At 40.4% G+C, this 243793-nt stretch overlaps 3 protein-coding genes, 2 long non-coding RNA genes and 1 pseudogene across 16 annotated transcripts; 3 read left to right on the top strand and 3 right to left on the bottom strand.

Moving 5' to 3' along the window:
• Nucleotides 1-5611: 5611 nt before the first annotated feature.
• TAGLN3 (transgelin 3) lies at nucleotides 5612-18833 on the bottom strand. Its single transcript, XM_014567759.2, has 4 exons — nucleotides 18039-18833; nucleotides 16697-16871; nucleotides 6983-7085; nucleotides 5612-6089 (listed from the first exon to the last, which is right to left on the bottom strand). Exons 1-4 carry the CDS (start codon nucleotides 18216-18218, stop codon nucleotides 5948-5950), a joined length of 600 nt encoding a protein of 199 aa, XP_014423245.1. The 5' UTR covers nucleotides 18219-18833; the 3' UTR covers nucleotides 5612-5947.
• A 5869-nt stretch (nucleotides 18834-24702) lies between these two features.
• ABHD10 (abhydrolase domain containing 10, depalmitoylase) lies at nucleotides 24703-37746 on the bottom strand. Of its 2 annotated transcripts, none has more exons than XM_006194687.3 (5): nucleotides 37560-37740; nucleotides 34929-35112; nucleotides 30062-30173; nucleotides 29529-29666; nucleotides 24703-25527 (listed from the first exon to the last, which is right to left on the bottom strand). In XM_006194687.3, exons 1-5 carry the CDS (start codon nucleotides 37699-37701, stop codon nucleotides 25183-25185), a joined length of 921 nt encoding a protein of 306 aa, XP_006194749.1. In that variant the 5' UTR covers nucleotides 37702-37740; the 3' UTR covers nucleotides 24703-25182. The 2 variants fall into 2 exon arrangements, with proteins under 2 accessions (XP_006194749.1, XP_032334863.1); XM_032478972.1 differs by lacking the exon at nucleotides 24703-25527 and adding an exon at nucleotides 28590-28761 and having other exon boundaries at nucleotides 37560-37746.
• Nucleotides 37747-40151: 2405 nt separating this feature from the next.
• On the bottom strand, nucleotides 40152-140982 carry PHLDB2 (pleckstrin homology like domain family B member 2). Of its 11 annotated transcripts, none has more exons than XM_032478888.1 (20): nucleotides 140233-140982; nucleotides 121616-122964; nucleotides 100505-100888; nucleotides 93564-93707; nucleotides 91657-91794; nucleotides 80814-80942; nucleotides 75098-75253; nucleotides 74031-74141; nucleotides 71330-71419; nucleotides 69859-70002; nucleotides 67146-67286; nucleotides 65878-65977; nucleotides 62372-62392; nucleotides 60502-60537; nucleotides 58696-58903; nucleotides 49913-50003; nucleotides 48722-48868; nucleotides 46647-46866; nucleotides 42636-42721; nucleotides 40152-42025 (listed from the first exon to the last, which is right to left on the bottom strand). In XM_032478888.1, the coding sequence occupies exons 2-20, from the start codon at nucleotides 122948-122950 to the stop codon at nucleotides 41885-41887; spliced, it is 3822 nt and encodes a 1273-aa protein (XP_032334779.1). In that variant the 5' UTR covers nucleotides 122951-122964; nucleotides 140233-140982; the 3' UTR covers nucleotides 40152-41884. The 11 variants fall into 11 exon arrangements, with proteins under 11 accessions (XP_032334779.1, XP_032334770.1, XP_032334763.1 ...); XM_032478879.1 differs by lacking the exon at nucleotides 140233-140982 and adding an exon at nucleotides 139870-140021; XM_032478872.1 differs by lacking the exon at nucleotides 140233-140982 and having other exon boundaries at nucleotides 69859-69933.
• Nucleotides 140983-185110: 44128 nt separating this feature from the next.
• Nucleotides 185111-212860, top strand: LOC116663330. Its single transcript, XR_004319600.1, has 3 exons — nucleotides 185111-185294; nucleotides 209065-209187; nucleotides 212035-212860. It is a non-coding gene; the product is annotated as an uncharacterized LOC116663330 (long non-coding RNA).
• Nucleotides 212861-214862: 2002 nt separating this feature from the next.
• On the top strand, nucleotides 214863-216857 carry LOC116664086 (annotated as a pseudogene).
• A 9822-nt stretch (nucleotides 216858-226679) lies between these two features.
• On the top strand, nucleotides 226680-241646 carry LOC116663332. Its single transcript, XR_004319602.1, has 3 exons — nucleotides 226680-226739; nucleotides 240558-240733; nucleotides 241349-241646. It is a non-coding gene; the product is annotated as an uncharacterized LOC116663332 (long non-coding RNA).
• Nucleotides 241647-243793: the final 2147 nt, after the last annotated feature.

Raw genomic sequence — 243793 nt, 5'->3', positions numbered from 1 at the left:
CCTCACTTGTCGTTTACAGGTGAGTGTAAACTGGCAGTGTGGATCTGACTTGACTGTATTAATCAAAAACGGTTATGTAGCATCTAGGAAGTTATTTTAAGGAAATTAATGTAAAGATATATCTATAAGAATTTCTTTTAGCATTAATTTTAGTGGTGAAACTTGGAAATGTTTCAAAATTCAACAATAAAGGATCAATTAATTGAAATGTGATACATCCATTCAATGGATTTTCAATGGCAAATTATTCAGTCATTTCCATGTGGAGGAGCTTTCCATGTAGGAAGTACTACTTCCTCTTCCTGTCCTGTTAGGACATCCCCCTGAGCCACATCCTCCTGTTTCTTGAGACAGTATCTGCCCTCCCCTTCCTATGAAGCTTTATGGTGAACAGGTTGTATCCAAGAGGAACTAGTTCCCTGCAAAGGGATAATGAAGATGGAGACATTCGAAAAACGTTTTGCTGATTACATATGGATTTGAATATCCTATGATGATATACAGTACACTGTGAACAGTGGTTATCCTGGACGATGAGATTGAAGTGTCACACTCCCTGAATTGTTTGGATATTTTATAAAGTTTTATCAAGGGGGGAAATATGTTTTGAAATTTAAAAAGGGAATAATTATTATGCTGGCCCAATGCACAGATACGTTGAAGCTAGGGTGATAGTAAAGTGTGTTAAACATCAGTTGAGATCAGTGTTATTAACAAAGCAACAGCAAGATAATAAAACAACAACAAGCCAACATCTAGAATCTCCATGCGCTTCAAGGAGCATTGCTCAGAGATGCTAGTATGGATTACATCATACCTACTTTTTGCAATACAAGGTAATTTTGACTTATATATTCCAGAAAGAATTTATGTTAGAAAATATTTAATTATGTTTCTTTTCTTTGTTGGGTGCATACCATGGCAAATAACTTATTTGACATGAAAATTCCCATTCTTACAATTTACAGCATGTCATATCACATGGAGAAAAGCTAAGCACCGGAGGCCTAGAAGAAAACAATTCAGTTGGCCCCCTTAGCCAGTGGTTTTAATGTCGCAATAGGGTCCCTGGGGAGACATGGGATTTGCATGATTATTTAGAGTTTATTCTGCCTCAATCACCACTGCTTGTAATTAGAAAGAATCATAGCATGCTAAGTAGATCTATAATTTGAGAGAGAAAAGAGCCTGCTCTTTTAAATAAATGGACTTGACTATACTCTAGAGCCAATTAAACCATTAGATTATTTTATGGCGCTGAAATAGGTAAAGAAACTATCAAGCATTGTCACTTGCCATTTGAAGTGGTTCTTAAACAATGCTTGGGAGCAGAGAATCTTACCTTACTCAGGGCATGTAGCGGCCTTAAACTTAGTCACCATCTGCACATGAGGGTATCACCAAGCCCATGTGAAACACGGTCTTGTATCTATATCATTCAAGGAGCTGGACTGTTCAAATGGAGAAATTTAGCCTTCAAAATGCTCAAGGGAACTAGGTATACAAAACAACTTGCAGGAATGATGTGCTTTCTGCCAATAATACTATTATAATTTAAAATTTTATCTTCGTGCTGTTACCATAGCAGTGAAAGTGTCACAGTCAGCAGGATTATGTCAATTTCAATTACGATGAAATCAGCAGTTTAGCTAATTTGAGGCCGTGGCAATTAAATTCACTATCAGCAATAGTGTTCTAATCTATTATATCATTAAAGCTTTCTGTAAATGTCAACCAAAATGGCAGCATGCCTGGAAACAAAAAACAAGACCTTGTGAAAACTGAGCTTCGTGTTTCTATTGACGGAAGACCCAGCTTTAGCCCCAGCTGTTGTGGGAGGGATGGAATCAAAAGTAGAGAACTCTGGCCTAGTCTGTCTGCCTGCAGTCAGACATTTTCTTAATCCATCTTTCTGTCTTTGACATATCAGAAACAGGACCTGCATTCACAGTGCAGCCTGGTGCGACCTGGTGGCATGCCTACAGATGTCACTAGTTGTTAGCAAGCCTTTCTGTTTCTGTGACCATCAGGAACCTTGATCTTGGCTCCTGGGTTGAGGTAACAGATATGTGAAGCTGAGACGGGGTATCTTGGTCCTGTGGGGGACCTGCAACCATCACCATGGAAAGTTCTGTATGTTCCGCATCAAGGTGAGCTCTAACAATGGTGACCGAGTTTGGCCTTTTGAAAAGTAACTTGAAAACAAACAAACTTTATGCCTTTCTTTAAGGCTTAACCTTTAATCCTGCCTCCCAGAGGTCTAAGATGGAATAAAATTCCCAGACATGGGTACCACAGGGATTTCTCACATCACTATGGCCCTTGCTCAAGTCCACCCAGGAAGGATTTGTCTTGAAATCCAAGCCTCTTCTTCATTACTTTAACTCCTTGGGGTCCAGGCAGGTTGGGACAAGTGGTAAAATGGCCAGTACAGTCTCATAATGGCAGAAGTTCCTGAGTCCAGTGTCCTCTAGCAAACATTCCCTGCCCATCTCAGGCCAGAGATGTCTTCCTTCAGAGGGTCTGAGTGAACATTGTGGTCATTTGGCTCTTAAACAAGCAACTAATGATACAAGGAGCCATTCAGCCTATTCTGTTTGTTCAGCTCGGCTCTGAATTCATTCAGTTAAGAGCCACGTTTGTATTTTGGTGTATCTCCTAGTTCATAATACAAGTCCTTAACTGTATTGGCAACTCAGTAAACTCTTGACTGATTGATTGACAGGGATGATTTTTCTAGTCATTTTCCTACATTCAGCACATTGACAGCTTTTGCTGATTACAGCTTTTGAATAAATAAATAAATGAAAAAATAGAATGAGACATTAGCACATTAGTTAGTAATACCTCAGGAAGAATTAGTGAGAGAGAATTATCAGAAAGGCCATAGAAAGAAATAAGCGCTGCTCTGGGAGCCTAGGAAATTGGATCTAAATCTCCCTCCAAAGATTAATTCACTAAATGACGTTAGAGGAGTCATTTCTCCCTTGGTCTCCAGTATTATAAATAAAATTCAGGGCTTGGAATAGGTGATTTCTCTATGACTTTAGAAGAGAAAAAGGCAAGGAGTGAAACACGGGTTCAAGTTTTCCTCAGGGCTATCTCTGGCTCTATAAGAGAGTGGGTCCCAAAGAGCCCATCCATTAAAAAAAAAGAAGAAGAAGAAGAATTTTCTCAATAGAAAAAAATGGTTCATTTTGATAGATTTTTGAAATACATTGTTGGAGTTGGTTAGATATTATTTTGTTTAGAATTTTCATCTGTGGTCCCAAGTGAAATCAGTCTAATCTTTTCTTAACCTCACTGGGTTTTGGAATCAAGGTTAAATTAGCTTCATGAAGTGAGTTGGACTCAATATGTTTGTCTTTTCCAGCCGGGCTCTGCGCCGCCCTAGATTGAGCTGCTTTTCTGCCCCTTAGTGTCTCTGGCACAGCACCGGTGGAGCCAGGGTGATGTGGGGAACAGAAGAGGCATAGCCTGAAAGCTCTCTCCCACACCTGCCCTCCCCACCCCACTGATGGAAGCTGTTTCCCATGGCCCCCCAATCCCAAACCCAAACAGGGGCCCAGCCAGCTTCTATCTCTTGCCAAGAATTTCTTCCCAGTTTTATATCATTTTAGGGAGGATCCATCAACCTTCCTCTCTTGCTTTTGTGGCAACTCCAGGGTAAGGTTTGAGGAGGAAACTCAGTTGCATGTTCGTATAACATCCTTCCAGGAATGGACAACTCACCAGTGGTTGTCAGAGGGTCAATAAGGCTCTGAGAGGACACATTAGGTCCCTTACAAGACTCACTAGCTAATTTCCTTTAGCATAATCCTTTTTTCCTGCTCTTTTTTAATATTAGAAGTCTTTTATAATCTTGTGCTGAATCCTAATATATAAAATACATAAGATCAGTAACACTTTTCACTGAAGCACAGTGGAGACTCAGAATTCAGGCTCCTCCCCTCTCCCAATCACCCACCCACCCGACCACCCCACCGTGGGAACCCCTCAAGACTCTCTATAAAAGCCTAGAATTGCAAAGAACACAGTGTGAAAAACCAGCAATTCAAACATTTAGACTATGGCGGTGTCTATAGCTTCATTTATTTTACCTTTTCTTGTTAATTAACAATTCTTCATCCTACACTACTGGTGGAAATGAAGTTTGGTGCAGCCACTGTGGAAAACAGTATGGAGTTGCCTCAAAAGACTAGGAATAGACTTACCATATGACCCAGGAATCCCACTCCTGTGCATGTATCCAGAAGGAACCCTACTTCAAAAAGACACCTGCACCCTAATGTTCATAGCAGCACTATTGACAATAGCCAAGACATGGAAACAGCCTAAATGTCCATCAACAGATGACTGGATAAAGAAGATGTGATATATGTATACAATGGAATACTATTCAGCCATAAAAACTGACAACATGATGCCATTTGCAGCAACATGGATGTTCCTGGAGAATGTCATTCTAAGTGAAGTAAGCCAGAAAGAGAAAGAAAAATACCATATGAGATTGCTCATATGTGGAATCTAAAAAAAGAACATAAATACAAAACAGAAACAGACTTATAGACATAGAATACAAACTTGTGGTTGTCAAGGGGGAGGGGGGTGGGAAGGGATAGATTGGGATTTCAAAATTTGTAAATACTGACAGGCATATGTAGAATAGATAAACAAGATTATACTGTATATAATGCAGTATATATATGCAAGATCTTGTGGTAGCTCATAGCGAAAAGAAAATGTGACAATGAATATATGTATGTTCATGTATAACTGAAAAATTGTGCTCTACACTGGAATTTGACACAACATTGTAAAATGACTATAACTCAATAAAAAAGTTATAAAAAATTCTTATATGAATAAAAGACCTTATTTCTTTTCTTACTAAATGTGTCACTTTTTTTTCTTGTTTCTACTGGCAGGAAAGTGTAAGATGACTTGGTGGTCCCCAGGCTTATTTGCTTTCTCAAGTTTTCTACAGATGAGAAAATCTTTAAACCCTATCCCATCTTAACTAGATCTCAATCTTAGGCAATGTCCAAGTGTTTTAGGGGGTTAGACCTTACAAATGACTGTAAGAGAGCAATCTACATTCTATCACTCCTGGCTGATGAAGAAACTGTGTAAATGTCTGCATCAGACCCAGGATCTGGCCTCTGGTGTGGGAAGATTTTTGACAGAGAAGTGAAAACTGCTCTTTCCTTCAACCAGTAATCACTCGCACAGTTGACAAAACCACCCCTCCATCAGACACTTCCTGGTCATCTCTTTGAGAGCTCCTAAAAAACTGAGGCTTCATCTTGCTCATTCCTGTACCCCCAGAGAGTCTAGCATAACAGGTACAAGGTAGGTAATCAAAAATATGTGGGGGTCAAAGACCTCATACTTGAACTCTTGGCTTTCGGCTGTCAGAGAGGGCAAAACTATTCCTACGCTTTCTACTTCAGTTGCCAAGGTAAACCACACAACCTCGCAAGCCTTCCTCAAGGTTAACCTATATTTTTACAGCTACCATTTAAGCTTAATTCCATCTTGCTGGCCTCCTGAATGAAATGAAGACCAGCCCTGCCCGCAAAGTCCCTAAGACAAAGAAGAAACTTTACACTTTAAGACGCAAGACTCATTCATTTATTAGGTGCCTTCTATAAGTTGAGGAGCGAAATTTCTGGCAAATAAATAAATAAATAAATAGTCAGACAAAGGCGGGCTTTCAGGGAGAGGGGGCTCGGGAGGAGGGAGCGGAGTCTTTGCATAGTTCTGAACGAACAGAAGGTGGCGGCAGTAGGCAACGTGGATTTGCGGCAGAAACGCAGCACTTGCAACAACCAGGGACAGGAGGCTTTGGGACGAGGAGAAGGCCGGAAGGTGACTAGCTATTTCTTGATCACGGAGACTGCGGCGTGGAACGTCCGTCCTCTCTCCGTGGGGCGGGCGCAGCGCCTCACATGATCTGCCTGGGCGTCCCGTACCCGGTCATGCCTGCCTGGGAGGCCCCCTTGTTGCTGCCCATCTGCAGGCCTATCACGCTCTGTCCCTGGCGGAGCTGCTCCTCTGAAAATCCTCTCCGGTTCTGCTGGGCTTTCCTGGGCAGAGGGAGTGAGATGGAACAGGGTCATTCTGACCATTTCCAAACCTTTCCCTAGATGAGCAGTTAGGCAGGCTCTATGGGGGATCAAGGGTCACCAGGAAGAAGGGCAGGCCTTATACTGAACGACAGTCCTTCTATGAACAATGCTCTCGCCCTGGGCGACGGTCCCACCATGAACAGGCCCTACCTCTCTCCTCCTTAGAAGCTCAGATGATTTTCCAGAATTTCGACAGCAAAGAAACCAGTGATGCCTCTCTGGGGACTTTACTCTCAGACAGCTTTCCTGTCCCCCCTTCACAGTTACCTCAAGCCCTTGTGAAAATTGAAGTCAGCTCTTCTTGCAAAGTCATTAATCCTGTTCCATCCCTCCCTGTATGGGACCAAGGGTCACTGTTCCCCTTTAGAGCTGAGGGGTGTGGGAGCAAAGCAGGGGAAATGCCTCACTCTAGGCCAGAGGGCTGCAAACTTCGGTGAAGAGTCAGATGGTGAATAATATGGGGCCATGTAGGCCTCAGTAGGTCACTAACAAAGTGGGAGCTAAAAGCAGGGCTTCAACTGGCCAATACACAGGAGTTTCAGACCAGGTTCCTTTAAAACGCCACAAGCTAGTACCTTTTTATAGTTGTCAAGAAGCAGAGGGGGTTAGGGGCATGAAGAGTTAATTACCTGCTACGACGTGTTCACCTCCCACTGAGCTACTGGGTTGAGTTTAAGCTCTCTTTCTGCACCGTGGGTCTTTCCTTGCTCCGGGGGACTCGGCTGTGGGGCTGGGAGTGCTTGCTCCTAGGGCCTTTGTGTCCAAGCACCTCTGGGCCGTGACAAGGCTTCTGATGCTCCTTCTCGCTAACATTACCCTCTGTTCCTGGGGGGCTGGGAGGGAGTTTTTACCTGTGAAACCAGGATGGCTCTCCCCGGTAGCAGCCGTCATCCTTGGTGACTGCGACACTGCCTAGAGCCATCAGGGTCCTCTGCACGGCCGCCATGTCCTTCCCTGGAAGCCAAAGGAGTGATTAAAGTCTAGTATGTGTCAGGGCCAAGGAATCCAGGATGCAACTGGCCCTCTGGGAAGGAAGTTCCGACAGGAGGCTGTAGGCGAGCACATTCAAGGAATAGGGATGTTTGAGGGTGCCCCTCAAAGTGACCTGAAGACCACATAGCCAAACTTCTCAGAAAGGAATCTGGCTAATGATTGTCTAGATGGCACATACCAAAGATCCCGTTTCTAATCCACTCGCAGTTGCTGCGTGAATAACACATTCCAAGCACTTAGCAGCTCAGATAGAGGTCCCTGCCCTACTCAGAGGCCTTGCCTCAGGGGGTCCCACAGGCGGCCGTAAGGTGAGGTCCTGTGGGTGGGTTGGCGTGGGGGTCCGCACAAGAGGGTTCTCCTCAGGACTGGGAAGAGAAAAGGAAACCGGGAAGAAATATACTGGATGGATGAACTGCACCAAACCCCAGGTGGCTTCTTTCTTTCCCTTTATCTGGGTTAAAAGGGTCTGAAATCATCCATGTGCATCAGATTGAGTATTCACTTGGCCCTTTGGGCTGGAGGCCTGGCAGATGAAGAAAAGCAAATCAGCACAGAAAGCACTCCAACAGGACACGGTGAGAGGCCTTTCATTCTCTGCTGCTTGAAAGGAGTTGAATGGAGACAATAAATAAATGGCATGTGTGTATGTTGGAGGGGAGAGTGTGTGGTGTGCCCGGCACACAGTGGGAGGGGGCGCACCGTCATCTGAGGAGCCCAAGGACCCTTAACCCACAGAGAAGTCCCCTGGGCTACAAGGCAGCATGCTCCTCCCATCCTTTCTCCTCGCTCCACCCCTTCCTGCTGACTGATGAGTCCTGCACAGGGAAAGGGAAAGATGCTACCATGTGGTTAGCCCTGCAGGTCAGAACCAGCTTGAAGGTCCACGCACAGCACGAGGGTGCAGTACAAAAGCTGAAGGACCAGGGTGGGGGAGGGGGCTATGAAAGTTAAGGGCAAACATTAAATGACGCTCTTCAGACCGAGTAAACCATCTGTGGTCTCTTGGGCCAGGCTGCTGCAGGGAATACAGAATTACTGGGGAAAGGCAGACAGAAAGGGAGAATGGAGCATAACTCTGACAAAATAAACAATTAAGGCCCACAGAGGAAGTCCAGTCCAGGATGCCCGTTTGTTCAAAGAGGAGAGAGAGACAGCAGATTCCTCTCTCCTGGTCCCTCTCCTCCACCCCCCACCTCCCACGTGAACTGAGGGACGATCTCCTGGATCCTGAGGCTCTGCGGGGTTGATGGATGGATACAGGGATGAAAGGGTCTCTAGGGAGCACCCCCCAGACTCAAGGAACAGCTGGGGTGGTGGAGAGTGGAGGATCTGGGCAGCAGATGGAAGGGGGAGGGCACAAGGAATACTGGGAAGTAAGGGAGGGGAAGCGCAGAGGAGGTTATGAGAATGATCCTTCTCTTCCGCAGAGGAAAAGCGTTTCTGTAACTGTCACTCTATAACAGCATCCTTTTTTTTTTTTTTTGATAGAACCATCGTGATGATATTCTGAAGGATCACTGAGGGAGGACATAAGGAAAGGTTTTGCTCTCAAGCAGTGAGTCCTTAAAGAGCACCTAGAGAGACGATGGAGCACACAGAGGCTTGGGAAGGTCAGGGTACACCAGTCATCTCCACTCTGCATGTATAGCAGACCAGAAGTCTGGTTCTGGTGACTGAAAAGAGCAAGTCTGGCATGTCCAGGATCTGGGGACTGTAGAGCCTGACAACTGGCAGCCAGCCACAGACACCACGCTGGAGCCATGGGTGAGGAAACAAGCCCTGTTAAACCACAGACCCAGCCCCTGTCACCAGTAGCTTGCTAAGGTGTACACTACATGACCCCAGAAAGGACGGAGGGAACTAAGTTAGGGGCAAGGGTAAGATATCTGGGAACCTCGGACTGTAACTCCCACCCACCCTCATCCCTGGAGAGTGCAAAAGGAAGCAATTATACGATTGGGGCAGAAGAAGTTGGGGAAGGAACAAATTGGAAACGCTTTTTTATTTTATTTTTTGTGTGTAGGGGGAGGTAATTAGGTTTGTTTATTTGTTCATTTTATTTTTTAATGGAGGTACTGGGAATTGAACCCAGGACCTTGTGCATGCTAAGCATGTGCTCTACCACTGGGCTATACCCTCCCCCTGGCAACACTTTTTAAAAAGAAAGCCCTCAGGACAAGAGATTTGATATAAATGGTAGGCTAGACACTTTGCTATATGTGACATCAACCCCATGGACTTGTCATTATTCCTCCCAATGTGTGGATGGGAAAACTAACTCAGGGAGGCTAATTAATGTGCCAGAGCCACCCAGCAAGTAAATCAGGGCTCAGCTCCAGCTCAGGTTGGTCTGAACGCAAAGCCCACGGCAGTCTGCAGGGGGCGCACTGCCATCTCCCGTGGGTCCCCAGTGGAGGCTGTTTGGGAGGCACGTTCCTCGGTGATCAGGGATGACCTGAGGGGTGGCAGTGGCTGCTTCAATGCCAGGTGGAGGGATGGAACTGGGGCATAGTTCTTGGGTCCCACAAGATCTAGGGCACCAACCCCAAATGATGGTAATGATGATGGTTTAGCATAATTTCTCAAGGTCTCAACGCGAATAAAATTAAAGCAAGAAAAAGCAGCTGGGGTCCAGAGTCCCCCATCAGTGTACAGATCAAGTTAAAATAATTATTGTTAAGATTCTGCGTAACACTGTGAACAGAAATCTGCCTCCTGTAATCAGTTCATTTCTAGTTAGTTATCAAGTAGACCTCCCTTGGAAAGAATCCCAGTATTCTGGCCTAACGAAATGTACCATCTGCCTAGAACACAGCCTGCTTCAGAGCATGGTTTCCCAAACTTCTTCAACTATTTGTGAGATGGGATGGGGAGGTCTCTAAAAATACAAAATTTGAGGTCAGTCCCAGGAGAGACGAGTTCAGTAAGCCTGGGGGGTGGGGGGGGGGGTTGGAGTTTATATTTTTAATAATCTCCCTGGGTGATATGCCATCAGGGAAGTCTAAGAAATACGAGTTTCTTCTGGTGACTCCCAACTAGACTAGTCATCAGAATTACCCAAGGATCTTGAAAATTCAGATTCTGGGATGATCTGTGATGATGCGGATACAGCCAGACGGATAGGCAAGCACTGCCCCAGCAGCTTGGTTTTTAATTTTTAAAACTATCCCAAGGTCTGGAATGTGGTAAGTACTAGATGAAAGTTGTTAAGCAATAACTCCTCCCTTCAGAGATATCTTCCACAAAGTCAGATCATAACCGCAGCCACTGAAACGGCTGTGATCCAGGCTGGGAGCCCGCTCCGAGCCCTGGAAGCTTGGCATCCCTTTGCTTCTTGAAAGCAACCCCTAGATACTTTGGCAAGGCAGCCTGAAAACCACTGCTTAAGGCCATTCTGCCAAGGGAAAAAAAAAGAACAGTTCTAAAAGAACTACCAACTAGGTGCTGGGAATTTTCTAGATGCTGGGAGAGCAGAAATGAAACTGAGTCTGGGTGGTGATCTATGAATAAGACCGCTGGCCATAGAAAGGAAGTGAGATAAGAAAGAGAGGGGCCACATTTACACTAACGGCTCAGGATTTTAATCAGGCTCCTGGACTCCTCTAGCCCCTAGCATAGGGGAGGCTAATATTAGTCTTGAAGTTGTAAAAAGAGATGGTGGCAGAGTAGCTTTTCCTGTCTCACCTGACAAACCTCTTCAGAGTCTCAAGAGGAACCAAAACCTTTACTAGAAGGTACTGTGTCCTCTGTTTCCTGCATTATCACAAGGCAGTGTCTTCCCAGGTGTGATCTTACACCCCAGCTACCAAAATTCATCTCTGGGAAGAGGGACCAAGGGCTCTGCATTGTAAGGACCACCCCCAACTCCCATCCTAATCCAGGGTTTCTTATGCTCACAAATTTGAGTCTTATTACCCTAAAGATACTTGAACAAACATTTTGATCTCTTCAGACTATGGTTACTGAAGGGGAAAGGGTGGGATGGACAAATTAGAGGTCGGTGATTAACCGATACATATTACTATATATAAAATAGATAAACAACAAGGACCTACTGTACAGCAGAGTGAACTACATTCAGTACCTTGTAATAACCTATAATGGCAAAGAATCTGAAAAAGAATATATATGTATATGTATTACTGACTTACTTGGCTGTACACCTGAAACAAATATTGTAAACCAGCTACATGTCAATAAAATTTTTTTTTAATTTTATTCTCTTAATTTTTTTTATTACTTTAATGCTATCTTATGCATCTCTTTGGGAAGGAAAAATAAAAAGAAGTGTAAAGAGAAAGGAAAAAGGCCAGAGAAGGCATCTGGGTATGTAAATCCAGGTTGGACATTCTAATACTAAAGATCAGTCTTACACTCAAAACTCTGCTTCAGAGCTACTTCTGTTTTGTTAGTCTTGACTCATCTTTGGAATATTGGGTTTTTTGTTTTTTTTTTAATCTTTCTGGGACTTATATAGAGAAAGTGGTCAGTGGATGAAGACACCATTTCTTATTTCCCTGAGTAATAACTTAGGCATGGCTCCCAATTCTCCACTGAAGATAGAAAAACTATTGCTACAGATAAGGGAGAAATGTCAGAGGGCAGGTTGGGCTTGCTCTGTGGACTTTATTAATTTTTGTTGCTTGCCTCCCTGGAGAAACTCTGTAGGGCAGTGGCTCTCGAAGCAGGGTTCCCGGGCCAGCAGGAACACCCCAGAATTGGTAAGAAATGTAAATTCCTAGGCCCCAACCCATATTTAATACTTCTGAAACTCTGGAGCTAGGGTCCAGCAATCGGAGTTGTAACAAGCCTACCAGATGATTCTGGTGCTCACTGGAGCCAGAGAACCAGTGCTGAAGGAAGAACCCGCCAAACGTTAAGTGTGAGCAGCACTTGGAGTAAATGCAGTAAAGGCTGCTCTGATAGAAAAGGAGCTTCCAGCAACAGGTGTTTATTTCTGTGATGTCTCGAGTCACTACAGGTACCGTACCATATCCCCAGATAGCTCTCAAATCAGGTGAAATGTCTCTTCTGTTCTTGCTGCTGAGGAATGACACACACAGTGACACCTCCCAGAGAAGACATTTGGACCTTCCAGGCACTCTGCCCCTGATGTAAACCAGGCTCCTCAACACCCAGTCATCAAGGAGGGGAACAGTGAGGCAGGACGAAACCACGTGTCTGCATCCTTGCCACTGGATGATGGAGAAGAGCAATCAGATCTGACTGATCTTTGAGTCTTGCCTGCTCTGACATTCTAGAATTCTAGGTGTCTAGTGCTCATTACCTATTTATGCACAGGAACCAAAAGGGCTACTTGCTGTTGGACTGACAACAGAGGAAGAAAAGTCCACATTTATCGGGTTATCTCTTAGCCAAGCATTGTGTTAGGCATTTTATACATTTACTTCTTGCAAGAATCCTGCAAGGGAGGTGCTAGACCTGTTTGCAGAGAAGGGAACTGAGGCTCTGAGAAGCTAAGCAGCTTAACCAAGGTCACAGAGCTAGTTTGTAGCTAAAGTGTTTCAACCCACCCACCTAATTCCAAAACTCATGCTCTTTCCGCAGTATCAAAGTCATCCAGGTGTGAGATGGGGAAAGCAATAATATATCCTGGGGAAAGGCATAGAGGGTAATGACCACGAGGTGGGAAAAACTCAGTAAGAAGACTCATAAAGGCAGTCTCTCATTTTGGAGAATGGCCAATGAGGTGACACGCTGCAGGTGACAGAGGGGCAACCCTACCAGCCGCTGTGTGAAGCTGTTAATGAAGTCCGTTTGTTCCAAGACAGACTATGTGACCTTACCCCTTGCTCCTGCTGCTCTCATTTTCCATCAGTCTTAAAAAAAAGCCAACGACAATAGTCATTTTTACATTGCCACCACACGTGGTGCTCGACTCTTGCCAGCACTATGGTGAGCACTTTCAATGCATGATCTCATTCGCTCCCCATATCAACCCTATGAAATCAATACTATCATCCCCATTTTACAGCAAAGAAAATCGAAGCTTAGGAAAGTTCATTGGTAAGTGATGGAGCAGAGGTTTGAACCCGGCAGTCTAATTTCTGACTTAGGAGCCTGCACACTTCTACCCTCCAGAGTGAGCTCTCTCTGCAGTCCTTCTGACCAACACACTCACTCTCATGTTCTGTTTTACACACACACATGCACACACACACGCACACATCCCTCCTTTCCTGGCTCCTCGCTTTCCCTCCTCCCTCCTTTCCCTACACAGAAGAGATGCTGAAACCTAACCTCCACTGCGCTCTCTTGAGCTGAGACGGCCCCGCCCACCCTTTTCTAGGACCCCGGGGGCAAATCCCAAAGTAACCCACCAGGCATCCACCTTCTCTCGTCCACAAGAAAGACCTCCCCTGTCCCCTTCCCTGCTCTAAGCCGCCCTTACGTCTCCCTCATCTCTGAAAGGAGCTGGTCACCCAGCTTCCTAAGAGGGGAACGTCAGTAACCTCGTTTGTATCCCTGTGGTTGGGTTGTTTTCTGGAACATTCAGTCCTGGGTTCCTCCTTGAAGCCTTGAACCTTTTATTCTGGTTGACCCCGAGTCCATTCTAAGCATTTCACCTTGTGTCTAAAAAAAGGTTTCAGGATAGAGGGTACATCTGGAGCTTGTCTATCTAAACAGTAAGAAGACATTTGGCAAGCCCGGGCTCCTGCGGCTTTATTCGGCCGTGACTCAAGAGCAGCGTGGAGTCCCTGGGCAGCCGTGGATAAGCACAGCCCTACTTAGAAAGATGGCGAGCAGGGGAGACCGAAGACCCAGAGCTGCGGAGTATAAAAAGCCTGCAGAGGAGGAAGAGAAAGATTCAAGAGAGAAGGACTGGCCCCTCCAAGCCACGGCCACCATGACTGCGATGTGTGGAATCAGGAGTGAATGTGAATAATCTAATACGTGAGCACAGCACTAAAACCACAGCCAGGGTGCAGAAGAGGAGGGAGAACGAGATGGCGAGTCCAAGAGCTGTGCGCACAAACCCTCGGACACCTCCCGTGCACACAGGCACCGCAACACACGCCAGCCCTGCACACAGCGTCCCTTTGATTTCAGCTTATTCATCCCCATATTCCCAGGCGACAACCAGCTCTGGCAGAAGGACCCAGCCTCGGGCACTGGTCCCTGCTGTTGTCGAACGCGTCTCGCTGCTGGGCTCGCTCAAGGCCGCCACCCCTCCCCCTTTCTCTGCTCAAAGCAACCCACTTTCCTTCCTCTTGCCCCACTGGAAACCACCTCTGGCCTGAGCTTCAGACAGCGCTTTTGGAGGATACCAAGTATCCCCTTCAAATCATAGAGTGAATCTCCCAAACCTAAGTCCCGGTTCCCCTCCATAGGGGTGGGGGCGGGGCGGAGCACCAGAACCTGGGGCCTCTAGAGGACGTTTGGACTCTCCCAAGCATCTGCTTCCCCTGTTGCCAGCTATCCCTACCTGCTGCGTGACCTGTCTACAGCCGCTCAGCCACAGCGCCCTGGGAGAGGTCTCCTTCCTCCTTTCCTTTAAAGCCCCACCCTTCTTTGCCCTGAGAATGAGAGCCCTCCATGTCTGCCCTGTTCCCTTTTCCCAGGAGCAATACCCTGCCCTGGACTCCACGTGTCCACTACCCGATCTCAGACTACTGCAGTCACACTCATGTCTCTCAACCTCCCTCTTTCCTAAGAGGTGCCCTAATGCACAGGACTGGGGCAGGTGGTGTAGACGTCCACTTACTCTGCTTATTAGGAACTACTGCACCCCACCCGCTTCTCCTTCACTGCTAGCACCTCCTGGGTATAAAGTTCACCTGTGTGGTCTTTGGGAAAAGGGGAAAGGCAAACAACGCATCCTCAGAACAGAAAAGTACCCTCTGGATCCCCACCTCCCACAGAGGTCCCAGTTTCTTCCTCTACCTACACACTTCCTGCATGTGGGGGGCCTCCCTGGGTCCCCTCCCATTCACACACACCTCCTGGTATGGGGCCTCTAACCTTGTGTCCCACAGAGCCCTGAATCATCCTTCCCTTCCTCTTCATCTCATTAGTCTCTGCTATGACTCAGCCACACACTCATGGTGCAGGTGAAGGAAACAGTGTCCTGGCCCCGGCACGGCAGTTTGGTTAAAGTTCCCTTCTTTGGCATCATAGAGCCTGGGTTTGAGTCCTGGTTCTGCTACTTACTAGTTGGTCATATGATCTATACAAGTAATCATACAAGTAACCATGGGCAAGCTTCAGTCTCATCACCTTTGTGATGGGGAATTTATAACACCTCCTGGACTTGTTAGGAGAATTGATTGGCATTATGCAGAAAAGCCCCAGTACCGTGCCTAGTGTATAGGAAAATATCGATAAGCAGTAGCTATTTTTATTAGCAAGGAAAAATCATCATAGTTTTGACCTAAAAAGCAAGGACCAAGTCACAACTGTGACATTCCATGGGGATTTGGAGGCAAGTGTTCATGAAGGCCAATGGCCTGGCCTGAAGGTCTGAATATATGAGTTTCTAAATAATGGCAAAACATTATTGATAAACTGATTGGCGTCTTACGATTTTAACTACTCATTTGTGAAGGAAACAGGAACTGCCAGCTCTCTGTATGACACAGAGGGGGTGAGAATAAAGGAATTAAGGTTGTTTAGTTGGATGATACCATTGTCTCTTGATCACAGGGAAGTCAGCCCATTCTCACTGTCAGCAGAGCCATTTGGGTCACTGCCTTGGGTATCCTATTGGTTGGGCCAGTGACTAAGGACAGCCAGTGACAATAAGGATGAGAGCACAGATGGGTCCATGCCTCTGGGTGGGCCTGATGTGGGTAGAACAGTCACACCGGTGGGTGTGCACATCTGGGCTCAGGGGGACACTAAGGTCTGTGACCATAGGTCCCAAATTCTCTGGCGATATCTCCATTCACATCATTTCCCCCAATAACGCTGGACCATTAAATACGTCCAGAAACTTGATTTCTTTTTTATGCCTTGTTAGATTTCTTATGTCAATTCACAAATATGAAAGGAAAAAGTCATTTGTCACCCTCTCTGAGAAATTACACATCTGGAAGTTATAGTCACCAAGCTGCCAGGTAACCATTTAATAAAAGGGTGGGGAGTTATTTATTTCTTGGATTGAATGACAAAATTGCAGTAGGCAGCTTTGTCTATAAGCCCGGCTGCGGGTGAGTCAGAAGCAAACTCGCTGCCCCCTTCTCCTCCGGCAGCTTTCATTTGTGGGCTCAGAGTACATGATGGGAGGGGTAAGAGAAATGAGAGGCATCCACGTAACCATATTAGCTTCCTCTCCACGGAGGCTTCTGTTTACATGTTAGTTTGCTGAGGTCCCTGCTGTGTGGGGTGTGTGTTCCTTAGAGGAGGAACACTTTTAATAGAACAACACAAAGGGGAGGCTGACAGTGCCCCTGGGTGACAGCTGATAACCATCTCACACACACAATCATATGTGCACGCACACACACAGAAACACAGGGAAGAACACTGTGAGCAGGCTTCACAAAGAGAAAAGCAACTGGGTGGGGGAGGGGAGGATGATCCTGGGGGCACGAGGCATAAGGGCTGTTTACCTTCCCATAGATCCACCGTCTGAAAAATGTCAGTGGTCCTGACGCCATAGATCTCCGCAGCTTTTAGGAACTGGGAGATTTGCTCCATCTGCTTAAAAGCCATCTTTGACTCTGAGATCTTGGGAATGGGTTCTTGTCCTGGTGGGTATAAACTGTTTATCAGCTTGCACAAGACCTGAGGAGGGAAAGGGGGAGACAGAATCAGCATTTCTCTTTGTGTGTGCTTGTCCCTAATGCAAAATGAGCCTTAGCCCCCGCGGGGCACAGCCCACAGGTTAGGGCATGGGCAAATCTTGCACCCCAGGAAGGCATGGGCTCTGGGCTGGGGGGCCAGGCTACCATACCCAGCCCTAAAGACCCAGGCGACCCCACTCTCAGGGCTGCTCCTGACTGCAGTGCGTTCAGTAGCCTAGGAATCCTCTTCTCCCCTCGCTCCTCCCTTCCTTTTTCTGGGTGAGGGAAAGAATGTTTACAGAGAGGGAATGATGTGCAGTGATGAGGCCATGATTTCAGACTTTCAATGGAGGGATGAGTTAGGGGTTCCCAGGAGAGGCTGAAGGATAGAGTCTAACATTATTTCTTCTATCAAAAGGCAGGTCAGAATCAGGCTTCAATAACTCATCCGGTAAGGGCTAGTGATGTGTAAAAGAACTGAACGGGGTACCCTCCTCCCAGAAACCTATAACCCAAGTGCTGGGCACAATCCAACAGACGCGTGGGCTAGCATTATGTAACAGTAAGCACAGCCTGTGAGGAAAGACAGGCTTGTTGGAATCAGCAGAGCCTGTGGTACCCAACCCCCCAAACACACAGGAGGATCTCCATAGAAAAGCAGTTATCAAATAAGGATTCCCTTCAGTTTCATGAGAACAAATCCATTCAACAGACAGGCATTGAGCATTCCCAAGGAGTATGGCTCCAGGAAGGATGGAAGGTGGTTAGTCCTCCCCCTCCACCCCTTCCTTTGTTTTACTATGTAACCAACCTATTCCCCTGGGGGAAGGGATGGCCCCAGAGGAGCTGATACACCAAGAAGACTGGAGAGATCTTAGAGAAATGCTTATCTCTATTCTCATTGGAAAGAGCAAAAGGGCTTTGAACTGGCCAACAACTCAGAAGGAAGCTGCGATATCTGGGATGGGTGGAGAATCCTCTAATCTGGCGAGGGAATTGTGCAGGGAGCACAGATCTTCCAATCGCGAAGAAATAAAGGCATCCCCGTCCTCTCCCCGTGAGACAGAGCTTGGCAGCCGCAGCTGCTCCCGCAGCCTCACGTTCAAGAAGACCCTGGAGTGCTTTCCTTGCCCACCGCCCCAGCAACCAAGATCGCTGCCAGCCTTACCGTCCCGTCCATCAACCATTTCTGAAAATGGGCCCTGCCGGGGGGCGGGTGCTCTATGTCCTCGGCGCACTGCAGGATGATCCAGTCCACCAGCTTGTTCTCCAGGTCCGCGTCATACTTCTGCTCGATCTTCTCCTGCACCTCTCGGCTTAAGCCGTAGCTGGGACCCCTGTTAGCCATCTCTGCAAGAGAAGAGAGGACACGCACGGCATCCACACAATAGCAGCAGCAGCCCGGCTCCCCGCAAACGGGGCTGGGATGTGGCTGGTCGGCCTGGCCCAGCAGCAGCAAAGCGGGCAGAAAGCCGGGCGTGGTTTAAATCGAGGAGCCAATGAAGCCACTGGGGTTTCACCTACAAACGGGAAAGAAAAGCGCAGCCACGCGCCAGTGACTCTTAGAATAAAGCCCCTGCCGGACCAGGGGGGCTGGAACCCCCCTCTCAGTCCCGCCTATCAGATATACCAGGACTCACGATCAAGCCCCAGGCAGCGAGGGGGCGGGGTGGTGTTCTTTCTTGCCTCCTCTCCGGAGCACTTTGCAAAGGCAGGAACCCTGAGATGAGAAAGAGCTGGTAATTAACACGCAGAGAGGAAGGCCCCCTGGACGTTGAGCTGCTGATGCTGCATCGCGCCTGGAAGAATGGTACACTGATTCGATTTTCTCATGGCTGAGGAGGGTCAAACCAGGGCCGTTGCTAAGAGCCGTCCAAAAAGCCAGCCCTCTGGTATGTCAGTCAAGGCCGCCCGCCTCCCTCCCTCTGAGAGCTGCTTTCTCAGGCACACAATTCCTTCCCCTTCTCTGGGGGACGGCCGATTGGACACCAGGCCAGAGCACAGCTGCACAGGGGATGGGGTTTGGGGGAGGGTCCATTGTGTCAGCTGTCCATCTGTCAGGACTTGCCAAACCACTTTCCCCCTGCCTTGAGGGAACAGTTGTCTGGCAGGGCGGGAGGGGCCGAGCTGAGAGCTGCAACCATGAACTTGTTCAGCTGCCAACCAGATTTGATCCAGAAACTTCCATCCTGGTGGGAAACTGTTGTGCCTCAGTTTGACTTAGTAAAGGAATGTAGCGTTTTAACACAATTTTTTAACCGAAAAGACACTGAGAGCACATTTTATAAATTACATGGAGCTCAATGCACTAAGAACTCTTGAAGCGAAAGGTTTGGTTAGAGCATAACGATTGCATCTGTTTATCTTAGTTAAGGACCAGGAAGGCACAACTGACACACTGTCCGTGGGAACTGAGTGTTTGGTGCGAACAAACAAGACCGCAGGAGAAATCATGAGACCTAAGTTGGCCTGAAATTTTTATAACTGCTGGAGGGCTTGGCAGTTTGTCTTCCCAGACTGTAACATGCTTGGGGGTAGAGATTGAGTCTTGTTGGTGTTGTCTAAGTCTCTGGGTAATTTTCATGAGAAAAACACCACACATTTTGTTCTTTGGTCCATTCAACATTTTCTCTTTTTTTTTTTTGAGCACTTAACTCTGCCAAGTATTATACTGGAGAGAAATAAAATGATTTTTTTCCTTGAGAAAAGAATGATCAATTGATTCAGGAACATTAGCACAAACAATTCTAGGACATGGGATAGTGATTTTTCTCCCTGTGGGAAATTGATGAGAAGCTATGCAGGAAATGACCCCAAATAATACATGTATTGAGAAAAATCTCCTGCCGGCTGGGACCTGGACTTGAGAAAATTTAATTACTCAGTAGATATGTGGGTGGTTTGCCTGAGAAAAGACTTAGCGGTCAGTAGCTGAAGGCACAAGAGAGAGAATGCTGTAAAAAACAAATGCTCATGAGAGAATCAGAGATTTGAGGAGAGCAGAAGGTTTAGGAAAAAGCATGAGAAGGGCTGGCGAAGGGCTGGCGAAGGGTGGGCCTGGATGCTGCCTGGAATCGTGAGGAAGCTCTGAAGAGAGCAGAGCTGGCTCTGGAGGTTTGGAGCTGAAGGGAGGAGTTTAGAGCAGGGAAATTGTCAGCAGAATTTCAGAAGTCACTCAGCTGCATCTTGGGTGGCCGCAAGAAGGTCACTTCTAACCTGGGACTAAGGAAACAGAGACCCAGACAGAAAGCATGTTACTTCCTCCTTGGCTTGGAATTGCTCTGGGGGAGATGTCAGTTTGTTATCTCAAGCCAAAAACAATTCTAAAAGATGTACCTTTGCCTCCCCCCCCCTTTTTTTTTCCAGACTGTTTTACAGATTTTTGTACCCAGAGGTTTTTTTCCCATTGTAACAAAATATGTGGGGTGCTGTAAGTGAATGATCAAAATCACGGCTCTGGAGAGGATACAGTGGCAAAGAGGGGTGTCCATGCAAGGCATAGGTTAGAAGTGTCCAAAAATCCACAGGAAGTCTTTAGAGAAAAAAACCGCTTGATCCCCTGGGGACTGACAGTGGAAATTGGCTCAATTTTCCATTTCCTGAATGCCTTTTAATATTATAGTTAATTATTTCAACAATTTTTTAAAGGGTCTATGTATCTGAGATTAAAAAATAGAATGAATGAGACATGACAGCATGGTCTAGTAGCAAATTAAACTTGTAAACAATAAATGAATCACTATGCTGTACACCAGAGACTAATACAACTTTGTAAATCAACTATACTTCAATTTTTTAAAAAAAGGTAAAAATATTCTAGTGTCAACGAAGGAAGGGTTAAAAGGAAGAGCCACACAGAAGGAAAACTATAGCTGGAATGTCAGGCAGGCTACAGATCTTCAAATAGTGTGCTTGCAAGTGTCCATGGTTAAATTTTCAGGAATTTTGAAAGCCAGTTGTTAAACTCAGCCACCATAAGCAATTAAATGATGTAAATTTATATTTGAATAAATTATATCACAAAAAAGTCACTGCCTAATTTATTTTGCTGTATTTGACTATCTCCCATGTTTTTAAACATATTTATGTTTATTGTCTCTATATTGTGTATATACTATATAATGGGCTACTGGTTGTTTATTTCCAGCTTCCTTGTGTTCAGTGATGTCACTGTGGCAGCTTGAAATCAGCTATGATGGGAATATTTATGCCATAGATTTTGGCAAACGTTATAAATCTGGGCTTTTTTTCCCCCTGGGAAGATAGTTGTTAAATATTTACTAGCCTTGCCACCAGACTTAATGTATTGTGCAAAAGAGTTTGAGTGTTTTCACAGGGAAAGAGAACAATCAGATCTGATTTGGGCGAAGGAAAAGGAGATGGTTAAGTGGTTAGAATGACTCACAGCCTGGACTTGTATAACAGGGGTTATACATTTATTGTAAGGGGACTGATAGGTGGAGGGGAGATCAAGGCAGAAAGATAATAGGGCTTATTGCATTTGGGAGGGCTGCCACTGTCAATCTCAGTCATTAGGCAGTTGGTTTTATGCATCTGGAGCTTAAGAGAAAAGTCTGGAGTACAGGAACATACTTGAATCATCTGCATGCAGGTAGCAATTAAAACCAGGAGCGTGGGTGAAGTTGCTCAAGGTGAGGAAGCAGCGTGAGAGTCGTGGCGAGGCTGGAGCGGAGGGAATATGAACATTACAAGGTGGGTAAGGAGAAGAGGGAGCATGTCAGGGATGCCTGGGGATAAACAATGTCACTACAAAGCTCCTGATCTCAATGGTCCTTTGAGAGAGGGAGGTTGGCATCTAAACACAATTTCAAAGCAGTAAGTTCTATCAAAAAGGCGTGAGCAGAGTGCTGTTCATGGGAGAGCACAGAGGACCTAGCGACAAAATTCTTGGACAGAGAGATGAGGATGAGTCAGGAAAGGCTTTACTGAAAAGCTAAGATTTGAGCTTCTTTTCTAGTAAAAGTTTATCTGTCAGTAAAAATCTGAAAGCCCAAGAAAAGAGTCCATCTGGGAAGGATAATTTCCTCAAAAGACACATTTGGTTAAAAACAATTTCCTGCATTTTTCTAGGTATATTCTCTAAATGCACCAACACATAACATCTTTTCATCAAATCAAATCATACCTACTACATGATGATGCTTCTAAACTAAAAAGTTACCTTAGATCTGTAATTAAAGGGGATTTTAAAAAGCTATGTCTAAATCCTGCCCTTCTTTCTTTAGGAAATTAGTTTTGGGTGTTTTTTTTTTTTTTTTTTTTTTTTTGACAGTTTCAAATGTAATGAAAATTCGACACATCCCCTTTGGGCACTCCCTCCAGAACGGCTATCTTGCAAGCAATGTTCTCCTTGCTCTCTATCTCTGTGCTTTATAAAACTCAGCCTTGCCTGAAGCTCTTTTCCTCCGCTCCTACTCACAGAACTTTCTATTGGCTGCTCAGAGAAGAGCATACTGTGTAGATTTGAGTCTGGAAATGCCTCCAAGCTCAACAGATGCTGCCAAAGCAAATGTATTTTGTGGCCTCACTAGTCTTCCCCTTCGTGGGCATTGGCTTCATCACCTTCCGCAGCATGTGCTGAGACTGTTTAGAGGGTTCATGTCGTTTTTAAGTCAATGCTGGAGTTCCAGAGGCACTCTGGGCTGCTGGCTTTTCAAGCATTTTCCATGTCACTGAATCTATGGCATGGAGTGGTTTTAGGACAAAAAAGAGCTTTGGGAGAAAGTAGAAAGGAACAGTAAAGTAATTAACAATGTCCTAGAATACACTAAATCTCACTGCTTCAAACTCATTTGGAATTTGTGATGTTAACCTCTGCAAAGCAAAATTAAAATTTAAGACAGCTTTTCTTATCTTTAGACAATGAAAGATCCTCCCCCTCCCTTTTCCTAGCTGTTGGGCATTTGAAAGGATATCATACAGTTAATATTCCAATTTGGGGTCTTGAAGTTAAGAAGGTCCAATCCAGTTCAGCTTTAGAAGCCCTGCTGCACACTTGCCTGCGTCCACTTTCCTTCCTAAACCTCCATGAACTGTGTCTTTCAGTTTCTCAGTGGACTGTGCTTGTGCATATTAAAAAATACAAGTGAAAAGGTAGTGACTCCCATGTGTCATTGTGCTAAATGTGTTGTGCTTAATCCTTACACTTTATGATATAGGTTTATATTATGGCCTTTTACAGATGAAGAAGCCTCAGGGAGGTTAAGTAAATGGCTGTCACAGGGCTAGTAAATGGTGAGCCAGGACTGAAACCCAAACACTAGGGTCTTTGTCTTTAACCACTGTATGTACTGCCTCTACAGATGTACTGTAAGTCGCTAATCATACTTATCACACCTTATTATAATTATGTTTACCCCTAGAAAACTCTCACGGACAGGGGCCCTTTCTGCTTCATCTTTCTAATCGTGCCTGTCAGTGTCTGGATGGCGTCCGCCCTTGAACCACCCTGCCATCCTTCCACAACCCGCTCGAAGACGGTTTGTGTATTTTTGGTTTGTAAGTGATTTTTGTTCAATATAGAAGATAACTCCTAGGTTGTATTTTATTGCCCTGTAGGATATTAATCTGCTTTGGATGTGTGTCAGGTGTCCCCAAGGCCAGCCCCAGGTGTGACAATTTGTTTGGAGGACTCTCAGAACTCAGCATATAGTTCTACCCACAGCTATGATTTCTTACAGTGAAATGATACAGAGCAAACTCAGAAAAGGAAAAACACACATGAAGCAAAGTCCAGGGAAACGAGGCGCAAGCTTCTAAGAATCTTCTCCCAGTAGTCACACAGGTGGAGCTTATTTCCCTCAGCAAGGCGTTAGTTGTGCCAGCATGTGAGGAATGCCCACCAAGGAAGCTTGTTAGGAGACTTGGTGCCCAGGGTGTTTACTGGGAGCTGGTCACTTAGGTAGTCTCCGCCTGGCACCTGCCAAATCTCCAGACTCACAGAAGGAAACATTTGTCCAGCACAAACCATATTGTTTGTACAGACAGTGTAGGCGCCGTGAACCACTTTGACCAGTTCTGGGATTGTGGAGCACTCCTAAAATCCGAGTTCCCAGATGCCAGCCAAGGGGAAACCTGGTAAGTAGGTCTCTCTGAGGGTAAGTGGTCAGTTCTGCTATGTTAACTCTTTTCTGCACAGGAATTTTATCCCAACATTCTTCAATACCTATGAATGCTTCTTGAATTGTCCTTGGATCCAGGTTTACCATCTGCTTGCTCCCTTATTAATGAGTTAAAGAAATCTTTAACACATGCCCATTATATATAAATATATATATATATATGCATATGTAATGTGTTTGATGTGTTGTCAACTGAAAGTTTTACTCTGACAGATGTAACCTAAGCAGGCTGAATAAAGTCCAGTCAAACTTAAAAGCCTAGAGACACAAACTCAATAATATCAAGACTGATTACTACACAAGCTTATTTTAGGTATTAAAAAAAGCCTTTGTATTTCCATTTCATATTTTCTTACTATCTCTACATTTTAGAAAGCCCTCTGATTTAGATGGCAGTCACTTGGCTCTTTGCACTTAAAGCACATATTAATAAAAAAGGAATGTCCTGCAAGTAGGTAATAATATATAAAGATTAATTTCCTCTTTTGGAATGTGAAATCCAAATATGGGAATATTATATCATCACTTAAGATTAAGCTCCCTCATTTAACTGCATAACATATAAGCCAAAATTTAGAAATGAAATATCTTTTATATTACTATAAAGTTTTGAGCCCTTAAAATAGAATAACCTTGATTTTAAGCTCAAATATAACATGCAGACTATATAAAATAATAGTTTTTTAAAAATTTATTATGCTTCAGACATTTCTCTCATCATTTCAGATTTATTTCAATAAATTTTTTCCTATATTTTGTGAGCTGCATTTTAAAATCAGAAGTAATTTTACATATCTCTGTATACAATGATACCAAACATAAACAAAAAAAATCAAGCTTTATTAGGAATTCTAACTAGAAGAGAACACAAGAGCTGGCACAGTAAACATAAGCATTACAAGGTAAACATCTCTTGAATACAAAAATAGGACATACTTTAATGACAAAAAAAAATCAAAGATTGAAGGAAGGAGAAAATTTTCTAAGTAGCAGCTGTACTTTCTTCACAATTTGTATTACGTGTGCAAATACATCATTCCATAAATATCCACATGATATTTACAAAGTAGGGATAAGAGGAAAAACCTTCTACCCATCAGGGTCCTTCATCTATCATCCTTCTGCCAATCTTCTGGGTCCTTTAGTTTCCAAGCAACTAAAAATGTGATCCTAGTTAACTACAGTTGAAAGCTTATCAATTAAGTCATCAATAGTGTAAACCAGAAGTTGAAGGTCCGCTTTTTCCTTCATTCGGTGATTGCTGTGTTTTCGGAGGATGACGTCCACATCTGTGCTGACTATCCGGTCAGCAACCTGCACGGACGTTTGCCACGGAATGATGTCATCCTTCATGCCGTGGAGCAGCCTGACGGGGCAGCTCACGGGAATAGGACTGTGCAACAAGCAGTGGTGCTCAGCTTCTTTAACGACACTGTACTGAACGCGATAAACTCCCTCCTCACTGTATTTTGATGGCATGGACCACACGCCTTTCATCTCTATTTCCTTTTTTGTCTATTGGGGAAAATGAGGAAGATAAAAGTATTTATGCAACATTAACACATGCAATAGTCTTAAGCTAAGGAAAGCAGTTCTTCAAGAAGAAGAAAAGAGCTAACATGTAACAATGATCCTTATCAAAAATTAAATACTCTGTGCAAGGAACTGTGGTAAGTATTCTACATGCAGTATCTCATAAGATCCTGATAATAATTCTGTTATTCATTTTTACAAAAGAGGATATTAAACAGAGTAGTTAAATGTTCCAAGTTAAAAGGCAATAACTATTGTGGCTAGGATTCAAACTTAGATTTAACTAACTTTATCATGTAACATCTTCAATCAGGTGATGCTTCACCCCAACTGAAAAGGAAAATGAAGGGAGCAAAGTACAATAATTCCCTGGAGTAAGTTCAGGTAGCATTCATCTAACATAAAATCAAACCTTAGAAATAAAAATTGTTCAGATTTCAAAACCATAAAACTAAAATTAGCCTACAGGAGAAGTTACTAAAATAGAGGATGTGGTGGGGGGAGGGGGAGAAGAATCAAGCACGAAACTAAAAATGAAAAATAAGACAGTGGTTATTCTGGGGCAATTATACACACCCAATTTTAGGCTAAATGTAAAAAAAAAAAAAAAGGGTAGTTTTTGCCTTTCAGAGTCTTTTGGAATGAGAAAAAATTTGTTGTTTTGAATGACAAAAAAGTCTTCTAAATACTTTCTGAAAACGGAGCAATAATATCATTTCTGCTCTTAAAATGAAACACTGGGGATCCTTTTATTCTTGAAGAATTTCTACTCTTTATAATTTGTCTTAAATAATCTTTCTAGTTTAAGTAACATATACTCATTATAGAAAACATGAAAAATCTAAAAAGTATAAAAATAAATCATAATCCTATCTCATGTATATAATAACCACTAATATTCTGGTTTATTTCTTTCCATTATTTTTCTGTATGTGTTTGGTTTGGTTTTTATATATATAAAATATGCAAAATTCTTAGCTGTTACAATTTATATGTAGTTTTCAATGCTGCTTTATTTATTTAATACATATGTATTTCTGGATTTTAAAGAATGCTATTAAAAGTTTTTAAAGACTGCATAATTGTCCACCATAATCCATCTAAGATAATTAATTTGACCATTCCCACACTGCTGAATACTTCCACAAAATTCTTTGAACATAAAGGTTTATCTGTATATAATAAATTCTTTGGAAAGATGATCACAACTTGAAACAACAACTCAAAATGTAAACAGCTTTAAGCCTCTTTCAACCATATAATATGAGAGGCATTTCTGTCTAGAAAAACAGGTGGACAGCTATCAAAAAGAAAGAAAAATATAAGGAAAGAAAAGCTACAAACAATGTATTTTTAAAATTTTGTATTTTAAATTTTTAATAAAAATATGATTTTTCCATGTTTAAAACTGTTGATTTATTAGAAATACATAAAAGGAAAAAAAGAACTTACATAGGAAAATAATATATGATATAATCTATATGTATTTAGGCATTTTAAAATATTTTATAAAATTACAGAAAGATCTGATTCAGTGAAAAAGATGTATATCTGAAAGCTATACATCTAAATATCCATCTCCAAATGATTTAAAATAATTCAAAACCTAAAAAACTATAAAATGTATGAACCTACATTAATATCATGGGGTTCTCTGCATTAAAGCAACATGTGAACCAAATATTTAAAGCAAAAATGATATTCAGTTATCCTCAAACTACTCAAGATTGTTCTTGAATTTGTAATTTCAGTAATAGGACTTAGTTTCATTAGTTATTAGATGAAATGAGAACTATGTTAATTACTAAGACACAATAATAGTTGCATTTCAAGCGTCCTTGTCCCCAACCAGCTGTTACCTGCTATTGCATCAAATGAATACTGTCCATTTGAAGAACAAACTTAACTTTACAAAATCTTATATGTCCTAAAGCCGTAAAAACAGAAAGTTCAGAAATAGCAAAAACAGTATTGATCAAAGAAAATGTACAATATACATAAGTTGTACACCAAGGAGAAACTACCAAGGCAATATGGCTGTAAAGCTTGGATTCCAACAGCTGTGCCTCCTGTCTGACGCCCTCTAGTGTCCAAAGAAGGAGACAATGATCAGAGTCAGTTAAGAGGTAAGTCAAGCTCCTATACAATGAGTAGTGCTGGGTCTTAACATTCTCAGGGCTAAAGAAGATGGTAAAAATCTCCACTTCTGTTCCCTTGCCTTTGTTAAGCTTTAGCTGTCTGTGTGAAGGAGAGAGTGATCCTAGAGTCCCTGCTCTTTCCTTCCATGTGCTTTCAAGTTAACAAGGGCTCAACATGTTCCTGTTAAGAACCTTTTGTTGGTCTGATTTAGGATTAGCAAAGATATATCCTGATTTACAGGCTACAGATCTTCTCAGTCACTTAGGGGTATCTATCATAACTTCCCTCTGAGTGATATGGATACACAGACATAAAAATAAATTTACACAGATCTTGTCATTTATCAATGACCCCCCAAAAATTGTTTACCCAGTTCTTTTCCAATCTGCCATGTTCTTGAAATAATTTACTACCATGAGGAGCACTGTATTACTGAGTTAAAGAACAGAGTAAGGGGTACAAGTTTAGATGCAGAAAGATGCAATGTTAGCATCATGAGGAGACTGAATAACTATGCATGAGTGAGAAACAATCAAGAAAGTGAAAAGAAATTCAGAAATAAGAGATAAGTGCAAGAAAGACCAGATTTGTAATTTTATCCCTGATATGAAATCATATGAAGAACCTGACTATGCAGACAATGCCATTTCTTAAGGAGCTAGAAAGAACAATGCGAACTAATAATAAACTTAGAACAGATAGTATATGGCCCTGGATTCAATGCAGAACTTGAGGCAAAAGTCAGTGACATGCTACTATTCAACACCACATATGCTTTCTTCTTTTTATTTCTTTTCCTCCTTCTCCTGCTCCTCCACTCTCTAGAGCAGTGGTTCTCAAACTTCACTTGGGGGCCTTTTTAAAACAGATCACTTGCTGGGTCATGCTCCTGGTTTGTGACTCACCAGGTCTCAACGAAGCTCAGGAACATGGATTTCTAGAGGTTCTCAGGTGATGCTGTCACTACTGGCCTGGGGACTACACTTTTTGAACCACTGCTCTGGACTGTTTTTCTTTCTTTACTTTCTGTCCCTCAGGCCTGCTAGGATCTTAGTCCCACAGGTGAAATTCAGATCCCTAGGAAAGAGATACCCAAGGAGGACTTAATTGACTGCAAAATGAAAAAATAACAGACACGGAAATAAACAGTTGTTATTTACTATTTCTTTATCCTTGCAGACAACTTTAGTGCTTAAACATATGTCCAATAATAAAGTATAATAAACTAATCACCTTTCCAGTTATTTCAGAAACCTCATTTCTATCATGATTTGCTTAAGAACATGCTTATGATGAAAAGCACTTTTTTTGAAAGGTGAGAATTAAGGGTAGAAAAAGAATGCCAACTTAGTGTCTAAGCCAGAAATGACAAATCTCATCTCCTATATGTGACTGGATAGTGTATGCATGCAGAACTCTGCTGAGAGAGGATCTCAGGCTTTCAGGGTTAAAAAAAAAAGTTTCATAATTGATTAGCTAGTCTAACATGGTCAAAAGAAAAGGTACTATTTCCAATGAGCCACAAAATAAGAGGTACAAAAAATGAGCCAAAGAAATAAATGTGATTAATAAAGAAATGCTGTTAAAACAAGGAATTTAAAGTGTAATTTCATTAATGTGGCTCCAATATTTGGCAGAATGATTTGAAGGGACTGTGAAGAAAAAGAAACCTTAAACAAGAGATTAAATACTTAAAGGCAGTGAAGAGACCATACATTAAAAGGCAGCTAACACAAAAGATGGGTCAACACAAGTCAAAGGACGGGTGCCACACAAACAAAATTTAAAGAAAGAGGGAGCAGAAGAGGGACAGGAGGGATACACCGAGGTTGCCTGGGACTCACCTCAATAGGAAGCTGATTAAACTGTGTCACTAGGCTATCAACAGCTGCAGCTATGCCAATAAGAGCAACAACCTTCTGCGGCCGAGCGATTGCAGCATGAAGCATGAGCCATCCACCGAGGCTGGATCCAACCAGGATCTAAAAATAAAAATACACACAGTTCTAAAGAGGAATTCTTCTCTTCTGTAGGGGTGTCAGTCATTTCATAGAATGTATATAGTTTTTCCCCTTATATCCACTGGCTCCCAGCCTTTTAATATTTGGCACAAAGTAAAATTAAAATCGTGATTACTTTTTGTTAATGTATTAGGTCTATAATAGAAAGCAAACTAGACAAATAAAATTTGTAAAATGAAAAGTAAAATGCTACTTACATTTTTTGAGAAAGTGAAAGTGGTAGACCTGATTTACTGATTTGATATTGAAATATAAAAAGTGATTGTTAAACATTTAAAATATTAAATATTCATATCTAAAGAAACAGCTCAAATATCATTAGTTATAGTCAACAAGTATCGTAATTAAGAAGTTACCTGTGGTCCTACAGCTAACTCATCAATTACAGACAGAACATCTTTTCTCCATTTTCCCACTGTGCATTCTTCTAAGTTACCATCTGAATTTCCAATTCCTGAGTAATCAAACCTTGAAAAAGGGAAAATATTATCTATATTTAGATATCTATGTATTTGCTTCTCTCATTTTTATGGAAGATAGTACTTTAATCATTATGCCTAAAAAATATTACAGTGGTGAAGTCAGTATGTATTTCAGCAAATCCTATTAGCATAACCTTCAAATTATTTCCCACATCCACTCACTTTCTCACCTCCTGCACTGCTGCCAGCCTGGTCCAAGTCACTATTCTCTCTCTCTTGACTAATGCAACAGTCTCCTAATAAATCTGTTTCCATTTTTTACCCTCATAGTCTACTACCCACATAGCTGTCAGTGATCCTTTTAAAACAAAAATCATGTCTGTGCAAATCCTCTGAAGGCTTTGTATAAATCTTTAAGTAAAATCCCAAGTCCTTACCATCCTCTAGCCCCTAACTACCTCTCTGATCTCATTTCTTACTGTTCTCTCCTTCCCTACTGTATCCTCACTTTCCTTCTTGAAGTTAATGGAATACATCACCCATGTTCTTGCCTCAGAAGTTTTACAACAGCTTCTCCGTCCACATGGAATATACTACCTCCAGATATCCACCCATTGCTCTCTCGCTTCATTCAGGACTTTGGCTCCATCTCCAGAAGCCTCCTCTGGCCATTCAATCTAAGTTGTGCTTCTTTTGTCATCTTCTATTTCCTTACCCTGCTCTATTCTCTTCCTAGCAAATACTGCTACTTGACATTATATATGATGTTTGATTATTCGTTCGTGGTTTGTCTCCCACACTAGAATGGAAGACCCACATGGGCACAGATTTTGCTCACCACTGCTTTCCCTGTGCCTAGATCAGTCCCCTGCACATTACAGTACTTGGTATATATTTACTGAGTTAATGGAAGGAAAAGAGAAGTCCAGAATCAAGTTATCATCACTAGCCCGTCCACTTGGTTTTCTTCTCCTCCAACTTCCTAGTTCACTGGGCTCAAAGTCTGTCTGCTCTGTGAACTTTACCTCTCTTTCATGATCTCAATTCAATAAACCATGAAGCATCACACCACGCCTGCAGATTGCCCTAAACCCCAGTCCCAATTCCTGGGTAAGCCCGTTCCTAACTGAGCCTTGGCATGCTCTTCCACCGCCTAAAAAAGCCTCTCTTCCTATTCAAACTCCTAGTCATCCTTTGAGTCATGTTACCGACTTTGAGGAATTTTCGTTGACATATAGGCTGTTTAGTACTAGTCACTTTCTTTTGTATGTACTAAATTAACACTTTTCATATTGCGTGTTGTAATCAAGTTTTAAATATTTGTCTCTCTCTGACTGGAGTATCAGTTCTTTAAGGGCAGACTGTCCTAATCAACTTTGTTTTTCCAGGGTACAGAACACTACCTGTCCTGCAGCATCCTCACTCACTCTCTCATTTCTTCTCACATTCATCCCTTTCTCTTCAATTTGGGAGGACCAGCATCTTGGTGCAGGTCTTTGTCACCTTAAACCCAGCCTATCACAGTGGCCTCCTTACTGTGTCTCTATGACTCTGTTCTCTCTCCAAATGGACCTACTTCATACCTGTCAGGCTTCTTCTGAAACATTATATTGATATGGCATTAACCTCAATGGCTCCTTATGACATACAAAAATTCAGAGCTTTAGACTTTTTTTTAGAACTTTATATTTTGATCATTTCAGATCTCGACCTTTTATCATTTCCTTTTATAAAACAGTGTTTTAGCCGAACTCATCAATTTGCTGTTCCTACAATAGACTGTTTTCTGTCTCTGTTTCATGCTTCATCCTTCACCTGGAATACCTTCTCCCATCATCTTCTCTCTGAGCTTAGTCCAAATGAGCTTTTGTTGGAAAGGCTTCCCAGATAAGTTGGAAAAAACTCTCTACCTAATGAAACTTCTGTAGAATTCACTTTTATTAGTCACAATCATTTTATTATGCCTGCTCTGTAAGACAGTTAATGTGTGTATATGTGCCCCATTGTTTCCATGAGATTGTAAAGGTCCTGGAGGGGAAATACCATTATTTAATTTTTGTCTCTGCGCTCTTCATAGTGGCTAGACATCATACTGGCCAAATCCTACGCACTGAGTATTCTAATACATACTAAATGAATAGAAGTAGAACGTAAAAGTAAAAAGAATTATTTTATTCAAATCTAAAGCTTTCCTTTTTTTCTGATATTTAAAGCCTAGTGAAAACTAATAAATTTTAGTGTTTTTTAGTGGATATGTAAAAATACATGTGATATATAGTGTATACATATTTTCTCAGAGATAAGGAATTTATAAGCAATAGAGAAAGAAACTAAAATTTTCTTTAGGTATGAAGTGAAAAGGTTTTGGATCCTTGGGAAATAGTGTAATAAAGCAACTGCCAAAGTCTAAATTACAGTTATTATTTATCCTCAATCCAGGAGATACAGAGATAAGAGGGGAGAAAGACTCTGATTCTCCTTTAACCCCCGCAGTGGGCAATCGGACATCACTAGTTGCTGCACTGTCTACAGCTGCCTTCCAAATACATGGTAAAGATGCAAAACATACGGACAGAGCCCTCAAAAAGGAAAATATAAGCATTCAGTGACACTAATAGGTTACCAGTAAAAAATACAGTTCATTCTTGCTGAACCCTAACCAACAGACAAAGATAACTCAAAAATATTTATCAGTTTAAAACCTTTAAACACAATAACACAATTCTGTCCTAGCAGCCTCAATACTCTGCGACCTATTAAGAAATCTAGAATTTAAAATTCTGTTAGAAATAATCATGAGACAATACCAGTCCTAAAACCATGTGTCATATTCCTGAGCTCTGACTCAATCTTATTGTAGGCATGGTGACAGGACGTTAAGAAACCATTTCATATAGTCATACGTACTATTTCTTGTATATTTCCTCCTCCAGGATCTAAATTTCATGCCTCAAATCACAACAAAAGTAAACTGAGAAACTGGGAGTATAAATAAAAGATAAAATCTCTTAAAAACAAGCTAAAATGCAATCAATAGTTAATAGTGGTTATACTGCATTAAAGTTTGATAAAAGCAAATAAAAAGGCACTTGAACAAACTAAAAAATTATAATGAAGGGCTATACTTGAAAAAGGTTAATAAAGTTACGCTTAAGCTACATTTTAATGTAGTATCACTTAATATGTCTGTATACCTTTTGATTTCATCATGACTACTTAAAATACCTTTTAAAAGAAAATATATTTCATAGGCATCCAAAATGCAGAAAACCTCCCCTACATGTTTTGTAGGGAGACAGAAACTGGTTATTGCTCTTACAGCTTCAATTTAAGTTCAAGAACTGATAAAATGGTGATTTCTTGACTCAAATTCTTTTGGGGACACACAATAAGAATGATGGCCATTTTTCTGATACTACCCTGTTTTGCTCAGGGTAGTCCCCCTTCCTGAAGAGCTCTTCCTTCTGACCCAAATCCTAGTTTTCAGTGTTCCTTTATAAAGTTCAGTCTATCCATTTCAATCCCCAGTTTTCTCTCACCTTATAAAGTATCCTGCTCTTGACACAATCATATTCTGATGAACACTTCTGCCTGATTTCCCATATGTATTTTATCTTGTGTTCCTCAACCCTGATTAAAAGATCCTTAAGGGCAATGACCGTGTTTTATAATTCTTTGCATATTTCACAGCACCAGTATAGTGCTAAAAAGTCTACTTGCAAAAGATACTCCAGTCTTCAGAGTAACACTTGGGTCACAACAAATTTTTATGAGTTCTGAGCATGAAAATGAAATAATTCAGTTAATTTGATAAAAGGAGTAAGACTAAATCCATATAATTGACATAATTTCTGTTAACACATTAAATAGATAAAAGTCTTATTTTTAAGTCTAAAAGTTTTAATTTTTATTTCTAATTACTTATTATTTTATTTCTAAAAGCTGTATTTTCTAGACCTATTGAATGAATGTTACTGAAACCCTTCTAAAAACTAGCTGAATAGATTTTTAGGCTGTTAGTGCTAGAAAAGAATTCAGAAATTATCTTTAGCCCTCCTCCTTTTTTATGAAGAAAACAGGTCCGACATTTATTAACTGACTTATCTTGTCACACTTTTTGCTAGAATTAATTCTAGAGCCCATGTTTCTTGAATTCCAGGCCAGTGCTCTTTTTTACTAAACCATACTATCTCTTCTGGCAAATTAGGCACTAAATAAATGATAACAACATAAACAGGTTATTTTACTAAAATCATCATCAATAATAAAGATTAGGGAATACGAAATCAAGTTGTAATTAAGCAATACATATCCTTATTTATGCTTATACATACTCAGACTACAGAAGTGAGAGGAAAGAGGAAACTCAGTGGAAACATGAATTGTACAATACTAATTTCACAATGCTTTTAAAGCACATACATTATTCTAAACTACATATTTTAAAAGTAAGGAAGTAAACAATGGTCAAATAAAAGTCCTTAAATCCTCAAAGGAAAACCTACAATATAATTATTGAAAGAAAGCCAACCTGTACACTGGTTTGTTGTCATGCTGGAATACTGTTTTTAAGGAGCTTAATTACCACTAGTTTCCTTTTCTGCCAGCATTGTCAGTGTGGCACAAAGACTTTTAAAAATCATCTTTCAAAGACTGCATTTTACAAAAGATGAAAGTTTACAGACCATTAAAATAAATTAATCTATAAAAATGCTGCCATTTGTTTCAATTGCTTAGAGCAGAATTTTCTACTGCCATGCTAAATAGTAGTAATATTTTCTCCAAAATGTGTTGTTCCTACCTTATATAGGCGTGACCTAGAGATTTGCAAAATTCCTCAATCGCCAATGCTTTTGTACCATTCATATTAGAAATATAGCCAGGGATGAAGATAATTCCTGGACTTTTGCCTTTTAGCCTCTTATAAGCCAGGTTTGGAAGGTCTGGTCGACTAAGGAAAGAGACTGATGACTTTTGTCTGCAAGCTAAACAAAGTACACAAAACATAACTATAGTTTGCAAATACAGTTTTTGGAAAACCATACATATTTTCAAACTTTAACTCATCAAACTGATGTCAGATACTATTTCCATCTAATAGAAAAAATAAATACAGACTTGAGGTATTAAAATCTTAAGTCTGTACATGATACATTTAAAAATCATGTCAAAATCAGTACCTTTTTAGAGCAAGGTCCAGTCTTGATGCTTCTAAAATACACAATGAGGAGGAAATTTCAAGGCAACAAAAGAGAGATTAGGGCAAAAATGTCTTCCTGTTGCTATTACATTGTGTCTTAAATATTATCGATCAACATTCAGATTTACCTGCACTAGTTTTAGCCCTCTCTTGAGATTTTTGTCTTCTTTTAACTTTTTTTAATGTTTGAGGAGTTTCACATCCTCTACTTTTTGGTGGGGAGGGGGAGAAACAAGTTGGGTCTGCCCTTGGGAAAGTGCTTCAAGGGATGTGCTGTGCCCCTTTTATTGCTCCCTCTCCACCCATAAAATCATGGGCCATGGTCGTAGCTAATCATGCTTCTGTATCCACTGAAGTGGGTTCAGTGAGCAATTTCTTTACAAGTAAACTTGTTCTCTTTATTCTAAGGGTTTTTGTTTGTTTTGGGGGGGCAGTTAGGTTTGTTTGTTTTTGTTTATTTAACGGAGGTACTGGGGAACCCAGAACCTCATGCAATGCTAAGTACGGACTCTATCACTGAGCTATACCCGCCCCTCTTCACAAGTAACCTTGTATAAATATATGATTGTCTCATTTTTGGAAAAACTGTTCTACTTATTGCTTTGGTTTTTGTGAATGGTGCACACAAATCTTAGTGCAACTTAAGTACAAAGGCACAAATGGTAAACCTTAACAAGGATATTTCATTTCATTGTTTTAAAAGCTCTTTCCCTACCATAAAATCAATACTTGCTCTTAAAAAAAGTAGAAAGATATTTAAAAAAACAAAGTCATTTATAATCCCACCCTCCTCCCTCCAAAGAAATTAGATTTGTGTATTCCCTTAAAGTCTTTTTTTGGACCAATGAAACCTCTTCTTTGTATTACATGAAACTTTTCTCCACTTTATTGTGGCAAATGAGAACTTCTCAGTCTCCTCCATGTGAGCCGATGAAGTTTTCCTTGTTTTGGATTTAAGAAGTTGATTTAAAAAAAAAAAAAACTGAATTGAAGGCCTTAAAGCTACCTCCCTTCTACATGTAAGCCTGTTTGAGAGTTTCAATGTATAGTGAAATATGCCAAATTTAAACCTTTTAGTGAAAAACAATGCTAGTAGAAGCCAGTTATGTTGGTTGGCAGGCTGTAGCAGCAAACATGTTCATTTTCCATTTCCTTAACTCAGCACTCAAAAACTCCTACCTATCCTCTTCTCCACATTACTTCCCAAGAATTTCTCCATGAACCAATTATAATTTATTTAATCTTGGTGAATTATAAGTGGTCAGGTTCTCAGCACTATATTCATAAATGATCTTTGTACTGTAAGGATTAGCTTAAAGCCTGGGGCTTAAGTGCTCAATAAATGATTACTAAATAGATGAAAGAGTATCATACTCTTATTAATGAACTGACATAGTACACTTTGCTAGAGGAACAGATACATAATAGCCTTTTGGTTGTGTACAATTAAATGTAAGTTAAACGGATTATGTTTAAAATTTTTAACTCAAAACAAAGGGTATTTGCTATGACAATTCCCATTCCAAGTACCATGCATATGACAGCTGTGTGGCAAGGGTGTGAACACAACAAAACCAAAAAATAAAAAGACACATTTCAGAAAGACGGACTGTTTATGCGGGGGTTGGGAGTAGAGGTGGGGTTAGACGCAGAAGAATCAAACACAAGATAAAAGAAATATTCAGGTGCTCTAATTTTTGGTCCAAATTCTAATTTCCTTTGTAGTGTAATGATTATGCTTTTTACTGGGCTGGGATAATCGGGAAAAAAAACCCCAAAACCCTAGAAATTAGGATTGATGACAGCGTCTACACCTTTACAAAGAAAATGTTCATACTGTAAAATCCCTCAAGCGGGGGCAGTAGTCAAGATCTATACGCCCCTTAAAACCTGCAGAAAGAAAAAAAAAAAAAAGCAACTAACAGTCCAACGCATTAAATACGCATCTAATTTTCCTTCTGTTGGCACTTCACGCAGGGGAGGCCGGGAGAGAGCAGGATCCTTCGACTGCAGAGTAACTCCATCAACCGCCCCGCTTGTCCAGGATACCCCAGGGCCCGGCAGAGCTCTCCTCACAGCCTTCACAGAACTGTCGAAAGCGCCTAGAACTGGGGTACCGAGAACCTGAGAACAGCATTTCCGAATGTGGCGCCAAAAGCGAATGGGACAGGAACTGACAGAACTAGGGATGCTCGAAAGAACACGTCCTACACCAGACATTCGGACACTGACCTGGGAGCCACCGTGGCGCCCGCTCGGGCTTCCGTGCAAGCAACGCGCCGAGACCACGGTGGACACCGAAGGAGACGGCCGCCCAGCCCCACCTGCGATAAGGTTCCCAAGCCGCCACAACAGCCTTGCCCAGCCCCGCCATCTTCCCAGCGGTCCTTTCGCCCCGCGCCGACCTACGGAAACGCGCACAGCGCTCAGGAACCGAGGCTGCGCATGCGCCGCCGGCTGGAAGGCGGAACTTGGTAAACAGCGCCTGTACGATTTTCACCACCCGGAGGGCGCACATGCGCAGAGCGTCCTCGCTCCTCCCAGCCTTTCGCTATTGGGCTGTTCGGCTGTGGAGGTTTTGACTATGACAGTTTGGAACGTTTTGAACGTCTCGGTAGGCTGCTTTCTCGGTGGGTAAACACTCCAGGATTGGAAGCGCGGAGAGCAATCCTATCCACTGTTCCAGGAAACCATCCCATCATTCCAAGGACACTAAGGAGTGGAAACATAAAATGCTAGTCTCGCTGCGTTACAAGTCGTTCTCATCCCTGACAGTTTTGACTGGTACCGGAAATGGTTCCAAGATTTGACCTGAAACCTGCTTGTGTAAATACTTGGAGTTGAATCGAACATTCGCCGCTCTTTCGCCCCATTTCAGTTTGTTTTTGTTCTAGCTATTTGTATGCCGGACTGCTGAACTATTGAACTCTGACTCCTGCTTCATACTGTATGCAAAAATAAATGCCAGTAGATAAAACGATCTCAACGAAAGAATAAAACTGAAAGGATTAAATACACTTTAGGAGAAAAATTTATAGTTCAGGGATAGAAGTGACTTTTCTTAAGCAAGATTTGAAATCCCAAAATCATAACGAATAAAAATGTATACGAATTTAATTTTTGGCAAAAAAAGGCACCTTGAGTCAAATGAGTCTATAAAAATTGCTTTTACCGCATAGATATCAGAACATTAATACTTCTCTTCAGTTAGAAATAAAAAAAATGTAATTCCAATAAAATTGGCCAGCAGCTGTGAATAGGCAGTTCATATATGTAAACATAGTGATCAACCTCACTAATTGAAAAATGAATTAAAAAATGCCTTTTTCCTACCCATCAGATTGGCAGAGGTTAAAAAGAGCAACTATTGGCAAGGATGCTTGGAAACTGTCACTCATGTATGGTTGGTGGGAGGGTAAACTGCTAAACTCCTTGGACAAGTGATCTGACCACACCTATGACAATATAAAATATGCAGCATTTTCAATACTGTTTGACCCAGTGGCTCCAATTAGTGCCTGTCCTGCAGAAAAAAATACTAGTTCATAAGGATGCGTGTTATCTACTATAGCACCATTTTTAAGAGGCAAACAGAAAAAAAAAAGGAATGGCCAATTAAAAAGATGGTTGAATAAATTCAGTACAAGGATTTCTAGATTCTAGCTCTTAAATCCTTCAAGGCAATTTCTGGGGGCCTCAAGCATCAACAAAGAAGGCCTTACCTAGTTTTTTTTCTTTCTTTCTATTTAAAAGTTACTGTGGCTGGTTTAATACTTGGAGTGAAAGCCACTTTACTATCTTGGTCATAAGTTTTGGAGCAATGACTGGTGCTAGAGTTAAAGGCAAAGGCTGGGTACAGTGAATCCAGCCACTCTGGAGTCTTGAGAACCTGTCCTATTAAAACACAGAGAAAGTTGGATAAATAAAAACTCCATGGATCTCTTAAGAGGTGTAATGCCAGAAACAGAGCAAGGACAGCTGCTTGATTTTAGCAGCTTTCTCCAAAACTTACTGAGCTATTTTGCCAGCTCACCATTAAAAGCCTGTTGAAGACTCCAAAGGGACTAAATCACGAAGGTGATGCCCAATACACATCACTAAACCATCCTTTATATCTTAATAATAAACACTTCTTCCTATGGTTTTGGATAATTTCAAGTATTCTCAGTCATTCCTGTTCCTATTCTCTCCCTTTATTTTTGCAGGTATTCTTACATTTTATAGGCAACAAAACAAACAAAAAGCTGACTTGTCCTCAGAGTGGGAAAAACATGGCACAAAAAAGCAGGGAAACTCATGGATTATTTTCTCTATCCACCTTCATCAGTGTAAGAAATCAGGAAAAACTGTGGCTAGTGTCAAGTGAAGATGCTTTTACTGACAGTCATGGGCTTGAAGTAGACAAATTTATTTCCTACTGTCAATATTGCCTTCATTAACAGGTTTGAAAGACATGTTGTTGAAGGCAGTTTTTCTGAAATCTGCTGCCTTAGTTCAGAAAGACAAATGATATCCCCACCAAGTAAAGCCCTAGAGCTTTAACTTCACACCAGCGTGATTTTTTCCCCCGTCAGATGGAAGGACATGTAGACACAGTCCTTCAGTCCCCAGTAATAATTGCATCTGTGCAAAGGGACAATAAGATGTCAGATTTTTCAGGGGTTACTTCCTTTTGTTATCAACAGGAACGTGACCAGAGATGCTTCTGATTACTTCTGTTTATAAAGTAAAAGTCATAACGTTGGCACACAACAACCTTTATGTAAATTCTGTAATTGACTTTTGCTGATTACGCCATCCCCTGTCATGTTACCAATAGGTAACTTCCTGATGAGAGATGCGTTTATTTGCAAATGGGAAATCTGGTCAACATTTTAATCCAAACTCAACATATTTTAACACACATATTTAAAAGGTTTACTACATCATGCAAGATATAAAGTTGATTAGAGTATCTTTACAATCCTATGAAGAAAGTAAAGTACAGTTCAGAAAAGTTGTATGTTTACATTAACCAATAAAATTTTAGCAAATGTATTTCACTCTCTTAGATCATTACAGGGTTCGGGGGATCTCTGAAAAAAAAAAAACAGATGATAAAGATGTCTTCTGTGATTTTGTCTTTCACTGTTCAAGTAAAATCATGTGTCATCCAGTTGCAAAATCTTATTATTGGCAACATGTATACAAACCACTGCAAATTGAAAAAAAAACTCTACTCCGTCAGGCCTGACGATTTTACAGACACTTCTAATTTACTCGTTTCACTTGTACTAGCAAGTAACATCATTATTCTCTACTTCTATTTATTAGCTAAGTTTTAGGAGAGAGTACATTCATACTTACAAACACACAGCATGACAAACCAGGATAAATGGCATTTAAGAACCATTACAAAAGAGACTTGCCTGAAGTCATTTCATTCAACAAAAATTAATTTAACTCTAAAAAAAGGCTAATCATAAGGAAAAACATAATAAAATAGTACATTACAGAGAACATTAAGTTGAACTTCATTTGCCTTTTAATGGAACTACAATACTTCCGCAAATAAGTATTTTAATTGGTCTGTTCTTTGGTGAAAACAGAGCTCTGATTTCATGGTTATGTCATCTGAGGCTGCAATTGACAATGTGTACTCCACAACAGAGAAATCAGACAATCTAAAGGAAATAGGCTACTGGTTGCCTTTATTCTCAGCACTGGGAATGGAGAACGTCTCAGCAAAACAAGCTCCAAAATATTCTCTTTATTTTAAATTGCCCAATGTGACAGAATGTCTAAGACCACTTCTTTTCCTAAAACACATGGCTTTTTATTCTTTCTTCTTTTACAAAAAGTGGTTTGCTACGTATGTACAGCAACTTATGCTGTTGGCAACTCTTCAAAGTCAACTTCTTGGGCACTTGTTGGCGTCAAAGTACTATTAAAAAATGTAGAGTAACACGAAATGCAGTTCATCACTTGAAACTACTACTGTTAGACAGAAGTCATGCCAAGTCTTTGGTTTTGGTGTAGTACTTAGAAATTAGGACAAAACTCCTCTTACAACATATTCCCCATCAAGCCCTTTGCTTATATTTATAAAATAACCTTCAGCAAAATGCTTCTTAAAAAAAAAAGCCAGTTGATTAGATTACCAATAATGTCAATGCCAATGATTTGGGTGCTAAGACAATTTCATATTTCCAAGTACATACAGACATTTTGTAAACAGTTTAGTTTATTTCACCAAAATCAACAACTGATAAAAAATAGTTTGTAAGAAATGTTCCTACAAGTGATGCTATTTACCAAAATAGTTTTCTTTCTCGTAGGTGCTTCAATTCTTTTGCTTTTTATGATCAAGCTTTGAATTATTTATGGTCAAGCTTTGAATTAAAAGCCCCTTCTTTCTCATTTATAAATGAAAACTTCCTGTGAATATGAAAGCAGTTCTGAGTATACACAGTTAAAGGGATGGGTCTGTTGGGTCATTCCACCTGGGACTGAGTATGGCTTCATTCTTGTAAGAGATTATTGCAGTCTGCCCTGAAGTGGACTGTTGGGCCAGTTCACTACAACAAGAAGTGAGTGTAGCCTTCTGCCCCAGTAACTATGACATCCATCCAGATGCGCATGGCTTCTGGCGATGGGGCCACCATGTAGTAGATTCTGTCATGCGTCTTGACGCTGAAGGTGAGTAACGGATTAGGACTCTAAAAATTAAAAAAAGGAAAATAATGTAAAACATCTTGAAATGATACCATTAAATACAACACAGAGATACGTGAGGGCTTCTTCCTCATTAAAAGTTCCAATTTATAGAAATCTACATAGCTATTACTTTTGCTCTAATACAACCTTTCTCAAGATTGGCTATCTTTCTGGCCTTTCTGCACAAGAACTCTCACAAAGAGCTCACCAATTTTCTTAGCAGCTATTTTATAAAGCTCTAGCAGGGTACCTAGCTGCTTGTGGGCGCTCCATAAATAGCTCAATAAATTGTTCATCTTTGCTTTACTAAGACATTTCCTCATGATCCTTCTCATAGCTAGGTAGTAGCTCCTTCTTAGGACCCTAGTAAAGAGTTACTTGGCAGGGTCTTCTAAATCAATATATCCAGAATACTTCCTCATTTTGTCGTGACTTTTTTTTTAACAAAAAGATTAGCTGCACTAATTACTTGTATGTTTACTTTTTCAACACTATTCTGACCATATCTGTTATGTCAGAAAGACAAATCTAAATTGCTTAGAATTCAAAAAACATCTTCTCCCTAACTTAGTTATGCATTCACATTGCAGAAATCTAAAATTCAACATTTACCTTGTTAGCATTCTTGAGGTGATCATAATATACTTCTTCAATGGCTTGAAAGTATATTACTCCTTTTAATTTAGCTTCATGCTTGTCTGCAATGGTAAATGAACGTTAAAACAAATACTGTATCACCACTAATGGTCAGAAAAAATAATTTCATTACAATTATCATCATTAAAATATTTATCTAGTATTTAAAATATCTAAGATTAATTCAGATAATAGAGGTTATGCATTAGCCCCATCCTATATTGCAAAAAAAAAAAAAAAAAAAAAAGAAAGAAAGAAAGAAAGAAAGAAAGAAAGAAACAAGGTTAGAATTATCAGGCCCAAATGAAAATGACTGAGTGACTTTGCCCAAGGCTCTTCACCAAATTAGCAGTCAGAATTTACCCAGAACTACTGAGTGTCAGGTTAGCACACAAAGTGTAAACACTACTGACATCAATACAAACGATTTCCCCACATTCTCCAAGACAGTGGTTGTAATGCAAGTATTAATATGTAGACCTGCTGTAGTGAAATTTGTAATGAGTGCATTTTTTGACTTTAAAATTATGTTCTGCTTATATTTATTTCCTATCAAATCTCTTGTCTAGCATGCCTGATTTTTTATCTTGTTCCCAACAGAGCTTCACATCAATAATTTAATGTCCTTTCAGTGCAGTGTTTTCCAAACTGTTTCCAAAGATTTCGGACTTGCCATAAAGGCAAAGAAACTGTAAAACAAAGCAAAAACAAACGACCAAACCACCCACCAAACAAACAGCATCACTCTGTGATGACTAATAAGAATAATAACTTCTTGAAATATTTTATCATTTAAACTCTGCAGGGATCATAACGCATGCAAGTGTATCAAAGAATCTCCAAATCATGGTTGAGGATGCAGAGGAAGCGACTCTGCCATATCCTGTTGATGGAAATGCAAATAAGAAAGCCTCTTCTGGATGGCAATTTGGTAAAACATACACAATGAAAAATGCCCAAATCTTACTCAGTAATTCTGCTTCCAAAACTGTATTGTGTAAGAGCTACTGAGGCACGTGCACGTGGATTTGTGTTTGTGATGGCATAAGGCTGCAAAAGGTCTGCTGCAGCTTTAATAGGGAACTGATTCAATTACAGACCAGCCTTACAACGGACTCCACACAACCACTGAAAAGACTGAGGTAAATCTACATGTACTCATTAGAGAAAGTCTTGAAATACTGTTACGTGACGAAAAGTAGAAACAGAGTGAATAATTTGGTCCCAACTGTACTGAAGAAGAAAGAATACCTATTCATACTGAAAAATATATGAAAAAGAGCAGAGAAAATCTGAAAGGATATTTCAGGTCTATCAGTATTAGAGAAGGTCAGAACTTCTGTGATTGGAAAGAGACTCCTTTCATTATACAGACTTAGTTTATGTTGAAGTTTTTACTACAGTGAATGTCCTTTTCCCCCAATAACAATAATAAAAAGCTAGATTGAAAAATAACAGCCTTGAGGATTCAGTAGAAAATAAATCTGTTTAATTGCATTTAACTCAGCATTTCCTTAACTTATTTGAACATGGACCATATTTTTGTGTTTGTCTTTGCTCTTCCTGGGGAAACACTGTTTTAATTAATACCATGCTCTGTGGGTTTCCACCAGTTTCTGTGAAAGAGAAAGTCTGTGTATCTCTCAAACATTTGCTGTAAAAGATCTTCCAATAGTTCATGGGAAAACGATAATACTTTATTTTCTGAAAACAAGTGTGAAATAAAATCTGGAGGTAAAAGTAAACCTTGTCAGTGTTTCAAAGCAGGCAGAAAATTGAGCAATAAAACTTTTGTCTGTAGGGCACTTCATATATGAGAAAGAATCTGAAAAACACAGGCCTCCCAGCACACTGTGAACTCAGAGTCAATAATACTATTGCAAATTGATGAGATAATGCTAACCATTCCGTCTCAGTAGTATTATCCTACCAATTTACCGACACACTTTCTGTGCCTTAGTTTACAGCTCTTCTAAAGTTACCCAGTTAATATTCGGGAGGCCAAGCACAGAGGCCGGGGCACGATCCACATGGAGACCGATGACTGTAGCTCTCAACACTCACGTCTGCTGCCCTTCACGCCTACCAGGGCCATTCACCTTGCTGACAGGCTGAAGGGGCGTGGTGCCTGTGGGGTCAAGTCCAGCCTGAACCACCGTCTGTACAACCCTCCTGTGGGCTGGTCTCGCCCTGTGCTTGGTGGTGTCTGGGAAAGAGCAGGGGTGGGAAGGGCGGGAGCAGACAAAGCTGAGGATGGCTGTAAACAGAGCCACGTGAGCAGTGTCTGTTATATAACATGTTAATATTAACAAGCTGAGTTAAATATAATTTTTGTCTGTTTTGTGTATTAGGGTTCTGAGTAATCATTCATATATCAAAAAGATTTTTATATTAAAAAAATATTGAAAACCAGTCACCACGAAGTTTAAATCTGGAAAAACATATTTACTTGGGTCAGAAGGAGCACTGAACCTTTCGCTGGCTGACAGATGAAAGTATGAAATGAGGTTCCCAGAGAAGAGGAGCAGACAAGAGTGAGGCTGTTTTGTCTGAGTTATTCTAAAATTTTATTTTTGGAAAATTCTGGGTGAGGTTGTCTGTGGAGACTAGCACACAGCAGTTTTATTTACACATTTTGCAGACACTAAATTGGTGTTCCTTATTACATAGGCATCTTTTCTGTTGTACTAACTGAAGAGACTGTCTCTGGATTCTTTTTTTAATATCAAAGTGTATATGCATTTGTACTTTATTTTTAATTGACGTATAGTTGATTTACAACGTTGTATTAGTTTCTGGTGTGTAGCATAGTGATTCAGTTATACACACACACACACACACACACACACACACATACATATATGTACATACACATATTCTTTTTCATTACAGGCTACTACAAACTGTCTCTGGATTCTTATAAAACCCAAGGCCAGAAAGCCCGAGAGGCAACCTGTGAGGGTTATTAGACCACTTAACTCAGGCCACTCGCCCTTGCAGCAACTGGAACCCTGCCCAAGGAGCCCCTAACTGAACGGCATGCACCCCCTACCCTCTCCTCACCCCCATTCTGGGGCTCATCGCCAGTGTTTCCTTTCTTCCACGTGCTTCTTGGTTTCTCACTCTTCTCTTCCTAAACATGCCCTGACCTCACACTACGATTAAATGACTGGACTATCCTTTTTAATTTATTGTGCTAATACACTTTATGACAATTCTATACAATGCTCATCAATGCTGGCACCGTCACCCCAAGGCAGGGGCTCTCTGAAGCCTGGCACGATACTGCTTACGCAGCAGTTGGAAAGGGAGCAGAGCTATACTTGTGCTGATCACAGACATATTTCAGATGTGAGCTCAGAGTTAATAAGGGGCTTCTTAATAAGTACACTAGTTACACAAATATTCCTGCATTTATAGAAGATTCATCAGGGTATGGTTCTCATACTCCCTCATTTAAAGAATCTAAAAATATTCCAGTCACTTAATACACACTTACTTACCCACTAGTTCACTGATGGGCTTTACTCTCTGGGCTTAAATGACCACTCTAGTTTATAAACTACAGCTAAATGACTGTCAGCCAAGCTGCTAATTGTGTGTGACTTAAACAGGGCATTGACTGTAAGAAAATAGATAGAAACCTTTTTTCCTCCCTGGTCTTGTGGTTTAAAAGACAATATTTTGGGCTAAAAAAATTAAATTCAATTTAATATTTATTTGGAATTGAGCTTATTTCAGAACTAGAATAAACAAACTCACACTGTTTAAATAAAGTAGGTTTTGTCATTTCTAGGGAGGAAAATCATATCATGTGGGCCATATAATCTGGATATAAAATTATACACATCTACCAAGCTAATACTGCCATTAGTCTTATTATTTACCACTCTACTTATTGATGCTGAATTTGACTGCTGTCGTCCCTAAGCAGAGAGTGATTCAGTTCCTCCTTTGGATATATCACTCAGACTTTTTATCACCCACCTGCATAGTAAGAGAAGGTGCGCTTGTTCCGATCAAACACAAACCAACGTTTCTTCCAAGTTTTAATTTTTCCACCCATTTTGATGAGGAATCCTCTGCAGGTCTTCTCTGTGATTGACACGTGATAGCAGGTATCAATATTGTGGCCAGCAGTCTCCACGTGGCTCCGCAAATCAAAGTCTTCCTTCCGAATGGGCAGATAGCGGGTCAAAGGTCGAGCCTGGAAAAGCACAAGCCCATCTCATCCACAGCTCGTCACTTGTTTTGTTTCAGGTCACAGATGTTTAGAAGTGAAAATGGACTTAAAATCCAAGGTGTTAAAATGCCCACGTGATAATCATAACTTAAGATTAACATTGTCATTTGGAATCTGAAAAGTGGACAGCATTTTAAGAATGCTACAGGATAGGGGAAGAAAATGTGGATAAACTCAGGCCAACAGATTCTATTCCTTAAAATGGCCAGATGAGAAAAGGAAACATGCCATTTATTTTAGCTTTAAGAGAGGCACTTATCACTTAAAAGCACTGGGAAATGAAGCATGAAGTTATCTGGGCTGCTGCTTCCAGATGAGGGTACAGTTTCCAGGAGCTCTCCCTGCCACAAGTTAACAGTAGTTCTCCTTAAATAACCTCACACATGACACAATTCACTGAACATTATTTAGTAAGTACAACCCCCATCAGATCCCCAAGTATGTATGTACGTGGCAGCCTGCATACACTGATAGAAACTGAAAGCAGAGACGTATGTTTTGAAAAGCAAAGCTGAAATAAGGGAAGAAGTGGAATCAAAGCTGTACCCAATGAGCTGTCCAGGACCAGACACGGAAGAGGGGTACAAAGATGTCTTTTGTTTTACTCTGGCTGGAGCAGGGGTTCACCTAACCTAGGGAGTACCTATCGCCACGGGTAATATTTCTAAAATGGCCTTTTTATTTTATTCTGTTACATTATCTCACCCCTTTGCCCTGGGGAAAAATATCGTAATCATATCTTGGAAACAAAACTTAGAATTAGAATTAAAATAGAACTTGTGCCTTTTGGTTTGGCCTCAGATACCAAATGGGCACAGATGACCTTTACTGCAAATCAAAATCTGACAGAGGTTTGGCATAATGAGATAAAACGAGTAAGTTTTACTTTGTATTTTTCCTTTATTTTGCCTTTGATTCTATGGCACTTTGACTCTAGACAGATGTCATGGATTTACTGATACCTCAAAGCACACAAAGTCTTAAGGACAGTCTCTCTCTGCTGTACCGATCAAACTGCCAGCAACCGTAAGGAAAAGGGGCATTGGTACCTTTTACCTTTGAGTCTAGTAAACCTTGGTAATATGATTTGAATTTGAATTTGAAATTACATGGTTCTTAGCAAAGCTTTATCTCAGTTTCTCAGAGAACATACATTATGTTAGCAGTTCTAGTGATAAGAACAGAGATTCAAACTGGACTATGATTGAGATGGGAAGTTAAACAAAGTGGCTGGTCTTCCTGACTTTTGCTTGAGTCCAGGAATCCTGTGCACATGTCTGCGGACTGGTGCAGCAAAGGGGACACATGTGACAACACAGAGATTAGAAGGAAAAAAAAACCCAAAGCATGAATGCGACCTCCAAGAAACCAGGCTGGTAAAAGGATCCCATTCTGGAGTGCTTGTTCCTGAAAGATGGCTTAATAGAATCTTTTCTCTCTCAGCTAAAACAAATACAACACCCAACTTGGTCTGGGTGTTGTGTTTGCTTTCAGTAATGAATCTAGCTGCATTTTCAAAGCTGGTCAAAACACATTCTCCTTTTAAACATACACCCCAAAATGGGTAGAAGCAAAAATGCCCCTCCCATCAAAAGGTTCCACATAACTAAAGAAAAATGTCATTTTGTTAGTAGTTCCCAAGGAGTTTTGAAATAAACATACATTTTTTTGCCCACTAATGCACATCTTTCTCTCACCCATTCCAAGTCAAGGGCTAATAGTCAGCACAGCCAGAGGCATCCTCAAAACACAGCATGACCGTCTTCTACAGAACGACCACCAGGGGGCAACCTACTCCAATCCATCCAGATTGACCTACCTGTGCCCTTTGTTTCTCCCTAATTTTTACTTCCTTTTCAATTAACTTCTGCCTCTGGCTAGTTTCTTCCTGCAATCGTTTTTCCAGGAGTTCTCGGCGTCGTTTTTCTTCTTCCAGAGCTCGCTTCTTGGCTTCCATTTCGCGTTCCTAAATATCATTTTGCAGAACGAATTTTCAGACATACTGGTTACATACCTGAATGATTCCAACTAATATATACAGAAAAATAATTCTCACTAGACAATTCCTGGCTTTAGAGCCTAAGCTCTTACATTATAGAACCAAGATTAAAACACCCGTAATCACCTCTCCCATAGCTCCCAAAGTCATCCAATGTAGAAATGCAGACACTACACTTAACTAACAATTGAATATTAAGTGAAAACCCAGCTTGTGACTATATTCAGTCATTTCATACTAATGACCACAACTCTCCCATTTTTAATTTTAAAAAGCCTCGCTAATTGTGACCCAACACTAGTCATGACATTTAGCCTTTCTTTTGATGGCTGTCTTTTTTTTCTTTTTCCAATGGAGGTACTAGGGATGGAATCCAGGACCTCATGCACACTAAGCAGGCATGCTACCACTGAGCTACACCCGCCCCCACGATGGCCATGTTCTAACTGAAGGCCATGGGTCCTTCCAATTCCTGTTGTTGCTCTGTGGCTTCCTGGCTGAAGGCTGCAGAGGAAGCACACAGGGAAGTTAGAAGAGGAAAGGAGGTGCCCTTTCAGGCAGGATGCACAGGCATTTGGGGGGATTCCTAAGGAAGTTCAGTTGCTGGCCTGAAATACAGTCACAATGACATGGGATTTTAATATTGCAATAGTGTAGTTACTGCAAGCTGACAAGGCAGGGAGGATGCAGAGAGACACAACATTCCTCCTACCCCTTGGCAGGCAAAAAAGTGGCCACTGGAGGGAAGATACCACACAAAACACTCATTTCAGTTTCTGTCCACACTACATGTCTTTCACACTATGAGAAATGGTAGTGCGGTAAAGAGCCTCAGACATCATCCCTCCAACCCCCTTACTTTACAGATGAGAAAATGAGGCCAAGAAAGGTTGAGTGACTCCTCCAAGATCACACTGCTTATCGAGGCCTGAGGGCAGTTCCCCAATGTCAAGTGCAGGGCATCCTGAACCACCACATCACCGGCCCCTGGCACACAGACATCAGGCCTACCCTGGATTCAAGCAGCCTGGTCTTCTCCGCATGAGCCTGCTTCAGAAGTCTCTCCATTTCTTCTATCCGGGCAATATTCGAAGTGCTGGCACTGAAGAAAACAAAAGCCTTTTAAGGATATAGCTTCTGACTGTTGTCTCTTCACACACACAGGTCCAGAAAGGTGTATGACAAAATCCAACACAATTTGAAGGATGTTACTTACAAGAATCACTGGTCTGAGGAGGCGAGTCAATTCAGCTCTGAAAACTGTAGGTGAATCTAACTTAAATCAGCTTAGGCAACAAAAATACAGGCGAGGGAAATAACACCAAGTAAAGTGCTTTACTCATGAATAAACAAAAGCCAAACTTTATAAAGTGTGTTCTCAAAATGTTTCCTCCAAAGCCTGAAAGTTTTTGGCCCAAGGGAGGCTTTCCCATTAGTTTAATTATTCAGAGATGCCCAGACCCAACTAAATCACCACCAAAGTTCTATGTCGATGGTCCCTAAATTTGGAAGTCACTTTATTTGGTTTGGGAACAGGAGTCACCAGTTGCTTTTTCACTGAATCTTTATGCATGTGGACATTTTATTTCCTGAATGTTTTTTTTTTTTCAAAATGGCAATGTATGTTTTATCGCAAAACTAAAATATGCTCATTTTTAGTAATGCATAAAAACATAACACACAAAAATCAAAGTACCAGTAATCTTATCTTTCAGAGCTAACTTCTCAGCAGTTTTTCTGTATGTCTGTTTACACCTATGAAATTTACTTCAGAAAACGGGATCAGACTATAACCCTCTAATCTGCCCTTTTTACATTAAAAACATAATTTGAGTACTTTCATGTCATTAAATATAAATATAAATGTCTATTTAATGGTGATTTAAAATGGCCAATTAAAAAATGACTTCTCCTACAGGTGCATGAGGAGGGTGGTGGCCAGTTTTGCCAGTTAAGCCCACTCACCATGCCAGTGAAGAAACTGCATTCAGGGATCCAAAGGCTTTAAGAGAAATGCACCTTGAGAAAGATGTCACACAGACAAGTGAAGGAAAAAACCAAGGGGAGTGAGAGCTGCAAGAACAGTTAGGGCAACTAAAAGAGAAAGAGGAGAACTTGGAAATGCTGAGCACTAAACAAAATATTTTATATTTCACTTGTTTACATTTTATTTGACTATTTTGGAAAAAAAGGACCATAGCCTGGGTCAAAATTATTTATTCTGATGTTGCAGCCACAGAGAACCAATGTTGTTTCTTACACATGTACACTTGCCTAGTCACTTAAATATATGCCTTCTTTTCTAGACTCTCTTGGGTACAGAGAGGCTTTTGTCCCTGTATCCTCCATAGCACAGAGCCTGGCACACACAGGAGGGTACACGTTTGCTATACCCATTCATATAAAAAATAATTCACATAAAATGAATAAGATAATTGTTGTATAGTCAGTCTCCCCAAATCATATTGTTGATCATCTCAACCCTAGGATATTTCAGACACAGGGCTAAGAGTTCTTTTAAAGAGATAAATGACCACAGTAACACAGGACATATGGTTTATCTTAAAATCAGTATTGTGCATGCAGATGTTTACAGCAGCTTTATTCATAAATGCCAAACCTGGAAGCAACCAAGATATCCTTTTGTAGGTAAATGGATAAATAAACTAGTACATCCAGACTATGGAATGTTATTCAGCACTAAAAAGAAATGAGCTATAAAGCCATGAAAAGACAGGGAAGAACCTTAAATGTATATTATTAAGTGAAATAAGTCAATCTGAAAAGGCTAAATATTTTATGACTCCAATTATATGACATTCTGGAAAAGAAAAAACTACGGAGACAGTAAAAAGATAAGTGGTTGCCCATAGTTTGAAGTGAGGGGTGGGAAGGGAGAGATGTACGAGCAGACAGAGCACAGAGGATTCTTAGGGCAATGGAAATACTCTGTATGATACTATAATGATGGATACACCACATTATACATTTGTCCAAATCCGTAGACGGTACAACACCAAGAGTGAACTCTACATAAACTATGGACTTTAGGTGATAGTGATGTGCCAGTGTAGGTTCATTAATTGTAACAAATGTACCACTCTGGTGGGGGATGTTGATAATGGAGAGGCTATGCATGTGTGGGCACAGGGGGTATATGGGAAATCTCTGTACCTTCCTTTCAATTTTGCTGTGAACCTAAAACTGTTTAAAAAATTTAAGTTAAAAAAAAATCAGTACTGCCAGCCTCATCACAAAAAGCATCCGTCAAGGAGAGGGACAGCCTTAGTAACATTGACTCAATAGAGGCTTAACAACTAGGCTGCACTCTGCAGGGTTATCTTGGGCCAATTTTTAGACAGGTGTTTTCTTCTGAGAAAGACATGGACAAGGCAATTTATTTCTCATACTTCCATGAGCTGTTGGGGGACGTACAAAAGGATAAGTTCTGTTCTCTTCAACCAGCAAGGATTAAGGGGAAAAAACTTTAATTTCTGTGCAGCAATTTGCATTTCCCTTTATTGAGACTATCTGACCTCATGGATGGAAAGGGGACAAATTTCATCAGCTCAACTGAGAAAGCCTAAGACAACATGCAGGTCATTCAACAGCACAGGACACGTTTATGTTCTGTAGTGTCGTCTGTGACATTTCATATATACATATATGGCTTATGACTCCTATTAATTTAGAAATAAATAATTAGAGTTTCACTAAGTCTCAGGTCTTAAAAAACAATTAAAAAAACAAAACACTCACTGATACGCTAACCCCCATCTGTCCCTTGGTTCTTTCTATGACACCCCCATTATTCATCTAGCTTGTGCCTGAATGTTGTTAGTTACAAGAAACTCACTGTGCCTGTTCCTCCATTGTATGGACAGCATCGTCAGAATACTGATACTCATGCGGAATCAAAAATCTGTCTTCCAACAGCTTCCACTCACTGGCCTAAGTATGATGTTGAGGCCATAGGAAGCCAATCCAGATGAACTGCTTGGAAATAACTTGGTTAGAAATAAATATTTCAGTACATGTTTTTTCATATATGTGTTATTGGGGCATATCTGGGGCAAGTTTTCAAATATTTATCCATCTTTAAATATTTCTGTTCATGTTTTGAGAATTTTTCAGGGTGTTTTCTATTTATTTGATAATATTTCCAGTTAATTCTCTGCCAATTATACTCAATCTGCTTATTTGGCAATGCTTCCATAAATGTCTTAATTTTTTTCCCAAATGGTCTGAATTTTCTGAAAACAGTTGATAGAAAGTACATGTCTACATTTCTTCATAACTTCATACCTTTTAAGCACCTGAAGTCACTTAAAAAACTATACCTTCTATACTTTAAAAGCTACTTTGGTTATTTTGTTAAAAAACTTAGTTTTTACCTATGGACACCTACTTACCTATTTGTTCTCTACAGCTACACTTTTGCTACTGTTGATTTTAATATTTCCTTGACACGTAAACCACTTTTACTCAGCAAAACTTTCGCTGCTCTATGATGCTACGTTGCCACTATCTGATGCTTTTTGGGGAGTCAGAGTTGCACCTGCAGCGAAAAGTAAATGGGACTGCCACAGGAACTTAGGGAGAAGTCTAGGCTTGTCAATACCATGGCCGTGAACAAAGGAAATGCCATCTGGCTCGCACCTCCCGTGCAAAGCAAGAGCTGGAAGTCGCTGAAGATACACTGTGTGATGCATTCATTACCTGTAGCACAAGACATCATAGTTACTTTCTCCAGCCCATCCAGATAACAAGAGGGGTAATGCTTCCTTCCATTGCTCCAACTTCTGACCTTCTTCAAAAGACAGGCACACATTTCTGATCTCATATGTGAGCGCTGATACTGAATCACTTGGCCATTAATGGTCTAAAGATAATTAGTTTTGCCTACCTTCTCTACTCAGCCAATATTCTATTTTATCAACTGACGATTACTTTTTGATGTGACCAACTTTGGTAAAAACCATAGCCATAAAGAAAAACAAAACTTCACTCAAGGGAAAAGGAATCTAAATAGCGGATTTAGTTTTCAGTGCTGGGTAATATCTTTCAGCAAAATCTGAATTGCCTTTTAGAATACTCACTTTAGAGGCAAAGGCAAAAACAGGAAAAGGAAGGAAAAAAGCAAAAAAGAACAGTCATACAACAAATAAATAAATAAGCAAAACGTAAAGCATGCAGCAAAACAAAATTCTCCATACAGTCATAAAACTTCTCCCAGACTGCCTTCAGTGCACCAGTTTGCCACTAAATGAAGAGCCAGTGTCCCAGACCATCAATTTTCAACTCATCTTCTCAAGTACTTTTTCAGGCTAAGCAAATTATTACTCCTTATAAAACATCTAATCTCTCTCTAGTCAGTAGACTATCTGGTCCCTTTAACAGTTAGCTGCCCTCCTCTGAAATCCTCTGGCTTTCTGTATCTCTTCTGAAAGAATGCCCTAGAATAAAACGCAAATACTGGGTTTTGACTCCCTAGAAAGAATACAAATCTTTGCCTAAAAGGAAAAGATTAGAAGTACCTGAAATCCTGGTTGAAGTATCTCTTAAAACCAAGCTCAGCCCCGAATGCCCTCAACCCCATACCCAGTCCTGTCCCCATTCCACACACAAGCTGCTGGTAGGTAACAGTTATCAAGAGAGACCAACTTCCTCAGTATCTTCTCGGAGCACGACCACAAGGTCAGGGCTCAACAGCAGTGCTAATGATATCGTATTGTTGCAGGTGGGATTCAGAACACAATACTCTATGAGCTAATTCAGTCATGTTAGCAGAATGGAGACTTTAAGCAGAATTGACTTTCAGTTGCTGTTTTCTAAGACCCAAGACCCTATTTCTTAGCTTTATGATTGCGTACAGTGTAAGTAATGATGCTGAAAAAGCAAAAACACTGTGTGACTCAAGTAACTTTCTGGTAGACACAAAAATGATGTCTCAACAAAAAGTGAAGGTACCCACAACTCTGAGTAATTCTGTAATTCTACCAGTAGCTCTTTGTGACCTAATAAACCACAAGACTAAGTTTGTGTTGCTAGAATTTCAGCATGGAATTACCTCTTTAAAACACGTATTATTTCAGGATATTTTAATACATAATTTTAAAAAATCCTAGAAAGAGGAAATTTTTTAGTTTTATTTCTTTCTACTTATCTTCAAAAAGTTCCCATTAAGAATGTGCTGTCCTAACACACATTCGAAACATTAGCTTCTTACTATCCACTTCCCTGATGTTTGTCACATTAATTCCCATCATAAAAATGGGTACAAGCTTATCTTAGGGCAGCATGAATGTTTTTTAGGTAAATGGTGGCACAGAAGAGAAATGCTTGTTTTTCTTCTTTCTCCCTTTTATTTAAACTAGACCTTTTACAGGCATCTTCCACTTTGGCTTCAATTTTTGGACATTCAGAGAATCTGATGGCATGTTTCAAGTAATACTATTAGTAATTTCTGACCACGGTGATTGATTATCTATGACTGCTAGCAGCACTGGGTCACGCGTGTGAAGAACTATGCAAAATGATATGGCTGGAAATTAATACTACATTGTAAGTCAATTATACTTCAATAAAAAATAAATAAACTGGGGGAAAGAAAGAAAATGACCACATGTAGATACCTGCCAGGAAAGACCACTCTGCAGTAATGCTGTCCTCTTAACAAGGCACATTCACTGGGGTCATTCTCATTTTCTATTTTTGGAAAACATTTAAAGAAAAAGTTAAGTGGGTAAGTTGATAAATATAAGTTAAGATTTTGCTGGCCACTGTGCTTAATTAGTCTCTAGATCTAAACTTCTAACGTTTGGTAAATCTAATTGAAGTGGTCCCTTTCTAGGTAATTTCCTGTATTCACTGCTGCACTGCTGCTCTCACCACCATGAAATATGACAGGTGGGTCTGGGGAACGATCATTTAGAGGGACACATATTTACTTTTAATTTCTGGAGGGGTTGAAGAGGCGGGAGCAGATAATGGAGAGAGAAAACCACGATGATAGGAAAACATATAGAATGTATTTACTTATTAAAGATGGCTCAAAAATAGGAAAAAAAGGTCAAACTATCAAGAGTTCACCACAGGGATACTATTATAAAATGTTCAAAATCATTTGGGAAGAGGGTAGAGTAGTCGGATGCTTTCAAAATAACAACTTTCCAAAGTGCAGAGTGCCTAAGAACCCGGAAGTCCCTCTGAGATCACTACCCTGGGAACGGAACGGCTGCGCGCTGTGCTCCCCTAACGTCAACTTTATTCCTCCCGTCATCATTTTATAATAGTTGCTGGGCTGCTGACTTTCGTCTGCATCCTGTTATTCAAAAGTAGCAGGTCCATTCGGTCGGTTTACTGCCATTTGTGAGTAACCCCTCAAGGCCTCCGCCGCCGGCACGCGGGCGGCTCTCAGGCCCCTCGCGGAAGCAGCGCGCGGCCGGAGCGCTCGCAGTGCCGCAGGCGGTGTGACGCCCAACAGCGCCACACGCTCGAGTGCCTTGCCTAAAACGGTCACACGAGATTGTGTAAAAAGTGAGATATTCCATCTTCTCACATTGAATAGAGTGAAATACTAACCCTTCTAACATTAAATAATAATGGCAGCAAAAAAAAATTATTCTTTATTTTTACATAATTCCCTCCTTAAATTTAGGTCATTTCATGCGACAAGAAGCAATATATATAATTCTCATGGTCGCTTGAGTGTTTTTCCCCAGGAACTCCTTTCCTTCTCTGAGAGGATATACCCAGTAATACCATTATTTCACCCATTATGATGTCAGAATTACAACACACCGTATTCTATTCACCACAAAATACAGCATCTATCTTTTTTTTCTTCTCCCCGACTCCCCAGATTTCCTAGCTATAATATCTGGTTACATGTGGGTCTCTCACACTCTTTATTTATGAAACACTAACCCGAAGCTGAGTCGACTTCGCTGATACTACTTTCCCTCTGTCTCTGTTACTCCTTTTTTTGGGGGGTGGGGGACAAATCATTCAAACTTTTGTAAAGGAATTCTATATACAGGATGGTAATTTTCTACCACCATGTTTTAAAATCCATCATCCCCTTGCATTTAAGAAACCATCCCTCCCTTTAGCAGATTAGCAAACCAGGACCGAGAGAGTTCTGTGATTGCTTCAGTTAGCACAATCAGTTGTCAGGAGGAGCCCAAAGGGCATGAGTGCTCCTGCCCCAGCCTGTGGCTTCACTACAATGCAGGGAAGTTCGTTCGATGGCCACTATCCAACTAGACATTGTCACTTGAGAGAGAGAGACATGTGCTCAATGACCACTTATTGAATACTGGACATTTCTTGTGTTGAAATCATAATGGCTCGCTCTCAGCCAAGTGAAATAAATCAAAGAAGAAAAATCAAAATTGAAAATATGTCCATTTTACTACACCCTGAGGTATTTATTCAGCCAGCACTTACTGAGTGCCTACTATATGCCAAGATCTCTGCTGAGTGCAGAAAACAAAAGATAATTAATTAGATATCCTCCTTGGCATTGAGGACTGCACTGATTAATTATTGAAAAAAAATTGTAGACTGCAATGCGATCTGTGATATAATAGGAAAACGCATCAAATGCCATGGAAACACGGAAGAACAACAACGCCCGAAAGGGAGACGTTTTCACGAGTTTCCTACTTGAGTTTGAGCCTGAAGGATGCAGAGAATTTCTCCAGGCTAAAATGGGAGGGGATGGGAGATGAGAAGATATTTTTCCCAGTGCTCAGTGAGGAGAGGCTGAGTGGATAAACACAAGAAAGGATGAGCTGACTCTTGACAGCGGTGCGCTGGTCAACCAGCTCTCCGGAGGAGAACAAAACCCCTGACAGGTAGCAAATGTCGACTTATGTGGAGTGAATACTGCCTGCACGACCAGCTTCCAGCTACCGACATGACATCACCGATCCCTGGGTCAGGAGGAGGCGGGCACATTCGGTGCTTGCCAGCCAGTCTGAGCCAACTTCAGCTCGCCATTAATGGTAGGGTACTCTACAAGAATGTGTGGAATGAATGAGCATATAAATAAAAGAATGAACAAAGGGTGTGATCCCAGGGCTAGAACCAATAATGTCTAAGGCACGGAAGTCTGAGAATTCATTGCCCTCTAAATGAATAAGAAGCTCTGTGAGGTGTATCAGGAGGAGAGAATGACTAGTGAGCTGGGTCTGTCCTAGAATGCCAGGCTCTGGGGTCTGACTTTAAAGGTAGCTGGGCACCATCGCAAGCTTTGGAAGAGGAAGAATACTCTCACTAGCTCTGTATTTCTGATGCACCTTTGGCCATCATCACACATGACCACCTTTGCTTTCCTCAAAGTATGAACACAAATATGAATGTTTAAATCCTTACAAAAATTTTAATATGCAAAGCAGCTAAAGCCTTCTTTTCAACCAAACATAAGAGCAAGACAGCCTTCAAATTCTTCCTGTATCACTGGAAATGACTTCTTTACTGAATCAAAAGCAGTCCAAAAGAAGATTGGAGTCAACCAACAGAGGTAAATCGATTTTGCAGCACAGTATGCAAGTGAAGTCAAATGTAGAGAAACAGAGCAGAGGAGAAAATGGATTAATCACATGGGATACAGAGAAAAAACTACTTTCAAAGGCCACCATGACAGTCAACCTTCTTCTATATCGTAGACTCTTTATGCTCTGAAATTTGGGCTTGTACATATGCATTGTCCCAAATTGATGGCTTTACTTTTTGAAACCAGTAGGTGCTTTTCCAAACCAGAAACCTTTCCCAGGAGTACATCTTACCTAGAGATATTGTCAGGTGAGCAGGCAGAGATGCTGGTCTCCATGCTGTCAGAGCTGTCTAGGCTCAGCGTGTCGAAGGCCTGGTCCTTGTAGCTGTGATCTGGGTAGTGGAAACTGTTCAAGTAGACATTTGATTCGGATGCTGTGCGGTTGTAAAATTCAGAAGACTTCTGCCTTTGTCCCTCACTCATCTGTTGGTGATTATATCCTAAGGAAAGAGCCATAAATATGTTACTATGTCTCATTTTTCAGTCTTAGATCTTCTAAGACATAAACCAGCAACCCAAAACATCTGCCTATGAAACTGGGGCCTTGGTCTAATTTGTTTTGAAGCCAAAAAGATCAAAGAGACAGCATCACGCTCAGTGCAAGCAAGCGTTTCCCAGAACCGGCCTTGTGAATGATGGTCTTTGTCAGCGGGTCACTTGACACTGCTGTGTCATTTCCACTTCTCAGTACAACCGAGGATAATATATCAGCACACACACACACCCAGAACACGATTAAAGGCCCCGAATCCTCTAGAAATAGCTGAGTTTAAGTGAATCAAGATGACTCCTCATGACAAGCAACACCAGGGTCTTAGGGCAGTCATTTCTTCAGTGGTGTTCCAACTTAAGAGCTACTCAATCTGGTCACAAAACAGAAGCTGGACCATCTAGGTATAGGATTTGAGAAACCTGCATGTCACTCCTATCATCACGAACACTTGTAGTCTGGTTAAGATGCAAACTGCACATTTTTCTCATTCTCCCCCCCCCCCCCCAATTTGCCTTGTCTGCCAACTACCTTATGTAAGACATGCAGAGTCCATAACCCTTCCAATGGCTGTGGTCCTCCTAATTACCACATATATGGCTTTCTTTTTTTTCCACCTTAACCGTCAGCCTTTGGCTAGTTGGTGGTATCAACCATATGAAAATGTAGGGATCACATTAATAGAAGCAAAAGTACCATAAGTAAGAGGGGTTTCCCTTACCCTGTACCTGGTCAGCTGGCATGTCGGTCATTTGTGTTATTGCTATGGCTTGCTCTCTGGTAGCTGATTTTGGGCATCACACATTGAATTATTCTTCCTTTTGATTCTCTATTTACCATGTACTCAGGAATTAGGGATCATACTGATAAATAAATCCCTTGATTCATTAAAAAGATGTTTTCTTTAGCCGGTACCATAGTTTGCAATCAAATCAAATCTGATCAAATTTCCTACTAGACTTATTATTAAGAGTTTACAATTGGACCATCTGAATTTTCCGTTTTCTTGTGCTCAATCTACCTCTCAATGAGGCTTTTAATTAGTAATGAAATGGTCAAAAAGAAGGCCAAAGGGCAAAAGAAGACAAGTGATTCCAAACAACTTCCTCAGCTGTTGACTAATATTTCCATTTAAAAACAGAAGCCAAATCCATGATGCTTTAACAAAGCACTATAAACCAAAACTAAAACTGTAAGATGATTTTAGTTCCATGAGGAATTTGCATGCCGTTCGTATTTTGGAGTAGTTTTAGATTATCTACGTGAAAATGTTAGTACACATTAAGGCAATTCTGGGAAAATAAGTTTCTTTAAATATAAAATGTAATTATAAATGATAAACAAACACCCATACGCAAAAACTACATATCACTCTGCTCAGGAAACATGCAAAACGTGAAAGCACACCATGAGACTTTAGAGAGCATGTCATTAATTGCAATGATTAATGCATAAAGCATCACACGAAGCCAGTGCATTCATAAGCGTGGAGCATGTGCCTTTTATCCCCTTAAGAATGGCAAAATAATTCAATATTCAAATATTTACCTTTGATACTTGAACTTTTGGAATTACTAACTGCTCCTTTTAAATTGTTTCCAATTATTCATCATGGAAAAAGGGGGGACAAGAAAAACACACCAGAAATTATTTGAAAAGGTCATACACATATCTTTCCTTATGTTTTCCAAAAAGGCTTGTTGGCAAAGAAAACCTCACACTGGCACTAATGACATGAGAGACATGTCCTGGTTTTAGTATGAAAAACAAATCCCTAAAGGACAGCCCTATAATTAAAAACATGCAAGAATTATCTCCTGTGCGATGACATGTGCCAAACCTCCCTTCCCTTCAGTTTTTCACAATGAGGAAAAGTCAGTTCCTACAACGCAACGAACACTTTCGGGAAAAGCAGAAAAGAGAGTGAATATATTTCTTCTTAAAACAACTGTATGCCCTGCTCCTCATATCTTCTAGGAATTTTTTTTTTCCCAAAAGTATCACAAAATAAGAAAATGAACTTACCACCTTCATGAGAAGTAGACAGTAAACTAAAATGGTGCCAATGTTTTGGATGCAGGCACAAGGGACAGCCGTGTTACAATGTGTACCGTGCTAAGGACTGTGACCCTAAATCCCCTAGGTCACCTCCTCTGTGTTTCGCTGTATTTCGCTGCTCTCAGTCCGAGGGAACCTTCCATCATTCCGGTGGTAGGATGAACACCTTGCGTTTTCATGGCAGCCTGAATGGGAAGTGCTGCTGCTAACAAGCAGCTTTCCCAAAGCAGGACTTTTGTTTCCTGTGGACCCAAGTGTGTTGAACGTCCATCTTATGAGCTGCTCCCTTCCCCCCACCGGCAACACTCAACTGATCACGATGAACTCAGCTGTCACCTGGCTGAGCCTCCTCCCTCCTGAACAATCCCCCCAAAAAACCAAGTTACTCCTGCAATTACAAACGAGGGCATGGACCTCCTCCTTGGGACCCCAGAATTGCACCAGTGTGACTCATAAGAGCTGGCTTTAGGATCCAGGCTCTGTCCCGGCCCTTTAAAGAGACAGATATTTTCAACAGAAAAACCCTGCAGGAGATCAGGATTCTGGGGGAGGGTTCCCAGGTAGGGGCCCAGGAAGAGCTGCTGGTGCAGTAAGGTAGCATCAGTACCATTGTGAGCTGATTAAGCCTCCACTCAAGATAAGTTATCAGGGAGGGGGACATGTGTATCCTGTTCACCCCCATTTGCTTGGTATTCAGATGTCACAAAATAAAGACTCACTGAATGTATTCACTTGTTCATCTGTAAATTCTAACCATGTTAGTGGCTAAATAAGGACGTGGAATGCATCTACTGTTTGGGGTGGGGCAAAGCAAGGGGGTTGGAAAAAAACCTGAGACTTTCCCAAATCCTTGAGACTGCTTGGTTTTTGTTTTTGTTTCAAAATTATGTAGCAAGAATAACATTCAGCAGTGGGACAGCAACTAAAAAGGAAAAAAGGCCTTGTAAATGCTCTAAATCCTTCCTATCCAGGCAGAAATGTCTGTCTGAATGCGGTATTTTATAGGCTTTATAAAGTGAGACCTGATAATACCCGAGGCTGGTCGCTAAGCACAGCACAAACATGGAACCCAAGCCAATTCAACTCTCTTCACTGCCCTGGAAGAGCCAACAGATTGGCTGTGCAAAGCCCATTTATCATTATTTTTCAAAATGCTCATCTTTATGAATTCTAGCTAATTGGATCTGAAAAGTCCTTTGTGAGTTAACCATTGTGGGATACATAATCTCGCCAGTATTTTCCAAATGTGTGTTATAGACCTTCAAATGGTTATCTGGGCCTTAATACAGAAAATTAGATGACCAAATTATAATCTGGTTTGAGAGGATAAAATTAATGGGTATTTCCGACCATTTCTCACCTGCTGAGAAACTCATTCTTCCTACCCACAGTCCACAGCCGGAAGACGAAGGCGCAGGACAAGTCAGGAATGAGGAGGATGACAGTGAAAGGGAAAAAGATACAAGATCAAAAAGGATGGCAAAGGGACAGGAAAACAGACACTTCAGCATGCAGTCGTTGACGGGGTTAGTCACAATACCAGCTTGATGAGGTAAGATGTTCACAGTTTTAGATTAAATCTGAGTTTATAGAGAAGAACTCAAGAAGTTAAAAAAACAAAAGTAAGCTTATGAAACATGCACACAGTCAAAAATGAGAAAACCTTTCGCACACATGGGTCAACTAGAAAACAGGGAGACTAAAGACAAGATTCTATCTATGAAACAGTTCTTTTTGCTGAGAGGACATTAACAGATAGTTTTTAAGAGCTAAGGTTTGCAACATGCCATTCAATTATTTGAAGCACAACCCATCAAACTTTACAAGTCAGTCCTGTAACATCCTCCGTCTCTATCACCCGGCCACATAAGAAGCGTCTTATTTATTCCAGCCAGACATCTAGACTGCTCTTCACTCTCTGCTGAATCTTTCCTATAAAACTGGCTTAAATGGAATGAACAAGTTGGAGCCTCCAAAATCCTTCCATCCTCCCATGTAGCCTCCTTATTTACACCTGGCCTTTATAAAGGAGAAATATCCTGTTTGACACTTAGCCGACATACATCACAAGGCCCGCTCTTTCTTCATCTAGATCCTGAGTCTTACAAAACAATGCTTCTGAAGCACTCGTGTTTCCTGCATGGTCTGACCTTGCAACAAAAAAACAAAACAAAGAGGGTCGTGCAGCTGCCCATGAATGAACGGCAGCTGCACCCAGCATTGTGTTTCTAGCAAATGTGCAACAATTTTCCTCTATTGTGTAAAAGGAATAATCATTAGACTGAAAAATACACCATTGTACAGTTTTAAATCTGATCACTTCTTAAAGGTGACTTGACAATGACCTTTCACTATTTGCTGGAAACAAAAACACCACACAGGGAGGTTGTCATACCTTTCTTGGACTTTCCTGCATTGAACAGAAGACAAAAGGACAAAGATTTCATTCATTCTAAAGCTTACAGAGGAATAGTTCACAAGTTGTACAAAAGCCAATAACCATTACAACTTTAAGAGCTGAGTTCCTGGGCTCTCTGCTTGAAACCTGCTCTCAGAGATCTTTGTCGGCAGGATCACGTTGTCAGTTCTACTAAAACAGTGCTGACAGAAGGAAGGCTGATACTTACACCATTGTCCTTGATGTGTCCATTACGAATAAGCAGCAAAAGAATAGTTCATTTAAGTTAATTGTGCAAGTCATAAAAATGGTTAAGATTTATTTCACTCGAGTTAATGAAAATGTGCAAGGTCCAGTTTGTTTCAAAAATGAAATTTTACTTGGCGTTTGCTAGTTGAATGAAGCCAACACGTGCTAGTGAAACAATTCCAAATGAAATTATCATTCATCTTTCTTGGTCCTTGTGGGCCAGCTGTATGGGCCTGGTAGAAAATCCCACCAATTTGATGGTCTGTTTTAACTCAAAAAACTGCAGTTCCCAACTGCTCCTCCTCTGGGTGGGGGAGTCAAGGGTGGCAGGCTGGCCTCACAAGATATTTACATCACATCCTCTTGGATCAACACATACATGATGGTTCTCTGTTTACTGGGGAGCTGTCTCATCAGCACCACATGGAACTCTTTAAGAGGAACACCACTTAGAGCTGCAGCAGGGAAAGACTGAGGCTGCAGACCTCTCAGATGGATAAAAGACCTACCAGTGAAGAACAGAGCACGAAAGCTAAGTCAAAGACAACAGATTTCCCAGAGGGTATGTCCGTCCCTAATGTGACCTAAGGAATTGGCTCAGTTTTTTCTTCATGAACCTAACATGAGGATTTCTATTATTTAAGGGAAAAACAAATTAGAAAAATAGAGATCAAACATCCCTTCTGTTTCACTACATCTCACAAGAATCTTTTTATATGATACTGTTAACAACTCGATTTTTACAAATCTATCCATTTGGTATAAAAGTCTAGTTTTTCTTACTCTCTAAGGAAATGCTTTCAACATAAATATGGCATAGTGGCTAACCCAAACTTTGTTGTCTTCAGCCAGAGGGAAAAAATTTACTTAAAAAGAAGTTTATAAATATCACAGAAGAATGCCTTAACAGAAAACAGACTTGACCCACAAGTGAACAGTTATAAGTGAGAGCCAAAAAATAATCATTTGTTTATTATTTATAAACTGTAAGAGATATTTTTAGCTTATTAAGAAATTATGAAAAAATAAAGGAGAAGTTCACTCAAGTGTATTTTATTCAAATGTTAACACTGTGAACCTCTCACACGTTATAAACCACATGTATGAATACCATGGCCTCTGTTAGCTCTTAAATCCCTTCTGGTGATGATGAAAGCCTCACTCAAGTGACATATATATTCCACTTATCCACACACATATACACACCATTAATTATACGTACACTAATAATTACACATTATTTCTCATGGTATCAGTGATTACTCCCTGGTGACATTAGTAAAGAGGCCGAGCAGTCTGAGCTGAAACCCAGCCTGCTTAGAGGGAAGGGTATGAATCCCACTAACGAATGCGCTGAGAGGCCACTGCTGGCATCCCCATTCACATCCTGGGCAAACCTCCATCATTGCATTTACACAGTTTACTGAAATCGTATGTTTTGTGTCTCTCTTCCTCATGAGACTATAAGTATGTCAAGGGCAAAGATCATGTCATTTATGTGCACTCTTGCTATCTAGCACTGCGCTTGTTCAAAAGTCAGGGCCAATATAAATTGACCTAAACTTTACTATGTTAACACAATAAATCGAATCTTCTCAATGAGAACCTCACCTCTGGAATTGCATTATAGCATTTTCTTCTAGTCCCACAAAGACTACTTGAAAAATGCAATGTACTATTACAAAGAAATAGACTATGCTGAGAGTCCAAAACATCCACATAGAATGAAAGCTCAGTCCACATTAAAAGCCCTCTGGGAAGTTTGTCCTGGGCCACTGGTGCTCTGTGTCAGCTCAGTGAGCCTTTAGCAGGGGTGAAACAGAGTGGCTCAGCCACAAACCAGGGCAGTGACTCAGTTAAGTGCCCTGGGAATCTCTCAGGACGTCAGTGGTCTCTTTTTAGTTTCTCCCAATCAAATACAAAGGTTAGTAACTCTCTACGGGCCTTTCTTATCTGAGAATTCCATTGAATTTATAAAGTACAATGGGTATGTTTAAAATGTACCAGCCATGTGTGTATGTGGGAAAAATCATCTTAGGACAATAAGGAGTATATATATACACACACCCCTCCCTAAAGGGGATACATGAAGAATAAAGTTGAGGACAGTGGTTGATTCCCTCTCTAATGACCCCCAACTCTGCTCCGACTCACTCTCCCTAAGGAACTCTAGTGCTTGACAAAGGACATGACACTCGGTTTAAAAGGTACATACATACCTCTGAGCATCCTCCGAGATTCTGAGTCTTTGGTCATGGTTGCCAGGGAGTGGGGGAGCACGCTGCCACAGCTGTTGCTTTGTCCCAGGGGCAGGTGGCCCTGTGAAAACCAGGGAAATAATTCAGGCAAACTGCAGGCCCAGTGGTCCTTCCGGACATGGTCACATCGCTGTTTCCACAGCTCCTATCTTGGTACAGAGGGCAGGGAAGGTAAGGCTCTGCATCCCGTGTGTTGATGTCCCTCCCCAGGAGCTCCACAGCAGTCTCAACATCACAGCCATTCCTCCAGTGGCAGCAATTCCCAGACTGAAGACAGATGGGGAAAACACTGTCCAAAACCACCTTAGAGAACAACTCAAAGTCCTTCATGCATGAGGAGCAGAGGGCAGATGCGGGGTCAAGAATGCATGCACATCATGCACAAGGACAGAGAAGATCTACACTCATTACAAGGGCACCAATTTCCATCCACTCCTAGTTATCAAATGGGCTGACAACTGGAGAAACTTATTAATTATCCCTGTGGTTTCAGCAGTCTTTTAAAATAGCAAAATCCTTAGTGTAAAATATACCTGGAATGCCAGTTTATAAAATAGATGAAAACAAAGTTACTCTGATTAAGGGCAAGGGAAGGATCCCAGAGTATGTCCCACTCAGGACCTCCTTCTCAGTTTCCCTTCCCCTCTTCCTGCAATGACCCCTGGGCAAGTCAGCAGAACAGAAGTGAAGGTGACTCAGGCATCACACCTCAAGGGTTCACATTCTTGCGTCAGTGCCACCAGCTGAGGGCACGGGGGCCAGCCACGTGGCTTCTCTCCACCTGGGTTTACCCACGTGCACAATGGGGATGATAATAATTAGTACTTTCACTGCATAGTGCTGTTGGGTTTTAAAATGAAACAATCCACATAAAAGGCTTGGCCCAGTGTCAGGCTCAAAGAAATAACTCCGTAAGTATTTGTTGCTATTATTCCTGGAATCCAGGGCTTCTATCCTCCAATTTCCAGATCTGGGATGCAGCTATGGGAGTGTGTCACAGAAGTGAATGCTACTCACCACTGGACTGGGTAGGTGCTTTGGTACCAGAGTGTATAATTTCAAATGTCCTCTGAATGGGTAGGAAATGCAATTTAATTACGATGTCTGCCTAACAAGCAAACTTACTGGTTCATTATAGAGCATTTTCTTTAAGGGCCTTTGCACATCAGTCAACAAGAGGACAAATGGACTCAGTGAAGGTGAAGCCCGTGGTTCTCCCCATGTCCTACCTTCGGGGCGGTGCTCCTCCCCATAGTAGCACTGCTGAAATGTGGGGATATGGAAGGGGTGCTTTTCTTTCGAGGCAAAGTGTCACTCAGATAGAGGCCTTCTTGATGCTGTTTTTTCCTTTCTTCCAGACTTCTAAAGTGCTTTAAATGCAAATGTAAAGCAGAATAGCACAACTTGACTAACTGAAACAGGTCACTGAGGAAATTAGGAAGTATGCATTTACAAGGAAGCTTTGGAATTTTAACACAGAATTAAAAAAAATTATTCAGCTTGTACTCGTGTTCACTAAGAGACTTGGGCTAGCATTTGGTAAGATACATAGATACTGGAGGAGTCTACTACTGAACCTAGAAAAATTTTTTTTAAAAATCCACCTGTCCCTTTCACAGTAGTGCCTGCTGCCTTGGGGCCTCAGGACAACTTACAAATTATTATGATGGTTGCCATGTGGATGGCGGAACAGCCAGTGGACAAAGCAAGTAAGCAGTTTCTCCCCTTGTCTGTCTGGACAGTGCTGTGTGATGGCACAGATCCCAGTTTGAGGAGAACACGAAAAGGGAGAAGAAAGAAGACGGAGACAAAGAGTAAACAGGGAAGTTGCTTTAAAGTTGGAATCATTATCTCAATCACATAAACACACTCCAATCCACATAATGTTTCCATGTAAGGCATCCTTCTCGATTTAAAAAAGATCCTGGCCAAGAAGCCCCTATTGTAATCCCTCGCATTTAAAAATCCTCCTGTTGATGATTTTATTATTTTTTTTTTCTTCAGATTCCTAAGGCAAAATTTTGGCCAACTTGAAACTTCTCCAAAGTTTTCTTGGCCTCCCCCAAAAATGTCTTTGATAGAAAAGTTACTTCTTAACTACAGATTCTTTCGGTTTGACCATTTTTATACCAAACTCAGGCTTTTGAAATATGTCACAATGAGTTCAAATCTGAGTTATCAAATTTACTATCAATCTTCAAACATGCCAATCATGAAGAATATCTGCATTTTAACTTTACAATTATCTATTTATACGTGATATTTATGAACCTAAAAGTTGTGAGGAGATACAGTCTTTTAACAGAAGGTAACAGATAGTGAGGGTTCCTGCAGGAAAGGTAAGGGCCGGGCATAGTAAACCAGGGGGCGCCTACTTTGGGGGGCTAATGACTGACCCCTGGGGCCAAATTCATATATGGATTTGATGATAGTTGAAAGGAGTCTTAAAACAGATTTTTTTTTTTGAATACCCACACGTGAGTATGCACTGAATGCACTAAAAGGAGGGCAGCGTTTGGAATAATAAATTATTTACTTTAAAATGTTAAAACAGTTAAAAACTTATTGTTCTCTGGACCACATGCCCTGCTTGTGGTCTGACCCTGGACAAGCTACTTACCAACGCTGAGCCTCACTCAGTTCCCTAAACATCAATATGGAGATATTTTATACATCACGGGATTGTTGGAAGGAAGAAATGAGACACTGGTAAAATGTTTTGCAAATTTTGACTCGTAGCAGAGGAATGCTGTCTATTATGGCTTCAATAATGTGTAAGGAAAATATTTTGTGTTGACACAGCAACTTTTTACACTGTGGATATTATGGAAATAATTATTATTTTGAAGAATATCCGAGGCAAGTTGCAGTATTTTGGTTGAATGGGATCTGAAGCATGAGGATGTGAAGCTAGGTCAAACATGCCAAACGCCAGGAGGGGACAATCAAAGTCTCAAACTTTCTAACAATCCCCACACTCTTAGGACATAATAAAAAATGTCCTTTAAAAAAAAGGAGTATGCACCTTGTTTTTTTAAAAAATACCTTTGGAAAAGTTGAAGAAGAGATTTCCCATAAGTAACTCTTTTGTGGAGATAACATTCCCACACTCTGACCACCAGCTCCTAATTACCTGCTGCTCCTGCTGCTGCTGCCTCCTGTGTTTCTTAGCTGGTAGAGGAGGAGGTGTGTCATTTAAAGGGGAAGGATCGACAGATGTAGCCACGACTTCAGGCCAAGAGGCTGATGGAGGTTGAGTGATAGGATGAGGAGAAAGGGTGGAAGGAAACATAAATCCAGAACAGACAGGTGATCTTTGCTTTATAGGAGAAAGAAAAAGTATATATGTGTCCATATGAAATGAAAGATTAAGACAAAGAAATGAAATTGATAATATGATTGTTCTGTTTTCTTAAATGTTACCCAAGAAGTCATAAATGATGGGCAGTATTTTTCAATTTAGCCTCTTGTTAAAATCCTACACTGTGAGCAACTTGAATCAGTACGAGGTGTTTTAATTTACTATTAACTGCCCCTGCCCACATGTTTTAAGGCAGCATAGCATTAAACAAACAAACAAAAAATCCATACTGCAAAACAAAACAGAAGACAAAATCAAACTGGAAAGATGATTCAAACCAACAATTTTAGAAAGGCTTTGTGGTTTCTAAGAAAACTAGGTTGGGCTAGAGTGCTGATATGTAGTTTCTTTTCTGAGCTTACTTCTCCTGGTGCTGCATACTCTGTACCAAGTTTCCTGGTTTCCAGGATCATTGGTAGAGCACTACCCCCGAATCGGTCTGTTTCTCAAACTCAGCATCACCCTGGCCCTCTGGTCAACCAGACATGTCCTTGTCTCCCATACCCTCGTTTTCAGGTAACCGTGGGTTAATTTCTGACATGAGAAAAGCAGTGAACAAATGAAATGGCATGCCAACACACCTCTTTATTTTGTGGCTGGCTGACCAGCACAGCTGTGGTAGGCCCAGTGGCAACAGCGTCAGCGTCAGCAGGGAACTGAGTGGAAGGGGAGAGATTCGTGGAATTGCCACATGGCTCATTAATTTCATTTACAATGATATAGCCCTAAAAGGAGGAATTCAGAAGTTAAACACAAGGAAAGCAAGAGCTGAGGCATGCAAGAGTATTAATGGTCCCAGTACAATGGAGTTAGCTCAGAGCGGCACAGCCTGGTCTCTGTGGTATTATCAAATGTTTCATTAAGGCAATCATGAGCAATTAAAATGGATTTATGGTGCTTAATCTTGAAAATGAGATTTCAAACACTAAAAGTAAAATTTCAGGTGAAATCAAAATGACTCTATTGTAAATAGCTTTGATTTAAAAGTATCCATCAGTATCAGCATCCATTCCGTTGACTGAATAAGGTTGTTACTACACAGCATTTAAAACAATCGCAGGCAAAATAAATCCAAGATATAAAATCGACAACGCAATCACTCTCTAATTCAAGAGGCTTTTCCACAAATCTTTATTCCTAGATTCTCCCCTCTACTGCTCCCTGACAAATCAGACAGTGAAGAAATGTAGACTACTGGTTCTTGGGTTTTGCACTAAGATATTTATAAAGCATGAATTTATTTGCCATGGAATCTAGCTTTTAGGCATCTCAACAAAATGAAAATTAAAAGGCCACTGTCCTCTTGTGAGTATTTCTACATCCAGCTAATTCTCTCCATCTCTCTTCATTTGTTTGAATCCAGGCCACCAGCATCTCTGGCCTATACTATCTCCATCACCGCCATACTGGTTTCCCGGCATCTCCTTCTTAAAATCCACAGAGCAGCCCAGAGTGATATTTAACAAATGGACCTCAGATAATGTCACCTTCCTGCTTAAAACCACTCAGTAGCTTCCCATCTACATAAAATAAACCATATTTCTTTAACATGACTCGCAAGACCCAGCCCCTGCCCACCTCGCTAACATAACCTTATTCCACCACAGTCCATTCACAACCACTCTTTATTTACTGAATCTGCCGGATCTGTGTTCTAAATAATGGAGAGAAACTATGAAACCTATGAAACCGAACAGTCTAATAAAGCTTTTGCAGAAATATTTCACGAAGTACTTCTGAGGCACACATTAGTTACAACTATTATGTGATGAGCATTTACTTCACTTACCTAAACACACACACACACACACAAACACACACACACACACACACACACACACACACACACACAGTGTATCTGCATTAGACACAAAGATAATCCCTGAAATCCTCAAAGCATAAATAATGAAAGGCAGGAAGACCATCAAAGCATTGAGTGCTTTCATAAGTCATTTCTGTTAGTGTTTTTCCTAGTCAGTGAATCACATAGAACTGAGGTGCATCTCCTGACTTCTAAGGTGGTACCAGTGGACATATAAAATCATAGCTTACCTCTTTCAGAGTACTGGGGTTGACAGGAAACCCTTTCCCCCCTGAAAGGCTGGAGTACTTCTTTTCCAAATTACAAAGATTTTCCTTTTCCTGAAGGAACACAAAACCTATTAAGCTGACTCAACCTTGCATTTCCCTGACGACTACTGACTGAATATTTTACCACGTGACTTATTGACCCTTCTCATATCTTCTTTTGTGAAGTGTTTGTATTCAAGTCTTTTGTCTGATTTTTAAAAAATTTATTTATTGGTTGTTTATCTATTATTATTGAGTTGTAGTCGTTTCTCATATATTCTGGATACAAGTCCTTTGTCATTTCCTCTTTAAGAAATCCTTGCTTACCCCAAGGCCAAGAAGAAGCACTTGCACACTATATCTTTTAGAAAATTTATCATTTTAATTTTTATGTTTAGATCTAAAATCTGTCTTGAATTAATTTATATGTGTGGTGTGAGGATGAACGGTGTTGAGGTTCACTTTTTCCCATGTTTACCCACTTGATCCAGCACTTTCCTTTCCCTAGTGGATTGTCTTGGAGCCTGTCAAAAATCAATAAACAGTACATGTGGGCGTCTCTTTCTGGACTCTGTTCGTTTCCTCTTATCTATATGTTTATTTGTATACCAGCACCACACCATCTTAAACACTACAGCTTTAGAGTAAAACTTGAAGTCAAATAGTATAAATCCTGCAACTTTATTCTTCTTGCTCAAATTTGTTTTGGCTGTTTGATGCCTTTTACATTTTCATGTACAGTCTATTCTCATTATTTGCAGTAGCCATGTTGCCACGAACACTGAACTAGTGAATCCTGAACCACTGTTTCAAGGGGAAATACAGGGCTGGGTTCCTGTGGGCTTATAGTCACAGTATTTTCATCAATTGATCAACACATAACTTTGTTTTATGTGTGTTTCTGTTTAAAGACATCTTATTAACATAAAGTTGGCTCATTAACATTCAACTCATAGCCAACAGCACTATAATTCAAGCCTGAATGAAGCTTATCTAACACCTGTATTTTCTCCATAAGGCACATCAAGCCCTCCTGCTCTTAGGAACACCAGACAGTACTTTTGCAGAAGGCTTGTGAGCCATTTTAAATAGCAAAATCACTAACAAAAAACACAAAAAATGTGAAAACATGGCACTAAACCATCCACAAACAGAACACTTGTTCACAGAGCATTGCCCTGTTCAGCCTAAGCTGGTAACATGCATGTCCATCAAGTGACTCAAAACATTCACTGCTCTGTGCATGTCCATCAGTGACTGCATGACAAGTATTAATCTTATTTTAAGGTTACAAATAAACTTTAGTGAACAGGTGGACTCACAAATATGGACTCCACGAATAATGAAGAATGACTGTAAATTTCAGCGTCAACTTGTCAATTTCTTCAAAAACATCTATTAGGATTTTTACTGGAATAGAGATCATCTATAGGTCAACTTGGGGTAATAAAAATCTTAAGACTTACGAACCACAATTTTTACAGTAGAATCATATTTTATATATTTTAATGAGGACAGAGTATTCCTATTGTGTTCACCTATTTAAAAAAATTCATCATTGGAGACTTTTTCCCTTTTTACTAAAATTTCAAAACCTTCTGAAATACTGTGTGTTACACTATCTAATTTGAGTTGTGCCTTTGAATCTTGTGAGCAAAAGGTGATGGGGAGGCTAATGGCACCAGAGTTCACCCCCAGAGCTGAGCACAGGGCTGGAAAATACAGCTCCAATGGGAGATTTCTAGGTGCTGAAGAAGCAGGAGGAGGGGAGCTGTCAGGGGTCCCATGTGGGCTACAGAGGCACCCCAAGTGAACTCATCATTTTATATGAAGGACCAATCTCTTCTCTGTTCTCAACCCAAAAATGGCTAAGTAGCTACACTGGGAATGCTCCAACTACACTTCTAGGTGGGACCATGGGACAGCCTCATCCTTCATCCATCATTCTAGATTTGATCTTTCTCCTGCACTCCACTCTGGGCCGATCGCGTATTTTCATGATCCCAAGTGTCAAATTCCAGGTATTGATTGCGGGTAAGGCTCAGTCCTGAGACTAGCCCCATCAATTTTAATTTTTGTTGTCTTACTCCTGAAATTAGACCAGGGACTACATCAGAAAATTGGGCTGCAGGTTAGGCAAAGTCACTTTAGGTGCTGGACAGAAGGGGGCATAGTCTGTTTAATGAGAATGATCTTGCCACACATGGGGTTTCTACTTTGCCAATTAAGCCAAGCTAAATCCAATGTGGCATTCTCCGAGAAGACCCACATGCCGATAATTGGAGTTCAAAACTCCAGAGCAACTGAGCCAAAATGTTTGACAGCAGTAAAAAGAGCAGAATGCATTTTGCCTATTCAACAAAAAAAAATGAGCTTTTTTTAAAGAAGAAAATCAGAAGACAAACAGATTTTCCATAGTTTAGATTTTCACATTATGGAAGAAAAATGAAGAAAACATCTTTGCTTATTTTCTGAATTATAGTTAACCATTCACAGAGCATCAGCTTATTAATGCTCTTACTCATTATTATTTGGAGGATTAAATAAAAATGTATATAGACAATCCTTCCTTAAATTAGAGCTCACTATTCTTTATTAAATGGCACTTGCCTTGATGGAGGCAACTTTCCCTGAGTTGGAGCCCATGTGTCACTGCAACCAGCACCGAAAAGGGAATACTTACCCTTTGCAGCATCATTAGCAGATTATTCTTTTCTTTCACAAAATGATCTTGTTCTCTCTGAGCCTGCTGGACAATGTGATTGGCTTGCTTTTTCAATGCAGAAATTTTTTCCTGGAGGAAAAAAGATGGCCATAGAAAGATGTACATTAGACATGAAAAGTTTTGTCAGACTGCCCTAGAAAAGGGAGGAAAAGTGTTTACAACTAGAAGAGCAGTGATCACATTTCCCTGATGGTGGCTAGGCAGTGATTACTACCCAGAGACAGTGAGGCAGTTTCTTTGAACTGCCAAGTTCAAGGCTTTTCTCTACCTAAGGTTAAGTGATTTAAAATCTATTTCAAGAACCCAGAAGTCAACAGGAAGTCTAGTTTTAGAATATAAATGAATTTTTGACATCATCTTGGGAGATGCCTCATGGGAAAAAAAACAATGGAATTTCTTATTTAAACCGAAAGTTTAAGTCACTTTCTCCATCTTTGTTTCCCTAGTTTTATCAGTTGAGTACAGAGCACTGGGGTGTGATTCTAAATTCTGGAACAAGAGCTGAATTTTGGGCTGGATATCTAGGTGCTAAGGGTTGGGTGGAAGCAGTAATCTGCACGGCATTACACGAGGCTATTTCTAGTAGTAACCAACTATCGGCAGGCTTTGAGAACTACTGAGCAACAGAAACAGAGACATTCCAAAAAGACTGCGCATAGAATTATTCCAAGTTTAGTTACCATGACTGCAAAGGCAAGTAATTTAAAACATATATCTAGATTTCCAATTTTCTCTACCTTGGTTTTCACATAAAAGAAAAAATTAGGTATTAGTTCATAAGTGCATCTACAGCATTAAGTAACAGTGACCGTAACACGTCTCAGTTTACCTAGTTCGCAGCACCACTCACAGATGGCAGGCTCCGTAAGCTGCCAAATGTGGCATGTGATTGAACACACAAAGGTATTCAGGTAAAACAGATAACAGACAGAAGGACACACACTATCGCTATATAAACAATCGTATTGTCACGTAGTGAGGGGTGTAGTTTGACTTTGTCGCTGAAAGACACCTGGCAAAAGTACCTTTCTAGTAACAATGTTCCGCTGATACTCAGCCACTTCACGCAGGAGCTGTTGGGTCAGGTTCTCCTTTTCCTCATCTAGACGGCTCTCGCGCTCAAGCTGCTGGAATTCCAGGTCTTCAAAGTGTTTGCTTTCGACATCCAACAGATCGGCATCCTTTGGAGAAAAGGGAATGAAAACAAGACACTCCAGAATGGCTGCAGACTTCTTAATGTGAAGAAAAAATTATTAAAAGCAAAAAGTCCCAAAGTATCTTTCCAGTTACAACACTGACCAGGGTTAGAACATGATAATCCTCCCTTTGTAGTTAAACCCAAAACAGTGACTTAGAATGAAATAAGGGACTGGGGTGGTGGGGGCAGGGGGGAACAACGTTCATTTCACTGTTGGTTTTAGTTTGTTCTTTGGATGTTGGAATTCCTGCTTTAAATCTACCAGGTGGCTTTAAAATGGATTAAGAAGTATAAAATATTATAAGACCAAGGGTGTGACATAGTCTCTTGAATAAATTTCTACTTTCCACAATTTTTCAAATGAAATGAGACTTTAGTATAGAGATTAAATTCAAGATTCCAAAGTTGTTGACTATTTAAAAAAAAAAGGTTCAAAAGGTGGCATACGTAACAGCTCAGAGGTCTCTGAGAGGGAGACATGTGCCCCAAATGGCATACAACACAATCCACTGGGATGTGAGGGAGAAATATTAGACCTTCTTTATATTTATTTTTAGTTATTCTCTTCTTTTACAATTTCTCAATAAATGTTCTCTAATGTACATACAAGTAGAGTGTACATACAAGTAGAGTAGTATATGTACATTACTTAAAAATGAATATATATTTTTTGAGTAGGTATGCAATATGTATTATATATTTATAATATAATATGACCTATGTGTATATATATAGGCATGCATGCTCAAATAATGCTTTTGAAGGGAAAAGTCATCAAAAACATTTGAAGATTGGAATTCTTAAACTGGGCTTCCATGAATCCCTTAAAATTGTTGACCCGTCTATTTACTAGAAAGAGTAGAACCACAGCGTTCATCAGGCACAAAGAGTGACTCAAAAGGTTAAGCCCTGCTATTTGAGGAACAATCTTCAGGACACTTAAGAACAAACAAATCATGAAAGTCAGATGGTCGACAATAGGCCTTCTTCAGCCTATGAGATGTCTGAAGGCAGGAATGAATCTGTATCTGTGCAGAGTGGTGCATGTTGTGTAAATTATTCTCCAATCTACTTAAAAAATAAAAAACACCTCCTTATTTTGGGAGCCTTTTTCAGAGCTATAAATGAGGTATGTATAGAAGATTTTTTAAAAAATCTAATTTGTAAATAATTGATGACCAAAAAGAAAAAGGCAGCTGGGCTATATGGCTCTCAGCTCTACGAAGGTAAAAGTGTCAGGGAATTTTTTTTTCAATCAACACATTAAATAAATGGATAAAGAAATATATGATAAATTGGATCTAAATAAGTGGGTAAAGAAATAAATGATAAATTAGAGCTCTATCTTTAAACACATCACTCCCTCCCCTAGTTTTTCATGTAAGTGATACAGTAAGTCTTTTAATCAAATGGAATACAGTTCTGTCTTCTGGAATGAATTTTATTCTGGGGATGATTCACAGGACTATTGGCTACCATGAAATTACAACCAACACTATAGCAACACGATTATTATGTCAACACAGTGGATTCTCAAGCTGAAGAAAATCTGAAAAACATATTTAGCATTTCTTAACACTTCTTTACATTTTAATTAGCCAAACGGAAAGTGGTCTTGGTTTGAAGTCACTGGGTGACATTTCAAGTTTATCAGATATTTCATGCTTATAACTCCAGTGTTATGTCTTGAAACAAAATACCTGTAGTCTTAAAACATCAGCAGATATATTCACAATGGCCTCCGTACTCAAGTTTTTCAGGTCTTTCAATTTAGCTTGGTTTGTGGCTAAATGTTATTAAGATAGAAATTTTAATAAGCATTTTTTTTTTTTTTTTTTTTTTTTTAGTTTATAAAGAATCTTCATCCAAAGTGGGCATGTGGCTCACAATAGATACACCACGCTAGTCAGTCACTTACTCTACATCTGGGTAATATGCACCATGTGTTATTTTAACCACATGAAGGTCACAAGAGTCACTAAATTATTTGTAGTAAATATTTAAACCACTGCATGAAAATAATAGCACACTAGGCAGGAAAGTTGAAAATTAAAGCTAAACTCAGCACTCAGATTCTTCTGGTGTAATCATCTGATCAAGTTATCTAAACCATTAAAACATGTGCATATAAACTTACACTGTGAAAGAAAAACAACTTAGGAAGGGAAAAGACTTTTACAAGACTTTAGATAAGAACAAGAATTCAAGAGATGGAATTTGGGGACAGGAGTAGTTTAATTGAGCATGGAATAATATATACAGGAAGCTCAAAGTCAAGTATATGACTAGTTGAATAAAAATTTTAATTAAACTTCTCCACTAAAAGAACATTACAAATCTCTAGTGGCTGGCAAGTTCAAAGGCCAGGCGTGAAAAGAAATAAAACAGCTGCACTAAAGGAAATTCAACAGAAGTCCTTTTCTTTTTCCAATAACTTTTTTGATAATGTATATGGCAGGAGTTCAATGCCCAATTTTATGTTTTCTTTGCCTGGTAGAGGGATAGAAGAAGCGATGTGGTATGGCCAGGAAACCTGATTACCAGTAATAATCTCACGACAGCTCAAGGCCAACTTTGAAAGCAAATTTAAACGGGGCTCAGGGCTTGTTACTGTTTCTCCATCTGATGCACTACGTCAAACACTTCACTTGCATACTTTTGGAATTTGGAAAAATACAATGGAAATCATCAAGTACAACCTTCTCATTGTATACATGAGGATGCTGAGGGCCATAGAGGTTGAATGACTTGTCGATTAAAAACAAACTAATTGTAGAGCCAGTAAGAAAAAAAAAGGTCTCCTGTGCCTATTGGCCATTTGTATGTCTTCATTGGAGAATTGCTTGTTTAGGTCTTCTGCCCATTTTTGGATTGGGTTATTTGTTTTTTTCTTATTAAGTTGTATGAGCTGTTTATATATTCTGGAAATTAAGCCCTTGTCATTCTCATATTTTGCTAATATTTCTCCCATTCTGTAGGTTGTCTTTTTGTTTTGCTTATGGTTTCCTCTGCTGTGCAAAAGCTTATAAGTTTAATTAGATCCCATTTGTTTATTTTTGCTTTTATTTATACTGAATAGAATTTTTAAAAAATCAGGAAACCAAAATCAACCATTCAGCTGAATAAATATCAAAACACAAAAAAACTATCCTAGCCAGGAGCCTCCTAGCAAATGAAAGGCTCATTTATCTCTAGTTTTGTTTTTTTTTTCGTCCCCCACACTTCTTGTATTCCAGAGAATGATTCGGTTGGTGAGCTCACTATCAACTACATTAAGCCACAGGCCATGAAATCAACATCAGATGAAAACTGTATTCTGCCTACAGAACAATGATTCAAGGGTAAGAAGCCCAGTCATAAATCCATAGTGTAATATGCACAAAATCATTCTACAATTTCTGCTTAAGTATTTGGGACAACGTACAGTGAAAGAAAATTATTTCCTTCCTATTCATTTATTTTCTATTTTGTCTAACTTGCCACCTAATGAAGTTAGCTGTAATAAAATCAACTTTATTGAATCTAGCTTACATGCCTTGGGAAAAGCTTTGTAATGGAGTGCTATTCTGGAGAGTTTGAAGTCCGAAGGGAAATGGGCTGTAATAACACAGGAAGTTCCGAGTATGAATGGACTTCTCATGAAATAAATGAACTTTTTACTGATTAAGACAAGGGACTGGTGAAGAGTTATTTTGGTCATCATCCATCTCTGGAAAACAAGAATTAGTAGCTCTCTTAATATAAGATGAACAGAAGCTGCCACAAGCCATTTTTCTCTTCTAAGAAAAGGGTTTTATGATAAGAATTTTGCACTCTGCTTGGAAAGGAAGAGGAAAGAGTCTTTGCCTTCAATTAGTGGAATAGGCTGTCTGCATCATTTCCTTTCCTCATTTGTAGTCAAAGTCCTTGGAATGTATACAAATTTATAAGTTTTTCTACAGAATCTAGATTAAGCAAACAGTAATTATTTATATCAGCCTGACTTCAGGTTATTAATAGAATCTACCAAATTTTTTTTGAAGCAATATTTGTAAAGAATAGTAGCAATAACTGGGTAACTAAAGGAAGGCAGAACAAAGTACATAATCACGCTTCTGACTCCAAATAAAGTATTATGGTGACTGCGTAAAATCTTCAGTAATAAAGAAAGCTGGAATAGAGTAAACAAATATAAAAATGTTTCCCAATCTCTTTTGTGAACTGGCATAAATGCACAAAAAATTACAAACTAAAATAATTTTACAAATACTATTCTTTTCCCAATCATTTTTATCACAAGATTTCCAGAGAACTGTGACACTGAGGGTCAGGAAATTTGATGATCTTACAGCAAATTAAGTTGTACACAATATAATGAGTAAAGGGGAAGAAACATTTTTGAAGCTTTGATTCAATACTGTAAAAACTACAGATATTCAAACTGTTATGCTGTAGTTTAACCTGTCTGTACTGGGTACTTTTTATGAAGGTGCTTTCAACCTGTGCAATACACTGAAAAGTTTCACCTGTAATTTTTCATAACCTAGTGACACTCAGAGGTATCAAACATTTTTGTATGCAAGGACATCATACACATTTTCAAGGCTGTGCTCTTTTAACTGATCTTGTCCAAGCTGCCCATTTCCAAGAAGGTACAGACGTAGTAACATGAATGAACTAGTCTTCTTTGCTACTCACATGGAATCGTAAACTGTTAGTCACTTAGTACTAATCACGCGACTCCTCTAGAGGTCCCAGACTGTTAATGACTGTCTCCCCAGAGTCACGTCTATTTGGGCCGCTGTTTAGAGCAAAGAACTCAGCTGTCAAGAGGCTATGAAATATTAAGTGGCCTTACGGGTGTTTGCGAAACTCTCCACCTAGGAAGTCTTGTTTCCAAAGATAAGTAGCGAGGTTGTGTTCAACACGGCCAGCGTAAAAGATTGAAGAATAACCTGATGAAGTTCACCTAGAAGGTCTATGTGGCACTAAAGTTTAAAAAATTACAAAGCTTGTATGAGAACATGTTGAAATGCCCTGCATCTTGGGTCTTGTTTGACTACTGTGATCAAGCTAATGAGTTTAATGTTACTAAGAAAGAAAAAGAAAAACAAAATGATGAGCAGTGGTGGGGAGCAAATCAGAGAACAGAAAAATCTGTGGATGGGAGTATAAAATCAAGCTAAGAAAAATACATTTGAGGTCAAACAGTACTCACGATGCAGCAGAGAAGGCAGGGAAAGATGTCAGCTGTTTTTAAAACAGCTACAATCTTGACGGTTACATGTCCATAATAGCTCTCTTTTGTTACAAAGAAGGACCCCAGAAATGTTTTTCATTGTTAATGAGGAGAAGGATTCCAACAAGGAATTTTTAAACTGATTGGCACAGAATAATATATACTGTCAGCATGCAGATTTCTATTTAAAACGCATCTAATGACCAGAATTTATGCGAATTTATGCAAATTTATGCTATGTGAAGTAGAAAGTCATAGGTAAGCGGAACTTAATTGAAAAAAATAAAAATAACGAACAACTAGCACATTCCTGTTTGCTACTGACCCTCTTCAGTTGTTGTTGTAACTGTTCCCTCATGGACTCAGGACAATTGTCCAGCTGGGTCTTCTGCTCGGAGTAAAGCTCCTGAAGCCTCTCTAGTTTTTCCCTTTCAGCATCAAGCTTTACCTTCTCCTGAATTTCAGAAATCAGAAAATAGAAGAATAGAAATTACCTTCACACCCCAAGCAGGCGTTAGCGAACATTTCCCAAGGATAACACAAATAAGCAAACACAAGCAAACTCCAGACATCCTATGACTGTAGAAACATATCTTGTTAGTGACTCGGATTAGGGGGTATCAGTGGCCGTAAAGACGAGGGGCCCCAGTTTTGCGTTCTCCAAACCCGGTCCACTCATCAGGTATTGGTGACGACCCTCGTCCTTCCTTCCTCCCTTCCTTCCTGCCAGCACATTACAATAGCAGGGGGAGCAATGGGAATGTTGGTCCATGGTCAACAAAGAACAAAAGAAATGCCAACTGAATTCCTGAGATAGCCCTGCAAAGAGTCACTTGGCAGAGAACCAGACAAAGGGAAGCAGGCATTTACCTTGAGGACTGTCAGAGTCCAGTTTGCTGAAGGCAAGTGTTATGCAAGCTTTGGAAATCATTGAAATTTTGTTCTCAGGTCAGAGGCACATTAGGTGCCCAACTGATATACAGGTCATCTGGAACAATTTTAGCTATCTGGCAAACTTCAGAGCTTAAGCAATTGGAGAATCAGAGCGTAAGGAGAGCATCTAATTCAGAGGCAGAGGTCTAGTAAAAATGAAAGACTGACAAAGCAGCACGAGGAAGATGAGCGAGACGCAGATACACCAAGAGCGTGATGTTTCCTGTAGAGACGAGGACGCCCCCTACAGTGATTGAAACATGGGGTCTAGAAGAAGGAAAGGTGAACACCCAGGAGTCAGAGATAGAAGAGAAAGGAGATGATAACACTAAATTCCTCTCAAGTCACACACTCCAAAGTGACCCTGGACGTTCTCCAAATCCTGTAATCCAGCATTACACGGTCTTACAAGGCCACCTTGTACACTGAGAAACAAACTTCAGTCTGTTTAGTGCCAGTTTTCCCACCTTATGTCCCCTCTATGATACTCTGAACCCCTGAAGTCAATCTTAGACCCAACTGTCTCCCTGTGTGACATTCTCAGCCTAAACCAAAGCACTGTGTGAAGCACCACCATCGTCTGACCCTCAGCAAGCAAAACACCACCTCATGACTTTCCTTATGTTCACTATTGATTTGGTAGGAATAAAACTGGCTTCTAAGCATATCACAGAGGATTTTTTTAAAGGATGAAGCTTTGAAGTAATCCCATAAATTTATACTTACTATTATTTCCTCATCCAAATGGCCATGATTTCCTGTGTAAACATATCTTTAGAGTCTTTATAAATGATGTTACGGTTTAAGTTTGAAACTACATGACATCAATACCTACACCAGTTCACTTGAGTCTCCATTGGTGGCTTACATTTTAAAATTTCAAGGGCATTTTAGAAATGTCTATTTTGCTGCAGACATGCCTTTTTACTCTCAAAATGATTAAACCCAAAAGTCATGAAACTGAGAATCCTACTTCACCTATCCATCGAAAAGTGATTCTACAACCTAAACGCTAGCAGGCCGCAGAGAAAGCCGCCTCAGTCTTCAGTGGGCAGGGTGCTCCCTGTGCTCAGCTGCGGCGTAGGAGGGAGAGAAGTGACGCGTCACTCACACAATGAAGGATTCTCTGTGTTACCGCACAGGAAGACTGAAGCTACTGGGGCCGGCTAGATTGCCTTTAGCTTCAGAATTAATACTTTTTTTTCCCTTTAATAAAGCCAGCAGTACAGAATACCTGTTTTCTGTTGGCTAAGAAGCATGTTAGTGCCGTTGTGTGCAGATCAAAGACTGCCCTACTACAGAGCAGAAGAATTTTATCCCCAAAGAGTTCTATTTCTATATCATCGGATTTTGTAGCCATTCTCATTCCAAACAGAAATTTAAACAAAGAAGAAGACTATTCATTCCAATTACACAGCAAATGTGCAAAGCCCTAAAATGTAAAGTTATCTTTGACAGAAAATACTGAAACGGTATTTAATAAGGTAGAAAGGCACTGGCCTAAAACACGGGTCTCCAATCCGAAGAAATAACCAAACTATTCCTCTGATGTTGCCAATTTTTTAATCGCTAATAACAAGCACAAATAAACAGCTGATAAAATATACCTTATGTTTACATATTGCCTTCCTTCTGAGGTGCTCAAGATGTTTCACAATTCCAGACAAGGGGGCGGTTAGAAGAATTACGCAAGCAGGCACCATCAGAACCTTCTGCAGCTTCCCTGTGGTTTATCTGTAATGCTGTGACCACTATCTGGGTCTCAGGGCAAAAGCTTAGTGGGGCCAAGGCTAGGGCAAAGGAAGTAAAGGGAGGGATGAAAGAAACACTGGTGGCAGATGGGCCCGGCCATAAATCACAGGGGACCACAGGGGTGATATCACTCCCAGAAGAGCCAAAAGCAGACCAACTCTGAGCCAGAATGAAATCAATATACCTTTCTTCTATTTACTGCCCAGGAAATTTTCAAAGGAAAATTAGCTTTAGGCAGGCAGTTAATTAGAGCTGAAAGTATCACCTTCTACAGAGAGTTGGACAAGTTAGATGGCTTTCCAGGGTTCAGGGATTCTAGTTCCTTACAAGTAAAATATTAACGCCAGGTGTTATTCTCTTCCCCTAGAATTAAATTGGGAAAGTCACCTATTCTAACTACAACAGGCACGTGATATTTTCCAAACATCAGATTGGGACATTTTTTTCCTTAGGATTCATAAATCTATTTTCAGGAAACAAATGAATTAAAAGACATTTTAAATATATATAACAAATTGAATTTTGTTGGAAAAAATAATATTATAAGGAACTGGACCACTCCAGGAAGATCCAGATGTACAGGGGGGCGTTTATAAAACAAAAGACCAGAACCTGACTTCCCTCAGACGTGGCTGCCTCCAGCCTCCTCAAATTGATTTGTCCTCTCTTGACATACTGGGAAGATCCAGCTGGTTCCCAAATTCATTGCCAGATTCTGCCTATTTTGCATATATAAGACTGATATTCCTAAGTGTGTAAAGGACCAAAGCTAAATTATTCACTAGCAAACGGAAGTGGAAAGCAGTATATAAAATCTGGCCTACGTCTGCTTCCGCAGTATGCTTTTCATTCACTCAGTCAATCAATCTTTAAAAGAGGACTAGAGACAGAGAAAAGAGGTAACTTGATCCCTGTCCTCATGGGGTACAGGCTGTTTAGCTCTCTGCTGCTCAGCCCTGACCGCACCTTAGAATGAGCTGGCTGAGCTTTTAAATGTACCATTTCCCAGGCTTCCACTTAGAAATCCAGGGGTGTAAGGCTAGGGAACAAGCACTTTAAAAATCCTTCCAGGTTTTCTCATATGTAACCAGGTTAAAAAAAAAAATCAGTGATTTAGCCACCTAGGATGATGTGCAAGGCAAAGAAAAATTAACTATAATTTGACTTTGCTAATGAAGACACAGGACCATTAACTTAGGATCTATCAAACCTTGTTCCGAAAACATGTGACCTTAGCACCTTTCCTTCGTAGTATAAAAGTCCTCTCTTAGAAGTAGCACCGCAGTTGTAAAAGTTTTACATTCAGAATAAATGCCTCAAGTAAACAAACAAAAAAAGAACTATGAGATTCCAATATCCAATATGCATTCAGAGAGGAACGATGCATCTCAAGTTCAGATGTAAAATGACTCTTTTCTAATCATATAAGTCATCAAGGGTGGTTATAAACTTACCCTAAATGATCTGAATGTGTACACAAGAATTCCCAGTAATCTTGAATGAATTTAATAACCTAAGGCTTGTCATAGATAGGACAACTTACTTTGCTAGATCTAAGGTTATAAGACAATAACAAATATTCTCTAAGTTGTATTCTTGAATAAAGGAATTGAAATTTAACTTGCTGGATCTATTTGAATTCCACTACTAGACAGGAAATTTTTGAATACCAATAAAAATACTTTGACCATATCTAACTAATACTTAATAAGCAGATGGTTCAATGTTGCCCTGAAAAGATGCCTTTGTGACTTGTAAAGTTGCCAGATAAATTAAACACCCAGTTAAATTTGAATTTAAGATGAATAACAAATGATTTTTTAAATGTAAGTATGTCCCAAATAATAGATGGGGCACAATTACACCAAAAATTTTTCTCTTTATTTGAAATTTAATTTCTATCAGCATCCTATGTATTTTTCCCTAAATCTGGCAGCTCTATTAGCTTGACAAAGAGTTTCTTAAAAATTAAGATCCATCATTGTAATTTCCAAACTGTTTAGCACAGAAACCAGAACACACAGCTCAGGCCATGTTTAATGAAACACTGGATCAAGACTGGAATTGATGCAGTCATGTGCTACAATTCATAGCACCTAAGCCATCATTTTTAAGGTCAGCCCATCCACAGTCCTCTCCATACAACCTGAGAATCCCTTTCCTTTCAGTTCCTAAGCCCCGTAGGATAGTTTGGGAGGCAGGCATCCTCAGAGGTTCAAGATTGGGCAATTGTTTTAAAGCCAAAATCACTTACTTGAAATTCTTAAGACCAGATATGTCCTGTTTCAGAACAGTCTGCATTTGATAGAGGTAACACAGTTCATGCTGCATACACTGTAAGGCATTTCAAGGTCTGGGGCAGTTCCCTGTGACCAAACATGCTTCTATTTCTGCAGCTATTTATGAATATTCACGCCAAGTGTGAATATCACTCCAAGTCAAGTTTTGCAAACAATTAAGTTTTGGTGCCACTCTTACAAAAAAATTTTTTCCCCATGAAACTTTTCAGAATTGCAGAGGGAAGATTATGGACCTGTGTCCACAGATGGAGATTGTTGAGAACTCATTCTCTGCCTGCCTCTAAAGAAGCACATTCTTATATTTCTTTCCTGGGATATTTTTTCCTTTGGCTTTGACATTTTAACTACATAATTGATGGACATCTAGTGTAGAAAACATTGGAAAATCAGAACACTAAGGCTTTATGCAATCAAACAACCAACCACCAGAAAAAATAACCGTAATCTGGAATTCTGTTGATTTAATCCCTAAATCCCAGGATATATTTCCACTTCCTCTAACCAGGGAGCTAACTTTGAAATGTAAGAAAGAGGCACGGGAAGGGATGGGTCCCTTCTAAACACTGCCTGTGACTTGGCAAACGTTCTGCACTCAAGAGGCATTAACACTTTGCTGAGGAATTCTGGGCAGACTCTCTGTCTTCCCCTGGCTCTGAAGGAAGGATGGGGAGGAAGTAACAGGTATTTTGGCAAGATAATAATGGAGAATACAATTGAACCATTTAAGATACAAGTATATACGCTTATATAGAAAAATAAGTCAAATAATTCAAGATTTCACTCAGGAACTTGCTTCATGGCACAGAGTGACTTAAGCTTCAGTTCACATATTTAAGTGTGTTTAGCTATAAAAATGTGCAGGCCAGGATAACTACAAAATATCACAGTCTGTCTGGATGAGGGCAGATTCTTAAACAAAAGGATAGTTTGAGCTGTATGATTGCCATCTGGGTAATGGAAAGACTCTTCAACAAGACTCCAGAAGCAGAGACTTTCCTTAGCCATTTTATTTAATTTCAGTACGACTAACTTTTGATTGTTGGATGTTAAGGAGCAGAGATGAGACAGATAATCTAAAAACACAAGAGAAACTGAAAAACTACCCTTAGTTTTGAATTTTTAATACAGTCAGAAATAGACAAAGACAGAAGTTAAACTTGCATAAACAAATATAGAAATATATCCATACTTCTCAGCAGTTGCCCCAAATCGGGCTTTGCCTTGAGGGGGAAGTGAAGGGGAAGAGAAGCCACTTTTGTCCAAACTGAGCTTCTGGTGGCTTCCCCACTCCCAGTCACCAAGCCCATCAAACCAAAACAGTTTACCAGTGCAGAGATTAACAAGTCTCTCTCCCTTCCCTTGCCCTAAGAAAACATTGTGGCTTTTTGCTTACTGCTTCATCAAATAAACATCTCTCTCTGGGTTTATGTTTAATTCAGTTACTTGTATTTGTTCAGGGTTCATCCAAGTTCGTAGAGACTCTATTTGTGATGTGGCCACTGTCTGAGAACACAGCAGGCAGGTGTCTCAGAGGCACATGGAAACAGGTACACTGATGCTCTTAACAGTGGTGCCCGTAAGGGCAGTGAAGGTCAGCCCAGGGAACCGCTGCAAAATTGTTCAATATTTATAATTGAATACATTACCTATACGTTATGTCGAATACATCATCTATATGTTGTATACATAACTATGTCTATAGTTTTTGTTTTATATGATAACATGTAATAAATAGTAGTCATCTACGACATACATTAATCTACACTAAATATGTAACATGGGATGATAGTTCCCAAATCAGCTGAAAGAAATAATGTTGAAGACTGGTCTCAAGAGCCAAAAAATTGAGGTCAATAGTTTCACAGCAGGATCTGACCTCTGAGATGCTACTAAACTTTCTTCCTATGGCTCCAGGCCTTGTCCCCCAAAAACCAGGGTCCAGCTTACAGGATGTGCTATCGACGTCTGAACTGGAGCTTGCCCAACAGGGATATCTTTTCAGGTGTTGGTTTTCTCATTCCATAGTTTATATCTGACAGCAGCAACAGGTGCATGGAAGAGGAAAGAGATCCAAAAGGGCAAAGGCCACTTCCTTCTCTGTCTTACACTCTGCACGTTGGGCAGCGTGATTCAAGTGCCCGGGCATGACTGCTTGTGTGGACCATCCCAGCTGTCCTGAACTTTGGCTGCACGTAGCTCTTGGGCAGGTGTTTGGCTCAGTGTTTCTGTTCGGGCCCAGACTGGACTCGCCGTTAGCGAGAGATCCAAGGACAATATTCCCACTGAATACTGGGCAGTGTTCTGGCACCTACCATGAGCTGGATAAACAGTGGATACAGTGGACAACAGTTCCTGCCCCTACTGCACAAGATAGAGAGGGAAACAGATACCGAACAAGCCCAAAACAAATATAAAGAGTAAAATGTGGTTTTCAAAAGGACTCAAAAAACAACAGGGAAAATATAATCTGAGCTGGAAGGGGCTGGTAGGGTATTTCTGAAAACTAACACTGAACGCAAGCCCTGAAAAACAGAACCAACAAGGCATAGAATTCCAGGCAGGGGATGCTGGTCTGCAAGCGGTCTTGGCATTCAGGACAGTACGATGAACATTTAAACAAGCAAAGAGAAGGCCACCAGGGGAGTGAGAGGGGAGAGTGGTGACAGAAAGGCTCATGGCAGGTAAGGAATTTAGATTTATATAAAATACAGGGGAACACAAACCAGGGTGATATGACCTAATTTATATTTTAAAAAAATCACTTTGGCTGCTGTGAAAAGAACAGACTGAAGGGAAGCAAATGAAAATGGAACTCAAGGGAGATTTTAATGATTTAGAAGAGAATGCTGTGAGGGGGGACACAGAGAAGATGAAATTATTGAGAAATATTTTTGTAATCAATTAGAAGTGGGAATGATGGAGAAAGAAGTGTCAAGATCTACTTCCAGGTTTCTCTTTGGACATAGAGGTGGATAGAGATGCCATTTCCTGGTGGAAAAACAGAGGAAGAACAGGACGGGAGGCAGGTGGGTGTGTGGAAGGCAAGGGGGAAGGTGAGACTAAGACATAGTTTCGGAGAGTGGAGTTGGACACACCAGTGAAATATCTCAGTGGAGATGTCAGGTAGGCAACAGGATCTGAGTCAGACGTCCAGAAAAGGGTTGTGGGCTAAAGACGTACATTCGCACAGTCACCAGCACGTGCAGGTTATTTAAAGCCATGACTATAAAAGAATGTGAGAGTATAAGAGAAGAGAGTTCTCAACGAGAGCTGGCGGATGTTAACCAGACATACCGTGGTGATCATTTCACAGTGCATGCAAATATCAAATCATTATGTTGTGTACCTGAAACTAAAATCATGTTATATGTCAATTATATGTCAATTTTTTTAAAAGAGTGAATGATTCAAGGCATGTATCTTAGTTCAGACCAATGAGAGCGAGCAGAATTTTTCGGTGGACTTCTGGGAAAGACTGAGCTTGCTTTAAAAAGAGAGAAAAAAGAAGACAAGGGTTCAGATTAGAGACAAATACTCTAACGACTGGTTGGATTAGGGCAGAGGAAGAAGAGAAGGGAACTCAGATGGAGAAGTCAGAGAGGTAAGTAGGAGAAAGAGAAGAAAAACCAGAAGAGTGTGGTACATGGAGGCGGAGGGGAGGGGAAGTGCCAAGGAAAAGAGCTGCCCCCTGTCTCGATTGCAGCTCAGGGGTCAGATCACAAGAGGACTGAAAAGTGCCCAGTGGGTGGACTAGGCAGCAGTGAGGTCTTAACAGGAGCAAATCCTATGGAGCAGCAGAACAAGGATGGAAGGAATGGTTAACTGGGAACTGAGGAAGAGGACACACGGTGCACTGAGAAACTTGCACTGAAAAGCTTGGCTATGCTGAAGAGAAACTAGCTAAGGTAGTTGCTAGAAGGAATTTTATTTTAAAATAATAATAATTAAAGAAATAATGTTGACATACTGACAATAAACATCAGTAAAGAGGGAGAAGCTGGGGGGAGTGGGGCACAGAAGGACTGAAGACCTCAAGACGGAGAGATGGCACTCTGAGCACACCTTAAGTGACAGATCTTTGAAGGGAAGAGAGAGCCTTCCTTAGCTGGGAAGAGAGGATGCTCTAATCTCTCACTGAAGTAGGTGGTGAGATCATCTCAGAGCCGGGGGGGAAAGTGGACCAGAAGTTTGAACAGAGCAAAGGTATGAAATAGCCGTGCCATGAAATGGTGGAATAACTTTATGTGAGAAACAGTAATGCTGCCAAGCCGCATGGAGTCTCTATTTGAGTCTGGTTGTCAAGAATCTGCAGTAATATCATCTAGCCCGGTCTGTTCCCACTTCCCTCATTCTCCCCTGGAATCCCTCACCCAAAGCCAGTTTCTGCCATTTTTCACACCACGTGATGACAGATAATAATCCCATCTTCCGAGACCAACTAATCCCCTGACAGCTGCATGAGTTGGTTCCATACTTCAAGCCCCCACCGTCCCCTCTCCCATGCACAGCCTCTCCCAAACCACCGACACAGTAATAGGAAAGATGTGGGTGGCCTCCTTGCTTGTTTCCACCCATGTTCCTGGAGGTCCGCCTTTACTTTAGGTCTGGAAAATACTACACAACTGTCCCTGGGAAGTGAGATTTAGCATTGACTCAATTTGCTTCACTTTTGTTAGAATCTGATGCTAATGACAGACAAACAGAATGTACAGGCCACGTCATATGTGGGTTACACAAAGATGAACAGCTACCTGGATGGAGAAGGCAGACAGGTTCAGAGGGAAACTGACAACCGATTCCTCTGTCCCACAAGTTTCCCAGTATGACATAAATAGTAAAATACTAATAAGCACCAAAACAAAGACATTTGATTCTTCCAGTGAAAGTTTCATGCTGTATCAGTGCAGAATCTTTGAAAGCCATAATCCTCCTGGGCGGCAGAACTAGACAATCAATCCTTTGGTACAGCTTTTGAGCTTTTACAGGAAAATATACCCACTACCCAAATGGATTCTTTACTACTTTAAAGTCTGGAGCCAGAAGGAACATACATAAAATTTAATATGAAAAAGATGTGCGGTTTAATCTTGACAAGCAGGCAACCAAGAAATTGATACAGAGCTTTTAAGTTGATTTCAATTTCTAACAGTACATTTTTGAGCTCACTCTCTGGCACCAAGATCAAATGCCCTTATTTATAGGCCTCAAACAAAGAGAAGCCCCCAAAGGAAGCCACATTCAGCAGAAATCTTTTCCACATATTATCACTCAAATTTATTCAAACTGAATTTTTTTTCTTTTTCTTAGCTTAATGGAGAACATGATGAGCAAGAAAGAATGTGTTACAGCTCACTTGCTTTTTTCTTTCCCAAATTAGAATTTTAATTTTTAATTTAGGCTTAGTTTAGCTGTAACTAACTCAGAATATGAGAGGAGAGTAAGTGAAATATTTCCCAGAGAAAATAAACAAACAGAAAAACAAAACAACAACAATAAAAAATTCAACTGCCATCCTGAATTCTAAAAACTGCAAGAGGTTTTTTATACTTTCTCTAGGAGGTATTGGCCAACATTCAGGTTGTGGCCTGAAATGTGTAAGGTTTTTTCTAAAATAAGTGTCAACTGTGTCACAGACAGTTTTCACTTGGCAGTGTGTGAGGATCCCCTGAAGACTGCAACGCATCTTCCCAAGAGCAGTGCACTTGCATTGAAGCCAATGGCAAGGCGAGACAGATGAGATGCATGGTTCTCATTCATCTTTTTAATAAACAGAAAAATGAAAAGAGATGAGGCAACCATATCTGAATATGCTTAAGCCATCCCTACAGGACATCAATGGTAAATAAGTTCCAAAGTACTAAAATGATTCTTTAAAAACAAAGTGGAAGCAGAGGAGCAGAAAGGCTGATGGAAAAAAGCTACTCACTCATCTCCAGCAGATAAGCCACCATGACTATCAGCTCAAGGATCAGGCACCACTCTCTCAGCCTCAGCTGCTCTGTACCTGATGGCTCTTAGTCTGCAACAACTTACCTCATCTTAGGCCTTGTTTCTGGTGCCACTGTCTCCAGGAATGTGACACACAAATCCCAAACCATGGTAACTCATACAACATTTAAATTCAATCAAAGGGGACCACCATCTTGCCCATAAAATTAGCATTCAAATATAGTTTTCTTTTACCTTGGTCTTTTCACCAACAATGTTCTTTTCCAGTTCTGCTATTTTCCGGTTTAGATGATCCAAAATCTCCTTCTCTTTCATGAGTTCGGTTGTTTCCGATTTCTGTTCTCCATCCAAGAGAGCACATTCCATATCCAACTGAGGACACAAAACAAAACTCAGAGGTGTTTCATCTTCAGGGAAATTCCTCAGCTGCCCACTTTAGAGGTGTATTTTTAACAGCGATAAGTTTCAGGAAGTACTACCGTTATTAGCCAGACTGTGGAACTTAGGGAACACTCCACAGAGCCCATGTGAGACTCAGGATTCCTGTATCGGAAAGGAGAGGCCAGAATATACTTGCTAAGAACACTGCTTATCTTCTAATTTAATTTTTCTGTGCTAACCCCTTTTCTGCTTACTTCTCAAGGGTACTTTGCCTATTCGCTTAGATTCAGGCTCAAGTGTGAACCATCTTGGGAGCGGCCACGTCTTTGTTTGTCCCCAGAGCACGGGAAGCGAAAATTACACTCAGCCCAGCATGCGAGCATTGCATTCCTAGCGACGCCAGCAGGAGGGGCTTCCAGGGTCTGTGCAGAAGATGACAGCTGAGCAGTCCCCTCCCACTCATGGGCTACCTGCATCAACTGTGAGTACAGACACACACAGATCCTTCTTAGGCAGAGTCAGCCGCTCCGCCTCAGTTCATGGAGGTGTTAAAAAAATTGCCTCTTTCTTTAATTACAATTATAGAATATGTCTGTCTCCTCCCTGGTTTGTAAACCTCTAGAAAGTGAGGTCTATGTTTGGTTCACATGTAAATTTCCCCACAGTGTCAAGATGATACCCAACTCATATTTAACATGCTCAGAAAATGTCTCTTGGATTTGAACTTAAACATCTAAATATATGGCACATCACCTGACAGATCTTGAAGCAGGTCAGAAAGTATATACTAGTTAAGACAAAGTTGGTTATCCAACACGTACATTAAAAATGGCTTCATATGTGCATCTAATTGGATTTAAAAAAAAGAAACAGAAGGAAGAGGGAAACGTAAAAAAAGGGCACTTTCCAGTATGGAGGTTCTTTAAAAAACCAGAGTTACCATATGATCGTACAATCCCACTCCTGGGCATATACCCAGAGAAAACTCTAATTCGAAAAGACACCTGCACCCCAATGTTCATAGCAGCACTATTCAGAATAGCCGGGACATGGAAGCAACTTAAATGTCCATCAACAGAGGACTGGATAAAGAAGATGTGATATATATATATACACACACACATGTAATAGAATATCAGTCATAAAAAAGAATGAAATAATACCATTTCCAGCAACATGGATAGACCTAGAAATTATCACACTAAGTGAATTAACCCAGACAAAGATAAATATCATATGATATCACTTATATGTGAAATCTAAAAAAAACCAAAAGATACAAATGAACTTATTTACAAACCAGAAATAGACTCACAAATATAGAAAACAAACTTATGGTTACCAAAGGAGAAAGGAGGGGAGGGATAAATTGGGAGTCTGGGATTAACATATACACATTACTGTTCATAAAACAGATAAACAACAAGGACCTACTGTATAGCATAGGGAACTATACATAATATCTTGTAATAACCTATAATGGAAAAGAATGTGAAAAAGAATATATATTTATATGTATTACTGAATCACTTGGCTGCACACCTGAAACTAACCTAGCATTGTAAATCTACTATACTTCAAAAAAAAGTTTAAAACAAGGCAATTTTACCCATACATGTACCCACTGAACATATATTTGCTCATGCTGACTTCTATGCATTCTGCCTCCCAAGGCCTGTGCCCTAATAGGCATTGATATATTTAAGCTAAAGGAAAGAAAGAAAAAAGGGAGAGGGAACACGTGAACTCATGGTTTATACCTCTCTGGAAGATTCCTCCATCTGGTCATTTATATCTTTGATCTTTTGTTCAAGCTCCTCTAGGTTGTTCAGAATTGCTATCCGGGACTCTTCCATCGCAGTCAACTCCTGAATCCTCTGTTCTTCACTTAGACCCTCTGGTGTCTGTGATTAATGAACAAACACAGAAAATTCACACTTCAATTCCAGAATTTCCTAGTTAAAAAAACAGTCATAAGTCTAGCGCTTCACAGTCTGTGTCTGTTTGGATTCAAAAGCATCCACATGATTGTTTATTCAGAACTCTGCATTTTCCCATGGAGCCTCAGCAGGTAGGCTCTTAGGTTAGCTCCTACAAACCAGCTTCAGTGTACAAAGTCATATCCTTCTAAAGGCAAAATAACTAAAAGCCAAATGACTCAGAGGAAGCTGTGGCCCACAGAGATTGTAGCACCTTCCCTTAGGTTAAGGACAATGTTTGGCAGAACAGAGAACTAGAATCTAGATGAGATTTTTGGCATTTTCCTTAGGGATGACTCTTGGGCACGCTGCTACCTTCATCACAAGCTCCATTTTCTCTCCCATCTCCAGGTAAGTACATCTCCTACACAGACTCTAGAATCTCCATTGGTTCCCACTGCTAGGATTATCTGCAAATGAGCAATCATATTTATTTCCTTTCCAACACAAGGTGGAAAAGAAGGACACATGGCACTTGTCCCCATCTTACTGAAATGTTCCCCAAAGTTAGTAACCAGGACAATACAGGCTTTATTACTTTGGTGACCTCCAAAATGATTTAAAACTACATCATTAATATTATGTTAATTCATGTTTCACTTTTTGCACCAGCACACTGTTTCCTAGTCTTTATACTAAGGGCCTTCTTCCTATGTAGTGATTAAGACTAACTGGGCCAATGGGCTTTTGTAAAATAAAATAGAATACTGGCCATTGTTCATAAAACTATTTCACGGAAAAACTGAGTTCTTTAACAAGAAATGAGAACGTCATGAAAGAAATTAAGTGAGAGAAGGCATACTTACACCCTTGAACAGAGTTGTAACAAATGCCCAGCAAAGAAAAGAGTATTTAGATCATACACACGGTCAAAATGTGACTGCCGATTATTTTAAGATGAGAATAAAGTGAATTGAAAACAGCTTCTTCTTTCAAGAATTTCAGGTTAGTTACCTTGGGTATCACTTGGTGGAGACCAGTCTTTCTAGAAATCAAAAAGTACCAGGAGTGGGATATTATTTATTTAACTTTATCTCTCTTTGAAAAAGAGGTAATTTCTTTGCATCAGTAAGTCAATAATTATATCATTCCACAATTGGAAGTTGAAAACAGCAGCCCCGTTAAGTAAATTATTGAAGAATACTCACTAACCACTGAAAAGAATATTCAAATTAACCAAAGAAACCATTTAAATTCTGTGTACCTCATTAAGTTCATTTACTATGCTTAACAATCCTAAAAATTACTTTAAGAAGATAGGCATCTTGTCAGATTCTTTATTCATATTCTTTATTCTTTTTACCCTACTTTGCTGCTCAAGGAGATGAAACCATTGAGAAGTCACATATGTCAGGTTGATTTAGAGCAAAGGTATGCAGGCCTTCCAATCTTTGACATTCCACTTTTTAATTGTCCTCTTAAATCTTATCAACTAATGAAACAATAGCTGACCTTTTTTCACAGACAATGAATCTCATCGACCTAATACTTGGCTGCCTGTTTTAGGGCATGAGGGGTGCCTGCAACAGTGAATGGCATTCCTAAATCACTGATGAGTAATCCTAGCAGGAAAGCCTCAAGAAGGCCAGTATCCTGTCGGGTCAACAGTTCATATTAGGTTTCAGCTTCCAACATGGTTTAAAAATATCTCTCTCATTGGTGGAAGCAGAACATTAAGAGAAAACAAAAACTGAACAATCTGCAAAACTATAAAGATAGGTAAAAGTGGCAATTATTAATATCTGTATAACTCAGTTTCTAGAAAATTTATCATGATAGGTATATTTAATAATAGACAACTTGAGAGTTTGTAGCAATAAATGCTATCTAGGAAATGACTGTGTTTTTTTTTTTACTGTTAAGTTACTTATAAAAAGCAAAAATCTTCAAAAGGCACTCTAAAATTTTGGTTTGTAATAGAATGGGATGAGGATACTGTAATTTCATTTATATACAAATTAAAAAAAAAAAAAAAACCAATAGAGAGCCAAGGGTGTGGTAGCTTTAGTTTTATGGTGACAGAAAAAGGTGAAATTTTAATCTATCTGGGACTTTTTTTTATAGCAATGGATAGGATTTCACTGAGAGTGACGTGTTTGGATAAAAGCACATGTATGTGCATCCCCAAATATGCTGTATTCAGGGTAACTTGACACAAACACACACAGAAATAGGAGAGGGCTGGGACAACACACTCTGCAGCCACCTTTTTTTTTGGGGGGGGGGCATATTTCTTCTTAGAAACTTCCTATGACCAGAGAAGGTTGCAGGTGTGAGGACTTTCCACTGCAGCTAGAATGATTACTCAAGAAGAAAAGAGTGAAACAGTTTTTATCACAAGGGAAAAAACATTTTTTGGCAAAAACATGAGGTGATGGACATTAACAATTTATTGTGGTAATCATTCTGCAAACTATGTAAGTCAAGTCATTACACTGTACTCCTTACATTTATACAGTGCTGTGTGTCAGTTATATCCCAAATCTGCATGGACCGTACACAAGAAATTGACACAATGCTATAAACTGAACTATACTTCAATAAATTTTTTTTTAAATTGCATGAAAACAAAAAAGAGAAGAGTGAGCTATATCTGCCTTTCACCTCAGATGGTGGTAGACAGGTTCACAAAAGGCAATTAAAATGAACATATTTCCAAGGTCATCTGCATTTTTTTGGTCACCTGCATCTTTGTGTCAGGTAAAGCAAAGTCTAGAATGGTATATCTTAAGTTTCCTAAATATCATTAAAATTTTTGTTTCATTAAATCAGTTTAGAGTGTTTTTCACATTCCTCTCTTCTCCATTAATCCTCAGATCAGTTAACAACAAACACTATACTCTAAATAATCCAGTGAGCAGATTACTCAGAGGAAGAGCATCTAAAACAAATAATCAGGACTTTACAAATGAACTCCTCTGTCTCCTGTCTTAAGGTCTTCAAAATGCAATACATGAAAAACCTATTCCCTGGAACCTATCGCACTCTCAGCTGCGTGCTGTCTAAGCTGCTGTGCGGTACCCAGCAGTGCCCTTGACATCTCCTGTCTCTAACAGAGGCACAGTCTTCTATCACTAGCTGCAGGGAGGCTCCTCCAAGCTGCAGAGGCCTCCTATTCCACAAAGGCAGATTTGAGCGATGGAGAGCATCTGTCATGATCTGCTCATTGACACTTCGACAGCTCTCTTGTCACAGCCCTCTTCAGGAGGGAACTTGTCTCCCAAAAGTCAGTCCTTAGAGCATGTGGGTCACCATTTTAACAAAAGTCTCCAGATCTCCATGAAGGAAGAAATATGAAAGGATTTACAATGAAAAGACAGTGAAGGAAGCCCAATGGCTGATGACAACAGATCAAATGTTTAAATGAGGGGTCATTTACTTTGCCCAACACCAGTAACTTTAGATTTTTACCCCAGATCCTAGCATCTAACAGTTGCAACTTTCTGGCAATAGGGACAGATGTCCTATTCATAATTACTCTCCACTGAGAATCAGGAAGGCAAACATGGTCATTAAAAGAAAGCAGGATTGAACGGTCCAGAGTCCTGATACATATGATGGGAGAACTCAAGAGGTAGGTAAGGACTTCCGACTAGGAACATTCAGTGCACAAGTCTTGCTACAGCCAAACAAACAAAAGTAAAAACAAAGACACAAACTCCCCTAAATAATACTCCATGTGATAAACTACCTGGAGAATTTAGTACAATGATAGCATCTTTCTCTTAAAAGAGTCAGTATGTATTCTTCTCTTATAATAAAAATCTAATTAATGTACTTTTAAAAAATTATTTGTTCTTTGGGCATGATTGCCAAGAATCTCAGAGTTGAACTTAATGGTCAGAGTTACTTAAATAAATTAACCAATCCCATTTATCCTTGAATAAATAGATATTTATGATTATGGTAACTTCTCTCTTATATAATATTTTTGGTGTTCTAATTTTATTCTAATAAATTTTATATCTTTTATTATACAGTCTCAAATACTTTCTAGAAAATGGGTAGGGAAATAGATTTTTTTTAATTTCATAGAAAAAAATATTCTTAACTTGTTGAAAAAAGTAATACCAAAAGAGTTTCCTTGAACTTTTTTAAGAGATTGTCAAATTTGGAAGACATGTTTAGATCAGCAAACAACAACCAGAAAACTAAGTAATGATTATGACTACATATAAATGTTAAACTCCTAGACACCCCCAAAAAATCAATAATAAAGTCAAAAGGAAGACCACTCATGATAAAGGACTAATTTCCTTGATTTCCTTACCATCAATAGTTCCAACTACTGAGTAAAAACAAGACAAAACATTTTTTTTTAAATGGGTGAAGAGGAAGACAAGGGATATCAAGATGGTGGAACAGGAGGATGCTGAGCTCACCTCCCCCACAAACACATCAAGAATACATCTACAAGACAACAAGAGTACACCTACAAGACAAAGACAACAGAACTCCTATAAAGTTATATCTCAACATACCCACAGCTAACAACATACTCGATGGTAAAAAGCTGAAAGCTTTTCCTCTAGAATCAGGAAGAAGACAAATATGCCCACTCTCACTACTCCTATTTAACATAGTATTGGAAGCTGTAGCCATGGCAAGCAGACAAGAAATAAAAGGCATCCAAATTGGAAGGAGAGAAGAAAAACTGTCACTGTTTGCAGATGACATGACCACATATACAAAACTCTAAAGTTTCCACCAAAATTTAATTAGGTCCCTCCCAAAAAATGGGAACTAATTAAACTTAAAAGCTTTTGCATATCAAAGGAAACCACCGACAAAATGAAAAGACAACCTATTGAATGGAAGAAAATATTTGTAAATGACATGACCAATAAGGAGTTAATATTCAAACTATATAAACAGCTCATACAACCCAATATCAGAAAAACAACCAACTCGATTAAAACACGTGCAGAAGATCTGAACAGACATTTTCCCAAAGACATACAGATGGCCAACAGGCACATGAAAAGATGTTCAACATTAATGATCAACAGAGAAACATAAATCAAAACCACACTGAGATATCACCTCACACCTGTCAGAATAGCTATCTCCAAAAAGACCACAAATAACAAATGTTGGCAAGGATATGAAGAAAAAGGGACCCTACTACACTGTTTGTGGGAATTTAAGCTGGTGCAACCACTGTGGAAAACAGCATAGTGGTCCTCAAAAAAACGAAAAGAGAATTACCATATGATCCAGTAATTCCACTCCTGGGAATAGACCCAAAGCAAAAGAAAAGTAATTTGGGAAAATATATGCACCTCAGTGTTCATAGCAGCATTATTTACAATAGCCAAGATATGGAAGCAACCTAAGTATCCATCAACAGATGAAATAATAAAGAGGATGTGGTATATATACATAATGGAATATTACTTAGCCATACAAAAGAACAAAAATTTCCCATTTGCAACAACATAGATGAACCTGGAGGATATGCTTAGTGAAATAAGTCAGCTAGAAAAAGACAAATACTATATGTTGGTACTTATATGTGGAATCTTAAAAAAAAAAAAACAAACATAACAAAACAGAAACCGACTGACAGATATAGAGGACAAACTAGTGGTTACCAGTAGGGGGAGGCATGGAAGAGGGGCAAGATATGGGTAGGGGATTAATAGAGTTACAAAAACTATGTATAAAATAAGTAAGATATAAGGATATATTGTACAACACAGGGAATATAGCCAATATTTTATAACTTTAAATGTAGAATAATCTATAAAAATGTTAAATCATCATATTGCACATCTAAAACTAATTTAATATTGTAAATCAACAATACTTTAAAAAGTTAAATAAATAATAAGTAAAAAAAGGTGTCCCCCAAAATGAGTGAAGAATATGTGTGTCAAAATAAAAATTAACAACTAAAAATATGAAAAGATGTCCAACTTTATGCACAAATAAAAGCAAGCAAATTAAAAAACCATTAACTTAGCAAATTGAAAATTTTTGATAATATACAACCTTGCCAAGTGTATGAAGAACAAGCTGCACGTATAAACTGTTACTCAAAGTGTCACCAGGAAATACAATTTTTTGAGAGTATAATTTGGAGATTTGATTAAAACAAATAGCATGCAAACTCTCTGACCTACCAATTTCACTTTTAGTAAGTGATCCTACAGACACACTTGCACAATTGTACTAATATAATATATATATTCTAGAATGTTTGCTGCCTATAGATTTTATTAGTAAAAAGCTAGAAACAGTTTAAATAGTATTTCCAAACAACAGAATACTAGTCAACCATTAACAAGAATGAGGCAGAGCTGTGTATAGTGATATGCAAAGATGCTCAAGACATTCAGGGAGGGAAAAAGTCATGCAGAACACTGTGCATATGTATATGTGTGTCTATGTCTGTAATATATGGCTGTGCACAGAAATATTGGGAAGGCATGTCAGACACTTTGTGCTTCTCTCGCAGGTGTACAACTGGAAGGGGGCAGGGAGAAGAAAATTTTTTCTCTTTCTACTTTTCTGCACTGCTACATTTTCTGGAATGCAAATTTGTTACTTTATAGTAAACATTCTCATTTGCTGTGCCATGTTTAGCTAATTACCTCTTAGATTGAAGGTTCACTGAAAACATTTTGGAAAACAAGCGTGATAAACCTGTGATGTCTAGGCCAGCGCAGATGCACGGCCCTAGGTCCTAAGTCCCAGTCTCTGGGCCCTGCCAGCTTTACCTTTGGTAGGATACTTAGGTACGTGGACTCGCTGGAAGTTTTCAGAAAGGCAGAGGAGGGTGGTGGGGGAGTCCTGGTGAGGTCCCTGAGCAGTTCATCATTCCTGGTGCTCCTGGGGGAAAGGAAGCTGGCACTGCTCTGACTGAGGCTCCCAAAGACAGCCAGGTCCGCATCGTGGAGAGAGCTTTTCTGGTGGCACCTGTATCTGGTGTCAGGGCTCACCAGGGCTTCTTCAAACACAGACTCCTCGTCAGAGAGCTGCAGCTTCTCCAGCTCCTTATTGATCTTCTGCACATCTGCCACGGTGGTGCCAGTGGACAAGCGACTGTCAGGCTTTGTGTATTCAGCACAGAGACTGAGGATGGTCTCCAGACGCTGTCTCTCCTAGAACACAGAGGAGGGAAGGTCAGTGAGTGTTTGAGAAGGAGACAGCTCCAAACAAGAAGACTAAAGAGAGGCTGGGATTACGGGTGATTTCAACCCACACAGACAACCACACAGATACTCAGCTGGTGATGATTTTCCATCATCTTTGATATACCCATTTATAGCTGCAGATGAAGCCTGGGTTTACAATGCCTGACTTTCCTTCCAAACTCAATTCTGGTTGCCCCTTATATCTGTATACCCCAGTGCTGGTCCTAGCACATACAAGCACCCACTGAGCCTTTTTTTGATTTATCAATGCTCCAAATATTTCAAAAGTTTTTTAAGATTTCCCTTTAAAAATCTTCGCCCTCTTCCTTCCCTTTATTACCTAGCTTCAACAATACCTAGCTCTTTCATCACTGTAGACTTAATGTTTGTGCTTACAATTAATTGTCTGTTTCCTAAAGAGATATTCTACTGTTAGACACACAAAAGGAAAACACTACTTTAAAGATGTTTTAATTTAAAAAAAAGTTTTAGTTTAAAAGGCATATGGGATCTTCAACTTTTTTCTTGAAATACTTCACATTTTTCAATTTTTTTTGTCTTATCACCATGTAAAGGTCTTTTCCACCAATTTCTCATATGAATAATTAAATTAATTTTTAAAGTGTTGTAAGAAAAAAAAGAACATTTAACATCATGTCCAGATAAAGGACATCAACATATTTCAGATTGTGAGATCATTAAATTTTTTATTCATTTAGCTGGAAAATAGAATGATAGTTTATTTATTTTTTAAAAAATCAATACATATGCCATTGATGTAGATAATGGTACCACTAACTGACATTTCACCAAGGTCCCATGCAAAACAGGTAGTTATTTATGATTTTGGACTTTAAGTACATTAACTATACATTTGTGAACAAGGGGATATAATTTACAAATACTCATCATCAGCACTTTTGCCTCTCACATTAATTCCAATGCCAAAATGAAAAGAAAAAAAAATAGCCAAAAAAAAAAAAAAAACTGTTGTGATTACATCTACCACACTGAAAAGAGAATTCAAAAGCCTTCCACAGAAAAACATTTTTCCAAACTAGTTATCAGTTACAAAACAGAAAAATGCTAAGCAGACTGGGCTGCTGTTTTTCATGTCTAATCGCAGCAAATTTGTAAAGAGAAAATTCTGAAGGCAGTTCACTCTTTATTAGTTGAAGGGGATCAAATAGAAATGTCAAATAGAAACAGACTACCACAATTCCCTGGTTTCCATTAAATACATTCGTTATAATGACAAAACAGAATAAAATGACTTTTATCCGTCCTCTAAAGTTCTCTCCCCAACCAAAAAATACAATAGCTCGATCAAACGGACTATTAAGCTGGTTCTTCGAAGCCCCCACCTCCCATTCACTGCCTGAACTTCTGGACTCCAGCTGCAGCTCCGTCCTCATGGCCTCGCCGCAGGGAAGGCACTCAGAGCTGTTCCACCTCATCCCAGGCATGTCTGCACAGGTCCATCCAGGAGCCCTGGTGCTTATTTATCTCCGCAGCTGCCACCAGCTGCCAAGCCCTACCCACCTCAACGTTGTGGGGAGGGAGCTGGGGGTAGGGGAGACACAGCATTCATCGCGTTATTTAAACTTCTCCAACAATCTAGAAAGGTCTGCATGGGCATATGCAGAAACAAGTGCAAGGGCACATATGAGGAAGGGACAGGAACAAGATGTTGCAATTTACCCCTTCTCAAGAGTATCTGCATTAGAGGCTAATCTCCAAAGAAAAGTTCTCTTTCTGCCATGTAAGGTGATTTAAGTTGAAGCATCTAAACTCAGTCTTTGCTAATCTTCATGCATCAGCCTTGACGTTCATGACATTTGGGATTATTGGAAAGTTAGCAGTTTCTATTCACCAGGGCACTAATGAACAAGTGTGGTCTTCAAAAGCATGACAAGTATTTCTATAATACATAGCAAAATTCCTCCCACATCTCCTTCCCAAAATAGTTTCTTCTGCTGCCAGTGCTATTGCTTAATTCCAGAGGGAATAAACGATCCCAGACTTAAGATGGATGCTATTTCAGACAGTGAAACAGTATTCAAAGGCTGGTGCACAGGAAGTTTGGTCTACTGGTATGTGCTCCTCTCTATTCTTATCACCCCACTCCCAGCCAATCTGTTCAGGCTTGGAGCACACACGCACGCAGCACCGCTGCCCACGGGTCTAACAGAAATCCAGGCTGCGCCGAGACACACTGGCCCCGTAAAAGCTGCACTGAAGAAAAATAAGCTGCTGATGAGACCTGCGTCACAAGTCTGCAAGGCACTTCAGAAAGCATGAGAAGCCTTTTAAGGAAAAGCCTGAACAGAATTTGCCCTCATAATCCTCCCTCTAGCCCACTTTGTCCTGCCCATTCATCACACCAATATTCTCCACTCTGCATGACCTAAAACGAGGGTGGCCATTCCACCCAGGACACTTTTGAGAATCAAATGGGGGCACTATTAATAATTATGCTGGGACAGCAAGCACAAACTGGGACTGGCAACCTGAGACGTACGGCTCTCTTCCTAAAATTCAGTTTTCTTTGACGCTTCACCTGACAATCTGCTGAGTTAGGCGGCCACCCTCTTTAAGATCTCCAGTTCCCACCCATCTTTCCAAACCAGCAATCCACTGCACACTGTCCTGAAAAGGCACCAGCAGAGAGCCTAAATGGCCCAAAACACTGGTTTTCAGGGTGTAGAATGTAGGTCACTTTGAATCACATTATTTAAAACACATTTTAATTTTTTTCTCCCTCTCTATTTTCCCTTTCCTCCATCTCCATATACCACATGCATCAAAGAAAGCTGTGAAGGGGACACAAGAGCTTAACAAATATACCTGAAGAACAGGGTGCACAGTTCTTTCCCTGAGTGGTCAAAAATAAAAAAGCTGTCTTTTTGACCTCAGAGCTTGCTTTCTTTTTCAGAGGAAAGCGTCTGGTGTTGTCCCACTGGAGTTCACAACCCTCAGTCGGGGACCTCATCCATCTCCTCTACCCATCCAGTCCTCTCGTAACCAACAGCAGCCAGCCCAGGCCGTGGGACCACAAACATAACACAGAAATAAATTATGCAGAAAGTCAGGTGCTGATACTTAAGCATAGGTAAAGTTTTTGTCAAAATCCCTCTTTTATAATTAAATGTGTTGGGTCATTTATTACCTAAAACGAAGGGTCAACTTTTAATGATTTAAATACTTTAGTTGAAAAGAGTTTTTTTTCTCTATTTAAGATGACCTATTACAACTGATAAATGTGACCTCTCTCTTCTGTTAACTCTAAGGATTCAATGTCTCCATATCTTCAGTTCAGTGATAATCTATTGAGTTACTCTCTGCCCAGTAATGTGCTAAGGATACAAAGAGGAAAAAAGACAGCATTTCTACCCTCAGATCTTTAACAAGAGGCACAAATAGTCAATCAAAGACACAGCGATAACAGAGGTTTACAAAAAAAAAACCCTATGGATTCTTTTATGGGAAAGCAATGCACAAAAATTACAGAAAAAGAAATTTGAGTTGAGTCCTCAGGATAAATAAGTCTGCCTGGTCTGCTGGGCAAGTGGACAGGCATTTCTGTAAAGGAACCATATAAACAAAGGGCATAGAGTTGTGGATTATCATAGCATGCTCAGAGATCAGCAACTACTATGTGACAAGAGAGATGGGGTTCTTTGGAAGAAGAGGGATGAGGTACCTGCAAGACATGGGCCAGATTTCTTCCTCTTTATATCAGGACTCAATGATCCCAATATTCTAAATTAACTCTGGGAATAAATTCATAGAGTTCACCAGCAAGAGTCACAGACCTTGGTCTGAAAGTGGACAGCAGACTGAAAAGAGCTGGAGTTGACAGCAAGTAACCAGAACTTCCAAGATTCCACGATCTAGTCCTGACATCTCAATTAGGTAGGAAGGTCATCTCTGTCCTACCCGATAGGAGTGTTTTTGTTCATTAGGGCAAGGTTGGCCACACCAGATAACCTAAGGGTGGGGACTGGCCACTCTAGAAAGACCAACCAAGTGATTTAGTGTGGAAGCTTTAGGTCACGGGGTATCAATCAACCTGGAGACAGAGATTAACAATGTGGGCAATCAATCAATCATGCCTATGTGATGAAGTCCTATAAAAACTCTGGACACACTCAGGTAACATTCCCTGGTGGCACACTCCATGTGTGTTGTCACACACCAGTGGGAGTACAGTAACAAATTCTGACTCCAAAGGGAGGGGACAGTGGAAGCTTCATGCTTGGAAACTTCTGACTCTGCCTTCTGTGTCTCTTCCTTTGGTTGATACTTATCCATAGCCTTTCCCTGCAATAAACAATATTGTGACTATAATAGTTTCAGCGGGATCTGTAAGTCTTTCTGTGCAATTACTGAACCTGAGGGTGGTCTGGGGAACACCCTGAACTTGCAGTTAGTATCTTGGAGACAGTGCCCTTTAACCTTGTCATTGGCCTTATAATGACCCAAACATGGCCTCAGTATCGTTTTTATCAGTTGAGAAAAACGACCTGATTAAGAAACAGTACATATAAGTAAGGAGCTCTTATTGTTTGGTTTTACAAATTATCTTCATGGAAGTTAGTTCAATATCTAGCTAAAAATATTTTATTTTATAAGCTGGCTGGGAAGTCTGCATTCAGGCTTGTGGTGAGGAATGTGCTTTACTCTGCCAGCCGGAGTTTAAGCAGGTGTGTGTGTGTGCCCCACCAGAAGGGCTGAGCTGGAAAGACGCACATCCGACAAATAAAAGATGATTTTGTGGGACTGTGTCTGTTCCGGAGGCAACTGCAAGATATTCGAAGAGTTACTAATAATGTGACAGCTACTAATTGATAAACAAACATTTGTTATACACCTATAACTAGTAGGACGTTGTATCACATACACCTACCCTCCCCCACAGTAATGGATAACCAAGGACCAAGGGAGAGTAAGACATGTGCAAATAACTAGGACCACTTACCACTCAGTGAGTTTTCAGTACCTGCTTCTCAAATATACTCAATACACTCCAATGCACAGACACTGCCGAAGGAGATCCAGGCCATCTTGCTTAAACTCCGTAAATATCCCTCCTCTGTCATCTTTATCGAGCTGGTCCTCCTTTCCTCACTGTACCATAGTGGCTGAAAGCAGGAACTCTGGGGCCAGACTGCTTGGACTTGAATGCTGACTCCATAGCTACTGGTGTGGCCCTAAATGACTCGAGTCATTTAGCTTCTCTGAGTCTTAGTATAAAACAGGGGATTACTGGAGTATCTATCTTACAGCGTGGTTGTGAAAATTAAAAAAAAAAAAATATGGCTGGCATTTAGAATGGTGTCCAAGACACAGTAAACACAATAAAAGAATTAGCTCAGTTTTCTAAGGACAGTCTCTCAGTCTTTCCAAGGCAAAGCCTTCTGTCTGCACTACTGTACCCGTATTCCCTCCCACCATCCTTGTGGCTTTGATCAATCAATTATCCCGTCTCCTAAACTCTTTATTTCCTTTCTACTGACTTCTTCCCCTGTCTGAAAATGTACTCAAATTCCTTATCTCCCCACTCAAAGTCTAAACAATAAATTATTCTTATCAGGTCACGCAGTAGCTCTCTCCTCCTACATCCCCTCTTTCCTTCACGCCCCAACACCCTACACCCCCATCTCAAAGAAGCTGCCAATGCGCAACACTTCACTTCCATCATTCCCAGCCCTTTGCAGTCTGGGGCAGTGTGCCCTGCCTTTGTGCAGACTGTACGTCCTGTAAGTGAAGACACACCTCTCACTTCTCCAGGAAAATTAGGGGCAGAGTGACCAGAAACAGGAGAACCACTTTGAAATAAAGATAGGAGGGGAGCTCAGTAACTCTGTCATCTTATATTTTATGATTTGTGGGGCAAATTGGCTTCTCTTTCCCACAGAACAGCTGGACTTTTAGAGCGGAATCTGTGTTAAGTTTGATTAAGTGGAAAGAACATTTATTTGGATTTGAAGCTCTGGCACTTACCAGATCCATAACACAGAAGTTTTTTTATCAAGTTCAACCTTTCAAGTCTACTACCTGGCCTATAAAGCAGAGATGGTAAAATTAGCGCCCACTTTAGGTTCTTGGAGAAATCAATAAGGGAGTGTGTATGAGAACACTTTATACACTTTATACCATAAAGTTTAAAATTGGTGCTATATAGCAAGTGCTCAGTGTTTGTTAACCATGATTAGGGATGGTTTCCATCAAAAATTTGATGTGAAGTAGATAATTGCCCTGTCTGTCCTGGGGAACCATCTCTAATACTGGTTTAACAAGCAAACCTAAAAACCGAACCCGATTGTTTTCATGCAAAGGAAATACAGGAAAAATATGTTATGCAGCCAAATGTCTCTCTGAAAATTCACACATCTGTGGGATTCTTTGCCAGTCTGGAAAGAGAGAGAATTCCCTCACTGCCCCAAAATTTCTCCCTGGGGTGGATCATGTGCCTGATCCCAGTCGCCATAATAACCTGGGGAAGGAGTCTTTTCTGTCTCTCACTGCCGTTTGGTCCCTCTATCCCCAACAAGACAGAGCATCATGTATTCCCTACAGCAGAGCAAGTCCAGTGGAGTAACTTCTAGACAGAACTACCTTCCATGAAATCCATTCTTCTATCCAGCACATACACTTCACCCTTGACATAAAACTCAAGTGTCTAGTGTGAACTAGACACTTGGCTCCAGCTCCCTTGGCTCCAGCTCAAACACCAGAGATAATCAGTGTCCCTGCCCTATGAGTGCATGCCTCGCTCAAATACCTGAGGGACTTATCACATCCTGCCTTTCCTCATACCCAAAGAAATTCAGTTTTTAATCTCACTTCATAAATCAAATCCTCACACTCCTGATTGTTATTTTTAATTACTATTACTCACTGGTGTGTAAATAGCTCCCTTAAACCCACTTGCCTATACTTTCTAGCTGTCCTCCTATTCTGGAAGGAGCTTATACTTGAAAAAAAAAATCTGTCTACCTACTTATCTATCTATTAATAAATTTACTAAATATATTCAATTAATATATTTAATAATTTAATAATATATAATGTTATACAATTATATAGATAATATATAATACATATATATGCTGAGGTAACATTTATTTTGATTTTCATTTACATCAGACTTGTCCTAAAATGTTATCACTTGAGTAAACTAATGCTGTTACTTTTTCACCCTCGAGAATGTTTTCTCAACTTGCTTTTTCTGCCTCTAGTTATTCCTTGCATCTGTTAGGTAGACTTAAGTTAATCTCTGACCACAATGACTATCTAACTAGGATCTTCTGCATTTTAGTCCTTTTCTGATGCCTTTTTGCATCACGTTGCCGTTTAAACTCAACTGACAGACATGAGAGCTATGAAAAATTTTACTTTTATAAAATATCGGGGTTGAGGTGAACTACTTAAAATTTACAAGTCATCATTTGAAAGAAAAGGCCCATTATGAATTACCCCACAACATTATTGCTTCTACTCAGGCATTTTAAGGTGGAAAATAATACACTTCTCCCTGTACACTAAAAAACACTGGCTGTAAAGAAAGGAAATTCATGTGATTAAAATGACCATAATTTCCACAATGTCTAAGAAAAATACGCCAGATACTACATGAACATAATATCTCTTACATGGACAGTGTTTTGGAAGAAAATCTACATGGTGCCTGAGCCCCTTCTGTTAAAGAGATTATGCTATTACCCACACCATTAAAGAAAACATGACAAAATAAAGTCCGATAGGGCTGTCATTTGTTTACATTTTCACCTTGGCTTAACTAAGTTTCAGAGGATCTTTTTGTTTTTTGTTTTCCCTGAAAGACCACAGTTTACAAAATACAACCCATTGACATGCTTTTAGAATTTTATGTAGTGTTTTATTTTGTTCAATCAAAACCAGTGCATGAGAGGTACCACAACTCAATCTTCACATTTGAAAATCTATCCTAAAAAAAATAAAAGAACTCTTTTTTTTTTAACGCATAAAGAAGTCGGTGAAGTAAAAAAGTAGGAAGTCTAAGGTGTGAAAAAAGGGGGGTGAGCTATCACATATCAACTGAAAGCATTGCCATGCAACTATTTATGGGAGATACAGCTCATGGAAAATGCTGTGTGTTAAATTTTAAAAGCATGCTATAGAGTTTCATATATAGAAAGTCAAAATAAACAATGACATGTCTTCTTTCTATACTGGAGTTGCTGGGATAACTTTCAAAAATTCTAATCTCCGCCTAACATGACTTAGGCCTTGTTCTTCGTGATCTGATGGAAAAGGCAGACTTTCAAAGTTATTGTTATTCTATAACAGCTATTATTCTATAATAACAAAGTCCCTGTTATTCTATAATCAAAGTGAAAGAATAATAAAGGAGAAACTTGTTCTTTTTAATTTTACTTAGCATTTTCTTAAAATTGTCTTTTCTCTAAACTGCAATCTAACCTACATCTAATCTAATCTAAACTGCAATCCCAAAGCTAGGGTAGGGTCTTAGCAATTTTAAATGAGAAAAAATATCCATTTTTCCAAGCCAAAATTCCTCAATAGAACATGCTCCCACAGAAATATTTCCCCCTCATAGTCAATTAGACTTCACCAGAGCAAAGTTTTTGGCTATTTTGAATTTTAAAAAACCAATCTTACTGATTTCTCCTTCTGGGAAGTTGGCGTAGAGGTCCTTTTCCCTATTCTTCTAAGCACAACTAAGAACCCTAGACATTTTGTATATAAGACAAGTATAAGACCCTGAATGATGGAGAGAAGGCAGTAGGTCAGCTAGGAATCTAGGGACTCAAGGAAAAGCAGAGATGGGTACCCTTGATTTTCTTTGGCCTCATAAATCCCAAACTTGAAGCTGGAGAAGAGGCAACAACATGCAGCAACCTGGCTCAATCTCTAGACAGAGGTGCAGAAATGAAAAAAACCCAAACTCAAAAGGCTGCATAGTATATGATTATGCTTATGTAACATTCTGGAAATGACAAGATTATAGAAATAGAGACCAGACCAGTGGTTGCCAGGGATTGAGGAGGAGATGAGGGTAGGAGGAAAGCAGGAGTGGCTAAAAAGGGAAAACAGGAGAAAGTCTTGTGGTGTTAGAGCTGTTCTGTACTTTAACTGGATCACTGTCGATACCCTGACTCCATAATAGATTTGTTTCTTTTACTTTAACCTTTGTATTTTATTGCTTTTGCTATAAGTTAAGAATGCAGCCTATAGCCTGAAATATACAAGATAACCAGTTCTCAAGGCTCTGACCTTTAAAGATATAACGCTTTTCCATTCACGTAGACACAAAAAGTTGCAGAACAGAGAATAACATTTCTCTCACTGGAGGTTTACAGAAGCATCCTGATCTGACCCATGCAGACAGCTGCAAGAACAAAGTCCACCAAGAAGTTCGCAAAAACCAACCCCATCTCCTCCCCTTTTAGTATAGAAGAAGCCTAAATTCTAACTCTGGTAAGATGGTTCTTTGGGACACTAGTCCACCATCTACTCAGTCTGCTGGCTTTCTGAATAAAGTCGCTATTCCTTGCCCCAACAGTTTGTCTCTCAATTTATTGGCCTGTCACGGGGCAAGCAGTACAAGCTTGGACTCATTAACATTGGTTGTGACATTACACTAGAGTGTGCACCATACAAGATGCTACCTCTGGAGGAAACTGGTAACGGGTACATAGGATCTCCCTGAATTATTTCTTATAATTAAATACACGGGAATCTACAACTACCTCAAAATAAAGAGTTTAACTTTTAAAAATGCCTTCTAATAGGTCTTACCTTATGCACTGAGAAGGCTGAATCAAAATTCTTCCATTAAAAAGCAATGAATGTGTCTGACTTCTAATACTTGTTTTGGACTTTTTTTTTTTTCGAAGAGTCAATCTTAAAATTTAAAAATATTCTTCATAGCAAATTATTCCCATAAACTTTTCTAGAATTAAGGAAGAAAATCTCTCATTACAAGAATTAGCCAGCATAGTCACTAAATCTATTATTTGATGAGAGATTTTTAAAAGGCAGGTCAATAAATGGCTTTTAATTTAGAAATACTAAATAATTTGACAACAAATATGCAGGTTGTTTTTCCTGGGAAGAATCAATAGTCCTCCCTCATCAGCCCTCTCCCATGTACCTGTTGGTATTGATATGCTGCGTTTTCCATTTTCATCTAGTTTATATGTTTTTCTATGTTGATTTACCATTTTAGAAAAAGAATGTGACTTTTCCTATAAGTGACATAGTGGCATACAGGGCCTCCTTTTAGTTTAAGTTACATTCTGTATTTCAGCATTTAGCCCAAGAATGCTAAATTATGCTACATAAGAGGCGCTGTACACATCCCTCGGTTCTAAGCAGGGATTTTTAAATGTGTGGCACCATCAAGAGGCAAGAGCTTGTACTGCCACTATAACAAGAACCCAGGGTTTTGCTCTCAAGTAGTCAGGAGCCTGCTTTTAACAGCAACTGTCACAGGCTACTGTAACACAGAATTACACTGAGACTTTGGCTCTGTGTTTCCCCAATGTGGAGTCACTAGATTATTGCTAAATGGTATTTTTTTCCCTTCCCATTCCTCTTCTACCCATTTAGCCCTCCAACTGAAGAAGAAAACAGACTGGCAGCTGTTTTTATTCTCAGTTAACTGAGGACAGTTGACAATCTCAATTTGCTAATGATTAATTCAATATTTACTGAACATCTACATTTATGCCAACAATTTGCTATTTAAAAGATAAAGATGTTTTTCTCTAATGACCCAAGGCGATCTGACCATAGATAAGTCTACTTTATATTGTCCACTGGTTATAGATTTACTCTTATTTTATTAGAAATGATAGAAGTTGGGCTTAGAGAATGGATAGTTTATTTAGGTGTAGACAGTATCACTAATCTAATCCTGTGCTGTCCAATATGTTACAATTGATTTCACTTTTTTTTAAAGTTTTTTTTCAGTGTAAGAAAATCTGAAGTTACATGGTTCTCATTTACAGCTCACACTGTATCTCTGAGCTAGACTCCATAAACCATCCAAACAAGGCAGATAATGGCAGAGAGTTGACTGGCTGTTTTAAACGTAAGAGCTAAGAAAAGCAAGGCTCCACAGAAACAAATCAGTCTGAGGCTTATGTTAATTCTGAAGATCAAATCAATTAATGTAATAATGGGCATTCCAATTCAGAATACAGGAAGTAAGTCATAATATCTAAATATCCCTTTAAAAAGTCTGAGTCACCAAGTTTATTTGGTTTGTAAACCAGCCTCTCACCCCATTTGCAGTTTAAGTGGGTCACTTCCCACTAGGGTAACCTTTTTTTTTTTTTTTTAAACTAAAACTGTAGTCAGGATGTAGCAAGAGGAAGGGCCACATCAGGAAGGAGATGCCTTTCAAGTCAGATTGGGGTACAAAACAGTGTTCAGTACTTAAGCTTGCCTTCACATTTCAAACACATTCTTCTTAGGGGAAAATAAAAAAAAGATGGCTAGGCAGCAACAGACATTCTAATAACACTGTCCATTCTGCCTCCAACTAAGTAATGCTGTCCAGTGTATAGTACAGAAAGGTCTGAATGCCCAAACTGTCTTTCAGGGTCAGGAGTCACTAGGAAGTGGAGGCAGCAAGAAGCAGGTACAGAAGTAAAACACACCTACAGGGAGAGTAACTTTCACCTAACAGTGCTCACTCATCTTGGGTTCTCAAACAATTTTCCCTAATCAGAAAACTGAATTTTAAAATCTGTTTACTCTCTGATCTTTAAAATAGTATGTGTCTATTGGAGCAGAAGACCTAAATAGACATCTCTCTGAAGAAGACAGACAGATGTCCAAAAACACATGAAAAGATGCTAAACATCACTAATTGTTAGAGAAATGCATATCAAAACTACAATGAGATATCTCACACCAGCCAGAATGGCCATCACTAAAAAGTCTACAAACGATAAATGCTGGAGAAGGTGTGGATTAAAAGGAACCCTCCTACACTCTTGGGGGAATGTAAATTGGTGCAGCCACTATGGAGGACAGCATGAAGGTTCCTTAAAAAACTAAAAACAGGCTTACCATATGATCCAGCAATCCCACTCCTGGGCATATACCCAGAGAAAAGTGTAATTCAAAAAGACACTTGCACCCCAATGTTCATAGCAGCACTATTTACAATAGCCAAGACATGGAAAAACCCAAATGTCCATCAACAGATGACTAGATAAAGAAGACGTGGTTTGTATATACACAATGGAATACGATTCAGCCATAAAAAAGAATAAAATAATGTCATTTGCAACAACATAGATAAAATTTTTTTAAAAATAGTATCTGTCTTACCACCTTAGGGAGATTAAAGAAATACACATTTTGATAAAATTTCATTTTACATTTTATACAACTCCTTAAATATGCTCAATTATACTTCTATTTAATTCTAGAATCATTAGATCTATTGTCTTCTCAAAAGTACACAAGCCTTGGCTTTGTATGATCCTGAACAGCACCAATTCTTACAAAGAATGTCACAAAAGTTTCAACAGAAAGAAAAATATCTCATCCTCACCTTTTTATTTTTAATTGAAAAGTGGAAGGGAATTTTGCCATTTCTGGAAGAGAAGGATGCATTTGTGCTGAGATATTTGCATTCTTCTGTATAGGGCTTCATTGTTACCTAGAACTAAGTGTATAAACGTAAGATGTCTGGGAACTAGGGGTGCAGTCTACAACCACAGAATAAGGAAAGCCAGGACGAATGTCATTTACTCTTTCCAAAGACATGTGTAGAATGCTTCCCATACTCTAGTCATCTGGCTACTAAGTGAATGCACAGCAGTCAGCAAGACAGGCATGGATGGTCCCAGCCCTTTGCAACTTAAAATTCTTCGGTTGTAAAGTGCTTTTGGAGACACCATTAGAACAAAACACCTTCCAAGTTGTAGAGAATCACTGACCTAGACATTTCACCTACTCAAATAATAAATGCCATGAAAGTGTTAATACGTGTCTTGAAAGAAAGTCAACCTTATCTTCAGGGTTTGTAGAGTACGTAAAAAGCCAGAAAGCCTTACTCCATGGTGCCTCATGAGAACTGGCATCATATTACAATATGTTTGAGAAATAAATGCCAAGTGTGGCCCCACATAGTTCTAAATGGCGACAATGCTGTTTATCAAGGCACCGCTGATGACCATCATCAGCCAGAAAGAAAATATTAGGTTGCTACAAAGCAATTTGTGGGAATCCACTGGCTCTCCACAATAGCACACAGATGCTTTTGGTAATGTAGCCAGATGAATACTCTTAATAGCAGTAGGGTTTGCTTTAAGTTTTTTATTTTCCCTTTCTCTTTTTAAAATGACTTTAACTGCTCTAAATGAACTAGAAGGCCGTCACTACCTCTGCGTTACTGGAAGGGATGCAGGTATCAAATGAGATAAAGAAAAGAACATCCCACTCCTATCTACTTTATAGTGATTTATTTCACCTTTTGAACATCTACTTTGTTAAAAGATCAGCACCCCAGCCCACTAGACGTGCCTTACCCATTACCCCTGCTTGGAAACCAGCTCAGAGCTAGGAAGTGTAAACAACCACTGACCACCGCAAAAGGACGTCCCAAGGTCTGCGAGCTAAAGGGCACACACTTCATGCACACAGACCCTTTCAATGCCTCGCTTGCACCTCGTTACTCTCAGTTTAGAATATTTTTAAACAAATCTTGATAGCCGGTTTCTAAAAATCATAACTTAAAAAAGGGCTGGCATAATGACAAAAGAAAAATTGAAAGTTGAGAGCAAAAAAGAAGGAAGAAAAATTATAAAAAACTAAACATCTCAAATAGCCCAGCAGTTGGAAGCTATTTAAAGTTGACTCACTGGATAGTTATTTCTCATTAGTAGGTCCTGGAGGTTCATGATTAGAGTGCAATCTTTCATACTCAACCTTGAGTTTTCAAATAAAGATTACACAAGTTAAAAAAAAAAACCTCAAATGAAACAATAGTATAATCACAACTAACCTAAAAAAATACTGCAGAAATTATGTTTAGTGAACTAACTTTATCCTGCTTAATTTCCACGTCAATACATTCATTACATCTTTGGCATCTATTAATTCAACATTTGTCTAAGAGTTGGACTTATTTTTTTGAAAATTACGCTTTGACAATTTGGAGGTCCCAGTGAATTGTGCCAGTGGACACCTATAGGGTCAGTTAAACTGCACTGCTCACCAAGAATACCTCATAGGCTGGAAGCCCAGGCACGTCTTTTCTTGGCTCTTGGAGTAAATCCAAAAAGGCAGGAGAACTCTACCTTCACTGACTCACTACTCTCTGAAGTTTTTGTTTTCCTGCTCTGCACTTCTGATTCTTGGCCACGTCTGATTGAAGTTTCAGTCTGCACACAGCCAACAATTAACCCCATCAGTGGTGCAGTGACTGGGAATCTGGTTTTGCAGTCTGACCACTTGGCGATCTGTCAGGCAGAACTGGAATCTAGCCTTGCTCAGGTGAGAGAAGGCTGAGCATTTGTCTGTCATCGTTTCTCATTTGTTTGTTGTTTTTCTTTCTGTTAACTCAAATCAGGACAATATTTTTCACCCAGTCTCTATACCTGAGAAAAAAATCACTGTGTGAGTGAAATATTTTCCTACCTCCTGAGGATAATAATAAACTAATATAATGGAGCTCTATTATGATCGGTTTATAGAGACTAGTAAGCATTTAAATAAATCTAACATTCCCAAGATTCCAAGGGAAAAAAAAAAAAACAAAATTCTAATAATTTAAATGTGTTCTCCTTTCAAGAAAGACTTTCCTCATCAAAACTGCCGACTTCAGATGCAGTTTTTTTCTCCTTTGGAATACAAGTGCACATGATTAAAGTGAATCCTTGCACAAATTATCAAAGACTGACCTGATTTTGGTTTAAAATCAAACTTGACTGTATTTGGCTTAAAAAACAGCTATATATCTTTGCCTTATTTTATCGGTGTACAGTATAATACAAGTGTAATTTCATTTTTAAAATAAGTTTGGATTTGTTTTATCATAAAGAAATTAGTTTATCTGAACTTCTTAAATGTTTTATATTAGCTTACTGAAAAGATAAGCTAAGATTACTTCCATATACAGTTCAAGATTTTAAAAAATGTAAAATCTGTGCTCAACTAAACTGAATTGTAATTGTGACAAATATTTTCATAGCAATAGTAATGCTGTTCTGTGATGTGTCAGCTTAAACTAAATTTCCAATATCTTTAAGTGCTTTTGTCTTAAGTATCTGGTTGTTCCAGAAAGTGAAAGAAGACTGTGAAGAACAAAAGTTGAAGGAAATTAAAAAATTGTAGATTTGGATGTCAGAGAGATCAAGAAGTCAGAGAAGGAGGATGCTGAGTGACCGCCCAAGTGAACACAGCACAACTGTATCCACAAGTGGAGTGACTCTCACTGCACACACATTGGAGGCTGGAAGAAAGGCTTATCTATAACCAAGGCTGTGAAGAAAGATCCACGTGGAGTCAGGTAGGGAGCCAGAAAGAATTAGGTCAGGGCCTGCATCTGGGAACACAGAAGCGAAGGGGGATACCATGGGATCAGGGATCCTCTCTTGAGAGTGAGGTGTTTGAGCCAAACATTGGGCACCCCAACCCTGGGGTCCAACACAGAGAAGATGAGTCCCCTTAGCTGGTTTGAAAACCGGTAGGACTTATGGGGGTGCTGTAAGAAACTGAGGCTCCACTCATGAAGAATGGGTACACACGCTCCCTTACCTTCAGGAACAAGGGGGAGGAAGCAGACTGAAAACTGCCCAGGAATCTGTTTCCTGCAACCACCCCACCCTGTCCCCTAGTCTGCACCAGGTGCCTGCTCCAGCCCCTCTTGCTCTGTTGCTGCTCGACACTGGGGCAAAGGCGCCCTTGTGGGGGGAGTGGTGCACACGTGGTGGAAGCGGAGCCAGATCTACCAGGCCCTGTCGCTGAACAGGGTGAGGGCAGGCTTGCCCGTGAGTGCTCACGGAAGCAACAAATAGGAGACAGCCCGGGGCTCTGACAGGCTTGCTGGGACTGTCCCAGCATGCAACCCAGCCTCAACCAAGCTCCACTTCAGTCCTTCTTGCTCAGACCTGCTTTTCACTAGGGCGGAGGTGCCACTGCTGGGAAAAGTACACAATCAGAGGGAATGGAACCAGTCTGGACCAACCCAAAGGGTTTCTGCTGCAGTACCTTGGGACCTGACTGGGTGGTGTCAGCCACTGAGCAAAGGAGAAGTCCCTGTTCACAACTGGCTCTGGCTCTAGCCCCTCCATCTCCAGCCCTACTTCCCACCAAGGTGGCAGCTGACAGCACACCCTAGAGGAAGATGTGATTCATGCTCACTTCAGATCTCTCTCTCTCAACAAGGCCAGTGGACACATGCAGAATGCATAGGGATGCTCCCCCACAAAGACACTCCTTCAAGATGACTGCAAATAGTAACTTTTCACCTAATTCCACAGAAACAGAGACATTTAAACAAAGTGACAAGACAGAGGAATTTGTTTCAAGTGGGAGAAAGTGAAAAAAGTCCTGAAAAAAAAAAAAACCCCAATGAAACAAATAATTTACCAGATAAAGATGTTATAAGCATTAGTTATAAAAATGCCAACTGAATTTGGGAGAAGAATAGATGAACACAGTGACAGTTTTAACAAGTTAGAAAATATAAAAGAGAACCAGTCAAAGCTGAAGGATACAATAACTGAAATGAAAAATATACTAGAAGGAATTAACAACAGACTAGGTTGTGATACAGAACAATACATAAGCCATCTGGAAGACAGAATAAGGGAAATCCCCCAATCAGAACAGCAAAAAGAAAAACAAAATGTTTAAAATGAGAAGTTGAAGAGACCTCTGAGACAACATCATGTGTTATAACATTCGCACTATAGGGATCTCAGAAGGAGAAGAGAGAGAGAGAGGGGAAGAAAATGTATTTGATAAAATTATGTCTGGAAACTTCCCGAAGCTGAAGAAGGAAACAGATTTCCAAGTACAGGAAGCACAGACAGTTCCAAACAAGATAAATCCGAAGAGACTCACGTCAAGAAATTACTGCAATTAAAATGGCAAAAGTTGAAGATAAAGATGGAATTTTAAAGGCAGCAAGAGAAAGACAAGAAGTTACATGCAAGGGAATCCCCATGAGGTTATCATCTGATTTTTCTGCAGAGAATTTGCAGGTGAGAAAAGAGTGGCATGATTTATACACAGTGCTGAAAAAAACCTACAACTCAGAATACTCTACCCGCAAAGTTATCATTCAGAAGTGAAGAAGAGATAAAGAACTTCTAAGACAAGTAAAAACTAAGAGTTCATTAATACTAAAGCAACCCTCCAAGAAGTGTTAAAGGATCTTCTCTAAGTGGAAATGAAACAGCTACAACAAGAAGTGAGAATTTATAGGAAAGAAAATACATAGTAAAGATTGTGGCTCAACCACTTAAGTAAGTGAACATGGAAGTTAAAAGACAAAAATGTAAAATCAACTATAACTACAACAAAAAGGTAAAGGATAGAAATGAAGATGCAAAACATGACATCAAAAACACAAAATGTGGGTGAGGTGACTACCAATTTAAAACAAGTAGATGGGGGGAGGGCGTAGCTCAGCAGTAGAGTGCATGCCTAGCATGCACAAGGTCTCAGGTTCAATCCCCAGTACCTCTATTAAACATACATACATACATACATACATACATACATACATACATACATAAATAAATGAATGAATGAATCTAATCACCTCCCCACCCCCACAAAAAGCAAATAAATAAAATAAGACAAGTAGATAAAGCTATAGGTCAAACATATATGAACCCCATGGTAACCACAAATCAAAAACCTACAGTAGATACACAAAACTGAAAAGAAAGGAACACAACCATACCATTAAAGAAAATTATCAAACTACAAAGGAAGAAACTAAAAGAAGAAAAGAACAGAAAATAACTACAAAACAACCAGAAAACAAGTAACAAAATGGCAATGAGTACATACCTATCCAGAGTCACTTTAAATGTCAGTGGACTAAACGCTTCACTCAGCATTATGCTGCCTACAAGAGACTCACTTCAGAGCTGAAGTCACACACAGACTGAAAGTGAGAGGATGGAAAAAGATATTTCATGGAAATGGAAAGGATAAGAAAGCTGGGGTAGCAATACTCACAGCAGACTCTGTTTAATTCTCCTTCTGGCTTATACTGTTGGTTCAATTAACCACAGATTAAGCAGAGCCACTTACTCTTATCCTCACCAAGTAGTCTCAGCTTTCCTCTCATGCTTGCCTAAAGACCCTGCTTACGTTACAGAGCAGAATGTCTTTAACACAGAAAGACAGTCTCAGAGCCTGTGGATAGAACTTTACCAGGCCCTCTTCACTCGCTATTTTGGAGAACAGACTCATGGAGAGAGGCTGAAAGAAGAGCTGACATTACATAGACAAGTATGAGACAGTCCTACGCTTAAGCTAAATCAAATTTTCAGGACTTCTTTCAGTCCAGAAATAGATGACTTCATGAAATCAAATTAATGACCCAAGATTAGAAGAACAATTAATTACATAGAGATGTTTGAACTGATACCAGAAATCTAATTTCTCTATGTGAATATGTGTTTTGGAAAATTATTGGCATCATTTTTAATGTTGTATTTTCTGGTGGGGAAATACCCTTTCAGCGTTCATCTTGATCTATCTCTAACCCTAAACTTAGTTGACTCCAATTTCGCAAAACTAAATGAAACATTCTTCTAATGGTAGCTTGTTCTCCTTGGTCCCTCACAATTCAGGAAGAAATATTTTTTCTGAGTCACTTTACTTTTTCATGGCAAGAACATTATTTGCATGGGCTCAGTAAGAATCTGTCCTCCCTTTTACTGGGATGTAATCAGACAAACAGACTACACAACAGAAGCCAAAGCTAGAGCGCCTTATTTAAAAATAAGCCCCATTTCATCAAATATGACAAGCCCCTTATTAAGGAAAAAGAGCTATAACCTCATATCTGGAGCTAATACCCACAAAGCTCTCTCAAGAGGTTGAACTAGGATCTGTTTGTAGCTAACAGGGCACCAACCTTACAGGCAGTAAGGAAGGTCACTTCCTGGATTACCAGGAACCTTAGAAGATTTGAGAAAACTAGAGGAAAGAAAAATTCACCAATACTTTTAAGTGTTAAAGATGAAACCCAATGGATATGAACTTAAAGTATGGTTTCCTATCCTTTGAAAAGTAAATAAAAGCATTTAAGGAAGACCTCTGGAGTGATGAAAGTCACTCAAATGCCCTCCTAGATTCCTTAATCAATCATCATCTAGAAGTCAGTTCTCTGGCTTTATTAATGGTAACTGTTCAGCACAGTATAGCACTAGATCTGCTATCCATCTAAAAGAAGGCTTTTATATACTAATTAAAACTATTTCTAACCTACGCCAATGAATCAAGCCCAAATATAATGCCTTTTTGTGACCATGAAAATCTTTGGAGACTATTTATGATAACAAAGGAATTCTCATACTGGAACACCATCTAACATACCCACCCAATCCTCTAGCGGTACACACATCTGTTTTCATTCACTATTATCGATTAGGATATTTGGAAACTTTGTAAGGATGGACATTAACCTATCAAAATGTGAGTGATGCAAATAAATCTTTTTCTAAAAATTCAAGCAAATACTGTCTTGTATAGATGGAAAAAACTTCCGTTCATTATAAGCCAAAGGCTACAATTTTATTGTCCTGTAGGGCATTAACTAGTTTTGCATGTGATTCAGAAATCTTATTCCAGCATACCTTCTAAAATACCTTTGACACCCCTATACTTCTGTAAATCAGGTTTACCATTCTGCCACTTCCCTCATTAAGGAAATCATTAATCACTAATGAGTCAAAATAATCTAACAGGTATTCTTCCTAAAAAACATATGCTTAAAAGCAAAGGGCACAGAAAAATGCAGCAGTTTGTTCTCATTTGTTAGTAGGACTCTTCTGTTTCCTCTTTTCTTACTATTTTCAAAAATTTTTTTACAGTAAGCATAAATCCACAGGCAACTCAATAATTTTTTTTTTTGCATCTGTGTGGTTTGGAGTCACTGTACCTATTAAGACATGTCTGAAAGGAATATGGTGCGTGTATGTGCTGTGCAGAAGAAAGCTTATGCACCATTGGGGCAACCTTTCAACTTTCCAAATAACTTGCTACACAGAAAAATTTACTGCCTAATTTCTAGTGAGTTGTGATTTTACTGATTGTATTTTATCGTATACATGCCAATTTGATGATATAAATAATACAAATCAGTGTTTTCTCATAGTTTTAAAAGAAAAGTTCATAAGACTTTCAAAGAAATTCAGTAAAATTCACAACTGCCTTAGTTAGATTTATCAAGAATTTGTACTTGTGAGACATCTTTATAGCGATTAATGTAACATGAGGTACATGCAGGCCTTCAAAATATCCACGTGACCAATAATAGTGATCTGGGAAGAGGAAGGTTAGCAGGAGGAAATCTGGGAAGGGACACCTGGCTAGTGCATATGGAAATTCTACACGCCCATATATATCCTTGGAGTTTGTCTCCAAGAAGCTGTTCAATGAAACAGTGAGGTTAAGTGAGATGAAGAAGATTACCAATCGCTCCATCTCCTGCTCCCTGAGTCTCTCCTCCCTCTGCCGCCGGTGATAATCCATCAGGTCGTCTCGTCCCGAAATGGAGCTAATGCTGCTTTTCCGTTCCCGAAGGACTGGCTGGGGGGTTCCTGAGGCCTGTCTGAGGCTGTCCAGGTCTGCATCATCAAACTCAACAGATCCACACGAGAAATTCCTCCTGGCCGCACACACTCTGTCCAGCTCTCCGGGAGGAAATGATTGACCCGGGCTGGTCCCTGAGTAGGAAGCCCTGTCAAGGTCATCAGAGGTACAGGAGGAGGTGGAGGCCAGAAGCATCTTCCGAGCCACTCGAGGACTGGCAGGGATGCTGAGGGTGGAACTCACATAAGGACTGCCCTCAGGTGCGGGGGTTTTATAGGGTAAAGCTCCTGAGCTCAAAGAAGAAAAATTCAGGTAATTGTCATTGTCTATGATGCTATGAGGTAGATCCTTTTCCCCCAGTTTTGTTCGTTTGGAGTTGCCCAGAGAGCTTCTTGGAGGCAAACTGAGAGGCGTCAGTTGGTTCTCTGTGGCCCTGTGCAACCTGGGGAGAGATCGGCTGTAGGCACCCATGTGACTCAGGCTGCTGCTCGAATACTTCCTGGTTCTTAAACTGATGTTTTCAGAAGCCGGCTCCTTGTGTCTGGTCAACTTGGGCTGAAGTGTCAGGTTGTCCTGGATGCTTATTTTCCTGGCTTGCTTTGGGCTCGAAGGCATGCTTGCCGCCCCTGACCTGCTGATGGGCGAGGAGCCAGCATCACTCAGGGAACTTCCGTTCCACATGGTCAGGAGCGAGCCAGACGTTTTTCGGCCTTCCAGCCCTCCCAGAAAGTAGACATTGTCGTGGGATTTATTCCTTGAGCTATATTTGGAATAGGGAGGCTTCTCTGTGAGCCTCAAGGACCTTTCAGGGTCCCGGCCAGTAAAATGATCGAAGTCCGCTCTCCCAAGTGGATATCCACTGAGAGAGGGCGAAGTGCTAAGTAAAGGAGTGGGAGGTTTCATAGAAATACTTTTGTCAGTTCCATCGCAAGAGAACTGCTTGGCTCCCTGGATTTTGGCCACAGAGGGGCTACTTCTGACACTGGTTCCCAAAGGAGAAGGACTTCTTTTAGTGGGCACAGGTTGTGAGAGGGTTAAATAGGAACCAGAATAGTCTCCATTGGCTTTAAATCTCAGACTGGAAGAATATTTCTTTGGGCTCAGGCTCTCCATCATGTTTTGCGAATCGTTCTCTAGGAAATTCGCTGCAAAGTCTGCCTCTAAGCTACCATTCTGTAAATCCAGCTGCTTTTGCATGTGGCTCTGCTCTGCCATAATCTTGTTGGAATCTGTAAAGAAAAAGAAAAGAGAGAGAGAGAGAACTTCACTTAACAATGAAGATCTATTTGTTCATCAGGACAAATAGCCTTGCAGTCTGACCTGATGTGATTAAAAAACACAAATGCTGTTTTAGTAAGAAACCTAGTAAAGCTGTACTGCAAAATGAAGACAAATAAAGATCACTAATCTGGGATTTTTTTTATACAAAAGAAAAATAACTCAAGGGGACATTAATGATATTTGAGAGGAACAAATCCCCAACCAGTTACCGGTGCAAGATGAGTCTGGTACCTAAAACAGACCATGTCCCTCTGTTCTAGTCCTTGGAGGACCCCCTGCTTCCTGAGAACCTAGCAAATACCCAAAGGGATGATGCAGTGGCCCTTCCTTAGATGTCTCTGTTAGAGTCATTAACTGCTTAGAAGTAAAGTCCTGAGGAAACTAAATTCACATTCTAGCAGATAAAAAAATTTCATGTTAGTCACTAATCAATAACATGAGGGTTAGAAGATGGTTCTTTAGAAAGGGCTATGAGAGTACCTTCCCTTCTCAACAAAGACTTAAAGCTCCTGCACCCATTAGAGAAAGGCAGGTATTAGTAGAGGAAAGAGTGTTCCCCAGGTTACTGCCAGATCAGGGTTAGGGTGGAATATTTAAAAACCTGAAACTGATGTCCCCTTCAAGTTCCCAGGCACCCCAAAGGCACCATGCTCATCCTTGACTTAAGTCCTCTCACAGAAACAACTTTCTCCCTCTTTTGCACCCATCTGAACCCACCCATTCTTTGAGGTTGAGATTAGGATTATATAATCCATGATGAAAAAAAATTTTTTAAATGGACGCACCCATAAGAATATGCTTTAGACCCTAGTTTGAACAATTTAACTTAAGAACTAAAGTTTTAGTCTATGAAAATGTCCTTTAATTATAAATTATCACTGCAAATGTGAATGCTTATATTTCAAACTGATAAAAATATCTTCTTTAGATTATCATCAAAGTGCAAACACAATTTACACATTCTCATTGAACTCAGGTACCGCTAAGAACATCCTCCATCTCCTTAGGCACCTGAGACACTAGTTACCACATCTCTGGACCATATATAAACTGTAGCACTTATGGTTAGTAATCAGCATCAGAATGAGCTTGTTTCTGTAACTAAGACACACGTTTAAAGAGGAGGGTTACGTCTAGTGCTTCTCCTCTTATCTCCAACGCCTCCTGACTCCCACCGTCCCACAGGTGAGACACTCAATGAACATGGAGTCTTCAATGTCAGCCACACCTTCCCCACTCCCTCCCAGACACAGAGAGAGGACCTTCACCTTGCTTGTTCAGTCTCACAGGTTCCTGGGCAAATGAAAACAGCCTAAGAAAGAACTGCTTCTTATCCACAGAATGGGACCAAAAAACAGTTTGGCTGCTTAATTCTAGAGATGGGCCGAGTCCTCACACCCCACAAGGCTGCAGCTTTCCCCGACAAGCTCTGCCTCGGGGTCCTCCCCATCCACCCAAAGCCCTGCCCTGATGGATAAAAGCGTGGTTATCTTTTGAAGTGAACCTCAAAAAAACTGAGATTCTCCTTTAGAATTGCCTCCCTGCTGGGATCTGGCCCTGCCCTCTGGCTCTTGCGAGGTCTTTCATTATTTAGAGATAGGACCATCTCTGCCACCGAGACAAGTGTCCCTCTGAGCACTACCAAGTCTGACCTTGAGAGCAGCACCAGCCTGACTTGAGATTTATCTCACCATGCCCTCTTGGAGGACTGAAACCAAGATGACCTTCAGTCTTGGTTCCTTCTATTCCCAGCTAACTTTATCACACGTTGGTTTGCCGTGATGAAATTCCAGCAAATCTTGACCAATTCCCTCAAGTTAAATATTTTTGAATTGAGGAAACAAGGATATTCGTGGATCCTGAGAACATTACTCTGTTATTTATTATGGGGGGGAACACCCTAATTGTCCAACAATAGGGAGAAAGTTAAGCTACAGTACATTATATGAGTGAATAGTAAACCCTTTGAAATCTTATTTTGAGGTATATTTTATAGCATTAAAAAGTACATTCATATAATGTTTAGTAAATTTAAAAAACCATATATGCAGTGAGTGCAGCCTTCTCATACACACGCCCACCTATACACGTGGTTTACACAGATGTTCAAGCCAAAGTCCTGCGAGTCATCACTGATCTCCTCTCCCTCCACCATCTCCTTCACTCCTCTATTACCTCCTCCTCCATTTTATCCATCAACAAATCCTATTAACATTGTCCTTAAAATATATTCTCAATCTGATCATTTCTTGCCATTTCCACTGTTAGCCCCCATTCAAGCCAATATCCTCTCCTCCCTTGTCCATCTGCCTGTTCTCCAAGAACAGCAACAACGGGATGAAAGAGATCACACCACAAAGTTGGCAGTGGTTTTACCAGGTGGTAGTATTGCCAGTGATTTTTAATTCACCTTTCTCAAACTAGTTTGTATTTTCCACATTTTATACAGTGTATTTGTGCCAAAAACTGTGGATGTGCTGGCTCAGCAGCCTCAGGACCAAGCTGTTGCTTACTTTTAATTCATTGTTTTTTTATTAAAAAATCCAGATGAAAAGGTGTGGGCCTAGGTAGGCTGGCCTGGCCCAAAGGCTCTGAAGGGCCGTCTCCTAGCAGCCCCAGGCTGGCTGTGGGGAGGGCCATGTCACCAACTGCTTGTCATTCCGTGGGGGATGTCGGCCTTCGCCACCCCAACACGGAGAGGCCAAGGTTGGGGACAGTCCACACTCCACCGCCCTCCTGCCCCTCCCGCCCTCCGCGGCTCTGGGTCTGTGTCTGAACTGTGGATCTTGCAGAAGAACCTGCAGCCACAGATATGTGACTATATCTTGACCAACAGCTTGCAGTGCAAAGCCAGGCCAGTGTCATGCATTACTTACAAAAAAAGGGATCATTTTTAAAAAATTGTTTTTACCTTGACAATTAAGAAAAAAAGATTAGTGTAAAATACTAGCAGACAATCTGTACTGATACTTTATTTTTAGGTGGATTACACTCTCATTTTCCCTAACTCTTGTCCAGTTTTTGAGCCAGATATGAACTCTTCCAAAAAAGGTTACTTTAAAGAACTTCTTGATCAGACCAGCTTAATATGTAAATATCTGAAGACTTTAACAGTTTTTCCAGATCTTCTAAATGACTGAGGCAAGAATTATAATTATGTGAGTTTGCCATTCCATACTTTTTGCCTCTGAAAAACTACACAATCAAACATAACACCAATCAAACATAACACCTTCCCTAATATGAGCAAGGTGAACAATGGTTACCCAAAGTCTCCAGATGACAGCTGAATATAGTCAGGTAATATTAGTATGTTCATTTTTAAATGTAGTTATTAGATTAGTTCATTATTTGAGGTGATTGTTTATTGTATAGAAAAAAAAAATTAAAACCCTAACAGGTAGTTGGAGGCACTTCATTCACTAGCTGGGTACTAAGTGCCTGCCGTGTGTCAGACACTGGTTTACCAGACGTTAGCGCTGCTCACTGTCATTCCTGTTCTCTCCTTTCAGAAACGTTAGCAGTGCTGTCCTTCCTCGTCCCCATGACATTAGGTGTGGCTATGTCCCTTGCTTTGATCAAGGAAACAGGAGAGAAAGTGGCATGTCGGTTGCAAGCTGAAACAGCACGGGCTGGAGCATGAGTCACCATCTCATCCCCTGCTGCAATGACTAGCCTGCATCCGAGTCTTTAGGGCCTTCCTTTTCCTACCTCCCGCAGCGAGGACAGCGTGGAACGGGGCCTTTGCCAACCCAAGATTGTCTTAAGCCACCGAGATTTGGGGGTTGTTTGTTACTATGAAGGTGCTAATCTTCACTAAGTGCCTACTATAAACCAGGCTTTGAGCTAGGCCCTGGAAAGTTTGTGGTCAAAGACATCATTTCCTGCCTTTACACAGCTTACAGTCCAAAGGGAAAACACACATGTGAATCAATGCTGTACAGTGTGACACCTGCTGTAACAGGATTTATTGACAGATTGGTAAAGGAGCACAGAGCGGGGCTAATCCGGTGAGAGTGGTAGCCTGGGGAAGTTATGATAGAAAGAAATGACAATGATGTTAAGTCCCACTGAAGGAAAAAGAATCTGATGGGTATTATCCAATGATAGCATAAAGCTATCTTCATACCTAAAATTTTGTGGTGTTAAGGACATAAACAAAATCCCAAGCCCATCTGAGGTCAGACTGTGGTCTATTCGGCAAGCACCCTGTCTCTGACAGAATTAATAACAAAAATTGTGTAGGAAAAGGGAACAGTTATTTTCTATGTTTAATAACCATGTAAACATGCTCTCTGGGGTCCAAGCCTATGCCTATCTTAAGTGCAATTTAAATTGGACAGCAATCTTCCAACCATTTGGGACATTTCAGACAAGGATACAAAGGGAAATCCACAAGTAAGATGTCAGAATAGACAAGAAAAGAATTAAAGTCAAGTAGTGTGGAAGATTTCAGTTATAAGCTAATGCGTACAAAATGGGAAACAGAACGAAGTTAGACAGAAGAGGTTTTCCCACCAGGTGCAGAGACAGCAATCCAGGAAGGAAGCCAGAGCAGATGTTGCCAAACAAAAGTCAAAAGCTGAGCACTGAGCCCAACTCTGGATTTTCAAGATTTACTCAAATGGTACAGAATTTACTCTAATGGTACCTCATGTTGAAATGGATACTTAAAAGTTCAATTTTTGACCCAGCAATATGAGACACCAATGTCAATTTAGATGATAAAGTGGATTAATATATTTCAATCTGTTTGCAGTTGCAAATGCTACTTAAGCACCCAAATGAAACATTACCAAACTCTGTTCCCTCTTCATTTGGGCCAATAAAACTACAGAGGGTCAAACTACAACCCTACAGGGTGGCAACACTTGGTTCCCCCCTCTTCCTCACACTTTTTTTAATCAAAAAGTATAACTGCTAATGCAGTTTTGTTGGCCAAACAAAATACAACACAAAAATATTCCACCAGAGCACTGGCTGAAAGAAGAGCAGTTCTACAATCTCCAGGGAAGAGACGGGCAGGACATTTGTAAATAATAAGCCACATCTAAGAAACAGCCATGCAACGTTTCTCTACTACAGAGATGCAAAAGAAAGCTACAGATGATTCGGAATGGAAGTACATTCCAGAGAATGGTTTACAAGACAGTCATGTCTGATACCCCAGTTTTTCAGTTCAACCTTGTGGAGTTTGTTAAGGACGTGTAAAAGGTTGCACATTTAAAGGTGTATCATCAAGTACAAATATGGAATTCACTCACTTTCCAGAAGCTTAGTTTACCAGCCATAGTTGAGTGCATATGTATGTACACTTGTCTCAATTTGAGATCTCTTAATCCCACAAATCAATTCAACTCAAAAGGTGGAGAATCACACAGGTGGCCTTTCTGACCCTAGGAGTGACGATAATGGCTGGTGATACCTCTTCTCCTTCCCGACTTCCTGGGTGTTCTTTTCACTGCTGGTGAGATCATGTGAGGGGAGGCGGAGAGACGGGACAAGCATAGGGAAATGTAGAGCAGTAACCAGGGACACGCTCGGAATGAGGATGAGCGGAAAGGCAAGGATAGCAGAGGCAGGAGGGGAGAGAAGGCGACGGGGGAGACTGGGTTCCACTCCCCAGCAGTGAGGGAGAGGGGCGGTGATGGAGCACTGCAGACAGAATGCAGCAGACACTGCAGTGGAGTTCAGGAAAAGAAAGAAGAGGAAGGTGATGGTGGGAGGTCAAAGTGACAGACATGAGGGAGGGCGGCAGGGAGAGGGGTCTGTGTTAACACGTGTAAGAGAGGAGGTGAGGAAGACTCCAGCGTTTCCAGCCCGGCCTCTTGATCTCCACTGGTGTGTTTACTTTTGGTTTCCTGTACATTTCATGTAAACAAAAAGAAGTCTCCGGGAAATTATAAAATCACTGCACTTTGTTATTGTGGAAGGAAAACAGCCCCAAGGGCCTTCGTGGCCCCATACCCTGCGGAGCATCTGCACAGAAACAGAACCGGGCGTGGAGCCGGCAGGAGGCGTCTGGTGCCCATCTGAGAGAAGGGACACGCCGGGAAGTCTAAACAGGAAAGAAGCTAATGTGTGTTGAAACGTTTGGGCTGACTTTCCAATCCATAAATTTAATCCCTCCAGAGCGCTGGTTGTTTTATCACCTGAAATGTACATCATCTCACTGTCAATTAGAAAACACCAGGCGTCATTCAGAGCTCTCTGGGAGGTACCATGGACAGGCAGCATGTTTCCCCTTGAGAAAAAAATTACTTGAAAAACTATCTCAAGGATCACGCTGAAAAGTTTCTTGGCAGATTCTTTTCTCTTTGGCACAATGCTGGCATCTGTTTTAAAATATAATTCTCTGGCTCCGTTTGTACCAAATAACACCACAGTGACACTAACCCCATCCACACTGTAAGCCACCAACAGTGAATTCAGGGCACTGTGATGGCCAGAGCTGTACTGATCTTGGTTTCCAGATAATGAAAACACACCCAGGGAGCAAAGGTTTTAAAAAACAAAGAAATTAAAGAACTATTTGCTGTGCTGTGCTGCGTGTGTTTTGTTAGAGGAAAGGGACTTACAGTCTAGCCTGTTTATATAAATCCAGTTTTCCACGTAATTTATGCCAATTACTTAACACATTACTTGTCACTTTTCCTTGCCATGCAGCCATGCACAAATGGTTCTTAGGATAATCCAATATAGCAGGAATTGATCAAAGGGAGACTGCCAAAGCAAGTGAAAGAAAAGTGGAAATCTTTTCATACTGCTAGGAAAAGGAGATGAATGTAGATTAAAGGAGCAAATTCAGGAAAAATAATCTCAAAATGAAGTCAGGAGGGTTTAGGTTAAAATTTCCCCTTTATAAAAAAGTTTGAGTCTCTACCATGCCCCACAAGGGTGACTCAGAGTGGAGGTGCTGGCTCTGGGAGCACAACTTGTCACGGACAGTGTTCGATGCCTGGGGTTTCAAGCTCTCGCAGCACACTGGTGGTCCACAGGCTGGTCTCTCTCAGCACTGATGTTTATGATATGGCAATGTTTTCAAGCATGTACTGATGACATGTAATTGAATTCAGACACCAGCTTAGAGCAGTGTGTCAGGAGCAGTGCCATTTGCGGGATGGGGAAGGCACCTACTGTGGTGACCACTGGGGTCTGAGAGAAGAAGCTTTTAGAGGACTGAATAAGAAATCTGTTTCAGATGTCCAAACGGACAGAAGAACCTCCCTCTTTTTCCACTAATCCCAACATGAAAACATGACGAGGTGGGAAGGGCGCTAATGAGAAGCTTCAGGAACAACCACTCCCTTCTCCAGCAATATTCTGATTTCAGAAATCCAAAAGCAGCCTGTTCTCCCCACCCTCCGTTATCCAAACACCATCCTTAGTTAAACCCCCCATCCTGTCAATCTGCCTTTGCAAACACACCCTCCTTTTCCAGAAATACTTCCTTTCATCACTAAACCCTCTTCAGCCTCCTGAATCTCTGCAAAGAAGCCACACCTCTCCACACAACCTCATGCCCACTGGTAAACACCTCCTCCCAGCAAATATTCCCAGATCCTCTCTTCTTCAAATGTCACCTCCCATGCAGTTTCTGCAAGCACCCGTACGCCTGGACCTTCCCACTGTCTCAATGTCCATTCCCATAGAACTTTCTCGTCTCCCACTCATGCAACCTGGCTTCCTAAACTCTGCTCCTTTAAACTCTTCCTCCACATTCAAGATTTTATATCAGCGCAGAGAAGAAAAAACAAATAAAACCAAAATTCTGTTAGTAGACACAGTACCCTTACTGTTTTCTTTTTCTTTTTTGCAAATAAACATAGTGGCAAATAGATTGCCATCCTTTGCTCATTGTATCATGTTCTTTGTCATTTAAAGATCTACATGTTTGAACAAAATAATTATTATCCATTAGATACATGTAGATGGGTTGATGATCTCCAAGGAGGGCATTTTTATCATTCAAAAAGATCCAAAAAAGCAGTTCTGCAGGAATAAGTGCATTTTAATGGCAGAATTAGGATGTTTTATTTTGCAGACTGAGCCTATTATATCAGTAAATCTTACTGTGTAGACACACACACACACAGCCACAGACACACACAGTCCACCTGCCCACAGCAGACTAAAAAGCATAAAGGCTTTGTGACTGCCAGAAGAGACTTTTCACAACCTGGGCAAGCTGAGGCATCCTCAGAATTTGCCAGGTGTCAGGGTGATGCTCGGCAGGGCTGGGGAAAAAGGAAGGGCCACTGGAATGCTGATATGTGTCTCAGAACGCTGATTGCAGTTTCTTTCTTGGTTTTCTTTTTTTTTAACTCTTTAATTTTTACTTGATTGTGTTCTGAAAACATCTAAAAGAAGAGGTAAGGGAGACCATGAAAGAAAGAACAAAAGTATCAGACAATGGCACAGGGAGGCAGGAGGACAGAAGGGAGTGGGCAGTGATGGGAGGGGGATGTGGTTATGAGAACATTTAATGCAGACAGTGGAAGAAAGGAAAATAAGTTAAAAAAAAAAAAAGGTTCAGCTCCTTCCTATCACAATAAAGGAGTATAACCCCATGCTACCATTCCCTGTCACCTCTAGCCCCCTGAAGTCTAAGCTCCATCAAAAAAAAAGAATTCCACATGGTACCCAGTGGTTCCTAAAGGTAATCGCAGTCAATAGCAATACCCATACTTCAAATGAGGATCTTTATCTCCTGTGATCAGAGGCTCTTTTTAAATAAGTCTAGATTGTTTTATCTTAGGAATTCTTAAGAATCTTAGAGGACTCTTAGTGAGGAGGGTAAAGTATCACGTACAGGGATTTTAAACACTTTAGTGAGAGCCCCTCAAATAAGACTTGTCCGCATGAACTTTAAAATATTCTTTAGACTATCCAAGGAATTTGGCTGCGTGTTTCCTGTGATAACTCTCTTCAGCCAGTGAGGAAGGCAGGGGAGGAAAGACAGAAAGTAGGAGCAACCTCAAAACACATTTGTGTTATTCCAATTCTTTTCCCATGTGCAGAACTCCAGGCTTTTACCTAAATATTTAAGATGTGACTTTTACCAACTGGACTCACAGTTGTGTTTATATCATTATTAAAGAAGCTTTACCAATATTTAAAGAAGACACAATATTAATTTAATAAGCACAATGATGTGGTAGGAAAGTTCACAGATTTAAAGCACGCTGTCTCCGATGACAGAAAACAGAAGGAACAGGGGAATATATTAAACAGCATGATGGAGATGCTATCACTAAAATCTAAAATATGAGAAAGTCTACAGAAAAATAAAAAAAACCAATGTCTTTAACCAGGAAATGGTAAGGAAAAAACAAAACAAAACAAGAGAGGGAACCGTTCTAGATTAAAAGAAACTCGGGAGACACACAAGTTAAATGCCATGTGTAGACCTTGTATGAATCCTGTTTTAAACAACCCAACTATTAAACAAAAATTCTATGTGACAGAGAATCTGAACACTGACTGGAAAAAAGATCTTTTAATTACTACCATTTTTAGGTGTGATAATGATACTGCTATACTTTTTAAAAGTCCTAAGCTCTTAGGTTTACATTTTTAATTATTTTTGAATAAAATACTACAGGATGTGGAATTTGCTTTGTAACCATCTATGTTGGGGGGAGGGGGGTAAAGTCTACAGATGAAACAAGATTAGCGTGTATTGAAACTGAATGTTGGGTACATGAGCTTTCACTGTATTATTCTTTAAATTTTTGTGTTTAAAATTTTCCATAATAAAATATTTGAAAAATGAAAGATGTGTGTGCATCCTGAAAATCAATATGAATAAAAATATATTAGTAAGTATTGGCAAAAATTACAGTGAAGGATGTGTTCTTTACAAAGAACGCTTTACAAAGGAAGATGTGTTCATACTTCTACGTGATTTTTTTAAAGTATAAAATACTAACTCTCTATCATGTTGAATTAAGCTCCTAAAAGCCAATTTTTTTAAGTACCTTGGAGCAGTTTGAAAGAAAATGCACTGTCCAGATTACAAGTATCAGACCATTATATTTAGGATATTTACAAGATAATGGTAGGTGGGGTTACTAAGTTTCACCACTACATGTGCCCAAATAAAAACCACCTCTTCAGAAAGTTGAAAAATAAACACAAAACCAGCCAAACCTGCCATATCTTGAAGAACTGCAGCCTCAGAAAACATTAACACACACACATACCTTAACATATTTATGCTAAGAGAGAGACTGACATACCTCATATATTCTTAAATTATGTGATGGCTTCTCTGAAAGTGGCAGAGTTCTTTAGGAAGGAAATCAAACCTGTATTTTCAGTGTTCCTTAATGAATCCTGAGAGTCTTAGTCCAAAATAAAGGTTATTAAAACTTTCCCAAATAAAGCAAATGTTTATAGATGTTTCCTGGCCTTTGGCATAATTCATCCCCGGGTTTAGGTGATTCTGACTGTAGACCTTGAAGAATCCTCCTCTGTTATGTGATCACCACAGTGAAGACAAAGCCGAGAAGCAGAGAGGCACGGAATAACTACGTGGAGGTCCTGAGTGTCTGTGTGCGCCTGTACTTCAGATCCACTTCCTGAAGCAGGAAAAATCATCCTTTAAAAATAGTCAATTTTATGCAAGGAAAATATTGACTCTGGGATCACATGGGGATAAAGATGCTCTCTCTTGACCCTGAAACCATCACGATGGGCTGAAATTGGAAGCTGAGAGCCTCTGGGAGCAAACTCTGATCTTCACACCATCCTGTCCCCACTCCACACTACTGATCAAAATACACTCTCTTAAGAGTCATCTTCTATTTTTCCACAGTAATATTTACCAAATCCAAACACGCTGTGTTCCCTACTCCCTTCCCTAATTTCTATAAACTGGGAAGAGTCAGGGCATAAGTAGCCTCAGGAGAGATCGAACAAACAGAAGTTGACCCCATCACCCACGGTCACAGTGCTTTTCCCCTTTAATTCAAAAGCAGAGAGAATGGGTTTTTAAAATACTATAAAATAAACAAAATAATGACACCATCTCTCCATTACTTAACTGTTGACTGTGCAAAGTGGGTGTTAGAAGACATTTAAGTTTTCCCTTTCCTGCTACCTACCTTTTAACCATTTCTTTTGCTTGGAAGGAAAAGGCAGAAGGACGTGAACCAGCAGAGATCAATAAGCAACTGACTAAATTAACTTTAATCAATGCTGTTTTCTGTATCTAGCCAAAAGACCCAATAAAGGAAATGGTTACATTAGGATGTTATTTTTATTGTAATGGCTAATCTAGTGCAAAGAATACTGGACAGGCTGCCAGGAACATGAGTCAGGAGACCCGTCCCTAGTCCCGGTTCTGCCAAAATAACCAACAGAAGCAAGAGCCGGAGCAAGACACTTGGCCTGTGTTCACCCTGTTTTAGCAGAGGTTTCCTCATGTTTAAAATGGTGAAGGTGAACTAGATGTTCTTTCGGCTCCAACTTTCTAGACTCCCAGAGATGCAAGTTAAATAACATAGGAGTGCCAGCTATCCAAAGCAGGAAATGGAAATGACCACAGAACAGAAACATGTTTTAGTGATAAGGTAGCAGCTACCTAATTGGGAAAAGATTGCACAGGCGCTGTTGCTCATGACATTCCAAGGGCATGGTAAATTATTTCAGCACAACACAGTGAGAAAAAGGCCTGCTCAGGGCTATGTTAATGTAATATAATATGGGTATTTCATTCAGCATGATGTATAAGAAATATTTTGCCTACATTCCCATGGCTTGCAATTTCCTTAATAAATCTTAGGCTGTTTTTGAAAAGCTACTTCTGCAATGATGTAAGCAGTGTGGCAGCCAGACCTCACTTCCCAGTCCCCTCTGAATATCTCTTGCCCAAGAAGCACTACTCAGGCTGCGTCTGACCTGGTCAAAAGCTTGTAGAAGCTGGCCTTCCAGTGCTTTTACCTGCCCTTGTTTTAGCAATACAGTGGTCAAGAAGCAAATCTAGGAGAAATCTTATCACCTTTAGCATTTTTGCTCTTCCATATGCTAATTCCATAAGCTTATTGCCATCTGGAGAGGTCACATGCTGCATGCAAACAAAATATTCTAAGATGATCAACACCGATTTCCACTGAACTCTAGATTTAGCAGCAAATTTTAGAAAAGACTGACCTTGCTTGAGGTCACAATATTAAATATTGGCGTGAACAAACTTTTTCTTCCCCCTTAATTTGTTAAGTAAGGAAAAGAAGTTCATCTAATAAATCAACCTACCCACACGAAGCAAAACAAGTATCTCTTGTTAAACAAAACTCTAAAATGTCTCCATATAACTTTGCCTATTACTCTATATCTTTTTTATCTGCTTATTTGTATGGCCAGCTTCTCCAGCCCCTAGCCTTCCCACTGAATCTCAATAAAATGATTTTTATACTTGGGTTTCTTCTATTGACCACTCGCTGCTATAGGTAACAATTTTGCCTTTAAAGCAGATTCAGCACAAAGCTTCTTTTCAATGTCTAAGAAACATTCCTAAAGATCATGAAAACTGTGCAAATTAACCTTCTAGAAGATTTGAGTTCCTGGGTGGCAGAGACAAGCTCTGCCTTAGTAAATGTTTATTTTGAAAGGATTGGAAACCTGAACTGTCCGTTTTGGTTTCACTCACTTTCAAAAGTAGAGTCACATTCACCAAATGCCAATAAGTATTTCTAGCCAACAGTTATATTAAAAAAAATAAATAAATAAACTCTTTATCTCTCCCATCCTATGATAAATAAGAATGACTAGATGAAAGGTGAAAATGAAAAGGGTATTTATACCCCTTTATTGTAGCACCTGCAGAGAGCAGACCCCTTAAAAAAGTCATCACTTCTGAATCATTTCTAAATATACTGCTATGTACTTGGCTTTGAGGTGCAACCATTGGCCAGTTGTCAAAATGATAAGAACCTACAACATTGAGGTTCAGAGCTCTTCCAAGAAAGGCACACTAAAAAAATTCTTCTATATTGCCAGAACCTCCCAGATTTGAGGGTTATAACTACCATGGCAGGACCACTTAGCACACAAGACTAGAATCCCTAATCACTGGCCTATTGGCTAATCGTATAATCGTAGTAATGTAAATGTGAGAGTGGTTAAATGTGCACAACTTTTCTGATCAACAAAAATTCACTGAGATCACTCCTTTCCATAACCAGAGCCATTCACAAATACCATGCTTTAAAAACTCTCCTAGGAAATGAACAAAAACTTTATATTACTATCATTCTCTTCCCTATTGAGTAAACAGATAGAATGGTAGAGACTGGGGGTGGAGAGAGCAGAGAAAGTGCAATGAAACAGGACTTTGGAGGTCTGGTTTGCAGGTTCTCACCAGCCAAGTGAGTGGATGCAGGTAAGAGGACTTTTGAGATTCTTTTTACCCCCTTTATTATTTTGCTCTAGTCCCTCAAAGAGCCGATTCTTAACCAAAGTTCTGTGCAAATATCGCATTCACCTTAGAAAGCCACTCATCAGCTTATGAATTTCCCCCACAACTGTCCTAAAGCATGCTCATTTTCTTATATGACAGGTGTCTTTTTTAACTCTGTACTCAGGAGGCCTCTCTCATCCTCCCTTCTGTCCTATCCATTCATGCCCTCTACTCTTAACCCACGAGGCAAGGAGGGACAAAAAAAATCTCAAATGTTCTGTTTTGTACCTGGATTCAAAAGCAGCATCTGCTATGTCTGTGGAACCATCTGTTGCCCACTTTGCCACGGGAAGGATGGTGCAGGCATCAGACGTGGAGTGTCTCAGGTCACACAATAGAATTGTGCCTTTCTTGGAGCTGACACACCCAGGCATATGTTCCACAGTCACCATAGTTAATGCTACCCTTCCCCCATCAGAGTCTATTTAATTCTTCATGGAGAATGCTACCTCTAAATTCTCACAAAAGGTCAGGTCCTTTTTTTAAAAAAATTACATTTGCCCAAAAATCAGTTTCTAAATTCTCTAATCTTGGGTTGTTCCTATAACTAACGTCTATCACTCACTTGAGACCTTACTAGTCACTAACCTCTGGGCATCTCAGTTTTTGTATTTATAAAATGAAAAGATTGAACTCAGTGATTTCTGAGGCTCCCTTGCACTGTAACATTCCAAAATTCCAAAATTTTAAGCCAACTCAAAGTCAGTGAACACAAGTTCCTTCACATCTATGGTTATATTAAGACTTTTACTGCCAAGGGCAAAAGAATCTGCTGCAGACAAAAAGGTCTCTTTGTGTTGAGGAAGAACAGTCAGTTTCTTGAGGATCCAAATTAAATTAAGATCGCTAATCTTGTTAACATATGCCCTCAAGGTGCTACTCAAGTGAAGAGTTTGGGGCTGGATAATTCAGTTTGAGTGGCCTGCGCATCGTAGGATATTACATAGTATCTGAGGCCTCTACTCACTAGATGCCAGCCCAGCTGGCAATTGGGGTTGCCCCTAACTCCCAGTTTGGACAACCAAAAATGTCTCTAGACTTTGGTCAGTAACCCCTGGGGAGCAAATTCTCCCTGACCCCACCTGCCTCCATTTAGAACCACTGCTGTTAATGTGTACCAGGGCTTCAAAATAAAGCACATCACTTGAAAGTTGTTTTGTTTCAAAGAGATGACATTTACACAGTTAATAAGTAAAGTACACCAAGGCCTAACAGACAGTCAGATTTATAAAACACGTATTCCACTTGGAAGATGTACAAAACCACTGTCTTTCCAAGTTATTCATAGAACCACCTTCCTGCTAAGGGTTGAGAATTAGCATGCAAAGTTATAACCTCAACTGCTCTTTTAAAGTATTTAAAAGGAATCCCGTTTTTCACAGGAACTCCTCTAGTGCACTCCAGAATCAACCACTGCATACAGACCTCAAAATGGGGCTTTGAAGAAAATAATGAAACCCAGTGGTGGGTTTAATCACTTCAGCTCTTTTTTCCCTCTCTTGTGCAAAAGCCAGTATATAAAATGATTATGAAAAGGTTGCTAAAGCGTTCCAGCTTTGACCCAGGGTTCTTTAAGATAGGAGTTAGCAAGCTCTGAGCCTAATTTCCCAAGTATCTTTTCCTCCCCCACTTCAAACAGGAATCCAAGAGACAAACCCTAAAGTCAGTCCTCAGCCCAAAAGAACAGCAGCTGCCAGCTGCATGAAACAGACAGAAGCTTGCAAACTGACTGAAATGATGACTGCTCCTAACCAAACATCTCATTTTTCCATTTGTGAGAAAGGCTGGGATTTGCAAACCTCTGGGTCTCGGGAGGTGAAGGCTACACTAGTCAACTAAGCAAAAACTCAACTCCGCCTCAATTTTAAAGGAAACGCCAGTTATAAATGCGTTGGGGACTTTACAGAGTTTCTTAAGCACATATGTTTAAAATTCCACATTAAATATGTAACACAAAAACAGCTTTAAAAAAATTTTTTTAAATAACTTAAGTCCAGGATGTGAAAGGGGAATCATGAATAGACACAACTGTTACCTTTCAAAGAACCTTAGCTCTTTATTCAAACAAATATTTACACAATTGAGGGCAATGGTACCAGGGATGTAGCCATTCTGTTAAAACCGCGGGCAACTCTAAAGGTTTATTTATCCCAAATCCAACTACTCTGTTGCTATCCTACCGAGAACCAAGAATTCAAGTGCTCTCGGGGCAAAAGTTTAACCCTCTGAAACTGTGAACCTCATTTAGACCTCTCCCAGCTGAATTCAGGTAAGTTAGTATCTCAGACACATCTCAAACGCCTAAATTAAACCAAACTAGGAAGCTTAAAGTTACACGTCCAATACTAGAAAATAAATATCTGTAATTAATACGTTCATAACGATGAAGGGAAATGCGGCTGACACATATTTACACTAAAAGCACATTTTTATGCCTCATCTCCGAGTTCCACTCCCAGCAGCGTCTGGCTGTGACTAGCTGCGCATTCTAGAACTCCTGAGAGCTACTTCAGAGCAGCAGAAGGAAGACTTCTAGGGATGAGGGCAGGGCCAGGCGAGAGGATTTCCAGCCCAGGGCATGTCTAACAACATAAAAGGCTGCGGGCGCAGTTCCCTCTTTTACATAAGAAAAGTAGATGGGGCGCAGGTTCGACTTTCGAAGCTCTTTCAAACAGGAAACCCCAACCCTGGAAGGGACAGCCGGTCAGCTTTTTAATTTCCTGGCAGTGGCGGGAGTTAGCCAGGTCCTCGGCGCTTTAATAAGTGATGACTGCTAGAACTAAGTTGTTCAGTGCACCAGCAAACGTTTCAGTTACGCCTCAGCCGTGCCGGGCGCGGGTGAAACGGGGGTTCAGAACATTCCCCACTTCCAGCCGCTATCTCTTGGGGTTCCGAGACCGCCATGCCGTAAATTTGAGGGGGATCCAAGCCAAACTGGAATGCAGGTTCTGGGCGGTTCAAAACTCGAGAGCCCCACTCTTGAAACAAAGTGGACCAGAAGCGCAGCTAGCTAGATATTTGGGGCGGGGGGGGGGGGTCGTCCTTGAATTCCGCGCCCACACCCTCCAGCAACCGAACTTCTTCCTCCGCCCACGGCGACAAAGCAGCTCTATCCCGAAGACCCCGATCTCTCTCTCCTTGGGAATTCCAGACTTCCAGGCAAAAGTTGCCTCCGGTCCCCCCAAATCCCTCCTGTTCCCTAGAATCGTTCTGTGAGCTTCTCTTCTACCCCGACACGCCCTCCCCAGGATCTTTCAACAGAGGTCCACCCATTCCGGGGGTTCGGGGCCCCCCAAAGCAGCGCAGCCCAGGCTCTGCTATCCCAGTCCTGGCTTTTGTCCCTGCAAGCTTGCATGAGAAGCAAAGAAACTGCGCCCCGGCACCCACTCACCGCCTCATCTTTCCTCGGAGCCGCCGCTCTCCACGCGCCCCGCCGCCCGTCGCCTGGCCCTTGCCCCCGCCTCCCTCCCTCCCTCCCTCCCTCCCTCCCTCCGGCCTCCGGCCTCCGGCCCCCGGCCCCCTGCCCCGCCGCAGCTCCAGCCGCAGCCGTCCGCGACTCCGGACTCGCGGTGTGCAGTCAGCGCGCCCCTCCCGGCCCGGGCGGCCACTGCCTCCTCTCCGCCCCCAACCCTCCGCGGCGCAAACGGGCGGCGACCAACTCGGCGGCGGGGGAGGCAGCGCCCCGGGGGAGCGGCTGGGCTGTGCGGATCCGGCGCGGCCCCCTCTGCCGCGCCGCCCACCGCCCCCTCCTCACCTGGCGCGTCCGCGCGGCCAGGTCCCAGCGGCCGGGGAGGGGAGGCGCGCTCCGGGCGCCGAGTCGCCGCGTGCGGTCCCCCTCGGGCCGCGGTGGTGGGCTCCGCGCGGCTCGGTCCCGTGCCCCGGCCCCCTTCGTAACCACCGCGGCGGGCTCCGAGGGACTCGGAGCCGTGAAGTCGGTGAAGCTCCCGGGCAGTTTGCAGTTGGGGCTGTTACTGCTGCCGGGGGGTCCTGGCCAGTCGGCCCATTACGGGACCCAGTTTCTCCCAGCCGCGTTTCCAGCCGCGCAGTAGACTTTTGTGGCAGGCTTTCTTAATGAGCTGGAAGGAGGGCGGGAGGGTCCACGTCCTCAGGCGACGATTTCCTCACCCGACGGTGATGTTTCTACTGGGAAACTCCAGGTGACCGCACCGCCTCCCAACAGTTCGCCCGCGGGCAGGTACCTGATGCGTCAGAAAAGCAGTTATGCAAAATCGTTGGAGAACAGCCTCGGCTGAGGATTTTAAACCAACTTCTACTGATTTCCTTTCAGTTATTTCTCTTGAAAGTTTTTTTTTTTTATTTCCAACGTGTTTTGATCAGTTGCTGCAGCCAATGAAAACCATGCAGATGGAACGGTGGCCGCTTTCGCGGAAGGCGACCAACTGGACCCAGGGCGACCTCAGTGCCCCTCCGCACGCGGGCGTGTGACCCTCTGCCAAATCCTGAGCGACACTCTAGGCTTACAAAGGTGAAGGTCATGGCCCTCGAGGAACTCAAAACTGCAAGAAAGAGCACAATGAAATGCAAACTAACTTGTGATCAGCAATGACAAAGTATGGCTTTGGGCAGGTGGTTTTAGTTCCCAAGAACAATTTCATCTACTGTGTAGTAACAATGATACTGATGTTGCAGGATTGTTAATAAGCTTCCAGATAATGTATGCCAAGTGCCTGATACCATGAGTGACACTCAGTAGGCACTCAACAAATAGTGATTTGTTTATTAATTGCACTTATTTAATGCACTTTTCTTTTGTACAAGTAAAAATCTGACTTCTAATTTAAGGGAGTGATTCACCTATGAACTGCTTGGTGTTTTACAGAAGTTTTTTTTTTTCCTGTCCTGGCTCTTCTCCGCAGGAACATACAGGAATCAGTACACCACTTAAATACTCCAGCAGTTCTCTCTTACCTCCCACTTCATCAGTTTCCCCCTAATTATTGAATCATCCCATCACCATAAAATCATGTCCTTTCTCCCACCTTAAAAACAAAAAACTCTCTCTTGAAGCCACTTCCCTCTCCAGCCACTTGCCCTGTTTTCCTGCTCAGCCACAGCAAAACTCCTTTAAAGAGTTGTTAAGAAAAGCTGTCTCCAAGTGTTCTCTTCCCATTTATTCCAAACAGGCTTTTGCTTCTGCTCTGTCCCCTAGAACTTCTGTCAAGATCAAACTACTAGATTAGAAGTTTTCTCAGAGCTCATCTCACTTGAACCATCAGCAGAAATGAACTCTTTCTCCTCCTGGAAACGATTTTAGCTGGACTTCCACAGCGTTTTCATGGTTTTGTTTTTTTTTTGTTGTTGTTGTTTTTCCTACTCCATTGCTTGCTCCTTTTCAGTCCCCTTTGCTGCTCCCTTCCCTTCTCCCAGCATCTGAGCAGTGGAGTCCCCAGAGTTCAGACTTTGGACCTCTTCTCTATCTACACACACTCCCTTGGTGACCTCATCCTGTCTCATGGCGCTAAAGACTACCTATGCAGTAATGACTCCCAAATTTTGCCTCCAGCCTGACCATCTTCCCTTTAACTGCTTGCTCCAGTCTACTGCCCACTTAGGGACTTCTCCTAGGTAACATTTCTGACACTGAAATCCTGAAATTCCTCCCTCCATCTCCCTTTGCCAACTGAAGTCTTCCTCACATCAGGCCAAAAACCTTGGTGTCATCCTTGACTTTTCTGTTTCTCTCACCTTTCAAATCCAATCCATCAGAAAAAATAATTTTCAGCTCTACTTTCAAAATAAATCCAAAATTCAACTGCTTACCACCTCCACTGTTATTACCACCTAATTTACCCTCATGTCTTGACTTTATCCTCACCCTATTTCTACTTTTGCCCCCATGCAGGCAGTTCTCAACACACAGCCAAAGGGATCCTTTTTAAATATGGAGACAACTCATATCCCTCCTCTGCTCAAAACCCTGTAATGATCTTCATTTCAATCAGAGCTCAAGCTAAAAGCTGTGGAATGGCCCAGAAGGACAATATGTGATCTATCATTCTTTGACCTCAGCTCCTGCTTCCCCAACTTCCCTCACTTAGCCTCACTTCCACAATGGCTTCCTCAGTATTCCTGGACCAGATTCCTAGATGAATGTGCTCCCATCTCAGGCCCTTTAAGCTCGGTGTCCTTTCTGCCAGGAATTCCTCCCCCACCCTTAGTTATCTGCAAGGTTGGCTCCCTCACTTCCTTCAAGATGCTGCTCAAATGTCACCATGTTCCTCAGGCCTGCCCTGATCACACGATTTAAAATTAAAAATGCATTCCCCACACCAGTGAGCTTTCTTCTTCTTCTTCTTCTTCTTTTTTTTTTTTGACAGAATTATCACCACCTATCATATTAAAAATGTATTTTTATTATGTTTATTATGTGATAGACTCTCCTCACTATAATGTAAGTTCTATGCAGGCAGGGACTTTTGTCAGCTCTCTACAGTGATTTATCCCCAGTACTCCTAGAAAGATGCCTGGCTTGTAGTTGGTGCTCAAGAATGAATGTTTTTCACTCATACAGCTTTACAACAGCAACAACAACAGCAACAACAACAAAACAACAACAACGTAATCCAAAAATGGTCAGAGGACCTAAACAAGCAATTCTCTAATGAAGACATGCAAATAGCCAATAGGCACATGAAAAAATGCTCAATATTGTGAATTATCAGAGAAATGCAAATCAACCCCCCTCCAATTTGTGAAACAACTGTTTGTACTATAGTTATCTTTAATATTATGCCTAGATAAAGAATCAAGAAATGTTTATTTGTGGAGTGCAATGAAAAAGATCATTGATTTTAGAGTCATGGAGACCTGGGTTTAAACACTGACTCAGCCCCTTTACCAGTCAAGTAATTTGAGTGTGCTGTTTACCTTCATTGACAAATTTCTATTCTGAGAAATGGGACTGATAACACCCAACTCATATTTGTATTAATTAATGTGATAATGTAGGCATTCTTTTCACAGAAGATAGATAGCACCCAAGGATTACTCAAAAGTGTAGTTTCTTTTTTAAAAAATTCTTTTCTTTTTCAGTGCAAGTGGTATATATTTAAGGTGTACAACATGAATATTTGATGAACGTAAACATAGTGAAATGATTGCCACAGGTAAGCTAATTAACATATCTTCTCACATAGTGATCTTTTTTGTGTATATAATGAGAACACCTGAAATCTGATCTCTTATCAAATTTCCAGTATTCAACACAGTATTAACATTAGTCATCCTGCGGTCACATTTATTTATCCTTTAACTGCATCTCCCCATTTCCCCTATCTCCCTGCCCCTGAAAACCACTTTTTCACACTCAGCGTCAGCATCTATGTAATCCACTTTTTTTAAGTTCCACATGTTAGTGAGATCATGCAGGGTTTTTTTTGTTTTTTTTTTTTTTTTCCTTTCTTTCTGCATCTGGCTTATTTCACTTTGTATAATGTCTTCATCAAAAGAGCTGTTTCCAACCACACTTGCCCTTCTGTGGAACTGTTGTCAATGACATCAACCATTGAGTTGTACTGCCTTCTAGAAGTTGAGTTCCACTTCATAAACTCCTTCCTTTTAGAATTTAATACTAAGATGAAATTTCTGTCTCAAAAATATCAATGTACTTTCATTTCTTAGAAAAGATACCTTCATTTATTTTCACATTAGATTTGCAATCATTGTTAAGGAGAACTGTATAAACCAAAGTTTCCCTTTGCATCCTGGGTTTAAGGAAACACAGTGTCAATTTTTTTATTAAATTATTGTGCTATTATAAATTACAATTTAAAATATACAGTAGTGCAATTAATGTATAGTAGTACAACTTGATTGTACTATTATAAATTATGTTATTAGATTTATCGTACTAAAAAGATTTTGCTCCTTACTCTTTTTTTTAATGTCTTCAATGTATTCTTATTCCAATAACCTTATTGGATACTTGGATTTTACTCTATGTTCTCATATACATTAAGTATAAGTAACACACTAGCTCTTCAAATTAACACTAGAAAATTAACTAAAATTAAAGTGGAAATTTATTCCCATATGCTGCTTTATGTTCAAACTTTTGTGAGATTGGTTGTCTAATTATGAGAAAAATTTCAATACATTTGGAACGTCTGATTAATTTCTGCATCAAAGAGTTTCTTTCTGTTGTGCCCCCATGTTTTTTTCTGTGAGTTTATATTGGAATCAAGCAGGAAAAGGATACTGGGTGTGTGTGTGTGTGCGTCCCCTTAGATTAACTTACCCTGCTGTGTTTATCTGGTTTACTTTTCTAATCACTCGAGGAACCTGAATTGGTCTACTTTTCCTGCATGGCAGACCTAAAACAAAGAGTTTTCTTTGTGGCTTATCTGCTCACCAGAGAAAAAAACAGTGCTCTATCCGTGGTAATCCTTGATACTGCAGGGAACTCAGTTTCTCTTCTCTGCTGCTCCTCTTTAATTTTCCTTTCATCTGACTTTCGTTATCCCATACCTTGAATTCAAATTCACCCTTAGTATAATATATTACTAGTTTATTTATGTATTTGTGTATTTATTTTGGAGCCATGGTTCTCAGGGATGTTTGAATTGATGTGTCAGATATATACAGACTTCACTGTATGCCCAGATGGGTGGGAAGTGGAGATTAAAAATAAGACATTTGTGTGTCCATGTATAAGGAATTTACTGCCAAGCACATAACTGTAACATGATAATGTAATTAAAAAATAAAGGGAATGATAGAAATGAGTTCAGAGAGAGAGTATCTCCGCCTGATGGGTCCACCAGGGAAGACATCGTGTGTGGCCTTCATATTGAAAGGAAGGCCTTGAAGCAGAGGAGACAGCATGAAAAAAGCCAGGGGCAGGTTGGGAAGCAGTGAGTAATGTGGCCTGCCTGAACCCACAGTACGTGGAGGGAGGCTCCGGAGATACGATCGAGGGAGCTGGGGCCAGATGAGGAAGGGAGAGATGGGGCCTCGAATTTTAGATTTCATGTCTAATACCATTTTAATTATGTCATTTCCTTGCTCTAAACTTGCACTGGCTCCTCCTTGCCTGAGAAATACAGGAAAAGCCAGCAGCTTTATGGGAAGTGGAAACTGATTATATACAGCTAGGATGAAAGAGAAAGATGAGCTCCAGCCACAAAATTTAAAGATTCCAATAAAGGGGTCCAATTCTGTTTCCTAACATGTTAAACAAAGCTATCAATCCAAGACAAGTCTGCTCAATTGAATTTTCACTAAGGACGCAGTTGAGATACTGAATCTCTCTGCCCACTGCTGCCTGCCATCTGTTTTTCCATCTCAGGATGACCCCATAGTTACAGATCCTGATTTTCACAGAAGTAAGTATGAAACAGATAGGTTTTGGCTATTAGGTCAAGTGTTGAACTGGAAATTCAGTGACTTAATATTCCAATGAACCGGCTGTGTCACCAGGGACTTAAGGCTACTTGCTTGACCTTTTTTAATGTTTCACATTATGGGGATAATTTTTCTCAGGGTTGTTGTTAAGAGAGCTAATAAAACATTACCATACAGCACCCAGCTCTGACTAGAGATTTAACGTCGGTGCTCAAAAAGTTCTAAACTGTTGTTTGAGCATTTGTTTCTAAGGTGCAGATAGTGATGCTATGACCAGGACAGTTCTTTTAGACTCATTTGAATGTCTGGCTATTCACAAGAACTAGGCGTTTCTGTGAGTTACAGACACGTCTAAAGAAGACAAGCAAAGGACATTTACTGTGTTTCTCAAATGGGAACAAAAAGAAGCTCTGTTCATAAGGTCTTTCTCTTATTGTTCATCTCAAAATGATGATTCCCAAGGGATAAGTATTGTATTTATCAGACTGTCATAGACTCTCCAAAACTTTAACATGGGTAGATGGATACACTATACCTTTAATGTTAATATTAAAAGTTAGCTTTATAAAAAGCTTTTCAACCCAACAATTCCCAAGAAGAAAGTTACAGGTAGTGAAGAAAGTTACAGGTATTGAAATGAATTTGCTAGTCCAGAAGGCAAATATGGATATGATTAAAGGGTGCATTTCCTTCCTCCTATCCCACGCCTGCTGGTAGGCCTTTCTGTGGCTCTCCCTTTGGTTCCTCTCCCAAAACCCCAGACAAGGTCTGAGGACCCCAACAACTGAGTGCTGGTAGAGGGAAATCACCTAATAGCTTTTCATTCCTCTAGTCTGTTGGGCACTGATAGGTAATGTTATCGAGACAAGCCCTGATGTGGTTTATTGCTTTCCTGTCACACAGCCTAGTTCTGTCCTGCATCCTATATGGCTCCCAAAGGTAATCAAAGTGACTAGGTGGAAAATTCCAGGCAATTTTTAAGGATCCATATGGGTGGAGGGCAATGTTACTTCCAATGAATAATTCACTGGTAATTAGTCTTCAAAAGAAAATTTTCTCTCTCATGGGCTATTAGCATTCATGTTAAATTCCCTATGACCTCGTAAATAGCTAAATGCTTTGATCCTATTGGAAATATCAATCCCTTGTTTTCCATTACAACTGCCCCCACCTTCAGTACAAGGAAGGAGGGGAGCGGTATGGGGCAATTGCTGAGGGATTACTCAGTATTTGAAGCCTGCACTTAGGGCATGGATGTGATGGCGGGTGGGACAGGAGTAGGCAGACATTGGAATTATAAGCTTCTAAATCAAGCCTCTGTTCTCAATAGCACTAATTAAAATTTGTAATTATTTTATTTTGTTTATTTTTTTATTTCTCAATCCCTCAACTCCCCCACTGCTATAATTCTAAGCTTTGTGAGATCAGGGACCCTTTTATGCTGTTCATCACTGTACGCCCTATGCCTCCCACAGTACTTCATAAATGACAGACACCATAAATATTTGTTGAATAATTACATAAATTGGTCTTGAGAACTGAAAATCTAATTTCATCACTTCAATGCTTAAGAATTCTTCAGTGACTCTTCCAAGGCATTAGGATAAAATAAATCCAAAATCTTTGGTTTAGCATTAAATAAATGAATGAAAAGTAAGTCATCTGGTTATTCCAGATTATTTCCCCAGCTAGTAGCCTATGGTTCCCTCCACCTTCTCCCTGCAAGGAGGGGAAGTTTCAAACACAATAAACAACCTGCAGTTATTCCCATGTCATATTCATTCACTTCTTTCCACATAACCAGCAATAGTCAGTTCAAGGGGTCATTCATCCCAGAAAGCTTTTCCCAACTCCCTCCCTGATCTTGGAAGTACCTAGATGCTAAGGTACTTCATGTTATTGCATTGCAACTCTTCTGTTTTATCTTCTACCTCTGCTCAAAATTTAAACTCCTTCAGGAAAGAAGCCTGTGATGGTTAATTTTGTGTCAACTTGGCTAAGCTATGATGGTCAGCTGTTCAGTCAAACACTAGGCTAGATGCTGCTGTAAAGGTATGTTTTTAGATATGATTTACATTCAAATCAGTAGACCTTGAGTAAAACAAACTACCCTTCATGACGTGACGGGTATCATCCAACAGTTGAGACTTTAAGAGCAGAAGATTGAGGTTTCCCAAAGAAGGAATTCTCCTCAAGACCGCAACGTGGAAACACTGTCTCAGTTTCCAGCCTGCTCTCCCCTGGAATCAGGATTCAAGCCTGCAGAATTAACTCTTACCTGAATTTCCAGCCTGTGGGCCTGCTCTACAGATTTCAGACCTGCCAGCACCCACCATGTGAGACAATTCTTTAAAATCTCTCTCTCTCTCCCCCCTTTTCTCACTCTTTTATGTATATATTTACATTTACATCTCCTATTGGTTCTGCTTCTCTGGAGAAACTTCACTAACACAGGAGCTTTCTATTTTAACTCCTGTGCATAAAACTTAGCACAATAAGTAAGTGGAAAATTAAATCTAGCTTGAAATCCCTTAATAGAAGAGGACTTCACAGTGCAGCTAATATAAATGAGGTTGACTGAACCAGGTCCCCAGCAAATCCCCGAGCACCGCCCCTGCCCCCTGATAACTAGATCATCTGACACATAATAAAAATTAATAAGGAGAATATACATTTTATGAATCCATTTATTTTGTTTGGAATTCTGGAGACCACATTACAAAGATTCCATCCAGTACCACGAGCCCTGTGAATAAAAAGCAGTTGGGTTCGTGTCTCGTCCTTCTGAGAAGGGAGACAGCAGGGTCAGCTGCTCTTCTAGAGCACCTAAAACTTTGTACCTTTCTCTCTGCATCCCATTCCACTCCTTTTTATATGGGCTTTGACTTTTGTGTGACTGATAAGTCACTGGAAAAGACCTCTCCACACCAGCTGCTTTGGCCTGCCTGTCATTCAGTATCTGGTCCAAACAAAACCTCAGCATGTCTTCAGTGGGGTAAATAAGCATGTGACCAAAGCTCCAGGCTAGGATTGACAGCCTTGGGGTATCTTCCTGGTGTTTGCTGGATTCCTGGGTTTGTGCTGGGAACTGCCAAGTCATTCCCAATATGCACGGCAGAGAGTAGGTACTCATAAATATTTACTGAATACCCCTGAGAATGAAGTGCACACCAGGAGGGTTCTCACCAACATGTTGTCTATCACCGACTCCATCCTCCTGAGTCTCCTCTTTATGGGCATTATCCTCCTCCATCAGGGTCTTCTGATGAGTCTCAAAGGAGAAACTTGGATTGATGTCAGCCTGTGCTCAGCAAGAAAAGAGAGGTACCATGAGTGGGAAGCTGGAAGCTGAGGTGACCTCTGAAAACTGAAGGTCAACAGAGCTGACGTCTAGAGAATACTAACTGCTATTGAATTTGTTGAATTCCCACCGCTGAATATCCTTTAGAATGACAAAACTTAAACACCATCACCACCAACCACCACCACCAAAAGCATACTTTTGGCTAGAATAATTAAGGTTTTTAAAAAAATGATGATGGCAAACAAGCAATGGGCAATATTCAGACCAAGAGAAGAATCAGTTTTTCAGCATAGTTGTTTCTGCTTGAGGTTTATTATTGCTTGTTTTCTATTTTCATCCCATGTTAATTGTTTACTAGTCACCTTGTTAGACATTATGCCTTTGTTACCTCTTTTCATTTTATAAAATCTCACATTATAGGAACAGAAACCAGTGTCCTTGTTTTTAAGAGCTCCCCAAGGAGCTCCTGACTTTAAGTCAGGCCTCCCACAGCTCTCATCTGTTCAGTTTTCTCTGCAGACTTCATGGTGCCTCAGGGGATGGTATGGTCCCACCATCATATTAGGGCTCCCATTTGTTGTGTACCTATTTTACCAAATATTTCTCATTTGATTTTCACAGTGACTCTTAGACTAAGTATTATCATTCCCACTTTACAGATGAGAAGCCTGAGGCTCAGGAAGAATAAGAGAGTTATCAAAATCACATAACCAGTAATGTACATTACCTCATAAGATAACAACCCCCATCTCCTAGTCAAATGCTAAAAAAATCAGAGTTTGTTTACATGGTTCTTAGTGTATTAGGGAGGATGGATTTTAATGGTGGCAGAATTGGAGGCAGAAAGACCAATTAGAGGTCTACACAGTACTTCAAGGGAAAGATGTTAAGAAACTAAACTAGCACATTTGTTTAAGATAGCAAGATTCAGGCTGTGATATATATGGGAGGTAAAGGTCATCAGGTCAGGATGATTTACTGGTACTGGGAGGTGGGTGCAGGGGAGAGTATGGTATGAATCTGGATAAGTGGTGGATGATGGCACCATTAGATAAGAATGGAAATACTGGAAGTGGAGCAGATTTGGAGTGAGGAGGGGAATTTGATTTTGAACATATTGAGTTGGAGGATATCTGCAGATCATTCAAGTGAAGTGCAGGGTAGAGATCATGAGCCAAAGCTGGTTTATAGGCTGAGGGAAGATAGAGAGGGAGACAGTAAAGATCTAGGAGAGAGGGGATTAAGTGATGGAGCAAGTTTCTGGGAGAAGAGAGAGAGGATGAGGTCAAGAACCCAGCTGAGGCCTGGCCTTGACCAGAAGACGTCCTCCTCGTCTTAAGAAGCCGGGTGGAGGAAAGGAGAAGAGGATGGACGCCCACGTAGATCAAGAGCTGTGTGGCAGGAAGAGTTTAAGCATTCCTCATTTTACATACTGACGGTCTCACTTCTGCCAATGAAGTAGAAGGCCAACTCTCCATGGGAAGTCTACCACTCTGAATATTTTTGTAGGAGATAAATGCTGAAATATAGACTTCAAAACTTGAAAAACTTTCATGCTGCAAATAATACCCAGAAAGAGAAAAGACAATCCACAGAATGGGAGAAAATATTTGCAAATCATATATCTGATAAGGGACTTGTATCTAAAATATAAAAGAACTCTTAAAATTCAAAATGGTCACAGATCTGAGTAGAATTTTTTTCCAAAGAAAATACACACATGGCCAATAAGCACACGAAAAGATGCTGACATCATTAATCATTAAGGAAAAGCACGTAAATGCCACAATCTGACACCAGTTCAGACCCACTGGGATGACTATGAAAAAGACAGATAACGGAGCATATCGGCATGTAAAATGCCACTTTGGAAAACAATCTCTCAGTTCGTCAAAAGGTTAAACACAGAGCAGCGATAAGACTCAGCAATTCCACATACAGCTATTTACCCCAAAGAAAGGAAAACATATGTTCACATATAACTTGAATACAATGTTCATAACATCATTATTCATAACAGCCAAAAAGTGGAAATAACTCAGATGTCTGTCCTTTAACTGGTCAATGGATAAATAAAATGTGGTATATCTATACCATGGAATATTATTTGGCTATAAAAAGGAATGAAGAACCGATATACACTCTGACATAGATGAACCTTGAAAACGTTATGTTCAGTGAGAGAAGCCAGTCACAAAGGAGCACATATTATATGATTCTATTTATAGGAAATGTCCAGAATAGGCAAGTCGGTAGAGACAGAGTAGCTTGGTGGTTGTCTGGAGCTGTTTGTGGGGGACATGGTGGAGGAGGGACAGGGAGGGACCACTGATGGTTATGGGGCTTCTTTTGGGAGTTGATGAAAATGTCCTAAAAGTCGATTGTGGGCAACTCTGTGAATATATTTTTAAAAAATGAATTTTACACTTTAAATGGATGACTTGTATGCTATGGGAATTTTACTTCAGTAAGCCATTTTAAAAAAACAGAAATTTGAGGTCTGAGGAAAGGATTACTGACAGAGGCAAAAACTGAAGAACACTGCTGAAGACCAGATATTAATAATAACTGTCATTATCTCTGAGGATTCACACGCCAGGCACTGTGCTAAGTGATTCACCTGCATTATCTCCTTTCATCTTCACCACAAATCCACACATATTAGGTATACTTCCCTCATTTTACAGACAACACAATTAAAGCTCGGAAAACGTAAAGAACTTGTTCAGGGTCAACAGTGAGAAAGAGACAGACACAAAATGTAGCCCCTCATCTTTGTCAGTCTGGAGCCTGTTTCTTAATACCCGTACTCTGTTGTCTCTCACAAATTTTGCCTTTCTATTTGACTTCATCTTTCTAGGTTCAGCACAAATGCCAGTGTCTTTATGCCAGCATCCCCATAAGTCTGTGTCTACCATTCTTTGAGTGTAGCAGCCTTTCATCTCTGCAATGCTAATAAAGAGTCGCAAAATAAGTGCATCAATAAATTAGCACTCTCTTTACCTCCTCCACACTCAGGAGTCCTAGAAGCATGACCACTGCTCTGTACTGAGCGACTTCCCAAGCTTCAGAACACTAAGAGATAAAGTAGCCAAGAGCTCTACCCAGAGATAATGCTTCTCTCCCTACTCCTCTGTTTGGAGAGGTTATGGGTGAGCAGAAAGGAACAAAAGCCAATCTCATCTCGTAGATAATGGAGACAGAGCACACACCCACGCCCCTCTGGAGCTGGTTCTCTCAGGTTTTGAGATCTTGCTGCTCTCCGCCAGCTTTCCTCACCTATTAACTGCAGATAGACCTAAATTAGTCCTCACCATGTAGCAGGCATTCAAGAAATTTTATCTTCCTTTTCCATTCTTTTCGCAGTCCCTCATCCCATCCCCATGGGGCTAGAACTTACTGTTTATATCCAAGCATCTAGTCTGGGGTGGGGGACTAAAAGAAGAGGCAAAAGACAAAGCTGGCTCGCCGAACTGGTCTACCTAATCTCCTCTGTGCTCGGTAATCACAGCAGAACGCTGGGACCCAGTTAAGCTGAAACGCTAAGAGTTTCCTGAGGCAACTATGACATCTGTTTACATATTTCTTAATGCCATGTGAAAAATAATATAAGAAGCAGCAGAAGAAAAATAGTCCTTTATAGTAAAATGTCCCAGTGTTTATGTGGGTTAGATTGTGCCAGACATCGTACTGGTCTTTTTTTTTTTAATTGAGGTAACATTGGTTGGAAGCATTATACACTTTCCATGAGTACATTATATTTAGACTTCTGTGTACACCGCAGTGTGCTCACCACTGAAAGCTTAGTTTCCATCGATCAGCATACAGTTGACCCCCTTCACTCATTGTGCCTTTGCCCCCTGTTAACCACTACCCTGTTCTCTGCATCTGTGTGTTCGTGCTGGAGTCTTTACAGACATCATTTAGTCCTCACACAGCCCACTGGGGTAGGTTCTCCTGTCGGACAGATGAGAAAATACAAGGTAGAAGAGCAGGAATAATTTCTCCAAGGTTATTCAGTCAGGAAGGGGAGGGAGGCAGGAACCTCGCAAAGGTCTGTGTGACTCTAAAGCCAGGTCTCTCTGTCTCTCTGTGACACCGCCCCCCACATCCTTTCTGCTATCACCAAGCCCCGTTTCATGGACATTGTTTTCCTAAAAACAGTGTGAAGGAACATGATTGTAACACGTAAATATATTCACAAGCAGTCATCCTACATCACTGCAAAATACTAGATTAAATATTTAAAAACAGAACACAATATCACATTAAGAAAATGTACCATGATCCAGCGGGATTCATTTCTGGAATGTAAGGATGATTTGGTGTTAGGAAATCTATTAATATGAACATGACATTAGTAGATGTAAGAGTAATAATCATATGATTATTCTGTGGATGAAAAAAAAAAAGCTTTTTGAAAGAAATTTCCTGAAAAAATCACTGAAGAAAATAGAAATTGATGCGTATTCTCTAAAAAGCCAGAATTGTGCTTATTGGGGGTAATATTAGAGGCAATTCTAATAAGATTAGGAAAGAGTCAGGAATGCTCACTATCTCTGTTACTATCGGCCATTGTTCTAGACATATTAGTCTGCACAATTTAAAAAGAGAAAGCAATAAGAGGCCCATGAGTTGGAAAAGAAGTAAAAACTATTTTGGGGCGATCTGGTAGTTTACCTAGAGAATCAGAGAAAATCAACAATAAACTAACACAGACAGTAAAATTAATGTACTCTTTTTAAAATGTTAAAGATAATGTTAATTTTACAATAATTTCAGAGATACTTTCAGAAATAATTTCAGAATAGCTTCAGAAAAGCTACAAGAATAGCACAAAAAACAATTCTTTCTGGAATCACTTGGGGATAAGTTTTGAACATGGTGCCCATCATTCCTGAATAGTTTAGGGTGTAACTCATCAAACAAGGACATTCTCAGGTAACTACAACATAAGGATCAAAATCAAGAAATTATCATTGACACTTACTAACACTGAATTCACAAACTCCATTTAAGTTTAATCAGTTGTCCTGGTAATATTCTTTCTCAGATCTAATCTGGGATCATGTGTTGCATTTAATGATCACATCTCTTTAGTCTTGTTCACTCTGCAAAAGTGCAACCTGGGTGGCCTCTCACAGACTAATTTATCCTTACTTCGACCCCCCCTGCACCAGGGGTGATGGAAACGGCAGAGAATGATCGCAACCAAATGCCATCCTGCCAGACATATAAAATGAGTAATTGCTTGAGTGTGTAACAAGAAGCCTAGAAGTTATATTATGCTTTTATCTTCTTTTATTTTTACCATAAAGGTTTTAAAAGAGACTGTAAAAATAGAAATATATTAAACCATTCACTCGTTGTTGAATTCTTTCTAGTTAGGATGCTCACAAGCAAAAAATGTCTTGTTTCCAAATGGTCTAAGACAATCTCTCTTAAGTTCGATTTAACAGTATATCTCCTAGATCAGAATATTCTCAGACCTGTTTTGCTCTTCAAGTAAATCTCAGTTAAGGAGCCTGTTTTTAGATTAAATTTTAAGTGAGCACACAGAGAATACAACTATCTCCTTTGAGTTAGACATGAATTCTAAGTCAGTTAAAAAAAAAATCTAATCTGACTGCCTCAAAGTTCTGTTGGGAATTCTTGGAAATCTGTCAGATTACTACTAATTCCAAGGAGTGGTAGTTTGAATTTCTTTATATGTAAAACTTACAACTACTTTTGCCTAATTCTATTTTTATGATAGTCAAATCATTAGATTTCGTCCTAGCTGACTGTCGACTCTCTGAAGGGTTTTGAAAATACACCAGGTCTGTAGGTAACTGTCATGCTTTGCTTGCTTGATGAATCTTTGTCCTCATTATGCTTTCTGGATGACTTACTCAGATACATTATTGGATATTTCTTATTTCTTTTTTCTTTAGCCCAGATAGCTTTCTTGAGCTAGTGTAGTTAATCACATTGAGAGTTCATAAGAGGTTTTTTGTTTGTTTTTTTAACAGCAAATTCTAGATATCCTGGAGTGCCTGGGGTCTATGCTTCTTTAAGTTGACTCAGTGGGAGTGTTTATGAATACAGGGTTCTATTTTCTAGTCACCTCCTTGATGACAGAGTACCACCCCCCCCCCACTTTTTTTTGGCTACATTTCTTTGTGGGAGCCATTTTTCTCAGAATAGGTTGGAAAGAAAGAGAGAGAGAAGGATTGTGGGAGAGGTCAGTTCCTCTTCCAGGCTGTCTGCAGGTAAGGCGACACCAGGGAGTTTTTAAAAATACAGATTCCTTAACCTCACTCCAGACTTTCTAAACAGAATCTGTGTGGGTGTGTCCATTAATATGTACTTTTAAGGAGTGCCCAAAAGATTTTTTCCTTGACTAGCATTGAGAAGTTGTATTCTACACATTGGTTTATCATAATGATGCCTAAAAAAAATCAGAGTTTGGGAAATGATGCTCTCTATACCTCCTTCTCAGTAAGCCATAACTCACACTGATATATGCATTTAAGGAAAGTCTATTTAATTTTGTTGAACTCAGCATTTCCCAAATTTCTTTGAGTATAGAACATATATATATATATTTTTGGACGCAACACATATTACTCTAGCACACCCCAAAAAACAGGCTATGTGAAATAATGGCCTAGAAAATATGACTCACCGTGTCACCCCATCTTTATTAACAGTCAGCAGCTCTTTGATGTTTGGCCACTCAGCAATGAATGTAACTGCAGCTATTCCTCAGGGCTATTACACAAGGTTTCATAAGGCCTTCATGCCCAGTGTTACTCTCTGACTCTCCCTCTGCTTATTCCTAACCTTTAGATGTTTTTCTAAAAAAACCAACAACAGTTATGAAAGTTAATACACATTGATTGCTGACTATGTGCCAGACTCCGTTCTAAGCACTTTGCAGGCATTATACTACTTAATCCACAGCCCTGCAAGCAGCTTTTATTATTGTTATAACAATATTACAACAGGATGCAGAGGAACAGAGCGATTAAATAGCTAAACCTAAGAACATACACAGAAAGTGGTGAAGCAGGTATCACAGACGTTAAATCCAGGTGTTCAGACTCAGAGCCTATCACATTAACTGCTCATTATTTTGCTTGAGCTTTAGCCATTGGTCTTCCTCTGTGTGCTCCTCCTTGACAGTCACATTCAGCCAAAGTGTCACCTTGCCCATGGCTTCCTAAGTCCTCTCCCTAATTCTTGCTCTCTCTCTTCTGAGCCACAGACCCACCTCCCTAACTGCTTTTTAGACGTCTCAGTGAGGAGTTACGTAACGGGAAACTCAACCTATTTCTAACAGAATCTCATTTTTCCTCTCCAAACTTACCCCTCCTTTTGTGTCCCCTCTTTTCAGTCATTCATATATGTCTTCACGGGGCACATATGGGCATCTGCCATGTGTTTGGTACTGTGCTGTCTTGAGGGTACACATCAACGTGAACAGGACTTGGGTTCTCAGCCCTAGTGTCTGCTGCTCCATAACGTTAGTGTTACGTGCTCCGTCAAGCCCTCCTCCTCCTCCGTTATGTCCTTCCAGATTAAACCCCAGCAGCTGTTTTATTCCCTAAATTATTAATGAATTACATTCACTTGAAAAGACACTTGATTGTCCTGGGTTACCTTCCTGTGACAGGTCACCGGCACTTGTATTCTAAGAAGGGGGCACCATCCACACACTCTTCTTACAATGTGACGTCAATATTCCTTCATCATGAAGTGGGGTCTACACTTCCTCTCCAGGATCTGGGTGGGCTTGTATCTGCAGAGGGAGTGATACCAAGTGATACTTTCCAAGGTTAAGTCCCAGCAGGCCAAACAGCTTCGGCCTGGCCCTTGGGGATGCTTATGCTTGGAACCCAAGCCCCAAGCCAGAAAGACTGCAAGGAAGGTATTTCAGGTGCCAGTCCCCCCTGAGAGCCCAGGTGACAGCCAGTGCCAGCCTCTAGACTTGTGAAAAAGCAGAATTCTGACAATTCTCATTTCTAGCCTTCAATTCACTCTAGCTGATGCTGAGTGTAGAAAAGATGTCCCCCTGGGCAGATTTGTGAACAACATAAATGTTGCCATTGTTTTAAGCTACTGAGTTTTGTGGTGGCTTGTTAGGTAGCAATAGACAACCAGAACAGGCGCCTGCTGTTCTTTCAACCAGCTATTGCCAGGGGACAGGTACCATGACACAAGGTTCTCTGCCGGAAGGAATTGTTGCCAGGGAGGCAGGCACCATGACTAAATGTCAATTATGTCCCATTCTTTAAAATTTTTAGTCGTCTATAGCACATAATAAAGTATTTTATACAGACTATCTGTCAAATAAGTATTTACTGAATTGAAATATGGTGTGATAGTAAGAACATGCATTTTGCTGTCAGATATACTAAATTTCGGTCCACAACTCCAGCTGCTATACCTCTGGGGTAGAGAGTAAATTGCCTTCCTAAGTCATTAGTTTCCCGTCTTCTGAAACTGATGTGACGATTAAAATACTTCAGGCATGTGGAGTGCCTAAGAGTGTGTGGTTCATGGCAAATCTCTTCCCCAGCTGCTTTCTCACTCCCAAATTTTTAAATAGGAGAAATAGGGATAAAATGAGAAAAACTGAAACTTGATTGTGAAGGATCCCGAATGTATGGCTAAGGTCCATTTTTCAGGCAATGGGAACTCCTGGAAGATTATAGAGATGTGATACGCATAAGACAATTAAAAAAGTTTTTACTGACATGTAGTTGATTTATGATGTTAGTTTCAGGTATACAGCAATGCGATTCAGTTTTATAAATATACATATGTATATATATTTTCTTTTCAGATTCTTTTACATTATATGTTATTATAAGAAATTGAATATAGTTTTCTGTGCTATATATTAAGTCCCTGTTGCTTATCTATTTTGTATATAGTAATATGTGTGCATAAGATAATTTTTGAGGTTAATATGACCATAATGTTAGAATGAGAGACCAGATATGAAAAAACCAGTGAGGAAGCTAAAGTCAGTGTCTAAGCATGTTGAACACTAAATAGTGTCTAAAACATGTAGTCAAGGTGATATCAGGTCTGGGTTAAATGGCAGAATGATACTACAAAGGAGGTTTCCAGAGACTTGAGTTGGGGTCTACAAAGGAGAAGAATAAAGACATTAAGTCCAAAATTGGCCCCAGTAATGTGACAGCACTTATTAAAAATTGTTCACATAGGATTCCCTATGATCCAGCAATGTCACTTCTAAAAACCAGTCTTATAAAGAAATGATAACAGGAGTACTTAAAGTCATATGTGCCAAGATATTTACTGCAGTCTTGTGTGTGGGAGCCCAACATTAAAAAACTGAAACCACCATCAGTCAGGTAACAGTTAAGTAAACTATGGTATATCTATGCTATGGAATTGTCTGAGAATGAGTAAATCTAAATAAACTGACCTGAATACGTTTTAAGTAAAAAGAGTAACTATAAACCAGAATGCATAATTTCATCTTTTGTTAAAAGCAGAAGAAAAGCCTAAGTGTCAGAAAGTAAAAACTAAACTCGTGCTGTTTTCATCTGGGGATTAAGAATGAATGGAGGGGTTTAGGGTAGAGTGGTCTGAAAATAATTGAATATTTTGTATAATTTTACCTTTTGGCATTCTTTGTTTTTTTCTTTAATAAAAAACATTAAAAAATTTTAAGTTTGCAAACTTCATACCAATACAAGCAGTATCACTGACAGAGAGTCGAGGATTCTGGGAAAAGAGGATGATTTGATGTAGGTTAGTATATTTGGTACAAAGAACTAAAGTGTGGTTGGAGCTGTAGCTGTTGGCAGCAGTCACAGGTGTGTGTGGGCAGGACTTCTAGGTTCTGGACCTGGTAGGGCTCAAACAAGAGATGTGGTCCATCTGGGCAGCTGGTAGCTAAGACCACAGAGTCAAAGGCAAGACTCCTGAGCTAGCGTCATGGGAAACAGCACCGCAGATCTCTCCTGTTTCTACCTGCTCCCAGGCTGGGAGGGAATGACCCTCTCTGACCCGGCTTGCTCATGCTATCTATGAGATGCCCTATAATCCACTCAGGGCCTTCCAACCTCATAAGAATGTTGGTAGGTAATGCAACATCCCACTGGTGAGCCTAGTCTCTGTGAATTTTTCTATTCCTCACCTTAGACTTAATCATATTGTTAACCTGTGATACACCTATATCTAAACCATGCTTGTATTTTTGTCTCTATTTATATCATCTCTATTATCTGTGTATCTGTATAGATAGATGGATGAGTAGCTATAAATGGATATCTTTATCTGCATATTTTCATATATCATTTAAAGTCATCACCATTTATTGAAATTTACCCTTGAAAAATAGGAGGTATTGGGTCATATTAAATACAGGGTAAATATACTGTAAAAATGGGGTATTACAGTTGTATGTTATACAGCCAGGGTTTTATTATGAGATTGCTGATTGCTTCTCCAGATGGATTTAAATTGATGGCTCTAAGAAAATTTTTGCAAAACATCCTCTTCTAGCTTATTAACCCTAGAAATGTGCTTTCCACTGCTTCTGGGAATATTCCACTTTTTTGTCATGGCTTCAAAATGCTTTGGACAAAAGAAATACTGGGTATTTTATTAAGTGAATATTATCGCCAAAGCCCAGGAATGACTTTTTTTTTAGCACATGAAATCTTCTTTTAAAATCTGTTCAATACTGAATATACATTCTATTGGGTAATTATTACATAATACATTTGAAATTTTTAAACATGTATTTGCAAAGTGATTTAGAGAAGCCCCTATAATATTTGTGCCTCTACTGTCTACAGTTTCTTTTTATTTATCCTGTCATCTCCTGTAGATTCTGAACAGACATAGGAATAACAAACAACCATCTCATTGTGTCTTTCTTTTCTTCTCCTTTTTCCTTTACAAGTCTAGAAAAAGGCATGGAAGTATAGTTAGTTACCTAAGATCATACAGCCCTTTGTGGAGGCAAAGGTAGTCTTAGACTCTGGGATTTGTTGCCTTTTTTTTGACATTTTCCTTACCCATCACTTTAAGAAACAAAAGATTTATACATGCCCTCAAAGTTACATGTACATATATATATATATAAGCACACACACATACATACACACACACACACACACACACACACACACATATATATATATTTATTTTAAAATCATTGCTCTGAATCCATATGCTATCTCATAAGTCAATAGAATAAAGACTGCATTTCAGGAAAAGAATTTTTGGTTGCATTAACTTTGTTGGTCTCTTTTTTTTTCCCCTAGCAGAAATACCCATGCTGGCTTCTCTGCTATTCCTCATGCTGTATATGCTGCTAAGCTGTTCCAAAGTGAAAATGAAAATTTTCTTTAGAAACTACTTTGTGTTCCTGCTGTTAATCTAATAGAAGTTCAGAAGTGGGAGAAAGAACAAAGTTGCTTTTTTGGTGATAAAGAACAATTCTGAGAGCATGGAAGCTTGCTCCAAAATTTAGTAGCTTTATATACATCATTTAGTATAGCCAAAGGGAACAATATTACAAATTTCTCTGTAATGATTTGGCTAAAAAGTTGAAGTTGAAGTTGAAGGTAAACCATGAATCTGGATCTCTTAGGAATTAGAACCGTATCTAATTCCTGGTGGTTTTTTTTTTTTTTTTTGACTTGTTTCAGCCAATTGGTGATGAGAAGATGTAAGACAAAATGAGGTAAAAACAAAACAGAACAGAAAAACTAGTGTGAGCTTGAGATCTAGTAAAATAATGTGTGCAGCCTTCTAGAATCTAGTTAAATAAAAAAGCTACTAAAATTCTTAGAAATGTAAGATCTCAAGATTTTTTTTTTTTAAACAAACAAAGAACAATGGAAGATCCAGGAAGCCAGGCTAGGAGAGGAGTAGGTATGATGCCTTCATGTGGAAGGGGAAATCATCCATCCGCTAGTCTGAGCTGTTTTACAGTTGTGGTGATGGATTTGAACAATCTGTCCAAGCCTTTTTGCCCAATTCCTCTCTTTACCAGTTGCAGGCCTCTGTGAGATGGAGCAACATGAGCGAGATGAGGGAAGTTAAATGGATCTCCAGTGGTTTCCATGACCTTTGTCATCCGTCTCTTGGCTCTCATGCTGCTCAACGGGGAAGAGAAATATCCTAAATTCTGGGTGAACAGTCACTTAACTACTGAGAAAAACATGGAAATTAGAAAAAAAAAAAAAGGAATATTTTTCTCTTGCATTTTGATCTCATAAGTGACCAAGTTCCCTTTTCTCTAGTTCAGAAAAAAGATCAGTAGATGCTGTCTGGATTGTAAACTCTAGAGGATCACTATCATATACTTATCTTTATATTTTACTGTGCTTGACATTTGGCAGGGTCTCAGTAAATATTTGCTAAGCTTCATTGAATGAGTTGAGTAAAAAAAGAGGTCTAATTTTTTAGAAACCATAACAGTTATAAAACCTTGATAAGAAGTATGCTTAAGTACATCATTCAATCTGTGTTTACAGATCAATTGGAAAGGGGGAGTTAAGGAGAGAAAGTCGAAAGATACTCCATTGACTGATATATAATTTGGGAATATCTTTGTGATCCACTTCTCCGGTCTCTTGTGGGACATGAGGATACTGGGGATGGGAGCGGAGCAACTTCCCCTGGCTCGACTTACAAGTCTAAGTGACATCAGTTGCTGTAAGCCTTTTGGCCTCTCTTCCCCACTTGACTCACTCTGTCCCAGAGGAGAAGAGGTAAGTATTTCATTGGTGCATTTGGAAAGTAAACTGGCTCTGGGTGGTTGGCAGCCAGCTGACCTCAGGAACTACACATTCTGGTCTTCTCCTTCGCGCTCTAAGTTATACAGAGGCAAGTCCTCCAGCAGGAGGGGTGTGGGGTCTGGAGACTGAGTCTAATTCTAGAGTGCAGTTTCAGGAAGTCTGTTGTTGTCCTGCACCTAAGCCATGTCCTTCTTCATTATCTTTATCAGTAATAAGGGTGACATTTTTATCTCCTTCTGCCAGATTTCCATGTCTATCTTTTCGTTGTTTTCAAACTAGATTGGGAAAAGAATGTTCTTTTTCAGTCCCCTTCAAGACTTGTAAGGTACTTTACTGGCTCCAGCAACTCTGCAAATCTATATATTTTGCATCTGGTTATCCGATGTGTATTCATTCATTTATTCATTGAGCCATTCATTCAGAAATAGTTATTGAGCCCCTAAAATATGTCAGGCACCATGGTAAGCCCTGGGACCCTACCCATAAGGAGCTCACAGTGTAGTGTGTTTATAAAGCAATTTGACAAGTGGGTATGCATGTAGCTTCCCAAGAAGTGATAGAATCTGGGCTGACTTGCTCATTTTTTTGGTGTTTTCTCAAGTGAGTCATAACAAAGCAGGATTTGTCCAGGAGGTAGCCAGGTAGGTCCACCTGATTTACCTTGATCTGATCTGGTCTACCTGGTCAGACGTGAGGATGAAGGTGCAGGCAGGGGCTCAATTCTGAAAGACCCTCCCTGAAAACCAGAGCAAAGGCTATGGACTTTGCCTAGTAGGTAACAGACAACTGTGTAAGAGATTAGAGGAATGATATGGTCAGGTTTCTGTCCATAGGTCACTTAGATTTCGGGGACCATCCATCTGAGGAAGACAAGCCTGAAAAGACCAGTTTACAGATTGTTCTAAGTGAGAGACTCTAAAAACACATTTTAGCAATCATCTGCCTATTTTTGTATTTCCTTTCCTTTTTTCTCTTGGCAGTCTTGACATTTTGTAGGATTAGCAGTAAGGGAGAAGAGACCACTTCTGGTGGTGGGTGGTGATGAAGATGATGAAGAAATGGAAGATGATAATGTGAATTAAGTTCTTGCTTTGAATTGCCACTGGGCGAAAATGCTTTTGTGCATTAGTTCATCTCATATTTACTAAATCCCTGTGAGGAAGATAGTGTTCTTTTCCATTTTATGTATGGGAAAACCAAGGCTTCAGGGATGAAATAACTTGCCCCAGGGCGGACAGCCAGCCAGCAGCCGACCTGGGAGGGTCTGACTATTCCAGCCCGTCTGACTTCAGCTTCCATTGTGATACCCCTGTGCTTTAGGAACAGCTTCATGGCACTTTACAGAGCACTTTCTTACACAGTGTCTCACTACAGCTCTGCCAGGATCCTTAGGTCAACCTTAAATTCACTCTAAACCTTGCTTATTCTCATTTAACAGAATCATGCTCATGAAAATAGTTTGTAATATATTTTGAATGTATATTGAAATCACAAAATATATTGCTCCTTATTTGGACATAAATGACCAATTTAGTGCCTTCTTGGCCAAATTTTGATAGTCAAAATGTCTTCACTTTATTATCAAACAGATACATATACAATGAGATTCAATGTTAACTTTAAATATATAAGAAATTATTCTGTAAAATATAATTAAAATATTGCAGATGAAGTGTGTTCTAGTTTATCCTTTGCTGTGGGTTAATTTATTCAACATTCAAAAATACTACGTACTTAACACTACTGTGCACTATTCCCTTTAAAGGTATAGAAGATGATAACTTGTTTCAGCTTGCTGTGTCACGCAGAGCCCAGCTCCGTGCCATTACACAGAGATCCTCAAGATCTGCTCTCAGTACCCACAAATCCAGTGAAAGAAAGTGAAGGAAGTACACTGTAGGGGCCCAAGCATCAAATCAACTTAATTTCTTTAAATCACTGCGTCACTTTAAATTTACCAGTTTTATTCCTTGGAAATCTTCAAATTAGATTTATTTTTACCCCATCCATGTTGAAGCTAAAGGTGATCGTGTTGCTTTACATTTACTTAGCATTAGCTTAGATAAATAAATCAGATACCTGTTTATCCGGGATTCTGAGTGCTTCAACAACTGTTAGCATTACTCATTCCAAACCTCCTCGTTTTAAATAGAAACCCCAAAGGTTTAATGAACAACTTGAATGACAATGAGTGGATTTGTGATCATTACAAGTGAGGGGTGATTCCAAACCACCCAGCAAGTCCTGGCTGGAATCACCCTACAGTTAGAAATTGCAGATACGTAGCCTGCTTTGTCCTGGACTTAGGCTGTCTCTCCCAGAGGGCTCTGGCTCATCTGATCTTCACTCCCTTCCCCTACTCTTCCCTCCTCCCTACAGGACCACACCTCCCTGGGCAGAATTGCCAAAGGAATGTGGGATGGCAGAGTTTCTGATTTCCTTCCCTGGCGATGGAGAAAAATGACGGCATTACTCTTGGGCTTTAAGAAGTTCCCTTTGTTCCACTGTTGTCATGCTATCTCACGTCCTGACTACCTATCTGAGAGAAAAGGTAAGGGTCCAACTCTTGTTGTAGCAGCCACAATTCCTCAGCGCCTAGGCAAAGGAAGGGAAATAGCACAGGTGTTTAAAATTACTCAAGTGACTCTGAAAACTACACTTTAAAGAGGATGTGACTAAACTTATCCCTAATGTGCCAGGTTTATCCTTTGGAATAATTGGATAATTCCAGCAAATACCATATTGAAAGAATTTTACCTGCCTGGCTTATTTCTAAGGTTTTTTAAAAAAGATGTTAATAAGACAATCAAATATAAAGTTTTATATAGTATTAATATTAACAATAATAAACACATTAAGAAGAGATGACAAAGATGAACTTAAAGAAAACCAAGATTTTATTCCAGAAAACTCTTTCCTAAAGTAAGCTTCTTAAAACAACTAAAGAGAAGCTAATTGGTTACAGTTAAACTTTCCTTTCCTTTTCCAGCTTCTTATAGGCTCATCTATGGGCTGATTTAAATGAGCCAAAAATTGAGAACATTCAAGTAAAAAAACCTTCAAAATAATGTAGCACTTAAGGGATTATTTAAAAGAAGGTGTGGTTTGTATTTTCCTCCAATGAAAAATGCTTGTTTATCTAATACAACTACCTAATGTTACTGTAAGCATTTTCTGGTACAATTGGTTTCATTAAGAGTTCAAAAAGATGAACCTAAATGTCCATTGACAGATGACTGGATAAAGAAGTTGAGGTATATTTATACAATGGAATACTACTTAGCCATAAAAATGACAACATAATGCCATTTGCAGCAACATGGATGTCCCTGGAGAATGTCATTCTAAGTGACATAAGCCAGAAAGAGAAAGAAAAATACCATATGATATCCCTTATATGTGGAATCTTAAAAAAAAAAGAAAAATGAACTTATATATAAAACAGAAACAGACTCACAGATAAATACGGACTTGTAATTGCCAGGGGGGAGGCAGTTGGGAAGGAATAAACTGGGGGTTTGAGATTTGCAGATACTGACTGGTATATATAAAATAGATAAACAAGTTTATACTGTATAGCACAGGGAAATATATTCAATATCTTGTAGTAGCTCATGGTGAAAAAGAATGTGAAAATGAATATATGTATATTCATGTATGACTAAAGAATTGTGCTGTACACCAAAAATTGACACAACATTGTAAACTGACTATAACTCAATAAAAAAATTAAGTTAAATTTTAAAAAAAGAGTTCCAAAAAATGAGAATCTTTTGAAACTAACATTTTAGTGTCTCTCCTTTTGATGGGGTAAGAATCTCCACATATTACCAAAATAGAAATATATTGACAGAGTAAAGAATCTGGATTCAGCTTATCAGAGAAAATCTCAGCCATTTGTATGTTTGTTGTATTGTTTGACACTGATTTGTGACAAAAACCTAGATTATGGAAATTCATGGGCATAAGCAAGTCTTTTCCTTTTCTGTTTTCTCACCTAGGCATTATTGACACTAAAGCTAAAAATACTTCTTGGAAGTACACCACAGAATAGCCATTCTTTGAATTTATGGATTAAATGTTAAGTTTTTAGTGTGAACAGGCGACTCCATCAAAATATGGTTCAGAAAGGTAAGGAGTCTAGAAATAGAAACATAAGGAAAAAATCTCCCTTGGTTTCCAGAACATGTAGGCAGAATGAATGATTTACGCAACTATGACTAAACAGGCTAAACTGCTCTGTGGCTTTTTCCCCACGTTGTATGTACTCTACATCGGCCACTGAAGTTTGTATCTGTTAGAATACTGTCAACCACAAGTCTATCAAATTAGTTTAAATCATATAGAAAGTCACCGCCTCATATAACTGGACATCCTAGACTGAGTGGGCTTCAGCACTTGGACTCAGACGCATTCATCCCTGAGCTCTGCTGAACACAAGCTTCCTTTTAAGGAGAGTTGTCCTCATAATTGTTAGATATCTGCCTGCTGCAGACAGGGCTCCATGCATTTTTCTTCCACTTCCGCTGTAAGGGAGACTTGCTTCCTGTCGAGTCCCCTAAGAGCAAGGAAGCTTTTCCCCAGAAATATCTAGCAGAAGCTCTTTGAGCCCCATCAGTCTGATTTGGGTCACATGCTCATTTCAGAGCCAATCACAAGAAAAAATTAATGCAATAACCGTTTAGTCTATCAGGCCACTGAAGGACATGGACTGTGTTAGAAAAGGATGGGTATCTAAAGAAGTATCACAGTCTGGCGGAAAGGAAGAAAAGAGAGTGAATGCTGTAGGCCCCCAGAAATGTCTGGAGTTCCCAGGAGGAACACGGCTAGACAGTAAGTACTATGACATGAACACACAGTAAGATTGGACATTGAAGCTACCAAATGAGACATACAGAAGATCTAGTTATAAGAAGATGTACTGACCCTGATTCCCCAAGGCCCCCGTGGCTTACAGTGTGCCTGTCATGCTGTTTTTGGTCCAGACTGCCAGGAGGAAATGTGCAGCTCAGCAAATGGGTTGGAGCATGAGAGGATACTGCTAAGGATTTCTTTTTTCTTCACTTCTCAAGGAGAGAATAGAGCATGGTTATAAGTTGTCTGCAAAAAGGGAAGTAATTGGGCAATGATTCTGTGAAAGCTCTGCTCTCAAGTGTTATTTATGTTCGGGCTTTTTGCATCAGATACATGTGCTGACCCTGCGATGTGTGCGGGACTTAGAGTCGTGAAGATGATGAGACAGTCAGTAGCCAGCTTCTCGCGTCTCAAATGTGATATTTGAGTCTGAGGGAAAGCAAGACTCATAGCCCAGATCGGTTTTTTGGAGAGAAAAGTATTTTCTAAGTTTTTTTCTTTCCTTCTTTTGGTTTTCTTTAATATATTAAGAGGTAAGGCTTGATGGATTTGATCACAGACTTTAGAAGAGGGGTATCTGAGTCAGGTAGGAAAAGGAAGTGAGGAAAACTTGACCCTTTGGGTCCTGCTTGATTGTCAGGAGAAGAAAGAAAGCAGGCAGTCAGCTGTGTGCCCTGAACTCCGGGGAGTGCAAGGTGATGTTGGGGGTGTGTGGGGCAATGTCAGAGCGAGGAGAACCCACAGGGTCTGTCCTGCTTCCTGTTTGGGATGCTGGAAGAAGGCTCCCTCACAGGACCCAAGACATCTCAGCTCTATCCTGGGGTGGTGTGTTAGTTTCCCGGGGCTGCTGCAGCAAATCCCTGCAGACTGGGTGGCTGTAGCACTTAAACCATGGCAGACATTTATTGTCACGGAGTTCTGGGGGCCAGAAGTCCAAAATCAAGGTGTTGGCAGGGCCACGCTCCGTCTGAAAGTTGTGCATGAGCTGCATCCTTTCTTCTGGCAGCTGCTGGCAGCCCTTGGCTTTCTTTGGCTTCCAGCTGCAGCATTTCAATCTCCACTTCTGTTCTCACATGGCCCTCTCCCCTCACGTGCCTGTCTCTTTGTGTCTCTGTGGCTCTTCTTATAAGGGCACCAGTCATGTTGGATTAAAGGTCCACCCTATTCCTGTATGACTTCATCTTAAATAATTACATCTGTAACGACCCTATTTCCAAACAAGGTCACATTCTAAGGTACTGGGGGTTAGGACTTCAAATATCTTTTTGGGGGGATCACAATTCAACCCTTAACAGGTGGCCCCATAAAAGTAAAAGTGGTGCAGACTAGACAGGGACAGGCCTGGAATTTAGCTTTTTTCCCAAATAGCATAGACAGACTCAAAAACTCCCACTTGCCCCTGGGGGGCGTGGGTAGTGGTGGTGAATTGTGCTGAAAATCAGCAAGTAGGGGCAAAGTGGCTCTGGGCTACAGAGCCAACACCTAAACTTGGAACCATTAGGGAAGAACAGTCAGACCTCTGGGGGGATGCACAGCATCACTGAGGACTGAGGAAGGATTAAGTCATCAGGAGAAATTCCTGGGCCCAGACTAGCTGACAGAACAGACTGCAAATTATGAATTACACCAGCTGTGATCTTCAGTCGCAGATGCCAACAGAACTGTCAGTCCCGGGAGCAGCTGAGATCAGCAACCCCCCCCCCCGAAGGGACCCCACGAAGACTCAGGCAGCACAGCATAGCTCCTTGAACTGTGCCTCCTCTCAACCACCTCGAGCTATGGGAGCCACATGTCTACACTCACGTGTCATCTTGGAGATTAATAGGGGAAGGAAGTTGGGCTCTGAAAGACTGAGTATTTTTGTGAGTAATCCAAGCTGAGACCAAGCTAAAGAGGCAGATGAAACTACTGGATTGAACTATATCTCCACCCCCTCTCCCACTGCACCCGCCCGCCGTCTCACCACACACACACACACACAGACACACACACACACACACACACACACACACACACACACACACACACACACACACACACGCTGCTACCCAGAGGAAAGGGGGCTGGTGAGGAACAACAGACCAGTCACATTTCTCAATCTAAAAGACATTTTCTTTACATCGGCATACGTTCTCCCTTATGTAATGACAGGTCGTTCTAAGGATCTGAAATGTTCGTGCATACTGATTGTGATTTCACATTTGTCTCCAACTAGGTTTGCTGTGAATGTATTTGTCCCTGCAGCTGTAAATAGACAGGCCTTTGCTAGGTTTATGAAAGGCTGGTGGGCTCTGGTCAGTGTGGAGCTAAGGGCTGGTGAGAAAGCTTCGTGCAAACTCTACTCCACAGTTCCAGACTGGCTACTCTGATACTGAGCAGGACTCTGTGGGGTCCTCCCTGGTGCACATCTTTCCTGTTCCCTGTTTCTTGTTTGTAGAACATAGGTTTCATTCAGCCTCCTTGACCTTCACTGAGCTCCAAAGGGCAGATTCAAGCAGTTGCTAATCAGGGAAGGGGGAGAATGCAGAAACAAAGAACAGTCAAGAAACAGTAGTGCAGCCTTGGGGCAGGGTCCTGTTTACCAAGGCTTGCCCCCAGGATCATACCCCTGCTCTGCCCTCAAATAGAAACCAATTACTCTTATTTAAGTCTCAGGAGGAAAAAAAAAGAAACAAGAACTGGTTATAACCTGCAAAGCCCAAGACGGTGGAGGATCTGACTTCCAGAGGACCTTTAGTCTCATTATATTGTCACTGTAATGTATTAGCATGTTAAGTGACACACCCACCAGCGCCATGACAGTTGATGATTGCCATGACAACAACCAGAAAAGCCCACGTACAAAGATGGAAAACAAAGGCAATCAGCTCCAGCATACCTGGAACAAGGACATGATGATGGAAGCCTCCCATAAAAGTCCACGTGGCCCGAGCCACAGCTGGAGCTGTCTCTACCAGTCATCCTGCTGATGGCTCCCTGCTAGAGCACTTTATCCTCGTTAGAGCACTTTCTTTCCTTTTCCTCTTTTGAGCAATCAAGTGGCTTTGTCCCTCTGCCTCTGTGGCTCAAATTCTTTCACCGTCCATGACAAGGACCCACACTTTGGTGGGCTTCCTAATTTATGAGCCCCTCTGTCCACTAACAACTCTAAAGAAGACTTAAGATAGGTAATGATCTGCCTTAAACTCTATCAACAGACATACACTTCCACAACTCATCCCACAATAGATACCTTTTCTATAAGCATTGTGATATGATGCTGCTGTATTTCAAATTTCTGAGTTGAGTTAATTCAGATGAAATACTATCCGGAAATCTCTAAAAACATAACAAGCATTCTCTCAGGGATACCAGGCCTGGGGTGCAAGTGAGGTACAGATTACAGAACATTCATTCCATATCTCAGCCCTCCTTCATGGGAACTGTTGGAATTGCAGCTCTTTGAATCATGAATTCTGGCCTGAAGTGGAGGGGATAATTAGGATCTTTCACAACTCCCATGTTCCTCCTGGTCCCTGAGGTCACCCAGCTCATAGGCTATTTTGGAACTTGCCCCGGCTGAGCACTCCAGCATCACCTGGTGATCCCATGTGCCATTACTATTACTACTGCTGCTCCTTGGGCCATCTGACACAGCCATCATCTTGGAGGCTCCTCCCAGGAATGCAAATTGCTTGCCACCTTGAAAGCCCTTCCTTTACTCTCATAGTATCCATTACAGAAATCTGTTATTTTACTTAACCAGGTGTATAGTATAATTATGTGAATTTTTTTTTCCTCCAGGGGTAGACAGCAAGTTCTTCAAGACACAGGGACGATGTCTTTCACTTCCTAGTCGCAGTACCGTGTCTGATATGTAGTATGTGATCAATTAATGAAGAAAAGGATAAATGAAAGAGGAAGAATTTTGGCTACTTTTGGTGTTGGTGCCTGTCACTGATTTGGACCAAGGAAGAGAGATAAGAGTGAGGAAAGAGCTCAAGTCATTAACTTGATCCCTCAGACTTCCTCTTCTGCAACTCACCAATCTTTCCTAGAGCTCATTGGAAAAGATACTGTCCCTTAACTTTGATCTTTCTAGTTGGATTGTCACTATAAAGGGATAAATTTCCACTCTTTAGAATAAAGTGAGAAAATTCCAGAAACTGGAGGTGTCTTGGAAACCATCAAAGGGATTTTCAGTCCTGAGAGTCAAGACGACTTTGTCCATCCACTGAAAGCTCCTGAGTTTCCTGACACTCCTGGGACTGAGGGGAGTCTGAGCTGTATCGCTTTTACACCTGCCTTTTACTTTTCCACAAAGAAAACTGCTGCTTAAATCCTGGCAAAATGAGTAGTTTCCAGTGGACCTTATGCAGGACGTTTCAACTTTCTGAATCTTAATCTTACCTTTAAATAGGGGAAAATGACACTTCCTGCCTTGTATTTAGAATTAGCAGTAATGTATACATAGTGTGTCTGGCAGAAATATAGTTGGTGTGAAATCCAAGCTATTATTATTGTACTTAATATTTTTACTTTGCATCTTATAAATTTCTTTCTCTTTTCTTCTCTGGTTAGTTTATATTGAACAGATGGCATATAGCCCCTGTGACTTCTGATTTGAGTGTCTATAAAGTATGGTAAATTTTATTTGGAATCTTAGAATCCTTAGTGAATCCAGATTGTTTATATAGATAGAAAAATATTATTTCCCCCATTTCGTATTATCTCCCTCACTATATATATTCCCCCTTCAGTTGCAAAGTACAAAAGAAACAGAGAACAGCACCATGTGAGAAACTAATACCTAAATTTACTACCTAAGGTTCTGGCTTCAAAAATGGACTGGAAAGGTAATCAGTGCAGTTATAAGTAACCTGGCCTGCTTTTATTTATGGGGTTTGACATAGCTCCCCAATTTGCCGAATATAGGATTTCCTAACAACTGAAATTCAAACTCTTCCTGTGGAAACGTGGTCCCACCTAGTAAAGCAGTTAGCCCTGGAAGTGGTATGTCTTTTCAGGACTGACATTTTTGCCTGCCAGCAGTTGAATGGAAATAAAACCTATAGTGTGTGACCATTAGACAGCCCCCTGGGCCTCCTCGAGGTTACTGGTATTTCCCTAGGTAAATCAAGATGGATGTATTCAAATTTAACTTTAAAAAAATGTGACAGCACTTGGCAAACAAGGTCTTGTTTTTAGCATCATCACTGCTGTTGCACCTAAGAAGATATGCACTGTCACGGAGCCTACGAGGGTTAATTTTGTGTCAACTTGGCTAGACTATGAGATCCAGATATTTGATCAAACACTGGTCTGGATGCTGATATGAAGATTTTTTTAAGAGGAGATTAACATTTCAATGAGTAGACTTTGAGTAAAGCAGCTTCCCCTTCATAATGTCAGTGGGCTTCAGCTAATCAGTTGGAAGTCTTAAGAGAAAAAAGACAGACATCCCCTGAAGAAGAGGCGATTCTGCCAGCAGACTGCCTTTGGACTTGAGCAGCAGCTTCAGTTCTGCCCTGGCTCTCCAGGCTGCAGGCCTGCCCTGCAGAATTTGAATTTGCCAGCCTCTATACTCATGTGAGCCAAATTCTTAAAATAAATCATAAATATTTATTTGTTTTATAATAAAATAAATCATATATATATATGCTGAGTCCTTCCTCAAGGACCCATCTGGCCAGACCTGGAGCCCTTGAAACCAGTGGCTGTTTCTTGGTGGTACTCTGCCCACCTGGCTGGTGATATGGCCATCTGTCTCAACGGTACTTATCTCCACTTCCTGCCCTTAGGCCTCCTTCCTGAACCTGTGACACCCCTTGTTCTGGTTCCTGAGACAGCCTTGTGGTAGGTGTTCCCCAGAGCAGGCTTATGCCTGCTGTTCTGGGGGGCAAGGTGGGGACAAGACTGTGGCCCACAAGTGTGTGTGTGTGTGTGTGTGTGTGTGTGTGTGTTTGTGTGTGTGTGTGTATACATATCTTATGTATAAAATCTCAAATATTCTATTTCTCTGGAGAACCCTAATACAGAGTCTTTATACATTCTCCCTTTGAAAACATAGAAGAGCCAATCTCTAGGATACCCTAGCCTAGTGCCTTGGGTCTTAGAAGAACTGAGTCTGGCCTGGCCTGGAAAAGGCATATGAAATTCATTAAGATGGTAGGACATCGGTTTCTTTGTGTCCTATCTTGGAAGTGTTGCTGAAAGCAGACCTGATTTGGCTTAGAATTCCACTAGACGCTCAGAATCATTGGGGGTCCTAAGAAAAGATCCACAAGGAGACTTTCTTTGAGGTCTCCAGGAAAGGAGAACTTCAGAGACTATCCTTGAAATAACTCTGGTTCTGAAACTGTACTCGCTAAGCTAACATATTTTGGCTACTGAGATCTGAAGGCAGAATCTTAAGTAGAAGTCTAAGGGGTCTGAGAATTCTAAATTTGGACCTTATTTTCCAGGTAGTTATGAAGGTATTTTTATCAAGGAAGACAGAACATATCTATTTAACAATTTTTTAGCTTTGTGTTTAAATTTAAGATATTTAGACATAGGGTATTCATTTGTACTCTTGACCATCTGTATCAATCATTGCAAGAGTGAAGGAATTTATGACTCAAAGGTTTAGACTAGCTGATCACTCGGTCCCCATGCCAATTCCTATTCTACATGTAGTTGTTAGAGGCAGAAGAATATGATCAGACTTTCTCTAGAGAGCTCAAGAAAAACAAAAAGGAGCAACCTCAAGCCACTGGGGCAAGGATGGTTTGATCTTAGTCCAAGTTTCCTTTGGTTAGACCCTTGGCCACTGCTTTTCTGCAAAGCTTCATAATCACTAATGCCTGAGAGATATTTCATACCATGACAGATGTGGTTGCTAAATTATGTCTAAGCCCTCACCAACCTTGCTTCGTTTCCAGCTCAATAATTTATTTGATAAATATAGATGCATCTTGAAAGTTAAATTCACAGACCCTATTGAGGTTCATTTATCTTTGGGGTACACAGATGAAAAAAATCAAAGTGAGCTATGGTAGGATAGTGGGGTATCTTCTAAAGGATAAACAACATAAGGGTTGAGAAAATAGTGGGTTTGTTTCCTGAAAGGAAGTATATTATGTCCATAAAGAATGTCCTAATTAAAACTTTGGTTTTATGGACGTTTTAGGCAGTTTCTCAAAATTCCCTATTATATAAATTCTCCAAAGAAGAACAAACAAACTAGAATTTTGAATAAAGCTCTCCTGTACCCAGTGTCACCCAGATGGGAAGCAGTCATTGAAGGGTATACCTCTGGCTATGCCATACATTAAAGTGGAGATAGGCCTTTCACTTCGGGTGATTCCACGTGAAAGAGACTAAGTGGCCTTGAATTCAGATGGGTTATCTAACCCGGTTTTTTACAGATTTTCTTGCAGAACAGTGAGTTGAAATTCTACCTTCCCGAAGTTAAGAAGATGAATTACTGTGAACTAGGGTTCATGAACATTGGAAATTATATTGGAAGGGAAGAGCAACAAGATTTGTAAAATAAAACTAACTTTGAGGAAAGAAAGCATGCAGTCTAGTGACCAAAGTTCAAGATGTAAAGGGAGGATTGTGGCACAGCATGGAGCTGATGCCAGAACTTCCTCAAGATTTTACCAGTCTGCACTGCTGTCAGTCTGGTAGAATATGACATAAAAGAGATGCAACTGTAGAGCCTTACTGCTTGGTACCACTGCAGCACTAGCCAGGCCTTGGCTGGCAAGGACATTACTACCAAAAAATGTTAGACTTTGTGGGACACAACTTCAGTAGTGACAGTGTGTGATACTGAGAAAACCTGGCCACAGTGATCCAGTGAGACTCGTACCTTAGAGAGTAGAAGCAAGACTGGCCCACTTGGGACTAAAGTCAGCCCCTAGATTTCTTGGATAATGGGGTTAAGTAGGAGACTTGAGAGTTGATGCTATTGGGAGAAACTGGACTCAGTACTAATAGCCCAGGTTGGGGGAGAAGGTAAAGTAAGAAACAAAAGAAAGTGGACAAAGAAATTATGTGAGCATATCTTGTGAATGTACTTGTACTGAGTTTAGAAAGTAGACTACATCATTTGTTTAATATATAGCCTCCAAAGATCTCATTTCCCTGGTCTCACAAAGGCTACCACATGTCCATTTGCAAGGCCACTACATTTCTCTCTGATACTTTACTGAATAGAAACATAAACACCCACATAGTTAATGTTTTATTTCTTTTCAAGCAAGGCTGGCTTCCCAAAGCCCATTTTCATGAGTCAGCTTGTATTAACAGAAGCCACAACTTTCTACCGAAAGTTTTCATGCAAGAGATCAACCTCAGAGATGAGCATTACTGTATAAATTGAGAAAACCATCACCAAATAAAAAGAAGACACCATAACTTATCAGAGAAAAAATAAAGGTGTAATGGTCTACAAAACTTAATTTGTCTTGTCCTTACTAACTAGAATAATTTATGATCAGCCTATCTTCTCCTTCAAGAGACATTACTAATAAAGTGGGCAAAATTTACTGTCTTTTCTACTCATTCTGAATCAGTTCTCATAACTCAGTCAGCTAAGCAGTGTTGTTAGTAGTGTGTCTGTAAGATTTGAAAAGCTAGGGTCCCTAGCAGTTCAGATATTCTGAGCCTATTCTCGTATGCTGGGGTCCCTCTACCAGGGGAACGTGGTCCTAAACATAGTTGGCTATGAGATAAGATTTTTGGAAAGGTACAATATAAGTGTGAGAAAATATGGGAAAATAATTTCAGTCAAGGGATCCAAATTGTTCTTCAGACTAACTTGAAGAGTAAAGAATTAAAAGCTGGAAGTCGTAAAGGGTTTACATATCCTTAGAAAATGACCATCCCAATGATTCACTTTAAGCACCAAAAAATGATAAAGAGCAGCAGCTATGCTAATTTTAAATAACGACAAAATAACAAGCCCATATCAAGCACTTTCTATGTGTTGGGCACTGTGCTTAGTTTATAAACATATACAAAATATATGTAATATATTTATATATAGTATATTACATATAACTATATATCTATACATAGTATATTATATATGTTTATATGTATAGCTTACAAATATAAATATATTTACTTAAATATATATGTACATATGTATGTATATATTGTGTATTGTGGATATGTAATTGTTTCAAACTAATAAGCAGTAAAACCAGCCCATGCCCTTAACCTATAAACAACTCTTGAGCTTTGCCATTTTACATATGGTTCGTAAAAAGAGAAATTGGCTTTTCCTTCTCCTTTATGACTATGAGACAGCTGGTGTGGAACCTTACTCGTATCTTGCATCGAAGAAATGCTAAATGAATTGTTCTTCTTGTGCATAAAATATCAATGTAGCAAACTCAGCATCATGGGGTACAACGGGAAAATCTGTTTTCTCATCTTATTCTAAGGACCGCTCTAACCTGCTCATAGCTCTTCATCTAGAACTAGATACTAGACAGTTTTTCTGAAACTTTAGTTACTCATTTGCATCCTTCATGATCTTTGCCATACCATATATTACCTGGACCATTATTTTGCTTTAAATCAACTTACTGTTTAACATTTAGATATTTAATAAAAGGAAATGTTATATCAGTATATATACTAAATCAAAGAAAATAATAAAGGTAAATAAACAAGAAGTTACAGAATTCATTCCACTCCAGTTAAATACTGTTGCTTGAGAAAGCTGTAGCCTGAAACCTACTCTCTCTTTATTAAAAAAAAAAAGACAGGTTGGGAAGTGCTAAGCAGAGTGCTTGGATGGTGGTGGAAGACACCCAGCACCGTTCTGAGACTTACTCCTTGATGTAGTCAGAAAGCTTGAAAGAGGAATGGAAAGAATGTCACTTTGTGACTCATTGTTATTTCATGCCACGTGAGGATGCCATTTAAAATCCTCTCTCAAGGTCAACAGCAAGTGCCTTACATTCTGGGAATCATTGACGTGAACCTATTATTCATTAACTTGAAGTGTTGGTTATTTAAGCCAAAGGCTCGTCACAAATTACTCCAGTTACACTTGGTTAGGTACCAATTTCTGCACTAGATTTTCCAAAGAGCAAAACAGGTTTAAAGTTGAAAAATACCGTTGAGGTATTTTTCAGGTGCTGTGAAAAGAGGCACATCCATTTAATGGGACTTGAAAGGTGGTGACAGCAGAGTTCTGCCCTAAGAGCCCCAGGCACTTTTCTCAGCCCAGGTATATGCTGCCTTTGGCCAGGATTCTCAAGCTTTATGTGCCTAAGAATAGTGTAAGGAGCTTGTTAAAATGTGAATTCCCAACCTCACTCTTACAGAGTTTGACTTGGAAGGTCTGGAGTGAGGCATCTGATGATTCCGATGTGAGAGGTAGCAGAATGATACCCTGAAAGGTTCCAAGTTGGGAGTTGGTAGTCAATTGGTGGGGATGGAACTGGTGCTCTGAGCATAGGTCAAAGGGATGGCTCAGGGGTAAGGAGAAACAGGAACTGAGAGGTGGAATCCTAGACAAATACGGTCTTGCCTTTAAACGGGCTTGAAAAGCTGTCTTTTACTACAGTGAGAAAAAAATCAGGCTAAAGAGAAGGGTCTCAAGGGACTCAAGGTATTCATGCACTAATGTATACTGATCTAGAAGGCTTCTTGACCTAAAAAATGTTCAGGATAAAGTAATAGGTTATCTTCCGCTGCAGTCGAAAGGAAAACACAGTTTAGATTAATGTTTGGAATAGAAGAGTGAATATTTAGTGAGAGGGTCATCACATTATGCTGAGGTGTTTGTATTTCCTTACAGTTTACCGTAAATTTCTACAAATAACAACAACCTTGGTGTTTGGTGCTTTATCTATTTGAGCATAAGATCAACCCTGAAATGTAGGGATTGCAATTCCAGTTTTACAGATAAAGAAACTGAGATTCTGAAAGGTAAACCTGCCCTAAGTTACATAACTGTTTCTCTTTATGATTATTTTAGAAAATGTTTTCCTAGTGATTAATTTGTATTTAGGTAGCTGTTGGAGGATTTAGTTCTATTTTTAATAGAAGCAGCATAATTGGGCCGGGAAAGCAGGCTTAGCTTGGCTTCTTCTCATCTCAGTTATATGAGCTGCACCCCTTTCAGACCAAGGGGATGTGGCTCAGCAATTCCCTCCGTGGGGCAGAGGCTTGTTCCAACAGGAGGAGATAAAAAATCACACGTGTTGATGAGATCACTCTTAAAAACACAATGAGCAGACATCTGAGTGCTGTCATGTCCTGTTCCGCAACAGTGTCTCCAAACTTTAGGCTGGTCTCACCCACTTCCTAAGCCAGTCATGACCAAGCCCTACCCATGAGAGGGCCCCTTGGGACAGATGAACTTCACCTCTTTCCCACATGTTTTCTGAGGTTCTCACTTCCATTACGTTATTCTGATCTGAGCGGCAGCTGGTTTGATGTGCCCCCTCTTCTCAGCGGTTCACACCTCTCCTCATGGCTGGCCCAGAAAGACCACGTCCATGTGCTTGTCATGAACATTCATGAGTGATGACAACGTGCTGTGCATCAGTCACTCATTCACTTATCCGTTCATTTATTGACTGCTACTGGTGCCAGACTAGGTCATGTGGTGGGGATGTCACGGTGTCCCCATTTCTGCCCTCAGGGAGTTTAGAGTCTACTAGAGAATGTTAAATAAGTAGTAACAACAGAGTTACAGGGGCTGTGAAAGAGGAGGCTATGAGGTCATACACCAAAGGCACAGGTGGAGATGGAGGGGCATTTAAGCCAAGACCTGAACACCTGAACAACGAATAGTAAAAGTTAACCAGACCGGGGAAGATTTGTAGGAGGAGAACCCTCTTTGCAGACAACAGTAGCATGGGCAAAGTGTCTGTGAGGGAGGCATAGAGTGCAGTTTTATCAACTGTCATGATTTCAATCACCACTAATAGGCTAACAAGTTCCAAAAACCCATTTCCAGCTCATATGTCTCTCATCACATTTAAATGTTGAATGATTCCCTAGGAAGCTTTGCCTGTACATTAAAATCTTTCTCTAAAATAGGAGTAGATGATTTTGAGTCATGAATTGAGTGGGGAACATCCAGGTGGAAAGGTAGGCTTTTATCCCACTATTTCAGTCAACCCTGAGGAATGGATTTCACAGCGGATATACCATGACAAACTGCATTTCTTGAGCTGTCCATTCTCACCCCTCAACCACCTCCTTTTGTCATATTATTCATTTATGACCATAGATTTTGAAGTATTTCTGCTAATGTTTGTGTTCTTTCCTTCCCCTTCTTTAAGGGTTAAACCAAGGGGATTGGTCTCCCTTGGTTTTCAACCTCTATTTCCCCTTGGCTAAGTTTTCATCTGGTGTCCTTGTCTGACGTTCAGACAGCTTTCCTTAACTTTAGCAAGTTCTCAAGCTCTTCCCTTTTTGTGTGAAGATGGTGAGGCTATTTCTTCCTAACTCATGCTTTTAGCTTTCAGGGAAGGACCTAGATATGCGTGAAGTCTTATACCATCCTTGCCTCCCACGACTCCTTGGATCACGAATGAACGTGTGTTTGTTGGGTCAGAACTTCTAATTCTTGTATCATTTTGGCTAGTGGTTCTGTCTTGAATGTTCTCTCTTGTTTTTTAAAAGATTTCCTTTGTTCCTACTGACCTAGTACCTATAATATTATTTAAGCGGTTCTTTGTTAAACTCATTTTGAAAGAAAATAGCATTATAATAAATGAAAAACCAGTATCACTTGCAATAAATAGATTATCTAAAAATAAATACAAGGAAAACAAGGTCACTATTTAATTAGTGACACTTAGAAACTGTGGGCTAGAAGTCAGTAATGTCATGCAATGAAAGATTAATAACCATTAGAGAGGGGAGAAAAACAAATTGGCACCTAAACCCAACTTTCTGCTTTGTGATGTTATTTTGTGCACTGTCCTTTGTCCTTTATGACCCCAAAGCAGCCTGTCACTTGGTCATGTATTCTACCTTTTGAGAAACACTGGTCTGGGCCATGTCCTCACAGCTGGGCTGTGAATAGATGTGTTTGAAGCAGACTTCTGTTCATTTCAGGCTGGCCTAATGTGGGAGGCCAATTAAGATCTCCCTTTGAGCAAAATACAGAACATCTTGAACAAAATATACAGAATAAGAGGCAGCCCCTTAAGTGGATGGTGAGTAGAGCAACCATATGCGTTGAGTTGTCTGAGACAGACCTGGTTTAGTGCACCCTTTCATTTGCAAAAGCGTCCCAGATTAGATGATAAATTATATATTCACCCTAATTAAGTGACTTAAATATCACACTCACATAATGAATCATGGGTTGCAGAATACATTACTTCTTTATTCAGTTCAAAAACTAATGGCAAAGCAGAGAAAGTCCAAACCAGGTTGGGGGCCTCACATGTGCTTTATAGCTTTTCCAATAGGTTTATAGTTATTAGCAATTTCTGGCATTCTTCCACTTTTTTCCCCTTTAGCTGTTCTTTCCACCTCTTTATGTAATTTCCAATTTTATATACCATGCTATGTTTTGGACTTTCAATCAAAACATTTACATGCTGGTAGAAGAAGAAACTTGTCATAAAAACATAAAGCCTGATAGGTTAGCTTGAGCCTTAAACCATATTTTTTTCCCTCTCACTTATTTTATATTTGTAAAAGATTAACTAAAGACCAAAAGGAGAGGAAACTGAAATATTCTGAAAATACCACTTCCTTACTCCCTTTCCAAAAATTTCTGAGCCACCAAAACATGAAAAAAAGTCTTGTACACTTTTTAATACTTGAGCAGAAAGTTTCAACATAGCAGAAATCCTTTCACTGAAATCTGCTACAAAATACCATGATGTGCTAAAGCACTGGGCTAGACTTGGATCATTGAAGACTAGGTCTCTTCTTCAGAGTCGCTCCAAGTCTAATGAGTGATCATTATGTAAATAAGCATCACAAAGCCACGCAATAATATCATTAGAGAAGCTTCCGGCCAGGCTTTGTACTCTTTCTCACAGCTCTAGGGCCATTTACCTCATTTCTGGATTATGGCTATGAAGGCTGCCCCACTTTTTCCCTCTCACCAGTCTCTCTAAGTGTTTGGAACACAATTTAAAAATAAACAGAAACTGTAAAAAATTAACTTGTCTGACCCTGTATTCATTAACTTCCTCTCCGGATGGTCAAAGGCAAGTGGTATCTGATGGATCACCAATCTGAATCTTTCCCTCTGGGACCTGTCTCCATGAACTTGCTTAGAACAGTGAGGGGCAAAACCAGGCAGCAAGTGACCATCCTAGGATGACTCCAAGTGAGTGAACTCTTATTCTAAGCCTAGAGATGGACTCATAGAGCAGAAGAGACCAAATGAGGATGTCCTAATGAGTTCATTATTCCTCCCTCCTGCATTCGTTCCTTCTAAAGTTGAGCAGCTCCATAATCCATAAACTTTGGAATTGGAAAAAATCGGTTCCCTGGTCCTTCCACTGGATCATTGAATGAATCTGGGTTTCATTACACAACTCAGACATCATGTGTTTGTGCAGTCCTTCCCCCTTCCTCTTCCAGAGTGCTGCTCTTATAAAGGACTAGCTTTTGTGCTCACTGTAGCTTTCATAGAGACACAGTCCATGTACAGCATACCTCCCTTCAAGAAAACAGTCTTAAGTTCTGTTCATATCACCTGAAAATAAATGCTGATCACAGAAAGATGCCCTGGACACCCAAATGACGTTCTAAATGATCGGGAACATCCTAGAAGAGGATATAGCGTTAAAAAAAGAAAAAAACCTATCTGACCCAAAACACATTAGTGACCTTGGAAATGGAATTGGACATAATGGACAGTCAGAGACCCTTGTTTCTTACCCGAGGACTGGAATCCAGGTTCTGAGAACTCAGAGGGACATGGTTGGTGGTAGGGTGAAAAGGAAGAGAGCAGAGAGAGCCGAAGGAGTATGCCCAGTCTATCGCCTTAGGGCATTGTTTTGAACATAAAAATGAAAGTGGAAAATCACTAGCCTTCACTGGATGAAGGCTGCAAAAATGAATACTGCTCAGGCATCATTACTTCCTCTCTCTCCTGGACTTTGTCACAGTGGTGTGGTCCAGTGTGCTTAGAGTGAGCAAAAGATGTTTGTTTTTAATAATTCTGTTGGAGCTAAAGGGTGAGGAATGCAGGCCTAATATCACACTTTACTAGCTTGAGTCTGAGAAGCATAAACTCATAGGATCTGCCAGGCGGAAGGATTTTAAAGATCATCGGTGTTTCTCAACATGTGTGGGGGTGGGGAGGAATCTTCACTGTCTTTATCGCAATCAACAGGCTGCCAGTAAATAAAGCAGATTCCTGGGTCCTGCCACAAAGCTACAGAATCAGATTTGGGGGGGGGGGCATGGGTGACGGGTAGTTACAGATCAGAAAACCTACACATTAAATAAACTGTCCAGCTAATTATTATATACATTAACGTGTGAGACTCACTGGCTTAATCCACCCCCTTATTTTACTAATAAGGAAACTGGGCCACTTCTCCAGCCAAGCTAACTGGTGGCAAAATGTGGATGAGATTAGAGTTCTGACCCCAGTCCAAGACATTTGCTTTATGATTTGATGGATAGATTCAGACTCTCCTATCACAGAGCACATCTTGTTTGCAAAGTTTCCCGTTTTGCAGGTACTTTGATTTTATCAGTAGGCTGCTAAAAGGTGTACATTCTTGCAAGAGGCTTTAACTTGCTAGACCAGTTGCTTAAATCCCCCTGCAAAATACCCAGATGACTCAGGATGAGACAGCCTCTGGCTGAGTCTCTTCATGCAGCCAGATTCCTGTTGGCTCCACTCTGCTGCATGGTAACCACAGAGGTACAGCTGCTTTTACAGCAAGGAGAAGTCTGCCCTGGGGGCTTCAAGGGATGTGCCCTTGAGCCATTTGCCCAGGAAGGCAGCTCCTTGAAATCTCCTATGTGTTTTCTCACAGAGCTATGTTGGTGCAGAAACAACTGTCCACACCTGTACAGGCTGAACGCATTTTCAAACCTTATCTCCCAGTACATTATTTATTTACAGCGACCCCCCCCCCAATCCATTGTTTCAGTTACTCGCCGTTTCAGTTACCTCTGGTCACCTGGTGATTCTAGAAATAAACAATTCACAAGGTTGAAACTGCGCGCTGTTTTGAGTAGTGTGATGAGATCTTGTGCCTTCCTATCTGCCCCGCCTGGAATATGAATCAGCCCTTTGTCCAGCATACCCCGCCTGCTAGTCACTTAGTAGCCACCAGGTTATCAGATTGGCTGTCGAGGTATCGCAGTGCTTGTGTTCAAGTAACCCTTATTGTACTTAACAATGGCCCCAAAGCTCAAAAGCCACAGTGATCTGGTAATTTTGCCAAAGAAAAACCGTGAAGTTCTCCCTTTAAATGAAAACGTGGAAGTTCTTGACTTAATTTTAAAAAATAGTCATATACTGAGGTTGCTAAGATCTATGGTAAGAATGGATCTTCTATCTGTGAAATTGTGAAGAAGGAAAAAGAAATTTGTGCCGGTTCTGCTGTCACACCTCAAATTGCAAAAGCTACAGCCACAGTGCCTAGTAAGTGCTTAGCTATGATGAAAATGGCATCAAATCTACACAGTAAGATTTTTTGACAGAGAGAGACCACATTCATATAACTTTTATTGCAGTATATTTTATAATTGTTCTAGTTTATTATTTTATTCTTGTTACTCTCTTACTGTGCCTGATGTATAAATTAAACATATCATAGGTATGTTTTTATAGGAAAAAACATAGTATATATGGGGTTCAGTCCTAGCCATGGTTTCAGGCATCCACTGGGTTTTTGGAACCTATCCCCTAAGAGGAGGTGGGGGCTCTCCATTTATTTATTTATTTAATACTGGACATCTTTGCAAAATTTATTTTGGACAAAAGTTTCTGTTGTCAAAAATGAGGCATTTGTAAAATGTTGATTTCTGCATTTGGGGACATTCTGTGTGGGTTGCTGGGTCGTGCTACAGACTGGATCATGTTCCCCTAAACTCATATGGTGATGCCTTAACCCTCAGTGTGGCTGTATTTGGAGGTAGGGCTTTTAGAGGTAATTAAGGTTAAAGAGGTCATGTGGGTAAAGTCCTAAGAGGATTGCTGGCCTTACAAGAAGAGGAAGAGGTCCCTCCTCCCGGCTTCCCCTCCCTACAATGTGAGCACGCAGCAGGAGGGCAGCTGTCTGCCAGGTAGGAAGAGGGCTCTCATCAGAAACGCACTATGCTGGCCTCCTGATCTCAGATTTGCCAGCCTTCAGAATGATGTGCCAACCACCCAGTCTATGGTATTTTGTTATGGCAGCCTGAGCAGACGAAGGCCGTCATGAAGAGGAGGTCTGGTGCATTCAGGAATGTACAGGAAAACACAGTAGTCTGGCCCCAGATAGGCCCCTTCCTGGAACATGCATTTTCCACCTCAGATACCCTCTTTGATTGGTGTGTGCAGCCCCTGTTTGAGGAGTCCCACTGGTGGGACAGTAAAACCCCACTGGGGGTTCCTTGGGATTGCCAGCCATGAGATGAGGCACAGAGTCATGTCATATTATATACACATATATTTTTTACTTTTACAATATTTTATTTATTGTTTGTTTGTTTTTTATTTTGGGGAGAGGCAATTAGTTTTATCTACTTATTTATTTTAATGGAAGTACTGGGGATTTGAACCCGGTACCTCGTGCATGCTAAGCATGAACTCTACCACTGAGCTATACTCTCTCCCTCTTCATGTCACATTATATTCTTTTTTTAAACCTCTTCAAAAATTTTAAGTGAACAATACAGTATTGTTTACCGTAGGCATAGGATTGTACAGAAGACCTCTAGAACTTATTTATCTTATGTAAGTGAAATTTTACCATACAATAGCCTTAGGTTAGTATAAAGTCTTGGATTTGTATAATCTCTTTGATTACATCATGACTAATGTCCTCAAACCTCTACAAGTGACTGGACCAATGAACTTAAGGTGACTCTTTTAACCTAGTACCACCAGAAACCAGAGCCTCTATACAACTGATAGACCTGCCAGGCTGTGCCTTAGAAATGAGGATGAGGACTCTTACTAAAGAAATTTCAGGGGCAATGACCTGATATTGGCATTGAAGAAAGAGAGTCCATCTTAAGAAAAGAGGAAGCTAGTACGTATATAGGTTTTTGTGGAAAAAAGAAGGGGAAATCGAGTTTGTGTGGCTGGGAAGTGGTTCATTGCATAACTACAGAGAGGCTCTCCAGAATTACTAACATGCCACAAAACCACAGGCTTGGAGACAGCATTCTCATAAGGGAAGAGGTTGAGCATAAGGTCACCCAAAGGCAGAGGAAAATATTTACTTTACTATTTAGAGTAGTTTTCCTTTCTTTAAACAAACTCTCCCTCAATTCCATAGCAAAAACTCTCCTCGACACTTCTGGTTTGTGTGGATTTATTAGTGATTTTCCCAGGAAGACACAGCATCACACAAAGGCACCGACTCTTTTCACCAGGTAATGATCAATGTCATGTCACAACCTGGCAATACCACGGTTGACCAATTAGTAAGTCAGTAAGTCTGTCATTACTTTCTCTGAAGGGGATAATAATTTATTAATATAGCATTTCCTCGATTACATCTGTCAGTTCCTTCTGGAAATTATGTACGGCGCCATCACCTTTCTTGGGAAATATAATTTAAATATACTGCTCGAAGATTAGATATATCGTTTATATGTATGTGATAATGACAAGTGAAATACTGGGAGACTAGAGAGGGCGGAAGGCTTGTCCAGGCTTTCTGGGTACTGAGAGCTTTTTCATTAGAGCAGCAGTTCATGCAGATTTTATTTATCTCCTTATAACTGTTACTCATGAGAGATGCACTTAATGCTTAGGAATGCATGTTAAAACCCAGTTCTGACTGAGGAGTGAAAAGAACAGTGTCAGTGGAGGTGGAGGTAGAGGACAACCTCCTCTTTCTGAGCAGAAACAGCGAGTATCATTCATACAAAGCCCTCAGGCTTGATTGCGCAGACATCCAGCTCTGTTTAGGAAACTGAGAAAGCCCATTTGCGGACGGAACATCTCGGGCAGGGAGGATGGGCAGGCTCTGCGGTTTGCCTCTTCCTAAGGTGTTAAAGTGGTGTGCTCTAAAGACAGTTTAATCCTCAATTTTGAATCTGTTCCCTAAATCCCAGGAAACAAATCAGATTCTCAGTCTGGCCACGGCTTTTTCACAATAGCTGTTCATTAACATTGCTGGGGTTGGGGTGGGGGGCTTTAAATCCTCAGCGCCCAGGCAGCTCCTCAGACCAATGAAATCAGAATTTCTGGGCTGGGGCCCAAGCATTGGTAATTTTTAACACTCCCCAGGTGACTCTAATGTGCAGCCAGGACTGAGAACTATTGAGTTAGGCATAAAATCAGGCCAAGAAAAAAAAAATGATTATTCATAAATTGTTCCTCCTACCAAGAAAATAAAGCAATGTTTCAGTCAGCTACCTTCAGCGAAGCATTCACCATTTTACTGGCACTGTCTTTGAGCTGTGGGATTCATTTTTCTTTTAAATAAGTCAATGGTTCGACCCTAATTTTCAGTTACTACCTTGCATTACTTTCCCTCCCTATGTCCTTGTTCTCAAGATGGGATGTGGTTTAAATGATTTTCCAGTCAACCATAACTATCATTTGTTAACTTTTTAATATTTGCCTGGCCCTGTCTTATGCACTTTGTACACTTAATTTATTCCTCACAACAGAGTTACACACTGGGTTTTGTTATCCTCATTTTAAAAGCGGGAGAATTTAGCTTCAGAGAAGCTGGGTTAGTTGCCTAGACTACACAGCGAGAGAGAACAGCGGATCTACCTCCTGAGCCACGGTTTTCTTCTATATCCTGGCAATAGCAGTGGCACCGGGGAAAGGTCCTGGACTGAGAGTCAGCTAATGTGGGCTCTTGTCCTAAGTCTGCTACTAACGCATGACCTCAGGCAAGTCCCACGTCCACTCTGGACTTGAATTTCTTCATCTTAAGAAAACAAAAAGGTGAAAAAAGAAACAAGAAAAGAACACAAAAAAGAAGCCAGTCACAGAAGACTACATTTTACATTCTGTAAAATTCCATTTATATGAAATTTTTACAAAAGGCAAGAGCATCCGGAGAGCACCTGGGAGGTCGCCTGGGGCAGGGGTGGGAGTGGGAAGGAGGCCTGAGGGGGCTCTCTGGCGTGATGGGTGTGTTCTAAACTGGGTGGTGGTGATGGTTGCATAACTGTGTACATTTACTAAATGTCACCTATCTATGCACTTCCCAAGGGAGAATTTTATGGTATGTAAATCGCAGCTTCATAAAGCTATAAAAAGTGATACTGAGACTTGTGCTGTAATAATTCCATAGACACTACTTGCAGCATTTTCACAATTGGCAACTTCCACTGCTGTATCTTTATCATTTTGGCCTACTTTTTTTACGCACCCATGTTAAGCTGATAACTCTTGACAGAAGTATACGTCTATATGCCACTAGTACAATCAAGATACAGACATTTCCATCACCCCCAGGTTCCCTTGCGTCCTTCCCGATCAACCCTCTTTCCACCAGCCCTGCCCCAGGCACCACGGACCGCCTTTCTGTCACTATAGATTAGATTCGCCTTTACCAGAGTTCCATAAAAAAGGAATCAAACAATGTGTATTCTTTTGTGTCTGGCTTCTTTCACTAAGCCTATTGTTTCTGAGTCTCACGTATGTTGTTGCATTTATCAGTAATTTGTTCTTTTTATTGCTGAGTAGTATTACATTGTATTACATTGAATATATCACAATTTGTTTTTTTAGCCTCTCTTTTAAACTTTTTTTTAGAATTGAAGTAGAGTTAATTTACAATGTGTTAGTTTCAGGTGTACAGCAAAGTGACTCAGCTATATATATATATGTGTGTGTGTGTGTGTGTGTGTGTGTGTGTGTGTGTATATATATATTCTTTTTCGGGTTCTTTTCCATTATAGGTTATTACAAGATACTGAATATAGTTCCCTGTGCTACACAATAGGTTTTTGTTGTTTATCTATTTTATTTATAGTAGTGTATATCACAATTTGTACTTCACTATTATGAAGAAAGCTGCTATAAACGTTTGTACTCAAATCTTGTGTGGACTTATGTTTTCATTTCTTTTGGGCAAATACCTGTATCTAAGATTTGCTGGATAAAATGGTAAGTGTATATTTAACTTGTTAAGAAAAATGCCAAGCTGTTTTCCAAAGTGGTTGTATCATTTCGGTTTCCACCAGCAGTGTACAAGAGTTTTAGTTGCTTCACATCCTCCTCAAGACTTAGTATTGTTCTATTTTGTCATTTTTTATATTATTATCTTTAATTTTACCAACTTTGGTGTTCTGTTGTTTATAGTAACAAAATTCCATTTTTCAATGAAATTTTTAGTATGAAATTTTGAGGTTTTCTCAAAAAAAAATTGGCCTACTTTTTAGAAGCTCTGTGTACAAATGAAGTCTTACTAATTGTCATCAGAGTTATTTAAAAAATTCAAATAAATGCTGCAGTCTAGTAAAGTTCTCCAATAAAAACTTCAGTAAGACGAAAGCGATCCCAGCTGTAATTTTAAGTGGGGAATAAAAGTGTAGTTGGGCAGAGTCTGGACATCTTCATAGAGGAGAGGAGAAACCATTGTGCCAGTTGACATAAGACTAATTTCTGGAGGTTTAGCCCTATTATCTGTGTACTCGAGCTGCAGATGGTGTGTCACAATGTCCCCCAGGCAGGGAAGCACACATCGGAGGGTTAGGGCCTAGTGTCATTTAATTTCTTGCATCCCAGGCTTCTTTCTTTATTTCTGACATGTTGATCTGGACCTTGGTGGCAAATTATAGGAAATAAAAATTTTGTTAAAACTTGGCCAACTCTCTTGTAATTCTAATAGCTATGAGATTATGGGAGAGTGCTCTGAAATAGAATCCCAACACTGTCTTCCTCCACAGTCATTAAGAAATATGTCCTCATAAATCCTCTAACACTTTTACAGAATAGACCATTTATTTTCAGTGGAGGTAATATCACCCCGAAGGGGATGAAAATTGATTCTTGGGAGGAAGGTGAAAAAATTTGCTTTTTTTTTTTAATGTAAGAAGCACAGATATACATATAGTACATTATCAGATATAATAGTATATTTGGTATTAAACTTCATGCGAGAGAGGATGATTAGGAAAAACATGTCTATAAAGGCTCTTGGGGCGTGGTAATGAACAAAAGGTTTAGAAACACTGGAATAGACAGAAGATAAGAAAGTCCTTGTAAAGCATTTCAGGGGATTAATTAAGTCAAATGTCTTCTGTGAATGTGTGCATTTGGTCTGTGATTGATCCCTCAGGACCTCCCCACTCTCAAGAGACTGCTTGCCCTGAACTCATTATTAGAAAAGGAAGGGAGAATCTAAGATTCATTAGGAAATACTTGTAAATTGAAAACTTTTATTCTTTATCTCCCTTTCTTTCAAAATAACACTTGTAAAGAAAGACACTAACATCTCCATTATTGTAGATGAGAAAACTAGGGTTCAATGAGACGAATCCTAGTTTTCGTTCAAGTTCTATATAGAATACAAGGCAAAGTTGAGATAAACTTCTGAGTTTGTTTGATTTCAAAGCCCATCATTTCCTATACCCCATATATCAGCCACTGTTTGCTGGGTGGTGGGAGGTTGTCCCACTTCATTATCCTGAGTTCACTGATAACTGGTTCAAGTGCCTGAGTCGGGAATCAACGTGTTCTCACAGTTCAAATTCCAGGGCTGACGGGCAGATGAGGGTGGGACTGTCACTGAGCTATCACAGGAGTTCTGTGAGTGCATGGGGAATGGTCCTCAGGGAGGCTCAACAGACTGGGGCTAAGAGGAATCCAAGAGGTTTGGTTAGAACGGAGCCAATCTCAGGATTGCAGAGAACCCATGAGTCACAACCTTACATTCCATTCCTTGTCAGTCAGTGAGGGAGAGGCATTCTGATCCTGACCAAAAGTTGAAGAACCACATAAATTTTGGCTGGTTGCCTATGATTTCTGCTTCACAGCTTAAAGGTGGACCTTTTGTTCTTCAGCGTTCTCCCAAATTCCACTCCCAGTTAATATATACATCAAGGAATGGCTGCTGATTTCAAAGTAAGAGTGATGAGTATGCAACAACAACGAGCACGTAGACACTTCTGCTTTTTTTGTGTGTGTGTGCCTGGAGATGAGTATAAAACTTTTTGTATAAAAATCTCCTACACACGTGTCGAGTTAAATGTTTCCTCTCCTTGGTGTCACCTGATATTACATATCTGCTTTATTTGATAGTTTTGCTTTTCCTTTCCTTTTCCAGTGACATGTTGCCATTTTAACTATGATTGATTGTCTATCTTTGAGAGCTAGGACCATAACCTTTAGCTTTTCCTGGGAGGACAAAAACCACATGTCCCCATTCACTCACCTCCCTTATACTTTACTCCAACCTTTGTGCAAAAAGTTAAGCATAAGAAAGACTGCTTGAGCCCCTTGGTAGGGGAGAAGAAAGGAAAATAAAATGAGTTAGAAAATAGAGGTTTTAGTGCTACGTTTATTTTTTATTTTTTATCTTTTTTTGCTTTAGAAGAGAGGTAACGGATGATGCTTGCCTCACTCTGCTGTGACAAATGAATGTGTGTACAAAATAGAAGAAACCTTAGGAAACTTTCACATATCACTCATAAGCAAGGACAAACTGTGATTGTTGTTATTTTGTTATAGCCAAAATAGGCTTATTTGTCCTGAAGGACAAATACCAAGCATTTCACAAGAGTTTATAGGTCGTCTTGCTCTATGCTAGCCTAGAAATAAATTAGACTTGAAAAAATAGGAAATAAATATTCTAAGGTACCACGGAATATAGCAGAGGCACAACAGGGATATTGCTAGCTATCCTGGATTCTCAAGAAAGACCTGAGATACAAGGGCTACTAGGGAGATGTCTAGGATGATGGAGGGAAAATGAGGAACCTCTTGGAAGGTGCTCTCCCCTTGCTTTTTCTCTACCCTGCTTTGTACTGCACCCCTCACAGATCAGAGCCTCGGGAGTCAAAGAGCAGCCTCCTCTGGGTGAACACCATGGTCCACCTGGTTTCCTACACGTAAGTACTATCCTTGCAGAAATTGCATCTGTAGGTTTACACAGGCCTTTTATAGGCTGCCAGTTTTACACTTTGCAACATCATATGCAAATAAAGTACTACAAATGGGCCAATCAGAAGTTAGGGAAGTGGACCAATCAGAAGTGAGAGTAATATCCAATCAGGAGTGAGGGAAATAACCAATCAGAAGTGAGCTCAGGGAACCAATAGAATTCTAGGTGTAAGTTAGCCGCTTTAGAGGCAAAAAGTGAGATAAAGCCTCTGGGCCAGCAAACCGGACGCTAGTGGGAGGAGAGCAGCGGCCCTGCCTAGGGGTCCTGCCAGTCTTTTTATGGGGCTTCCCGCCTCACTAGGTCCATGGCACCTTAGAGAGGGCTGGTGGTGCTCTGCAAATTTCTGGGCAGCAGCCTGATAGACTGGGAAAGCCCTAGGTAGGAGCCGGAAGTCCTGGTGTTTGACTCAGAATTCCACTTACTAAATATTTGATCTTTAGTAAGTTAGTCTCCATCTTGGTTTAGTTATTTTAAAAACTTAAAAAATTGAGGTATAATTTACATACTATAGAATCCCACCCTTTTTAAACAGTACCATTCAATAGTTTTTAGTACACACACAGGGTTGCACAATCATCAACACTTTCTAATTCCAGGACACCTTGATCACATGAAGAAACCCCAAACATCCATACCCATGAGAATCCATACTCTCCACTCCTCCCTCTTCCCTGCCCCTGGCAACCACTAATCCACTTTATGCCTCTAAGGACTTGCCTATTCTGAACTTTTTATATAAATGGAATCACACAATATGTGGCCTTTTGTGTCTGGCTTCTCTTACTCAGCATGTTTTCCAGTTTCATCCATGTTGTAACATGTATCAGTATTTTGTTCCTTTTTATAGCAGAATAACATTCCATTGTGGTTCTTTATTTAGTCATTCACTTTTCCATCATCACCCACTTTTCCAACAGCACGACTTGTCACGGAACACCTATGGAGAACCAGCCTTGTCCTAAGCTCTTGGCATGTATTGACTCACATTTATTCCATGAACAAATAAAGGCATACATTTATTCATTTATATAGACAAATAAATATTATACTGTCTTATCCCCTCAGTTAAAAAAACAAATTTAGGTTAATGGATTATTTATGAGTTTTTAAATTTTGACCATTGTTTCTCTACACAGGTAAGAGCTGAGTGTACCAGCACCTCGTTAGAAGCATGCTTTTCTGCCATCTGTAGGGCTTTTGTATTGTAATCAAATACAGTATGAGCTTTCTTATTGTAATCATTTTTAAAAAAATAGCACTATAAATTCAATTGTTTTTTATAATATGCAAAAAATGAAAATGTGAAAGGCAGAATCCATGACCCACTGCATTGCCTAAAGGCCTGGATTATTTAACTACTTGAGCAACTGACATAATGTGATTTTGTACATTTCTTAAAATGACTGTGCAGTTGTGTGCAGGAAAATTTTAAAAAGCATTACATAAATTACCACTTTAGTTGGGTTTTGTTCTAAATCTGAATAGCACAAGGCATGAAGCAGGGTCTGAGGAGATCTGGGTTCTTGTTTGGATTCTGCCTCTAGGGTCTTCTAGGAACTTAGGTAAAAGGAGGGAGGGACCCTGCATCATGAGCCTGAGAACTGTGTGATAGTCGCACGGGCCCCATGCTCTGAAAGGCGCAGGTTTGGTTGAATGCTTTGTTGTAGCTAGCTCGAAATTCTTCATCATTTTTGAACAAAATGCCCTATAAATTGTGCACCTGGTCTTGGAAGAAAGGAACATTTGTTAAATGTCTACTCTGTACTGACTACTTAATCTGAACCACCAGCCCTTGTGGTTTTAAAAAGTTATGTTTTAAAAAGTAATATTAAAATATATTTTTTTAAATAGGAAGATTTGATTTCATATTCTTTTTTTTTTTTTTAACATTTCGATCAATGTATTTTATTTTATTTTATGTTTTTGAAGTACAGTTGGTTTACAATGTGTTAATTTCTGGTGCACGGCATAGTGACTCAGTTACACATATATAGACATTCCTTTTCATATTTTTTTTCATTATAGGCTATTGCAAGATATTGAATATGGTTCCCTGTGCTATACAGTAGCACCTTGTTTATAGACTTCATATTCTTTTAAGGTCACTTCTATGTCTAAAATTCTCTAATTCTGGATCATATAAAGTATTCTAATGAAGGTAGTGGCATTGTACCAACTTTTTTTTTTTTTTTTTTTTTTTGAGATTCATGGTAATTGTTATGTTTTCCTGGAAATCTTCCTTGATCCAGTGTAATTTTGTAACTTTTCTTCTGTACCTCACACCCTTTTGTGTGATAAAAGCTTTTTTGGGGAACAGGTTGTATAGAGTAAAACCAGTTTCTAACTCTCCCACTGCATTTCATGTCCCTTAAAATCAGATACTTTGTCTCAATCAACTTGTAACTTGTAACATAAAAAATGCTACACAAGTAATGCTATGTTCATAAAGGACGGTTAAATGAATGGTTAGTTAAAAGACCAAGGGTCTCATACAATTTTTAATATTAAACTTAAATTTAGCAGGAACCTTAAAATTTACTATTTTAACAGGTTTCTGTTAAGAAACTAGATAGAGCTTCTTAAAATAAGCAGGATTAAAGAATTTAGTAACAGCAATGAAAATTCAGATCTGCCCATACACACTATCATTAGAGATGGGGCAAGCTAAGGCAAGTGCATAGCCCACAACAGTCCCTGAGAGAAAAGAAGTTAGGACATTTTTCCAAGTAACTTCCATTTAAAAGCACTATAGCTTTAAATTGATACATGTATAATAGTATAAGAATCTAATAAACAAAAAGTAATACCTATTCATGATTAAAAGATAATCAAAAGGTACATAAGGGTATAAAATTAAAAAGAAAAGTTCTCTTCACCCCTAGCCATTCTCTCATTTCCCAAAGATACCCAGAAGTGCTTTTTGAATTGTATATTATACAATCTTATTTTTGTCAAATAGGATTCTATCATATTTTTTTCTTTGCCAATTCATTTAATAATATTTCTTACTCCTTCTCCCATATTGGTACTTGTAGACCCCCCTTGTTCTTTATCAGGAGGGTATGGTATTCTGCTTCATAGGTTGAACACGGTTGATTAAATCAACCCTTTCTGATGAACATTTATGTTGTTTTCAATTTTGAGAAATTTCATAAAAGCACAGTGGGTATCTTCACATAGGAATACATCCAGAATAAATTCCCAACAGCGAGACTGCTTTAAGTCTCTATGATTTGATATGAAGGAAAAATTAATTCAGTTACCAACTTAATGACTTAGGGACAACTACAAATATACTTGTTTATCCTTGTCCTTGAACTGTTTTTAGAAATATTTTCCAATTGGTATGACCTTTGTTTCAGAGTAATACTTAGCTTTAAAAAAATAATTTCCAAGCAATCAGTCTGTATACTTTTAAAAAACAGATGAAACTTTTTGCTTCACCAATGTGAAGAATTGAAGATTAATTTTCTTTTCTAATACTTCTTGTTTCCAAAGATAAATTCAGAGGCTGCTATTACTCACAGCTATACAAGTCCTTTTTCCACTTGTGCTGTCAGTAGATTTTGGGGTGAGTTTCTGGCTATATGGGTCATCTTCCATCATAACAGAGTATAAGTTCTTCCAGGTGACCCCACTCTAACTCACTTTCCCAGCTCTCCTGGGGCCCAGTAAACTCTCTTTTGCACAATAGGAATTCAGTAAATGTTTTTACAATTGATTGTTTACATTGTAAACATCAAAATGCCAGATCCTAGAACTGTTCAGATTAAAGAGAAGGAAACATTTTAAATAAATGACTTAATAACTGCATTGCAGAATTGTGGTCCAGATAATTTTCACTTAATCTTACTTGATTATAGAAAGAAATACAAAAGGTAAATGTAAACAAGCCTGGAGTGTGAAGATTTTTCTGCATGGAATGATTTGATTTTAAAATATTTTGAGGTCTTAGTATCTTGGTTTCTTTAGCTTGATAGGAACAATTAACTTTTTAAAAAAAAATCCTTTGAAGAATTAGAACACTCTCAGATTTAGAATGTTCCTTGCTTCTTTTTTTTTAAATAGAAAATCTGGGAGCCAGTTATCAAAACTATGCTTTTATAAAAGCTCACCCTGTCACCTTGTTTTCTAGTCCTTGACAGTTGTCTGATCAGAGTTGGGTGGCCTTTGGCACATCTCTTCATCTCACTGAGCCTTGGTCATATGTAAAGCTCAGGGGGTCTCGAATGTCCATTCTAGTCCTAAAGTTGTGTGACTGACTCCAAGGTGGGAATGGAGAGGGGTTATTATGGAAGAGGTACAGTGAAAGGGGAAGGATTGCAGGATACGACCCAAGAAGCTGATTCTTCTTAAAACTGATTAAATCCTAGGACAACTTTTTCTCAGTCTGTGCTTGGAAGTAAATACATATTTATTCCCAAAATATCTTCCTATTATTCCAGCCTGTAAACATATTTGCCAGATGTATAGAGGTCTCCCAAGTATCAAAAAAAGTCACATATAGGAAGGATTTTAAAAGTGACAGATTGTAGCAAATATAGAACCAAGGCATTTTTGCCTTTGTCTCATGACTGTCGTGGAATCCTTGCACATGGATTGAATTGCTTTTAAGTAGGCAGTAAACAGTAACATGAAACAGAAATGCTGTGACAATGGCTGGGTTAGGCCTCTCGTTTCCCAGTTTCTGAGCTGAGAGCTAGGAGAGGGTGGGGCTGCTCAATAATCCACAAGTACCGTGTGTGCGCGTGTGTGTGTAGCTAAATCGAACTTAAGCCATTCAAGTTTCTGTATCTTTCTCTTTCATTTGTTACCTTCTTGAGTGTCCACTATCTGTTGGGCACTGGTGCTATGTGCTCAGGGAGGAAGCAGTTACTAAGAAAATAATCACACCAACACATAGATGATGATGAATCATGAAAATGCTAAGAAGGACAATGAAGGCTATAAGGAGAAACTAAAACAGGGTCCCTCATTTAGATTATGGAATCAATGAAAGGCCCCTCTGAGGAAGCAGCATGAGGCAGGAGCAGGGGGTAGACAGGAAGAAATTTCAGACAGAGGGACAGACTGAGCCTGAGGTAACGAACAGCTAGGGGGAGTTACAAACAGACAAACAAACAAACAAACAGAACCACATCCAGCCCCGAGAGAAAAACAGCAGGGAACAGGGCTGGAAAGGCTCGCAGGCCTCACAGACCTTGATTGGGACTTTTAATTTGAACACATTATTATTCTTACTGTTTTATATCTTACTAATTAGGGCTCTAACACATCTGGCTTGTGTTTTTAAAGTCTTCCCCTGGCTGCTCTGAGAATTTGTCTGGAGGAAATACGGGAGGTTTGTTTGTATTTGCTGTAACAGTGCACGGACGACTGAGGGTGGCTTGAATTGTCGTAAAGGAGCTGGGGACAAGTGGGCAGATTTCTGATGCATTTTGAGGGTAAGAATAACCAGAACAATGACACAATGACAAAGTAAACTTTGTCTTCGCTATGCTGGAAGACTCTGGAAAGACAGAAGGGCATTCTTCCATTTCCACTCAGAGAACAGGCCTTTCCGCGTGGCAGCAGGCCAGCTGAGGCACTTCGGAGGACTATTGGGGGAGGCAGGGGAGGTGGGGGAGGACTGGGATCTCTCATGACTTGAAGATGGCGGAGGTGAGTGGTTTTATTCAATGTGTATTTTATTTCAAATAGATATGGTAGGGGCCAAGTTCTGCTGTCACAGGGCTGCCTGGAGACCGACAGACCTTTGATGGAGGCCACTGTGAAGCCAGTGTGATGAGCCCTGACGCAGGGCCCCTGACTCCAGCTTTCCACATAGAGCAGAGGCAGCTGCATGCCAGTGGACACAAGCTTGGACAGCCGGCACTTCGCCGACAGACTGAAATTTCTAGTCAGGGTGCCATCTCTTCTCAGCCGTTTCTATTCTCCTGCCATCTCTGGGAGGGAGAGGGTCTCTTACACATTGCTGAGATGCAACTTCTCATGACTGGAGGGTGGAGGCCTATTTATCAGATTAAAAATAAAGAAATGCATACAAGTATATCTATTCTCATTCACATACCTAACACTTCTGGCATCTTCAGCAAAAACCAGACATTCATTGTTCATGTTAATGATGTTAGTGGTGGACAGCAGGCAGTTTTTAGAACAGGATTGGCAAGTAAAATTTGAGAAAATGTTACTGAAAAGGGACTGTGCTGGAGTAAACATGGAGACAGCTGGAGAGCAGGTGGCTCTCTTCACATCTGGGAGCCACGGAAAACAATGGTAAAAGAGGCATTCCATCTGGTTCCAGCCCTCAGCCAAATGCTATATAGGCCCTGCTTCTCGTCCCATCTTCCAACACGAGACCAAAACAGACAGGCCTTCAGCACAGACGAGAACGGGAAAGGCAGACCAAAGGCCTCGCCATTAGTGGATCAGGGCAGAGGTCCCGGTTCACTCCGTACGTCATGGCCCAGGGGGTCCAGCCCCATCCCTTTGGCTTTCTCAAATAATTCAGAACACATGTTGGTGGGAATATGCGTTGTTTAACCTTTCTTGAGGGCAGAGCCGGGGGTATCTCTAAATAACCTTAAAATGTACATCTCCTCCCCTCTCCTCACTGGAAATGAATCAATCACAATCTTCACTCATGACCTACACAAGGTCTTCTTTTGCCTCCTTGTTTACTTGTTTGTGATAAATCCTTAGAATGCGCCACCCAGAACAAATGCTCAGACATTAATGATAACTGATGTTCAACCGTAAGGCCTGTGGATTTTGTCCTTCTGGGTCTCTCCGCTCTGAGGTAGCCTGAATCTCATATTCATCATCATCTAAATGCTTTCTCTTTTATATAGATTTCTGTGTAGCATTTGTATTTCTAAAATTTAATTTTTGTTCTCTATGTATATTTGTGTACATACATATATATGTGTATTTAATCTTTATGAATTTATTTTTTATTTACTAATATATTGTTGAGCTATCCATAGTGTCTCATGATACTCTGATGAGCTCATTGTGGCATCTGACTAATGTCACATTTTATACAGTGAACCTCATCCATGCCTTCTCCTTTTGATAGGCATCTGGGCTGTGTTCAGTTTTTACTGGCTTAACCCAAACATCCCAATAGGAAGTAGTCAAAAGGTCTGACCAAGCACTTCAAACGAGAGAAAATACGTATGTGGCTAACAAAAATATAAACGATGTTGAACGTCAACAGAGATCAGGAAATGTAAATCATGATTTTAATAAAATAGCATTTTATGATCATTTGATGATAAACATGAAAAGGTCTGGGAAAAAATAGGCATCAGAGAGGCTGCAAATCCACAGTATCACTTACACATTATTGGGGTAGTTCGAGTTGATGCAACAATTTCAGAAACAGTTTTCATTCTCTCTTAAAGGAGAGCACTCATCTACCCCATGCCTAGGGTGACTATCTATGTACATTGCCTAAACCAAGACACCTGTGAGAGTAAAAAGAGGCAGTGACAGCTAATTCCTGGGTCAGCAGGAATTAATTGGGACTGACTTGGGAAACCAGAGACATGGCTCTTTGTGCGAGACCTGGAAAGTCCACTCCCCGGAGACAAACGTTGCATCTGTCCAGAGGCGTTCACAGCAGCCTTATTCATGGGAACAAAATCCTGTGCACAGCCTTTCACTCAGCAAATGCAATATCTAGGAACTTATTGTTGGGAAAGGATACTGGCTAAGAACAAATATTTATCTGCTAGGTCATTCATCAAAGTACTCCTATAATACTGAAAACCTGGAAACTACCCAAATATTGACAGTTCAGGCTTGGAGAAATGATTGTGGTACCTTCATAAAATGGGTTATTAAGCAGTCAGTTGAGATTAACTGTATATATAAAGAGACCAGGAGGATGCATTTTACAAAATTCATAGTAGATGTAAGTGGCTTCCTAGGAAACATTTAATTTTTTAGTTTGCTTCTCCATATTATTATGCTTCCCTACAAAATCATTTATGTCCTTATTTATTTACAAGTGAAAAAGAGAAGCAAACCAAATGAAAAACAAATCCTGCCACAGCAGAGTGCTGTTTGTGCTAGAAGCTGTTCTGTTATTGATGCTCTGTTATATGTCATTTTATCCAGTGTGCCCCGGACAGGCAGCTTTCCTTACACTTTGCTCACCTCACTAAACAAAAGTTTCTTCTGCATCCCTGAAAGGTTATCTCTCTTGGTCAACACACCACTGCTTAGGTGGCCACGGACATGAGTGAGTTCACTGTCATGGTCTGGCTCCTTAACTGCAATCACTCAGCGACCCACTGAGAGTGTCCTAATGCCGTAAGTGCTGTGAAGAGAGTGTGAAGAGGCTACTGATTATGCGGATTAGAAACTTCTGGAAGGGAAAAACTTAACTTTTCAAGGACTTTGGGGCTTGGTTCCTTATCAGAGAAGAGATATTTACCTGAGGAGCTGGAGTCAGTTTGCTTTCGTGGTCAGGAAGGAGGCAGCTGGAGCCTGCCTGGAGTCAAAGGGCAGCAGACCGAGCCGTCATGCTCTGCAGCAGGAGCCTCTCGCTGGCCAGTCTCCAAATGGACAGTTGTGTCTATTCCTGACAGGGGAAGCTGAATATTCAGGGCTGTGCTGCAAGGCCTTCAGAATTAGGAAAACTGAGGGTCCAGCCTATTTCTAAGCAGGAACAAACATTAGGAAGCTAAACTTCTACCTCCTGGTAGCTGACTGAGCTGAAAGACCTCTGAGGTGATGGTAAGATCCAGAGTGGTTTGAAGCCTCCAGCCAGCCTCCTCACCCCACCCCACTAAGCACCTCAAGCTCATGGGGACACTACAGCAGCTATCCCAGTGATGGAACTGCATTCCAAAGTTCTGACGTGGCTTTGGCCAATAAACTCTGGCCAGATCATGGACTTCACCATATGGAAATGGTGATCATCAAAGAGGTCATGTTTCCGAGATCTTTCAGGGACTCAGTCTTGCATTGTTCAGGTGGCAAAAGTAAGGGTCAAACAAAAATGCTCAAGGCACATGGCCCCAGGGACAGTAGCTTGGCCAACTTTGGCACAACTAGCGGTCATCACTACCATACTAAACACTGTTTATTGATGCATTCCCTATGTGAGGCAGACACTGTATGCATTATAAGTATATAATACACATTGTCTCATGTAATTCTTTTTTTTTTTTTTTTTCTTTTGGAGGTCCTGGGGATATAACACAAAACCTTGTGCATGCTAAGCACGCAGTCTACCACTAAGTATTACCCTCCCCTCTCTCATGCAATTCTTAACAAGAATTACTTACAAGGTAAGCTACTATCACTACCATTTTACACATGAGAAAACTGCATCTCCGAAAGGTTAAATAACTTTCCCAAGTCCACAACCCTAGTAAAGAAATTTGAGCTCAGGACCATCTGAACCCAAAGCTTACTCTCATTCACTATAGTTCATGGCTTCCTATGTGGATATGGCAGAGAATTTCTTTCTCTTTTTTAAATAGAGAACATACTTATACTGCACTTAGAGCAAAACTGTTTTGTTCTTAATAGCCTTTAAAATCATCCAGACAGGAAAATATATGCTAAATGTGTAACCAAATATGAATGGTGTGTCCTTAATTGTTGGTTGACCAGATGACTACCTAATTCCCATAGAAAGTATATTATTACAGCTTCTAAGAAAGAGAACTAATCAGGAGTTCTACTGAAGACAACAATCTTTTCTTCAAAGGAACTCCTAATCTGATGCCAGGAATCTCATAGAACCTTGAACTACAGGCATAATTTGTTGTTTAGCAGAACCCTCTTTGGTTGCGAGGAGCATTGCTTTGTTCAAGGCTTTGTTCTAAAACCTGCAGCAATGACTGGGAAGAATAAAGCTCAGTTTGCAAAAGAGTCAAAGAAGGATTCGATGTGTAAATTTTGGTGTTCCTTTCTCAACAATTTGACTCCAGCGAGGGGAAGAACCTAACGTAGCTCTCATAACGACACTTTTCTGCCCACAATCTTGCAATGCTTTCCCTCTGCCAACAAGGGAAGAAGATTTTTTTTTTTTTTTTTTTTTTTTACTGAGCATCTACTATGTGTCTGCTGAATGCTTTCCCATAAGTTATCCTTTTAATCTTTAAAGCATCCCTATGGGATATGTTTATTCATTCCATTTTACCACCTTACCTCAGTCTTTTTTTCAGAGAGAAAGAATAATAGGTAGATAGATTGCAGAAGGAAACAAGAGAAGAAACAGTTAAGTGTCTTAGAGGGGCCTTTTCACTTAGAGAGTGTCGCATTAATGTCATTTAAAATAATGTTTACATATCTTTTCTCTTCCTGGACTTTTTTTTTTTTTTTTTAACCTTTAGAGGATGAAGGCCTTGACATTAAATAGCAGGACTGATGTCCACAAATTCCAGGTCGACTTCCGATCTGGACCAAGTCTATCACAATGTCAGTCTTTTAGTTTTCTGTCAGAGGAGGCAAACCACACAGATCTAACCCCATGGCACTCATAGGACACAAAATAACGCCTTTTCAAAGCATTACTTTGGAATGATATTAAAACAGAAAAGGCATAATGATTCTCTACGCCTGGCAATTTCTCTGCCTGAGTTTCTTTCTCTTATTCTTTAACCACATTTAAAGTTAAAATATCTAATCCACTCTCTTCCGGGGGATCAGTGGTCCTGCTCAGATCAAAATGCATGAAGTGATCATATTGGTTTAAGTGAGGAGCCTATTAGTGACCAGGAGTTTTGGCTCATTTTCTGTTCTTGCTTCCATTCCAGTCTTCGCCAGATTAGAGGATTCCTAACCATCTATTTCTAGTATACTTACTGAAAAATTTACTGTTTTATTCTCAAAGGTTTATTTTGGGAGCCTACAAAGTCTACATTTATTTTAAAATTGTAGAAAAAGAAGTATTTCATGTATCTTCAACTTGATGTTTTATCTTAGAGAAATATGCAGTAGGGCTGGATCCACCCCAGAATAGCCTGGGTGGGCTGCCAGTGGCTCTGCCCTGGGATGGTACTTTCTTCTGGGCTGTGTCTGCGGAATGACTTTCCTTTCTCCCCTGGGGGCCTATATCTTCTTGGAGACGAGGTGGGCCAGAAGGGAAATGGAAAGTTCAGAAGCTCGGGCCACCAGCCATGTCTTTGGAAATGGATGGAAGCAAATTGAGCACTGTGGTTCCAGCTTGGAAGTGCTTTATTCAGTGGCATGTACTCAGCCACGGTCACACACCATCAAAAGTCAGGAGAAGAGTCTGTGGATGACTCAGTGTGGAAAGCCCTTACTTGCAGCCTTTGAAACTCAAGTGCAGAAAAGTATCCAAAGAGAAAGAAGAATCTTCAACATATAAGGATCATTTGATTTTAAAATATCTGCACTCTAAAGAAATTCTGTTAGCATAGCCTGCTATAGAGAACACGATAAATACCCACAGTGGTGAGTTATTGAGCTGTTTAGAGAACATATCCATCTTGAGTAACTCAAAGCCATGAGGATAAGACTTTCTTGGAGTTTCTCAGGTTACATGTGGAGTTCCTAAAGGCCAAGTAGCTCATCTCAGGTAGACAACATAAATACCAAGAAAACAGGAGGACTATGATATTCCTAAGGAATGAGGGAAGCAGCCAATTCTTGAAGCGTGATACCCTGATAGGTTTTGTCCTTGTCTTCTCTGTGCTGATTCACATGAGGTCATTGGTTCCACCCAGTGTGGATGCGATCCACTGACACCAGACATCAAAGGTCACTGATCTATTCATATCTTTTCTTCTGGTCCCAGGAAAACTCTTAATGATGTTTACTTCCACTCTTTTCTTTATTCTATTTCTGAGCATCTCTCTAGGGAGACTCTGACTGGGTATGGAACTCTGGCTTGGTTTGGGAAGTTCTTTGAGATGGGAAAGAATGTGTCAAATATCAGCTAACCATCTTGTAGGGCAGTGGTTCTCAGAGTTTGGTCTCTACACCAGCAGTATCAACATCACCTGAGAACTTGCTGGAAATACAAATTCTTAGGTATCACCTCAGACCCAGGTGAATCAGAAACTCTAGGTTGTGGGTCAGCACTGCATGCTTTAAGAAGCCCTCCAAGTGATTCTGAGACCACTGCTGCATACCTGTGAATGCTCTTATATGAAAGCTAGTAATGGGAGAAACAATCACATGTGACACGGCCTTGTTGAAACGTTCTGTTCTGCCAGGTAATGTGCTTTTTCCCCTCTGTTCTTGATCAGGTACTGCCAGGTTATTCCTAATGAAACAAAACCTGAAGTTTCATAACATGGGAATGTGAGAGCTTAGTGCTATTTAAAATAGTACGTGAGAATCCTGCCCCAGTAGTTTACAGGCTCCAGGAGGCAAGTCATGCAATTATCTCTGCAAAGGCCAACTTCAGACACTTAGACGAGCCACTTCCCATTCATCATTTGAATCAGCACATTCTGCTAATAATATCACAAAGGTGTCATCGGACCATTCCCTCAAACAAAATGTGTCTTTATTGAGCACATTACTAAAGCACAGAGAGGGTGTCTCCTTGGGTTTTATTTATACCATACTATGAAATCTTAGATGAGCCAGTACCGTGGAAAATGTCCATAGAAGGTAATTATCGGGAGAGATTTGTGGAGACTGTGGTTTGCTTGATTGAGACTCCACAGGTCTCCTTAATCTTAAATAGGCTGTTGTGATTCAGTCTCTGACTTGAGCCTGGGGGGCACTGCTCAGCGTCTGTCTTTACACAACCACTGGTTATCCCTGGTGCACTGGGTATAGCAGGCTAGTCTTTCTTCTGATGTAGAAGCATGTGCAAGACGTAGAGCTGGAGGAGTATTTAGATATTGCCTAGACCTACTATTTAGAGACCTACACAGAAGATGCATGTCCCTGGACCTACAGCAGTTAAACACTCAACACCATTTTCACATTGTATTATAGTCTACTAGGCTGTCATCACTACTAAACTGTGAGATCTTTGAGAGCACAGACTTCATTTTAATCATCTTTGAATCTCTGATAACTAGCATAGTGTCTGGTGTGCCATAGATTCTTAAAAATTTTCATTTCTAATGAATATATGAACCTTGAATTTAACCTCTGGACTTGCTTGTAGGTTCTCTAAGATAAGGCACTGAAATGATCAGCATTTATTAGAATAGGCATCTGGGTTTCTATCTGGAAACCTGATTAGGTAGTTTATTCCACCTATTTATTAAACATAGAATTATAATATCTTAGATTTTGAAGGGACCCTTAGATTGTCTGGTAATGATATCTTTGCTCACTTTGCACATTTTTTTAGAATGACAAATTGTAGCCCAGGCAAGACTTCTTACTGGGTGGTGGGGCCTGGGCCAGTACACAAATGCCCAAAGTCAGTGCACCTGCCCCTCAACTGATGCTCTATCATAACCTCTCAGTTTAAGCCATTTTCACAACTCAGACCTAAATTTTTGAAAGGAACAAGGGTATTTTTAGTAAGCCACTTTTTTTTCAGACAGGTCAAACATAGTCCAGAATTGTAAAATCTAGGATTTTAGAGAGGGCCTTAGAGATTATTGGTCCAACATCCTAACCCAGACAAGGATCTCCTCTATAAACTCCCTGATAGAATGACATTTAGTCACTGTTTAAAATTCTTCACTAGTGGGAATGTCAGTAGCCTATTTTTGAACAAATCTAACTGACACAAAATTCGTCCTTTTATTTAAAAGAAAGAAGCGTTGCCGAACATTTTGATGCACCGCATGCTGACATCTAGAACTGCACAGCATGAATCTAGTACTTCTTCATGGCAGTTGTTTCCTGAATCCAAATGTAATTTTCATCATCAACATCCATCTCTTGTCCAAGCAAAACATTCCTTGAGTTGTTCTTCAAAAGACAGGGTTTCCAGAACCACTATCATTCTGGTTGCCCTTCTCTGACTATCCTCCAATTTGCCAATATCCCAATTTAGATGTAAAACCCAAAACTAAATATTTTAGATGTGGTCTCATGGGTAGAGAATGCAATAGAATTTGCTTCCTTTTTTTGTGTGTCCTACATTTTTGTTAAGGAAGTTTAGAATTGTATTAATTTCTTTGCTTCACTACTTGCTTCTTGTTGTGTTTTAGGTCAGTTAAAAACTCCAGGTCTTTTTTTGAGTGGGGAAGAAAAGATTCTTATTACATTCAGTATTCATAAATACATTCCAGAGGGATTAAAAGTGTACATGTAAAAAATAAGAAGAGTACTAGAAGAAAATATTATATTTTATTTGGAGATTTGAGAAGATATTTTAAGCATGACTTTCAAAGACATAAGTCATGTACAAAATATTGCTATATTTTGTTAACTATAATTTATAACTTCAATATGGAAGAATCATAAATAATATTAAAAAGTTGGAAACCAAGAAATACGTTTATAAAATATATAACAGGGATTTAATAGACCTAATATCAGTTTTTTAACTTAAAAAATATTAGAGGGGAGGAGGTAACAAGTTGTATTTATTACTATTTTTTAATTATTGTTTTTTCAGCGGAGATGCTGGGGATTGAACCCAGGATCACACGCTTGCTAAGCATACACTCTACCTCTGACCTGTACTCGCCTCCCAATAGACTTAATATCAAATAACATCTTGTGAATCAACTGAAATAGACAAAAGAAAAAAGGCCATGAATCATAGAGTAACAAAGAAAGAAATAAAATGGCCCACAAACATGATGAAATGTTCCAACAAACTAGCTTCCAAATGTGCTGGCAAACTTAGACTGGTAATAATGAAAATAGCCAATATCCTGTGTAGAAAAGTATCTGGCAGAGCTGGGCTTCTCATACACAGCTGGTGGGACTGTATCTTTGTGTCACTTATTTTAGGATAACTTGGAAATGATAATAAAAGCCCAATAAAGCAATAGCCTTTCTTCCTATGATATTATTGTCCTAAATTCATTCTAAGTAAAATATTAAAGATGTGACAAAGAATGTCATTATAGCATTAATTATCACATAATGGGAATAATAAAGTTCTAACAGTAGGGGATTGGTTGAGTAATGAGTTCAATGTCTGAAATTATAAAATTGATGTTGTAGAAACACATTTACTTCAAAATATAATGAAGTGAGCCAATATGTTACAAAATAGAGTGGTGGCATTTTTACAATTTTTGTGTATATGATACATGTGTACTAAAGATCTGGGAGTTAACTTACCACAAACACATCTCATCTTTGTACTCAGAAATATCAGTTTTATCAATCAAAATAGGTTAGGTTTTGTTGCAGTAAAAAATAGTCTCCAAATCACAGTGACTTAATGCAACAGCCAAATCTTAACAACAAGCGATGGGTTCTGGCTTGTGCTGCAAACCGACAAAGGTCACAAGAGAGGGGGTCTGCTCATCAGATCCACTCAGAGACATAGGCAGATGGAGGCTCCAGAAGCTTCCATTGTCACGGAGGCAGAAATTAAAGATGGGACAACTTGCACACACTGCATGACACTTTTGCTACTTTGTTGTTAGAAGGAAATCACAAAGCCATGTCTTACTTCAAAGGGAGTCAGGAACTGTAAGCTTACAGTGAGCTCAGGAAAGAGAGCTACAGTTTTTGTGGACAGTTCTGATGACTCTCACACTGACAATTATTCCTTCCATTTGCTTGTTTGTATTTTCTGATTTTTCTAAATCAACATATAGAATATTGGATGAATAAAAATTACTTCCTACACATGTGTCCTTAATTGTAAGTTCATGGGATGTTGGCAATGAAATTTATTGCCAGTTAAAATATCTTTCAATCTTGATCTTGATTTTATTAACCAACACATTTTCCCTCCCAGTTTGGTGCTTTTGGCAGTTTTGAGAAGTATCATCTAAATTATCATCATCATAATACCAGGCAGAGTGAGCATTATGACACGTGAGAGAGCTCCTTCCAAAGGACATGGATCTACTAAATCATTTCCTTTAATAGGTTTGTTCAATCAACTCTGAATCTACCCCATTGTGCTTTCATATAGTCCTCAGTTTACCATCTGGTTCTTAGTGATATGATAACAAACTTTGTCAAATGTCTTACTGAGATAAAAGTTCCTCTTTGGTATTCAACCTGATGTAGTGTTTTCAGTTTGACAAAACTTGATTTTAACCAACTTCTTTGGGACAAAGTCAAGAAATTCTGACCCAACAGCCTGCGAATCGGCGATTTAATGCTCTAGACTCTTGCTCAGGATCAACAGCAAGCTTGTTCGTCTCTCTATCAGGGTCACTTTTCTGTCCCTGGAGTGCAGGTGTGTTCAAAGTCATGCATGTTTCCCTCAAACAGATTTCTCTCCCTGGGAGCTTCCTGATTGATCTGCAAGTTTTTTCTGAATAATCTGGACCTGAAGACCTGAACACACTTGAAGGAGATGTTTTGTCTTATCTCTTAACCTTGCTCCTGCTTCAGTTTCCTCCTAGCAATGCTTGTTCTATTCTTTCCTTTTTAAAAACCGGTCACTACTAAGAAAAATAGAAGTAAACTCAAAAGCAAAGTGGACATTTTAGATGAAATTGCCCACTGAGGTGATCCATTTCAGGGAGAAGTACTCTAAGCACAGGTAATCAAGGGTGTCTCTCCTACTAACACCCAGTAGAGCATCTGCACATACTCATTGCCAGGCTCCAGGAAGCGCCTTCTGAACAGTAAGGATTTTCCCATGACCTTGAAGTTGAAGCCACAGACCTCAGAACTCCCGCAAGCACAGTTTCTAGAAATAAACACGTAAAACGAGAATTCTCAAAATTCTGAAGTACAGAGGGCTTTGGAATTTTAGAAAGTTCTGTCCTGGAATGGCCCCTGGGGACAGAGGAAGGAAAAGCAGATAGGATCTAAGAAGAAAAACAAAAAATAAAACTGGAAGTAAGACAAGCTCATATGTAACATGAGGTTAATGTGTAAAGACTAATTCAAACTAAACAATAATAGCAAATAGATATTGATATAGATCCCTAAAAAAGAGGAGACCATGCATAGAAATATTTCAAAATTTCTCTTCTCTCTGAATAGGCGGAGAACAAAACCAAAGCTCTAGATATCACCTCACGTGTGCTAAGCACTTGTTCTAAATGGTGCGGAAAGCAGAGAGCGTCATTGCCCTCACCATCGATCAGAAAGACAGACAAATCACTGAGCAGGAGCAGACGTGTCATACGTCGTCTGCCAGGATCAGCACTTGGAGCTACGGAAGCTGTAGCAGGAATTCACCTAGTTTAAAGGCGGGTGGGGAGACCCAGGGGAAGGCTGTTTGGCATAAATGATGTTTACATTGAAACCAAAAAGATAAGCAAGAATTTGCTGCAGTGAAGAGGAGGGTGGAGAGCAATCCAGATTGAGGAATAATGAAAATAAAAACTTAAATTCAATTAATTCTAAAAGCTTGAACTTGAGCTCTTGAACTCAAAGAGCAGTCAGCATTTCTGCGGACACATGCAGGTATAGAGCATCTCTCCTTTTCCTCCCTCTCACTTTCCATTTTGCAACTGGGGACCACGAGCTGTGAGACTAGATCAAGGTTTGACGCAGTTGCCAGGAAACTAGCATCCTTTCCAAGACCGGTTATTTAACTGGGAGTAATAGGTTTCATGTTTATCTAAGGCCATTTTCAGTAGAAATCTGAACACTTGCTATCAAGTGCAAAGTCAGTCCTTGCCTATCTCCACATTCTATTATTATCGTCATTTGGATGCTAGGAGCGACTTTTAGCTTTATAGTTTGTCTCTCTCCTTCAAATCCTCTCACCACCCCTTGGTCCTGGCCTCGGATCCTGTCCCATTCCTGAGATACTAAATCAGTAAACAGAGATTTTGCCTGAGGGAGCTAGAACTAAGCCATTTCTCTCTTTGTTTGATAAATTCAAAATAGGAGATTGCGACACAGCCCTTTGTCCGGAGTAGCTTGGTGCTATAAGGGGTACTGCCACTGTCTGCATCCACCACCGCAGACTTCAAACACAAGGGACTGCATTTCTTCTGCACTAAGGGGGGTGTTTGCGCCATTTGAGAAAACCTTGCAAAGCTCTCTTGATTCTTTTCTAGATTAAATATAAAAACCCTCAGAACTTCCATGCCTAAGAATTTGAGAGTTGAGAGTGTGGGGAGAAAGAAATGCACCTGCAGAGCAGAAGCTGAAGAGAATTGCTTTCAACTGAATCATTTTGGGTAAGTTACTGATCATTTTCATCATCACATGAGCCCAGCCCTTTTGTGAGTGTCCACCTTTGAAAGATTCAATTGTGATTTGACAAAAATACTTCAAAAGCTAAAGCAAAGCTGCTTAGAAGAATGGGCTCTTGGGAAGAGAGCATTGTTATTGGGGAGTCCTGATAAAACTCCCAAATTAAGTTCAGTATTGGGGCAAAACATGGGTATTCCAAACTCTTCCTGCCTTAGGAGGGCACTTGATATGCAATTTGTTACAAAACTAGGAAGAAAAGGGAAAAGATACAAAAGGATGAGAGGCATGTGGGCTGGAGCTGTGGGCAGGAAGCTTTCCTGGGAGTGTCCAAAGAGGCTTGGGTGTGAGAAAAGCAGATGGAGAGAAGTAAGGAAATGAAAAAGAAGTGATCACCATGATCAATGGATTCCCTTGATCATTCTTCAGAAATAAGTAAAGAAGTTCTATTTTGAAATTGTTTTAGCAACTAGACTTTTATTTACTTGTGGTATCACTGTCACCAGGCCACAGGATATCAGCTTGAATCATAAAAGCTGAAAAATGACTTCAGAGCAAATTCCATACATTAAGATGATGACAGAGATAATGCCAGTGGAAGGACTCCAAGTAACTACACAAATGTAAAGGATGATAATCATTTATTCATTGATCAAGTGAAATCATTCATTCTACTGTATGTTATAGCGCTATGCTTGGCCCAGAGCGGGGACCAAGATTCAGTATGCCGTAGGGGACAGAACTTGACTCACACTCAATTAATTTACCCACGTGTAAGAACACATACTAGCATCCCTTGTAGATTTGGTCTCTACCTCTGATGCTATTGCTGAGTTGGACCCCACCCTCTTGCCGTCAAAGCTACAAGTCTGCCCCGGCCCACTGTGATTTACCTGAAGAATCTCGGTGACATGAGAGTTTGGAGCAACCTGAGTCAGGACTATGAATGTGCTTTTCCTTCAGTATGATGCTCTTCAATCTGATTCTGAGACACTGTGGCTTTTAGTAATGTGTACTATGAAGCCAACGTGTAAGAACTAACTGTGACAAATATCTGACTTACAAATAAACTTTCGGCCCACATCTCATAAACTAGACACACGTCAGAGCCCTTGGCTCATGGCTCCACCTATAAAACCTACAGAATGGACGGGGCACTAGCCCCTAAACGTGGGGCCACACAACCCTGTCCGTCACTGGCCACAGCTGATTGCGCTCCTTGCCCTAAGTATTCCAACATCGGGGATGGCTGCGGACCTATGTAGCTGAGGCAAAAGATGATCTGAGCCAGAGCTTTTTTAAGCATAGAGACCTTGGGAGCCTGAGAACTTGCAGGGACGTAATCAGGGAAAACTGAAACAGAAATGTCATATTGCATAGCAGTGGTTCTCAGAGTGTGGTCCCCAGACCAACAGCATCAGTATCACCCAGAAACTTGGTAGTGCTTCCTCAGACTTACTGAATCATAAACTCTGGGACTAGGGCTTCATAATCTGAGTTTTAAAAGCTCTTTCAAGTGATTCTGATGCCATTAAAGTTTGAGAACCACTATTGGAGGAGTAGCCAAAGAGAGGTTGCATGAGTGGCCTGATGGACACAGTGAATGCAAAGGTGAGTCACTAAGGAACTCCGTGTGAGCAAAAGAGAACTGCAGAGGGATAAAAGTGGATCTGATGATGGAAGAGAATCAAGGAGAAAGCATGATCTCCATAAACTTCTCAGTTATAGGTTTTGCCCAGGTCTGTCTACAAAACTGTCATGTTTTCTTTAGGGATTCAGAATGGATCTTGGGTTTCTTAGGCCCAAACTGGCCTGTCTTGAGTCCTGGGTAGTAAGCAGAGATGCTCTGTACAGGATATCCTAAGGCCATGGACACCATGGTGAGGGTGGAAGTGCATTTCACACGAGAGCTTGAATTGTCTCAATTTCACTGAAATCGGTCAATTGCAGTGTTCTAGGAAGGACAACTTCAGCCCTGAAGCTGGGTTGGACCCTGGAATATTTCCCGGAACCCTCAGTATGGCCCAGTGAGGTGGATGTGTAATAGTTATCTGTGTTAGCTGACTAGGGTTCCTGTAATAAAGTACCACAAACTGGGTGGCTTAAACAACAGAAATTTACTGTCTTACAGTTTTGGGGGTCGACTTCTGAAGTTAAGGAGCTAGCAAAGTTGGCTCCTTCTGAGGGCTGTCCCATCCTTCTCTCCTTGGCTTGTAGGTGACCGCTTTCATGTTCATGTGGTGTTTTCTCGGTCTGGGGGTCTGTGTCTAAATTTCCCCATTCTGTAAGGACACTAGTCACATCAGCTTAGGCCCACCCTGGTAGCCTGATTTTAACTTCATTACTTTTGTTAAGTCCCTGTCTCCAAATAAGGTCCCATTCAGGGCTACTGTGAGTTTGAACTTCAACATATGAATTGGCGGTGGGTGGGGGGACCTAATTCAGCCCATGACAGTATATCTGTTTTCAAAATGAGAGGCTATGGGACTCCTTCAAGGAAGCAGGTTGGTTGTGAAGGCAGGCGAACTGAGCGCTCTCCCCAAGATTGTGCTGACTCCGGCGCTTATAAAACACACTTTGTAGGGCTTGTCAAATGGTCTTGATTTGCCAAAAGCTAGTCTGTTTACCAGGAAAAAGGGAGGGCAGTGATGTAAAAGAACATGTAACATCTACATTATGGGAAAAACACGTGTTTCACATCTGAAACTAGTTAAAGGATTTAGCACCCATGATTTTTCCCCAGTCGAATAGTGCCATATATTTCTTTGGAGGGGGATCAGATGAATTCAGCTGACGTGATAGGGCTCCTAATTCTTTTCTATTGTGTTAAACAGATGGCATCAAACAAAAAGTGGAGAGTATGACGCATATGGAATTATCACAAGCCAGCATCCTTTAGAAGGAAAAAGAAATACAGCACATAATTGAAGGAAATCTCATAGAGATGAACAGAGAATGAAAGAACTGTTTCTAGAGATCTGCAACCAAAGTGCCTTTGGCCACTTTGTTCTTCTAAATATTCACATTTGAGAGAAGACTGGTCTGATTTATGATACAGTACTAACTGTCGCTTTGTGAGAAAACAAGAGAAAAGAAATACCATAAACTGAGTCTAAAGTTTAGAGCTGAAGATTAATTTCAAGTGATATTCTGCATGAATTGCATTGTTTTATAAGACAAAAAGAACATAAATCCTTATTTAAGAAATCATGTTGGTTCCGTTTCAGTAATTGACTCCTTATTTGTGCGACGTAGTGGAGATCTCCTTCACTAGCAGATACAGCTTTCACTCGCAAGCAGCCCTGTCTTCATAGAGGACTCATTTTCTCAGAACTTCTGTGACGAATGCTGCTGTCTTCTCCCAAAGCCCTTCTGTCTGGGCTTCCCGTATGTCCGCGTGGGACTGACTCTCGGCTTGCCTTTCTGTCGTCTCTTTTTTATGCTGTGTGGTGGCTCTTCCTCTTTTGGCTCTTAAACTGTGCACACTTTTCCAAATTTTCTTAGCTTGACTATAAGCTTTTTTAGGCTAAGAATCTGTCTTATTTCCTTAGCAACATACAAGCATATCTTGTTTACTTATGCTTCACAGATACAATGTGGGTTTTTTTGTTTTTGTTTTGTTTTGTTTTTTTTTAATAAAATGAAGGTTTGTGGCAACCCTGTGTTAAGCAAGTCTCTCAGTGCCATTTTTCCAACATTTGCTCACTTTGGATATCTGTGTCATGTCTGGGGTATTCAAACCCTCCACCAATAAAAAGATTATAACTTGCTGAAGGCTCAGATGATGGCTAGCATTTTTTAGTAATACAGTATTTTTAAATTAATGTACGTACATTTTTTGGAGACATAACGCATACTCTAGGCTACAATATAGTGTAAATGTAACCTTTACATGCACTGGGAAACCAAAAAAACAGAAAAAAAGTCATGTGACTTGTTTCATTGTAATATTCACTTTATTTTGGTGATCTGGAACCAAATCCCGTAATATCTCCAAGACTTAAATGTCTTCAGCCTCTTCGGACAGAATGTATTTCTCTCTTCTTTTCCTGAGAAAGACCAGGAAGGAGCAAGCACAATAATTACCGCTGGCTCCAGGGCCAGTTGCCAAACCTAAAGGAAACGCATACTGTTAAATTTCCCCACGGCCGAGGCCAGGTGAAGTTCGTGTGCAACATCCAGGGTGAACCGTGACTACTTTACACTCTTAACACTGACCTGGATTCTTCAAGTTCCACATCCAGGTAGATGAATCATTACAAATCCCTTCCTTCACATCTTTCAGTTTCTAAGTTAAGTTGCAGTTGATTCAGTATTTTGGTAAAGAAAGAGTCACCCTCAGGAAGGTGGACTTTTGGGGGATGCTGATGGGAGATCCCCACTGGATCAACCTGGAGGGTGAGACATAACTGTAGGAATGTGCACTCAGATAGGAATTTAATATTTGGCATATAAAATAGATATCAGAGCCTATAAATCAGAGATACTTTGGAAATATGTTACAAGAGTAGAAAGGGACTTCCCATACATTGAAATGTTGTCCTATGGGCCGTACTAAAGAAAGACTTTGCTTTTCTATCTTCCTTTTCCTGTTTCCTCTCCTCCCCCTCTAGTCCCACTTAATTGACTAACAGAGACTTAGACTAGGACTCCGCAAAGTTTACATAATAAAGGGGATTCTTGCCCAGATCCATTTGGACTCCAACTGTATAGGTAATTCCCCAGTCCACAACTAAATAACACCAGATCTTCAAGAACACCGTCTCAAATAGCAGTTCTCAGGATTCCTCATTCTAGTTACTCACAAGCGTCAGCCCGGGAGCTTGCTCTGTGCTGGACACTATGCTTAAAGATCTCCTGCCTTTGGCATTGCTTTGGGGGAGCTCACTCTCTCTGAAAAAGAGCTAAATGCATTCCAAAACTTGCACCAGCGGCTTTGAGAATTCTGGGCTAATTTTACAGCAAAGCAGTGAGGTGTATTTAAACATCTTAATTGAGAAATGAGTGCCCATTTTCATAAACTCAACACAGATTCTGGGCAACAAAGTGTAAACATAAATGCAGTTGTAGAAAAATATAAGAATGCTGCTGATTTATACACTAAAGAAAAACATATTTAAAATAATTATTCTCTGGATCGAACCTCAAGCCAAAATTTCATTATATCCCGTTCTATAATTACATTTCTGGGTCATTCTACTCAACTTTCCTTTTTATTTAACCTTCCAAATAAACCAGATTCCATGCACGTGAATTGCATGACATTTAAAAAATGTACAATTAGAGGACTATCTGGGAGAGGCTGCCAAAAACCTGGATTAGCTATCGTGGGGAGTTTCCAAAGTCCTCTTCTAACATCGTTTCTGCTATCAGAGTGCTTGGGGCTGCATCCAATTCAGATCACACCTCAGCACCCATACTCTGCATCTTCCCACTCTTCATGACTCACTCAGTACATGCCCTTCTATGATTCTCTTCCATGGTTACTCACCTTTTTAATCCATGGAGAGAAACTGTCTCGACTAACTACATTAGACCAGGCTTCTTGAGGTTTTTTTTCTAAGGGTGTGGACCAGCCAGGCACCTGGCAAAATGATAGGTCAAGTCATCTCCCTTTGATCTGTCTGCTCTTTGCTTTCATTTATATATGATGAAGATGATGATGACGACGACGACGACGACGATGATGATGATATCTACTAATAAGGTTATAGGGAAGTTGACACGTCTGTAAAGTCACCAGAGCAGCGCCCTGCAATAGTCATTTTTCGATAACTGATACCTATGGTTGTCAACATTATTAGCAATTCTTATGATAAAGCTCTTATACTGTCTTTAAATCACACATAATACTATTAAATATAAATATCTGAATTTGGCTCCCCTGTTTCTGCAACTCATTCCTTGTGGCGTGTCTCTCACATCAGACACAGGTGGAAACCAATGCATTGAAAGTATTTTCTTGTTTCAGGGCCATCGTGTTTGGTTTCTCAGCAGCACAGAGGCTTGACAAGCAGGGGACTGAAGCCACACCCGAGCTGTGGAGTTGATAAAAGAGCTGGATAATGAAAATATTTCTCTTAGGGCTGGGTTTGGCAAGACCCTCTGTTTAAATTAAAAACACCATGATGTTTGGGTCCAGTAAACTGAATGTTCTTTGCAATAAAGAGAAGTTAACATGATAAAGAATGTGCCAGAGTTAGGATATACACATGACTAGAATTATTTCAGGTCAACTTTATTTCAGCTTTTTGGGGGGAAGAAAACAGGAAAAAAAAAAAAAAACCATGAAAACCAGCCCAAGCCCCGCAGCAGTGCCCTTTCCCAGGACCCTGTGTTTCTTCTCACATTTCTAGTCCTGGCACTTCTTCAGTCAGCACATCTCGAACCAGATGTGCCAAGACACTGGGTGCTTTCATCTCCAGCATTTTCCTGTCTGATCTCCATCAGTTTCCTGGACCTAGAATGTTGATTGGCCCCAGAACTTGTGATCAAACTCATTTGCTTCCTTCTGACTTTATCAATTTCCTAAACCACTAAACCATCCCTGAAGTGTCACTCGTCAGAGGGTAACTCTGCAGCCTCACAGCATGTTTGGAGAAGCACCCGGTGGGAAATGCATTTCTAGAGCTCAGCAGCCAGATGCCTCTCAGTGTCTCCCAGAGCCCCCCTGAGAGCTCTGAGAGCACTCAGAAGGGAGGGAGGGGAGACAGCCAGGAAGGCACTCCCCCAGGCACTGGCTTTCTCTTCTCTCCTGAGTCTGCAGTCCCTGTGCACTCGGAGAAGCAACAGTGCAAAGGGCCTCACCATCAAGGTGCCATCAACAGTTGTTCCTAGACCTTGGCTAAACTGAGGGGTCACTTTCCTACTGAATACAGTCAGCCCTCCGTATCTGCGGGTTCCTCATTGGAGGATTCAAACAACCCTGGGTCAGAAGCATTCGGAAAAAATTCCAGAAAGTTTCAAAAAGCAAACTTGAATTTGCCAGGCACCAGTAAGTATTTACATAGTATTTACATTGCAGTAGGTATTGTAAGTAATCTAGAGATGATTTAAAGTCTACAAGAAGGTGTGCGTACCTTATGTGCAAATACCACACTATTTTATAAAAGGAGCTTGAGCCACCCGAGGGGACCGCATATGCCAGAGGCCTGTTCCGCATGAAATTTCTGCTGGGGAAGGCCTTTTCTACCTCCCCACTCAAGAATCCTGACCAAGATCTTTCACCCAAGTGTGGACGCCAATGGTGAGATCTGTGTCAACGTGCTCAAGAGGGACTGGACAGCTGAGCTGGGAATGTGGCATGTGTTGATGACCATCAAGTGCCTGCTGATCCACCCTAACCCCAAGTCGCTGCCTGCTCTTGGAGGGCGTTGAGGGGTACCCCTCCAGCTGCGCCTGCACGCAGAGATCCATGGGCTTGCAGGTGGGCTCAGAAGCTGGAGGGCTGAGGGCCAGCGTGGCTGCAGCCTCCTGCACCCACCCCATGGCCCTTGGGGGCCAGTGAGGGGCCAGGGGTCCCATGGCCAAGAAGCACGCAGGCAAGTGAGGTAAGAAGCTGGCAGCAAAGGGAAATAAGGACAAGAAGCGGGCGTTGAGGGAGTGTAGTGGGCTCTCATCCATCCCTCCCTCCCTCTCCCACACTCCCCCCACCTGACCCCAACTCTGTCTCTAAATTATTTAAATTGTGACTGGGGTGGGGAAGGGCACAGGGTTACTGGGACCTGAATGTGTTTTTCTAAATAAATTTGGAAAAGAAAAAAAAAAAGGTTATGTGCAAATACCACACCACTGTATCAAAGGAACTTGAGCAGCCCGAAGGACACAATGGATGAAAATATTCCTGGAACCAATCTTTCCACGGATACCTAGGGATGACTGGATATATAAACTACACTAAACACTATTTTCACTTTTTTTCTCTACTTAGGCCCGTTTGGCTCCTTCTGGCTACCCTATCCACTGTTAAGCATAGCTTTTCCACTGAGGAGTGAATGGAGGGTGGATAATCAAATTTCTGACTCAAGAGATGGTGGTGGCAGCATTTGTAATGAAACCCTACTGGTTTTTGTTTTTGTTTGGTTTTCATTTTTTAATTTTGTATTGAAGTGTAGTTGATTTACAATGTTAGTTTCAGGTGTACAGCAATGTGATTCAGTTATACATATACACACACATATATGCATTTTCTTTTTAGATTCTTTTCCATGAAACGCTACTGTTGTAGGATATTAGGGATAAAGCTAAAGATCCAACAAGACCTGGCCTGATATTAAACCCGTTCTGCAATAAATCTCAGTAACTTACTAACAACAAGCAGAAACCCTTTGCTTTGCTAATTTTCTGATAAGGAAAGCAGCTAGGTTTATTTATTTACGCAACAAAGGTTTATTAAGCAGGCACTCTGCCAGGCAAGAGATATATAAAGGCATAAAAATAATAAGCTCTTGTCTCTGACTGAAGGAGAAATTCAGGTAAACAGTTCATGATAATCCAATGGTACATACGATCTTCGAAGTGCAGCAGAAAACATCAGGGTGCAGAAACACATTTTGCAAAGATACCAGGAGTCAAGAAAAACCCTATCTAAAATCCAGCTTTCTAGAAAGGCTGATTTTATCAGTCCTCGAGGGACCCTCAAGTACATACTGGGACCCGTATGCACAGAACCCTGGGCTGTCCTCGTGTGCATTTGGGTCACACTGTGGAGCTCATACTTTAATGTGCATGGAAGGCACCTGGGAAACTTGATAAAAATGAGATTCCTGAGTTCCCACGCCAAGAATTTCTGATTATGTTGGTTTGGAGCAGAGCCTGGGGCACCGTTAATTTTATTTAACAAGCTTTGCTGGTGTTTGGGCTAAAAGTAGTTCTCGGACTATACTGAGAATAACACTGTCAGAGCATTGAACTTCCTGCTGTCTTCTTGTATCAAGGACTCATCTCGGACCTTTACAAATTTAAGTCTTGTAGTGAAAAAAAAATAGCTTCTTACCTGTTTACTGCATTGTTTGCTTCTATGCTTAAGCCCAGGAAAAATATGCTGGGAATCAGAAGCGTTTGGTTTGCATGAGTGGGATGAAGAGAGGAGGGCTCCTTGGCCTCATCCAAGAGCTCTCATCTCTCTGCATTCCTCATACACCCCACCCCCCTCCAGGGGAGCAGACCTGTGGGGCTGTGGAGGGAGTGTGTGGGGAGGGGCTCTGGGAGGTGTTTCATTTATGAAATCCTGTCTTTCCCTGAAGTATGTGTATATATAAGGCAAAAGTTCTCAGGGTAGAGGTAAGCCCTTTGATGAAGAAAGCTACCCTGGATGTTCTCTGGAGGGAACTTTTACCTGTGAATTTGAACCAAGAAAAATGCTAACTTAAATGAAAAAGAGATGTTAGACTTGGCTGGGTTCCTGGCACAAACTTTATAAGAAGCATGTCATTCCCAGTGTCGAGCTAGGACCAGGCTGATCTAATCGCCCATCAGCCCACAGAACAGACAGCAGACGGAGCTCTAAAAAGCTTTCCAGCTTTGAGGTTAACCCACCGACACAGACACCTGCATTCTTCATCACTTATATGCTACACCCTTTCATGGGTTTACTCTTCTACCTCTTTTCTTCCTTCTAATCCTTCTCTTTTCCCCTCCCTCCCTTAAAAAAAAAACTTTCTTTTACTATAAAGATAATTTATTTTTAAAAAAATCTATCAGAAGTATTGAATTAAATCCTTTTGAAAATACAACTTGTAGAAATTTCCAGTATCATATTGGAAAAGACTTTCTTCTGACCAGGGTCTCCTTTTAATAATAATAATAATAAACAATTAATAAGTAATAATAATGTAGATTTTGAGCCTTTTAAAGTATATTTATTGTCCTTGGCAATGTGAATAGTTCAAATAAGAGAGAAGTACTGAATTCTCATGATGATGGTGGCCTTCTTTGTTAGTAGAGCATTTATCTTTTTTCAGGGATGAGGGTATCTGATACCAAATTCAAAGGGTCATTTGTTAAAATGCACAAAGTTAAAAAAAAACACTTAACATGAAAGAAAAATTATCTTTATAAAAAAGATGGCTAATCATTATGTTTGAGGCAGGTAAAACCAAATTCAAGGATGACTTTTGGGATTAGGAGATGTTTTCTGAGGAGAAACGTTTCCTTTCTGTTATGAACTGAATTATATTCCCCCAAAGGTGTTGAATTCCCAGCACCTGTGGTGTAGGTGATTATTTGGAAATAGTTCTTTGCAGATGGTCAAGTTAAGATGAGGTTATTAAGGTGTACCCTAATCCAGTGTGACTGATGTCACTATAAAAGGGGGCCTGTGGACAGAGACAGACATGCACCTGGGGAGAATGCCATGGGAAGACGAGGAAGAAATCAGGGTGATGCACCGTAGGCCAAGGAACACGAAAGATTAGCAGCAAACCCCTGGAAGCCAAGGAGATAGGCATGGAAAAGATTCTCCCTCAACCCTCAGAAGGAACCAATCTGCCTAAACCTTGATCTTGAAAATCTAGCCTCCAGAAATGTGAGACAAAATTTCTGTTGTTTAAGCCACCCAGTCTGTGATCCTTGGTTACAGTAGCCATAACAAACGGATACATTTACCTCACACAGCATCTTCTTCCTCAAGGCCCTGGATTGCCAAGACCCTGGTCTGAATGGGTTGAGCTGTTCCAGAACTGCCATCAAAAAAAGAGATCTCCGCACACAGGTGTGTGATGGGCCCTGCAGGAAGGTTCTGGGTGCCTTGAGGCTGTTGGGCTCCATTTCTTTGCTCACCCACACCAAGCCCCCTTGCCAACCTTTGCCCTGGCTTACTGGATTTGTGTCAATAACTGTTTGATCTCTTGGCTCTAGGTGCTCAGATCCTTGACCGGCCCACTGGGACCAGGAGTTTTATTATTGCCTCCCTTTGCTTTTCTTCCAGGAGGCGCCTCACAGCATATACTGGCAAGTTCCTGGATTGAGATGTCAGATTTTTACTAGGTTTCCAATTCTATCTTTGTGATGTAAGAACCATGTAATATTGGCAAGTCACTTTGTATCTCTGAATAAGTTTTTCCATTTGTGAAATGGGTACAGTAACATAAGTTCTGTCATAGTAGTCCTATAATAGCATAAGCTAAAGTATTTTGTACATTGTACCCTGGGTTTTTTTAGTCTTATAACCTGTTGTGTGTGTGTGTGAGTGCGCGCACACGCGCGCAAGCGCAAGTGTGCTGAGCGAAAAGAATTGTTATTTCTGGGGAAAAAATAGTATTAAAGTCATAGAATCTCAGAGGACAGCCACTTAATTTGCATTAAAATAGTAACAGATAAATGTCGAACTAAATTCATAGTCTTACTAATTGGTAATCACTAAGGAAAAGGATTCCCAAATATATACACACACTGGGAAAACAGGAGAAAAAACAAAGATCTAAATACTTCTGAGGGATGACAAATGTTTCCTCAGACAGAGTTTCTACATCCCAAAGGAGACTGGTATCTGGAAAAAAACATTGATGATGTAATGAGAACCTTTCCCAGAGGAAGCACCTTCTACTGAGGAAAACATAAGCCTCTGGTTGCAACCAGTGATTTTCAACTGTGTGGCTCTGGTCTGTCTTTCTCATTACCTCAGTTTTCCGCTTATGAATTGATGATTCTTCTTCTTTCTCTAAAATACTATATAGGAATACTGAAAAGTGAGGTAAGTTCTGTAAAATTCTATAAGAGGCTAAAAAAAATAAAATAACTAGAATTCAGTCATAGATTTCATGGGTTAATTTATCTTTATCTTCTAAACTGCTGAGATACTGTGGCAATCACTAGTCAAACAGACCCAACCCGGCAGTGTTCTTAATCTCTGTCTCTGTAAACATCTGTGTTTCATCAGTTTACATCCATCTGCCCAAACACTTACTGGAACAGAGCAGCTAAGGATCATACAGCTTCGAGATGGAATGAAACACAGGGGGTTGATGGGAAACATACTAAAGCAGCAGGCTGTGGACAGCATTGCTCATCCAGAATCCTAAGAGTCTACCATCAGTTTCCACAAGTGCATTTTTCAGCCTGGGACATCCCGGAGACGAGGAATCCCATTCTTTAACATCCTTGCCCCTGATGTTGAACATGCCTCAGTGCCATTGGCACTTTGGCTGTTATGGGGAATATATTGATAGGACTCCAACAAAATCTTAATTGAGAGCTACAAAATGTTCAAATTGGGGAAAGGCAGATGATGAATAGTTGATTGGCAGTGGCTCGTGAGATAAAAGAGCTTGTCTTTATCATCTCGGGGATGTCGGAATATGGGGAGGACAGCTTAGCTGAGCAAGGATTTGGACTGAAGTGAAAATATTTATTTGGGCATTGGGCTCCCTCCTAGGCTGCTGGCCCTAAGAATTTGGACTGGCTTCCCCATCCTCCTTTCAGCCTAGGTGCTTGGTTGAGGAACTTCAAGGGAACACGTTTTTCTCTCTTCCATAGGCTGAGCCATATCCAAACACGTAGGGCTTCACACACAGGATTGAGATCATTTCTGCACCAAACAAGTCCCGCCCATGGGGTTACTGATGAGTGTGCTCTTAGGTCATAAATAAAAGTCTTGTTACATGTGGATCTTCACTAACAATTTCCATCTGGCAACACTCACGGGTCAGAGGTGAAAGGGAGGCAGCCGTTCACTGAAGGCATTGTTTTCATTGGTTTGGAATTAAAGACTCAAGAAATCGCTCCTTGGCTGCCAGAGGGCTCCTTGGGTGTTTGTGAATCTCTTCCTCTGGCGAAAATGTGAGTGGGAGTTGGTTCCATGGTATGTTGAAGCATTCCAGACATGAACCGACGTATTGTCTCAGAGGAGCTCTGCACGTAGGCCCAGCTGGACAATGCAAAAGAGAAGCTGGCAAGGCAGAGCAAACTCTAGGAATGTAGGTGGTTTGGGGCGATGAGGGTTTGCAGGAAGACATTTAAATCCCCGGCAGTTGTATGGACCTTTATTCGGCATAGGTCCCTTAACATTGCTGTGGTGGTGATTCATGTATTTGTGGCTAGAGCAGAGGGTGCGGGCGGGGGGCTGACTGGCCAGCTGATGGGTGGACAGGCAGCTCTCCAGAGTTCCCCAACTGCCCCTGAATCCTTGTGGCTGATGAGTTCCATAGTTTTCATTCATGGGTTAGGGCTTGGTCTAAAAGAAGGAAGGGTCCTGTTTAGGCCATCTTTAATTTTTTTTAACTTTATTTTTTATTTTTGGGGGGTGGGGGAGGTAATTAGGTACGTATGTATGTATGTCTGTATATGGAGGTACTGGGGATTGAACCCAGGAACTTGTGCATGCTAAGCATGCACTCTACCACTGAGCTATACCTGCCTCCCCCACCCCCTGCAAGGTCACCTTTTTAACACCAGAGCTCTCACCAACTGCCTCTTTCATTGTTTTCCTCTGAAGATGCATCATAACCTTAGTCTTTGGTTTACAGAAGATAATAACCTGACTTCAGTGAGAAAAACATTTGTTACGAGCTATGTATATGCAGGTAACTCAGCCACTGAATCCAGGTTGACTCAAAGGGATTTTACGTTAAAATCTCTTCGTTCTCCTCAACATGTGGCATCATTTCCTGATTCTGCTCCATGCAGAAATTCTGTTGTATTCCTGCAACTCGGTTCCAGTCAAAATCTAAATGAGATTATCTGCCTAGACACTACGCAAATTACTAACACAACTTCTTTCCCTAAGCCCTTGCTAACAGGGGAAAATGGGCCCACCTGCAGCTCTCTACTCTTGCTTTTTCCTAATTGTCTTTCAGGCACTCCCCGTCAGGTCAATCATCTCTCCTTCTGATTCTTCTTTTCAAATTTACCTTCCTGTCCTCATCCTTTAGCATATCCCACCAGCTCTTCCCAAATCCCACTGCTTCCCCATACAACCCAACTCATAGATCTTTCAGTCTGGAGCTTAGAAAATCAAGCCTAAGTCATTCCAAAATTACCATGTCTACAGGCAAGTCAGTGGCCGTATTTTTTAAAAATGATATTTTGGAAAACAGCAGCTACAACAAAACTTATTTCCCATTGCTGGTGAAACCCATGGGTCTGTGACAATAGCTAAGGATAGAGCTGGTAAGAATGGAATCAATGATTTGTTGAGATTTCACTAAGTGCCAGGCACAGATTGAGCACTTTATGTAAAATATCTCATTTAATCTCACAACAATTAAATGTAGTCACAATTATTCTCCTCATTTTCAGATAAGGAAAATACATTTCTTATGCTTCCCCAAACTAGAAAGTCGTAGAGTGATTTAAACCCTGGATTGCAGGAATTTAAAACCAATCAACCAACCAAATCAACCAACAAACAAATCAAAACCAAAAATCTCTCTGCTTATAGTGAATATGGCTGTTTCTGATTCTGAGTTATGTCACCAGAAATATTTGATTTGCTAGTTTGGCAGCAACAATCTACAAGAGGTATACTTAGTGGAATGTAGCAGAATGAAAATGTTTACAGGTACCTTTTCGCTGGCATGAGAGGTTCAGAGCAGGAGATCCCAGAATTACAAGGAGTTGTGTTCACCCAGAGTTGAACACAGCTCCCCTCTGCTTGTCTTTTGATGCATCAAGTTCTGGGGCAAAGAACACCTTCATAGACCCGGGAAAATCCCTTGACCTTTTTGTACACGGATCCCCTATCTCAAATCGGAGGTGACTGCTACTCTCAATCTGACCGGAGCAACGAGACAGGGACTTTGAGGCCAGATGCCTTAGTGAGGTGACCTTCTCAGTTGATACAATGCATGTGAAGGGACACTTCTGCTTCAGTTCTCCAAGGATATCTGTGCCCTTGCAGCCCCCAGTGCCTAGTAAGAGCCCAGTATGGGTTTATCAAATAAATGAATGCCTCGTCCTAGTTTATGCCAAGTCAGGAAAATACTGCAATACAGGCTGGAATAGTTTACATTTGGTGAGCACTTTTTAGAGCAGGTATTAAGTGGGGAGTCTTCAGACACTCTGTGAACCCTGAAATTACATGAAAGATGTTGTATCTACATGTGGGAATTTCCATGAAGCTCTTTAGCATTTATCACATTTTAAAGAAGGTCCTTGAACCAAATTATTTAAGAATCACTGCTTCCTGGTTTACAAAGCAGTTACGCTTCATTATTACTATTATTATTTGATCTGTACAGCAGTGCGATGAGAAAAACATAATGATCCTTAATTTACAGAAGAAAAAAATGTGAAATTGAGAAAGATGACACTGGTGTTAAATTTAAAAGCCTGGTGTTCTGATTCCAGACTTCTGTTTTTTTCCATTTGCAGTGTTTGTGTGTGCATGCGCACGCGCACGGGGAAAAAACAGCAACGACGCAATGTTAAAGTGGATTCCACTTAACTGATTGGAGGTGGGCTTTTTTCCCTCTCAAGATTCAGAGTGGATCCATGCATTCCCGCCCACCTATCAGCTTTAATTCTCAGGGAGCTGGCTCTGGTCAGCACAACTCTTATGTCTCCATAGATTGCCAAACCCAGCAGAGTAGTTTAAGAACCAGGAAAGAAGATACATCACCATTTACTTTTGAGCCTTATCTTCTTTATATATAGAACAGACTTTACAATACCACCTACTCTGACCTGAATACATTTCTCTCTCCTTTAAAAGGCAGCTGAAAGCATAAGTGATTTCTCGATGGCCTTTCCTGGATGCTTTGTTCTGCCTGACATCTGGCACTCATTTCCGCATCGGAAAACCGAGGGCCTTAGGACCAGATAGCTTTGTGGACAGTTTCTAGCTCTAAAGAGCTCTTTCTATAATCTTATTGTGGAAGAAGTGAGTAAGGTGGGGGAAGGGAAGTATAAAAGCACAAAACCAGCCGCTTGGTTAGGGTTCCTGGAATTATAACTTCGCATTATCTCCCTGCACCGGTGTTGGGTTCATCCATTTTTTCCTCGGCGCACCTTGCGCGCCAACATCACGCCTTTCTCCCGCATCTTCAGGAAACCCGTTAGTCACATTAAGGCGCTCCAAACAAAGGTGCTGGAGGAGGGAGCCCAGGGCGAAGAGGCTTCGCGCCTGCGCTTCCCCTCACTCTCCTTCCGTGAGAACCGAGTTTATAAAAAGCTAACTCTCCTTGGAAGCCATTGCCGGAAATTGTTTTTTCCTCTTGATAAAGGGTAAATGGGAACTGCGCTGGCTTGTTCCCCTGGGGCACTGGGCGGTGTCGGCCTGATGACCTGTGTAGGCCTCTCAACTCTCGGAAAACTCTCCGCATCGGTGATTCTACAACTCCCCTGGATTATATCACCTGGGGATTAGTACGTTCTCACTAAGCGAGGATAAATGAAGGCTTGGAAGACAAAGTTGGACTGATGAAAAGTAAGGGGAAGGGGAGTTGAGTAGAGCCCAAGTCCGAGCAAGTGAGCTTGATTTCCTGTGCTTTGGTATTGGAGCTACCCTGGCGCACAACTCCAGGAGGCGCCCATTCTCTTGTATGCTCCGCTAAGGCACCCCTTGGAGCACAGTTTTAATCCGATGTGGTAGGAGTAGTGCCCGCTGGAATTGCGCAAGGCAGCTGTCCTGCTTGTGTTGCCTCAAGTATCTTCATTTCATAACACAAAAGGTCACATCTGCTGGAGGTCAGGGGAGCACTGTCATCATAGTTTCCTTATGAAATCTGGCAAGATCCCATATCAATATGCCTAGTCTGGGACAAAAATGGGGTTGATAAAGAAGGGAGGCTGGTTTGGGGTTAGGGGTGATGAGTAATTTATAAATCCAGACAGCTAACCAAGTTTACCACCAGAGACAGAAAAATTTACAAAAGACTATTTACCCTGCCTTCTTTGACTACATATATGTGTTGTAAGAATCTTAGATGTTGGAATGATTTTAGTCAGTTGTATTAAGCAGGGTGGTTGTAAGTGGTTTCAGCAGTTAGTGGGTTTCTTTGTTTATGCGACCAGTTTACCATATAATAACCACTATTCCCTGGCTGCCGACCATTGGCCAACTGCTTCCCAAACATGACTTCACTGAATCTTCCCAGTGACTCTATCAGGTAGATGTTATTATCTTTATTTTATAAACAAAATTGGATTTCAAAGAGGCTTATAACTTGTCCAAGGTCATACAACTTAAGCAGCAAAGTCAGGGATCATATCAAGTCTATCTGATTCCAAAGTTGTGCCGTTACCAGAACCCCAAACTGCTTCCTATTTAGGCATTATTTTTTTTTAGCAAATATAGCCATAACTGTTCCTTTCCTTGCAGTAGAAGTAGTAACAGTAATCATAGCAACATATGTGGAGCTTATTATGTGCCCAGAACTCTCCTAAACACTTAATAATTTATGACATAACTCATCCCTTGTCAAATCTTACAGTGGAGGGTCAAGCCCCACTTATGGATGAAGAAATGACGACACAGGAGAGGTTGAGAAACCGGCCCAGAGCTACCCGGCTAGCTGGTAAGGGGAGGAGCTGGGAACCAAAGCCAGAAGGTTGGGTCCAGAGCCCGTGCAGTACACGGAGAGCTGAGCAGGCTGTCAAAGAGGTAAGTCACTCAGTGACTTATCAGAAAACCTGTTGTACTTTCTGCCTGCTCCAGGCTCGCATCAGACAGTGTTTGTGAAGGGTTGGTGCTCTAGGAGAGACGAATGCAAGTGAGTCGATGAGTGAAACCTCTAAGTCCGTGGTTTCCGTTGCTTGCTTGGCCAGCATACCCAGTTTCAAGCAAGATCATAAATCTAAAGGCAGCCATGCTCTCCTGTCTTTCCTCGGGGGTGCCTGGGGGAGTGCTGGGTGAGGGGCACAGGAGAAGAAGATGGGCTAGCACAGGGATGTTCCTGCATCAAAAGAGCGGGCAATTTAACTTTTTCAGAAAAGTGGGCACTGGGAAGTGAGGCTTTTTTTTTGCACATGAAGTCATAGTTTAACTTAAACCAAAAAAAAAAAAAAATACTTGAGAGTCTGCAGGGATCAGAGCTGGTTATTGTGTTACAGAAATTTTCCATTTCAGACACAAACTACACATAGCAGTACGTGGGCCAGAAAAGGCAGGCAGAGTCTCCAGGAGGGCCTGAAGAAATAATACACCTCCTCCTTTAATCCTGAGGAGTGTGGCTAGGTTCTCGGGGAGGGCTGTCCAGAAGGTCTGGACCAGATCACACTTAGACGTCTGCGATTAGAAGGATGCTCATGGCAGCGACATCATGGGGCATGACTTCAGGGAGCTCCTGAAAATGCCCTGGGGCAAAACAGTTTCTCGGTGATGCAGTTTCCAATGTCTGAAGATGAGACAAACACTTCAAAGCTTGTTGAGAATAGTAAAAATGGTGTGATAATGGTTTAATAATGCTACTTACAGTATTGTTAAACAATGCTTATTGCCAGCATTGCTAGCATTTAGTGAGGCCTTGTTCCTGAGCCACTGTGTTAAAGCTCTCTAAACATCTCATTTAATCCTTCCAACTCTGTGAGATCACTGGTATTAGTTTTCTGGTTTTATATTTGAGGAAACTGCAGTTTAGAAAAGCTAAGTAACTGACTTGAACAAGCTTATCACCTGAAGTGGTGAACTTGGGTCTCAAATTTAAGTCTAGTCTGGGAGTGATGAACTCATACCTTATCCTGCCTCCCCAAGGACAGGCTGGCCCTGACCCACCTGCTCCAGTCCTGAGCTGAACCTGGCAGGCAGGATAGAGACATCAGTTCATTGACAGTGTGTTCCTTTGACCTCTCATCCTATTATTATTTCTTTTTTTCAGCAGTGCCCCTTTCAGGTTAACATGGAAGCACCTGTTTTTCAGAAATGTTAGGCTGGTTTTCCAGGTAAATAAACTAGTCTTGGCCCCTCAGGTACCAATTCTGAAACAGGTATTACCTAGAGCAGGGGTTCTTATAGTTCAGTATCCCCAACCAGCCTCATCAGTATCACCGGAAACACAAGAAATGTGAACTTTCTGCCCCTGGCCAGATCTGCTGAATCAGAAACTCTGAGGGTGGGGCTCAGTAATCGTGTTTTAACAAACCCACAAGCTGATTTTGATGCGGCTAAAGTTTGAGAAACACTGGCCCTGGGGTAGATAAAGGAGAGAGTTAAATCAAGAATAGAGGTCTATGATTTTTAACAGCTGCTAGTGACTCATTCTTCCGAGTCACTCCCTTCTGGATTTCTGTCCTTTTTAGGATGAAGGATTTGCTCGCATCCCATCGTGTGTGATAAATTTCATCAACAACGTCCATTCCTTTCTGAATCGATGTGCTTGAGGAGACGCTGAGCTTTACCCACCCCCATGTGTAGGCATAGCCTGTCTGTTTTTGGAACCACTTGCTCATTTTCCACTCCAGATAATTAGCTTCAAGTTACTGTTATGCAGAAGAGAAAAATAAGGTTTAACAGAACTGTGGTTCTAGGTTGAATTGAACAATTGCATATTTGGGGTTGGAGTCTCCAAATGTGCTTAGTTTTAAAGGTTCCCAATAGTGTTACCAGCCAAGTGTGCCCTCTCCCCCTCTCTCCTCCCCACCCTGCCTGAGATTCGTAACAGAGGGTGAAGCAACTAAAGCTGAACATGGGGAAAATCACTGCTTCAGGTTTGTAATGTAAGTTCTGACTCAGACTTTGCCTCCCAGGCTCACCGGTCCCACCAGTTTTCTCAATGGGAAAACTAAACTGAACGCACATCGCAGAAACAAGAAAATGTGAAAGGTTTTCTCTCTAGTTCCTTCTCCAGAGAGCAGTATAAAATGGGTCCCCAGTCCAACACAAATCTGCCGTTTAATACCTGTGTAAATATAACTTTTAGTAAAAATGACTCCAAGACTGCTCGTTGGCTACAAAAGCCTTGTTACCTGAGATACTGCTTTTCCTAATTGAAAAATAGTGGGCAATTTTATTGAGCTTTGCCAGAAAATGGAAATGATGGTTGATGTGACCTGTATTAGCATCTGAGGTTGAAGGACATTTTCCTTGTCTCAACCAAAATTCACTGACACTTAGGTCTGGTTTGAAGGGTCTCTGGAGTCCATCTTACACCTCCAAATAAAATCAAATAAGAATTTTTAAAATGTGAGCATGGTTTCTGTTTCTGGAAACTGCTTTTAAATTTCAAAAGAGCTTCCCTCAGCACTTTCTGTTGTTATCTGGTCTTATTTTAATTCACTGCAGACATACTGAAGAATTCAGTCATGAGTGTGGGTTAGCAATGTGCAAATGAAGGCAAGATGTGTTATGATTATTAACCCTGACCTAGTGGAAATGGAGACTGCCTAGCAATGTCTGTCCTGAGATGCTTTTGCTGACGTGTTGTGGCTACAGCCTAAATCCAACAAGGGAGAGTGACAAAACTGGGACTTCCTCTGCCCTTCCCTGGTTGACAGAGACCCCAAGTTCTCTGCCCCCAAAGACCATTGTGTTACAAATTGCATGTTGTTGCTGTATGAGCCAATAATAAATATTTCATCTCAATATAAGATTTTGAATACAAATTTTGGAGAGAGATAAATCCAAGTCCAATATGTGTGCCTTAGGACAAGTAACTTAACGTCTTTGAAAATAAGTTTCCTTAGCTATAAATTAAGGATAAAAATATCCTTGCTATGAAGTATGATTCGGATAACGTCCAATGTTGGCATTTAGTAGCCGTTATTTTTTTGCCGTCTTAAACTCAGTTGGTTCAAACAGTAAATTTACATGCTAAAACAAATAGTCCCTGCCTAAACACACACACACACACACACACACACACACACACACACACACACACACACACACACACGTGAGACATATAATAGAGAAACAGATATGTAAAATTACTTTTTTACTCCATCATCTTTGAAAAGCAGTGAGTTTCCTCTTTTCTTTCTTTCCTTGAAGTTCACAGTGAGCTCTACAGACTTACTCCTGGCTTCCTGAGTGATGCTTACAGGCTAAATATGGCCCCCAGGCCCCACATTGATAAGACCCAACAGCAAAGTGCAGGCTGCTGTGTCTGTCTCTCTGGCATCGAGTAGATTATAAAACCAAGTACGTGGTTTCATCATGGTTGTTTACTCACCCCTCCTATGGATTCGATCTTATGCAAAATGTCATGTCATGGATTATTCAAGCTATACTCAGCAGAAATGCATTTGGAGAATATTGTTAGAAAAGAATTTCATGACAAGTTGATGTGTCTAATAAACCCTGATTCTGGTATTTAAAATATAGCTTTCAAATTTCAAGAAATAAACTCTTCATGTCATAACACTATTATTTCTATTTTTCTTGTCAATCAACTTATGAAGGCACTTCACAAATTCAGTACTAAAAAAGTGAGGAGTCTGTAGGGAAAGAGAATGGTAGAATTTTAGAATGTATTAGGATTTGAGTACAGGCATTTCTTTGGTTAAAAAAAAATGTATATACATGCAAACACATTAAACTTTAGAAATTCCCACTGACCAGAGGAATGCGGCGAGAACCAGGGCATGAATGAGGGGGGCTGGCGGAGAATGATTAGGTCATCTTCTCCGTCCTGCCACAGGGAGATTATCCCCCATATGGTAGTTTATGTTTCTGTGGTTTGCTGAGGGCTTGGGCTAGTTTTAAATAATTTTCTTCAAGTTTCTCTAAGCCAGTTTAAAATTATTTTGTGAACTAGTCATTCTATCACATGCTTTAGCAAAATCTACCACAATCTAATAAGCATCTGGCTATGTTCTCCGAGCTGCAGCTTTGAGTCTCCTTTTCTTAAATTTCAACTTTCTACCTCACTGCTGCAAAATCTCTTTACCTCCTTGATGTTTAAATGTTTCCCAGGCACTGAGTGTTTCGACCGAGCCAGTCTTGCTACACAATCCACAAAAGATTAAGATTCATGGTCTGTGTCTTCAGACTGAGGTTTCACAAAGTGGATTGGACATAAGGTGGTAATAGATGGGACATGAAAGTTTGAGGGTTATAGCTTACTTTGTTCTTTGCTTCATTTTTAATTCAGTTGCAAGGTCTTTCTTGAGGGTCTATTATGTAAAAGACAGTGGCCCACAACTCTTTGGTCCTGGACCTTACACGAGTTTTCTCCCCCGCTCCACCCCAAGGGCACTACTATTTGTCTTATACACATGCGCGTGCGCGCGCACACACACGCTCACATATACATCTTTGTCTCCATCTGCTTTCTCCTCCTCCTTCTTCTTTTTACATTTGGCTATTTGTTTAATGTTTTACTTTCTGAGATCACAAGGAAGGCTTAGAACAGTTTTTCCTAAATTTCCCAGTTGAAAATAATCACCTTAGGCCTGAAAAACAAGTAAACAAAAAAACAAAGTTTCTTGGGCCCTCTGAGCCAGTTTAAAATTATTTTTTAAATATAAGTTAAAGAGGGCTCATACATTCCTTGGCACCTATGATTCAATAGGACTGAGGAAAAGAGCTGGAAATTTATTTTTAGGAGGCTTCTCCTATGATTCTTTTTAACAGGTAAGTCTGGGAAGCCCTGGGGTAGGAGGTGATCCCCTTGGTCACTTCCAGCTTAGCAGATTGCTCCTCAGACAGTCCTGGTGACTTTTCTCAGGGGTCTCAGTTGACAAATTCCATCAACTCTGTCTCTAACCTCTGGCCCTGAAGCATTCTTACCTCCTGAACTTCCCTAACAGCTGTGTGTATAATTCAGCAGGTACTCACGCACTAACTTCTTCAATGCCTCAAAACTTTATTTAAATCTTTAATTACATTTTACTGTTCCACACTTTTTCATCTTGCCCTCTGAGACTATGGTAGACTCCTTAAGAGGAGGGGCCACATTTTATATATTTCTGTTTACTCTTCATTTGTATTCACACAATGCTTTGGGCTCAAATGAATGAGGTTTTGTTTTTACTTTAATTTTCCCTTTAAATACGAATATCTTGCTGCACTGGTAAAGAGTATATCTTTTCGTTTCATATATCAAGAGGCATACATACGATTTGGGAACCCTAGTTTTAATCTAGCTGCTGCAGCTGTTAGGTACTCATATAACCCCCTAATCCTTTATAAAAACTTAATCGGACAGCTGTCTTGATAATATGCAGTTTCAATAACAGCCTCTGTTGAGGAAAATAATATCCCATTGTAGTAAGTCTCACAGATTGATGATGTTTCCTTGCAAAAAAAAAAAAAAAAAAAAAAGTCTAATGGACAGGCTTTCCCTAAGCAGAGATTCAAGCTACAAGCTGAAAAGAAAGTCACCTTTAATTTCTACTGTGAGATGGAAGTGTATTCTTTGGATTTAGCAACTATCGGTATCTTTGTTATATTAATGGTTTAATTACACTGCTTCACCCTCGTGGAACAGCTCTGTTAAGTACTTTCAACAAGGACTCTATTGTTAAAGCAAAACAGCTCTTTCATTTGAGCCATTAACATTGCAGAGGGAGAAATGAAAAATACCCCGGCAGCATATTTTTCAGTTCAGCTGCAACTTTTTCAGCCTAATCACCAAGAAGCCTCTCCAAGGCAGTGCCTGTTTATATAGCAGTTTGATCTGGATCCTTGTAAAATTAACATAGGTTGACAAATTAAATTGAACGCCACCACCCTCCAGGATGTTGTGAATGTAAAGGAGAGACTAAAACAAATATTGGGAATGTTATTGTAATAGAGCAGGGTGAGGTCAGACCCACTGAAACATACAAATCTTGCTTATGAATATAATTTAGTACAAAGAATATCAACCAACAGTTGGTATTAATTGTTTTTAACAAATATGTACCTACATCATCTTTCATACATCACCAAACCAGATGTGTTTGCTTCCCCACAGATTTTTTTTTTAAAGGAGGTTCTGGGGATTGAACCTACGACCTCGTGCGTGCTAAGCATGAACTCTACCACTGAGCTGTACCCACTCCCCCATCACAAAATTTTTTTTACCAGAATTTACCAGAGACATCTACTGAGTTTTGGAGTTAAGCAGTTCAGTGGGTTCCTGCTATCCCAGTTTAAAGTCACCTTCAAGAATTCATAAAATTAGCATCTTACATTGCTTGTAGTTAATTGGATTAGAACATTCCGTCTCTCTGAATTTATCCCTACAATGGAGTTTTTAAAATGAAAGAAACTCACAGGGAATCTGAAACTTATGTCCCAGTAGAATTTAACAGTAAAGACTCCTTAGATTTGTCCAGGTTTATTTAGGAGTACAAATAAGAAGACTCTAAAATTTTAGATGAGAAACTTGTGTTTAAAGTCTGACTTTGAAAGAAATAGAAAATATATATCATGTAAATGTAATCAATCAGACATAAATATCCTTATTTGCAAACTGCTCAATTTAATGAGAGAGGAGGTGACAGTAAAGGTAGGCTGCCCTGGCAGAACCTCAGATCACCACATGAAGCAGACTTTCCTTGTGTTTGCCCACCCTGCCTCCTGTGTCAGGGAATCCCAGTAAGGAGACCCGGGCCCAAAGGGCCAGATGTTTCCTTCTTTAGTTTATGGGCAGCTCAGGCTACCAGCTACATCTGCCTGAGTCTCTGTGTCTTCATTGAGGAATGCAAATGTCCAAAGGGCCCTTAGAATTTATGGTCAGTGCCTCTGACGGAGGGTAGAGTCCAGGTGTGGCTGGTGGGACCATAGCTGGTGTACGTGGTGACAATGCCAGCGTCAGCATCTTGAACAGACCATCTGTCCTGGGGTGCCATCTTGGCCCTGCTTTGCCTCCTCTGTTTCCTTCCTACACTTCTCTCCACGCTTCCTAGCCATTGGGTGAACTATCTGACACATTCCCAATAAGTTCCTTTTCTGCTTAAGGCTTCAGAATTAGTGTTTGTTTGTGGAACTGAGAACCCTGACTATAAGACTGAGGTTTAATTCCAGAAATTTGGGACCAGAAACTCGAGTGTATCCACATGTCCTCAGGTGATCAGGACCTGGGAGGCTGTGACTCTCACAAGAAACTGAGATTAGTGTGACTAATTTTATTTAGATAAACTTTTCCTCACTCCAAATAAGATTTGAGATTACAAAGAAAGATGCAATCTAAAAAGATTAAAATAAATAGTAGAAAGAAATAGGAGGAAGTAAAAATAAAGATCTTGGCACACGAATCAGATTGCTAAATGTATTACTTTATAAGGAGATATGGAACTCGTGGGCAAATGAGAACACTCAGTTCAACCGGTCCTCACATTCCCTTCCCTGCAGGAGAGGCTTCCTGGGAAGCCAAAGCAGTCAGAAGTTTCTGTGGGGAGGATGATGGATATGGACTCTAAGCAACGAAAACTCAGCTATCTTTAGGAGTGTCACCAAATAACGGTCCCCAGGCTCCTCTGCCCTGGCATTGCTGCGGGTGATGAGTTCTTGCTTTTGGCTCTGCAGTGTTCTTTAAGTCTTTTCTTTTAAAATGTAAATATATTTGGAAAAGATAATACATTAAGTCATTTACTTTAGCAAGATATTTCCCAAACTTCACTCATTCATGTGGTGTCTTCACAACCCTGCCATGTTCACATACTATCTTTTTTTAACTGTGTTTCTATTTTTATTCTATTACATATCTGTACTATATTTCCTTTTTTACACCTAAGTGCCTACATACCATTGTTCTAAATAACATACATGAATGTGAAAGTGTGCTATGCTACATCTCTTTAATACTCATGGAAATAAACTTGTAGTATTAAAATGATTGTCCATCATCATCTTGCCTGATGCAGAAAGTTTACCAGGTTAACTAGGATTTTCCCCTTGTACATAGATGTTAACATTTTGGAGTCCTTATCTACCAGAAAATGTCCAGATTTTGCTTTAATCCTTGCTTTAGAGTTTGGCTAGGTATAGAATTCTAGATTGAAATCATGTCTCCTCAGACCTTTGAAGGTGTTTCCCCAATGCCTTCTAATATCATACAGTCATGTTGGTGAGAAGTCAGAAGCCAATTTAACTTACATTCCTTGTAGGTTACTTTTTTCCTCTCTGAAAGTTATGTTCTCTTAACCTTCAGCATTCTGAACTACCATAAGACCGCCTCATTGTTTGCTTTTCTTTTTAATTCATTTAGCTGGACACGAGCCCTTTTAATCTAAGCACTATGACTTCTGAGTGCTAAGATTCTTTTTAATAATTTCTTCCCTTCAATTTTCTGTGTTGTTTCTGAGGCACCTGTCGGTTAGATATAGGATTTCCTGGACTGGGGCTCAGTGTTTGGAGCCTCCCTCCATCAGCGTTTGGTCAGCAAAATAAAAGCCTGTCTGTGTGTTTCCAGAAGGATGTTTTAATACAAGGAATAAGTATTGGAAGGGCCAGAAGAGTGGAAGTTTTTGGACTGTCACTGACTAGCTCAGTCTGCCATGCCAACGTGTGTGATTTTCTAGATGCTCACCCTGGAGCTGCTTCAAATCTCATGGGGACCTTCTGCCCCTGTGTCTGCCTTGCGCATACTCTAAATTCACCATATACTGGCCATGTGGCCGGGGGCTAATTTCTTGATATCTTAGTGCTTTAATATCTCCAACTATCAAAAGGGAATAATATCCCTAGCTACTTCATAGGTTTGCTGGGAAAACTTATTGAAATAATGCACATAATGGATATAAATCAGTGGCTGGCACATATTCAAGTGCTTTTAGTATATGTTTGCTATTCTATTTATTTTAGAATTTATATAGTATATATTTTATATAAATATAATTTTTATTTTTGTGTTTAATTATCTTTTTATTACATCTCCACTCATGTCATTTTGCTCTACATTTTGAAAAGCTTCTTTAACATTTTCTAGTATGTCTACTGATTTTTTAATAACAATAATACTTTTAATCATTAAGGGAACTTCTTTTTCCTTATTTTTGTTTTTGTTTTTTAAGGAAACTTTCTTATTCAGTCCATTCTACTTTTATAATGTCTTCTTTACTGTTATAAGTTTATTCTTTTTTTAAAAAAATAGTTTTATTTCAATAAGGTATTGGGAAGATAAGAGGCAAAGTCACGGGTCTATTTTGCCATTTTGTGCAGAAGCCAACAGTATCAAATCAAGAGACTTAGTCACTAACCACAATTCTGTCCTTCTTGTATGTCAGGTATAGAGTTAAGAGCTTTTCTTTCATAGTCTCATCTAATTCACCTCATCTTAACACGTAGAGACATGAGTACTAACATTATCCCCAGTTTTAAAGATGATAACCAAGGCTTACAGAGGTCAAATGACTTACCGAAGGTCACGTATCTGTATCCAATAGGGCTAAAAGGTAAACACACATCCTGTCGGAGTTCAGGCTCTAAACTGCTGCTGCTGGATAGATGTCATCTTTAAGTGGCTGCACAGTATCCTCGTTTGTGTGTGTGTGTGTGTGTGTGTGTGTGTGTGTATCCAACCCTCTGATAAACACTTTGCTGTTTTTATAATTTGCTGCTATAAACAAATCTTACACAAATATCTGTGCACTATGGAAAAATTTTAATGCACTCCTCTATTATTGTCTAAAAATAAGCCTGAGAAGTGGATTTGCTTAGTCAAAAGCTACCCACACTAAAAATGTTTAGATGAAACATTAGGTTAAAAAGTTTAACAAGCTGCACTTAAGAAAGAGGTTGCAGCAATTCACACTTCCACCATCCCAGTGTGTGAATGTCCCTATTCCCCATGCTCTCTGACACCTGGTGAGACCAAATTTTTGCCAACCTTATAAAAATGAAATGTTATCTCACTGTTTGAATTTATGGTTATTTCATTTTTAGTGTGGCTAAAAGGCTCTTCTAATCATTATGGGTCATTTATTTGCCTTTCTTTCTTTGTGAATTGCCAGTTCATTTTCTGCCCAACTTTCTACTGGGGTATTGCCTCTAGCTGGTACAGATTTGTAAACACTCTTTAAAGATTGTCACATTTTTGTCTGTTATTTATGTTGCAAATATACTTTCCCAGGTGACTGGTCCTTTTTTACCTTTGCAGATAATATTTGTAAAAGCAGTTTTAAGTATTTATGTAGTCAAACCTATTTTAATTCACTTTTACTTATATTCTTTGTTTCTGTGGATGAAAGACTGAAACCAACATGAAAGCTGGTCCATTAGATGTTTGATTTATGACTTGAGTTTCTAAAAGAATCTGACCACTCAGCAATCTCTTGGCCCAGCTTCAGGAAGCAGACAAATTGTCTAAGATGGTAAAAGTTTTCACTTACACACTAAATATTTATCTAAGCTAACTTAAGAAGGATTTCCAACCAGGCTAGGGTGAAAGCTACTAAGCTTGCCCTTCCGGTTTGTACCCTGCTTAAAATGTGTGATATTAAAGTCGGAGTTGGACTTGGATGTTCCCAGAGGCCATTGCGCTGGGTGCTGGGTGCTGGGTGGCTCATCCCCATTCTTTAATGCTGAGCTTCCTACACGGTGCCAGTGCCGACATCAGAAGACCTCACTGCTGTTTCTACAGGGTTTGGCCCTTTGTTCTTCGTTTTTATTTAAAGTTGATCCCCGGATAAATGAAATTCAAATTATAACTGAGCAGAGGTCAGATTTATAACATGACTGTTCACCAGGCAAAAGACCCCAGGGTTTGAGAGGGCACGTGGGGTCTGGATTACACAGAATGTTTCTAAAGTAAGTCTCCAGGTTCAAGGGCTGTGAATTAGGTACAGGCTCTGATTCAAGGTAGAGTTCTGGTTCTTACCTCTTAATTAGAAGGCTCTCTCTGGAACCTCTTACCTTCCCTCTCCAGGAAGAAAAACTTCCTCAGCCTGCCTGTCACAAGTGTCTCCACTCTTATACTTTCTCCTCTGTAGGATATTCAGACAAATTCCTGAAAGGAAGCAGCTTTCTCTTCAAAGTCAGAATTCTTAAAAAGGAACGATGCAAATTCTAGTTTCCTTTTCTTTGAAACACCTCTTGGACCTCAACTCCTCTGAAGGTCTTCCTGAGCAAACCATCTAAACATTCTCTGTGTTGTGTTCAGTCATCACTGTCCGCACAGCCTCACATCGTGCTGCCCCGGCTCCTCCCCTAGCTCATCTGCTCTACAAGATGTCGGTCTTCCTCTGGGCAAATCTGTGAGCTGCTCATCTTTGTATCTAAAGCACCTAGCACAGGGTCATGTGTACATTAGATGCTCCAAAAGTGTCTTTTTATTGGATCTATGTTAGAACATTGGAAAACATCTGATTCCAACATGCTGTTATGGCCTTGGCTTGGAGCAAGTGGGAAGTCACAGCGTCTGAAATAAATGCATGTGAAAGTAGTAGCATCCCAGTTGGAGGTATATCAGATAGTGGTTTAAAGAGGAAAAATGGTGACCCGCAGATAATCCTCTTAGGAGAACAGCCAGAGATTAAGACACAGTCAGAGTGCATGTCTGTAGAACAGAAGAAAAAAAAAATACGCCTGGAGATTGGGTTAAGCACCTGTGTAACCAAATAATGCTCAGGCCACTGTATCCATCGATCAGTTTACTCAAATTTCATTGGTTAATCTTACTTATAAGATCATGTAAAATAAGATGGTAATGGGATATAAAATTTAGCATGCCAAGACTTACTTGAAGACATTTGAAGTTCAGTATAATTAACCAACCCTGAGATTCATTTAGACATCTCAGAAGAATTTTTTTCATGCCAAAGGTTCTTGTAGTTTGCCTTTTCTAAAAATGAGCAAAATGTGTTGCAGTAATTTTAGAGAAAGAAGTATGCTATCAATAGAAGTCTTTAAGGCCCATGATTTGGACAGACGTTGGCTAATTAGTTCCAGAAATTAAGCAAGTATCTAGATTTTGTGTAACCCACACCCATAAACAGTCCAGACAGAAGATTTTTCTTTTCACAAAATTGATCCAATGCTTTTCTCATATTAAAATTCTTTCCATGCATTGTACACACACAGACACACATATGACTTGTAAATTATTTTTGTTCCACTGAAATTACAGTAAAACACTTGTGCCCCCAAATGCCTGAAGATTTATGCATGAAAGACTCCTCTGTTCAAAATGCTGCCTCCTCCCTCTTGGCTGGTGGGCAGTGAAAAACAGGATTATCAGGAACAGTCCTACATCTCCTGGAAGGGCCTCTGCTGGCTGTGCCCCACCTTACCTGCACTGTCTAGCAGAGTCCCGGGCACAGATGGGACCCCCAGAGACTAGAGGCACATGTATATGTGACCAGATGACTTTCTGAAATTAGGAAAACAGAGATCCACACTGCCTCATGCTCTGAAACACTTTTCTTCCCGCTGGAAAACTGGCAGGGCTGGAGAATTCAGTCCAATATTAGGAATTCAGTTCAAGTCAAGAAGCAATGGTGTGCTCACTGGCCCTGTAGAAAAAGCTGTGAAGGTGCCAACTGGTGCTTGGTCACTGGTCACTAGCATTAGAGAATATATGAAACTGTCCCATATTTCAGGACCTTGACTGTTTTTTGTTTTTGTTTTTGTTTTTTTTGTTTTTTGTTTTTTGTTTTCAATTTGATGGGAATCCATTGTGGTCTGCATCTGAGCTAAGTTTGGCATTGATAATGATTGTTGGAATCATGGGCCATGTTGGTTCTCTGGCCACATGAAGAGATAGTTCATGGATGAGTCATAAGCCTACCCTCTTCCTATCCTGCCTTGGCTGAATGGATGCAGTGGGCAACCCAAGGGTGACTTTTGGTGGCTTTTTGGTTTGTTTTGTGGCTTCTAAAAAGTAAGTGTAGCCAATATGTAGCCGGTATGTAAGCATTGTTTATTATTACCCATCCCTCTCGCCAAGAGGCTACCTAAGAAGTCAATTAGATATTAGGAATAGAGTCAAAAATGAGAAATGTGAAAACTCAGTAAGATTTTTGTTGAATCTAATAGAAAGTCACTTGAGTATGCTGCCAGGAAACCTGTTCATTTTGATCAAATTCAAGGCATTGCCTCATCACCTGGAAAACTGCTAGCTATCTTTTGATGATAATAATTGATACTGTCTTTTCCTCTCCCATCTTTAAACAGGGACAAAGATGGGCAGCAAGGTGATGTAGTCTCTAACTGTCACTGAGACTACAGAACATTCACGCTCAATTCCTCTGAGTGCTTTTCTTGTTGGACCAGAGGTTCTTTGTCGTTACTTATGAGAGCAGATCTTCCGGGCCTTAGAGCTCCGGGCATGGACCGCGGCGAGGACGTGAACCAGTGTAGGCCAGGATGCTACACGCTGTCTTTATTAGAAGTTCCAGCTGTACCTTGGTGCAATTAGCAGTTTCCTTTGTACAGTACTGCCCTGGGCGGCTTTCTCTCATACAATGTCATAGTGAGCAAGCATTTCTCGTTCCTTTTTATGGGAAAAATAGAGCAGAGAAGGGTAAAATAACCTGAGGTTAAAAATAAAAAATACCCGTGCTTGGAATGGAATGTCATAATTCTGTCAGTCATTTTGATGACCATTCATTTCTACAGAATATGAGAGGGAAGTCAGTCTCTCGCCAAAGAAAAGTGCCCTTTCAGTTCGGGCCTCGGGGAAGATCTTTGATGCATTCTTCTTCCTCGTCATGCCTCCCCTTCATTACAAATAGCCTTTCACGAAGCTTACAAGAAGGGACGTGAGCAGAGGCACCCAGCTGGCAACAACCTGGGTGAGTAACCCTGGGCAGGGCGGCTGAGCTGGCTTAGGGAGGGGCAGGAGGACAGAGAAGCTCTCAGCATCCAAAGCAAACTTACAGCTCTTCCGCAGCCCTTGACCATTGTTTGTGAACCTCAGAGAAGGTGTAGGTCTGTCCCTGATCCTTCCGCCTTTTGCTTATAATGTCAGCCCCTTCCCCCAAGCATGCACAGTTCCATCTAACTCACCGTCATGTTTCTGTAACCTTGGGCAAGTCACATCACCCTTACGGACCTCTGATTATTTACAGTGGGAGGATAACAGTCATGACTGCCTGCTCGCCCGAGCTCACATTAGAGACACATGGGTGAGGAAAAGCTGAGTCTCAGTGCCAGGGGTGCAGCTGGACAGAGTACTCTGATGTGGTTCCCGGCATTTTCCTAGCTGAGTGGGCTCCTTCCCTAACGAAGGTCAATGCTCAGCCTCTCCAGTTTGTAACAACCTCAAAGTTACATCCCTGAGATCTCTTTGGCAGTTCTTCATCCCCTCCCTGGTTCATTTACCTGAGAGACAGAGATAATGGTTTCAGAGACAGAAATCATTTGTGTGTTTACCTTTGAAAACAACTTTATGATCTTAACTTTTTCAGCTTTTCATAGAAAACATTAAAACTAGAGGAGACCTCCAAAATGTAAAACCATTTTTGAAAGAGAAATTGAAGCCACGAGAGCTGAAGGGACTTGCTCAGTGTCCTATGAATAGGATGTAACAGCAGCAGAACGGAAGACAACCACAACCTCTAATCCATGGTGCTGTTCTGCTACCGGATGGCAGGAGGGCAGTAACTCCCTCCCGTTGCCCCCTTCCCTTCACACCACAGGTCATACGTCTAGTCTGCTCTTAGTCATCCCTTGACATTCCAAAGTCTTTTTTTTTTTAATAAATTATCTTTTCTACTGAATGTACAGTCAACTACTAATTTATTATCACCAATGAATATTTATTGAGAACTTATAATCTCCAGAATACAGTACATATAATTAAAAGTGTATATGTATACATGTACACACCCAAACAGGGGACTCTAAGGAGGCTGTGGTTTGGCTCACTTGATGAATTTAAAATCGCCAAGATTATTTAATCCTGTTTCAAAAAGATTGTCTAACATGTTTCCAGGAAAGAGTGGGTGGCTGTTACAGAAGTGTGGATGGCCGATTGATAAATGTTTAAAGTTCTTCACTGGAGGGATGCAGATGGTACAGAATTGAAACTGAGTCACCACCAAGAAGTTTAAAAATTGGCACCAATACACAGAGCAGGACAATGATGGAGTCAGGGCTGGAATGCCTGTGTTGGACTATGTTTTACATTCTATTTTGGATTGCAAGTTACCAACACAACTACCTTCTGTAATAATATCTCTTCTCAGGGGGCACTGCCATTTTGCACAGAGGAACAAAAAGAGAGAACTTTTGGTAGACAACAGCCAGGTTTGGGGAAGTCTAGCCATTGGTTCTCACCTGTAATTGGGATTCCTGGGAAGTGGAGCTAGGTTTTGTGCAGTATGTGTGTTTGAACTTGAGGGTGCATCTCTGTAGAATTGAGGTGCGGGTTTTCCTTTGGTCACAGAGAAGCATGCTGTCTGCTCATTCAGTGCAACATGTCTGGTCAGTCTCTGGGTTTTGTCTTCTCTTGCAACCTGCTCACATACCAACTACAAGCTTTCAGCTGCTTACCTTGTGAAATCTAATGGGATCACCACAAAGCAGGCCCCGTGGATGACATCCATCATCACCCAGAAATACACAAGTGCTCCAGCTAAATGTACCACATACGGCTTATCTTACGAAATGAGTCCTTGAAAACATCAGCCCAGTGATGACAAAAAGAATTCTGCCTAGTTAGAGTGCTCTACAAGAAGTGTTTTTGATACTGTTTTGGCTTAGGAAAAAATAAACTGGACTTTGGGGAGTTACCTAAGTGCACAGTGAAACTGCATATTCAAACTTTTTGAATCCTGTCCTCCAAATACAGAGGTCTTATGTGAAAACAATCTCATTTTCATTTTGCTTTCTGGGAAACCCTCCAAAGCAAGGTGAATTGCCAACTTTTTGTGACCTTTAGTTCCTCAGCTGCTCCCAAGAGAAACTTGACCTTGGAACTGTAGAAAAGAGGGAAACGATTTTCAATCTGGTGTGGGACAGGGACAGAAATTTCATTCTCTCTGTTTTCTCATTGCCCAAAGCTTATGGGTTCTCCTGCACCAAGATCCTTAGAGCATCTGAGGTCACAGAAATGAGGGCAAAAGGTGCAATAAAGATGCATATTGACCCTGAAAGCAAGGATGCAGATGAGAAGACTGTTGCATGGGAAGGAGACTTAGGTGGCCAGCCAGGAGCAGTTCCCAGTGAAGCATTAGGAATAAAAAATGTCTTCACCCAGATTCAGATTCCACAGAGCATTTTAGTACCAAAATGGAATTCATAGGGTGCAAGAATTCCTCCTGTAACTTCAGTTGGCTTCTATAGGTATTGGCACTGTATGATGAATTTTCAATCTGTAGGAGGACTTCGTTAGGTTTCCTAACATTTGGCGACTGCTTGACCCATTGCAACATCCATCTGGTAATAGAATCAGCCAAGAGAGGAGTTGTGTACATCAGGAGACCCCGCGGGGGCTGTGTAAGCCCTGCTCAAGGATACTGTCCCTTACATGCAACAGATTAGAGAACAGTGGATTTGTTAGGCAGTTTAGGTAGAAATGAGCACTGGGCAGGGGGAGAGGAAGGGGAAAGGAACAACCCAGAACACAAGGAACCTGAGCTGTCAATCAACCAGAGCACAGGGAACCTGGGTTGTCAATCAATCAATCAATCATGAAACCAGGGTATAAAAACAGGAAAAACAGAGGAATGGCGCCATTTCCCCCTTTGGCCTGGCCCGCTCCCAGTTCTCGGGAGTGGACTCTCTGTCACTAGTTTTTCCTTCACTAATAAAAATCTTGCTTATCTCACGCTTTTCGTCTCTCATCAAAAAAATTTTTCTTTTTCGAGTGACTAAGAACTGAGGTAATTCCTATTTCCCTTTTCCCAGTA

Source organism: Camelus ferus, chromosome 1, assembly GCF_009834535.1.
Source record: "Camelus ferus isolate YT-003-E chromosome 1, BCGSAC_Cfer_1.0, whole genome shotgun sequence".
In the NCBI taxonomy this organism is placed as follows: domain Eukaryota; kingdom Metazoa; phylum Chordata; class Mammalia; order Artiodactyla; family Camelidae; genus Camelus; species Camelus ferus.
This window is presented reverse-complemented; position numbering and strand designations above follow the sequence as displayed.

Excerpts from the sequence above, each read along its gene's own strand:
- ABHD10 (XM_006194687.3), bottom strand. The coding sequence starts at position 37,701 with ATGGCGGGGCTGGGCAAGGCTGTTGTGGCGGCTTGGGAACCTTATCGC. Across the intron at positions 29,667-30,061 it reads AGTTAGCTGTAGGACCACAG|ATCCTGGTTGGATCCAGCCT; the intron begins GTAACTTCTTAA and ends TTTTATTTTTAG. Across the intron at positions 25,528-29,528 it reads TTAATCAGCTTCCTATTGAG|ACAAAAAAGGAAATAGAGAT; the intron begins GTGAGTCCCAGG and ends TTTCCCCAATAG.
- PHLDB2 (XM_032478888.1), bottom strand. The coding sequence starts at position 122,950 with ATGGCAGAGCAGAGCCACATGCAAAAGCAGCTGGATTTACAGAATGGT. Across the intron at positions 91,795-93,563 it reads TGGAGGAATCTTCCAGAGAG|TTGGATATGGAATGTGCTCT; the intron begins GTATAAACCATG and ends TTGTGTCCTCAG. Across the intron at positions 48,869-49,912 it reads CCAGGCTGCTTGAATCCAGG|GAACGCGAAATGGAAGCCAA; the intron begins GTAGGCCTGATG and ends AATGATATTTAG.
- TAGLN3 (XM_014567759.2), bottom strand. The coding sequence starts at position 18,218 with ATGGCTAACAGGGGTCCCAGCTACGGCTTAAGCCGAGAGGTGCAGGAG. Across the intron at positions 16,872-18,038 it reads AATGGTTGATGGACGGGACG|GTCTTGTGCAAGCTGATAAA; the intron begins GTAAGGCTGGCA and ends TTCCCTCCTCAG. Across the intron at positions 6,090-6,982 it reads GAGCCATCCTGGTTTCACAG|GAAAGCCCAGCAGAACCGGA; the intron begins GTAAAAACTCCC and ends CCCTCTGCCCAG.